Genomic DNA, 221,015 nt, shown 5'->3' with positions numbered 1-221,015 from the left:
CGAGGAGGCCATAAGGCCAGTAATATTTTACTTTCAATCATGATAACTAAACGTTTCGTGATCATTTTGGTCTCTAAACTACTTTGATTTAGGGAATAGAGTGTTCTGGATAGCAGACAAATGTCTACCATATACCCTAGTCAATATTAAGGTATTAATAATTAATGTTAAGGTATTGATTCTTTCTTGTACATTAAGAAATAGACATTCTTTTTATAGTCTTTTGTGAGTTTGGTTAGTTTGCATTAATCTCCCAGTGGTTAATTACCTTGGTCAAACTGCTTCAAATCTAGTTCCTGAACCTTAATAATTGAGAACCAGACCTGAGGTCTAGTTATGTCTTTGAATAGAATTATTTGGTCAATTCAAGATGTGAGTCTTAATGTAGCAATTAGCTCTATCCTTATCTGTGACCAAGTTGTGAGAAACCTTGTCCCATTTTGGTACCTCTATAGGCTATAAGAGACTCTGATGAACTTCTTTTGTATGGGGGTAGATTCAATTTTGTTGGGCCTGAGGCTCAAAAACAAGAGCGCAAAACTATTTTACTTTTGCAATTTTATAATCATATGCAACCATATAACCTTTTAAGGCCCCTTCATGCAAGAGGCCTAGAAGCTTAAACGGTCCATTCATACCTCACAGGGAACCAAAGGATAAAGACTGAAAATACTGGATTTGGCAAACAAGTGATGCTTTAGAAAACAATTTCAGCCAGATGCCGTGGCTCATGCCTGTAATCCCAGCACTTTGGGAGGCCGAGGTGGGCGGATCACCTGAGGTCAGGAGTTCAAGACCAGCCAGGCCAACATGGTGAAACCCCGTCTCTACTAAAACTACAAAAATTAGCTGGGCATGGTTGTGGGCGCCTGTAATCTCAGCTACTTGGGAGGCTGAGGTAGAATTGCTTGATTCCCCGAGAGGCTGAGGTTGCAGTGAACCAAGTGCACCACTGCACACCAGCCTGGGTGACACAGTGAGACTCTGTCTCAAAAAATAAAAATAAATAAAAAGAAAACAATTTCAATAAGAACTAAGTTTGAAAGCCAGTTGTAGAGGACAAAGGGTATTAAAGACTTACACATTCTGGCCATCTACAGGATTGTTATAGAGAAGGTATTATGTAGAAACAGGATTGTGTTACTATTTTTTCTTTCCTTCTTTCTTTTTCTGAGGCAGAGTCTTGCTCTGTTGCCCAGGCTGGAGTGCAGCAGCACAATCTCGGCTCACTGCAACCTCCGCTTCCCAGGTTTAAGCCATTCTTCTGTCTCAGCCTCCCAGGTAACTGGGATTACAGGCGCCCACCACTATGCTCAGCTAACTTTTTTCTATTTTTAGTAGAGATGGGGTTTCGCCATGTTGACCCGACTGGTCTTGAAATCCTGACCTCAGTTGATCCGCCCGCCTCAGCCTCCCAAAGTGCTGGGATTACAGGCGTGACCCATCGCACCGAACCTATTTTTTCATTTTGAAGCGGGAAATATTTATAGGGAAAAAGAGTAGAGAGAGACCTTAAAGAGGCAAGAAAAGGAATAATTAATGAAAAACCAAGGAGAGGTACTGAAGAGTAGGTAATACTGTATGAGAAGGGGTTAGGCTTGAAGAGGTTTAGAGAAAATGGAAAAAACTGAGAAAAGTGTAGGGCATACACTGCGGGCCCAGGTCATCTCAGTAAAAGAACTTTATTTTTGGATAAAAAGGTAATGGTGAGATAGAGGATTAAGGATTTGAGAGCAGAAATACGCTAGAATAGGTACGAAGTCATTTTGATATAAAAGGAACACAAAATAGTAAAAATGTGCTCACTTGAGCCTGAACACCATGAATTTACAGTGAACCAACTGACACTGGTGCCCAGAATTGGGCAACCCCAAAGGAAAGAATGGAGAAAACAGATGGTATTCCATCAGTTCTCTAAAAGAGAGAGGTGGCTCTTTTAGAGAACTGATAATGCAACAAGATTAAACAAAGGAGTTAAGGAATTTCAGAACAAGGATCACTGAGAAAAAAAAGTGAATCAAAGATGCTGGAGAAAATACCACTAAAATTGCTTGCCATGGGCTCCTGCTAGATAGGAAGATAAATATTGACAGCAGTTAGCTAATAAACTGAAAACAAGCCAGGCACGGTGGCTCACACCTGTAATCCCAGCACTTTGGGAGGCCAAGGCGGGTGGACCACAAGGTCAGGAGTTTGAGACCATTCTGGCTAACATGGTGAAACCCCATCTCTACTAAAAATACAAAAAAATTAGCTTGGCGTGGTGGCAGACGCCTGTAGTCCCAGCTACTTGGGAGGCTGAGACAGGAGAATGGTGTGAACCCGGGAGGCGGAGCTTGCAGTGAGCCGAGATTGTGCCACTGCACTCCAGCCTGGGCGACAGGGCAAGACTCTGTCTCAAAAATAAATAAATAAATAAATAAATAAACTGAAAACAGAGGCACCGAGGGTCTGGAAGTCATCATAGGCATGAAGAATAAGTTTAAGAATAAGTTTAAAGGCGCAATATAGGAGGAAAAAGTTATCAGAGAAAGCAGTTTGTGTATTCCAGTTGTTGGAATTGGCACAGGATGATCAGTTCTAAAGGGTGGAGTATTTGGCTGGTTCTTGGGTAGCTGAAGTTGAGTGGAAAATGTCATTGAGTTCAAAGAAACTTGAGGTTACAGTATGAAAAGTTCATTAACATGAACTACCCGAGTAGGACTATAGTGGAAGAGGCTCAGAAAGACATGATTCACTGAAGAAAGTGAAAATGTTCCAAAAATCTAAAGAAAACAGTATGGGAGTGCATGAGGTGGATGTCAAGAGAGGACAGCTCGAGAGATGGCAATAGCAGTGAAATAAATGTGAAATAGATTAAGGACCATGTGACCCAGCAATTCCACTTCCAGGTATTATAAGAGAAATAAAAACATGTTCACGTAAAAACTTACACACAAATGCTCACAACAGCATTATTAATAGCCAAAAAATATATATATATAGAAAAAACCCAAATGTCCATCAGCTGAGGAATAAAATGTGGTGTATTCAACTTAATGGAATATTACTCAACCATAAAAGGAAGTGCTGATACATGATGGATGAATCTTGAAAACACTATGCCAAGGGAAAGAAGCCAGACACAAAAAGGCACATATTATACAAAGTGTCCAGCCTAGGCAAATCCATAGAAACAGAAAGTACATCAGTGGTTACCAGGGGCTATGGTTAGATGGGAATGGAAAGTGACTACAGATAGGTATGAGGTTTCTTTTTGGGGTGATGAAAATGTTCTGGAATTAGGTAGTGGTGATGGTTGTATAACCTTGTGAATATACTAAAAACCACTGAATTGTACACTGAAAAAGGTGAATTTTATGTAATTTGTATCTTAACTTAAAAATAATAGACTAGAGGGGGATTAGAAATTATAGCCTGCCCAGAAATATTTTCCAATGAATTTATATATTTTAGTTTAGAGTAGACCCATTCTTCCTCACATTAGCAATCATCTCTTAAATTGCTGTCCACAACAATCATTTTCTACATATCTTGACATCCAAAAAACAATGTGCTTGGGCCATTTTCTTGCCCATCCCCCACTAGTCACCCCAAAAAGTCATTCACTTAAGCTCCATGAGATCCTGACTGATGAGGTTTTGGCATCACCTCAATTGAGTCACCAAATGAAAGGGCCGTAAAATCTTTAGACTACAAAAGGTTCTTCATTATCAGTATATTATAGAACATGCAACAATGAATACATTTCCCCATTCTATTAAGAAAATGGACTGACTCATTTTGAAGTTTTAAGTTTTTTTGATGAGAGGACATTTGCTAAACCTAGTAGTTTAATGACTTGATTACTACATTAAAAGATTATGAAGACAACTAGATTTGAAAACCTAAAGTATAAGGTGCCACTTATTTTGCCAAGTTCAACATATACCACACCTTGCTGTATCAGCCACCAGCATCTATACCATAGTGGTTGTGAACATAGGAATCCATTCCTCAAATATTAAAAATAGTATATATTCTTTCCCACTTAGTTAACCATGGTAATAAATAAAATAGTATACCTTCTGGTTGTTTGCACTAGTAACATGCCTCTTATTACCCTCCCTTACTTTTCATTTCCTTCTAGCCTCACCCCATTCCTCTGTTCATCCTCCTCATAGCAAAACTCCAGAAAAAGTTGGTGTTCATTAGTTCAATTTCTGAAAATCCAGTCCTCTCTTGGGCTTCATCCTTATTACTTCGTTGAAATAGTTCTTACCAAAGTCACTATGGCCTACATACTGCCAAAGACATCTGTAGTGGAGCTTACTAGCTACTCACAATAAGCTGATTTCTCTTTTACCTGTACGCATGGCTTATTTTTTGCAACCACCATGAAGTTGGGAATGGCTATGTGATTGAATTCAAGCCAATGGAATATGAGATGTGTACATTCCCATTCCTGGCCCATAAAAATCTAGCACTCATGATCCTCCATGCTCTTTTTCCCTTTCAGTTAGCTATAGTAGAGATTATTCCGTAATCTTGGAGCCACCTATTGAAGTTGGTAGAGCCTTCATTCACCTGTTTTTCTAAATAGCTACATGGGAGGAGGGCCAGACCACTGGCCTTTTCACTGCCACTCTAATACTTTTTAGAGGAAGCAGGGAAAAAAACTATTTTATCTAAGCCATTAGACATTTTGGGATCTATTTATTATAGCAGTTAGCCCACTCTAATTCACTTGCTATTGTATTTGAACTTTCAGCAGCATTTGACACAACTGTCTATCCTTTTCTTCTGATAAACTCTTGAAACTTGGCTTCCCATGACACCAAAACTTATCATATTTTGTCTCATTGTTTTATTTGTATGCTCCTCTCCTGTACTATAATCCTAAGTTTTGGAAGTATCTGAGGTCTCATTCGTCAGCCTCATCTCTTCTATACATACTCTTCTTAAGTGATCTCATCTAATCCAAAGGCTGTAAAGATCTATTTGCACCACTCACAGCACAGACTTCTCAGAACTCCAGAATCACACATTTAATTGCCTGACATTTCTTCTTGGATATCCAATTGGCATGTGAAACTTAACATGGCTAAAACAGAACTGTTGATTTCCCCTCCACAATCCACTTCTCCTCTTTCCCTATGTGAGTACCATAGCCTTCCATCTAAGGTGCTCCCAAATCCTATGAGTCAACCTCGAGTCTTCCCTCCCTCACATTCAAAATCCAATCCCTAAGCAACTTTATAGGTTCTACCTCAAAAACATATCTCATTAACTGACCACTAACCACCATCTCCACTGCTACAACCCTTATCCAAGCTACCATCACCTGTCACCTGACAGCTCTTCCTAATTCAGATCACATCAATATTCAGATCCCTACAATCCCGAGTAAAATTCAAAATACAAGACCACCCTCAATTTAGCTCTTCCTACCTCTTAATATCTACCTATTAATATCATCTGCATTATCTCTAGAGCCATAATGGCCTTCTTATTGCCCTTTAAGATACCAAACTCCTTCCAAAAACAGGGCCTCCAAATTTTCACTTGGAACACTTTACCCCTGGATTTACTCAAGGCCGTCTTCTCTTCAAATCTTAGGTATACCTCTTTTCATTACCATCCTGGGTAGAACAGCCCCATCTCCGGTCACTATTCTCCTGTACTAGTTCTACCCCAATTAGCCATGTGGTCTTGAACAAATAGCTAACCCTTTGTGCCTGAGTTAACCCTTCTGTAAATCGTACTACTCTCATAGGATTACCATTAGGATTAAATAGGTTGTATTCTGCTCAGGACAAATCAGAACTGAAATTGACATGCTTGCTGCCTCTCTCCCTCAAAATACAAATTTCCTAAAGGTAGGTTGCATCTGCTGTACTGCCAGCCAGCATCTAGGCAAGTTTCCGGCACATATTCAGTGCCGGTATTCATTAATGGATATACAAGTTCTTCTCACATCTTTCACATATATGTGTTACTTTATTATTTGTGCCTGCCTTGAAACACCACTCTAAGTCATTCCAACTCACCTTCCAATGAAATGTCTCACATCTGCTTTCTATTCCAAAAAGCTCGTCACTGTGTCAGGCAGTTTTTTTGTTTGTTTTTAACTTCTCCAAGCTTTAGTTCGCCTCTTAAAAAACTCCTTTAAAGAGGATTATCAGAATAAAAGGTATAATGTATATAAAATGACAGGTCATCAAAAAATATTCCCTTTTTCATAGACACAGTATTCAACATCTATTAACTTCTGTTCCAAGTCCCCACTCTGCCTTATTACTTAATGCTGTGCTTCCTCAATATAATTCCTGATTAAGGGATCCTTAATTTTAGGCCTGCTAGTGGTAGAGACTGAGTTTACAATTTTCTAAAATAAAGCCAGGATAAAAATGCATTCAATTCAAAGTTTACATTCCTGGTGTTTAAAACCCCTTTTCTAAAATTTAATGACTCATTCTGAAGTTGATTTTATAGCCCTTTATTTTTGAGACAGGATTTCACTGTTTTCCGGACTGGAGTGCAAGTGGTGTGAACATGGCTCACTGCAGCCTTGACCTCCTGGGCTCAAGCGATCCTCCCACATCAGCCCCTTAGTAGCTGAGACTACAGGCATGTGCTAACATGCTTGGTTAATTTATTTTTTGTGGAGACCAGGTCTTGCCATGTTTCCCAGGCTGGTCTTGAATTCCTGTGCTCAAGTGATCTTCCTGCTTCAGCCTCCCAATGTGCTAAGATTACAGGTGTGAGCCGCCACACCCAGCCTGTGTCACCCTTTAAAGCAGATCCACACTTTGATAATTCATCATTCAAACTGTCTCATACTATAGTATCCTAAGCCTCCATATCTTTGGCTGTAAACAAGTAGACTTAGCTTGCTTAAATCAGATGCTATTTCTCCCTCAGATGTAATAGTCCTAGACTATAACAGCTTACCAGTTCTGTTTCCATTCTTGTGATTATACCACCTATTTTCAGTACAGCATATTTTATCACTCTGATGCTTTCTTCTTTAATGGCTTCCTAAGGCAATTAGAAAAAAAATCCAAATAAACTCCTTACCCTGCCTTACGAGCTTGAGAGAATTCTGTCTTCTACCTCACCTCTTACCACTTTGCCACTCCTTGACTCACTCCATCCAACCTCTTCCAGTTACCCTCCAAGCTATTCCAGTTTTACAGACTGCATTAGCTAGTCCTTTTGGTGGTGTGTCCCTGCATTAAATGTCAACTCTAGAATGGGTGACTGGGGAACACCTGCCTCAAGTTGCCACTGAGAGGCTTTGTATTATCTTAATGTTCTACATCACATTTACAACTACTTCTCCATTATCAAGTAACTACTCTCTGGGAGACCAATGGCCTATTCATTCATGTATCCTTAACATCAATAATAGGTCCTAGTGCACTGAGGTGCTTAATAAACATTGTTCAGGCTGGGCATGGTGGCTCACGCCTGTAATCCCAACACTTTGAGAGGCCGAGGTGGGCGGATCACCTGAGGTCGGGAGTTTGAGACCAGGCTGACCAACATGGAGAAACCCCGTCTCCACTAAAAATACAAAATTAGCCGGGCGTGGTGGTGCATGCCTGTAATCCCAGCTACTCAGGAGGCTGAGGCAGGAGAATCACTTGAATCCAGGAGGTAGAGGGTGCAGTGAGCCGAGACCGCGCCATTGCACTCCAGCCTGGGCAACAAAGAGCGAAACTCTGTCTCAAAAAAATAAATAAAAAATAAAAAATAAAGAGTAAACACTGTTCAATGGTTGGTCTTCACTAAAACAATGAACTATATAAAACAGAAATATCTGAAGAAAAAAATACATACGCCAAGTCATTCATAGGAACCATGTATGGGCTGCATTATGAGAGCTCATTATTTTGGATCATCTGTATTTTCCATACTGTGCACAGCATGTATTTGTTTTTAATTGTGGTAAAATACACATATTTCATGTATTATTTTCAAAATAAAAAGGGCATAAGTCAAGGGAGCCAAACACAATGTACGAAGTAAGAAACACTCCTAGCTAGACTGATCTTTTCAAGTCTTACATCAAAATCCCATAAAGCATTTCTCTAGCACTCCTGTCCCTCCTTTAAAGATTTTTTCCCCCTCTTGTGTTCCTATCCTTCACATTTTATTTCCCCAATTATTCAAGTGAGGAACTTGAGATTCTTTGATACTACCCTTTTTCTCACCAAGACCTGGGCATATTACCTTCAAATATTCCAAATGCATCAACTTTAGATTTCTAGCACTGCCACTCTAGTCTAAGCTATAATAGCTCTTGACTGAAATACTGCAAAATCCCTTTATCTGGTTTACTCCAATACATCATTATCGAACTCCTTCAATTTGTTTACTCTGTAGCAAGAGACATTTCAAAATAGAAATCCTGTCACTAATTACCTTCCCCCTGCACCTACCTACCTGCCAAAAATCACCAACTTCCCCATTGCAGTTGGTAGGGATAAAGACCAACCTCTGTTAGGCCAACTAGACTCTTTACTGTCTGACTCCTAGCTATTCTTCTAAATAGGCACCTACTCAATTTCCCCATAGGGCTTCTTCAGGGGCCTTTTTAACTTAAGAGTGGGAATCTTATTTAATCATTTCTTTTTTCTTTTTTTTCCTTTTTTGAGATGGAGTGTCACTCTTGTTGCCCAGGCTGGAGTGCAACGGCGCAATCTCGGCTCACTGCAACCTCCGCCTCCCAGGTTCAAGCAATTCTTCTGCCTCAGCCTCCCAAGTAGCTGGGATTACAGGCATGCGCCACCATGCCTGGTTAATTTTTTGTATTCTTAGTAGAGACAGGGTTTCACGATGTTGGTCAGGATGGTCTCAAACTCCTGACCTCAGGTGATCTGCCCACCTCGGCCTCCCGGAGTGCTGGGATTATAGGAGTGAGCCACCGCACCTGGCCTAATCATTTCTTAGTAGTACCTAGAACAGTGCTTGGTATTTTGAAGTTCAATGGCTAATGAATGAACTGAGCCAGTGGAAGTTAGAATAACATGAACAAGTCTTGTGGCAGGGAAAATGGACAATAAAGGAGGAGAGAGACAAAGTATTGAATGGAAAAGATGAGACTTCAAACATTTCTAGGCTGATTAAATCAGAAAAAGAGATGTTCATCATCACAGAGCCAGGTATTCACAGGTTAAGTTGCATAGGGAAAAAAAAATACATTGTTTTGGACTTACCAATTTTGAATTATCAAAAGGGAACTAGCCAAAAGGATATTTAAAAAGACATGTTTAGAATGCAGGGTAGGTAGACAGCAGAAATGCAATTGAGTCAATAACAGCTAACACTGGCCAGGGGCGGTGGCTCACGCCTATAATCCCAGCACTTTGGGAGGCCGAGGTGGGTGGATCACCTGAGGTCAGGAGTTCAAGACCAGCCTGGCGAACATGGTGAAACCCTGTCTCTACTAAAAATACAAAAATTAGCAGGGCGTGGTGGCAGGCACCTGTAATCTCAGCCACTTGGGAGGCTGTGGCAGGAGAATTGCTGGAATCTGGGAGGCAGAGGTTGCAGTGAGCCGAGATTGCGCTATTGCACTCCAGCCTAGGGCAACAACAGCAAGACTCCATTAACAAAACACAAAAAAACAGCTAACACCAGTGACATTTTAAGTGCTTTACATGTTAACTCCGTGAGTTCTCACAATCACCCATCCCATTTCACAAATGAGGAGACAGGCACAGAAAAACGCTTACCATTGAATGGTGGAGCTGCCATCCAAGCCCAGGCTGTCTCCAAAGTTCTGCTCTTGATCATCATATAGTATATGGAATTTACTGAGTAGATAATATATGGAAGCCAATGTAGTGCCTGGCCTAAATAAAACAACTCAGAGAAATTTTGTGGGGAAAATAGACAAGGGACAGAAGAAACTAGTAGGGTATGGTGACAATAGAAAAACAGGAGCAGTGAGGCCGGGCATGGTGGCTCACGCCTATAATCCCAGCACTTTGGGAGGCCCTGGCGGGTGGATCACATGAGGTTCGGAGTTTGAGATCAGCCTGGTCAACATGGTGAAACCCCATCTCCACTAAAAATACCAAATTAGCTGGGTGTAGTAGCAGGCGCCTGTAATCCCAGCCACTCGGGAGGTTGGGGCAGGAGAATCACTTGAACCCGGGAGGCGGAGGTTGTGCTGAGCCGAAAGCAAGTCACTGCACTCCAGCCTGGGCAATAAGAGTGAGACTCTGTCTCAACAACAACAGCAACAAAAAACAGGAGCAGTTACAGGAATATTAGTGTCACAAAAGTGAATGCATTTCAAGGAGGCAACCAGCTTTATCAAACTTTTAGAGGTCAGCTGGGTGCGGTGGCTCATGCCCCATAATCCCAGCACTTTGGGAGGCTGAGGGGCGCGGATCACGAGGTCAGGAGATCGAGACCATCCCGGTTAACACGGTGAAACCCTGTCTTTACTTAAAACACAAAAACTTAGCCTGGCGTGGTGGCAGATGCCTGTAGTCCCAGCTACCTGGGAGGCTGAGGCAGGAGAATTGCTTGAACCTGGGAGGTGGAGGTTGCAGTGAGTAGAGATCGTGCCACTGCACTCCAGCCTGGGTTGACAGAGCAACACTCCGTCTCAAAAAACAAAACAAAACAAAAAAAAAAACAAAAAAAACTTTAGAGGTCAAAGACAAAGATCAGTTAATTTGGTAATTAACAGAAGGCTAGTAATGTTTCTGTTAATGCGTATTTCTGAATCTGCACTTACAGTATTTTGCCCAACATTTGATAATGCTAAAAAGACTTTTGAAAAATTTCATATATTCTAGACTTCTTATATTTCTGAAGCATGTGAAACATAATGAGTACATGTACTACATAAACAGATTAGACTTCAGTCCTTATCAAAAACTGCCAGAGACTTCTTTAGGAATAATGTGCAAATTATTTTCTATGTGAATGTACTTAAATCACAAATTTCTTTCATGACTTAAATTGTTTATCCAGTAATTTTACATGAGAGCACTGGCATCAAACTGATCAAAATAGTCTTCTAACTAGGAAGTCTTATAAACATAAAACTAAAAAAAAAAAAAATTCAAGGGTATCTATTGATCTGTAGCTAAAATATAAATTATGATGAGCAACTCAACTTCTTGAGTGGCTGTTTTCAAATATGTTGTTCCATAGAAATTCCCAGGACCAAGTACTAATTTGATCTTTCATATTTGAACCTATTTTCAGCAGTGTGGGATATACATTGTATCCCCTTTAAAAAATGTTTTTCCATAGCCAGAGTTAGATAAATTATTACATTATAATTAGAAGTCAGTTTACAAAAGGTTTAAGTCTTCCTTCCCCCTAAGATGAAGCAATGGTTATTCTGGTTTCTTCCCAGTACAAGTTTGCAAATACTGATTTAGAAATCTTAAAGTGTTATTAATAGTAGATAAAATTCAACAATATCATCCCCTTTAGGAAGGAAAAGGTTCAAGTTCTGAAATTACACATGCCTTAGGACCTCATTTTTCATTGAAAGCATGACTATATATGGCTAATGATTACATCAATATTTTTGTAGAGCTTGATAAATTCAATCTGCTCCTCCCTTCCTTTCTCCTTTCTTGTAAGATGCAAGGCAGAAATACTTTAGAAAATCCAAGGTTGTAATCTGCTTTAGATCATTCTCATCATTCTTACTACTTATTATTCTAACATTCAACATGTATACCAGCTGTCTAACTGGATTGGGATAGATCTCTTAGAATAGTCAAGTGTTACTTAAATGTTTTACCTTTTTTATATATCAAATTTCACATATAAGAAATTGTTCTAAAACCCACTGCTTATTATTTCCACTTAGTTTGTATGAAGTGCAACTGGGAGAAAACATTTGGGAACAATAAAAACTATAGATTAAATTAGGGACATAGATAAATGCTGCAGACATCAGTAGTTTATTGTTTGTTTAGTCCAAACACATTCAATATGGAAACTCAAAGAATACTTTCCACCTGAAACAATTAAACTAGATTCTACTAGCATATAATGCTTAACACATTACAGCAATAAAGATGGTAATCCATTGTTTTCTATACCTACTAAAGCCAAGATGGTAAAGCCAATTTGGTTGCAATAGTGTCATAAGGATAGAATATTACCATCAAAAAATAAAACAAAATCAGCAAATAACAGTAATGGTAGATGAATATTTTTACTCTGTTTCACTGAAAAGAGGACAAAATGTTGAAAGTCCACAGTACTGCAGGTGAACAATCACCATGTAAACTTCTCCATATGATGTTTTAATGTTTTATTCATGGTACGTAAAGACTGAAGCTGAATGGCTCTTTGCTCTACTTTTCTATTATTACACTTAACATTTGTCATTACTTTTGGTGCCAGAACAGTTTTCATGGATGGCAGGGCAATATCCTGAATTGGAAATTATATATATGTACATATATATACATGTATATATATGTGTGTGTGTGTATATATATATATAAACAGAAATAGAAGAAAATATGCTTGGGGGAAAAAAACAATGACAATAAAACAACTGCTTCTTTAAAAGTAGTATTAATAAAGGCTTCAAAACTCCAAAGTAATTTTCTGGTAAGAACTTCAAGTACTATACATCAGAAAGTATAAAACTGTTTCAAACAGAAAAAAAAAAAATCCTTAAACCCCCCAAAAATGGAAACTATGAAAATCCGTGTCCCCAAAATATATGCAATAGTGCAAGACTTTCCCTCAAACATGGAAGACCTCTTTCAAAGGGAGAAAAAGGGACAGATTTTACTCATATTGCCCAGTACATGAAGAACAAAATACAGGTATCATTTGCTAGTTTACTAAATAGCAAACAGTTGCCTAATTCAGAACCAATTTGCTACTATGTCAAGTGCATATCCTGTCTGTTTTACAAAGATAGAATGGAGAAGTCTTCCATGCTAACGAGCAGCTTTAAGTGGTCACACTTATTTACCCCACTCCTGCCTGAAACATCAGAAACTGGTATGTACTGATTGCTCCAAGCACAAAATTGGATAAGCTTTGCCATACTTGTGGTTTACTGGAACTTGCTATAAAGACAGACAATAATCCAGCAGCTACAAACTCTGCTCACAGAATTGTTTAAAGATTCATGTAAAAATAAAAGATGTCGTCCCAGACTTAAATTCAGGAGCCACTCGGGTGCTGACATCAGTTCAAGAATTGTGCAAAATGAATGACAGTTCCCTGCCCCCCAAATAGAAAATGCAAACACTTAAAGAGCTGCTGTTCTTTTCTCCGAAAATTGCAGTATCCTCACTTCAGGCTTACTTGCCATTTATGGAATCTGACTGCTTTTAAAATGTCACTAAAAATGTACGTCAAGTTGACTGACTTTTCCAAGCCCTGAAGTGATACGTTTCAAGGTCCACATTCGAGCTAAGAGAAAAGTCAACTAGAGACTTACTCAAATAACTGACTTCCTCCTTCCCTCTCCCCACAAACACACAAGACTCCCTCCCTCCCACAGATAACACAAAGTTGTTAACTGAAGAACAAGATAAATAATATGCTAGTCCATTTTACTGATTTTAAAGATACTGCAATTTTTATACATTTCGATGATTTTCCAACATTTTGCAGCTGTTTGGCTTTGCAGCACAGCAATTCATACACTATACTGTACAAAATTACCAGCAAGACTGGAATGATGTATTAATAGAAGGCACCATCATGCTTATTACATTACCAGAGAACAAAAATACAGTAAAGACAATTTTCACTGTACACAGCTTAAAGAAAGGAAAAAAGGGGAGGAGGAGTGTGTTGAGCAGCCAGCCATCCCTGTACTGAAGAGGGGCAGGTAGAAAAATCTTAGATATGGAGCTACTAAATCTGGTCTAATAGTCAAGACCATCGCATTTGAAGTTCTAATTTTTGTTATTTAGTTCATAACTAAAATGACTTCCTTCTGGAATATACTTGTAGTCTTGTTAAGGTTTATGTGTACACACGCTGGTCACAGCAAGCAGATAAAATGCCCTCATCATTTCACAAACTATTCTCTACCGGAAAAGAAGATGAAAGATTTTTTTCCCTGTTGCCTCCTGTTGCAGATGTCAATGTTAATGAGTTCAGAGTACCCATTAGTACATTTTGATGAGTGCATAACAAGTTTCTGTTGGTTTGTATTTTTGGGGGGAGCCAAGAAAAAAGGCAAGATTCTCCAATTGCACAAATTGCACTATTTGTGTTCCCAACATTAACAGGCAGAAACAGTAACACTTAAACAAAATGTGCAGCAGAAGATTTTTTTTTGACTCAAAGGACCTGAATTCAGTGGGCATGTCCTTTTAAGTTCACTTTGTCGTAGATAGTTTAAGATATGGTCATTTCTCAGTCCTTAATTCTCCAAGTCTAGATTTATAAATTAACAATGTGAATCCTGTTGTGAAATTGGGGAAATAATGTCCACCTCAATTTAAATGATAACCAAAAGATGCTTTTCACATCAAAGAAATGATCAAAAAGGCTGTGTCACATTCCAAAGCCAAAAAAAAAATTAACAAGAATGCAAACACGATGAATAATGTACCACTGCCAAGACTTTGCCAACAGTGGAGCTTCAGCGACGCTGTCCTGTGAAGCGGCCTTCCATTTGCCCGGTTCCTCTTCCAGAGCCAAGTTTCTGTGCCATGCCACCCCTTGGAGGAGGTCCTCTTCCATCACGATCACGCATCATTCCACCACCCACAATTCCACGTGGACCACCAGGACCTCGATCATTGCGCCTAATATCCCTGCGATCATCACCACCACCTCTGGTTTCTCGCTCTCTTGCAGCTCTTGTTTTTTTCTCTTCAACATTTAAACGTACTTCCCCTCGAAACATAATTGGCTTTATAAAAGAGGAGAAAAATATTTACATGGGCAGGTTAGACAGCAGTAGAAATGTATTACTCTGAACAGGTAAGTTAGATAAGCATAAGGAACAAAACACTTTTATAAGCCCCCTGCCCCCAGAGACAGGGTCTCAGCTGTCACCCAGGCTGGTGACAGCCAGTGGCACAAGCATGGCTCACTGCAGCCTTGACATCCCGGGCTCAAGTGATCCTCCCACCTCAGCCTCCTGAGTAGCTGGGATTATAGGTGTCCACCACCATGGCCGACTATTTTTCTTTTTTTGTAAAGACAATGTCTTGGCCGGGCGCGGTGGCTCAAGCCTGTAATCCCAGCACTTTGGGAGGCCGAGACGGGCGGATCACGAGGTCAGGAGATCGAGACCATCCTGGCTAACACGGTGAAACCCCGTCTCTACTAAAAATACAAAAAATTAGCCGGGCGAGGTGGCGGGCGCCTGTAGTCCCAACTACTCGGGAGGCTGAGGCAGGAGAATGGCGTGAACCCGGGAGGCGGAGCTTGCAGTGAGCTGAGATCCGGCCATTGCACTCCAGCCTGGGCGGCAGAGCGAGACTCCATCTCAAAAAAAAAAAAAAAAAAAAAAAAAAAAAGACAATATCTCACTGTTGCCCAGGCTGGTCTTGAACTCTCCTGAGCTCAAGCAATCCTCCTGCCTTAACCTCCCAAAGTGCTGGGATTACAAGTGTGAGTCACTATACCCAGCCAAAATTCTTAACATGCAATCTTTCCCACCTTCTTCAGCAAAGCAAGTAACAAAATTTAAAATGATCCACAAACTGCTAACAAATCTTTATTCTTTGCATAAATACCATTTAATAACTATTTTTAGCTTTATTATTAAAAGATTTTCTATGGTTTTTAAATACCCCAAATTAATATATACAACGAAATAATAAAGTCTTGAATTATGCCCTTTAAATCACTTACTTTTGCAATTAAGATTCTCTGAACTGGTTCAGAGTCATCAAAAACCACAAAACCAAAATTTGGAAGCTTTCCCCCAACACCCTTGGTATTGATGCGAAGTTCCACAACGTTTCCAAAACCTGTGAAAATATACATTACATCAAGGGTTAAATATTTTTAACAGAATACCTTGATGGCTCAAACTGTTCAGGATGAATAATCTTAATCTCCCTGATCCATTTTAAAATAAAACTTGCAAGCTTCTACACACAGTGATAGCCAACCTACATTTACTGAAGCAGGCAATCACCTAAGATACCAAGTAGCCTGCCTGCCTGTTGTGTTACCTTTCTGCATCTTTGTTAGTCCTTTCATACGTAAACTGTGTAACTCTGGAAAGACAATGTGTTTTCTCCTAATATATTGACCCGTTTGCCAAATGAATTCTTTATCTCTGAATTTATGACTGATTTATCCAGCTGTTTCTTCTAAACACTGTCGAGCCAGGCGAAATCAACACTAAGCAGTCACTGAGAAACATCTGAGATAGCCTACTCCCTTCTGCACAATTAAGGTGAGTCTGGTAGCTGGACACAGTATAAACAGAGAAACATTTTTTTAAAATAGTCATTTAAAAAGCTCCATATGCCTCTTAATTTAAAATAATTAAAAAACTTCTACAGCAAAATAAATCACTTACTCATGAAGAATTCTTTTAGTTCATTTTCATCAATATCATGTGGCAAGTTACCAACAAAAAGTTGATGACTATCTGGATAGCGAATTATTCTACGGTTGTCAGAGTCATTCTGTTCCATATCTCCTCTGCCTGAGAACAGAAATAGAGCAGATATTAAAGTTTACAATATCATAAAAACTACTTCAACAGAATGAATGTAAAAATCACAATATTGATATTCCTGTTTTAGTTTAATAAGAGTTGGTGAGCTTCTTGAAAAAGAGGCAAAACTACTTATTACTAGTAGGTTAGAAAACAGCATGACACTAAAATGTAAAGTGAGGACAATGACTAGGTTGCTAAAATAGCTTCTTCTAGATCTACTGGATTATACAAAAATCAAATACCAGTACAGGTATTCCTCCTTAACCAAACTGTTGCCATCACCCAGGAACCAAGCAGATTTCAGACAGTGAGGTACAGCTCTACTAAATATTTGCTTAGTCTTTTGAAATTCAAAATTCTTTGGCTGTATGACATTACAGCAAATCAGTAAATTTTAACAGCAATTATCACATTTATGTAGTCTATACATATTAGTGTATATGTATATATATACACATAAAATCTTATGATTCTCCCAATAACACGAGGAACACAGTGAGGAAAATAGGCAATACAAGAATAATTTGTGTAATATTTGACATAAAAGCAGCTCAGAATTTAAGGGTCTCACTCCAGATCCTAAGTTTAATCAGTGACAAATTTAGGACTTCTAGTTCAGTAACGTATCACTTTAAAAAAAAATTAACATTGTAAATGTGATATAAACTATCTCCATCTCTCCCATCTCCTCCCCAAAGCAATCTAAACATTCTTACAGAGTTCAAATAAAGGTATTACATGTATAGCTAACAATGTAAACAAGTCAAAAATCATGGCAACTTAATACCTAAGAATCAAAATGTGCTTATTGTTTATCTGTGAAGAGATAAGAGTGCTGAGAGAGTAGGTTATTGGCAACTTGGTTTTGAACTCTTAAAACCAGTGACTAGGCCAGGCGCAGTGGCTCACGCCTGTAATCCCAGCACTTTGGGAGGCCGAGGCGGGTGGATAACCTGAGGTCGGGAGTTCGAGACCAGCCTGACCAACAACATGGAGAAACCCCGTCTCTACTAAAAATACAAAATTAGCTGGGCCTGGTGGCACATGCCTATATTCCCAGCTACTAGGGAGGCTGAGAAAGGAGAATCGCTTGAACCTGGGAGGCAGAGGTTGCAGTGAGCCGAGATGGTGCCATTGCACTCCAGCCTGGGCAACAAAGAGTGAAACTCCATCTCAAAAAAAAAAAAAAAAAAAAAGACTTGTTAACGTCTTTTACACCTTCAAAATATGTCACCATGGCATGTCAACCAATCCTCCCTAAAAATTGGTTATTCGGCCCCAGACACTATTTTAGTGGATTGCTCACATCACATCTTTAAGCAATTTGAGACTATATGGGTCTGTGTATAGAACACATCATAGTTTCTTGGTTTTTTAAAATTCAGTGTTTTCCAACCTTACAAATGTTAAATGCTAAAGGCTATAAAAGAGCTGACTCACCTGGTCTTGGTCCTCTAGGAGGAAAACCAGGTCGTTCTCTAGGTCGTTGTTCACGCACACGAGGTGGCTGAGACTGAACTTCTGGTTTAGCTTCAACTCTTGGCTAAAATATAAAGAAAAAAAAACATTATAAAAAACACTCCACAGGAGAAAAACCAACCAAAGCAACTAACAACAAGTCACTAGCAGACAAAACAGCAGTTTTAAGTTTAGAATGTTTTTAACATAGTGTCCTATGTATGAGAAAAATAAATTTTTATCAAGATATTCTGTACCAATCTAGGACTGTAGGTAGCTTTTGTTTTCCCACTTAATGCTGTGTAACTCACAATAAGCTGCTTTTTACAGTCACATTTTTTCAAAGTTATATCAACACTGAAATAGCATAAAAGGTATTGCTACCAAAAAAAAAAAAATCACAAAAATGCAAGATGAACCACTCCATGTAAATACATAAACAAAATTAAAAGCTATCTTCATCTCAGACAAGAATACATAACACATAATTTCTAAAAATCTAGTTTGCTATCCTTTAAATATAACAGCGCTCAGTAGTACTGCCTAAATCTCTGCCCATAATCTTAAAATCAGTATTTTTATAGTTCAAAGTATAAAAATTAGCTTGCTCTAACACCTAAAACTGCTACCTTTAAGTTTAAAATGCATATTAAAAAAATGACAAACTTATAGAAACTTGTATGTAGCATCTCAAATAGTTAAAAGTCCTTTAGCTTCCTACTGTTCTTCCTTATGAGAAAAATATGCATTTGAAGTATTGGCCCCAACGATTCTCCTTAACTAGGGGGGACTGGGAGTAATAGGACAATTTAAGGTGCCTCCCAAAAGCTTCTGCCAACTGCTGAATTAAACATATAATTATTTTAAAAACAAAATTACATCGGCATCTGCTATTACCTTTTCCTCAAGACAACAGCATTTTCAGTATTCCCAACCTCTTCAGACCTTCTACTACCCAAATATTTATGGTCCAAGGAGAGACAAATATATGAACCTACAAAGGATGCTGAAAACACCCAAGAGAGTATGGAGAACATGTTCTCAACTCAGAAAGCTAGTAATTTCAGTCCCATCTTTAAAGATGGTCATCTTCCTGTAATCCCAGCACAAGGCCAAGCCGGGGGGATCACCTGAGGTCAGGAGTTTGAGACCAGCCTGCCCAATATGGCGAAACCCAGTCTCTACTAAAAATACAAAAAATTAGCTGGGCGTGGTGGCAGGCACCTGTATTCCCAGCTACTTGGGAGGCTGAGGCAGGAGAATCGCTTGAACCCGGGAGGCGGAGGTTGCAGTGAGCCAAGATCACGCCACTGCACTCCAGCCTGGCCAACAAGAGTGAAACTCCTTCTCAAAGAAAATAAATAAATAAATAAATAAGTGGTCATCTCTGAGGATCTCAGTCTATGCAGTGACACAAACTCTTTAATCATTTATATAACAGATATTGCAATTTACAAGGACAAATTTTGACACAAAATGCTTCTTTCAAAAATGACAATTTAATGTAAATGATTTCAGCCACTGTAACCAAAAGGAATATTAACTCCTATGCTAACAGTTTAACCAGGTTTGCCTGCCTCTTCCTAAATTGTTTTCCTCTATGTCAATGTCCTATTTCCCTCAAGATGAAGTTGCTTACCATATTCTAGAATTCTACTAGTTACAAAATGAATATTTTTAACTATCTCCAGGTTTTATTGTTGTTATTTATATGTATTTACTCCTATAAGGTCTGTATCTTTTATTTTTTTAGAGAGACACAGTCTTACTCTATTGCCCAGGCTGGAGTGCAGAGGCACAATCATAGCTCACTGTAACCTCAAATTCCTGGGCTCAAGTGATCCTCCTGCCTCAGCCTCCCAAGTAGCTGAGACTACAGGCACACCAGTGCCCAAGGCCCATATCTTAACTTACTTTTACATCACCCAAAGAACCAAGCACAGTGCTATTAGACATAGATGTTCAGTAACTATTGGTTCATTTAAATTAAATTACATTTTTAGTTCTCTGACCCAAAACATGCAAGATAATGTTCTATGTCTGACAAGGATATGTAAGTGACAGCCCTGAGACCACTGCTATCTGTATTTGGGGTTTAATTCTATACAGTAATTTGATGCAAAATGTGATGCTGGAAAAAGCAGTTATTTAGAAACTTCAACTAAGGGGGTCTAAAAGCATACTTCAGTATGAATGTAAACAGAAAATAAATGTACTGTGTCAAAGTTTAATAAAGAGTGTATTACTGACAATTAATAAAAATAATAAATGTACCTTTATTACAAAATTTAAGAAAAACCTTAGACTCATCCAATCCAAATGTTATCAAAGAATTTGAGGCCCTGGTCTTGACTGATTTAAATTCTTTTCAGAACGGATTATCAAAACACGAGTAACTACAAGTAGCAAAATAAAGTTCTTCCTTATTCTTTAAGGACGAAAATTAAAAGCAGATAAAGTTAAATATTGATAACTTCCAACATCTTACAAATAATTCATGCCATTGATTTAGGAATCTGACTGTAATTAGATATTTGATGATGCCAATTTAAGAAAAATACAAGAACAAAAAGCTAACACTGTCTCCTTCAGTAACTGATTGACACATGTTAACTAAGCCAGCTGCATCCTTATAATTCTTCAGGTCTCCAGTTTCATGATTAAAACTAGTTGTTCTGAACAGATAAAATGGCCAATATGCCACACAGTAGAGGGCCTTAAAATTAATTCCATGCAACCAGAAAGTATGATCAAATGACAAACCCACAAATGAAGGTCAAACAGAATATCAAGTAAGTACAGAACCATCAAATCAAGTCAATAAAAGCAGGTATAACCACAAATAATAAGCCCTTCAATTAAACATAAGTTCTTTAGGTGAGCTAGTAAATTTCCAGACAAAATCTTTTATTCAAGAAATTAACTTACCTACTTCTAAGTTAATGCCTACCAATACCCTGGAATTAATTTCCTTTTATCAATAATCTATGTTCAAAGTACAAGGAAACGAATACTACACACAAGCAACAAACTAAAATTGAAGGAGTATTAAATCAAGTAGAAATATCATGAATCCATTTCAAGTATAGCCTAAAGAGATTAGAAGTTCTTTTAAAGTTTAAATTCTAAACATTTAAAATTTTTGTTTTATTAAAGGGGTGGCATAGGAAATACAACTTCATTTCCTACATCTTGAAGACTAACTTCAAAAATACACACTTAAGGAAAATTACTTAAGATAAATATGAAGGTATTTTTCTGGGCAAGAGGCTAAGATTTAATCAGGCATGTCTTAGAGTCCTCTTTGATGTAAATACAGATAAGATACACAACTCTCCACACCAAGGTGCTGGATAACTGCATAAAGTCTACAGGAGGCTGGGCGCAGTGGCTCATGCCTGTAATCCCCACCCTTTGGCAGGCCAACGCTGGTGGATCACTTGACGTCAGGAGTTTGAGACCAGCCTGGCCTACACAGCGAAACCCCGTCTCTACTAAAAATACAAAAATTAGCCAGGCTTGGTGGCGGGCACCTATAATCCCAGCTATTCAGGAGGCTGAAGCAGGAGAATCACTTGAGCTGGGCAGGTGGAGGTTGCAGTGAGCCGAGAGAGCGCCACTGCCACTGCCAGTGCACTCCAGCCTAGACGACAGAGCGAGACCCTGTCTCAAAAAAATAAACATTTACATGAGCCACATATGGACTTGTGTCCAACTGCATGACTTCAAAGCCCACCCATACTATGTACATAAATGTCTGTGAGTTACTCTAGACCTCAATTTTTCTGTCTCTAAAATAGAAATAATAGTACCCACAGGTGGTTGTGAGAATTCACTGAGAATGAATAAAAAGTGCTTCACACAATGCTTGGCACATATCAAAGGCATAAGCACAAGCTATTTTAACTTTTAACTGTTTAAATTCTCTGAAATAAAATAATCCAAAGGTTCCAAATCCAAATCTGACAGGAAATGAAGATTCCAAAAGAAGGGCCAAAAGTCATTTATTGGGTCTTCGGATGGGTTGAAAAGTACAAACAATACTGCACAAACTAACTTCCTCTGTTAAGATGGAACTCTGGGTGACCATCTTACATAAGGGTAACCATGTATTTCCTGAACATCCAAATGGAAAAAAAAAAAAAAAAGTTATTATGGGCGTATTCTACTTTTATGTAGCTGATTACCTGTCCCCACACCAGAACCACCAAAAATTACTTTTAAAACCTCAAAATTTCACTGTTTAGAATGTATAAAAGATATATTTATACACTAACGTTTTAAACATAAATTTTCTAGTGGAATGAAGCTTAATGCAAAATGTAGGGAAAAAATTGGACACCCTTTATATGCTGATAAACTTAATTATAATTTAGTTCATTCTAAACTAAATCTAACAAACTTCTTAGGTAGGCAGTGTCTTATTTTCACATTTTTGAAAGCTCTGAAATGGGTAAGATGACAAACAGACAAAAAGCAGAATACTAGAATGATCAGTTAAGGTGAACACTACAGTCATAAGTTGGTACAGGCTTCAATTAAGTGGTGTGAACCACTTACACAGCGAGAGCTTAGGCAGCGTATGTTAAAAAGTTTCCTGGTTTTTTTTGTTTGTTTAAAAAAAAAAAACGATTCTTTAGTACGCCACACTACTTTGTGCCTCTCCAAATTTCTTACCTAAAATATTTTTGCTAAATAGAATTTGAAGCTTTTGAAAAAGGAACATTCTTTTTGTTATTTTAAGAAGCCTTTTAAATGACAATATTATATATTGGTAAAAACCAACTTAATCTGTATTTCACACACCCAAACCCCAAATACCACCTATGTAGATGATGAATGGAGATCTGACATTTAAAGTGGGTGCACTGACATACAATACAAGTTTTTTGTATATTTAATCCATAATTTCTGATTGACTCATTTTTAAAAGTACTTAAAAAATAAGCATTTGGCAATGTAACAAGGATACAATCCAATGTGTTCACAGATTGGTTACCTGTGAGACTGGTGCTTTAACATGGGGTGGAATTCCAGAGGAAGAAACAGTACCACTAGGAGGCAGGTTTTTACTGGTCACTGAAGCCCAGGAGAAAGCCTGCAGGAAATGCAACAAACCTAGACTACTAATCATGGAAAACCACCAACATTCCTATAGGGAAACTTCCAAATATATATTTTCTTTTCATTTCTAAACTATTGCTCTATATTGGAAGACTCCTAAAAGAAAGGCACACAGACACATGCCAGTCTATGTGCCAGCTTTCAAAATCTCATTATGCAAGCTTATTTGTAACTGTTTTGTCTGACTAGTAAATAAAACCACAAGCAAGTTCCTACGTACTCTAAGTAGATGAGCAAGTGGCAAACAAAACCACTAACAAACATGCTAGAAAAGCCCGAACCTAACAGAAACAATTTATTTCCCCTTTGGGGGTAAGATAGGGTGTGTGATGGTGTTAAGGGGAGAGGGAAGGATAGGAAAGAAGAGAGTATTAGCTGGAAACTCTGACATTCACAAATTGAACAAAGAATCTCCTCCTATCACTACCCAAATATACTTTAACCTTTGGCTTTGAAGAAAGATAAAAGAAGTTTCAGGTAGGCTTACATGATACACTAAGGATGTCACTCATCTTTCCAAGATAGTTTAATTGGTGTAGAAAGGAAACTGATCCCATTTAAACCACAAACAACAGGTATCTCTTCTTTTAATTACAGACCAACTTGTTTAAGTTGGGAAACTGCATGATTCCTGGTGCATCTGTGCTCAGAGAATTTAATACAGAATGAAAGAACAACTGACAGCTCTATACATGGATCCAAATAATTTCATTTAAGCTACTAAACAATGCATACACACAAGGAAGGATTCATCTTAAGTTATAAATTTCAGTCTTAGGGGGTATTTTGCGGGGCAGGGAAACAATAACATTTTTTCAGATAACAAAAAAAAAAACCCCACAGCTTCTTTCATATACATAAAGTAATTTACTAAACAATTTAACATAATAGAGAAAGGTCATACTTCATTAACAGCACCAAATTTGAACATGTGATGTTGTAAGTCTAAAGAGTTCTTTGATCTAACCTTTGGTGGTTCTTGTGGCAGAGAAACAGGTTCTGCCGGAGGAGGAGTAGTAGATTTCTCCTCTAATTCTTCTAAGTTCTTCTCCTCCACTTGTGGTTTCAGCTCTTCAGTCTTTGTTTCAGATTCTGTCTCAGGTTCAGGTTCATGAGAGGATTCTTCCAAAGGCTCCTCTATGCCATTACTACAATAAAATATTTAGTTCACTTTTTAGTGGGAGTTCAAGACAAAATTCAATTTCTCTCTAATCCAATAGGTGTAACTAGTTATATGCCAATAACCTGTTCTAGATCTACAAAGTATTCAAAGCAAAATTCCAAAAAGAACTATAAAACAGAAGGAATAATACTCTCAAGTAGCAGTTCCTTAACCCCACCATTTAAAAACTGAATTACTAAGAATGTTTAATGCTAACTATAAACCTATCTTTTATAAAAATAAAATGCTTACTCTGTGTTGTCTTAAACACTCCACATTATCAGTAAGGAACCACTATTTTGGTGCAAGGCATGTTCAATTTTTGGATTAAATAAAACAATTCTTTCCAAATTTGCATATATACAATAGGTACTCAAATACTGACCTAATAGGTGACTTTACCGAGAATTTACTTCCAACGATAATTCTAGGAACAAAAACCACCTTGCTGACATAGTTCAGACCAAATTTAACCTTGCAAATACTATTCTTACGTCACAGGGTGAGCTTCATAGTAACCACTGTTAGCATTTTCTTGTACAGGTTCAGGAGATGGTTGTCTTTCTTCTTGCTCCTCTTCTACTTCATCTTCTGATTCTGACAATACATAAAACAGCACATCTTTTTTAAAGAGGCTTCACAATTTCTAATGAACATATTTTTAACATGTTTAAGGAAGTGGTATGATAGTAAAAAAGAAAATTTGACAATTTTCTTTCTTTCTTTCTTTTTTTGAGATGGAGTCTTGCTCTGTTGCCCAGGCTGGAGTGCAGTGGTGTGATCTTGGCTCACTGCAACCTCCGCCTTCCGGGTTCAAACGATTCTCTGGCCTTAGCCTCTTGAGTAGCTGGGGTTACAGGTATGCACCATCACGCCCAGCTAAATTTTTTTTTTTTTTTTTTTTTTTAAAGTAGAGATAGGGTTTTCACTGTGTTGGCCAGGCTGGTCCCAAACTCCTGGTCTCAAGTGATCCACCCACCTTGGCCTTCCAAAACACTGGGATTCTGGGTGTGAGCCACCTTGCTCAGCCCCCAAAAAATTTTTTTTGTTTTTTTAACAAAGGCATTCAACTGCAATATCCTCTGTTCTCTCAAAAACTGGAGAGCAAGGATGAAGTTTAATATTTGTTGTACTCTATTAGAAAAAAAAAAATTTTCGTAAAAGGAAAAAAATTATATTAAAGCCACAATTTAGCTTCCTTCGTCACATCTATTTAATAGACCAATAATGATAAAGAAACTAACCACTGTACATCAATGGAAGATCAATTAAATAATTATGGCATAGCCACAATGTAGACAGCCAACAAAGACATACTACATTAAAAAAAAAAGGAAGCTTTAAGTCAGTGTAATTCCACATTTATAAAAATACATGCTGCTATGAATAGAATCCAAAAACCTTCTCCAATAGGTACCAAACTTGGTTATCTACAGAGGATGAGACTGAGGGAAACCTTTTTTCTTGACATCCAAATTTTGTATAATCTCAAACAATGGACATCTTTTTATAACAATGACAACAACAACAAAACCACAAAAAAAGATGTTTGACTCAGTTACAATAAAGAAGCAAATTTCCATAAATGTCATACTTATAGAAAATAGTCTATAAAGAGTACCAACAGAACCCTTCTATCTTCGTATCTTCAAAGTAACCTCACCTTCATCAAGTTCAGGCTCAGAATCACCAAACACTTCATCTTCATAACGAAACATATCATTGTGAACATAAAATTTATTTGGAACAGATCCCTATAGGAAACAACATTTATTCCATAAATACCCAGAAATCTGGTATTATATAAAAAAGCAAATTACATGGCATACACAATTTCTCATTTTAATACTGGAAATCTGGACTTAATATAATTTTCCAATGCTGAACATGCTATGATGTTTATATAAAATAAAAAGGTCACTCAAAAAAATACAACAGTAAAACTCGCCATTACTTTTGCACCAACCTAGAACTCAAGAAACAGCTATTTAATAGAAAAGAAATCAACAGAACTTTTCTATTTTGTTTTCAAATGTAACCTTTCAAATATACCAATATAGTTTTTGTATTAATGTAATCTTAATCATCCATTTACAAGCTTATATCAGTATTTGACTTATAATTCCAAATAGTCAAAGCATATGTACACACACACACACTCACTCACTCAAACAACAGGTCAAACACAAATTCTTCAAAAATAGCAGTATGCAAATCTAAATTTATTAGAAACCCTTGGACACTTCAAACCAACTAGCAACAGCCAAATTCAACCATATAAATGAAAACTAAATGAAATGAGAAACTTACTTCAGGAGCCAGAACAAAGGTTTGCATAAACTTCCTTTCTGGTTGTCCACTGTTAGACAGCAAACCCATGACCTGGACAACTACTCCATCACTCAAGGTTGCATGAGCATCCACATGACGAATTTTAGTATGACATTCACTGAAGTTCAGAGATAACACTTTGTGGTGTATATCCTTTATTAGGGAGGGAGGGAAAAATATAAACTCTTGTAATACTGCATTACCTACACAATACTATTACCTGCCCTCACTGATTTCCTTACAACTCCACAGTATTAACTACTTAATCTTCCTGACTGAACTGAATCCACTGACCATGCTATGCATCACTGCCAGACTGATGCTCCTAAAGAAGAAATCACAATAGCTCTCTGATATTGTGCAGTAATCTGGCTTTATACAGCTGTCTCCCACTTTTCTGTAATAAGTATTTAGTCATTCTCATATGTTGTCTGCTCCTTGAACTTACACATAATTTTACTGTGTGTTTGCTGATGCTATTTTTTGTCTACTTGTAATTCTTTATTTGGTAAGGCCAAATCTTATGGTCTCACATCCTCTACACAAAGTCTTCCTTCCCTGTTAGGTCATAGGAAACATATGTTTCTGGGCATTCCTATAGCATAGGGTTTAGCTCAGATTTGTATAAACTTAATACACTGTCTTAACTATCTGCTATATAAAATACATCAATGAGATAAAACATACTGTTCTCTTCTTTGTAGCCATCGCAGTGTAACACCACGTTTCACACAAAAATGATGTTTAAGAACTCAAAGCATGTCTCACAATTATTGTTAAACTGAACAACTACTGACAATTTATGTTGACAATTACTGTCAAACATAAATTTCAGTTACCAATAACAATCATATTGAAAAAAAAAATCCATGGACATAAGAAGGCTATTTTTAAAAATCTCTGTCTTAACACAACATTTCTAAACTATATATGAAATTGATACTTACATTTTGGCCATAAACAGCTTCCTGGGGCTTTCCACTAGCATCTACTCCACCATGAACATAGGAAGAATTCCTGCCATAAAACCTGCAAAACCATAATTAATGATTAACACTGAATTGTCAAGAGAAGCCTAAGAGGCAGTAGAATTCTGGTGTCATAGACTAGGTTCCGGATCCGGCTCTGTCACTAGTTGTGTAATCTTGGACAGGTAAATTACTTAAGGTCTTTAAGTTCAGTTTCCTTGGTTATAAAACAGGAACAGGAACTACTACACAGGGTCGTTGTAAGGATTAAATGAGTAATGCACATAGAATGCTCTTAGTTTATCTGGCACAGTACGTAGACAATCATTAGATACTCATATCTAATTCTTATCACATATGTTTTTTGTTAAGTGGAAAAATCGGATATTTTTGACTATTTAGTACATTCTAAATACAGATGCTATAGTAACCGACCCTGTTTTTCTCTTCAGATACAAAGATTCAGCTATCTAGATTTGTTTGGGAATCACAGTTTAATACTATATTCAGATCTCCAAATGATTACTAATTCTAAAGGCTTAAACTGTTTAGATTTAAAATAACTGAAACAATTCAGAGATAAAGTCTAAAATCCAAAATTACTTCAGCATCTAATTTTTTAATATTTTTGTACTGTTCCTAAGTATGTGTAAATTAGTCTTTTATTGGCATTATCCAAAGCAATTAGAATTAGAATCTTTCTAAATTAAGCTCAAAGACGTGAAGTTAATTTTTTCACAAAGAAAACGCAACTCCTATGGTAATAAAACATTTAAGAGCTTCCTTTATGCTAAGCAATGTTTTTAGTGTATTATGTGTACTGACTGACTTAATTTTCTTAACAATCTCATGAAGTACTATTATCTAAATAAACAAGCTGCGGTTCAGAAGAGGTTAAATTAACTCCCCTAAGGTAATATACCTATCAAGTGGGGCACCCAAGATAAGAACCTAGTCTAACTTGAGAGTCCATGCTTTTAGCCACTACTCTTACTATTAAATTTACACTCTTTTCTCTCATGTACTACTGGCATCTTTCCTACAGAACAGTTTGGCTGTGTGTGTATCTGTGTGTATACACATGAAAAGTCTCAGAATGATCATATCTCTTTGATGCATTAATTCTTCCAGGAAAGTATCTAAGAAAATAACTAACTAGCAACGTACACAAATAATGCATGTTTCAGGATATGTATTAGTGTTGCTTATCACAAGTAGAAAATTATAACAACTTGAATTTTCATTAAGAAAGAAATTGGTCAAATAAGCTAGGTCTAAAACAAGTCTGTTACTGTTTAAACATGATGGTGTAAGGCCTTATTGTTTTAATTTTTTTTTTTTTTGGTCACTAAAGAAAACAAAAAACCCTGTATCATGAAAAGACCAAATTTCAGATATCAAAGGGCCCTATTAATTCTATATCTTCCCCCAAACTCCCTCACATACACTGTCATCAAAAACATCTTTACTTTTACAATTAGAGAAAGACACAGTTATTCATTTTACATTTATTTGCGGGGAAGATACATGTTAGTTACACTTTATATATACTACATTATAATAAAGTGGTTGGGGACACTACTCAGAACTGGGCCTGAATATTGGCTATGGTTAGCTTGTTTACTTATTGAGTGATCCTAGATGAATTACTAACCTCAACTGTCTAATAGATAAAGAGCTAATAAAAGTAACTTCACTTTAAGACTGTCATAAGGAGGCTGGGCGCGGTGGCTCATGCCTGTAATCCCAGCACGTTGGGAGGCTGAGACGGGCGGATCACGAGGTCAGGAGATCGAGACCATCCCGGTTAACACAGTGAAATCCCGTCTCTACTAAAAATATAAAAAAAATTAGCCGGGCGTGGTGGCGGGTGCCTGTAGTCCCAGCTACTCGGGAGGCTGAGGCAGGAGAATGGCGTGAACCCAGGAGGCGGAGCTTGCAGTGAGCTGAGATCAAGCCACTGCACTCCAGCCTGGATGACAGAGCGAGACTCCGTCTCAAAAAAAAAAAAAAAGACTGTCATAAGGAATACATGAGATAATATACATATGTAAAGTAATTAGAGTCTAGCAAACAGTAAATATAAAAATGCCTTCTTGAATAAAACAGATTACATGTATGTTCAAAAGAGCAAGACAAATTGCTACTGAAATGCTCATTAAGATGACCTACAGATAAAGGAATTTAAGTCTTTTAAACAGCCTTTCTCACGGGAAGTGGTAATATATTTATCCTTAACCCATTTGGCCAGTGTGTTCTGCAATACTTACAAAGTGTAACTCTTGTAAGAGTTTCACCTATCTTCTACTTGCTAAGATACATCAAGAACAAAAATTAAATACTACCCACAATATAAATCAATTTCACTTTGATCTCTGGAAAAAACAAGCCTACAGATGTCTACCTCTTGTTAAAACAGTAAATAAGGTTATTGCTGCTGTTTTACAAAGGAATACTATTTTACAGATTAGAAGAAATACAAATTTTCACAGTATAATCATTTAACTGATCCATTCCCCGACACTGTTTGGGATAACTTTAAAAAAAAAGATTTAAGCTGCTGATTTCAAATTGCATATTAGAACCCATTAGTTGGTCAAACGGTCAAACCCAAGATATGGTTTTTTTTTTTTTTTTTTGAGATGAAGCCTCACTCTGTCACCCAGGCTGGAGTGCAGTGGCACAATCTCCGCTCTCTGCAGCCTCCACCTCCCAGGTTCAAGCAATTCTCCCGACTCAGCCTCCTGAGTAGCTAGAACTACAGGCGCCTGCCACCACGCCCAGCTAACTTTCGTATTTTCAGTAGAGACGGGGCTTCACCATGTTGGCCAGGCTGGTCTCAAACTCCTGACCTCAAGTGATCCACCTGCCTCAGCCTCCCAAAGTGTTGGGATTGCATGTGTGAGGCGCTGCGTCCAGTCTCGTGTAAACTTTATATAGTTCTCCACCACCCACCCCAAAAGGCTTTTTTTGTTTTTTTGGTTTTTTTAATGAAATAAAGGTTGGGCTTGGTGGCTCATGCCTGTAATCCCAGTGCTTTGGGAAGGCAAGCTGCAAGCTGGGAGGATCGCTTGAGGCCAAGAGTTTGACGCCACAGAGGGCTATAATCACATCACTGCACTCCAGCCTGAGTGACAGAGCAAGACCATGACTCTAAAAGTAAAATACTAGAGTACATGTAAGTATGTGCATATATATATATGAATGTGTTATGTACTAGAATATGACATAAAGTGTTTTTGTTACTGTGAGTTGCAGTCAAAAACACTTTCTGCCATCAAATGAATAAAATATTGAATACAGTTTAGACATGTTTACAAACATACTGTCAGATAATGAGACAGGAAATGCAAAATATATGTAGTAATATCCAAGAAAAAAAATAGATAACAATACCAAATTATTTGTTTAAAATTTACCTGTGTAAATATTCTGGAGCTTTATTCAGCAAAGTATAATACTGCCTCACAAACTCCCGCCCTACAAGCAGCGGACTGGGCTTCTCCATAACCATTTCTTTGCTGCACAATGTCAAATGCTAAGGGAGCAAACACAAGAATAACTATTAAAAAGTCATCTTTGTCATCAACCACCATGAAATAAATTTTCTTTTTAGCCAAATTTAGCAGTGGGGAGTTGTATACCAATTAGTGACACTAATGTTAATAAGTTCTGATAACTCACTACCATCAGACTAACCTGAAATAAATTTTCTTAGCCACACAAATGGGACCAAAATTAATGCCACTATTAAAAAAGTAACTTACAACAAACAGCAAAACAATACATTCCTAACTACTATCCATAAGGTAACCTCCAACATTTGTGTCTCCCTTTGTCTCTCTTTCTTGATTTCCCTACCCTTCAGGACAGGAAAATAGCATCTTTGTTATTTCTTATTCCCAAGGGGTCCAATGCTGCCTCAGACTAAGTATAAGTCCTTCTATTCACAGTGCCTTTTTCCTTTGGGGACCAAAATCTACTACATTCCTGGATTGCAGTGGTTTTATCCTAGGAAGAAAGACAGAGGGCACAAGTTAAGACTCAGAGATAACACTTATGGCAAAGCGCCATGACTTGTGTTTTTGTATTCTCTTTCCTTCTGGGAATTAATTTCACCATTTTCAAAATAGTAACAAGGATTAATCACCACCTATAACTTCAGTACTTAGAGATAATCATTTTTTACCTTTGATATTATGTCTCTCTAATCTTTCTTTCCACTAATTAAGCATCTAACTACATGAGATGCTGTTTATAATAAATGAAATCTCTGGTGAACAAGGTAAGATTCTAACCCTCGAGGAGTTTATAGTCTGTCAAGAAATATAAACAAGCAAAAACTGGTGCTATGATAATGTGCCTCAAAGTTAAAACCTACAAGAACAACTAGCACGAAATAAATACAATTTCTTTTTTGTCTTGTGAGACAGGGTCTCATCTGTCACCTAGGCTGGAGTGTAGTGGTACAATCATGGCTCACTACAGCCTCAACTGCCAGGCTCAGGCTCAGGCTCAAGCGATCCTCCCACCTCAATCTCCTGAGAAGCTGGGACTATAAGCACGCACCACCATACCTGGCTAATTTTTTAAAATTTTTTAACTTTTATTTTTAGCAGAGACGAGGTCTTGCTATAATGCCCTGACTGGTCTCAAACTCCTGGCCTCAAGTGATTCTCCCACTTCAGCCTCCCGAAGTGCTGGGATTACAGGTGTGAGCCACAAACAAAACTTCTCATCATTTGCTGTAAGAATATAGTCCCCAGATCCTCCCACTTCAGCCTCCTGAAGTGCTGGGATTACAGGTGTGAGCCACAAACAAAACTTCTCAGCAATTACTGTTAAGAATATAGTCCCCAGAACAGTCAAAATTATAACATTAGAAATTGGAGACTAGGAGGAGAGAAAAATGTGAAATATAACCTCTTTTATTTTATTTTGAGATGGAGTCTTGTTCTGTTGCCCAGGCTGGAGTCCAGTGGTACAATCTTGGCTCACTGCAACCTCTGCTTCCCGGGTTCAAACAATTCTCTTGCCTCAGCCTCCCAAGTAGCTGAGACCACAGGCACGTGCCACCACACCTGGCTAATTTTTGTATTATTAGTAGAGATAGGGTTTCACCATGTTAGCCAGACTAGTCTTGAACTCCTGACCTCGTGATCCACCCGCCTCAGCCTCCCAACGTGCTGGGATTACAGGCGTGAGCCACCGTGCCCAGCCACCTGTTTTATTTTCAAAAGACCTATTACACTTAAAAGTACTAAAACAAACAAACAAACAAAAAATCATAATAGCTAAGTGTGTATCTATTGGGTAAATCAGGATGCAGTTTAAATTCCTGCTTAGCCAGGTACAGTGGCTCCCGCCTGTAATCCCAGCATTTTAGGAGGCCAAGGTGGGCGGATTGTCTGAGGTCAGAAGTTTGAGACCAGTCTCGCCAAAATGGTAAAACCCTGTCTCCATTAAAATACTAAAATTAGCCAGGCGTGGTAGTCAGCGCCTGTAGTCCCAGCTACTTGGGAAGCTAAGGCAGGATAATCGCTTGATCCCAGGAGGCAGAAGTTGTAGTGGGCCAAGATCATGCCTCTGCACTCCAGCCTGGGCAACACAGTGAGGCACCATCTCAATAAATAAACAGACTGATTAATTCCTGCTTAAACTTCAGGTTGAGCCAGGAGGATCATTTGAGGTCAGGAGTTCGGGACCAGCATGACCAAGATAGTGAAACCCTGTCTCTACTAAAAATAAAACAAAATTGGCTGAACATGGTGGCATACACCTGTAATCTCAGCTACTCAGGAGGCTGAGGCACAAGAATCACTTTAACCTGGGGGACAAAGGTTGCAATGAGCTGAGATCACACTCCAGCCTGGGCAACAGAGCGAGACTATCTCAAAACAAACAAAGAAAGACAAGAAAACACTGCAGGCTGGCACAGTGGCTCACACCTGTAATCCCAGCACTTTGGGAGGCGGAGGTGGGAGGAAAGCTCCAGGCCAGGAATTCAAGACCAGCCTGGCCAACAGAGAGATCCCATCTCTATACAAAAAAATTAAAAATAAAAAACAAATTTCCATGTGTGTTTACTTTAAATAACTAAAACAATTTCAGAGACAGTCCTGCATCACAGTCATTAAAATTGTGATACTATTTTTAATAAAAATCAAATACCAACTATAGTAGAGCTTACAAATAAAAAGTGTAGCTTTACATAATTCTAGTGACTCACAATTCAACTTTTACATTATGTTTTTAGGTTCCTTGTTTCTTCCTTTCCAACTAACTTTCCCTCCTCTGTCTTTCTGAAACCCTCAAACTTGATTTACAAAAATCCCCAAATCTGTTTAAAATTTTCCATAATGCTTCACCTGCTTTCAAAAATAGTTAATTCACAAAGAGCGGATCCAAAAACTGCCATTTCAGGTGCCACTGATATTCCAGAAAACTGAAAACTCCCAATAAGGGTAACAACCCTAACGCAAAAAGGACTCATATGCTACATTTAAAGTAACAAAGCACTGGGCTGTGGCTCATGCCTGTAATCCTAGCACTTTGGGAGGTCGAAGTGCTTGAGACTGCTTGAGCTTAGGAGACCAGCCTGGTCAACAAGGCAAAACCCCATCTAAAATTAGCCAGGTACGGTGGTGCACACTTGTGGTCCCAGCTACTTGGGAGGATTGCTTGAGCCCAGGAGGTCTAGGGTGCAGTGAGCTTTGATCAGGATACTGCACTGCAGCCTGGCTGGCAGAACGAGACCTATCTCAAACACACACACACACACAGAGCTAAGCAACTTAACATTTTTATTTTGAATAATGAGGGTGGGTAAAGAACAGTAGACTTACCAAGTAAAATTTAACAAGGTAACTAAAATATGGAAATTATATGTATTTTAACACCATAAAAATTGATGGTAAAATAATACTAACACACGGGAAAATACTACATTACTCTCTGGACAAAATAACTATGCACAAAATAGTTTTCTTTAAATTGACAGTGACAGAAATACTATTAGGAATTTCCAGGTTTGGGGATTATTGTTTTCTTCTCTCTAGATTTCCGGATTTTCTACAGGAACACTGTTGTCATTTATCCCAAATTTCCCACCATATTCATAGAGTACATACTATCTATCATTTTTGTCACTTACATATTTGTTTCTCAAACCAAAATAAAATGGTACAGAATACAAATACCAGTATCACAGGTCAAAATGCTCTAAAGACTTGGTGTAACAAGGTTCAAAAAAAGCTTCAATTTGCCCACTATCTACATGGTCAATGAAGTATAATGGCCAAGATATCATCAATTTAGAACAGAGAGACAGGAAAAGGCAGTAGAATATTTGATTTATCGATACTCAATAAATTAATACTTATTAGAAATATTGGAAGGCAGTAACTTGAAAAGTTAACTTCAAATGGCATATAAGTAAGGCAATGCTAATCTGGTAAAATCTAAACAAACAGGCATATATAACAGGTTATATAGAAAGCCGAGCTTTTAAGGTGCAGAGGAGGCTCCCACAGGAATGGTAAAACAAAATCAAGACTTAGTGAGAGAACAGTGTTTCAACTAATTACATCAGTTACTTCTTTAACCATTAACTCCGATTTGAAGCGACTCAGAATTTAGAGAGCCAAAATATAATTGATAGAAATCAAGCAGAAAATGATTACTAGAGATCAACCATCAAACGTTTGGGTAGTTGCAGGAAATAAGACTATGAAAATTGAGTAAGTAATATAAAGTTCACGTTTATAATTCATGCACCGTCAGTGTATGTAAGAAGGTTGAGAAAAAGGAAAAAAGTCAAATTACACATTCAGAATAAAGTGATTACAAGAAGAAAGAATTGTGCCATTTTTATTCTTCATAGCAAAGCACCTTACAGGTAATCCATTTCTAGATCTGGGACCTTCCATTTCTTAAAAAAAGTTAACAAAATGAAACAAAATTCTGAACATGGGAGTGAGTAAAAGGTTTCGACTATCTTATCTATCTATGGCCATGAAAAAGTCATGACCTTACTGGATCTCGATTTCCTAATTTACAAATTGAGAAGCAATCCCTCGCCAAGCCTACAAGACTACACAGTTCTATAAAGACAGCCAAGGAGGCCTGGTGCAGTGGTTCACACCCGTAACCCCAATATTTTGGGAGGTCGATGTGGGTGAATCGCTTGAGCTCAGGTGTTTGAGACCAGCCCAGGCAACATGGCAAAACCCCGTCTCTACTAAAAAATACAAAAAATTAGCCAGGCGTGGTAGTGCACAAGTGTAGCTCCAGCTACTCAGGAAGCTGAGGTGGGAGGAATGCCTAAGCCCAGGAAGTCGAGGCTGCAGTGAGTCAAGATGGCACCACCGCACTCAAACCTGGGTAACAGGAGTGAGACCCTGTTTTAAAAAAAAAAAAAAAAAAAAAAGGCAAGATTAAAGGATACTTATACACAAAAAGAAATCCTCAGAAAGTTTGTTAGATCAGCACCTTCAAAGATAATCACCATCTTCAATAAAGTGGTTGTTAGCCTCACCTAACAATCTTTTTAGAAAAAGTGAAATACAATGTATCACACCCCACTTGTTCCAATGACACCTGAAAATGTGGAGAATCTCACACAGGAATGCAGAATGTAAGATTTTCTCTGTTACATTAGCTCTATACACAGACAAAGCTCTCTCATGAACAAATCCGTCTTTTACCTGTTCAAATGAAAACATAATCTAAGCCCGGGTACAGTGGCTCATGCCTACTTCCCAGCACTTTGGAAGGCCAAGGCAGGCGGATCACGAGGTAAGGAGATCGAGATCATCCTGGTTAACACAGTGAAACCTCGTCTCTACTAAAAATACAAAAAATTAGCCGGGCATGGTGGCACGTGCCTGGAGTCCCAGTTACTCAGGAGGCGGAGGCAGTAGAATTGCTTGAACCCAGAAGCAAAGGTTGCAGTGAGCAGAGATCACACCATTGCACTTCAGCCTGGGCAGTAAGAGTGAAACTGTCTCAAAAAAAAACAGAACCCGAAAACATTATCCAGTATAGTTTAGAGGCATTCTACTCTCCAACTCTGCCTACTGCACCTAAAATCCCTGTGAATCTTCATCAGAATATTTTATTCATTCCTGTTTCTTAAAACGTTTCCTCTGCATTTGCCTAGACTAATTCCTGAAGCACATGTACGTCAGCTCTCACAGAAAATTGCTCTTTGTCACCTGTATTTTCTGAATCTGTTAATAATACACATTGAGAAGGAGTGGAACATTGTAAATAATATACAATGAGAGGGAGTGGAGAACTGGTAGACATACATTCAGATTACAAAAGAAAGTCACATTAAGCTTCATTATCCTACAATGTATTTATATTTCCTCAGTTTCAAAATAATGGGAAAAAAAAAAACCCAAAGTTATCACTCTCCTTTCCTCAAACTTTGATTAAAATGTCACCTTTTAGGTAAGAAACATTTAGGTTTTTTGTTTACCATTTAAAGTTTAGTGAATCACTAGTATAATGGGGCTGTCTCCAAAACAATCAATCTCAGGCTACATTAATTTAGATGTAATATCTAAAATGAGTTGAAAATTCTAATTGAATATAGTGAATGGAAATTATAAGAAGGTAGATTTGGGTTCAACATAACTCAAAAATAACGTGAGTTGTCCAAATGTCAAATAGAGCTACTTAACAAGTAGTCAGTCAGTACAGGTATTCCAGAGACTAACTGAATGATTTGGCACAAACATAGTAAGGGAGTTCATAGATCCAAAAAAATATAATTAGGCCATTCCAACACTACCTAAGATCCTAAAAGTCTGTTAACAAGAAGCAGGACTTTTGACTTCTCCAATACTCATCCCACACCTTCCTATCTGCAATGACTGAAACCCTATGAATTTATCTGGGCCCAGCGGAAATCCTATCCCCTTGAAAATCTTTCTACTTCCACTGAATTCCTCAACAGAATATAACTCTTTGCTATTAACTCTTAAAGTACTTTTGGCCTTTATCATGGCAGTTTATTGATCATACTCTGCCCTAAGTTACTAATTGTACACCTGTCTTCAGCTTCTCTCTATTCCCCTCTCAAATTATAACTCAGCTCTGGAAACATCACAATTCTTCTCAACAATGAATGACTTCTCAGTCCTCCACCCATCTGCATTATCAATGTTGACTACCTCCTCCTAACTCTTCTAGAGTTCTATAAGGCAAATTTTCCTTCTCATCAAAACGCAGAAGTTTTCAAGGTTCTGTCTTCTAACCTGGCAATTTCAGCTTCCGGTCTCATGTCTACCTAAATGTGTATCTAGTCTACACCAGAAGTTCAAATTTTACATTCGTCACCACATACTGAATACCTAGACATGACCTACATATGTCCCAACACACACATGCACCAAAGAAAGCTATTTCCTTATTTCTGTTAAAAGTGTCATAATCTTCTCAACTTGAAAGCTCAGTCATGATTTTCTCCCCTCCTTTAGCTTTGCCAAACTGTGAAATCCTTACAACTCAGAAGCTGGAATTTGTGCCCTCTTTTACACTCCCACTGTTCAGACCTTTTAGTTATTCTTCAAAAGTCGTTCAAGCCCTTGTATCATGTGTAGTACAGAGTAAAATCCAAACACCTGCATTCAGTTTGGCATCTAAGGCCCTATACAGAAATCCAGTCTGACATTCAATGTCATAACCAACCTTTCAAATTCATCTTCTACTATATACTTTCTCATTCCTGTATCAAATTCCATCCAAATATTTTAATCACCTGTTATTATTCTCTGCAATTTCATTCTCTGGGCCTTTGTCTTACTTCATTCATTCCCATCCACAAGCTGAGTCAATGGGTTAGACAAAATAAATTCATTTCAACATTTATTTTATGGCTACTCTGTATGTACCAGAAACTACAAAAGGAAAAAGAGGCCGGGCGCGGTAGCTCACGCCTGTAATTCTAGCACTTTGGGAGGCTGAGACGGGTGGATCACCTGAGGTCAGAAGTTCGAGACCAGCCTGACCAACATGGAGAAACCCATCTCTACTAAAAACAGAAAAAAGTCAGCCGGGTGTGGTGGCAGGCGCCTGTAATCCCAGCAACTAGGGAGGCTGAAGCAGGAGAATCGCTTGAACCCAGGGGGCGGAGGTTGCAGTGAGCTGAGTTCTAAGTACTTGATATTAGTTATTATAAAAAGAATAAGACCTCTAGTAGTAGGATGCAGTTCTCTTTACCACATCGTGTTACCAAAGGTTATGTGGGTGCTAAAACACAGCTTATCTCCACTACAGGATACTTACCCCTTTCCCCTCTGGAGTCCCTCATTCATAGCTGGGCTCAAACTAGTCAGGTTTATTTATTTTAACTGAACCATGGACTATATCCATTTGCAACAGCTAAATGCATATCAATACTGGAACTTTCTGAAATTCCAGATGGTCTTTGCTTAAAGTAACTTGAACAATCTAAGGAACACTATACCTTTTTAAAGAAATGATCTTCAATCTTTCGTGGCACACCATTGAATGAAAGCTTCACAAAGATCTAAGAATCATAGTGGTACAAATAAATAATAAAAGTAAGTTATGGACTAAATCTCTTATTCAGGCTCCAAAGTTTTTTTGTTTTCTGTCGTCCTCAGAAGTTGAGAGAAGCTAGTTTTGAAACTCAGAAGCTATTAAAAGTGACCAAGCATTAAGAAATGGAAATGCTTGCTGTCCACAAAAATAAAGCATGTATTTGTACTATGTTGTAACGTTTAACAAGTAACCTACTATTTTCCTTTGTGTCTTTAAAATAGATAGGGCATTATCTTTATTTACAGAAAAGGATGTTTAGAGAGCCTAAGGAAAGGTGTTTGGGGTCCCCCAGTTACAGTAAAAAAAAAAAAAGAGGACTCGAAATCAGGTCTCCTGACTCTAGTGATGTTTTCACTACATTTTGGTTAGGAACAACCGCTTTGGAAGAGCAGCCAGCTCTTCCAACAATACAAAAATTAATTTTAAACAAGCAATTGTTAGCTTACGTGAAACTGTTGAGAAGAGTGAAAAGCAAAGGAATACGGCAGGCCAGTAACAGAAAACCCAAGAATCATTTTCAATACACCTATGGTTTCAAGATAGGGTAAAATACTTGGAAATTAGAAGATAAAAGTAAGTGGAAACACAACAGTCAAGAAACTAATTCTATTGCTTCTGAAGGTAGGCTAGGGAGTTGGACCAATTTATTCTATCGGATATTAAACAAGTGTCTACCAGTGGAGAGTAACTAAGTCATGTTTGTCCATTAAATCCTACTGAATTTAAGTCCAGACGCAACACTTTAGTTTTTGCCTTTCATCAACATTGAAAAGGACTCATTCACTGTCTCCACATTCACTCAAAATATGTGGAAAGTCTCTTCAAAGCAATCTAGGGGGAAAATGTTAAATCCTAATTATGGGTAATAAACAGCGATAATTTTGCAGGATAAGGAAGGGAAGTTTTCAGAATCTAAAGAGGCAGTGCCAACACTTTCTTCAAACCAGGAGTTGCCTGCTGACAAATCAACTGCTTAGCTGCTAACTGAACAGTTAAGTTAGTTACTCCACGAAATTATCAAATAACGTGTTTTCTTCTTTACCTTTTAATTTTTATCCCCATCCATCCCACAAGCATTCTGGCTCACTCTTGATGTTTTTTCACTATTACTAATATTTCGACCCTGAATATCAATCTGAGCTCTTAGTAAGCAATTCATTCTAGGTCCTTATTATTCCTACAATTCCTTGACTGCTTTTCAGAGTTAGTTTGTAAAGATTAAATCATAACATAAAGGCCCATATGAGTAATCTTAAAAATTTAAGAAAAATGTAACTACTGCTAAAGAAACGGTAAATCAATCCTAAGAGGTTCAAACGCCTCGTACCGTGTATCTCCTAAGACCAGGAATCTTGGATTATCAAAAGGACCACTGGATCCTAACAGGCCAAAAGTTTACTTAGAAACTTTGTTCACATGCCTAAGGCTATATTAACTGCCAAATATGGAGCTGGAGAAGAATTGCCATCATCTCCCACTCTAGTACACCGGGGCTCTCTTAACGGCAGTTAATGGTTCCTAGATCCAGGTACCTGCAACGCTAACGTTTGAAAGACTAGAACAAGGTACGGAGCCTTGAACCTAAAACCACAGTATCTTAATCCAAGTTAATATCCCACAACAATCACAGGGGAAGAAAAGGACAACTTTACTATTCCAGCTAAAAGTGCACGTGCCTTTTTTGTTGTTGTTGTTAGGAAGGAAAAGGCACTCTCCCACCCCCCCACCCCAAATCCGTTACAACATTAAGTATGTCTCGGGGAAAAAAACTGTTCTATGCAGGAAATTGTAGACGAAAATCTATATTCGCCCCAAAGCGGCACAGGGCCATCTTAAGAAATCTGCTTTTAGAGACGCAGGGAAAATTCTATAAGATTCCACAAACAAAATCAACACAATATAGGGAAGTTTATGTTCCTTTCTGTCCCCCCACCCCCAAAAAGCGGGAACCCATCCCTCAAAAGTCATTCCCGGGTAAATAAGGGATCGTCTGCATGAGAGGGGGACGAAGAAGGCGCACGTTACAGTTCCAGTATCCGAACACGTTCGGATTAAACCCGCGGTGGCGGGGAGGAGGGGGTTGGTCACAGACTACGGAACACTAGGTACTGGGTAAGCCAAGCGGCGGCTGCCTTCAAACACGGATTCTGTTTCCGTGCACAGAAATGGTGCCCGGAGGCCGCTACTTTCGCATCTGCGTCGCTTCTGCCTCCGCCGACAAAACCTCTTTTCCCCTCCCCCACGGGCGGGGCGGCGACGGCCTCCCCGCTCCGAAGGAACAGGGAATAAGAGCCGAAAACGATTCGGAAACAGGAACGGTGGGCTACGCACCCTAAAACATCCCCTCCAGAAAGCCTACTCCCACACTTCCTGTATTAAGCTTCCATCAGCGCGCCTTCGGGAGCTGCTGCGTGCCCCCCTACTTCGCCACCTCATCCCCAACAAACCTCAACCCCACCTGTGCCTTCGGAGCCCTCTGCACGCAAGACGCTCGCGGGTCACCTCCCTTCCCAGGCGGCCTCCCACCCCTCACCTAGAGGAAAGACTGGTCTTCTCTCACGCACACACGGCAGCGTAGGGAGCCGGCAAGAACAATGTCTCTGCCGCTACACCTCCGGCTCCCGGGCTCACACACCGGACGATTACCTCGCGCCGCGGAGTGCGAAGAAAATGTCCCTTTCCGACCACCACACCGACCTCCCCTCCCGGCCCCCGTACACACCTCCAGCCAACGGCGCCGGCGGGTACGTCGCGCGGAGGTCAGAAGAGTCGCTGAGGACCGGGTGCGGCGGGTTCTTCTTGCTCGCCGCCCCCTTCCTCCGACAACTCGGAAGCCTCGGAAGCCGGAGAGCCGCGAGTTCGTCTGCTTCACAACCACCTCTTCCCGGGCGCCAGGCGCTGCGACGAGCGACAAGGACCAGGGACGTCCCGCCCCCTTTGCCGCCGCCCCCTCTTATTGTTTTACCCCTGCCGAAAGGGCCAGGGAACCCCCGAGCACAGCGTCAGCCAATCACGCATCTCCTCCCGAACCGGGCCCAACCTTCCCGTGTCCCTCTGCGGAGCACGCGCAGTACGCTGCCGCGCTCGCACACGCTCGCGCCCGGAAAGCCGGGGAACCGGAACCGGCCTAAAGCCAAGATAAGAGTCCGCTGATTTGACGTCACAAGCAGGCTGCCTTTCTCCTGCCCCGAGGCTCCAGGCTTGCCGCCCTTCTTCCTTGCCGCCCTTCTTCCTGATCGCGCAAGCGAGAGCTGGTTCGCAGCAACGCAGTGTCTTTTGTAGACTGATACTCTGGTCCCTTTTATTAATGGGAAGGAGGGAATTTAGTAATCTTTCTGAACTAGGTGTCTGCAGGTTGCTGCTGTAGACGAGCTTAAAATGCAGCCGGTGATTTCAGCTGTTTGCACACTAAACTCACCTACATTGTTTATTTAACCCATCCTAGGTTTTAAGCCCCACCAAGAGGCCCTGCAGTAAAGGAAGAATATGACGTGGGCTTTACAGAGGGGGAAAAGACTATTTCTTTGTGTGCTTGTTACGAATTTAGGCATGGCTAAATATCAATACATACTAAAGCATTTTACATACTAAAGCTGAAAGGCCTGAAATATCAGGATTACAGTCCTAGTCTAGCTCTAAGCCCAGACTTGCCCCCAGGGTGAGACACTGGTGACCTTGTTTCATGGAAAAAGCCAAGCCAAATCTTGTAGTCAAGGAAGACACTTCGCATCTTAGGTCTGGCAGTGTTTTCAGAGAATACCGAGATAGCACAGGAATTTTGGAATGAAAGACTGATAAAATGTTCAAAGAAATGTAAAGAAAAAAATACATTAATGAATGCTTTCGAACTAAACATGGTGGACGCAGGCATATACATTTCATCAGTTTTTTCGCAGTCCTATAAGGGCATTTTTAAGGTATTTGGCACGTGAAGACAATATGTCAAATACCTTAAATATTGGCAGAGGCAATGCCAACATTAGGGACTCCAAAATCTACAATATCTTTACCTTTAGACTGCTTAAAGATATTGTTATATGCAAAATATTTGGGCAGACCATCACTTTAATGAAATGAACCTGATGTTTTTCCTTAACGCATCAAAATACATGCTGGCTGTCCTTTAATATACTGGGCTTATATACCAGGCATTCTTGTAATTACACAGCCTTCTAAGGCTCACAGTAACCCTGTGAACTAGTTCCTTTTTTTGTTTTTTAGACGGAGTCTCTCTCTGTCGCCCAGGCTGGAGTGCAATGGCATGGTCTCGGCTCACTGCAACCTCCGCCCGCCGAGTTCAAGTGATTCGCCTGCCTCAGCCTCCCTAGTAGCTGGGACTACAGGCGCGTGCCACCACACCCAGCTAATTTTTATATTTTTAGTAGAGACGAGGTTTCACTATGTTGGCCAGGCTGGTCTGGAACACACCTGACCTCCTGATCCGCCCGCCTCGGCCTCCCAAAGTGCTGAGATTACAGGCGTGAGCACCGCACCCGGCCAGTAGTTGCTTTTTTTTTTTTTTTTTTTTTTTTTTAAACGGAGTCTCGCTCTGTCGCCCAGGCTGGAGTTCAGTGGCCGGATCTCAGCTCACTGAAGCTCCGCCTCCCAGGTTCACACCATTCTCCTGCCCCAGCCTCCCGAGTAGCTGGGACTACAGGCGCCCGCCACCTCGCCCGGCTAGTTTTATGTATTTTTTCGTAGAGAGGGGATTTCACCGTGTTAGCCAGGATGGTATCGATCTCCTGACCTCGTGATCCGTCCGTGTCAGCCTCCCAAAGTGCTGGGATTACAGGCTTGAGCCACCGAGCCCGGCCAGTAGTTGCTATTTTTATGCCGATTTTACAGATGAGGAAACTAAGGCTTGGAGAGGTCAAGTAATTTACCCAGGACTATGCGGCTACTATTCACTGGAGCTGGGATGCAAACACAGGCAATCTGCCTCCACAGTCCATACCCTTAGGCAAACTATAGAATACTCCCATTTTACTAGTAATTGCCGCAATTTACTTATCTGCCCTAGTGCTGACTAAGCAAGTGTTTCCGGCTTGGAGCTCTTCTATGCAATGCTGTTATAAATATTGTTCACCATGTATCATGCTGCAGAGGTGCAAAACTTTCTCTAGAGCAGGTTCTCAGACCTTAATGTGCACCGAAATCACCTGTAGGGCTTGTTAAAACAGATTGTTGGGCCCCACTCCCTAAGTTTCTGATTCAACAGAGGCCCGAGAATTTGCACTTCTAACAAGTTCTCAGCTGATGGTGCTACTGCTGCTCTAGGAGCCACACTTTAAAAACCACTGATCTAGGCCGGGCGCGGCGGCTCACGCCTGTAATCCTAGCAGTTTGGGAGGCCTAGGAGGGGCAGATCACCTGCGGTCGGGAGTTTGAGACCAGCCTGACCAACATGGAGAAAGCGCGTCTATACTGAAAATACAAAATTAACGGGGTGTGGTGGTGCATGCCTGTAATCCCAGCTACTGGAGAGGCTGAGGCAGGAGAATCGCTTGAACCCGGGAGGCGGAGATTGCGGTGAGCCCAGATCGCGCTATTGCACTCCAGCCTGGGCAACAAGAGCGAAAACTCCGTCTCAAACAAACAAACACACACCTAGGGCAGAGGTAGGCAAACGGTTTGATAAGGGAAGGATTAGATAGTATTTTTGGTTTTGAGTACCACGTATGGTTTCTGTTGCATATTCCTCTCTCTCATCCTTTAAAAATGTAAGAAACATTTTTAGTTTAGCTCTAGGGCTACACAGAAACAGCCCTCAGGTAACCCTGCTCTTGAGTAGACACCAATAAGTGGAGTTAATGGGAAAAAAGATTCAGCGATCTTCAATGTTATGTAAATATCTCTAACCTATTCCAACTGGCGATTTTTACCTCATAAACATCTCTCTATAGAAATAGCCTCTGCCCAGGTTCAGGCCCCTTCATCTTCCCAGGAAGACTGCAGTGGCCTCCTAATCTCCCTGCCTCTCAACATAGCCTCCATGAAGCAATGAAGCAATGCCCACCACCTATAGACTAGGCAAGGAGACCAGTGTGAACTGTATTCATTCAGTGGCTCAGGCCAAAAATCTGTTTTTCTCACACCAATTTATTGACAGTCAATTGTCAATAAATTTCTTTTTGAGATGGAGTCTCGCTCTGTCATCCAGGCTGGAGTGCAATGGCATGATGTGGGCTGACTGCAACCTCCACCTCCCAGGTTCAAGCCATTCTCCTGCCTTGGCCTCCCAAGTGGCTAGAACTACAGGCATGCGCTACCACGCCCATCTAATTTTTCTACTTTTAGTAGAGATGAGGTTTCACCATATTGGCTAGGTTGGTCTCGAACTCGACCTCAAGTGATCCACCCACCTTGACAAATTGTCAATACATTTCTGTTCCCTCTACCTTCAATATTTATTCTGGATTAAATACTTTGCATCACTGTTACTGCTACTATAGTAGTCCAGGCCACCATTGCCTATTGCAGTAGCTTTCTACTTGGCCTCAATGCTTCCACTCTTATTCCACTACATTCTATTCCCCTCACAGCAGCCAGATCTTTCATAGTTAAAATTGAGATGATCCCAAAACCTTTAAAAGGCAACACAAAATCTGAGGTCCTTACCATGGCCTATAAGGCCTACCTGATCTAGTCCTTACCTATTACTTCCATTTCTTTTCTTACCACTGGTTTTCTCACACCACCCCAGCCAGCTCTTCCTTTGACATTCTTATCACATCACCCCAAGGCCTTTAATGTGAACCTTTATCAAAACACTGTGAAAAATCAAAGTAAATGAATCAGACCCAATCACCATTAGCAGGTGAATTTTTAAGAGTAAAATTGCTAGAATTGTATTATCTGATTCCTGATTTTTATTATAAACTTCAGCATAAAATACTTAGATAAGTATTCGAATAAGATAAGACATTTGAATTTATAAAACTTTTCCTCTACACCCTTTCATTTGACCATTCTCAACTTTACTGAATACTAAAAGATCAACCAAGTTCATAATCACTTTTGCTGATGAAGTAGGTGTATAAGAGATGACTACATGTGCCTGGGCACGATGGTTCACGCCTGTAACCCCAGCACTTTGGAAGGCCGGGGTAGGTGGATTACAAGGTCAGGAGTTCGAGACCAGCCTGGCCAACACAGTGAAACCCTGTCTCTACTAAAAATACAAAAATTAGCCAGGCATGGCTACTCAGGAGGCTGAGGCAGGAGAATCGCTTGAACCTAGGAGGCGGAGGTTGTGGTAAGCTGAGATAATGCCACTTCACTCCAGCCTGGGCAACAGAGTGAGACTCTGTCTCAAAAAAAAAAAAAAAAGAGATGACTACATGCATGTTTAGGGGTCACACACCCCACATAAATAAAGTTTATGAAGACCAAGTATTGGAAGGGAATAAAATCCAAGTCCTTAAGGGAAACGCATTTTTCTTGGAAAGTATCTTTACTCACCATGTTTTTAAACTTTTAAGGCATGCATAACAAATGTCTTGGCCCCATCACTAATTCAGTGAGGAAGGATGATGCTATGATTTGAATGTTTGTGCCCCTCCAAAATTCATGTTGAAACTTAATCTCCAATGCAGAAGTATTAAAAAGTGGGTGGGACCTTCAGGTGGCAACTAGGTCATGAGGGCCTCACCTTCATGAATGGAATTTGTGCCCTTATAAAAGGGGATTGAGGGGAGTTCATTAGTCTCTTTTGTGCTTTTGCCCCTTTCACCATGTGAGAACACAGCAAGAAGGCACCATCTTCGAAGCAGAGCAAGCCCTCACTAGGGCTGGCACTTTGATCTTGAACTTCTCAGCCTTTAGAACTATAAGCAGTAAGTTTCTGTTGTTTGTAAGTTACCCAGTCGAAGGGTGATTTTGTTGTTGTTGTTGTTTGAGACAGGTTCTTGCTTTGTCACCTGGATGGCGTGCAATGGTGCAATTACGGCTCATTGCAGCCTTGACTTCTCAGCCTCCTGAGTAGCTGGGACCACAGGTGTGCACTACCATGCCGAGCTTGTGTGTGTGTGTGTGTGTGTGTGTGTGTGTGTGTGTGTGTGTGTGTAAATTATATGTTATGTTGCCCAGTCTGGTCTTGATTGCCTGGCCTCAGGTCATCCTCCTGCCTCAGCCTCCCAAAGCGTTGAGATCACAGGCATAAGCCACCACACTTTACCTAAAGGTATTTTGTTATAGCAGCCCAAATAGACTAAAACAAATGATAATGCTGCCAACAGTGTAGTATTTAAAAAGTCTGGCTGGGCACAATGGGGTATGCCTGCTGTCCCCATTACTTAGGAAGCCAAAGCAGGAGGATCACTTGAACCCAGGAGTTTGAGTTCAGCCTGGGCGATATAATAAGACCCCATTTCCAAAAATAAAAATAAAAAAGAGTCTGGGCTCCAGAACCACACTGCCTGGATTTGAATCCCAGCTTTATCTCATCGCTTACTAGGTGTATCACTATAGGCAGGATGCTTCATTTTTATGTGCCTCAGTGTTTCTCATCTGTAAAATGGGGACAATAATAATATCTACCTTATTAGGGTACTGGAAGGTTTAGACAATACATGCAAAACATTTTAACAGTGCCTGGCACATGGTAAGTGTTCAACAAACATCAGCACTTAATGTTTGGTTCTTGAAAAAGTATATGCACCAATTGCTTTCAACTGATTCCTTTTTCACTGACTGCCCACTGCTTTGTTCCGACGTAACAACTTACATTTGTATAGCATTTTACAGTTTTCAAAACACTTTCAAACACATTATCTCATTTCAATTTCACAAGCAATTCACAAAGTAGGCAAGCTGCACAAGGCTAAAAATGGCCAATTTAGAAAGAGAGCCCAGAGTTCCTCTGACTCATGCCACTACACCATGTCCTACTGCTAAATGATGAACTTTTATAGTCTTTGAACAAGACTTACTGATTGAAAACATGTTACTTGAGAATCCCAGGGCTCTCTCTCTTGGTGCAACTGGCTCCTTTACAAAGCTTTTTAATGCACAGAGAAACCTACTCCCATGAGTAGGATGAATCCATTCATTTTAGAGCAAGAGAGGAGAAAGCCTATTATGACCTAAAGAAAGAATCAAATGTTAATTTCTCCCTGCAATCTTTCCAGCCATTATCTCTTTGTGACGCTTGGACAGGTTAAGGTATAAAGGAGTGTTTTCCTCTCCAATCATTGTGAGTGTGTGAAATACGTCTCACATCCAGAAAAGTGCATGAAATGGCCTGCCAATCTGTGTGATTAAGTACAAAATGTCACAATATGAATGATTGCTATAGGTGGTAGATTTTAGCTATGTAACTTGTCTTGATCATATCTATGAAAGTCTTTAAGTAGAGGAGATTCTACATGCTACCCAAGTTTGAGAGAATAAAGGTTGCAAGTTCTAAGAAAGTCACTTCTTCAGAATTTAGAGGCAACAATCTCATTAAAAAAAATCAACATACAAAGAATCAGATTATCGATTATGAAAGTAACCCACCCTGAATTTGTGAATTCTAACAGATTCCATTTAACACTCATGAAGCAATGATGCCAGCTAAAAGCACCTTAGGCTGAGTGAGTGAGGTGCTTTTAAGAGATACAATAATCCTGGAAAGCAGAAGTAAAGATAACATATATGAATGAGGAGGCATTTGCCCTGAGTTGCCTGGAATCCAGAAAATGACTTTGAAAAGAGGAACTATTTCACTAGTGTTTATCTCACACTGTCCAAGATAGACTAGATTTGTCAGGCAGGAATATTCTAGCCCTCAATGGGCTGCAGGGTGTGTTTAATTCTTCAAGCCTACAGTCTGGATATGAGACGCCACAAGGTTATCCAATTCTCTCCTCTTTGATTTAATGCTCACTAAGCACTGAGACACGGAGAAGGGGGCCTGAGCAGCAGATATTCTATGTTTTTGGATGGCATATCCCTTTGTGAAATGGAATTCCTGTGATTTGTTCATCAGTCTCTTATAGATTAAGTTAATATAAAAGAGTGTGTCAGAGACAGATTTCCTTCTGAGCGGGGATAGGATGTTGTACTGAGAGAAGTCAGGGCTGAGGAGCAAATCCTCCACTTAAATATAGAAGCATGAAACACATGGGATCAAATCGCATTTTCTTCACTAACTACTTCTGTGACACTAGTCAGGTTAGTTCATTTCTCTGACCTTGACTTTCCTCAGTGGATAAACAGCCTGCTTAGGGTTGTTCTAAAGATTCTTTGTGGCATTTAGCATACTTTCTGGCAAAGTGTGTATATGTGCTTGATTCCTGTTACAAAACCGAGGCAAACCGGCTGGGCGTGGTGGCTCACGCCTGTAATCCCAGCACTTTGGGAGGCTGAGGCTGGCGGATCACAAGGTCAAGAAATCGAGACCATCCTGGCCAACATGGTGAAACCCCGTCTCTACTAAAAATACAAAAATTAGCCGGGTGTGGGCGTGCCTGTAGTCTCAGCTACTCGGGAGGCTGAGGCAGGAGAATAGCTTGAACCCAGGAGGCAGAGGTTGCACTGAGCTGAGATCATGCCACTGCATTCCACCCTGGCGACAGAGCAAGACTCCATCTCAAAAATAAATAAGTAAATAAGAAACTGTGGCCTAAGTCTTTCTCTTAAATATAGTTAAATTCAGCCAGGCGTGGTGGCTCACCTTGGCCTCCCAAAGTGGTGTAATCCCAGCACTTTGGGAGGCCAAGGTGGGTGGATCACCTGAGGTCAGGAGTTCGAGACCAGCCTGGCCAACATGGTGAAACCCCGTCTCTATTAAAAATACAAATATTAGCCGGGCGTGGTGGCACGCGCCTGTAGTCCCAGCTACTCGGGAGGCTGAGGCAGGAGAATCACTTGAACCTGGGAGGCAGAGGTTGCAGTGAGCCGAGATCACACCACTGCACTCCAGGCTGGGTGAAACGACAAGACTCAGTCTCAAAAATAAATAAATATAGTCAAATTCAGAAGGAGGAGGAAAAGGATATATAGTAGTCCCCACTTATCTGCAGAGGATACATTCCAAGACCCTCAGTGGATGCCTGAAATACCAGATAATACCAAACCCTATATATACTATGTTTTTTCCTACACATACATACTTACGATAAAGTTTATACATTAGGCACAGTAAGAGATTAACAATTACTAATGATAAAATAGAAAAATTATAACAGGCCAGGCGTGGTGGCTCACCCTTGTAATCCCAGCACTTTAGGAGACTGAGGCAGGTGGATAATCTGAGGTCAAGAGTTCAAGACCAGCCTAGCCAACAAAGTGAAAACCCTGCTCTAGTGAAAATACAAAAATTAGCAGGGCATGGTGGTGGGTGCCTGTAGTCCCAGCTACTTGGTAGGCTGAGGCAGGAGAATGGCTTGAACCCAGGAGGCAGAGGTTGCAGTGAGTCGAGATCGCACCACTGCACTCCAGTCTAGGTGACAGAGTGAGACTCCATCTCAAAAAAAAAAAAAAAAAAAGACAGAAAAATTGTAACAATATGCCAGTATCACTACTCTTATACTTTGGGGCCATTATTAAGTAAAATAAAGGTTACCTGAACACAAACACAGGGAAACTGGAATAGTTGATCTGATAACTGAGAAGGTTATGACATGACCAACCAGAGGGCAGAGCAGACAGCATGCATACACTGGACAAGAATGATTCACATCTTGGGCGGGATGACAGAGGAGGGTGCAATATTTCATCACACTACTCAGAAAGGTGTCTACTTTAAAACTAATAAACTGTTGGCCGGGTGCAGTGGCTCATGCCTGTAATCCCAGCACTTTGGGAGGCCGAGGCGGGAGGATCACGAAGTCAGCAGATGGAGACCATCCTGGCTAACACGGTGAAACCCCATCTCTACTAAAAATACAAAAAAAAAAAATTAGCCGGGCATGGTGGCGGGCACCTGTAGTCCCAGCTATTCCAGAGGCTGAGGCAGGAGAATGGCGTGAACCTGGGAGGTGGAGCTTGCAGTGAACCGAGATTGCGCCACTGCACTCCAGCCTGGGCGACAGAGCAAGACTCCGTCTCAAAAAAAAAAAAAAAAGAAAGAAAGAAAAATCAACTGTATGGAAAATATAGGGCTTTCATCAGCAGACAGAAAACTTGGTAGTTGTGAAACTTCTCATTGGAGAAAGATCTCCATAAAGAAATCATGCAGCTGGGCCAGGCACGGTGGCTCATGCCTGTAATCCCAGCACTTTGGGAGGCCAAGGTGGGCGGATCACAAGATCAGGAGATCGAGCCCATCCTGGCCAACACAGTGAAACCCCGTGTCTACTAAAAATACAAAAATTAGGTGGGCATGGTGGGTGGCGTGTGCCTGTAGTCCCAGCTACTTGGAAGGCTGAAGCAGGAGAATTGCTTGAACCCAGGAGGCGGAGGTTGCAGTGAGCTGAGATTGTGCCACTGCGCTCCACCCTGGCAACAGAGCAAGACTCCGTCTCAAAAAAAACAAAACAAAACAAAACAAAAAAACAAAAAAGAAAGAAAGAAATGCAGCTGATAGACACAGTGAAAGCACTGTGACTTTCTTCTACCTTGGCCAGTTTGGAGCAGAACACAGCCAGTCCCTCGTGCAGGGTCTGCATCAGCCCTCATTTTCCACCCACACGTTTCTAGGTGTAACCACTTCCTTGTAGAGTCTAGACTATCAAAACTGGGGGATCTGGCTCCATGGCAGCAAAATACTTCTCTCTGCTTTGCCTCAGCAGGAAGCATACATGAGATTGTAACTAGGGCAGGAATGGTCCTCAGAACAAAGACCTAGGTTGAGCACAGTGGCTCACACCTGTAATCCCAGCACTTTGGGAGGCTGGGCCGGGCAGATCACCTGAGGTCAGGAATTTGAGACCAGCCTGGCCAACATGGCGAAACTCTGTCTCTACTAAAAATACAAAAATTAGCCGGGCGTGGTGGTGTGTGCCTGTAATCCCAGCTACTCAGGAGGCTGAGGCAGGAGAATTGCTTGAACCTGGGAGGCGGAAGTTGCAGTGAGCCAAGATTGTGCCATTGCACTCCAGCCTGGACAATGAGCGAAACTCCGTCTCAATAAAAAAAAAAAAAAAAAAAAAAAAAAAAAAGAATAAAGATGTAACCTGTAATTCTGGTTAGATCATAAACCTGGCTTTTTAAACATCTATATCCTCCTGCTGGACTGCCGCTCTGACCTATATGCCTCTGTTGACTCACTACCTAGGTGAGTCCTGGCTATGGAAGTAAATTACCTGGCTGCTAGTGTCTGGCTCAGAACTGACAGGAGCTCCCAGTTATCTCCCTTCTTCTAGCTGGGTATCAGTGATTCCTGCTGGGGCTGACCCCTAACTCCGTAGCCATGTCGCAAAATACCCATGTTTATGGTGGTGACATGAAAAGGGCAAGAGAACCAAAAGTTATTGACCGAAGGCCTTTTGTGCACAAGAAAGCAGTCCTAGATAAAATACATTTGTAAGGGCAATAATGTTGGAAGCAGAGGATTTTTTTTTCTCTAAGCAACAAAGAGCTATGGAGAATCCAAGAGCTTTCAATGAGTAATTCAAGGAGTAATAAGAAGTTTGGGAGTGGGTGCCAGAAGGAAGCTTTGCTATAAGCAGAACTGGAAAAAGATATTAAAAATCATAAATAGGCCGGGCACAGTGGCTCATGTCTGTAATCCCAGCACTTTGGGAGGCCGAGGTGGGTGGATCACAAGGTCAAGAGTTTGAGACCAGCCTGGCCAATATGGTGAAACCCTGTCTCTACTAAAAATAGAAAAAAATTAGCCGGGCATGGTGGCATGTGCCTGTAGTCCCAGCTACTCAGGAGGCTGAGGCAGAAGAATCGCTGGAACCCAGGAGGCAGAGGCTGCAGTGAGCCGAGATCACGCCACTGTAGTCCGGCCTGGGCGACAGAGTGAGACTCCATCTCTAAATAAATAAATAAATAAATAAATAAATACAATCATAAACAAAAAAAGATAATAAAAAATAAGGATTATTAACAAGTTTCTGGATTTAAGTAAATGTATTTATTTAAATGTTGCTCTATACTAGAAGTTTTTGTTTTTGTTTTTGGCGGACAGAATCTGGCTATGTTGCTCAGGCTGGAGTGTAGTGGCTATTCAATCACAGGCATAATCATGGCAAAGCAAACTACAGCCTCAAACTCCTCGGTTCAGGTGATCCTCCCACCTCAGCCTCCCTAGGAACACGCCATCGTGCCCAGCTAAACCAGAGTTTTTAATCTGAAGCCTAAGCATATTTTGGAGGGGTGGGTATATGGAAAGTTTTTGAAACCATGAACATTCTGTAGACATGTAAGTCCTTTTTTTTTTTGCTAAAAAGGTTCATATTTCATTGTCTTCTAAAATGGGTCTATGTCCTAAAAGGTTAAAAACCAACTATCTAAACCCGCTCTTTTTTGATATATTTCCTGGTAATAAGTTATTAAAATAAAGGTTTTATAGTATAAAGAATGCTATTTTTTATGAAAAAGTCATGTTACACTAAAATTCTGTATTAATCAATGACCTCAGGTTGTCATAACTATGAGATGCTGAACTATTTACTGATTTTGATCTTGTTCTGTAGTTATATAGGATATCAATATTGGCAGAGATAGGTGAAGGTTGCACAGAACCTCCCTGTACATTTCTTTGCAACATCCTATTAATCTATACATATTTTATTTGAAAAATAAACATTTTTTTAAAAATTAAAAAAAAAAAAAAAAAACAAGCCAAGCGTGGTGGCTCACGCCTGTAATCCCAGCACTTTGGGAGGCCGAGGCAGGTGGATCACCTGAGGTCAGGAGTTCGAGACCAGCCTGGCCAACACGGTGAAACCCCGCCTCTACTAAAAATACAAAAATTAACTGGGCATGATGACGCATGTCTGTAATCCCAGCTACTCAGGAGGCTGAGGCAGAAGAATCGCTTGAACCTGGGAGGTGGGAGATTGCAGTGAGCCGAGATCGCGTCACTGCACTCCAACCTGGGGGACACAGCGAGACTCTGTCTCGTTGCGGGGTTGGGCGGGTGTGGTGGCTCAAGTCTGCAATCCCAGCACTTTGGGAGGCCAAGACGGGAGGATCACCTCAGGTCAGGAATTCGAGACTAACCTGACCAACATGGAGGAACCCTGTCTCTACTAAAAATACAAAATTAGCCAGGTGTGGTGGCGCATGCCTGTAATCCTAGCTACTCAGGAGGCTGAGGTAGGAAAATCTCTTGAACCCAGGAGGCAGAGGTTGCGATGAGCCGAGATTGCGCCATTGCACTCCAGCCTGGGCAACAAGAGTGAAACTCCATCTCAAAAAAAAAAAAAAAAAAAAAAAAAAAAAAACACAGATCCTAAAATTTGGTGGTATTTGGTTCTTAATCCCAGCTCTGTATTTAAAACCTATATGATGCTAGGCAAGTTACAAAGTTCCCTGAGTTTCTTTCCTCATTGATAAAAAGGCACAATTGCAGTTAGAACTGTCACATACACGATTTTCAGCAAATGGCCCGACACACAAAGCATCATATAAATATATATAAACTATCATGATTATTTTTAGACCATATGGTCATAACCCAGACATCACTCTTCATTGGGTGACAGGTACATAGCTTCCAGACATGGTTCCTAAGTGGAAATAAACTGTCTCCTTTGGAGTAGTTTTGGAAAGCAAATCTATAAAGTGACAGTAAATATCATAAACAAGGAACTGCCCTTTGAAAATTAGAAGAAAAATGTCTAGTGTAACAGAATAATACGAAGTTGAGAAAGAAGGAAGAAAGGAAGAAAACTGTGTGCACATACACCACACATGTGCACACACACACACACAGAGCAAAAGTAGGGAATGAGGCAATTTTTTAAATGGGTATTCCAGTCCATATTTGCTCAGCACTAACAGTGTGCTTAAAGACTCTGAAAGTTAGATAGAATCTTCATTTAAATTGTTTCTTTAATGGACAAATGAATGATAGTGTTCATTTCCCAGAGTTGCACATGTTTTCCATTAAGGATTATTTAACTCAACCTAAAATCTGCAAAAAGGCCAGTAAAAGAAAAACAAAAAGATGGTCATGTAATTAATCTTATTAATCATTTGCTTTCAAGGAGTATATATGCTAATGGAAGAGACACAGGCAAAAAAGAATTTTAATATCACAGTAACACAATAAGGTTTCAGACAGATTTGTACAGGGTACAGTGCGAACAGAGGAAATGGGGAAATTATGTCAAACTACAGGTTCCAAATTCCGGGAGGAGATGACACCTGAGCTGAGTCTTGAAGGTGGTGGGCGGTGTAAGAATGAGCCAGCGAAGGAAGTGCAGTGGTTGACAATAGCTGTCCTGGCAGAAGGAACAGCAAGAGCAAAGGGTGGGTGATGGCGGGGGGGCGGCTGCCGCAGTGACATGTGCTGGCAACCACAAGCAGTTCAGTATTACCACTAGATCAAGTCTAAAGCAGGGCATGGCTTACAATAGTGTGGTATCTCACAAAGAGGGGAAATGGCATTTAAATAAATTTTTTCTTCAAGTTTTCCCACTGTACATAATAAACCCTAGGGAAAAAAAAAATACATTCTAGCAAAAATATTTGTTCAAATAAGCACTTTCATCATAGAATACCTATTTCTATGGTGAGCAAAGACATTACGTTTTTGAAATCTGGGCTTAACTGCCATAAAGAGTCTGCATTTCCTCCCTACTTTTCTCTAGACTGAGATTTGGAGCATTTAAAAGCAGTACTTTTGGCTGGGCATGGTGGCTCATGCCTGTAATCCCAGCACTTGAGGAGGCTGAGGCAGAAGGATTGCTTGAGACTAGGAGTTCCATGCCAGCCTAGCCAACATAGCAAGACCCCTGTCTCTAAATACATGCATATATACATACCTACATATATAAAAGCAGTTTTTTTTTTTTTTTTTTTAACTGGCAGGAGTCTTGATATGGTTTGGCTCTGTGTCCCCACCTAAATCCTATCTTGTAGTTCCCATAATTCCTATGTGTTGTGGGAGGGACCCAGTTGGGAGATAATTGAATCATGGGGGTAGGTCTTTTCCATGCTATTCTTGTGATAGTAAGTCTCATAAGATCTGATGGCTTTAAAAACAGGAGTTTCCCTGCACAGGCTTTCTGTCTTTGCCCTCTGCCATCCATGTAAGACATGATCAGCTCCTCCTTGTCTTCCACCATGATTGTGAGATCTCCTCAGCCACGTGGAACTGTTAAGTCCACTGAACCTCTTTTTCATCCCAGTCGCAGGTATGTCTTTATCATCAGTGTGAAAACAAACTAATACAGGTCTGATGACCTCTCCTATAAAATGTGAGATCTAAAAGAATCACAGCAGAAGCTGAGACAACACTTGTCACAGAAACCTGTAGAACTGATGAATGATTTGTGCCTATTTGCTTAGGAATCCATTTTTCAAATCATTTTTGGAGAATTCAAATGCGAGGACTAAACATCATTGCTAATTTTATGGGCACAGGTAGGCTAAACACTCCTAAAAGCAGTAACTTAACCATGCCCTGAGAATGACCCTGTATGACAGATGCACCTCAATGTGTGCTCTGAGCTAGGGAATCCAGGAGTGGCCAACTTGGAGAAACACTCCTTGTCTATGATAAACAACTGAGCCCCTGGCCTGTCCTGTGGAACACGGGCCATACAGGGAATTGAGGCCCTGAGTTTTGTGTTAAATGAAGGTTGTCAAGTGAAAGCTATTAGGAGGGTGTTAAGTGAAAATGCTATATAAACTGCCTAATATTTGCAGGTGGCTGCAGTTTTCCTGCCCAGCCTGCTGCCACTGGGCCATGAAGTTACACTGTGCTGCCCATGGCCACTGAACTGTAGGAAGGCATGTATCTTGGTAGCCTGCTGCCACTGGACTCCCTCCCCTGTAGTAACGGCCTAATAAAACTCTATGTCTCATTTTGCTGGCTTATGGTCTCTTCTTTGTCTTCTTGAACCTGGTGTCTTCCTTCTTAAGATTTTCTTTTTTTTTAACAGAGAACAAAGAGTTTATTTTTAAATATTTTTCTTTCTTAATAGAAGTGGGGTGTTACCATGTTAGCCTGGCCGGTCTCAAACTCGTGGCCTCAAGTGTTCTACCCGCCTCGGCCTCCCAAAATGCTGGGATTACAGGCATGAGCCACCACACCCGGCCCCCATTAAGATTGATAGAAGTTCGGCGCAACATCAGGGAAGTGGTATCTAGTGAAGGGAGCATATTTATGACTATTGTGTTTGTTGTGTGTATTTTAAATGTCACAGAGCCTGTTTTCAATGCTTTGAATGCTCTGTTTTCAATGTTCCAGTTGGACTCAATCAAAGATATCGATCTTATACCCCAGTCACTCTGTGAGCACCTGAGACTTATTTTGGGCAAGAGGACACAGCACAAAACCCGCATCCCCTGCCCCTTTCGTTACCCTCTCCAACGCACCTGAATGTTCAAATACATTAAGTAAGGCCTGATTCACAAAAACCCTCCTTGTCCTTTACTCTGAAGGGCAAAAACCTTGGATGATCCATAAAAAGAAATTACATAGGGAACAGATTTCTGTAAAAACGACTTTGCCATGTTTAGCAAGAATTCCACTAGCTTGAAAATGGTAAGTGTGCAGAGAGAAGAATTGCTAAGGAAACGATGAGTAAATTATATGGTACTTGATAGTGTACTTCAAAAGCATGACAATCAATCCATGACTGCTGATATAAATAATTCAGAAGACATATTCTTACATTTCCTTGTAGGTGTAAAAACACTACTTCATCCCTAGCTATATGTTTACTCGTTAGTCTTTCCTCCTATTAAACGTTCCTAGGCAAGGAAACGGGTTGGCCTATGGTATTGGATATAAGATGTGAAAGAGAAAAAAACAAAATTAATGGCAGGTAAAATAATAAGCAGTTTCCAAAGGCTGGCCATAGTGGCTCACTCCTGTCATCCCAGCACTTTGGGAGGCTGTGGTGGGCAGATCACTTGAGGCCAGGAGTTCGAGACCAGCCTGGCCAACATGGCAAAACCCTGTCTCTACTAAAAATACAAAAATTAGCCAGGCATGGTGGTGCATGCCTGTAATCCCAGCTACTGGGGAGGCTGAGGCAGGAGAATCGCTTGAACCCAGGATGTGGAGGTTGCAGTGAGCCAAGATCTGCCACTGCACTCCAGCCCGGCAGACAGAGCAAGACTTCATCTCAAAAAAAAAAAAAAGAGTAGTTCCCAAATCATGCCAACGGAAAAAAAAATATTCCAAGAAGACCCAGATAAGTAATTCAATCTCCTGTATTTGTCAAATGTTTATAATCTATTGTGATTCCTAATAAATCATTTTGAATTTAATACTCTTACTCTCTTTTAAGAATTTCAAGTTTAATGACTTGTACAACTAGCTCTGCAAGAAAAAAATGTTACTACCATTTGTCCTCAATGATGCCAGTCATCTGAATTTAAATTCCCAAACAAATTCTTCAGGATCGAATTATTTTTACACAGACCAAGGGAGGTGGCTTATTCAATAAATCATCTGAAGAATGTTAGTTTCAATAAACCTTTTCAAATAATTTGTTCTGAATGGGGCAAATTTAATACCATCAAAGACTGTCTTGGCTACAGACAATAATATGCATAAATCCCACAAACATAATGTTGAGTAAAAAACGCGAGACACAAAAGAAGATATATTTTATAATTACATGGGTATAAAGTTCAAAAGGAGCAAAATTGATGATTTTCAAAGTGAGAAGTGGGGCACAAGAGAAGCTTCTGGGGTGGAGATAAGGTTTGGTATCCTGATCTGTGTGCTGGTTACATGGGAGAGTTCAGTTTGCCAATTTTTACTAATCTGTAAACCTACAGTTTATGCTTCTTTCTGTAAATATGTTATACTTAAGTGAGAGTAAAAAATAAAAATCACAAAGGTCATCACGGCTCCTGCTTCAGTAAACTGCCTGGGTTAAAAATCAACATTCGAGGCCAGGCGCGGTGGCTCACACCTGTAATCCCAGCACTTTGGGAGGCCGCGGTGGGCGGATCACCGGAGATCAGGAGTTTGAAACTAGCCTGGCCAACATGGCAAAACCCTGTCTCTACTAAAAATACAAAAGCCGGGCGTGGTGGTGGGCACCTGTAGTCACAGCTACTTGGAAGACCGAGGCAGGAGAATAGCTTTTGAATCCGGAAGGCAGAGGTTGCAGTGAGCCAAGACCACGTTATTGCACTCTAGCCTGGGCAACAAGAGCAAAACTCCGTCTCAAAAAAAAAAAAATCAACATTAGAGTCCAGAATAGGAAAATCTACAGAGACAGAAAGTAGATTAGCTGTTGCTTAAGGCTTGGGGATGAGTGGGTGGAGGGATAGCAGGACTGAGGGTTGAAACGTATGGAGTTTCTTTTTGAAGTGACAAAAATGTTCTTGTCTCACTCTGTCACCCCCACTGGAGTACAGTGGCACCATTTCAGCTCACTGTAACCTCTGCCTCCCATGGTCAAATTATCCTCCCACCTCAGCTTCTTGAGTACCTGGGACCAGGTATGCATCACCATGCATGGCAAATTTTTTGTAGAGATAGGGTTTTGCCATGTTGGCCAGAGTGGTCTCAATCACCTGGGCTCAAGCAATCCACTTGCCTTGGCCTTCCAGAGAGCCAGGATTATAGGTGTGAGCCACCATACCAGGCAGACAAAAATGTCCTAAAATTGAATGTGGTGATAGTAATACAACACTGAGAATACAGTATAAAAACCATTGAATTGTACACTTAAAAAAAAAACAAAAACAGGAAAACTATTATCTTATAATCTTAATTGCTCAGTGTCCTTCACTAGTCCCTCCTTTTTTATTCCCCTGACTCCAAGACTGGGTATCAGTAGAATGAGTACAAATGTACATTTTGTTTCATTTATTCATTTTTTTTTTTTGAGACAGACTCTTGATCTGTCACCCAAGCTGGAGTGCAGTGGCACAGTCTCTGCTCACTGCAACCTGTGCCTCCCAGGTTCGAGCGATTCTCCTGCCTCAGCCTCCGGAGTAGCTGGGATTACAGGTGTTCACCACCCTGCCCAGCTAGTTTTTGTATTTTTAGTAAAGACAAGGTTTTGCCATGTTGGCCAGGCTGGTCTCAAACTCCTGACCTCAGGTGATCCGCCCGCCTCAGCCTCCCAAAGTGCTGGGATTACAGGTTGTGAGCCACTGCCTTCATTTATTCATTTTTTAAGAGATGGCGTCTCACTATGTTGGCCAGACTGGTTTCAAACTCCTGGCCTCAAGCGATCCTCCCACCTCGGCCTCCCAAAGTACTGGGATTACAGGCATGAGCCACTGTGCCCATCCCAAAGGTACATTTTTATTTGAAGAAAAAGCTAATGAAAATCACATTACCTGAGTTTCATTCCGCTACCCCCACCCCTGACCTCTACCTATTTATTACTCACTGCTTACCTTCTCTATATGAGCAGTGCTCAACAGGAATCTGGGATTGGGGGATGAATACAGTGATTCCCAAACTTAGTTGCACGTTGAAATCACCTGGGGAACTTTGAAAACTACTGATGCCCGAGTCCTCTCTCTACAGACTCTATTTAATTGGCATGGGATGCAACATAGGTATACAAATTTTCTTAAAGCTCTCCAGGATCCAAACTCCAGACACATTATATATTGATATAATACACTGATACATTACCTAAACACACACACGCACACACTCCTCAGGTGATTCTAATATGCAGCCCAAATTAAGAATTTTTAGTGATTTTCACAAAGTGAAAATCTAAATTCTCTGCCATTTATTAGTTCTCTGACATGTATAAAACTATTTATCTCTCAGAACTTGAAGGTATGACTTTGAGACATGCCTAGTGCATACGAGGTTTTCAAAAAAATGTTAGCTGCCTTTCCTTTTTTCTTTCCCTTCAAAAATTGGAGAATTTTATTTTTCAAAAAAGCAATTGTGTTGTCACTATTATGTTCCTTTCTGTTCTTCAGAGCCTCTGCCTAATGCTTGCTCTCTAATGTAAGTTAAGGAACCTCTTGTGCTCTGGCTTCCTGGAACCTTGGATTTGTAGATTGAGAATCTGATCTCTGCCTTGGCTGACCTCTCAGGATTTGGTATCTAGACCACCTGTCAGTTCTTTTTTTTTTTTTTTTAGACAGAGTTTTGCTCTGTTGCCCAGGCTGGAGTGCAGTGGCTCCATCTTGGCTCACTGTAACCTCCAACTCCCGGGTTCAAGCAATTCTCCTGCCTCAGCCTCCTGAGTAGCTGGGATTATAGGCGTGGGCCACCACACCCAACTAATTATTGTAGTCTTAGTAGAGACGGGGTTTCACCATATTGGTCAGGCTGGCTTGAACTCCTGACCTCGTGATCCGCCCACCTTGGCCTCCCAAAGTGCTGGGATTACAGGCGTGAGCCACCGCGCCTGGTGTCAGTTCTTTTCTGATTCTGGTTTTCCCTGCTCAAGTTGTCTTTACCGCTGCTGAAAAGCCAAGCATGCCATGTAACAGACTTTGCATTGTATCTTTATCAAGTAAGAACTCGTATTTAGATCAATGAGGAGAATGAAGTTGGACAGTCTAGATAACGGGCTATGAAGAAAAAAAGGAAAAGTCATGAGAACACAAGGTGTCAAGCAACATGGAGGGTCCTGAAGGGGTTTCTAGAGAGCAGGGGTTCCAAACTGGCAGCCTGCAGGCCACACCCAGCTCCAATGTTGTTTAGCCCTCACAGTGTTAAAAAGGTTTCTGAACTGATTGCTGGCTTTTAAAATTGAGAAATTTCAGCCAGGCGCGGTGGCTCACTCCTGTAATTCCAGCAGTTTGGGAGGCCAAGGCAGGTGGATCATGAGGTCAGGAGTTTGAGACCAGCCTAGCAAATACGGTGAAACCCTGTCTCTACTAAAAATACAAAAATTAGACGAGCGTGGTGGCACACACCTGCAGTCCCAGCCACTCAGGAGGCTGAGAGGCAGGAGAATCGCTTGAACCTGGGAGGCGGAGGATGCAGTGAGCCGAGACGCTCCAGCCTGGGTGACACAGTGAGACTCCCTCTCAAAATATATATAAATAAATAAAATAAAACTGAGAAATTTCAACAAAAATCCAGATGTCTAGTTTCTCTTGAAAAAGACGACAATCTGGCAACAATGGACTCACTGTTCCACATGGAACCAATGAGGACATCAGTAGCTGCTACTTCCTTGGGATGGGGTATCCTCTCTCCCGTTTTCTGTAGATACCACCACCACCTGCTTCCCTTTATTTACTGGCCAGCGTCTCCGCCTCTCCAGGTATCTGAGGTTTTTTTTTTTTTTTTTTTTTTTTTAAGAGTTGGAGTCGGCCGGGAGCGGTGGCTCACGCGTGTAACTCCAGCACTTTGGGAGGCCAAAGCGGGCGGATCACGAGGTCAGGAGTTCAAGACCAGCCTGGCCAAGTTGGTGAAACCCCATCTCTATTAAAAATATAAAAATTAGCTGGGCACGGTGGCAGGAGCCTGTAATCCCAGCTACTTGGGAGGCCGAGACAGGAGAATCGCTTGAACCCGGGAGGCAGAGGTTGCAGTGAGCTGAGTTCGCACCACTGCACTCCAGCCTGGCGACAGAGCAAGACTCCACTCAAAAAAAAAAAAGGAGTTGGACTGCAACCTCAAACTCCTGGGCTCAAGCAATCCTCAGGCCTTAGCCTCCCAAGTAACGAGGCCCACAAGCCTGCCACCACCATGCCTGGCTAATTTTTTTTTTTTTTAATTTTAGGAGAGATGGGCTCTTACTAAATTGTCTAGGGTGGTCTTGAACTCCTAGTCTCAAGCAATCTTCCTGCCTCAGTCTCCCAAAATGCTGGGATTACAGGTGTGAGGCACTATGCCCAGCCATATCTGAGGTTTCAATCCCTGCTAAAGAGACAGGGCTTCCCTAAACTAGTTGTTCAGTAACTATTTAGTAAATGAATGAATTAAAGTGGAAGAGAGGGAGAAAAACGTGGAAGAAGAGGACGAGGAGAATCCATCTATTAATAACACTCACAATAGCAGGTGTGGAAGGCCTCAAATAGCACATTGATAAGTATGGAGTACAAGGTACCTGAAGGTACTTTCCCATACAACAACATGATCAGGACGAGGGTTTAAAAATATTTTAGGGCCGGGCATGGTGGCTCACGCCTATAATTCCATCACTTTGGGAGGCCGAGGCGGGCGGATCACGAGGTCAGGAGATCAAGACCATCCTGGCTAACAGGGTGAAACCCCGTCTCTACTAAAAATACAAAAAATTACCCAGGCGTGGTGGCGGGCGCCTGTAGTCCCAGCTACTCAGGAGGCTGAGGCAAGAGAATGGCATGAACCTGGGAGGCAGAGCTTGCACTGAGCCGATACCGCGCCACTGCACTCCAGCCTGGGCGAAAGGGCGAGGCTCTGTCTCAAAAAAAAAAATTAGCCAGGTATGGTGGCGGGCGCTTGTAGTCCCAGCTACTCGGGAGGGTGGGGCAGGAGAATCGCTTGAATCTGCGAGGTGGAGGCTGCAGTGAGCCAAGGTGGCGCCATTGCACTCCAGCCTGGGCAACAAGAGCGAGACTCTGTCTCAAAAAACAAACAAACAAACAAACAAAAAACCACTATGTCTTTATACCTTACCAAGTTCCAGGAAAGATTTCAGATGGCGCTAGCAGACAGGATGGGCTAAAGACTGCGACATCACATCCAGAAATAACAGCTTAAGGGATTTTCAGTAGATTTGAACAGGAAGTGATAAGGACATGAAGGAAACTGGGGACAGCAAGACAGAGAGAAAGGCAGGACTATGAGAAGGGGTAATCGTCAAGGCCCAGTGAATATCCGGGACAATGGCCCTGAGGCTCAAGAACCAGAATCCAGAAGACTCAACCACTGTAGACAGGAACTCAGCACTGATGGGCTTGGGAAAAAACAAAACAGGATTTGGTTATCAGGGAAGAGACATGGTAAAACTAATCAACATTTCAGGGCCTCAACAAAAAAGCCATCAGACCTGGAGGGAGAGTAAAGTTACTGGGCAGTAATAACATAGCAGCACCCAGGACCCAAAGAAGGAAGGCTGTGTGGCCGCGCCACTCAGGTGCCCCGGGGTCCATTCAGGCCCACCTGATTTGCAGCAATCAGACTCCATTCTAAGATCCACATAAGCTGTAATCCTTCTCAGTTGCTGCCATGATTGTCTCCTGCACTGGGTGGGTCTGCGCCTGGAGGTGACAGTTACAGGTGTCTAGGGTCTGAGGGTCAAGACAGAAGCTGGGCTATGTCCAAGTCAACCTGGACCTCCCCAGAAATTAGCCAAAAATGTGGGTATGGGACTCAGGAAAAAAGTTAGGCTTGAAACAGAGATTTGGGAGCAATCTCCCAAGAGCTGAAGCCAAGAAGAGAGTGCCAAGAGAAACACAGATGACTGTCAAAGCCTATAGAGGAGCCACATTTAAGGGAGGGAGGGGTAAGGAGGCAGCTACTCTGGCAGTCAAAGATGCATACAAAAAAACCGCAAACACCTGAGGCCAGGCATGGTGGCTCACGCCTGTAATCCCAGCATTTTGGGAGGCCGAGGCGGGTGGATCACATGAGGTCAGGAGTTCAAGACCAACCTGGCCAACATAGTGAAACCCCATCTCTACTAAAATACAAAAATTAGCCAGGCGTGGTGGTGGGCCCCTGTAATCCCAGCTATTCAGGAGGCTGAGGCAGTAGAATCGCTTGAACCTGGGAGGCAGAGGTTGCAGTGAGCCAAGACCATACCACTACACTCTAGCCTGGGCCACAAGAGCGAAAGTCTGTCTCAAAAAAAAAAAAAAAGAGTTAACAGAAAAGCACCTGAGATGAACAGAATCCTCCAGCTTCACAGAAGCTAAGAAAATAAATTTAAAGAAGGGGGTGGTTAACAGTCACTTACTGAAGAAAGGACACATAAGACGAAGACCAAAATAGACCAAAAGTAGGTAACCTTCAAAAGATTTTTCAGAGAAAGGGGTGGAAACCAGACTGCAAAGGGTTAAAAGAGTAGTTATTGAGGAAGTTAGAGAGAAGCCAAACAAACCCTAGTATTTATGGTAGTGAGGTTTGAGCTATGTTTGTTTTGGCTGTGCAGTTGCTAGGTTATGACAAGGGCACACTGAACTCCTGCTCTGCTGCTGCTTTTTGTCTGGCATTCTCAGAAATCACCTGGATCACCTAGTCTTACGTAGTCCTAAGGAATAACTGAACTTGTTATATTTCTTCCTTTTCAAAGTGGAACGCAGCAGATCCCTAATCTACCCGTGGTTGCCAACAGTCCTTCACCATGTGGGCTGGGGTCAAAAAAGCACCATGGTATCCATGGTTTTGGGAGTGTGGAGGGGTCACTGAGCATGAGGCTGGCTATGAAGGAAGGAGTTATGTTCTTCCCTCCTCTTTGCACATTTGTTTTTACTTCCCAATGCCCGGTGGCCTTGGTAAAAAACATTCGATGTGTAAATGATGTGAGCATGGCAGACAACTGCCAGCTTTCTAGCAGTTGTTCCCAATCATCATTGTCGTCATGGAAAGAGGACTAAATCAGGAGTGTGGACACCAATGGGCAGCCTGCTAATTTTATAACTGTAATCCTTTTACACAACACAGGTCCATGTTCACATGCATGCAAGAGTAACATGAAGTTAAACTCAGCACTTTCTGCACGGCAGATGCTCTACCATACTCGCGTAAGCAGTTAAAGATGGTCATTCCTCATAAAGACAAGCTGAAGAAAATCTTCCCTTTTCTTCAACATATTCAGATTTTATTTTCATCCCCTTTAAAAAGACAAGTTGGACAGGCACTGTGGCTCATGCCTATAATCCCAGCACTTTGGGAGGCCAAGGCAGATGAATCACAAGGTCAGAAGATGAGACCATCCTGGCCAACATGGTGAAACCCCGTCTCTACTAAAAATACAAAAATTAGCTGGGCGTGGTGGCGCGTGCCTGTAGTCCCAGCTACTCAGGAGGCCGGGGCAGGAGAATCACTTGAACCCAGGAGGCGGAGGCTGCCATGAGCTGATATTGCACCACTCCACTCCAGCCTGGGTGACAGAGTGAGACTGTCTCAAAAAAAAAAGATAGGCCGGGTGCGGTGGCTCAAGCCTGTAATCCCAGCACTTTGGGAGGCCGAGACGGGCGGATCACGAGGTCAGGAGATCAAGACCATCCTGGCTAACACGGTGAAACCCCGTCTCTACTAAAAAAATACAAAAAACTGGCCAGGCGAGGTGGCGGGTGCCTGTAGTCCCACCTACTCAGGAGGCTGAGGCAGGAGAATGGCGTGAACCCAGGAGGCGGAGCTTGCAGTGAGCTGAGATCCGGCCACTGCACTCCAGCCTACTCCGTGTCAAAAAAAAAAAAAAAGAAAAGAAAAAAGATAAATAAATAAAATAAAAAGACAAGTCAATTCGGTGGGGTTTTTTTGATGCATGGCACCAAGAACAGAAAACCTTAGACAAAACTGTTTTTAAAAAATCACGAAATTGATGTATTTTGTTGAAATATTGATGATATGATGTCTGGGATTTATTTCAAAATAATAATATGGGGGAGTGGATAAAAGTATAGATAAAATAAGATTAGCCTTGGGTCGATAATTATTTAAGCTTGGTGATGGGTATGTGGAGATTTAATACACTATTTGACTTTTTTCCATAATACAGATTTTAAAAATTAATGTACTTATGTATGTTAGATAGTATCTTGTAAACAAGTGAAAGGCAAGCAATAAACTGGGTAAAATATGCAATATGCATATTTCGATATGCAGCTAATAGAAAAAAATGTCGTAAGTGGGTAATTCATAAAAGAAGAAATATAGGCCAGGTGCAGTGGCTCACGCCTGTAACCCCAGCACTTTGGGAGGCTGAGGCGGGCGGATCACTTGAGGTCAGGAGTTTGAGACCAGCCTGGCCAACAGGGCGAAACCCAATCTCTACTAAAAATGCAAAAATTAGCCAGGCGTGATGGCACACGCCTGTGATCCCAGCTACTCAGGAGGCTGAAGCAGGAGAATCCCTTGAACTCAGGAGGCAGAGGCTTCAGTAAGCCAAGACTGCGCCACTGCACTCCAGCCTGGGCAACAGAGTGAAACTTCATCTCGAACCAACAAAAAACACAAAAAAATAAGAAATACAAACAACCACTTATATACTTTTATATATAAGTATAAATATACTCAACTTCACTAATTGTAGAACACAGAATAATGGCCCCTTCCAAAGATGTCCATGTTCTTTTTTTTTTTTTTTTTGAGACGGAGTCTCCCTCTGTCACCCAGGCTGGAGTGCAGTAGCGCGATCTGGGCTCACTGCAAGCTCCGCCTCCCGGGTTTACGCCATTCTCCTGCCTCAGCCTCCCGAGTAGCTGGGACTACAGGCGCCCGCCACCTCGCCCGGCTAGTTTTTTTTCGTATTTTTAGTAGAGACGAGGTTTCACCGTGTTAGCCAGGATGGTCTTGATCTCCTGACCTCGTGATCCACCCGTCTCGGCCTCCCAAAGTGCTGGGATTACAGGCTTGAGCCACCGCACCCGGCCAAGATGTCCATGTTCTAATCCACAGACCTATGAATATGTTTCCTCATAGAACAAAAAAGGAACTTTGCAGATATGATTAAATTAAGAATCTTCAGATGGAGAGATTATCCTGAAATATCTAGGGGAGCCCACTGTAATAAGGAGAGTCCTCATAACAGGGAAACAAGACTGTTAATGTTAGAGAGAAGGCTATGTGAGGAAGGAAGCAGCCAGTGAAGGAGATGTAATGACATTATGTTGCTGGCTCTGAAGACAAAGTAAGGAGCCATGAGCCAAGAAATGCAGGTGGCTTCTAAAATCTGGGAAGGGCAAGGAAACCGATTCTTCCCTAGAGCCTTCAGAGGGAAGCAGCCCTGCTGACACCTAGAGGTTAGCCCAGTGATGATGCCCGGAAAACACTCAATGTACCATCTGCTTCCACTTTAAATTCTTGCCTACTGACTTTCAGTGGGCCCAAAGGGGTCCCTATCTCTGCCAACACTACAATAATGCAATATTTCCCACCAATTTACCCTCCTACTCTCCTAGACAGCTATTTTACAGCTTCTGAGCTTTCCTCAAATCTCCCAACTTCTCTTTTGGGTCATGCTGTTTGCTGGAGGGAGGGACTTCACCACACACTCATGAAGAGGTCATGAGCAACCAGAACTTCCATTTTTGTTCATTCGAGACAGGGTTTCACTTTGTCACCCAGGCTGGAGTGTAGTGACATGATCACGGCTCGCTGAAGCTTCAAACTCAAGCAATTCTCTCACCTCAGCCACCCGAGGATCTAGGACCATCGGTGTGTGCCACCACACCTGGCTAATTTTTAAATTTTTTAATAGAGATGGGGATCTCGCTATGTTGCCCAGGTTGGTCTTAAACTCCTGGGCTCAAGACATCCTCCCAAAGTGCTGAGAATACAGGCTTGAGCCACCACATCCCACATCTGGCCCAGAACGTTGAAACTCTCCCACCTCTACTTATGTATACCAGCGTCTGCACCCACCCACTCCTCTGTCCCACTTGTTACTTTCAATACACTGTGCTCCTGTCTAAAGCCAATCCTTCCCCTCTTACCTCAAGAACATTGCTTCTGCAGTTCTCCATCATCGTGAATTTCTTCCTTTCCACTGGCTCATTTGTACCAGCATATAGATGTGATTTTAACGCACCCAGTGTAAAAACAACAGAATTCCTCCTACAATATCCCTCTCTAGCAATCACTCAGTTTCTCTGCTCCTTCTTAGAGCAAAGCTCCTAAAAAGAGATTTTTATGCTTGCTGTCTCTAATTCCTCTTCTATCCTTTTTGAACCCACTTCAATTGGCTGTTAATCCATCCTCAGCACAGTTCTACCCAGTGGGAGTCATTATTTCCATTGTACAGAAGAGCAGAGTCTCAAAGAGTTTGGGCAACTTATTCAAAATCACACTCAGCCTGACCCTAAAGCCTATGCTCTTTCTACTCACTGCTTCAGCCTGGCCCTCAAACTTTAGTTCTTACTCATCTGTAAACTGTACTTCCTAGCCAGCCTCCTGTAACACTGGCCTTGTTACATGTCTTGCAAAGTGCTCATTAGATTTGATTCCAATTCATTTATGAACAATAACATATTGATTTTGAAACTAATATAGTTCAGATCTTATCTGGTTGTGTCATGGCTCACACTGACATAATATTTTCTCTTATAGTTGTTGTTTTTCGGAAGGATTTCATTAATATTTCTTTAGGTATGCGGCTATATTATAATCCATATTATACTATTTATTCATAAATTTATTATTTTCATTTTAACACATGCTCAATACAAGAATGTAGGAAATGGGAAACAAAAAATACATTTACCATAATTACATCACCAAATACAAATACTGTTAGCACTTCTGTTTCCTTCTAGATTTTCGGTTTTTTTTTTTAGTTCTAATCATAGCAAATGTAGAAAAGTAATCTTGCAATTATTGTTAAAATATGCAAAGAAATCAACAAAATAAAAGCACCAGTACTCAAGGATACATGATTTTTTTTTTTTTTTTTTGAGACAGAGCCTCGCTCTGTAGCCAGGCTGGAGTACAGTGGCGCAATCTCAGCTCACTGCAACCTCTGACTCCCTGGTGCAAGTGATTCTCCTGCCTCAGCCTCCCAAGTAGCTGGGATTACAGGCTCCCGCCACCGTGCCCAGCTAATTTTTGTATTTTTAGTAGAGACGGGGTTTCACCATGTTGGCCAGGATAGTCTTGATCTCCTGACCTCTTGATCTACCAGCCTCAGCCTCCCAAAGTGCTGGGATTACAGGCGTAAGCCACCACGCCAGGCCCTGAATGTTTAATTTATCATAGGAAAAAAACAGAAATGAAAACATTAACAAAAACAGTTACATGATTTCTTTTATCTTCTGTAAAGTAGAAATAATACTAGCACTTCATTGGATTGTTGTAAGAATTAAGTTAGATAATGTATGGAAGGCATATTAAATGGCAAAAAAACTGACCTGTAAGCAGTTATAACAGATTATCTCCTCAACCCTTTATTTTCTAAATTCAGCCCTTTCCAGCTCAGGTCAAAGTTCTCTAACCTGGCACTGCTCTTCTACAGACTTTTGTTATTCTTTCAATTTCTAGATTCAAATTAGATTAATTATTCTGTCAACCCAATAGATACCAATGAAATTTATTCCCATGTCCTCCCTCTCACAAAGATAAATGATGCTGAATTATTTTGTGGGTATTGAATGTCTCTCTTATGGGCCTAAATCTTTTCTCCAGTTTCAGTTGCAATTTGCCAACTCGAATCTTTCAGGAGTTAGGACTGCTCTGCTTACACCACTTGTTTTCAGCCTTTCTCTTTTGGTAGCTACATCATCAGTTTTTGTTCACTTCTCCCTTGGGGTACTTTGGTAGCAAGATATCCGTGACTGGTCTCGAATTCCTGACCTCATGATCCGCCTGCCTTGGCCTCCCAAAGTGCTGGGATTACAGGGATGAGCCACCACGCCCAGCTGACACCATTTCATTTTATGGTTAAAAAAAAAAAAAAAAAGAAAAGCATGCTGAAAATACACTATCAGTGTTTATTAAGATGACCCTTAAAAAGGGAGAAAAGAATTAAACAAACTCAGACTAAGAATTTTTTTTTTTTTTTGAGATGGAGTTTCACTCTTGTTGACCAGGCTGGAATGCAATGGCGCGATCCCGACTCACGGCAAACTCCACCTCCCGGGTTCAAGCGATTCTCCTGCCTCAGCCTCCCAAGTAGCTGGGATTACAGGCATGCACCACCACACCTGCTATATATATATATATTTTTTTTTGCAATTTTTAGTAGAGACAGGGTTCCACCATGTTGGTCAGGCTGGTTTCAAACTCCTGACCTCAGGTGATCCTCCCACCTCAGCCTCCCAAAGTGTTGGGATTACAGGCGTGAGCCACCATGCCTGGTCCCCTGAATTCTAACCACCCCTTTGAGTTACATTGGTCTGTCAATTTCTGTAAATGCATTAACTAAGATGTACAATTAAATTGTGTCTTTTCTCTTGCTAATCTATCTTTTGTCATAATTTGCAGGCCCCCAGGAATGGAAACTAAGAGGTTGAAGGAACAGTTTTTCTATACAGGTGCAGCTATAGGAGTAAGCATTATGCATGGTTACATTAGCATCACTATTTGTGGAATCTATAGCAAGGCAATTACTGCCCTGGATGTCCCTACCTACCCCATCAACCCTGGAATTTGGAAATAAGAAAGGCATCAGACACAGCAGAGATATGGCAAGGGACTTGGAAGAGACTTCCAAATGCTTCCATGAAGTAAACTGCACTATAACCAGACTGCAATGTAAATATATCAACAGAAGAAGGAGTCAGTGAGACTCTAAAAGGATTAGAAGGAGCCCAGGAAACACCTTTGCAGTGATTTCTGCATGCATTATCTGGGGCAAGGGCCACTTGGGCACTCCATTGGAATACTATGATCTCCATAGCAGGGAAGAGTCAAGGCTTCTAAACTCCCTCAGCTGAAGGACAATCCTTAAAATCACCCACATTCTTTTGTTGCGATGTTAAGTAGGCACTCAGTAAATGCTTACTGAATGAATGAAGAAGGCTCCCACAGGCAGTCTTCTGATTATAATCTGGCTTCCCTGTAACTTCCCATGGGGAGAATGCGCAGACAGGAGGAGTCTCTTCCTTCAGACAGTTAACATTTCTTCTTACACATTAACAAAAGATCAAACGAGTGTGGTGCAAGGTTCAGATAGTAAAAGCAGATTTCACAGGGCTTGAACAGTGTCTGCACCAGTGATGAGGACCAAACAGCACTCTAGGACCAGACATTGCGGAGGCAGCAGCCAGCACCCCAGAACACTCCACCTCTCAAAGTCCCCCAACCGTACCACTTACCCTTAGCCACGTATGCAACTTCCACTGATTTCCCCCAACCCCTAGACCCTTAATTGAATAAATATTTACTAAGTGTCTACAAAGGGCCAGTCCTAAAATGTATACCACTGTGAAATAGACAAACAGGGTTTTTAGCCTCTTGAGGATTGAGGTCCCCACAGCTGGGGGGATACAAGATAGTAAGTAGGTGAGTTGAAGACAAAGGATAAAAGCAATGCTACAGGCATATGGGAGCACCAGATTCTGGCAGAGTGGGAGACATGTCTTCCAGACTGAAAACTGAAGAATAAGCAGGAACCGAGGTGTGGATGGAAAATGATCCTGAGCTTACCTTTCATTCATAATTTCCTTCCTTCTTTGGCTATCCATTTGATTCATAAGATGTTTCCAAAGTCATTTCATTTTCTTATTATTAGAGTTTAATTAAACAATAATTTCACCTAAATACAATTTCATTTTACCACAATGTTTCTTGTGTATCTCAGAGTAAATGCTTCTTTTGATTGATAAATAAATTTTAGATCTTAGGCAAAATGCACAGTCCTCTGTAATTTGTTTGATTGTTTGTTTGTTGTTTTGAGACAAAGTCTTGCTCTGTCACCCAGGCTGCAGTGCAGTGGTGCTATCATGGCTCACTGCAGCCTGGAACTCCTGGGCTCAAGTGATCCTAGGGCCTCAGCCTCCTGAGTAGCGGGGACCACAGGCTTGAGCCACCACGCCCAGGTACTTTTTAAAATTCTTTATAGAGACAGGGTCTCACTATGTTGCCCAGGATGGTCTCGAACTCCTGGGCTCAAGTAATCCTCCCACCTCGGTCTCCCAAAGTGCTAGAATAGTAGGTGTGAGCCACTGTGCCATAATTTTTTTTAATTTAATTTTTTTGAGACGGAGTCTTGCTCTGTCACCCAGGCTGAAGTGCAGTGGTGCGATCTTGACTCATTGCAATCTCCACCTCCTGCGTTCAAGTGATTCTTCTGCCTCCCTCCCAAGTAGCTGGAATTACGGTTGTGTGTCATCATGCCCGACTAATTTTTGTATTTTTAGTAGAGACAGGGTTTCACCATGTTGGCCAGGCTGGTCTCAAACTCCTGACCTCAGGTGATCCACCCACCTCAGCCTCCCAAATTGCTATGAGTACAGGCGAGAACCACCACACCCAGCCTTAAGTTTTTAACTCTAGGCCTGCCCTGAGATTTAAGCCTGTTTAACCCACAACCCAGGACAGGTTTGAATGTGGCCCAACACAAATTCATACGTTTTCTTAAAACATTATGAGATTTTTTTTTTTTTTTTTCGTTCATCGGCTATCATTAGTTTTAGTGTATTTTCTGTGTGGCCCAGGGAAGCCAAAATATTGGACACCCCGATCTAAACCCACTGCCACACTTGGGGAAAAACATGCCCGGAGGGGATAATCTTTCCCCTCCCTAGTAGAGGGCTCAGGTTCATTAAACTGCCTGACCTCCCAGCCTGGGGGTTCCTCAGACATGCAGATAGCCCGTTTCAGAAAACAGAACTCCCACAAAAGCCTGGGTTGTGCCTGCAGGCTACCTGGGAGGTACAAGCCCACACAGAGAAACAAGAGGCGGAAACCTACAGTAAATCATGTTTTACCATTTCAACAGAAGTCTGAAATTATAGACCAAAGCCAAATTAAGTCACCTTCCTACTTTCCAGTGGATTTTCTTGCGTATTGTCTCTAGTCGCTTCCCTGTGGTGATCAGATGTAAAGCTTATTTTGAAAAATAAAAGGCCTGCACAGGTCAGGGAGCGGGTTGGGAGAGCCAGAGAAGAGCACATTCTACCCTACGGGAAGCCTGGAGGAGGGAGGGGAGGCCTTCCAGGAAAGATGGACGGCAGGGAAGGCAGGCTGGGAAGGAGAGTGAGGGACAAAGGCATCAGGGCTGAGTAGTGGAAAGGCTGTCCCTCCAGAAGTTCTGCCACAGCCACATTCAGGATCTCCTAAGTGAGCTAGGTGGGGTCCTTAAAAAGAGTGGGTAGGAAGTTAACACACTCACTGTAGAAGTAGGCTATGAAGAAGGAACAGGTGTAACAGCCTCTCAACAGCTACAGACCAGCAAATGCCATAAAATTTTACTGCCCTTAAAACTCACGGATAATAGTTATTTACTGAGCACAGGAACAGTGACTGGAATAATGAATACTTGCTATGTGTCAGGCACTATTTCTAGTTCTTCCCATGTACAATATCTACATACATATACATATATATGTACACACACACATTATATATGTCTCCACTCATTTAATCCTCGCAACAATCCTGTTGTTACCCGAAAGGGGCGATACTATGAGGTTGGTTCTATTATTATTTCCATTTTACAGATGATGATACAGGCTCACAGAGGTTAAGTAACAAGAAGTAACTCATAGGTGAGTGCTTTGGAAACTCTACTAAGATCTTACACTTGAACTTCAGCTATTCTAATAAACCTGGATACTGAGGCAGCATTGTGTATTTTTTTTTCCTTTAGTAGAGACAGAGCCTCACGATGTTGACCAGGCTGTCTTTAAGTCCTAGCCTCAAGTGATCCTCCCACCTTGGCCTCCCAAAGTGCTGAAATTACTGGGGCACACTGCACTATTATATTCTTGTATACTGTTGTGAATGCTGGAGCTAGATTGGGCTTGAATCCCGAGCTCTGCCACTTAGCAGCTGTGGTGTGACCTTAGCCAAATGATCACAGAATGAGCATAATGAGATCAGGCTGACCAACATGGAGAAACCCCATCTCTACTAAAAATACAAAATTAGTGGGGCGTGGTGGCACATGCCTGTAATCCCAGCTACTTGGGAGGCTGAGGTAGGAGAATCACTTGAACTCGGGAGGCAGAGGTTGCAGTGAGCCAAGATCACACCATTGCACTCCAGCCTGGGCAACAAGAGCAAAGCGCCATCTCAAAAAAAAAAAAAAAAAAAAAAAAGAATGAGCATAATGATAGTGCCTACTCTACAGGGTGGTTATGGAGATTATATTAGCTAATATATGCAAGTTCTTAGAACAATGTCTAGAATATGGTCAAAGTTGACCACTACTAAAGGCATGGTGGCACATGCCTGTAATCCCAGCTACCCGGGAGGCTGAGGTAGGAGAATTGCTTGAACCTGGGAGGCAGAGGTTGCAGTGAGCCGAGATCACGCCATTGCACTCCAGCCTGGGCAACGAGAGCAAAGCTCTGTCTCGAAAAAAAAGAATGAGCATAATGATAGTGCCTACTCTACAGAGTGGTTATGAAAATTATATTAGCTAATATATGCAAGTTCTTAGAACAATGTCTAGAATATGGTCAAAGTTGACCACTACTAAAGGTCCATGTTAGAAGACAAGTAGCAAATTGGAGTGGAAAGGACTATTATGCATAGCAAGGGGAACTGCTAACAACCTTAACAGCAAAAGGGAAACATAACGCATTTAATAGGAAAAGAGTGGCCAGGCGGGTGGCTCATGCCTATAATCCCAGCACTTTGGGAGGCTGAGGCAGGCGGATCACCTGAGATCGAGAGTTCAAGACCAGCCTGACCAACATGGAGAAACCCCGTCTCTACTAAAAATACAAAATTAGCTGGGCATCGTGGTGCATGCTTATAATCCCAGCTACTCGGGAGGCTGAGGCAGGAGAATTGCTTGAACCCGGGAGGTGGAGGTTACGGTGAGCCGAGATCAAGCCACTGCACTCCAGCCTGGGCAACAAGGGCGAAACTCCATCTCAAAAAAAAAAAAGGAAAAGAGTGTAATGAAAGACAGGTATGTATAGGATACGTGACCTTCCAGCGCTCAAATAAAAATTAGACATTCACAACCAGGTTGGGATAAAGAAATTGACCTGAGATAATGTCTACAACCCTTAAGACAATTATCAAGTTTTTGCTATAAAGGATCATTAATGGTTAGCTTAATTATAATCCGGTGGTTTAACATATCAATGTAGAAAAATGTTGATTGGACCTTAGTCCTATCAAAGATAAATTTTATGAAATTAAAATGAACTTGCATTTTTCAAACTTTGTGGCATTTACTTAGAGCAGAACTGGATTTACTGAAAGCAGAATATATTATTCAATATTACATATTAATTTTCAGAATAAAAATGTAAACATAATTCTAATGTAATTAACTCATTGGGTTTTTTAAACTACTGTTACTACAAATGAGCTGCTTTTCAGCCAATGTGTACATAAAATTGAGATTTCACAGTAAATTCAAATGTATATATAATTAACAGACCCTCTATTACCAAATATGTGCAATGACAAAGTATTACTTACTGTGCTGTTTGCTGAAATGGCTGCCTTCTGCTAGAGGGACAGGTATTGCCTTAGGGAAGTACCCCTTCCAATTTCAAACCAGAAAACTAGGAACTGTGAGGGTAGGTGTTAAGAAGGCTGTCAGGACCCTTCCCTTGCCCTGTCTCTTGGCCTAGTCTTGAGGAATCCAGGTGAATACCCTTCTCTCCCACTAGACTTGGCTCTTAGAAAGGACTTGGCAAACATGTTTTGTTCTACCCTACCCTCTACCACCAAGCCAGGCTAATGATTCCTTGGATGCTGGGAGTGAAGAGGGCCCAGTATGCATGAATAGCATGAATAGCCCAAGAACTACGAAGACAGGGATCCCTGTGAGCTGCAGAGGGTAAACAAACTCTATAAACCACATGATCTCGATTGACATCACTCTCACTCATAGAATTTATTTCTTCTAGCAGCCTGAACCCAGCTCAGCTGCAGACTAGATAATAATTCATAGCAACTGGTCCACAGCCTTAAAGGGGGAAGCAGTGCCTCCTAGAGGCAATTATGCTGGTGGAAGCAGTAATTTGTGAGAGACTTGAGGAGATGGTCCATACATTTGGGGAATACGATAATAATTATGTGGTCTGGTTGAACCTCTCCACTGGGATCTTCTCCATTAAGTTAAAAAGTTTGGGCTGGGTACAGTGGCTCATGCCTGTAGTCCCAGCACTTTGGGAGGCCAAGGCAGGAGGATCGCTTGCACCGAGGAGTTTGAGATCAGCCTGGGCAGCAGAGTGAGACTCTCTACAAAAATAAAAAACAAAAATAGCCAGGTCCAGGCACAGTGGCTTATATCTGTAATCCCAGTACTTTGGGAGGCCAAGGCAGGAGGATCGCTTGCACCGAGGAGTTTGAGATCAGCCTGGGCAGCAGAGTGAGACTCTCTACAAAAATAAAAAACAAAAATAGCCAGGTCCAGGCACAGTGGCTTATATCTGTAATCCCAGTACTTTGGGAGGCCAAGGCAGGAGGACTGCTTGAGCCCAGGAATTCAAGAACAGCCTGGGCAACATGGTGAAACCCTGTCTATAAAAAATACAAAAAAATAGCCAGGCATGGTGGCGCACGCTTGTAGTTTCAGCTACTTGGGAGGCTGAGGAGGGAGAAAAACCTGAGTCCAGCAGTTGGGGGCCAAAGTGAGTCATGACTGGTCACTGCACTCCAGCCTGGGCAACAGAGAAAACTTGTTTGAAACAATAACAACAAAACGATCAGCCAGGCTGGGCATGGTGGCTCACACCTGTAATCCCAACACTTTGGGAGGCTGAGGCAGGGGGATCATGAGGTCAGGAGTTAGAGGCCTGGTCAAGATGGTGAAACCCCATCTCTACTAAAAATACAAAAATTAGCTAGGCACGGTTGTAGGCCCCTGTAATATCAGCTACTCGGAGGCTGAGGAAGGAGAACCGCTTGAACCCAGGAGGTGGAGGTTGCAGTGAGCCGAGATTGTACCACCGCACTCCAGCCTGGGCAACACAGTGAGACTCCATCTCAAAAAAAAAAAAAAAAAAAAAACCGACCAGCCAGGCATGGTAGCACATGCCTATAGTCTCAACTACTCTGGAGGCTGAGGTGCAACAATTGCTGGAGACCAGGAGGTAGAGGCTGTAGTGAGCCATGATCATGCCACTGCACTCCAGCCTGGGCAACAGAGGAAGAAAAGAAAGAAAGGAGGAAAGGAAAGGGAAAGGGAAAGGGAAAGGGAAAGGGAGAAAGAAACAAAGAAAAAGAAAGGAAAGAAAAGAAAAGAAAGAAAGAAAGAGAGATGAAAGAAAGAGAGAGCGATGAAAGAAAGAGAAAGAAAGAGATGAAAGAAACAAAGAGAGACAAAAGAAAGAAAGAAAGAAAAAGAAAGGGAAAGGAAGGAAGGAAGGAAAGAAGGAAGGAAGGGAGGGTTGGTTTGTGGTTCATTTTTATTTAAAGAATGCAGCTGTGTATGTGTGGTGGGGTGGGTTTCAGAGATGGGGTTAGGGGGTCGTGTCTCATTTTATTGCCCAGGCTGGACTCTAACTCCTAGGCTCAAGGGATCCTCCCACCTCTGCCTCTAGAGTAGCTAGGACTACAGGCACACACCACTGCACCCAGCTCAAATAATGCGGTTTTTTACAGTATCATCTATTCCAAGGGTTGCTAACCTGTTCCCTTCAACTCCATCAACTCACCCTGGACCTTCACTTGGGTAAGAACAAACCAGTTCTGATGGCCCTTGGCTTCAATTTATTGAAAGGGTACAAGCTACAGTCAGCTAATCCCATTTTACGGAAAAAAAAAAAAAAAGCTTATTGAACATATTACCACATACTAGGTAATATAATGTGCCAGGTACTAAGTTATTACTGAATGTTAATGATACCTTCTATAAATGACAAAGTGTGGGGTGTGTTTGGACTGCTTTATTTTTATTTTTTCTAGAGACAGAGTCTCACCATGTTACCCACGCTGGTCTTGAATTCCTGGGCTCAAGCAATCCTCCTGCCTTGACTTCTCCAAGTGCTGGGATTACGGATGTGAGCGACCCAGCCTGCTTCTTGAGTTGGTGGATGACAACATGCGAAACTAAGAGGACTGTCTCTCCTTGTCTCCATGTGCTCTGACAAGACTGCAGCTTTGTCACAGGCCAGAAACAACGGGGAAACACTTCCTCTGTAAGTGGGCCTCTGGCATCTATTGGTTAGTTTTCCACATCTCATAAATTATGTACTTCCCCAAGTGAGCTAACTTAGCTGGGAAGCAAGCAAAGTTGATCCTTTAACAACAGGGGTTTGAACTTTCTCCCACAAGAATGTAAGTTCCACAAAAGCAAACATTTTTGTCGTTTTAATCATTGCTAAATCCCCAGTGGCACAGTAGCTGCTCACTAGCCGCTTATTTATTTGTTGAATAAATAAATGATGAAGCCAGGATTCAAATTCAAGTCTGTCTGGCTTTATTTATTTATTTTTCAGGAAGAGGGTCTCCCTCTGTTGCCCAGGCTAGAGTGCAGTAGTGTAATCATAGCTCACTACATCCTCAAACTGCTAGGCTCAAGCAATCCTCCTGTCTCAGCCTCCCACGTAGCTGGAACTACAGGTGCCTACCACTATGCCCGGCTGAGTTTTTTTTTTTTTTTTTTTTTTTTTTAGAGATAGGGGTCTCACTGTGTTGCCCAGATTGGTCTTGAAATCCCAGCTTCAGGCAATCCTTCTGCCTTGGCCTCCCAAAGTGTTGGGATTATAAGCAGGAGCCACCATGACTGGCCCTGTCTGGCTTTATTTTATTTTATCCTTTCTCACCATTCCTATTCAACCTGTCTGGCTTTAAAGAGTAATTTTTGGCCGGGTGCAGTGGCTCACGCCTGTAATTCTAGCACTTTGGGAGGCCAAGGCGGGCAGATCACCTGAGGTCAGGAGTTCAAGACCAGCCTGGCCAACATGGTGAAACCTCATCTCTACTAAAATACAAAAATTAGCTGGGCATGATGGCAGGTGCCTGTAATTCCAGCTACTTGGGAGGCTGAGGTGGGAGAATCTCTTGAACCCAGGAGACGGTGGGTGCAGTGAGCCAAGATCACACCACTGCAGTCCAGCCTGGGCAGCTGAGTAAGACCCCGTCTCAAAAAAAAGAAAAAAAAAAAAGAGTAATTTTCTTCCTACTGTCTCTCATAATTATTCTCATCACCTACCATACAGTAAGAGGAAAAGAAAAAAAAATACAGGAAAGGGGCAGGGCATGGTGGCTCACGCCTGTAATCCCAGTACTTTGGGAGGCCGAGGTGGGCGGATCACCTGAGGTCAGGAGTTTGAGACCAGCCTGGCATGTGGTAAAATCCTGCCTCTGCTAAAAATACAAAAATTAGCTGGGCATGGTGGCACGTGCCTGTAATCCCAGCTACTCGGGAGGCTGAGGCAGGAGAATCGCTTGAATCCAGGAGGCGGAAGCTGCAGTGAACCAAGATCATGCCATTGCATTCCAGCCTGAGTAACAACAGCAAAACTCCATCTCAAAAAATAAATAATATATGAGATATGATATGATATGATATGATATGATATGATATGATATAATATAATGGAAAGGAAAGGAAAGGAAGAATGAAAGGGAAGGAGAAAGAGATAGTACCAAAGAGGATGGGATGAAATTCAGGCTCGGGCATCAGCTGCAACACGGAGCCCCTTGGGACTCTCCTCCCTAGCAAACTGGTAGTTTTGTTGGAGTTCCAGATGACATTTCTCTTCCACAACTGTTTCTACTTTGTTCCCTAAGTCTGTTGTTATGTGTCATCATAAAAAAGAAAGCTGGAAATTATGGAACAATTGAAAGAAGAAATAATCACACAAAACCCTTCCATCAAAATACAACTACTCTTAGCAGATTTTGAATGTCCTCAACACAAAGAAATGACAACTGGTTGAGGTGATGGATATGCTAATTACCCTAATTTGATCATTACACATTGTATACATGTATTGAAATGTCATATTATACCCCATATACATGTACGATTATGTGTCAACTTAAACAGTGTTTTATATATATCTCTCTCTCTATATATATATACACTCTTAGTTTACATCTTACTACATCTCCTTCTAAGCTTTTTCCTGCGTAAATATTTTAAACTTAGCTGGGAGCATTCAGTAATTTCCTATCTTGATTTATTCCTTTTATACCGTCATTTTTAATTTCTGTCACATACTAACATTATTTTGAGGCACATGATCTCATCACGCTCAATGTAAACTTCTCAGTTAAATAAAGTGAGATTTTACTGCCAACTGGTATTAAATTTTCATGTTTTTTCACATTGATTCTGTGACAAGAGAATGTTAAAATTCCAATTCTTACAACTGACATGAGAGGAAAGATTTTTACAGTTCCCTCTTTCTGTTAAATATTTTTTAAATTGCAAAGAATCAATACAACACATGATTGTGTTTATTAATAAAGCTGAGCAAATGCCATTATTCTCTGAGTATTTTCCCCTCCTAGGTCTCTCTAGATTACGATCACTGGGAGAATAAATGAATAACCATTAACCCCAAAAGTGAACAATTGTCTTGAACTATAAGGGAGGTGAAAATATCCAAATACAAAGAAATTTGCATCAGGCTTTTTACTTAATATACACATAATGTTGTCTTCATCTAGTATATAAGACCATGCCACAAAGAGTTCTGTAGATTAATACAGTATGGAGGTAGTCTTAGTTATATAGCTGAAGGGAGTGACAAAAGATTTAAGAGAATATAGAATTGCTAAAACCAGCAAAAGGAAACTATAGCATAGTGACTAAACTAGAGTTGCAGATGTGTTCTGCCATTTACTAGCTATGTGACCAAAAGTGATCAAAAAACAAAACAAAACAAATAAACAAAACCTTGCTCCCACAGGTTAGGGATTGGTATTTTTAAGTATCAACCATAATTCAATTTAATCCTTACACCAATGCTATTTAGGTTGGCAAGATGCTTACCCAGTTTTTATCCTCCCTTCTATTGAGAGAATATGTCCATATCAAAACAAAACAAGAAAATAATTCATTTCCCAGGCACTCTGGCAGCTAAGAATGGACGCAGTTCTAAACAAAATAGGTGGAAGTTGAAAGATGGAGATTCCCGGAAAGCTTTTCATACAGGAGACGGACTGGCAACCACCAATGATTCAGGCAAGAATATGAAAGGATGTTAAAATTGGGGAGTGAAAGTTTGATGAGAAACAGGTTATTTATACAGTATTAAAGCATGTTCCCAAATGATACTAATTACAAGGGGAAAAAATAGTAACTGTACAATGGAGAACACCGGTAGATAGTAATTTAAACTATTAATCAAAAGTGATATCACTGGCAGGGAGTGGTGGCTCCTGCCTGTAATCCTGGCATTTTGGGAGGCCAAGGTGGAGGATTGCTTGAGGCCGGGAGTTCAAGACCAGCCTGGGCAACACAGCGAGACTCTCTACAAAAATAAAAATAAAATAAATTAGGCATGTTGACAAGTGCCTCTAGTCCTAGCGACTAAGGAGGCTGGAGCAGGAGGATCCCTTGAGCCTAGAAATGTGAAGTTACAGTGAGGTACGAATGGGTCACTGTACTGCAGCCTAGGCGACACAGTAAGACCCCATCTCAAAAAACAAAAACAAACCAAAAAAGTGATATCACTAATAATGGGGAAAATAGATGTCATGTACTTTCTGAGAGGATGTACTATGAGAAGGACAGCACTTCTGTGATATTCCAATTGTGAGGCAGGATCAGACAAACCTAAATTGAGGGGCATTCTACAAAATAACTGACCAATACTGTACTCGCCAAAGCATCAAGATTATGAAAGACAGAGACAGATGGAGTAACTACTTCAGATTAAAGACAGCTAAAGAGACGTGACATCTAAATACAGCATATAATCCTGAATTGGATCCTAGACCAAAAGAAAAAAACTTTTTCCCCAAAAAGGAAATTAGTGGGACTACTGCCAAAATTTGAGTAAGGCCTGTAGATTAATTAGATAATGGCAATGTATCAGTATTCATTGCCTGGTTTTGATTATTAAAATCATTAAGAAAATACGTTTGTCTTTAGGAATTAGACACTGCAGTATGTAGGTGGTCAAGTGACATCATGCCTACAATTCCTCTCGCATATTCAGGAGGAAAATACATACATTTAAAGAAAACAAATAATGCCGGGCACGGTAGCCCACACCTGTAACCCCAGCACTTTGGGAGGCCGAAGCAGGCAGATCACCTGAGGTCAGGAGTTTGAGACCAGCCTGGCCAACATGGCAAAACACCATCTCTACTAAAAATACAAAAAATTAACTGGCCGTGGTGGCGGGTGCCTGTAATCCCAGCTACTCGGGAGGCACAGGTAGCAGAATCACTTGAACTTGGGAGGCGGAGGTTGCAGTGAGCCAAGATCACGCCATTGCCCTCCAGCCTGGGGGCAACGTGAAACTCCATCTCAGAAAAAGTGAAACTCCATCTCAGAAAAAAAAGAAAAGAAATGAAATGATAAAGCAAATGGGGTAAAAAGGTTCACCTTTTGCAATCTTTCTGCAATTCTGAAATTAGTTCAATACAAAAAGTTAAAAGGGTAGAAGAATGGGAAAGGCACACTCACTTGTAGATACTTTTTCCCCCTTCACCTTTGCCCCTTTTCCTGCCCAGAATAAGAAATGTGATGCTGGAGATAGAACAGTCAGCCTGTAACCTCAGGCCAAGGATGCCTGCACAGAAAAACTCCAGCTTGCATCCAAGCTGGCATCCTACAGCCTCTGTTGTTAGTGCTGCACTGCCTACCTCCTAATTTATTTAAGACACTCTTTAGTTTGGTTTTCTATTGCAGCACGTGGTAATCACAATTGATACGGCAAAGTTAAAATAATTTGCCCAAGGTTACAGCAGTTCAAAAGTGGTAAGGTCTGTCTAGGTTTGCAAAGAAAACATGCTTTTCTGGTCTGTATCATGCTGAAGTCTAGGCTTCTCTCTCTGTGAAACAGGAATAAGAATTTCTAGCAGTACAGAATGAAAAATACACAGGAGAGTGCCTATGGCAGGGCCTGGCACAGAGGACAGAGGCTCAAATGTTTGCCGAATCAATAATTCAAGAAACCAAGCACATCTGTTTTTAGTATTCTGGTATACTGAGCTATTTTAAGTACTGAAAAAAAAAATGTATTTATGTGGGTGCAATACTCTAGCTGCTGCAGATATTAGTCAGCAATTTCATTCAGTTTCTTGGATCTCTCTCACACTCAATCCTCTTCCTCTTCTTTGCCTACTGCCTCCTTCACAGAAATCCTTCTACCCTCTCTTTGTCCATTAGCTCCTGCAAACTCATGTCCCCACCAAAAGGGCTGAGTATGGATCCCATGTGAAAAGCTCTCTGAACAAAGTGGCTTACTCAGCTGGGGCAGGCAAGTGTTAGACCACAAGAAGGACCATCCTTCCCAGGTTGCCAGAAAAAAATCAAAACTGTTGCTTTGCACCAGGGAGGCCTAGCCTCTGACCAGAGCTAAGCAGCTATCCAGAGGCTGAGGCTCAAAAAGCTTCATGCAACAGAATTAAAGATGCAGGAAAGACATTGAATGCTAATCAACCTATCAGACATACCTAAGGGCTTTTCTGAAGCTGATAGCAATCACTAATATATATTAAAATGAAATGTGTTAAATACTCCTTTCACTGATTTGTTTTAAATGGGACAAATTTAAACTTTTTAAAAAACAAAGATCCTGGTATTTATTACACCATAAATACCAAAATACCAGTATAGTCATTTTTCTCTGACCCAGATACTAGAACCAGACCTAGATAGCAGCACCCTCACAGGAAGGAGACTGGCTGGTGCAATAACCTATACAGACCTTGGATTCTGAGCTATTTAGGAGTCAATAATACTCACATACTTGGGAAAGAGGGAGCACATCTAGGACTAGGGTCTAGGTCACTTTGGGTCACAGACTTTGTGCCTCTGTCCTGAAAAAGCCATGAGTGTGGGTACTGGAGGTGGGGAGAGGGCAGTGGCAAGGGCAAGTTGGAGCTTTTTTAGTTCTTTTTTTTCCCCCAGAGACACAGTCTTGCTCTGTCACTCAGGCTGGGGTGCAGTAGTACAATCTCAGCTCACTGCAACCTCCACCTCATAGGTTCAAGAGATTCTTGTGCCTCGGCCTCCCAAGTAGCTGGGATTACAAGCACATGACATGATGCCCAGTCGGCTAATTTTTTGTATTTTTAGTAGTAGAGATGGGGTTTCACCATGTTGGCCAGGCTAGTCTCAAACTCTTGAGCTCAGGTGATCTGTCCGCCTCAGCCTCCCAAAGGGCTGGAAATTACAGGCATGAGCCACCACACCCGGCCCTGTTCTAGTTCTTGTTTTTGTTTTTTGTTGTTATTGTTGTTTGTTGTTGTTGTTGTTTTTGGAGACGGAGTTTTGCTCTTGTTGCCCAGGCTGGAGTGCAGTGGCGTGATCTCCACTCACCGCAACCTCTGCCTCCCGGATTCAAGCGATTCTCCTGCCTCGGCCTCCTGAGAAGCTGGGATTACAGGCATGCACCATCATGCCTGGCTAATTTTGTATTTCTAGTCGATACGGGGTTTCTCCACGTTGGTCAGGCTGGTCTCGAACTCCCGACCTCAGGTGATCCACCCGCCTCGGCCTCCCAAAGTGCTGGGATTACAGGCGTGAGCCACCACGCCCAGCCTCTTCTAGCTCTTCATACTACCCACAACTAGTATGGTGTTTGTGCGATCCTGTAAGGAAGCATCAGGGAACAGAGGCCAGAGACAAGACTTCTCTCCTTCGCCTCTCTGTAGTTACAGTTTTCTCATCTTCTATCCCTCTGCCCATGGACTCCTAAGCTACTAGCAGAAAATTATGTCCATACCCAACTCCCTCTCCTTTTCCCAAACCACCTGCCTATGCCAGTTCTGGACCCTCCACATAACATCTGCAGGTTACTGAGCCCGTCCGGATTATCTGCCTAGTGTATTTGTCAATCACAGGCCATTGGCATCTTATAGTCAACTTCACTGAAAAACTGGAATTACGGCCGGGCATGGTGATTCATGCCTGTAATCCCAGCACTTTGGGAGGCTGAGGCGGGTGGGTCTTCAGGAGTTTGAGACCAGCCTGGGCAACATGGTGAAACCCCATCTCTACAATAAAATAAAATAAAAATTAGCTGGGTATGGTAGTGCACACCTGTAGTCCCAGCTACGCAGGAGAATGAGATGGGAGGATCGCTTGAGCCTGGGAGAAGGGGGTTGTAGAGGGGGGACCTTGGAAGTGTGTGCTGACTTTGGAAAGTTTTGGCCAGGTCAGCTACCATCTGCTGGCCTGAAGACCCAGTCTACCTTGACAGACTGTACTCTGATCTCAAGAGACAACTCTGCCACTCCCTCCCACCACAAATACTTGCTTGGGGCATAGCCTCAGGCAAATGACAGAGATCAGCTGCAACTGCTCTAAAATCATAGGTTGCTGGGAAGTTGGCAATGACTCCATTAAAAATCATCTTAAGCTTACATGGAATCTTGGCATCAGCCAATGTGAACTTCAAAGGCTTTGGTCTAGCTATCGAATGGGACAGTAAAAACTGCAACCCTACCCTGGCTATTCAGGACATACTTGTTTAGCTGGCTTGAGGTGTTGGGGGAGACACAATGGTATTGAGAGGTAACAGTCAAATTCTCCACAAGAAACAGTGCCAGGGCCTGGATCTGATAAACTTGTCCCTCGATAAACAGTTTTATAGAAAGTCCTTTGGCCAGGCGTGGTGGCTCACGCCTGTAATCCCAGCACTTTGGGATGCCGAAGCGGGTGGGTCACAAGATAAGGAGATGAGACCATCCTGGCCAACATGGTGAAACCCTGTCTCTAATGAAAATACAAAAATTAGCTGGGTGTGGTGGAACACGCCTATAATCCCAGCTACTTGGGAGGCTGAGGCAGGAGAATAGCTTGAACCCGGGAGGCAGAGATTGCAGGGAGCCGAGATTGCGCCACTGCACTCCAGCCTGGAGACAGAGTGACACTCCGTCTCGAAAAAAAAAAAAAAATACAGGCCGGGCACAGTGGCTCATGCCTGTAATCCCAGCACTTTGGGAGGCCGAGGCAGGTAGATCATTGAGGTCAGGAGATTGAGTTCATCCTGGCTAACACGGTGAAACCCCGTCTCTACTAAAAAAATACAAAAAATTAGCCGGGCGTGGTGGCGGGCATCTGTAGTCCCAGCTACTTGGGAGGCTGAGGCAGGAGAATGGCGTGGACCCGGGAGGCGGAGCTTGCAGATAGCCGAGATCATGCCACTACACTCCAGTCTGGGCAACAGAGCAAGACTCAGTCTCAAAAAAAAAAAAAAAAAAAACAAACCAAATATAATAAAATAAAATTAAAATGAAAAAGTTCTTTGGAAATGAAAATGGGATTTCCTAATTTCAGTGTTTCTTCTTTTTTTTTTTTTTAGGTGTTTCATAAGTAATTCTGCTTATTGTCTTTTCTTAAAAATGAAAACACACCTGGTTTATACTTTCTTTAAAAAAAAGGGTATAGATTTGTTTACTGATTTAAGTACAATGCAATGTCAAATTACTTGTATTAAATAATGTAACATGATCTTTTGAATCTTTGCAGAGAGGCAGAATTTATGCTAGCATACACTAGTGATAATGCTGGAAAAATAATTTCAAAAAAATCTGGCAAGCAGTTTAAGTACGTTAGGGGATACAGTGAGCATGTATTGTTTTTCTTATCCTGATGAACATTCTCCTGACATACTATTCCAGATTTCCTAGGAGAAACGTGAATGTCCCTGTTCCCCAGCTCTTATGCCATATGCTTTAAGATGAGGTGAAGACTTCTACTCCTTGCTTTAGAGGTGGGAATGTGACTCAAGGCCAATCAGAACATCTCAAACCTTAAACTACAGGAATTGGCTCACATTAGGCATGCGACCCAATCAGGTTCAATGAATCACAAGGAGACTTTTGCTGGGACTCTTAGGAGAGAGGTTGGGAGTCTTCTTTGATGAACTTGGGCCTAGGATACTAGGACTATAGGTCCTGGCAGCCATCTTGCCCCTCATGGAGCCAGAGAAAAAAAAACCAAAAACAATAAGGAGAGCAGAGTCCAGAAATAGTGGAAACCCAGATCACGGGGAAATTGGCTTGATACCCCAGATTAAGCCTCATACGAAGTAAAAGACTTTTCAGTAACATGAGCTAGTAGGGTTGGAGTTGAAGACTTACAGGGTAGTATCTTTAAATGTTCAGTTGTTAAGCAATTGATAATACCAAAGACGATCAGGGTCTCTACTGTAATCATTATTGAGTACTTACTATGTTTCAAGTACTAAGTAATATAAATGTTACAGATATTATCTTTTTTCAATTTTTTTATTTTTTATTTTTTGAGACGGAGTCTCGCTCTGTTGCCCAGGCTGGAGTGCAGTGGCCGGATCTCAGCTCACTGCAAGCTCCACCTCCCGGGTTCACGCCATTCTCCCGCCTCAGCTTCCCGAGTAGCTGGGACTACAGGCACCCGCCACCACGCCCGGCTAGTTTTTTGTATTTTTTTAGTAGAGACGGGGTTTCACCGTGTTAGCCAGGATGGTCTCGATCTCCTGACCTCGTGATCCGCCCATCTCAGCCTCCCAAAGTGCTGGGATTACAGGCTTGAGCCACGGCGCCCGGCAAATGTTACAGATATTATCTAATAAAATCCCAAAAACAACCACAGGAGGCTACAATTACCATTCCTTTAAAAAATAATAAAGCAGGAACTCTGAGCTCTATAGCATGTGAGACACCTCAACCATTCTAAGTCCTTACCTTAGTCTTATTTCTTTTTTTTTTTTTTTTTTTTTTGAGACGGAGTTTTGGTCTTGTTGCCTGGGCTGGAAAGTAATGGCACAATCTCGGCTGATTACAACCTCCACCTCCTGGGTTCAAGCGGTTCTCCTGCCTCAGCCTCCTTCATAACTGGGATTACAGGCGTGCACCACCACGCCTGGCTAATTTTGTATTTTTAGTAGAGACGGGGTTTCTCCATGTTGGTCAGGCTGGTCTCGAACTCCCGACCTCAGGTGATCCACCAGCCTCGGCCTCCCAAAGTGCTGGGATTACAGGGGTGAGTCACCGTGCCTGGCCTGGTCTCATTTCTCATCTCCTGAGAGAGGTAGCTACCGTGCCTGGCCTGGTCTCATTTCTCATCTCCTGAGAGAGGTAGCTGTCCAACATTCTAGCCTCTGAATCTTTTTGTTCAAATGAAATAGGAAGTATAAACAAATGAAACCAACCAATCAAATGGAGCCGGATGGGGGCCCAGAACCTTCTTTTTTTTGAGAAAGGGTCTCACTCTGTCACCTGGGCTGGAATGCAGTGGCACAATGTTGATTCACTGCAACTTCAAGCGATTCTCATGCCTCAGCCTCCTGCACATAGCTGGAATGATAGGCCACCACGCCCAGCTACCGGAACCTTCTTTCTTCGACTCTCCTCTCCCAAGGATTTCCTAAGGCTTTTAAAAACGTTTGAGGGCTGGGCGTAGTAGCTCACGCACTTTGGGAGGCTGAGGCAGGCGGATCACAAGGTCAGGAGATTGAGGCCATCCTAACTAACACGGTGAAAACCCATCGCTACTAAAAATACAAAAAATTAGCCAGGCATGGTGGCACGTGCCTCTACTCCCAGCTACTTGGGAGGCTGAGGCAGGAGAATCGCTTGAACCTGGAAGGTGGAGGTTGCAGTAAGCCGATATCGTGCCACTGTACTCCAGCCTGGGTGACAGAGCGGGGCGCCATCTCAAAATAAATAAATAAATAAATAAATAAATAAATAAATAAATAACAAAATAAAAATATTTTGAAGCCTGGGGCAATTGGCTCACACCTGCAATCCCAGTATTTTGGGAGGTTGAGGCGGGAGAATAGCTTAAGGCCGGGAGTTTGACACCAGTCTGGACAATGTAGGAAGACTTCATCTCTACAAAAAAAAAAAAAAATAGCCAGGCATGATGGTGTGCACCTGTAGTCCTAGCTACTCAGGAGGCTGAGGCAGGAAGAGCTCTTGAGCCCAGGAATTCCAGGATACAGTGAGCCATGACTGCACCATTGCACTCCAGCCCGGGTGATACAGTGAGAGCCTGTCTCCAAAAAAAAAAAAAAAATTGAAAAACACTTCATGAGACACAATACGAAAGGACAAGGAAGCCCTCTATATATTGATATGGACCAATCTCCAAGACATATTAAATCGGAAAAAGCCTGATGTGGAACAGCATATACAATGTGCTGTATTTATGTGTGTTATTTAAAAAGTGAAGAGGCTACAGATGTATTTGTATATCAGTAAGGATTTGAAGAATTGGTAACATTGATTGCCTGGATGTCCAAGGAGTGGCAAGGAGACTTTTACTATATACCCCTTTGTACTTTTTATTTTAACTATATGAATGTATTACCTGTCTAAGAGAAAAGAAAGCCACTCTATTAGGGTAGTGCATCTGAAAGCAAGATGGGTTGACCATGGGGATACTGAGACGGTTCTTTCATGGGCTGAAATCTGATTCTAAAAATATAAGTCCTTTCTTTCACAAAGATTTATCTTTACATATGATAAAAGGTAATTACTAAGCTAGTCATTAAAGGATGCCAAAATAGACATAAACTAAAACTAGCATGTTAATGGGATCTGAGGACCCTAATTCAGACACTACTGAGGAAATCTGAGTACTATGCAATGTTTAGCAACAATGCAGAATTTCTACTCCTAGGCATACAAGCCAATAGCAGGAAGTTCCTCAATTAGGGAATTCATCCATTAAAGAGTTACCAACTTCCTAATATGCACTAGATGCTGTGCTAAGCACTAGGGATAAAGCAATTTACGAAAGAACTAAAATCTTTGCCCTGATGGGGGTAGTCTTCTGGTGGGTGGAAACAGACAATAAACAAGATAAATATGTAAAATATATACTGTATTTCAATAATCCTACAATGCACATTCTCCCCCCATTTTCTGAAGCCTGAAATTCAGGTTTTGGCAAGTTTTTTTTTTCTTTCTCTAAGGTACACTTAATAGCATAGTAGATCTCATGAAATATGGGAACATAGTGTATATGGGAGAATAGTGTATCAGACTCATTAAGGGCTACAAGGAAAATAAGCAGAGCAGAGAAAAAAGGAGTATGAGGAGGTTGCAACTTAGGGTGTCAGGAAAGATCTATGTAACATTTGAGCAGACTTAAAGAAGGTGAAGAGTGATCCTTACCTTTATGTGGATGGAGAAGCAAGCATCCCAAATACAGGAAAGAACAATTGCAAAGGGCATAAAAAGGGGAGAAAGTCTCACACCAAGGAAGCCAGGCGATGTGGCTGGAGTGGAGTGAGTGGGATGGAATGAAGCAAAGGAGATGAGATAAGGGAGGTAAGGGGCCAGGTTATGTATGGACTGGCAGGCCACATTTCTACTTAGTGCATAATCATTGTCTTGTGTCTAGAAAGTTAGGATAATGTATTACATAAGAGCGCAAGCTTTGGAGCCAGATTGCCAATTTATGCCCCAGCCGTGCCACTTCCTAGCTTATATGATATTGGTCAAGTTACTCTCTTGACCTGTTTCCCCATCTGCAAGATAAGGCTAATAACCTACCTACCTTATAGGATTGTTGTGAGAATTAAGCAAACTATTTTATATAAAGAACCTTGAACAAAACCTGGCAAATGAAAGCACTATGTGTCTGATACGGTTACTGATTAGTCACGGATTTTCAGTGCTGCTTCCTATAAATTGAAATCATCGATTAATTTTGCTATACATTGTTTGGTTAATTAATATAATGCCTAATTGTATCACCAATGTTTGTGGACACTGATTTTCCAGCAACCAGTCTTTTTTTTTTTTTTTTTTTTTTGAGACGGGCTCTGTCGCCCAGGCTGGAGTGCAGTGGCGCGATCTCGGCTCACTGCAAGCTCCGCCTCCTGGGTTCACTCCATTCTCCCGCCTCAGCCTCCAGAGTAGCTGGGACCACAGGTGCCCACCACCATACCCAGCTAATTTTTTGTATTTTTTTAGTAGAGATGGGGTTTTACCGTGTTAGCCAGGGTGGTCTCGATTTCCTGACCTCGTGATCCGCCCGCCTTGGCCTCCCAAAGTGCTGGGATTACAGGCGTGGGCGTGAGCCACCATGCCTGGCCTTTTTTTTTCTTTTTTTTTTTTTTTTTTTTGAGATGGAGTTTCACTCTTGTTGCCCAGGCTGGAGTGCAATGGCGCAATCTCTGCTCACTGCAAACCTGCACCTCCTGGGTTCAAGCAATTCTCCTGCCTCAGCCTCCCCAGTAGCTGGGATTACAGGCAAGCACCACCATGCCCAACTAATTTTGTATTTTTAGTAGACACGGGGTTTCTCCATGTTGGTCAGGCTGGTCTGGAACTCCCAACCTCAGATGATCCTCCCGCCTCAGCCTCCCAAAGTGCTGGGATTACAGGTGTGAGCCACCTCGCCCAGCCTCAACTAGTCTTTTTTTTGAGACAGGGTCTCACTCCATCGTCACAGCTGGAGTGCAGTGGCACAATCATGACTCACTGCAGCCTCGATCTCCCAGGCTCAAGCGATCCTCCTACACCCTCCCAAGTAAATGGGACTACTGGCTGGGAATACAGGCGCATGCCACCATGCTCAGCTAACATTTTATTTTTTGTAGAGACGGGATTTTGCCACATTGCCCAGGCTGGTGTCGAACTCCTGAGTTTAAGTGATCCTCCCACCTTGGCCTCCCAAAGTGCTGGGATTACAGGTGTGAGTCATGTCTTTAAAAACCTATATACGATACTGAAGGGGCTTATAACCTAGCAAAATAATAAATAAATAAAAACCTATCTATGATCTATTTCAAATACAAATGATCATTTATATTTATCCTCCCAAGCAGGCATAGACAACATTCTACTCACTACCACCCCAACTAAAAAACAATCTTATGCAATTATATTTCGTTGTTTTTGCTGAGTTTTCCACTAGAAAGTAAGAAAGGATAGAAATAGTGGGCCACTGAAAAAAGCGATTTGAAAAACTGAATTTCAAACCAATGAATTTTGTTTGTTGATCTATTGTCAGGTTTGGTTTAGAAAAAGAAGAATCATTCTTACTTTTGATTATGTGTATTTTAATGATTCATGAGACTCTCATCCTGAATGCTTAGATTTATGAAAGCCAGACGTATAACAATGCAAGTCAGGCTGTCACAATTTGTTCATGTTTTCTCTTCCTTTATTAACTCAGGTAGTTCCTGAGCATCTACCATATTAAAGGAATTATACTAGATGATTAAAGGGTGCAAACAGGAATATAACACAGTCCCTGACTTTTCTCACTCTACAAAATCAGTAGAAGTGGATTAATATGTAACTATTCCTCTGATATAAGGAGTCCATCTCATGGTTGTTCTCTAGTGACAATGCCTCGGGGATCCCACCTTCATCACCTTTGCACCCAACTGTCCATCACTCCTGTGCAGGGGATGCTGCTAGGGAAGAAAACAGGTCAAATGCAGGGAAAACTCATAGTAAGCTGTCACTACTATATTCACTAAAGTATAGTAACCTACTTTACTCACTAAAGTACAGTAACCTACTGTACTCACCAAAGTTTAAAACAAAACAGGACATTTGACAAGGCTGGTGCCTTTAAACAACTTTGCTAAAATGTCAAGGCACTCTTTTCAATTATTAAATAAGAGGAGTAATAGACATTTGTGGCCCACTCCATCTATGAGCCTCATTCCTGATGATGGGGTAGAGTGAGGTTCAGGGAGAAGGTGAAGTGAGGTTCAGGGAGGGGTGAAGCTTAGGGGCTTAAGTGAAGCTCTTTGCATCCATTTCTTAGTAATAAAAATGCTGAGTAATTTACTACTTTTTTTAGGCTGCAACAAAATGCTCCCGTGGAAAATGTCTACGGTAAAATGTCAAGTGTGTAGTTTTAAAGCAGAGGACAATGCTTAGTGCACAGTATTTTTGGCAGTATGACCCCACCATTCTCCAAGTTGCCCAGGCTTAAAACCCTGGCCCTAGGAAACACATTGCCTATGATGTGTTCCCTACAGTTTCACTTTACAGATTAAAAAAAGGGAACCTCCTCCTTAGTGTAATATTCATATATTCTTTCAATGATTTATTCATTTATCCATCAATATCACCTTTTATGAGACAGTGGTAAGCAACAGAGATATAAAATGAATAAAATAGTCCTGCCCTTAACAGTTTGGTTTAGCAAGCATTTATTGAATGTACACCATATACAGTATTAATAACTGCAAAGTGCTAACATATAGATATGTACCTAGATTTTAGGGAAAGCTTTCAAGAATGATGCCAGAGTTGAGTCTTAAGGAATAGCAGGAGTTTGCTTGATGAAGAGAAGGGAGGGGAAGGGCATATCCAGGTCTGAGAAAAATGCCCAGAGTATGTGGGGGAAGCAGGAGCTGAAAAAGTAGGCAGGAACCAGATCATAACAGGCCTGTATGACAAACTAAGGAGTTTGGACTTTATTCTGGAAAGAATGGGGAACTGGAAGATTTTAAGAGGACTGACATGAACAGATGTTTTGCTGTTGTTAGTCTCACCCAAGGATGGACTGGAGATTGGACTGGAAGGAAGCCAGAGCTGAATGCAGACAAACTAGTTAGGAGGCTGTTGCTGTAATCTCAATGAGAAATGATGAGAAGAACGTAATCTATGTCACACGCATCGAGGATGGAGAGCAGAGGACCTATTTAAGAAATATTCTATAAACAGAAATGATAGGACATGACTATTGATTGGACACGTGTGGGTGGAAAGCCAGAGTCTAAGATTCTTCCCAGCTTCCTGTCTAGCTTAGGCAATTATTTGGACAGTGGTACTACTGAGCACGCACGCACACAGTAGAAGCAGCATATTGACTTTTTTCTTTACGGGAGGCAGGGGTAGATGATGAGCTCAATTTTAAATGCTGAATCTGAGACCCGTGGGGAATCCAAGGGGAGAGGTCCATGAGTCAGTTAGCTAACTAGACCTGTGCTTTTTAGCCTCAAGAAATGTACAAGACTATTCTAGAAGCGTGTGTACTGACAACCTCACTGCCAAAGGAACAGGCATATCAATTAGAGAAAGACATTTTTTCACGTTAAAAAAAAAATTGAAAACACAGGGGTTGAGAGTTAATAACAAAACATTATGTTACTCGCCAAACTGCCACAGCAGAACAATGTATTTCTCTAGCAAGCTAAATGTAGGGTTTGGTGGGTTTCCTCCTGATGACACTTGAAAATAGAGGTGTACCTGGTGTTTAGATCTAGGAATTCCTTTCAGCAGGTTTGAAGAGAAAGAGCTGAGAAATGCGCCCTCCAGTGGCAGTGGAATGAGGGGTGTCTAGTAACCCTTTTTACCACCAAACAAAGCCCTGTAAATAAATGCAATTTACCGGGATCAGAAAGCCACAACGCTGGTACTAGTAAACCGTCAAACCAAGCGAACCCTCCCAGGGGCCAGGAACCCTTACCTGTCACGTCGGCCGAAGGAAAAATTTCACTTTCGACTCAACAAAATAAGACCTCAGATTTGATAGCTTGCAGTAAGTCCCGCTTGGCAACAATTAAACACCCTGCAAGTCGAAACGCGTAGTCTAATCAAATCCTCTCCAGCCTGCAGGGCCGGGCTTCGACCACGTGGGTGGCTGCGGCCAGCAGGATCAATCCGCGAAGGGCGGGAGGAGGCGTGCCCCTGCGGCGGGAGGCGGGGCCTGCGCAGTGGGTGGGGCTTCGGTGGAACCTAGCTACGAGGTTCCTTTCGCCTCCGCTCCCCTTTTGCCTTCAACCTTCGGGCCGCCACGTAATGCCACGTCCCCGCGCATGCGCATCTTGGCCGCTGGTGGCGGCTGTTTCCGGGCTTAGGGGGCTGGAGTGGCCGCCGAGTTGGAGGCGGTGGTGGCAGCAGTAGGAGAGTGTAGAGTGCGGGACTGGGGGCCAGGCCCTGCGGAGGGCGGGGGAAGTTGTCTTCGTTTTTTTTTCCGGAGGGGCCGGTAAACCTGGTGGCTGAACGGCAAGATGAATTTCCTCCGCGGGGTAATGGGGGGTCAGAGTGCCGGACCCCAGCACACAGAAGCCGAGACGGTGAGAGGAGCAGCGGGTCTGGGACTTGGGAAGGGGTCCGGGCAGGGACGGGGACGGAGCACTCGGAGACCCGAAGGTCACCTCCAGCGTCCCACCATGGAGGGGGATCCACATGCCACCTCCCCCTTTGCCCTCCTTCCGCTCCTGAAATCCCAGAGTTATTCACTGACGCCCCCAGCTCCCTCCCCGTTGCTGCGGCTCGGCCGGACTGACGGCAGCCGCGCCCCACAGCTCTGTAGGCCCCGAAGCTCGGGCTAGGAGAGTGGTCCGCAGGTGGTACCGTCCGGGAAGGGACGGTTCCGGGGCCGAGCTGGCCCGAACTGCCTCCCACGCCCCTCGGGGCCGTGGGCCCCTCCCTCCCTCCTTCCCTTTCGCCTGTGTCTGCACTGGCCGAGAGGAGCCTGAAGTCCTGCTCCCTCCCTTGCAGTCTGAAACTGGGGCGTTGGGGAAGACTGCGAGAAGGTTTAAAACCCAGCTGTTGGTGAGAGCATGTGGCTAAGAATAAAACGATATTCTTTGAAGCACAAGTCCACCTGCTCCTGTCCCATCAACTGGAAGAGCGGTCGTTCTGCCTGGTGTTATTTGTTCAGGTCTCGCTTTTCGGGCTCACCCAAATATATATCGTTTGGCAAATGCTACCTTGGACGTAGTAGGGATCTTTCGCGCTCAAACCCCTTTGGGGACACATCCACCGCTTTCTGCCTGAACTCGTAATGACACGATTTGCAGCGTTATTTAAAAAAAAAAAAAAAAAAAAGTTAGCCACTGAAAACAGTATTTAATAGTTGCTTAGATTCTAGGTTTAGAATATACTTATTTTGAAGTTTGATTAGTGTTTAATGGAACCGAGGGTGTATGCCTTTTTGAAATAAACTGTTTGAGAAGAATTTTAGATCTACATTAAAGTGACCAAGTATAACACTTTAATGGCCAACTTTGTTAATGGGATCCTGAGGGATAATATAGTAGCTTTCATTTGTCAAGCTATTACCTTGTGCTAGGTACTGTGCTGAGCTCTTTATATTCCACATTCTGCTTTCATCGTTAACTACCCTGCAAGATAGGTGAGAGTATTCTCACTTTAAAAGTCAAAAAATGAGGCTAAGAGAGTTCACCTCTTAGGCCGGACGTGGTGGCTCACGTCTCTAATCTTAGCACTTTGGGAGGCTGAGGCCGGCGGTCACCTGAGGTCAGGAGTTCGAGACCAGCCTGACCAACATGGAGAAACCCCATCTCTACTAAAAATACAAAATTAGCCGGCCGTAGTCGCACATGCCTGTAATCCCAGCTACTCAGGAGGCTGAGGCAGGAGAATCGCTTCAACTCGGGAGGCGGAGGTTGCGCGCCATTGCACTCCAGCCTGGGCAACAAGAGCGAAACTGTCCCCCCCAAAAAAAAGAGAGGTGAAGTAACTTGACCAATGTCATACTGCTAGTAATAGAGCCAGGATTCAACCAAGAGGTACCTTACTTCAAAGCCTACACTTTATTGCTCATGCCTGTATTTCAATACTTTTTGAGAACTTTATATAATATTATTAAAATTAACTGCAGCTAGTTGCAGTGACACAGGCCTATAATCCCAACTAAGGGGATGCTAAGACAGGAGGATCGCTTGAGCCCAGAAGTTTGAGACTAGCCTGGGCAACATGAAAAGACTCCATCTCAAAAAAAAAAAATTAACTGCACAGGTCTGATTAGAATTGTTTAAAGCATAAGGTGAAAGCTGGTATATCTGTTTCTTTCATTTGAAAATCACTCTTCTGTCTCTCACTGTCATACACAACACATGCACACAGTTGGCTTCACTTATCCATTCCCACTTGGTAACAAGGCCTACCCTACTAGAAGATCATGTTCTGTCTGGATTACCATGGTCATGCCATAATCACTGCCACCACTTGTTTATCTGATACTTGTGTTTGTGGCACCAGGTTATGAAATACGGTTTATTACAGCTTGCTTTGTGGAATTAGACCTTGATTTGAATCCTGGCTTTCCCCCCCTGATTGGATTGGATATGTAAGAGATAGCTAATACCCTGTAAGTAAAATGAGGAAAATGCCTGCTCTTCAGGATTTAATGAAGATTAAGTGAAATAAGTAGAAAGAGCCTGCACTCAGTAGATGTATAATGAGGGGTAATTTTTCCTATGTGTGGGTTGAACGAAGAATACCCTTTCCTGTTTTTGTTATTATTGGCCTTGTCACAGTGACTTCTGTAGAAAAGATGGAATGGAATTCAGAATGTATAGGATTTTAAAGCTAGAAAGTCCCAGATAGAGCCTCTTCATTTTATAGGCACAGAGCACTAGAGCAGCTTGCACAGTGTTGAAGAGTTGGAGCTAGAACATTTTGATCTTGCCACTGTGGATGGAACAACATAGTTTTTATATCACTATTTCAAAATGAAGCTTGAGTATCACTTGTGTATGTTGTATGCATATACTGAAAGGGTCCTTTCTTGTGCTTACCTAACTTTGAGTATGTACATTCAAAATTGGAAAAGTAATTTGTCTTCTATTTTTTCTTTTTAATCACCTCCCCAATAAAGTAATTTGCCTTCTGAAAATAATTATTCTGAGGTACAGTATGAATAAAACTTGTTTCACTATTTCATTCCACCAGGAAATACAACAGGTAAAAGGGGTCACGGATTACTAATTTAGAAGTATTTATAGAGCATCAGTGGAGTGTATATACAATATTAGATGTTTTAATTGGTGATTTAGTCTGGCCAGGATATTTGAGTTACTAGAGCTTGGAACCCCTAGCTTCTATATTATTATTTATTATTTTGTAGTTTTTTCCATTTCTGCAAAATTAAATGTTTTTCATTGCGGCTTTCCATCTTTCTTGTTTTTTCTAACATCTTTTTCCAATGGAAGGCTTCTTTTCTTTGTCTGAATTTGACCTGTTATTTAAATTCATCATCAGTGCCTTCCCTAATCTGTACTTTCCCCCACCACATTTCAGATACTTTTTCCTTTCTGAGCTACCTTTACATTTTAACTACAGTGTGCATATATGTTATTCCTTCTAGACTCGTAAAGTGTCTTTAGGGCAGGGTTCATAATGTATTTTAATCTTTGTTTTTCCACAGTAGTAGATACCCAGTAAGTACTTGTGAAATAAATGAATTATAGATTTATTTGAAAGAAATCACAGATCTGTAATTGTAGCAATTTACACATTACTAGGTACTAAAACAATACTTTATAAAGACTAGAAATTGAAGTTCTCAAATGAAGTTCATTGTGTCAAGCTTTTTACTTAAGGGATTTTTCATATTTACTAAATGCTTCGACTGCTTTCCTTTTTTTTTTTTTTATTGAATTTACATATCTTTTAAATGTGTGAGAGTTATGTGATCGATTGTATAGTATCTAGCTTTTCATACTCTTAGTTAAGAGTAACTTTGCACTGATATTAAGGTGTTCTTCAGGCAGGGGGCTCACGCCTGTAATCCCAGCACTTTGGGAGGCCAAGGCAAGTGGAGCACTTGAGGTCAGGAGTTTGAGACCAGCCTGGCCAACATAGTGAAACCCTGTTTCTACTAAAAATACAAAAATTAGCTGGGCATGGTGGCACATGCCTGTAATCCCAGCTACTCGGGAGGCTGAGGCAGAATCGAGGCAGAGGTTGGCAGTGAGCAACCACTGGGTGGTTGAGATTGTGCCACTGCATTCCAGCTTGGGTGAGAGAGCGAGACTGTCTCGAAAAGAAAGATGTTCTTCAGAACCTGTCAAGTAGTAAATATTTTATCATAGGATAGTCAATTCTGTAAAGTACTGGATATTTTAAATCCAGAATTTCATCCACATTAAACTTTTTCTGTTTTAGAGTCATGTACTTTTAAATTTTCATTTCTCTTTTTTACTTGACACTGATTTCTGGTGATTGAAGCCTCTTTAGCCTTAACACAGTTTGCTGGGTGCAACTTAACATTATTGTAGTAAAAATTCTATTCGTGCTTTTGTTTTTTAGTTTTCTCTTTTTCCCTAACCACTAGACCACCAGGAACTTCATGGTTTTGAATGCTTACGTGTGCTTAGTTTTATATCTGCCTTCCATCTGGCACGTTTTTTTGGGTGGTGGGGGGACGGAGTCTCACTCTGTCGCCGAGGCTGGAGTGCAGTGACATAATCTCGGCTAACTGCAACCTTCGCCTCCTGGATTCAAGCAATTCTCCTGGCTCAGTCTCCTGAGTAACTGGGACTACAGGCGCACGCCACCACGCCTGGCTAATTTTTTTGTATTTTAGTAGAGACGGGGTTTCACTGTGATGCCCAAGCTGGTCTTGAACTCCTGAGCTCAGGTAGTCTGCCCACCTCGGCCTCTCAAAGTGCTAGAATTACAGGCATGAGCCACTGCGCCCGGCTCCCATCTTGTACCTTTTTTAAAGCTAGTTTCTTAAAAATTCCAAGCAAATGTTAACTACATTTGATGATGAATCATAGAGGCATTTTCTGTTCTCAGGTTGGACCCTGAGACATGGAAGTTGCTAATGTCCATAAAAGTATACAGAATTAGACCATTGTTACGGGGTCTCTCCAGATCGAACTTTCATCAGCTGTCTCAGAAAGCAAGAGGGCTAACAATATAAACACAGCCATCCTTTCTTTTAATAAAAATTGTTATCAAAGCGTGTGGACTTAAATTTAGACATAGTTTTCGTTTAGTCAAGCACATTTTATACCATGTTACTATAAATGTGTAGTCTGAAATTCCTATTTGGGTTGATGTATTCTATATTAATAACCAGGTCAATGTCATGACTGGAATGTGTTTTCTCTCTTGGCCTGTTTTGCAATAACAATGTCGGAGAGAACTGTAATGATGATTTGTGTTTTGGTCACTTATATATCCAAGCACTCTTTTTAAGTAGGGCCTATTGAATACTACAGGCTTTTTGGAAGGTTAATTATGTAGATTATGTAGGGTTGATTTAAAAGCTAGAATCATTTAAATTTTACATGCCCTAGCGTTACCAAGGTGTGCTTCAAAAAATTTGAATAGATGTCCATGAAAAAAACTTTGTCAGCAAAGAAGTGTGTGCAGTGACCTAAAACAAAGCAAAAACCTTTAATATTTATGCAAGGTTTTGTAAGCAGGCACTGTGTTACTGTCTCAGATATTTTTAAAATGTAGATAAAAAGTAAGCTGTGTTTGCCAAATTTATCTGACCACACCTTTTTTTTCCTCTAGGGAACTTTGTTGTCTATTATTTTGAGAAGCATACTTAGGGAAAAATCGTCCAAGAGGATATATAATTCTGATGCCTTTTGCTTTATTTTCCTTTATTTCATTAAAAACATTACTCTTCAATCTGATTAGAAAAGAATATTATAGGCCGGGCGCGGTGGCTCAAGCCTGTAATCCCAGCACTTTGGGAGGCCGAGACCGGCGGATCACAAGGTCAGGAGATCGAGACCATCCTGGCTAACACAGTGAAACCCCGTCTCTACTAAAAAATACAAAAAACTAGCCGGGCGAGGCGGCGGGCGCCTGTAGTCCCAGCTACTCGGGAGGCTGAGGCAGGAGAATGGCGTGAACCCGGGAGGCGGAGCTTGCAGTGAGCTGAGATCTGGCCACTACACTCCAGCCTGGGTGACAGACCGAGACTCCGTCTCAAAAAAAAAAAAAAAAAAAAGAAAAGAATATTATAATTCCTTATATACATTTGTTGATAGCAAATACTGTTCCTCTTTCTTTTTATGTATTTACCTTTTATTACTTATTAATATTACTGCTTTGTACTCTGCTTTTTGTCTGTTATAGGTATAATAAAGTTAGGCTTATTATGTTTATACCTCAGGCAGAAGTGCCATAAACATTTTTTGTGTCAAAAGTTATTCACCATTAATTTGAAAACTTTTTTTTTTTTTTTTTTTAAGAGACAAGGTCACAATATGTTGCCCAGGCTGGTCTTGAACTCCTAGCCTCAAACAATCCTCCTGTCAGCTTCCCAAAGTGCTGGGATTGCATGAAAACTTCTGTGATGTTAGATTTTGAGATGCTAGCATTTGTGATAGGTTATTTGGTAGACATGTTTCATTATGACCCCTTGCTTAAAAGGATGTCCTTTTGAAGAGCATAGTTCATTTATTGGAGAGAGCATGGAGAATAAATGAAGCAGTATATTACTTGGCTGACTTAAGGTAATTTTAATGGAAATGGATTCATTGGATTTGTCTACAAAGAGACTTCTGTTTGATTTTTTAGAGTTCCCACATCTCTTTATAGATTATAATAATTTAGGTCATATGAAGATAAGATTCACTTTTGCTTTTTTAATAAAGCCTTCTCAGTAACAGAGTTAAATTTAAAACAAATTTCTGGGCCAGGCGTGGTGGCTCACGCCTGTAATCCCAGCACTTCGGTAGGCCAAGGCGGGTGGATCACCTGAGATCAGGAGGTCGAGACCAGCCTGGCCAACATGGTGAAACCCTGTCTCTGCTAAAAATACAAAAATTAGCTGGACATAGTGGTAGGTGCCTGTAATCCCAACTTACTAGGGAGGCTGAGGCAGGAGAATCACTTGAACCCAGGAGGTGGAGGTTACAGTGAGCCAAGATCGCGCCACTGCACTCTAGCCTGGGCAGTAGAGTGAGACGCCATCTCAAAAAAATTTGACTCTTTTTGTAATCTAAAACAGTAATATTTTAATTTCATTTAAAACATAAGTGAATTGACTATTAGCATGAATTATTTGTCTTATAGTAAATAGTCATAGTTGGGGACATTCTATTTTAGGAAGGTACAACTATGTTTTAAACTTCATCAAGGTAAGATATCATAAAATTAAATCAATATTAGGTGCTTGACAAATATTTGTTGGATAAATGATTGGTTAGAGTTAGCATTTTAATTGCCATTCCTATTTATTTTTTCCTGTCAGTTAAGTAGTTACTGAATACTTATAAAAAGAATTGTGAAAAAATACTGCAAGCTGTATTACGCTAGTATCCTTTAATTTTTTTGCTTTTATATTAAATTTTTATAAATTATTAACATACATTAGTATTGTTTCATAAGTAAATGTGTTTATTTATGAAAATAAACATTTCTCTAAACAATACTTTTTCCCCTTAACTTTAAAGTTTTAGAAGGTTACATGCGCAGGTTATTATATGGGTAAATTGCCTGTTGCTAAGGTTTGATGTATAACCATCACCCAGGTAGTGAGGATGGTACCTGATGGGTAGTTTCTTAACTCTCACCCCCTCTCCCACCTTCTCCCCGTTGTTGTCCCCAGTGTTGACTGCTCCCTTCTTTAGGTCCATGCTTACTCATTGTTTAGCTCCCACTTGTAAGTGAGGAAATGCAGTATTTGGTTTTCTGTTCCTGCATTAATTTGCTTAGGATAATGCTGCATCTATGTTGCTGCAAAGGGCATGATTTTGTTCTTTTTTATGGTGACATAGTATTCCATAGTATATATGTACTACATTTTGTTTATCCAGTCCACTATTGATGGACATCTAGGTTGACTCCACATCTTTGCAGTTGTGTATAGTGCTCCAGTGAACATGCAAGTGCATATGGCTTTTTGACAGAATGATTCATTTTTCTTTATTTTCCTTTATTTCATTAAAAACATTATAATTGAAATGACTGTTAGCATGAATTATTTTAGTCTTACAATAAATAGTCGTAGTTACTGGACACAATGACTCAAGCCTGTGATCCCAGCATTTTGGCAGGCCGAGGTGGGCAGATCACAAGGTCAGGAGATCGAGACCATCCTGGCCAACATGTTGAAATCCCGTCTCTACTAAAAATACAAAAATTAGCTGGGCATGGTGGCGCCTGTGCCTGTAATCCCAGCTACTCAGGAAGCTGAGGCAGGAGAATTGCTTGGACCAGGGAATTGGAGGTTGCAGTGAGCCAAGATCGTGCCACTGCACTCCAGCCTAGCAACAGAGCGAGACTTCATCTAAAAAAAAAATAGTCATGGTTGGGGGAGTTCTGTTTTAGGAAGGTGCAGGGATGTTTTAAGCTTCATGAAGGTAAGGTTATATCATAAAATTTATATCATAAAATTAGGGCCGGGCCCAGTGGCTCACGCCTATAATCCCAGCACTTTGGGAGGCCAAGGCGGGCGGATTACAAGGTCAGGAGTTCGAGACCAGCCTGGCCAATATGGTGAAACCCCGTCTCTACTAAAAATACAAAAATTAGCCAGGCCTGGTGGTGGGTGCCTGTAGTCCCAGCTACTCGGGAGGCTGAGGCAGGAGAATAGCTTAAACCCAGGAGGCGGAGGTTGCAGTGAGCCGAGATCCCGCCACTGCACTCCAGCCTGGGCGACAGAGTGAGACACTGCCTCAAAAAAGAATAATTTAAAAAAATAAAATTAAGTCTGTATTAGCTGCATGACAGATATTCAGTGAAAAAATGCAGTAGTGGGACTACTGGGTCAAATGGTAGTTCTGTTTTAAGTTCTTTGAGAAATCTCCCAACTGCTCTCTACAGTGACTTAACTAAAATTACATTCCCACTAACAGTATATAGCATTCCCTTTTCTCTACAACCTTTCCAACATCTGTTCTTTTTTTTTTTTTTTTGTCTTTTTAATAATAGTCATTCTGACTGGTGGGAGATGGTATCTCATTGTGGTTTTGACTTGCATTTCTCAGATGATTAGTGATGTGGAACATTTTCCCATATATTTCTTGCCTACATATATGTCTGCTTTGGAGAAGAGAAGTGTCTGTTCATGTCCTTTGCCTATTTTTCAATGGAGTTTTTGGTTTTTGCATGTTGAATTAAGTTCCTTACAGATTCTGAATATTAGACCTTTGTCGGATGCATGGTTTGTAGATGTTTTCTCCCAGACTATAAGTTGTCTGTTTACTCTGTTGATAGTTTCTTTTGCTGTGCAGACGCTCTTTAGTATAATTAGGTCCCACTTGTCAATTTTTGTTTTTGTTGCGATTGCTTTTGGGCATTTAGTCATAAATTCGTCGTTGCTAAGGCCAATGTCCAGAATGATATCTCCTAGGTTTTGTAGGATTTTTTTTCTTTTTTTTGGGGGGGGTAGGAGTCTCGCCCTGTCACCCAGGCTGGAGTGACTGCAATGGTGCGATCTTGGCTCACTGCATCCTCCGCCTCCCGGATTCAAGCGATTCTCCTGCCTCAGCCTCCCAAGTAGCTGGGACTACAGATGCACACCACTACGCCCAGCTAATTTTTGTATTTTTAGTAGAGACAGGGTTTCACCGTGTTGGTCAGGATGGTCTCGATCTCCTGACCTCGTGATCCTCCCACCTTGACCTCCCAAAGTGTTGGGATTACAGGCATGAGCCACCATGCCCAGCCTCTTCTCGGCTTTTTATAGTTTTACGTCTTATATTTATGTCTCTAATCCACCTTAATTTTTGTATATGGTAAAATGTAAGGGCCCAGTTTCATTCTTCTGCATAAGGCTATCCAGTTATCCTAGCACCATTTATCGGATAGGTAGTTCTTTCTCCAATGCTTGTTATTGTCAATTTTGTCAAAGATCAGATGGTTATAGGTGTGTGGCTTTAGTTTTGGGTTCTCTATCCTGTTCCATTGCTTCATGTCTGTAATAGCTGTTTTGGTTAGTATAGCCTTGTAGTATAGTTTGAAGTGGAGTAGTGTGATTTTTCCAGCTTTGTTATTTTTACTTAGGATTGCTTTGACTGTTCAGGCTCTTTTGGTTCCATATGAATTTTAGAATAGTTTGTTCTAATTCTGTGAAAAATTACATTGGTAGTTTGATAGGAATAGCGTTGAATCTGTAGATGCTTTGGACAGTATGGCTTTGTTTGTTTGTTTGTTTTTGAATCGGAGCCTTGCTCTGTTGCCTAGGCTGGAGTGCGGTGGCGTGATCTCAGCTCACTGCAACCTCTGCTTCCCGGGTTCAAGTGATTCTCCTGCCTCAGCCTCCCAAATAACTGGGATTACCGGCGCCCACCACCGCGCCCAGCTAATTTTTGTATTTGTTTTGTTTTGTTTTTTTGAGACGGAGTCTCGCTCTGTGGCCCAGGCTGGAGTGCAGTGGCCGGATCTCAGCTCTCTGCAAGCTCCACCTCCCGGGTTCACGCCATTCTCCTGCCTCAGCCTCCAGAGTAGCTGGAACTACAGGCGCCTGCCACCACGCCTGGCTAATTTTTTGTATTTTTTAGTAGAGACGGGGTTTCACCGTGTTAGCCAGGATGGTCTCGATCTCCTCGCCTGGTGATTTGCCTGCCTCGGCCTCCCAAAGTGCTGGGATTACAGGCATGAGCCACCGCGCCCGGCCTGTATTTTTAGTAGAAACGAGGTTTCACCATGTTGGCCAGGCTGGTTTCAAACCCCTTACCTCAAGTGATCCCCCCGCCTCGGCCTCCCAAAAGTGCTGGGATTACAGACATGAGCCACCGTGCCCGGCCCCATTTTAACAATATTGATTCTTTGATCCATGAGCATGCGATGTTTTTCCAGTGGTTTGTTATCACCTATTATTTCTGTCAGCAATGTTTTATAGTTCTCTTTGTAGAGACCTCCTTGGTTAGATGTATTCCAAGGTTTTGGTGTGTGTGTCTGTGTGTCTGTCTAGGGTAAATGGGATTGTATTCTTGATTTGGCTCTCAACTTGAACATTATTGATGTATAGAAATGCTACTGATTTTTGTTCATTGATTTTGTATCCTGAAACATTACTGAAGTCGTTTATCAGCTCTAGGTGCCTTTTAGTGGAATCTGTTGGGGTTTCTAGGTTTAGAATCGTATTATTAGCAAAGAGATAATTTGTCATTTTTTCCTCTTCGGATGCCTTTTCTTTCTCTTGCCTGATTGCTCTGACTAGGACTTCCTCCTTTAAATTTTAAGTGTACTTTCACCATCCTAGTTCTGTGCTGTCTTCTTTTTAATCTTTTGATAGTTTTTCTTTTTTTTGGAAACAGGGTCTCACTCTGTTGAACAGGCTGGAGTGCAGTGGTGTGAGTCACGGCTCACTTCAGCCTCAACCTCCTATACTCAAGCAACCTTCCCACCTCAGCCTCCTAAGTAGCTGGGACTACAGGTACAAGGCACCACGCTTGGCTGATTAATTTTCTTGTAGAGACAGGGTCTTGCTATGTTGCCCAGGCTGGTCTTGAATTCCTGGACTCAAGTGATCCTCTCAAAGTGCTGGGATTGCAGCCATGAGCCCTTGTACCCAGCCAGTAGTTTTTCATTTTCACATTCCTCATCTCAATTTTTTCTTTCCTAGTGACTCCTATTTCCATTGTGTCTCTTTTGGCCGTTTTTGTGTAGCAATGAATATAAATAAATAGCCCTAATGGCTAGCAGAAAATGTTTTTTTTTAATTGACTATAATTCTGATTATGCCCAATTTACCAGTTGTTAAATGGATTATATGTCCTTTTCATGTTTCACTTGGTAAGTGCAATTGTGAACATCATGTAGCAGTTATCATTTTTTGATTTTACAAAATGGCAGACAAAATGAGTAAAGTTTAATTTCTCTTTACTCCTGTCTCCAATTTCAGTTCTCTTTCCAGAGATAACCACTATTACTAGTTTGGCGTAAATCCTTCCAGACCTTTATATGTAATCATGCTTCTGTGTAATACAGAATTATATATTTGTATTAGCATATTTATTATATTTTACATAAATGGTATACTGTTTATTGTGTTCTACAGCTTACCTTTTTGGTTTTTTTAGAGACGAAATCTCACTCTGTTGCCAGGCTGGCGCGACTTCAGCTCACTGCAACCGCCTTTTCCTGGTTCAGGCAATTCTCTGCCTTGGCCTCCCGAGTAGCTGGGATTACAGGCCCAGCTAATTCTTGTATTTTTAGTAGAGATGGAATTTCACCATGTTGGCCCGGCTGGTCTCGAACTCCTGACCTCATGTGATCCACCCACCTCAGCCTACCAAAGTGCTGGGACTACAGGCGTGGGCCACTGCGCCTGGCCAGCTTACCTTTTTCATTGATGTGTTTGGAGATCTTTCCATGTTAAAGCATACAGAGGTACTTTAAAATATCAGATTTTCAGTTACTTTTGTTAATTATACTATAGTCTCTTCTAATAGACTGTAAAGGCTTCTTGATAATAGAATCCATGTCTTAATCATTATTATGTTTCTCAGAGCACCTAATACCTAGTTAGCATAATATAGATTAGTCAAACTTCTGTCTCTTTTTTCTATTGTCATTCCTTTCTGGTCCTTCTAAATAAAACAGTGGGCTAAATTGTACTCAAATATGCTTCTTTTTCCACTTTTTTTGGTTAATATATAGTATTCTGTTGTTTAACACAAGGGTCACAAATTGGGGAGTCCAGTTGGGGAGCTTCAATGTGGTCAGGTCATAGAGAAGGCAGAGGTTTAGGATGATACTCGAGCCTGCATATCCTGATTTGAGGATGTGGCTAGTGCTCAAATCCGGCCAGTTGTTGCTACATGAAATATTGGCCAAGAAAACCAATATAATGTAGTGGGAAAGCACTCAGCCTACTTCGCTGAATGCTATCCCACTGCTTACTTTATAAATGTGGACAAGGTACTTAATCACTGTGCCTCTGTTTCCTCATCTCTAAAATATAAATAGTAATAGTGCCTGTCTTTTTTTGTGAAGATTAAATGAATTTCAAAATGTAAAAAAAAATTAGGACAGAGTTAGCACATAGTAATTGGCATAGATACCACATTTTACCAACTTTGAGATGCACATTAGCATTTAAACCTCTTTGAAATCAGGATACATCTTGTAATTATAATTGGGGGTATGTCTTTTTTCTTCGTGATTCATTAAAAAGATGGGGTCTTAAAATTGATGGCTTCTTCAGTTGTACAAAAGAAGAGTGTTAGCTACCATTAGCTGTCAGACTGATGTTTTTCAAGAAAAGATATAAATTTGAGGCCGAGCTCTGTGTTGCATGAGTGTAGTCCCAGCTACTTGTTAGGCTGAGGTGGGAAAATTGCTTAAGCCCAGGAGTTCAAGGATGCAGTGAGCTATGAATAGTGCCACTGCACTCCAGCCTGTACAGCAGAGCAAGAAGATCCTGACTCTAAAAAAAAAACAGTAAAGAAAACATAGAAATCTGGATTTTTAAATGCTGGCTGAATATTTTAAATGCTGTATGAATCAAATAGATTTTTCAAATAATATAGTAAATATAATACACTATTATTATTATTGTTATTTTGAGTTGGAATCTTGCTTTATCGCCGAGGCTGGAGTGCAGTGGCATGATCTCACTGCAACCTCCGCCTCCCAGGTTCAAGCAATTCTCCTGCCTCAGCCTCCTGAGTAGCTGGGATCGCGGGCATGTGCCACCATACCCAGCTAATTTTTAATTTTTGTACTTTTAGTAGAGACAGAGTTTCACCATGTTGGCCAAGCTGGTCTCAAACTCCTGACCTCGTGATCTGCCTGCCTCGGCCTCCCAGAGTGCTGGGATTACAGGCATGAGTCATTGTGCCCAGCTAATGCACTATTTTGTTTTTAATTCTATAAAATTAAGTTAGGGGCCGGGCACAGTAAATCATGCCCAGCACTTTGGGAGGCCAAGGCCAGTGGATCACCCGAGGTCAGGAGTACAAGACCAGCCTGGCCAACATGGTAAAACCCTGTCTCTACTAATAATATAAAAATTAGCTGGGCGTGGTGGCACCTGCACGTAAGCCCAGCTACTTGGGAGGCTGAGGCAGGAGGATTGTTGGAATCTAGGAGGCGGAAGTTGCAGTGAGCCAAGATGGCTCCACTGCACTCCAGCCTGGACGACAGAGTGAGACTTCATCTCAAAAAAGAAAAAAAAAAAGAAAATTAAGTTTTTTTGTTTGTTTGTTTTGAGACAGGGTCTCAGTCTGTCTTGCAGGTTGGAGTGCAGTGGCATAAACATGGGTTACAGTGGCCTCAACCTCCTGGCTTTAAGTGATCCTCCCATGTCAGCCTCCTGAGTAGCTATGACCACAGGCGTACAACACAATGCTTGGCTGATTTTTTCAACATTTTTATGGAGATAGAGGTCTTACCATGTTGCCCAGGCTGTTCTTGAACTCCTGGGCTCAAGCAGTCTTGCTGACTTAGCTCCCCAAAGTGTTGGGATGGTAGGTGAGAGCTGCTGTGCTGGGCCAATTTTTTTTTTTTTTTTAATCCTTTAAGTTCTGTCGGACCTGACTGGCCAAGTGTTGTTTTGTTTTTGTTTTTGTTTTATTTTTTGTTTTTTTTTTTGAAGTCTTGCCCTATTGCCCAGGCTAGTGTGCAATGGCGAAAACCGGGCTCACAGCAATCTCTACCTTCCAGGTTCAAGCAATTCTCCTGCCTCAGCCTCCCAAGTAGCTGGCATTACAGGTACCCACCACCATGCCCAGCTAATTTTTTGTATCTTTAGTAGAGACAGGGTTTCACCAGGTTCGCCAGGCTGGTCTCGAACTCCTGACCTCGTAATCCGCCCGCCTCTACCTCCCAAAGTGCTGAGATTACAGGCGTGAGCCACTGCGCCCGGCCAAGTTTTTTTAAAGTGTTGTAAATTTTGAGCTTTAAGTAATCTTAGATTTATTTTACTTTATCTTTCCATTTTGCAGATAATGAATTTTACTTGAAAAGATTATATTTAAGGGACAGTCCATCCTCATTATTTGTCAGTTTCTTATTTGCAAATTCACCTACTCACTAAAATAATTTGTATCGCACAAATCAGTACTTGGAGCACTTTATGGTTGTTTGTAGATGGTACGGAGCAGTGAAAAATTTGATTCTCCCAACATAAACATCTCCAACTAAGGTCAAAGAAGGTGATGCTTTGCCTTCTTGTTTCAGTTCTCATACTGCAAATGTGTCCTTTCATGGTCTGTTTAGTGTTACGCTTTTTGCATTTTTGTATTTTTTCTTTTTTTTTGAGACAGAATCTGACCCTGTCACCCAGGGTGGAGTGCAGTGGAGTGATCTCGGCTCACTGCAACCTCTTCCTCCGCCTCCGAAGTTTAAGTGATTCTTCTGCCTCAGCCTCCTGAGTAGCTGGGTTTACAGTTGTGCTGCACCACACTTGGCTAATTTTTGTATTTTTAGTAGAGATGGAATTTCACCACGTTGGCCAGGCTGGTCTCAAACTCCTGACCTCAAGTGATCCACCCACCTCAGCTTCCCAAAGTGCTGGGATTACAGGTGTGAGCCACCACGCCCAGCCTCATCTTTGATTTGTTTTGTTTGGGATTTCCCTATTAAAAATAGACCCCGTGTAGTGTTGTCTAGTGTTCCTAAGCACAAGAAGACTGTGATGTTTCTTACAGAGATGATATGTATATTAGGTAAGCATCACTGAGGCCTGAGTTATAGTGCTGTTGGCCATGAGATCAATATTAATGGTCAAGGATGTGTATTAAATAAGATGTCTTTGGCCACATGAAGTAGCTCACACCTGTAATCCTAGCACTTTGGGAGACTGAGGCAAGAGAACCACTTGAGCTCACTAGTTCAAGATCAGCCTGGGCAACATAGTGACACCTCATCTCTAAAAAAATTTTTAAAAAGGTGTCTTTAAGCAGAAATACACATAAAAGGTTTTATATTGATCACTTGATGAAAATGTGATCAGAGGCTTGCAGCAAACTAACCCTGTATTTTCTCCAGGAGCAATGGGTTTTGTTTTTAGAGACAGGGTCTCACTCTGTTTCCCAGTCTGGAGTTCAGTGGCACGACTATCTATGGCTCACTGCAGTCTCAAATTGCTGGGCTCAAGCGATCCTCCTGCCTCAGCCTCCTGAGTAGCTAGGACTACAGGCACTCGCCACCATGCCTGATTAATTTTTAAATTTCTTATAAAGACAGGATCTAGCTGTGTTGCCCAGGCTGATCACAAATTCCTGGCCTCGAGCAATCCTCCTCTTCAGCCTCCCAAAGCTCTGAGATTACAGATGTGAGCTACTGCACGTGGCCTAGGAGCAGTGGTTTAGTATTCACTAATTCAGTGTTCATGGTAACTTTATAAAACATAGCTACTGCAAATAGCAACAAACACTTGTATTTTAAAGCAGATGAATAGTAAGTCCATCAGGTGGTATTTTAGAGTAGGTAATAAAAGCAAGATCTATTATGGAAATTTCTTTAATTTTTTTCTCTTTATTGAAGCAAATAGGGAAATATGCTTGTTCTAAATAATCCAAATCAGTATATAGTCTAAAATTGCCTCTTTCTTCCTTCACAATCTTACTTCACATCACTGGAATTAATCTCTTTGGTGTACATCCTTCCAGAGTGTTGTCTTTTTTATTTACCAACATATATATTTACACAAATGAGTTTCTTTTTAAAAATCTGTAACTGTGATAGTTCTTGGTAGCTCAGTGTTGGGGCTAAATTCTGAGAAATGCATCATTAGGCCGTTTTGTTGTGCAAACGTCCTAGAGTGTACTTAAAGCAAACCTGGATATTATAGCCTACTACTCACCTAAGCTGTATGGTGTAGCCTATTGCTTCTGGGCCATAAACCTGTATAGCACGTTACTGTAATGAATACCGTAGGCAATTATAACGTAATAGTAAATATTTGTGTATGTATGCATCTAAACATAGAAAAGGTACAGTAAAAATGTGGCATAAAAGATAGTAAATAGTATGCCTGTATAGGTCACTTAATCATGAATAGAGCTTGTAGGACCGGAAGTTGCTCTGGATGTCAGGTGAGTGGTGAATGAATGTGAAGACCAAGGACATTATATAAAGTACACTTTATAAACACTATACACTTACGGCTACACTAAATTCATTAAAAAAAAATTTTCTTAATCTTATTTTGCCATCTTCCTCTCCCTTCCCCTTGCTACAGTTTGAGTTGTTAAAGGCGCCTAATCGCCAGCAGCTTCAAGTTCTAGGCCAGGAGATGGAGAAAGAGGAATGAAGAACAAATAGCTTCCTTTAGGGACATGAACTTAAAGATACTCACAACTCATTGACCAGAATGTATTCCAGTTTCTGTCCATGCCTAGCTGCAAGGAAGTCCTGAAAATAGTGTGTAGGTGGACAGCCATGTGCCCAGCTAAAGCACCGAGACATGTAATAACTGAAAGATAGAAGGATAGAATGGACAATGTGGCACAATTGTACTGCACTGAGTTGGTTTTTCAAGTAGGAAATAAATGGAATAATAGTTTTGAGATCTACAGTTTCTGAATAGAAACTAAGCATATTTGTGAACAGAATTTTTGTTTGGTAAATATCAACAGAAAAATACAGACTTGTGTATAGACTAAAACATGACTAGGTCTTTGTAGGGTTTGGAACATAAGTAATATGTTTTCCTTTCATTTGGCTTCAGTTGTCTGTGAAGAGTAGCAAACATACCACTTTCTTATAGAGAGATCACTTTTTCAGAAACTTCAGCCATCTGGAATATTGTTGAGAGGTAATAAGGCCTCAAGGTAGCAAAAGTATAAGTTGCATATCCGTGTTCTCAATCTTGATTTCAAGCTTGAGTAATTTTGGGGTATAGATGTATTACTATTGAACTTAATTAGTACCTTGCTTAGTAGCAAATTTAAATCTGCAATATTTGAATGGTCCATTAGAGGCATAAGTGATGGAAATGATAGCCAAAAGCCTGATAGGATAAAATAGTAATACAAGGAAGAATAATACAAAGAAATCATAAGCTTGATAATAATAAAATTTGCTAACATTTATTGAAGATTCATAGGTGCCAGGTATTATATAAAGCCTTTTATATGTATTCTTTCATTTAATATCTAAGACATCCTCTATATCATATAGAGGAGGATTTAGGTTTATATGTTAAGAAAGCTCATAATTATATTCTTCTTTATGAAGACAGAGAAGCATGTAACTAATTTCAGATTACCATCAGAAATCACAAATGAAAAGACCATTTTGGTGCTTGACAGAGGTATCTGAAAGAGCTCAGTCTAATGGTGCTAGGTAAATAAGTTGTTCTTTTAAAAATTATTGCTATATTTTAACACAGGGTCTTGCTGTGTCATCCAGGCTGAAGTACAGTGATGCATCCATAACCACAGCTCACTGTAGCCTCAAACTTCTGGGCTCAAGCAGTCCTCCCACTTCAGCCTCTGGAGTAGCTAGGACTACAAACATACCACCACACCCACTTAATTTTTAAATTTTCTGTAGAGATGGGATCTCACTATGTTGCCCGGGCTGGGCTTGAGTTCCTAGCTTCAAGCAGTCCTCCCGCTTCAGTATCCCAAAGTGTTGAGATTACAGATGTAAGCCGCCATGCCCAGCCATAAGTTGTTCTTATATTCACCTTTGACTCTTAAAGGTTTGGAATATGGTTGACTGATTTGGGTTTAGTTATTTTAAGTCACTAGTAGGAAAGTTCTCATTAAAATCCCCAATTGAGATTTACTTTACTTAACATTAAAACTCAACATATTTTATTTAAGAATAAAAGTGATTCATCCATGTATTTTTTAAAACCACACCAAATTTAAAAGATAAAAAGTATGTTTATGTTCTCAAAAATAGTCTTGATACATATTTACCCCAACTCAGGAATGATGAATTTCATTTTTATTTGTAAAAACAATACACTTTAAAATAGTTATTAATTTTAATATTTTTAAGGTATATTTTGCAACTACCAAAAAAATTAGTGATTTCCTTATTAATCAGAGCCCATTGAAGCAGATAAGGAAATTCATTAGGAAAACTTTTTTTATTTAGCAGTTTAAATCTTGGATATTCTTATTTTTTTTCACATTGTTTTAAATCAGTCATCATTGCCAGAGATACTAGGCATTTAAAAGTATTTTAAAAGGGAAAGTTTTTTTGTTTTAGAAGGTCTCTCCTAGTGTATTTTAATAGAACCTATATGTGTATATGAGTGTTCGAATATATATAAATTAAACATTATCGTTTTGATTCATAGATATATCAAGTGACTGGCCCCACAGTGTCTCATACCTGTAATCCCAGCACTTTGGGAGACTGGGTAAGGAGGATGGCTTGAGGCCAGCAGTTCAAGACCAGCCTGGGCAGCATAGCGAGACCCCCTATCTCTACAAAACAAAAAATTAGCTGGGCACAGTGGCTTGTGCCTATAGTTCCAGCTACTCTGGAGGCTGAGGTGGGAGGATGGCTTGAAGCCAGGAGTTTGAGTTTACAGTGAGGCACAGTCATGTCACTGTACTCCAGCCTGGGTGACAGAGTTAGATGCTGCCTCTAAAAAATAAAATATATAAAGCTTAAAAACTCAAATAGAGATCAGGCACAGTGGCTCACTGAGCGCCTGTAATCCTAGCACTTTGGGAGGCCAGAGTTGGTGGATCACTTGAGGCCAGGAGTTCAAGACCAGCCTGGCCAACAAGGTGAAACCCTATCTCTACTAAAAATACAAAACTAGCCCGGCGTGGTGGCACACACCTGTAATCCCAGCTGCTTTGGAGGCTGAGGCCGAGAATCACTTGAACCCAGGAGGCAGAGGTTGCAGTGAGCCAAGATCGCACCACTGCACTCCAGCCTGGGCGACAGAGCAAAATCCTATGTCCAAAGATAAAAAAAAATAAAACCCTCAAATAGACCAGTTTTCTTACTCTGAATAAAATGTGCTGATTTCTACATTTAAAAATGTACAAACAATTATAAAATTATTTTCTCCTCCTTTCTCATATTGTCTCATGAACTACTAATCATTTAATTCACTGCTTATTCCTTAATTCTTTTTTTTTTTTTTTTTTGAGGTGATTATCATTATTATTGTTATTTGAGATAGGGTCTCTCTGTGTCACCCAGGCTGGAGTGCAGTGACACAGTCATTGCAAGGCTCATTGCAGCCTTGAACTCCTGGGCTCAAGCAATCCTCCCACCTTAGTCTCCCAAGTACCTGGGACTATACGCACACACTACCATGCCCAGATAATTATTTATTTGGTAGAGATGGGGGTCTCACTATGTGACCTGGCTGGTCTTGAACTGCTGGCCTCAAGCAATCTTCACACCTCAGCTTCCCAAAGTGCTGGGATTACAGGCATGAGCCACTATGCCCAGCCACCCTCCAGTATGGCTGGAGTACAGTGGTGCTATTTTGGCTCACTGCAACCTCCACCTCCCAGGCTCAAGCAATTCTTGTGCCTCAGCCTCCTGAATAGCTGAGACTACAGGCGTGCACCACCATGCCTGGCTAGTTTTTTGTAGTTTTAGTAGACAGGGGGTTTTGCCACATTGCCTAGGCTGGTCTTGAACTCCTGAGCTCAGGCAATCCACCCCTCTCAGCCTCCCAAAGTGCTGGGATTACAGGTGTGAGCCACCGCACCCAGCCATCCTCCAGTATTTCTAAAGCTAAGTTTCTCTACCAGTATCGAACAGCTTTTATATTTCTGCATTTAGCAAGTAATGATTGAAGAGCATCCAGACATGGACATTTATATTTTGAGGCAAGTACCTCTATACACCAACCAAAGGTAAGATTGAGGCTAGATTCAAGCCCTGCATGGTACTGGGACTAAGAACCTCAAGGTAGATAAGAATCCCAGATCTAGAACCAGTACTTGAGGTTTAAGACTGAGAAGAAGCAGAAAATGCCTGAGGAAAAAAAAAAATTCCCATTCATAGTATCAACTATAAGCTACCTTAAAAAAACAAGCAAGCCGGGCGCGGTGGCTCACGCCTGTAATCCCAGCACTTTGGGAGGCCGAGGCGGGCGGATCACAAGGTCAGGAGATCGAGACCACGGTGAAACCCCGTTTCTACTAAAAATACAAAAAATTAGCCGGGCGCGGTGGCGGGCGCCTGTAGTCCCAGCTACTCAGGAGGCTGAGGCAGGAGAATGGCGTGAACCCGGGAGGCGGAGCTTGCAGTGAGCCGAGATTGCGCCACTGCACTCCAGCCTGGGCGACAGAGCAAGACTCTGTCTCAAAAAAAAAAAAAAAAAAAACAAGCAAAAGATGTACAAGACCTAAGTAAAGGCAATTGCATTCTTGCTTTGGAAAACTATTTTGACCCAAGACATTCTTTGAGCTGAGAGTAATGAGGTTCAAGTTTTTAAGAGATAACTAAGTAGTTTTTCTAAGTGGTTAAAAAAATATATGTGTGTGTGTATATATAGTGTATATATATGTGTATATATGTGTGTGTCTCTGTGTATATGTGTGTGTGTATATATATATGTGTATATATATGTGTGTATATATAGAGAGAGAGTAAGAAAAGTGTCAACCAGTTATTTAAGAAAGAGAAAATTATATTATTTCCAGGAATTATTTTTAAATGTGAACAGTTAGAATGAATAAAGTAAGAATGTAAAGCTAGGCTTGGTTATCCTGCTATATCTGCTATATGAAGAAATGCAAATCAGCAGTTGTAAAGACTCTTAGAAATCCTGCAGTGCACAAACCGAGTTAATTTCGTATAACCTTGTATTTCCCACTTGTTCTGTGATCGTAGGGAATCTATTAATATCTTCTGGGACACTAGAAATCTGCAAAACATATTTTGGGAAACGCTATATGTATTTGAACACCATTAATTCAGATATGTAGGGTGCAAACATTTGCATTGCCAAAATCTTAATATACAGAATCTTTAAAGAATGTAATAAACTTATACTTTCCTTTTTTTTTTTTTTTTTTTAAATGGAGAAACAAGGTCTCACTCTGTTGCTCAGGCTGGAGTGCAGTAGCGTGATCATAGCTCACTGCAGTCTCTAACTTCTGAGTTCAAGTGATCCACCTGCCTTAGCCTGCTAAGTAGCTAGGACTGCAGGCTCACACCGTCATACCCAGCTAATTTCATTTTTTGTAGAGACATGGTCTCACTATGTTGCCCAGACTGGTCTCAAACTCCTGGCCTAAAGTACATTCTTCAATAAGTTAAAATACTTGCTGTTTTATGATAGTCTTGAAAAAAAAAGAAAAGTTAAAATACTAATTGGTTGAGCTAGAAAGGACCCAAGTGTTTTTTAAACTATGTTCTTTTTTTTTTTTTTTTTTTTTTTTTTTTTTTTTTTTTTTGAGACGGAGTCTTGCACTGTCGCCCAGGCTGGAGTGCAGTGGAGTGATCTTGGCTCACTGCAAGCTCCACCTCCCGGGTTCAGCCCATTCTCCTGCCTCAGCCTCTCGAGTAGCTGGGACTACAGGCACCTGCCACCATGCCCAGATAATTTTTTTTGTATTTTTAATAGAGATGGGGTTTCACCATGTTAGCCAGGATGGTCTCGATCTCCTGACCTCGTGATCTGCCCACCTCGGCCTCCCAAAGTGCTAGGATTACAGGCGTGAGCCACCACGCCTGGCCTAAACTATGTAAGAACATAGTATCAGATGTTTTCCAAATATTTTCACCCAGTCTGTGGTTTACCTTTTCAGTCTTTTCATACTGTCTTTTGAACAGCAGAAGCGGGGCTGGGTGCGGTGGCTCACATCTGTAATCCCAGCACTTTGGGAGGCCAATGTGGAAGAATCGCTTGAGACTAGGAGTTCAAGAGAAGACTGAGCAACATAGTTAGACCCTGTCTCTAAAAATTACAAGAAGATTAGCCAGGTGTGGTTGTGGTTGTGTGCCTGTGGGCCTAGCTACTCGAGAGGCTGAGGTGGGAGGATTGCTTGAGCACAGGAGGTTGAGGCTACGGTGAGCTGTGATTGCACCACTGTACTCCAACCTGGGAGATAGAACAAGAATCCATCTCAAAAAAAAAAAAAGCAAAAGTGATGAAATCTAATTTATTACATTTTTCTTTATTTATTTATTTATTTTTGAGACAGAGTCTCATTCTGTCACCAGGCTGGAGTGCAGTGGTGTGATCTCAGCTCACTGCAACCTCCGCCTCCCAGGTTCAAGCGATTCTCCTGCCTCAGCTTCCCGAGTAGCTGGGACTACAGGCACGCACTACCTCACCCAGCTAATTTTTGTATTTTTAGTAGAGACAGGGTTTCACCATGTTGGCCAGGATGGCCTCGATCTCTTGACTTTGTGATCTGCCCGCCTTGGCCTCCCAAAGTGCTGAGATTACAGGTGTGAACCACTGTGCCCATTCTACATTTTTCTTTTATGAATGTGGCATCTTAGAAGTCTTTGCCTAAATAAAGGTCACAAGGATTTTCTCATATGCTTTCTTCTAGAAGTTTTATAGTTTTAGGTTTCCAAATTCTTTTTAAATGTAATTTTATATGCACAATCTGGTACTTTTGCTTTACTGAATCCGTAATTTAAATTTAGTTTTATAACTTGCTTTTTTTCTTCTCATTACTATACCACAGTATTTTCATATCAGTAGTTAATTCTTTTGAATACCTACATGGCGTTCCATCAAAGAATGTATTACAATTGTATTAGCATGTTGTTATCTGTTTTTTTTCCTATTTTAATAATGTTCCAAGATTTGTTTTAAAATTCAGTTGAAATTTTGGTTTCTATAAATTATTTCATTTTATTTATTTATTTATTTTTGAAACGGAGCCTCACTTTGTCACCCAGGCTGGAGTGCAGTGGCGCAATCTCGGCTCCCTGCAACCTCCACGTGCCAGGTTCAAGCGATTCTCCTGTTTCAGTCTCCCGAGTAGCTGGGACTACAGGCACATGCCACCATGCCCGGCTAATTTTTTATATTTTTAGTAGAGATGGGATTTCACCATATTTGCCAGGTTAGTCTTGAACTCCTGACCTCAGGTGATCCACCCGCCTCGGCCTCCCAAAGTGCTGGGACTACAGGCATGAGCCACTGTGCCCGGCCAAGATGTGTTTTAAAATTCAGTTTAAATTTTGGTTTCAGCTGGGCGCAGTGGCTCACACCTGTAATCCCAGCACTTTGGGGGGCCCAGGCGAGTGGATCGCCTGAAGTCAGGAGCTCTAGACCAGCCTGGCCAATATGGTGAAACCCTGTCTACTAAAAATACTAAAATTAGCCGGGCATGGTGGCAGGTGCCTGTAATCCCAGCTTTTCAGGGGGCCGAGGCAGTAGAATCGCTTGAACCCAGAAGGTGGAGGTTACAGTGAGTTGAGATCGCGCTGTCACACTCCAGCATGGGGGACAAGAGCGAGACTTTGTCTCAAAAAAATATATATATTTTTTTGGGGGGTTTCTATAAATTATTTTATAATGAAGCATTTCATCCTTGTATATTTTGAAGCACACTTAAAACATAAAAGTTTTGACATAAAGTTTTGACTTTTCTTTTCAAATATATGAAAATGTTAGGAAAAAGTTATGATGTAAACAATTACTATTTTAAAAATTTTAAATAACTGTCTATCTTCTATCATAACCATATTGGATTATGCTCCCCTCCTGGTTCACACAGTCATAACAGACCTAATTAGAAAGCTATGATTTTACCAATTATTTCTTTTAATTCCTCGATTTATATGCTTTATTTTGACTTCTCTTTCAGCCCCTCCCACTTTTTAAGTCTCTGCAAAAAAAACTATTTGATCTCTGTAATGAGGTTATACTAGTACCAAATGGATAGTTAGATTTCTGAAAGACTATTTCTGTTACATCCCGTGTGCTGATTTTTTTTTTAATTACATGGCATACATTTAGGGGATAAAAATTTCATGTTTTTTTAGAATTATTTTAATGCCATTTTATTTTTTCATGACAGATTCAAAAGCTTTGTGACAGAGTAGCTTCATCTACTTTATTGGATGATCGAAGAAATGCCGTGCGTGCTCTCAAATCATTATCTAAGGTTTGTAACTTTGTAAATGTTTTAAGTTTCTTAAGTTGGATATTAGTTACTTTAGTAACATTTTTATTTTTTATGTGCAGAAATATCGCTTGGAAGTGGGTATACAAGCTATGGAACATCTTATTCATGTTTTACAAACAGATCGGTAAGTCTCTGTGTAATGATTTTTTTCCCTAATATTTCTTGAAATTTTAATTTGTTTTAGAGTCAGCATCACTATTCCAAAAGATTGCTTTTTTTTTGGTAGAGATGGGGTTTGCCATGTTGCCCAGGCTGGTCTCGAACTCCTGGGCTTAGGCAATCTGCCCACCTTGGCCTCCCAAAGTACTGGGATTATAGGTGTGAGCCACTGCGCCTGGCCTCAAAAGTTGTTGACATACTAAAGCTATTAAGTTTTTACTTCAGTTGTCATTTTGATAAGTATTTATTGGACACTGAGTACAAGCCACTGTGTTAAGCATAGAACAGACATAAAAATGGGATGAAGCAACTCTTTAATTTAGAGGCTTGAGATTTTGAGTTTGAATTGGGCAAGTGGTATTCATTTACACTGGGCAAGTAGATATTCATTTACATATAATATACATATTTTGGTATTCAGACTTGCTTTTTAAGAGAAATAAACTGCAGTAATAAGAGTTAAATGTTAGCCGGGCACGGTGGCTCAAGCCTGTAATCCCAGCACTTTGGGAGGCTGAGACGGGCGGATCACAAGGTCAGGAGATCGAGACCATCCTGGCTAACACGGTGAAACCCCGTCTCTACTAAAAAATACAAAAAACTAGCCGGGCGAGGTGGCGGGCGCCTGTGGTCCCAGCTACTCCGGAGGCTGAGGCAGGAGAATGGCGTAAACCCGGGAGGCGGAGCTTGCAGTGAGCTGAGATCTGGCCACTGCACTCCAGCCTGGGCGACAGAGCCAGACTCAGTCTCAAAAAAAAAAAAAAAAAAAAAAAAGAGTTAAATGTTGAATATGAGCCTGTCTTAAGAGAAAGATTGCCAGGTATGGTGGCTCAAGCCTGAAATTCCAGCACCTTGGAAGGTTGAGGTGGGAGGATTGCTTGAGCCCGGGAGTTCGATACTAGTCTGGGCAATATAAAAAATAAAAATTAGGCCAGGAATGGTGGCTCACGCCTGGAATCCCAGCAATTTGGGAAGCCGAGGCAGGTGGATTACTTGAGATCAGGAGTTCGAGACCAGCCTGGCCAAATGGTAAAACCCAGTCTCTACTAAAAATACAAAAATTAGCCAGGCCCGCTGGTGCGTGCCTGTAATCCCAGCTACTCAGGAGTCTGAGGCAGGAGAAATCACTTGAACCCGGGAGATGGAGACTACATTTAACCAAGATCGAGCAACCGCACTTCAGCCTGGGCAACAGAGCAAGGCTCTGTCTCACAAAAACAAAGAAGATAAATAATAAAATAAAATAAAAATTAGCTGGGTGTGGTGTCACATACCTGTGGTCCCAGCTTCTCGGGAGGCTGAGGTGGGAGGATCACTTGAGCCTAGGAAGTCAAGGCTGCAGTGAGCCATGATCATACCACTGTACTCCAACCTGGGCAGCAGAGTGAGACCTTGTCTTGAAAAAATAAATATAAATTTAAAGAAAAAGAAGCGGCTGGGCACAGTGGCTCATGCCTGTATTCCCAGCACTTTGGGAGGCTGAGGCGGGCGGATCGTCTGAGGTTGGGAGTTCAAGACCCGCCTGACCAACATGGAGAAACCCTGTCTCTACTAAAAGTACAAAATATAGCCGGTTATGGTGGCACATGCGTGTAATCCCAGCTACTAGAGAGAGGCAGGAGAATCGCCTGAACCTGGGAGGCAGAGGTTGCGGTGAGCCAAGATCACGCCATTGCACTCCAGCCTGGGCAACGAGAGCGAAACTCCATCTCAAAAAAAAAAAAAGAAAGAAAAAGAAGCATCATTTAGCCTATTTTTAGCTCTTTCAATTTTTTTGTTTTTTTGTTTTTTGGTTTTTTTTTGAGACAGAGTTTCATTCTCGTTTCCCAGGCTAGAGTACAATAGTGCAATCTAGGCTCACTGCAGCCTCTGCCTCCCGGGTTCAAGCGATTCTGCTGCCTCAGCCTCCCAAGAACCTGGGATTACAGGCATGCACCACCATGCCTGGCTAATTTTGTATTTTTAGTGGAGACGGAGTTTCTCGATGTTGATCAGGCTGGTCTCGAACTCCCGACCTTAGGTGATCCACCCACCTGAGCCTCCCAAAGTGCTAGGGATTACAGGTGTGAGCCACCACACCTGGCCGTCAATTTCTTTTTAAGAGATGTTATCTCCATCTTTGGTTTTCATTAACTCTGCATGGATAGCTTCCAGATCTTAGCTACAGTCGAATGTGTCTTATAAGCTTTAGCTGCGCATCATACATTTCTACCCTACCGAAATCTCTCATAAGCCTTTCAGATTCAAAATATTCAAAGTTAATTTATCTCTGGTCCTCCTTCTAGGCTTTCCATGCTCCCTTCGACTGCTTCTACCCTAAGTTCATCTCAGTCATGAGCATCTTTCCATTCAAGCGAGAAACTGGAGGATTCTTAGGGAACTCATTCCTCTCTTGAACCCATCATGCCTACATAGGCAAAAAAACAGCTAGAGTCCATTATTTTCTTTCCATTTCCTTTTTTGGCCTTAGTTCTGGCTCAATGTCAATCACTTAAATAATTTCCATAACCTCTGTGTTGGTTATCTTTGGCTATGTAGCAAATTACTTTGAAACTTAGTGGTTCAAAATAAAATATTTATCATCTCACAGTTTCTGTGGATCAGGAATTGAGGAGCAACTTAGCTAAGTGAGCTGAGGGTCTCTCATGAGGTTGCCATGAAGCCATCAGCCAGGTCTGCAGTCATCTGAAGGCTTGACTGGGGCTGGAGGATCTGATTCCAAGATGGCTTACTCACATTACTGTTGACAAGAGGCCTCGGTTCCTCACCATGTTTCTCTCTCGGTAGGGCTGTTTGATATGGCAGCTGCTCTCCCAGAGCAAACTATCCTAGAGAGATAACAAATAGAAAGCCACAATGCCTTTTATAACTCAATCTCCAAAGTCATATACTGGCAATCCCATCATATTCTAGTTGTTAGAAGCAGGTTAATAAGTATGGTCTATACTTAAGGAGAGGAGAATTAGGCTTCACTTTTTTGGAAGGAGCTGAATCGAAAAGTTTTGGACATAGTTGAAAACAATCATCATCTCCAAAGTATTATTTTCCTCCAATCTCTTTGTATTTCCATTCAGTCTATATATTGCAAGAATTATCCTTCTGAAATGCACATCTTCAGTCTTTCTCCCATTTAATGCATTTCACCAGTTCAGTGAAGTGTAAAGTTCATGTTTCTCAAACAAAGCAAAACATAAATGCTTTTAAAAGATCTGTGTACTGCCTGTCTAACCTCATAGATTCGTTTTCAGTTATATTTCAGTTATGCCCAGCTGCTTTTCCATACCAGTTAGGACCTTTTTTCTTCTCCCCAGTGTAACTCAAATTGACTACCTTTTCAAAACCAATAAGTCTAGTGTATTTGAGTAAGTGAATTGGATGCATCAGGTCTCTCTGTGTTATTAACATCATAGTAGGTAACTGTGGTAGACAGAATTGTGGTCTCCCAAAGATATCTACATCCTAATCAACAAAACCTATGAATTTTATCTTAGATAGTGAGAGAGATTTTGCAGATATGATTAAGTTAAGGACTTTGAGATGAGAGAATTATTCTGGATTACCCTGGTGGACCCAGTGTTATCACAGGGTCCTTAGAAGTAGAACAGGAAAAGGCCGGGTGTGGTGGCTGACACCTGTAATCTCAGCACTTTGGGAGGCCGAGGCAGGCAAATCATGAGGTCAGGAGATCAACATCATCCTGGCTAACACGGTGAAACCCCATCTCTACTAAAAATCAAAAAAATCAGCCGGGCATGGTGGCAGGCGCCTGTAGTCCCAGCTACTCGGGAGGCTGAGGCAGGAGAATGGCAAGAACCCAGGAGGCGGAGCTTGCAGTGAGGCAAGATGGCGCCACTGCACTCCAGCCTCGGCAACAGAGCAAGACTCTGTCTCAAAACAAAAAAGAAGTAGAACAGGAATGCAGAAGAGGAGGTCAGAGTCCTGTGATAGGAAAAAAAGACTCAGCCTGCTCTTGGTGGCTTTGAAAATGGAGAGAAGGAGCCATGAGCCAGGGAATGTGGGTGGCCTTTAGAAGAGCTAGAAAAAAGAAGCAGATTAGTGTGATGATTATACATACATATAATCTTTTTTATTCTATGAGTGTGAAATCACATGCACATTTTATTACCGAGTCTTATAAAGTTAATGATGAAATGATTAACATCTCAGTATGGAAAAGAGAATGCATCTCTTATGTAAAGCGGTCTTTATTATCTTTTTTGTTTTTGTTTTTGTTTTGAGACAGAGTTTCACTCTTGTTCCCCAGGCTAGAGTGCAATGGCATGATCTCGGCTCACTGCAACCTCTGCCTCCTGGGTTCAAGTGATTCTTCTGCCTCAGCCTCCCAAGTAGCTGGGATTACAGGCACCTGCCACCACGGCCGGCTAATTTTTTGTATTTTTAGTAGAGATGGGGTTTCTCCATGTTGGTCAGGCTGGTCTCAAACTCCTGACCTCAGGTGATCTGCCCGTCTCAGCCTCCAAAGTGCTGGAATTACAGGCATGAGCCACTGCGCCCAGCTATTGTCATTTTTGCCACACAGCAGAAGTGTGTAGATACTCTTGATAAAGGTTAACTAATAGGTTAAAAAAATTTATTGCACATTTACTGTGTTAGGCATTATGCTTAGAAGTAGAGTATACCACATGGTCTTGTGAATGTGTGAACAAATAATTGTATCACGTCAGGGGCTGCTGAATGTTTTAACTCTCAGACAATAATAACAAAGGAAAACGTATAATAGCCTTGTTGTGTTTCACTCCCTTTCTTGTGTTAAATTCCCTTTCCATTTGCCTGTGGTTCTTACCTGTTTTCCTGTTTTCAGAGTGTTCTCTGAAGATTTTTTTAAATTTAATTGAATGCAGGGGTCTATTTATTTTATTTTATTTTATTTTAGACAAAGTCTCTCATTCTGTTGCCCAGGCTGGAGTGCAGTGGCACGATCTCAGCTCACTGCATCACTGCAGCCTCCACTTCCCGGGTTCAAGCGATTCTCCTGCCTCAACCTCTGAAGTAGCTGGGATTACAGGCACATGCCACTCCAGCTAATTTTTTGTATTTTTTTTTTTTTTTTTTTTTTTTTTTAGTAGAGATGGGGTTACACCATCTTAGCCAGGATGGTCTCAATCTTCTGACCTCGTGATCTGCCTGCCTCGGCCTCCCAAAATGCTGGGATTACAGGCATGAGCCACTGTGACCAGCCTCAGAGGTCTATATTCTACAACCATCTCCTCTCTCCACATTCTCGTCTTCATTACTGTTTCATCTTTCTTCTCCTGACCTATACAACTAATGCTAAGAATCCTTATGCTGAACCCTCTTCATCTTCAGCTATGTCAGACAAAGTTTTGTTCCCTTTCTTGGCATTACCTGAAACCCCATCTGGCTGTGGGGTCTGCTTCCCTATAACCATCCTTTTTTTTTTTTTTTTTTCCCCGAGACAGAGTTTCGCTCCTGTTGCCCAGGCTGGAGTGCAATGGCTCGATCTCAGCTCACCGCAGCCTCTGCCTCCCGGGTTCAAGCAATTCTTCTGCCTCAGCCTCCCGAGTAGCTGGGATTACAGGCATGCACCACCATGCCTGGCTAATTTTGTATTTTTAGTAGAGACATGGTTTCTCCATGTTGGTCAGACTGGTCTCGAACTGCTGACCTCAGGTGATCCACCTACCTCGGGCTCCCGAAGTGCTGGGATTACAGGTGTGAGCCACCACGCCCAGCCCTCTATAACTATCTTAAGGAGAGACCACTCATTCTCCTAACTCCCATACTCAGGGCCCAAAACTTGTCTCTCACTGATGTTTTCAAAACCATGATACCTCAATGGTTTTTTTAAATTGAGATATAATTTGTATATCATAAAGTTCACTCTTTTAAAGTGTACATTTTAGTGGTTTTAATATATTCACAAAATTGTACAACCATCACCACTCTCTAATTCCAGAACATTTGCATCATGCCAAAAAGAAATCCCATATTCATTATCTGTCATTTTCTATTTTCCTCCCCCACCCCCTCTCGCATACTTGGCAACCACTAATCTACTTTCTGTCTTTATAGATTTGAATGTTTTGGACATTTCATATAGATGGAATTATACCATATGTGGCCTTTGTTTCTGGCTTCTTCGACAGCATAGTATTTTAAGGTTCATCCATGTTGCAGCATGTATTAGTACGTCATTCTTTTTTAGGCTGAATAATCTTTTGTGTAGTTATACCACATTTCGTTTACCCATTCATCAGTTGTTGGACATTTTGGGTATTTCCACTTTTTTGCTATTATGAGTAATGCTGCTATGAACATTCATGTACTGATTTTTGTAAGGACGTACATTTTCATTTCACTGTGTTCTGTATCTAGCAGTGCAATTGCTGGGTCATGGGATAAGTTGTTTAACTTTTTGAGGAATTGGCAAACTCTGTTCACTACAGAGTATAAATACTTGTATAAAATGGCTAGAACATTTTATGTTTCCATCCGCAATGTATGAAGGTCCCAATTTCTCTGTATTCTTACCAGCACTTGTTATTAACCTTTATTAAAAAGTGACCATCCTAGTAAGTATAAAGTGGTATTTCTTAATTTCATTTTCTTTTTTTTTTTTTTTTTTTTTTTGAGATGGAGTCTCTCTCTGTTGCCCAGGCTGGAGTGCAGTGGCACGATCTCGGCTCCTGCAACCTCCGCCTCCCGGGTTCAAGTAATTCTCCTGCCTCAGCCTCCCCCAGTAGCTGGGATTACAGGCATGCACCACCACACCCAGCTAATTTTTGTATTTTTAGTAGAGAAGGAGTTTCACCACATTCGCCAGGCTGCTCTCAGACTCCTGACCTCACGTGATCCGCCCGCCTTGGCCTCCCAAAGTGCTAGGATTACAGGTGTGAGCCACTGTGCCCTGCCTCATTTTTTTTTTTTTTTTTTGAGATGGAGTTTTGCTTTCATTGCCCAGGCTGGAGTGCAGTGGCGCAATCTGGCTCACCACAACCTCTGCCTCCTGGGTTCAAACGATTCTCCTGCCTCAGCCTCCCAAGTAGCCGGAATTACAGGCATGCACCAGCACGTCCTGCTAATTTTTGTATCTTTAGTAAAGACGGGGTTTTGCCATGTTAGCAAGGCTGGTCTTGAACTCCTGAGCTCAAGCAGTCTGCCCACATTGGCCTCCTAAAGTGCTGAGATTACAGGTGTGAGCCACCACATCTGACCTACTTGTCTTTTTAATTTTATATATATGTATGTATGTATGTATATATATATTTTCTAGATACATCTCTTATCTTGGCTTATGACAACCTCTGTCTCCCCAGTTCAAGCGATTCTCATTCCTCAGCCTCCCAAATAGCTGGAATTACAAGTGTGTGCCACTATGGCCGGCTAATTTTTGTATTTTTGGTAGAGATAGGGTTTCACTATGTTGGCCAGGCTGGTCTCGAACTCCTGACTTCAAATCCACCCACCTTGGCCTTTCAAAGTGCTGGGATGACAGGCATGAGCCACCACGTGCGGCCAAACATTTTAAAATTTTGATGAAGTTTAATTTCTCTGCTGTATCTTTTGTTGCTTGTGCTTTTGGTGTCATCTAAGAAACCATTGCCTAATCTAAGGTTGTAAGGATTTAAGCCTGTGTTTTCTTCTAAGGGTTTTATAGCTTTAACTCTTACTTATATTTAGGTCTTTCATCCATTTTGAGTTAATTTTTATCTATAGTGTGAGATGGGGCCCAATTTCATTCTTCTGTGTGTTGCTATCTAGCTGACCCAGCACCATTTGTTTAAGAGACTATCCCTTCCTCATTAAATGGTCTTGGCACTTTTACTGAAAATTAATTGAAATAAACATTACTGTTTATTTCTAGACTGTCAATTCTATTTTATTGATCTACATGTCTGTCTCTATCACAGTGCCACACAGTCTTTTTTTTACTGTAACTTCTTAGTAAGTTTTGAAACTGGGAAGTGTGAGTTCTTCAGCTTTGTCCTTCATTTTCAAGATTGTTTTGGCTGTTCTGGCTTTGTCCTTCATTTTCAAGATTGTTTGGCTTGCATCTCCATATGACTTTTATGATTAGCTTGTCAATTTCTGCAAAAACAGCAGTTAGGATTTTGACAGGGATTATGTTAAATCTGTGACTTAAGTTGGGATATATTACTCTTTTCCTATTCATGAACACAGCATATCTTTTTATTTATTTGGGCCTTAAGTAGTTTCTTTCAACAGTGTCTTGTAGTTTTCCATGTAGTAGTCTTATACTTCTTTAGTAAAGTTTACTGTCAAGTATTTTAATCTTTTTGATGTTACTTACTTTTTGATATTAATTACACATTTTTTACAGTTTGCACTCTGATAGTTTCTTAGAATAGGCCTTTAGAAATGGAATTTTCTAAAATTGCTAAATAACTAAAAATGGTCGTAACAGTTTACACTCTCATCAGCAGTGTATAAGTGTAATAATTTCTTTTTTCCAGTTCGGATTCTGAAATAATAGGTTATGCTTTGGACACACTATATAATATAATATCTAATGATGAAGAAGAAGAAGTAGGTAAGTTTCCAGTTATTTTTACTGTGTTTTCTATACATAAAATTAACTGGGTTGTGCTAATTTTGCTGGTTTTAAAGTTGGACTTATTTTATAAATGTGTAAGTTTTTTTACTTTTTTCATTAAAAGAATTTAATAAACACATAGGCTTAGATCTAGAAAAATGTCTTTAGGATGATTGCTTTGTGTGTAAATCGTAACATTATAGTGAGATGGAATAAGATCCTTCTTTGTAAGTAGTATTTTTCCCCACTTGTGTTTGGTTTTAGTTAGGCAGTATGCATATTAGCCAGTTCTGGATTAAATAATTATTTATGGCTATTGATTGAAAATATATATTATCTAGTGAGCAATATAAAATTAGAGGGTTTTTCCTAATAAATACTTAAATTTTTATGTAGGACTTAATTTATAAAGTGCAACAGTTTATTAAATTTAGATTTTTTTTCTTTACATTATGTCTGTCTGGTGAACAATGATATGAATCAGTTTGAAATCCACACGTTTCTTTGGCACATTCATTTTCTTTTTTTTTTAAATGCCTGCACACTTAACATAAAGTTGTCTGTTTTTATTTATTGTCACTGTGTGAAGCTTGATTAGAAGTCTGTATACATTTTGTCCTATATGTTGCAAAACATATGCAGTAACATTTCACAGTTCTGTTGAAGAGTGTATTTGTCATATCAAATTGGCTGTTACAGTAGGACATAGTAGATTTTTCATTATTCTGTAAAGTCAGAACAGTGGATATATTCATACATTTTATAAATCTAATTTAGACTGAAATTATATGATCTCTCAAAATTCTGAGAAGACAGATAATAAAGAAGTATAGATACATATTGACCTTGCTCTTATTTTATTAAAATAAAGATAGAGCAGGAATATATGTCAATGTTAACTTCACAGAATACTAGTATTGAGAACATCTGAAACTGGATCATGTTGCATAGTCACAGTTTCTTAGACATAAATATTATTTTTAAAAAACTTTTATTTTGGCTGGGTGTTATGGCTCATGTCTGTAATCCCAGCACTTTGGAAGGCTGAGGTGGAAGGATTGCTTGAACCTAGGAGTTTGAGACCAGCCTGGGCAACATAAGTGAGACCCCATTTCATTAAAAAAAAAATTTGTTTTAACAAATTTCTCCATATCTATCCATCCGATAACTTAACTTTATTAATTTCTTAAGGGTGAAAAATATTTAGTAAATGTAATTTGGTACCCATGGAAAAAAGGTTGTCAGTCACATGACAATACATATATACAAAACACACAAGAATATACTTTGAAGCAAAAGATACTTATTTTCCCTAGTTATTTCTACAATGAGAAAGTTAGATACAACACAGTTATTCAAACACATTTTTTAAAATTACATTCTTTTCTTTCCTTTTATCCCCCTTAGTTGTTTCAGATTAAAAATTTAACTCTTTTTCTAGTTAATTTGCTGGGGTAATTTTTTCTGTTCTTAAAAAAAATTTGTAGCAACAATATTTTCTAGGTGGTTGTCTTTGTTATAAATCATGTTATAATCATGTTTAAGCCCACCTGTTTCATTTTTTCTTTGTGTTTTTAGGCTCTTTAATTTAGCATCCAGAAATGATCCTTTGGATAAACAGTAATAGAATCAGTTTTATTAAGGACCTTTTTCTTTCTGAAAATGTAGTCATCCTGAAAGAGTCAATTAAAAAGTAGACATTGGGCTGGCCGCGGTGGCTCACGCCTGTAATCCCAGCACTTTGGGAGGCCGAGGAGGGTGGATCACTTGAGGTCAGGGGTTCGAGACCAGCCTGGCCAACCTGGAGAAACCCCGTCTGTACTAAAAACACAAAAATTAGCCGGGTATGGTGTTGCACACCTGTAATCCCAGCTACTTGACAGGCTGAGGCAGGAGAATCGCTTGAACCTGAGAGGCAGAGGTTGCAGTGAGCCAAGATTGTGCTACTGCATTCCAGCCTGGGCAACAGAGCAAGACTCTGTCTTAAAAAAAAAAAAAAAAAAAAAAAAATTGGCCGGTGTGGTGGCTCACGCCTGTAATTCCAGCACTTTGGGAGGCCAAGGCGGGCAGATCACAAAGTCAGGAGTTCGAGACCAGCCTGACCAACATGGTGAAACCCTGTCTCTACTAAAAATATCAAAATTAGCCAGGTGTGGTGGCACACGTCTGTAATCCCAACTACTCAGGAGGCTGAGGCAGTAGAATCACTTGAACCCAGGAGGCGGAGGTTGCAGTGAGCCAAGATTGTACCATAGCACTCCAGGCTGGGTGACAGAAGGAAACTCTGTCTCAAAAATAAAATAAAATAAAAATAAAAATAGACATTAAGACATGTCCTTCAGTTCTGTTGTTGATACTTTGCTTTTATTGCTTTGTGAAATGGTAATTCTTAGCTGACATAATGAACTACATTTTGGAGTTCTTTATGACTATTTTGCAACCTTCTAATGATAAATCTATCTCCTAGTCCTAAAAATATAGCATATGCTAAATCTCTTTTAGTATATCTGAGGTATTTGACCAAAGTAAATATGGATCTCTTCTTCCAAAGGGTTATGTAGCTTATTAAACATTTTAATTTTAAGCTCCTATTTTACTGTGTATACTACTACATTAAAAAAACTTGTTGTCTTTATCACCCGCTTTTTATTTATTTATTTTTGTCTACCTTTTCAGATGATGTTGAAGGTAAAAGATTGCATTTATATATGCATGGTGCTTTTAGGCATAGTTTCTGAGAATATAAAAGGACACTGTCAAGTACTGTTTCTTCTGGCTGGTAAAAAATCTGAAATTTGTTTTACTATGTGAGAATTATTTAATTGAAAAGGAATATTTAATAAACTTACATTACTATTATTTCTACAGCTACTAAATCTGTTTACTGTCCAGAACACATAAAATATTCTAGGGCACCTTTAAATAAAATTAAAGCTTTTTCTGGCCAGGCGTGGTGGCTCACACTTGTAATCCCAGCACTTTGGGAGGCCAAGGCGGGCAGATCACTTGAGTTCAGGAGTTCAAGATCAGCCTGGCCAGCATGGTGAAACCCTCTTTCTACTAAAAATACAAAAATTAGCCAGGTGTGGTGGCTGGTGCCTGTAATCTCAGTTACTTGGGAGGCTGAGGCAGGAGAATTGCTTGAACCCAGGAGACGGAGGTTGCAGTGAGCCAAGATCGTGCCACTGCACCATCCAGCCTGGGTGACAGAGTGAGACTCCGTCTCAAAAAAAAAAAAAAAAAAAAAAAAAAAGAATAAATAAAAATTAAAGCTTTTTCTCTGGTAGGACAATTTATCCAAAATTACTTTGTATGTCCTTCCTGGAAAAAAAGTTTTTAGACAGTTCATTTAAAAATACTTGCCAGGTGCAGTGGTGCATGCCTGTAGTCCCAACTACTCGGGAGACTAAAGTGGGAGAATCACTTGAGCCCAGGAGTTCGAGGCTGCAGTGAGCAATGATTGCATCTGTGAATACCCACTGCACTCAAGGCTGGACAACATAGTGAAACCCTGCCTCTAAAAAAAATAAAAATAAAAATCTTTAAAAGTAATATTTGAATATGTATACCCATATTACCTATAATCAATAAGAACTGGAAGGTATTCTAGTTCAGAGAATGTATATTGATATTGTCCCTTTAAAATAATGCATGCTCAGTAATGATGTTTTAGTTATTGACATTTCTTACATTAACTCATAGAACTCACTAATTTTTTATTTTCTTCTCTCTAATCTCTTTCAAGTTTCATTTACTTTTAACATTGATATTTGTTTTCTTCATAACTAAAGTAACCAAGTTTTTTTTGGTTTGTTTTGTTTTACCAATTTTCTTGAGGTGCTTAACTTTTTTTAAATGAAGAAGGAAATATTCTTACCTAAAGCAGTATTTAAAAGGTATATAACAAAGTTGCCTATATATAATAAAAATACTAACAAAGAAACTAACTTGTTAAAGTATGAAGCATTACCTTTTGTGACATTCAAATCCTTTGACCTCAGATGATACCAGAGCATTGTGTCTTGACTCTTGTCAAGCTATTTCCTTGTTGGATGATAAAGATCAGTAGTTGTATCTATTTTTGTGATATCATATTTATAGAGAGCTTTAAAACTTATCGAGTCCTTTCATGTTTATCTTATGTAATCCTCATAGCAGCCAGTGAGGTAGGTGGTATTTTTCTACTTTCTAAAGATGAGAAAATGGAAGCCCAGAGATGATGTAACATATGGTATCATTGAGTAAGTAGAAGAACAATTTTACTTTTTTTTTTGAGACAGTCTCCCTCTGTTGCCAGGCTAGAGTGCAGTGGCGCAGTCTCAGCTCACTGCAGCCTCCGCCTCCTGGGTTCAAGCAATTCTTGTGCCTCAGCCTCCCAAGTAGCCGGGATTACAGGCACGTGCCACCACACCCAGCTAATTTTTCTATTTTTAGTAGAGACAGAGTTTCACCATGTTGGCCAGGTTGGTCTTGATCTCCAGACCTCATGATCCTCCCTCCTTGGCTACAGGCGTGAGCCACCACTGTGCCCAACCAGAACAATATTTTTTAATACATTTTTTCCCTCCTTTTTTTTTTTTAAGTATTTCTTAGATTTTTAATTCAATAAATTATAGCCAATTTTTCTTTATTTTTCTAAATGGGTTCTTCATTGAATCATATAATTCACATAACTAGTTTATAGAATATTCAGATAAATGTTAAAAAGTATATGTGTACCTGGCCAGGCACAGTGATTCACCCTGCACTTTGGGAGGCCGAGGCAGGCGGATCACAAGGTCAGGAGATCAAGACCATCCTGGCTAACACAGTGAAACCCTGTCTCTACTGAAAATACAAAAAATTAGCCAGGCTTGGTGGCGGGCGCCTGTAGTCCCAGCTACTCAGGAGGCTGAAGCAGGAGAATGGCGTGAACCTGGGAGGCGGAGCTTGCAGTGAGCCAAGATCACGCCGCTGCACTCCAGCCTGGGCGACAGTGCGAGACTCCTTCTCAAAAAATAAAAAAAAGTATACGTGTACCTGTTTAATTAACTACCAGTATAAACGAAGATTATTTGATACTTCTTCACTCTGAGTTAGGACTCTTTTTATTAGGATATCTCGTTTTATAAAGCAATTTCCTTTTTTCATAATATAGGTTGTGAACTTAGTATAAAGTAGATTTCCAAAGAGAAGATCCAGAAATGTTTTTAAACATTGTTTACATCTCTGGAAAAAGTACTACTAGAAATACATTTTAAGAGTAAATGTATCTATGCATATGTACTTAAATGCCAGTCATATGAACAGGCCTGAAAACTATCCAGAGCTATACAGATGATGGTTCAACTTAACGATTTTTTGACTTACGATGGTGTGAAAGCAATATGCATTCAGTAGAATCTATACTTCGAGTACCCATACGACCATTCTGTTTTTTCACCTTCAGTACAGTAGTCAGCAAATTACATGAGATAGTCAATACTTCATTATAAAATAGGATTTCTGTTATGTTTTGCCCAGCTGTAGGATAATGTAAGTGTTCTGGGCACATTTAGAGTAGGTTAAACATATTAAATACATTTTCAACCTATGATATTTTCAGTTTATGATGGGCTTATCAGGACATAACCCCATTGTAAGTTGAGGAGCATCTGTGTAAGTACTTAGAATGGGCATTTTTTTATTTTACATGCCTATCTTAAATTTATTTTTACTATGGTAACAAAGGGCCATTTCATTTTTATCTTATTTTTTTCATTTACCTTACAATAAATGGTCATTTACTTTTACAGGTTATAAATACACAATATAGTATATAAACTGTAGGCTATAAAAAACTTAGCTCTAAAGGTTGTAATCTAATGATTACTGATGAGGGAAGATGGGTTTACTTGTTTCATGCCTTTGCTTACACATATAATAGGTATAATTTCTCATGGTTCTAGTTTTTGTTCACAACTTTTAGATATTAGTGTAGTAGTTTATAGTAGTTGTAGCTTAATTTACTGCTACATTGAAAGCTTTGTGTATTACCTTAATTGCTTAGCTAATTTGGGGATACTTCATTAAAGTTCAGAAGTGCTGTCTTATGACTAACTTAAAAGAAATGGTGTATGTCTCACACTTTTTAAAATTGACAGTGTTAAACCAGAAGGAACAATTGATCCTTGGAATAGGACCATATTTTACTAGTTCAATTCAAAATGTAAATTTTAATTCTATACCGATAAGCTACAGCATATTATACAATATAGCTACAGAATAAAAGATATTAACTCTGCTTCTTGCTGAGTTACTTGCTTGTGCCCAATGCAAACACTGAATTAAACTTTTTCTGGTATTAGACCTGACTTCCTTGAAGCATAGCACAGAAGTTCTAGAGAGGGCTCTATATTAAAACGGGTTCATAGTTAAATAAACATAAATACTGTGTTCCCCTCTGAAGTTTCATAAAGTTTACACTGGTCTAGTAAGTGCTGAGAAGCCTGCAGTGAAGAAACCTGTTCAACTTTAATCCAAATATATTTGTCCACAGGGGCTTACTTCTGCCACATACTTATTAACGTGCCATACTCTCCTTTGTTTTGAAATATACTAACCAAGGCTTGGTTAGTTGCTTGTGTGTACATACATAAAAATATTTCAGCATTTTAAAATACATTTTAGGGGAAGAATCCATCAAGTCTGTATATGGTTTTTTTCTTCCTTTTAAAATTTGTTTGTAATTTTTAATGTTTTCCCAAATGTCAATAACTATAATTTTTAGCTTTTCTCACGAGGTCACAAACTTTTGACCCAAGGGCATTGTCTGTCTTATAAGCAAGGCTGTTTGACCCATATAGTATTTTAAGTAATGTGACTAAGTTGCCAGTATTATAAATTGGGAGCTTTGTGTCAATGTTTGTATTTTAGACTTCATTTTTTAAAAACCTGAAGATTGACAATACCTGGATCTGCATTCCTACATGGCAACACGCAGCTGGAATTGAGTAACTGCTGTTTTCCTTAGATAGGGCATATACTCCCCATCCTCTAATGTTAGCCTGCTTCACTCACTCCCATTACTGTCTTTTGTTTATAGTCAAGTTTTCATTCTCTACTATCTTCACACCACTGAGATAAAAATACTTATACTATAAATTATTTTCAAACGCATGATTTTTTAAGCTATATATCCCATTCAACAAATATGACTATATGCAAACGGAAAATAGCCCTACAAAGCACCCATGACTAAGTTAATGTTGCTGTGATTTTAATTTCTAGAGAGAGACAATTCTGAGAGAGAATATTACTTGTCTTTTGAACATAGATTTCTGATGTATTTGGAGAGCAATGCATTTGACATGCATTCCCCATGGGCCCTTTTTGTATAATTTCTTTATCTTCTTTTTTATCTATACAGTTTCACTAGAATTTGGCTAACATTGCCACGATTTGTTAGGGTTCTGGGGTGGCTTAAAAAACAAGGTAGGCTCGTTAGCCCACTAGCTCTTGTGACATCTTATTGGGTACGTAGCATTTACCATACTGTGGCAATCAGGACTTCTGTTCATAGCCAATTCTAAAGATGAAAGTTTTCAAAAGATTCTGTGAGCTCCCAAGTTCCCATATCTTTTCCAATTTTTTCACAGTCTCCTTTTCCATCAGTCTGTCAACTTGTAAATAAAATGGGAAGGGTGGTGGCCGGGCACGGTGGCTCATGCCTGTAATCCCAGCACTTTGGGAGGCCGAGGCGGGTGGATCATGAGGTCAGGAGATCGAGACCATCCTGACTAACACAGTAAAACCCCGTCTCTACTAAAAAAAAATACAAAAAATTAGACGGGCATGGTGGCAAGCACCTATAGTCCCAGCTACTTGGGAGGCTGAGGCAGGAGAATGGCATAAACCCAGGAGGCGGAGCTTGCAGTGAGCTGAGATCATGCCCCTGCACTCCAGACTGGGAGAGAGAGCAAGACTCCGTCTCAAAAAATAAATTAATTAATTAAATAAAATAAAATGGAAAGGTTGTGCAGTTCTTGCTACTTATCTGGTACCAGTTTTTTGTTTGTTTGTTTTTCAACTCCATTCATAAGTTCACCTTTGAGCTTTGAAAATCATAATTTACCAAGCAAGATTTTACCTTCAAGCATGTGTAAGTAATTAGGACACAATTTTATCAGCTCACAAAGGAACAACAGGAAATCCTTTAAGCAGATCTGTAGCAGAGAATGTCCCTTAAATCCACTCTGGTTATATTTGAGTATTAGGCTTCCTTATGGTTATTATCAGGCCTTTGTAGCATCAACCCTGTGCCACCTTAACTCAATATCCTCAATATATCTGTGATTATGTAGTAACATGATAGCGTTCAAGTGTACTTTTGGTGTTTTTGTTTTGTTTTGTTGCATTTTTATCCTTTTATCCTCTCTACCTATTTTCCTGAAGTGGAAATAGTGACTGCTTCCCAATATAATTCTTCTGAAGCCACCACTAACCTAAAAAATAAAACTTTAATTAAAATACAGTCAGTTTACTTTTATTTAGAGTCCAATCATAAACTCAGTTACTTTTTTTGATAGGTTGCATATAACTTTTATGAGAAACAGAAAACTATAAGGTAAAATATCAAGACTTATTCACAGACAACTTTCTGGAAATACAGGATATACTTTTTCTTTCATCTTTTGCATCTTGGTGATAATACTTATTAATGGTAACCTTATAAGAATCCAAAATTCTGAATCATCAAAGGAAGATTGTTAGGTTCTGTTTCACTTGAAAATTTAGTAATACATATAGAGCTTATGTTGTAAATCTTAGGACCACTGTACTCAAGTGAGGGCAATTTACCCTCCTTTACCCCACTCCACTCCTAGTACATTTGGCAATGTCTGGAGACATTTTTCATTGTCACACTAAGAGGAAGTAAGACAGTGCTACTGCGTCTAGTGGGTAAGGTCAGAGACAGTGCTAAACATCTTAAACTGCATGGGGAGTACAGCAAAGGCTTACCTGGCCAGAAGTGTCAGTAGTGCCAAGGTTGAGAAATCCTGTCTTGGGGATGATGATTTTGACGATGGTGATGATGACGATGCTTCTATTTATTGAGCACACTATTTACCAAGCCCTATGCTAGATGTTTTACTTATTTTAAATCCTCACAGAAAACCCCATGTGAAGACGTTATCTCCATTTTACAAATAAGGAAACCAAGACTTGATGGAGTTAGGCTACTTGCCCAAAGTAACGTGGCTATTAAGTGGTTGAATGTGAGTTTAACTGGTCTTACTCAAAAATCTTTGTGAGCTTCTTCCATTATACTGTACTGCTACTCAGTAAAGTATTTAACTACTCAACCCTAGTCATTTTGTAAATGAATGGAAATTACCTCTACCTGTGTTAGTAATGTACTTCTATTTCTTAAAGTTAAGTTCAGAGGGGATTCTACTTATCATTAGTATTTGACAGTCAGTCACTTCTTTCTCACTGAATACTTTCTTCATTTGTTTGTCAGTCTCCAAAGTCTCCTGACTTTCTTCCTTTTTCATTGGTTACTCTTTGTCTCCTTCACATTTTTCCTCCTCATCTCCCCAACCTCTTAACATTGGAATGCCACAAGGCACAGATTTCTTTCCTTCCCCCTTCCCTCCCTTGTTGATTTCATCTAGGCTTGTAACTTCAAATGTAATTTATATGCTTGCCACTCAAATGTATATGTCCAACCCAGACCTCTCCACTGAAGTTCATCATTGTATATTCAAATATTCACTCAAAGCTTTACTTAGATAACCCCCAACACACATACAGCTCTATTGACATCTAATTAATGTACAATAACAAACATATGTAAATAATTTGATTACTTTTGATATATGTATAAACTCGTGGAACCATCAACACCACCACCGCCACCACCACCAAAATAGTGAACCCATCCAAAAGTTGTTTGTAATCCACAGCTTCTCCTTTTGGCCCCCTTTCAGTCACAATCTGCTTTCTGTCACTGCTGATTAGTCTGTACAGGTATTTTTCTAGGGTTTTATGTAAGTGAGATGATACAGTATATTCTCTTTTTGGTTGTGGGGGGACATCTGGTTTCTTTCACTCAGCATAATTATTTTGAATTTATTCCATGTTGTATATCAGTAGTTCATTCTTTTTTTATTGCTGAGTAGAATTTTGTTGTATCATCCTCCTCATTAACATATGGATTGTTTCCAGTTTTTGGTTATCAAATTTTGATTGGGTCTATTTTTACCAAATATTTTCTTTTGTAATTTAATCTTTTTATGTTCTGTTTATGAATGCCATAAACATTTATGTACTATTCATGCGTGAATATGTTTTTCTTGCTCTTCAGAAGAGAATGGCTAAGTGATATATAGTAGGTTTATGTTTGACTATAAAAAGGTGCTAAAACATTTTTCAAAGTATTTGTACCATTTTACATTTCCTCCCATAGTGTTTGTGTCTCAGTTCTTCCATATACTCTCCAACATTTGGCATGATTAACTTTTTAAAATTTTAACTGTTCTAATACATGTGTAGTGGCCTCCCATTGTAGTTTTAATTTGTAATTTCTTAATGAATGTGGATGTCGAACAACGTATGTGAATTTTATTTTATTTTATTTTATTTTTTGTCATCCATATATCTTTCTTCTTTGGTGAAGTGTTTTATTTAGATCTTTTGCCTGTTTTTTATTGGGTTGTCTTACACTTGAGTTATAATCGTTCTTTATGTATTCTGTTTTCAAGTCCTTTGTGACATATATTTCACAAATTTTTTTTCTTTTTCTGTGACATTTCTTTCTTTGGAATAGCAAAAATAACATTTTGATTGGGTCCATTTTGTCAATTTTTCCTTTTATAATGTAGACTTTTTGTATCTTATTTATGAAATCCTTGCCAAATCTAAGGTCACTAAGATTTTCTACTATGTTTTCTTTTAAAAGTTTTATAACTCTTGGCCAGGCACGGTGGCTCACGCCTGTAATCCCAGCATTTTGGGAGGCCGAGGCGGGCAGATCACAAGGTCAGGAGATTGAGACCATCCTGGCTAACATGGTAAAACCCCATCTCTACTAAAAATACAAAAAATTAGCCGGGCGTGGTGGCGGGTGCCTGTAGTCCCAGCTATGCAGGAGGCTGAGGCAGGAGAATGGCCAGAACCTGGGAGAAGGAGCTTGCAGTGAGCCAAGATCGCGCCACTGCACTCCAGCCTGGGCGACAGAGCGAGACTCCGTCTCGAAAATAAAAAATAAAAAAATAAGTTTTATAACTCTTACAATTAGGTCTGTAGTTAATTTCTAGTTTCACACTTAGGTCCATCATCCATTTTAAGTTAATGGATTTATTTCTGGACTCTGTTCTCATCTATTGATCTGTACGTGGCATCATCTTGATTACTGTAGCTGTATAATAAATCTTGAAATTATGTAGTGTTAAGTCCTCCAACTTTGTTGTTCAGAATTGTTTTGACTGTTAGGTTTTTTGCATTTGCATACCGGTTTTAGAATCAGCTTATGAATTTCTACAGAAAAGGCCAACTGAGAATTTGATTGGGATTCTGTTGACTGTAGATCAATTTGTGAAAAACTGACACAAAAATATTGCACACTTCTAATACAAGAACACAGTATATCTCTATTTTTGCAGGTCTTCTTTATTTTTTTTTTCTCCTTTTTTGGGACAGGGTCTTACTTTGTCACCCAGACTAGAGTGCAGTGGTACAATCATAGCTCACTGCAGCCTCAAACTCCTGGGCTCAAGGGATCCTCCCACCTCAGCCTCCGCAGTAGCTGGTACTACAGGCATGTGCCACCATGCCAGCCTAAATTTTTATTTTTTGTAGAGACAAGTTCTCACTATGTTGCCCAGGCTGGTCTTGAATTCCTGAGCTTAAGCAATTCTACCTCAGCCTCCCAAAGTTCTAGGATTACAGGTGGGAGCCACTGTGCCTGGCCTGTTCTTTAATTTCTCTCAGCAGTGTTTTGGAGTTTTCAGAGTATAAGTAGCGCACACCTATTGTCAAATGTTTTTGTTGATGCTATTGTAAGTGGTACTGTTTTTTGAATTTTAATTTCTAATTGTTGTTACTAGTGTCTATTAATAGAAATACAATTAATTTTGTGTATGACCTTTTACCCTGCAACTTGCTAAGCTTACTTATTAGTTCTATTAGCTCTTTTGTAGATTCCATAATACTTTCCTCATAGACAAACATGTCATCTGTAAATAAAGACAGTTTTACTTCTTGTTTTCTAATCTGTATGCCTTTTCTTTTTCCTGCCTTATGACATTGACTAGGATCTTCAGTACAATGTTGACTAGAATTGATGAGATTGGACATTCTTGCCTCCTTCTGATCTTAAAGAGGAAAACATTCAGTCTTTCACCATTAAGTATGATGTTAGCTATAAGGTTTTTGTAGTTGCACTTTGTCATCCAGTCTTGTGACTTTAAATATCATTTATATGTTTACCACTCTAATATGTGTATCCAACACAGACTTCTCCACTGATATCTATGTTAGTATTTAACCAGCTTCTTACTTGGTATGTCCACTTGGATTTTTATAAGATATCTCAAACTTTATATGTCCAAAACTAAAGTTCTGATTCTCTGTATACTTCCAGCTTGCTTCTCCCATAGTGTTTCCAGTCTCAGTAAATGGCAACCCTATCCTTCTAGTTCTCTAGACCAAAAGCTTGGAATCACTCTTCCTTTTCTTTCTTCCTGACTCTCCACACTCCTCTGTGCAACATGTCAGCAAATCATATTCCCTTGTAATAAAAATTATGACATCTAAGGTCTAAGCCACCTTCACGTGACTATCTTGGTAATGCTTCCTGACCTGTTTCCCTTTTTTCCTTACTCAGTGACATTCTGTTCTCAGCATAGCAACCAGAGTAATTCTTTTAAAACTAAAGTATTTTGTTGTTGTTGTTTAAATAATATGATTTTCAGGCTCAAAAGCAGTGAATTCTTTAAGAGAAATATTTCTTGGAGTTTCTGAAGGATAAACCCAGCATATTTAGGTAATTAATCAATTGGAAAACATTTCATTTCTACTTTTGGTCTCTTCTTTTTCCTCTGTAAACAATTAGATGGGATTATGACTGTCTGACTGTCAATCTTGGATTGTTGCTTTTCCTGTCATCTGCTGGGTTTTTTTTTCTCACATTTAGAAAAGAACTTTCTGAGGGATAATGGGTTTGATCTTGACTGCCAGCTCCATTGGCTTATAGTCACTTACTGGGGTACTATATGGAAAAGGATTCTGATGCTCAGCCAGTGCTGTGATTAATTAGCTGTGTCTGGTGTGAGTGAGAGAATGGGAAGTAGTATGCTTGCATCTCTAATTTGAGTTTATAATACAGGCAGATCTTAAGTAATTTGCTTTGGCAGTTGTTGCTTTCATTTTTTGTGATCTTTTACTTTTTTTTTTTTTGACGTAGTACATTGAAACAACAAATAATTAAAAGACATTTAAACACTAAAGACAAATGTAAAATCCTTTAAACAATAAAGAAATTAGATGTCAAATTCTGATTTTATTGCCAAAGAATTTTGTAGGAGATATATATGCAAAAGATACTGAGAAATCTGGAGTAGATTGGTTTAATTTCATAATTAAATTATTTAACCCAGTAACACTAACAATCAGCAAGGACTATATGTTCAATATTGTTTTGGGGACAAGGGTTTTGAGATACAACTTATATACAATAAAATTTAGTCTGAATTGTAGTCTGAGTTTGGGCAGAAGTATACAAAAGTGTAACCACTACCACATTCTAGATAGACTATTTCTATCCCAAGTTGTTTCCTTATGCGCTAATAGAAGGGTAACTTAAAAATGTCCTTGAGAAAATATGAATATTTAAATATCCTTTTTTTAGATATCATATTTAAATATTTAACCAATAAAATGTATTTAAATGAATTTGAACATTATTTTAAGGATATAGCTTTACATAATAATTGTGATATTGCTGCCAGCCACACTGTTCCAGTGTTGAATTGTTTACCAGGAAAATTATCATTTACGCTTAACTCTTCAATGAAAAGATAATTTAAAATAACCTACTATTAAATTGAGATTCTTTATTTTTGAATATTACAGAAGAAAATTCCACAAGACAGAGTGAAGATTTGGGAAGCCAATTTACAGAAATTTTCATTAAGCAGCAAGAAAATGTCACTCTTCTGTTATCTTTATTGGAGGTAAATAGGGAACCTTGATGTTTTTGTCATCTTAATAAAGCTGCTTTTGTTGCCTTTTGGTTGTTATTGAGGAAGTAACATGTATATATCTTTGTAGGTAGTGAAGTTTATTGTATTATAACAAGAGATCCACATGCATGTTTCAAGAACTATATAATCACTTAAAGTATGCTAAACTTGCATGTTTTACTTGTAGTTTCTGGTACAAATTACTATTAGTGGAAAAGATGTTTTTCTTGAAAATGTGAATTATAGATGTTAAATATTTTAAATTCTCATATTGCAGGAGTTTGATTTCCATGTCCGCTGGCCTGGTGTGAAGCTCCTCACTTCTCTTTTAAAACAACTAGGGCCTCAGGTGCAACAAATTATTTTAGTCAGTCCTATGGGTAAGTGACTTACCTGTTTTATATTATTTTGATTAAAACATGAGTATCATTTCCTAGAGAAAGGGACTGAAATGGTGTGTTAGTAAATTGTTAATAATTTGAGTCACTATTTGTATTTTTGGTCTGCCAGCATTTTTCACATGGTTGTATGTTCTAGGTGTTTCAAGATTGATGGACTTACTAGCGGATTCCAGGGAAGTTATACGTAATGATGTAAGTTAAATTTGAAAAAGAAATACAAAAATATGTGGCTTTTTTTTCTCTCGCATATCCTTGTTGTTGAGTTTTAGGAAGTTAGAGTTAGAAAGTTGGAGTAATGACTTTAAAAAAACAAAATTTTTTTTTAATTCAAAATTAGAGATGGGGGTCTCTCTATGTTGCCCAGGTTTGTCTTGAATTTCTGGGCTCGAGCAGTCCTCCCGTCTCGGCCTCCCAAGATGCTGGGATTACAGACATGAGCCACTGAGCCTGGCTGGAGTAATGACCTTTTAAAGTTGTATACAAGGCCACATTGTTTCATTCTTTTCTGGCTATCCAGTATTTTGGGTTAGACAAACCATTTTGCCGTTCAAATTTATTTCTTTCATTAGTTTAGGATTTCTTATACTATCTGCTGAAAGGTTGTATTTGACACCAAACTCTACCTCCAGAATTTCCTTTTCCTCCTAAAGAGTAGAGGAGATACCTCCAGACATTGAACTGTGTAAACCCAACAAAGCATTATGTTTGGAATCCTCGCCCTTATTTGATTGAGTGTGTATTTCTAAGGATTTGCCTTGTTAATCATGGAGCATGATTTGCTCTGGACTTATTTTCCATTCTGATTTATTTTATATTTGCATATAAGTGAATATTTTTGTATTGATGCTGTATGTTTTGTTGCATAAGCATTTTTCTCTATTGTTACCTATAACTTCATAAAAATTATGTAATACTTAAAATAGCAATTAGAAAAATTAAATTCTGGAGCTAGGAGATCATATCAAGCTAATTAAGTCTCCATATTTATAGTGAAATGCCCAAGACCCACAGAACCAAGTGAAGTTAAGTGTTCTTTGTTAGCCATATCTTACTCATCTTTTTATTTATGATATTGGCCCTACGAGTTTTTCATCATAAGTCTTAGTAAATATCATTTGGATTGCTCTTAGCCTTATAACTGGTTAATGACAAAGCAGAGACAAAACTGAAACATTCTTAACTCAGTCTATGGATACAGTTTTTAAAATTTGTTGTACTTAAAATTTTGTAATATGTGTATCGATTCAGTATTATAGGTAGTGAACTTAATATAGTATGTAACTTACGAGAAGGACATTTTTTATCTTTAGTATTTAAATGTCATGTTTTAAGAATTGTCTTACTTAAATAGTTATCTATCTATTAGGAATTTGGGATATCTTTCCTTGACTAAAATCTGATTGTGTATCTTTAAAGCTTCTGTTCTTTTCATGTCCCACAGTTTAAATAAGAGGATATCATGCAAATCATAAATTACGTCTCCCCACATCATTTAATTTCATTACCACTTATTTTCATTTTCAGATATAAAAGTGCTCTTTAAAAATAACTGCATTAGGCCAGGCGTGGTGGCTCACACCTGTAATCCCAGCACTTTGGAAGGCCGAGATGGGTGGATCACCTGAGGTCAGGAGTTTGAGACCAGCCTGGTCAACATGGTGAAATCCCGTCTCACTAAACATACAAAAAATTAACTGGGCAAAGTGGCGGGCACCTGTAATACCAGCTACTTGGGAGGCTGAGGCAGGAGAATCACTTGAACCTGGGAGGCGGAGGTTGCAGTGAGTCGAGACTGTGCCATTGCACTCCAGCCTGGGCAACAAGAAAGAAACTCTGTCTCAAAAAAATAATAATAATAACTGAATTAATTCTGAAATCTCCTGTTTTCCTTTAACTCTTTACCTTTTTATTCTGCTCCTAACCTTTTTTCCTCAACTTTTATTTGAGACGGAGAAATACATGTCTATTTATATTGGTTTTTATTAATTTTATGATCGCAGATTAAGTTCTGTTTTTGTTGTAATATTTAGGTTTTTGGTTTTTGCATGTTTTGTAACCATGTATTTTTATTTTGATAAACCTATTCAAGAGGATAAAGAGAAAAGAAACTAAAATATACTAAGACCTTGAAAGCTAGTGGGTTCTGTAGAACTTATCTCCTTTAGTCTTTATAAAAACCTGTAACAGAGATATTACATGAGTATACTATAAATTCATGTAATTTGCTTAAAGTTGGCACAACTAGTCAGTAGGGCAACCAGTTTTTTTTTGTTTTGTTTTGTTTTTTTCATTAGTTTTTGAGGAACAGGCAGTGTTTGGGCAACCAGTTTTTAAACCCACTTTATCTAACTCAGAGCCTAAATGTTTTCTCCACTGTATTTCTTCTTCTCTTTGTTAGTAGTTAAACTGAAATTGGCAGCATTAAGTGGGAGAATTTGACATCCAAAAATAACTTTTCACCTTTTTCTCCCATATTAATGTTGAAAGTTGACAAGAAAATGAGTGGAATAAGCCCAATAAAGTCATGGGCATTTTTTGTCTTATATGAATACTTACCTACTCAGTACTGATAGCCAACAGCTGGTTTGCCTCTGTGGGACTTTTTTATTACCTATTTGCTATTCTTCTTCCTCTACAATAATATCTGTGCTTTTTTCGTAAAATATTTCTTGTCTCTTTTACCATCATGCTATTATTTAACACTTAGGGGCTCATAAATTGCTTAATACCAAAATAAGCAAAAATGGGAATAGTGAGTTTTTCTTGAATGATAAAGAGATTATAAAATATGTAAACTATATCCAGCTTACCAGGAGCTGAGAAAAACTGGAAGTCAGAGGCAAAGGCTGCTGTGAATTGTCTTGTGTTGGACATGCCATTCGTAAAGCATCAATTTTCATCTTCCTTTTTTCTTTTGACTTAGAATCAAGTTTTGGGGATTTGGAGGCCAGATATTTACAAGAATTTCTGAACTTTCTCTACTAGAATTTGGTGGTGTTCGTTGATTTATGTTATTGAATTGCAAGTTTTTCATTATTACTATTTTGAAGCATGTGCAGTGACATTCCTGAGACAGATACTTTCATGCTCAACTCTTAAGCTGCAATGAAAGCTATGTAGTGGTTAATGAATATAAAGGAATTCTAGCGTATTTATATCATAAAGTTGAAAGATAACTGACCTAGGAATTGTTAGATGAGGATTCTAGTCTAGTCTCTGTCTCTTTGAGATTTATAACCTTAGGGAGACAAATTGCTTAACTATTCTGTTCTTGTTTTCCTTATGTATAAAGTAAAGGAGTTGGACTTGCAAAATCCCTGCCAGTTCTAAAATTCTGTGATTTTTGAAGTAATTTTAAAATGTCTCATAAATGTTGTACTACACTAAACATTCTCTTTCTTCTGTATAGGGCGTCTTACTACTGCAGGCACTAACAAGAAGCAATGGTGCAATCCAGAAAATTGTTGCTTTTGAAAATGCTTTTGAGAGACTACTGGACATTATTTCAGAGGAGGGGAACAGTGATGGAGGTATAGTATGAAGAAATTTGAAGACATTCCTTTTGTCCTCACTAAATTGTTAGGGTATAGGGAGTACAGTTGGAGGGAGAAATGGGAACTCTTATTTATACTCTTTTTCTTTCACTATAGCATGTTGACTATCGATTTCTCTTTGTCCTGTTTCATATTTGTTAGGCTTTTGCAATCTAGGTTGGCGTCTTTCCTCATTTAGAAAATCTCACCTATATCTCTTCAAATACTGCATTGCTACATTTCTTCTATTTTTCTGAAGCTATAGATTATTATGCATGTCCTTTTCCAGATTTGATGATAGGGAGTTGAGTTGAAGGCAGAATTATATACTGAGTGAATAGGGAAGACACAATTGACAATTAATGGGAAAGGTTAGAAATAGTCTTTTGGAGAATAAGAGAGCTAGTTAACTATTATAATTAGGAAGATTTTCAAAGTGATATGGACCCCAGCTGGGCTTGGTGGCTCACACCTGTAATGCCAGCACTTTGGGAGGCCGAGGCCGGTGGATCACTTTAGGCCAGGAGTTCACAACCAGTCAGGCCAACATGGCAAAACCTCATCTCTGCTAAAAATACAAAAATTAGCTGGGCGTGGTGGTAAACACCTGTGATCCCAGGTACCTGGGAGGCTGAGAAACAAGAATCACTTGAACCCGGGAGGTGGAGATTTCAGTGAGCTGAGATCGCACCACTGTACTCCAGCCTGGGTAACAGAATGAGACTCTGCCTCAAAAAAGACAAAGCGGGGGATAAGGGCCCCATTAAGGGTATTCACCATGATTTTACAACAGCACAAACTACTTGAGTATGTAATTTATTTTCTCCCCTAGCAGCACTCAGCTGCCTAGGTACAAATATAGAAACAAAACTCATAGTTTTTCACAGGGTTGGGCCTTTTCTGGGAAGGTGCTATGAAAAGACAGTGAGACAAGAGAACAGAGTATATTCCACTCCTGTAGAGTGGAAGAAATGAAGATCTCTATAATCTAAGCTAGATAGGGAAGGAAATAAAAACAGAAGGGGGTTTCTAAAAGTAGGAAGAAAGGCATCTGGTTGATGGACTAAGATTCAAGGAAGCCATAGAAAAAAATGTGTTGAAAATACTTGCGCCACAAAAATAGGGTTTTTTTTTTTTTTTTTTGAGACGGAGTCTCACTTTGTCGCCCAGGCTGGAGTGCAGTGGCACCATCTCGGCTCACTGCAAGCTCCGCCTCCTGGGTTCACGCCATTCTCTTGCCTCAGCCTCCAAGTAGCTGGGACTACAGGCGCACACCACCACGCCCGGCTAATTTTTTGTGTTTTTAGTAGAGATGGGGTTTCACCGTGTTAGCCAGGATGGTCTCGATCTCCCGACCTCGTGATCCGCCCGCCTTGGCCTCCCAAAGTGCTGGGATTACAGGCGTGAGCCACCGCGCCCGGCAAAAATAGGTTTTAGTAAGAGAGGATTATCGCCAAAGATGAGGCAAAAAAAACTGAGTGGTCTAGGTATTAGACAGGTTGCTGTTGAAATTAAAATTAAGTATGACAGCAGAGCTTAGAGAAAGAAGACTTTGAGCAAGATGCCAGTGATGTTTTCTGTGGCCAAAGGATGGTGACTATGAATTTGTTACATATCTGTAATGAGAAGTAATAAGAGATGGTACAGCCATATAGCCAAGCCTCGAGGGAACAGGAGTATTTTATGAGAGTAGAGGAACTGTGGTCTCTTGAAAGTATACTGGGCTGGGAGGGTCATAGATTCAACATACTGACTCTAAGGTACATGGGATTGAGAACATGAATTACTTTCACTTGAGAACATTGGAAGATAAAGCAGATTCTTTAAAGAAAAGGAGCATTTCAAGATATAATTGAGGTTATAGCGTGTTTTATTAACCAATATCTGAGAGTTAGCAATGGCATCATGAAAGGGTATGAAAGGAGATTAAATGGGAGAGGGGAAATGCAAACTATTGTAAATGAAAAACTGGGAAAGCAGAGATGACCAGGGAGGTGTACATTTTTGGAGGCAATTGAAGAAAATAGGGGTTTAAGGAAAGGTAGAATTTGCTAAGTTTTCCTAATTGCTAAGACAAGTCTCAGTGGCTCTTTGTGAGTGATTAGTGGCCATTAACGCTCTAGGGTTCACTAAGATGCACGCTGGAAAGAAGGCCTGCTAGTTGTAGTGAGGGCTTTTGACATGCTTATTCCTTCAAAGCCTTCCGATGGTCCTAATGGCAGACAATAATTTAATAGATATTTATGGTCCTCCCTAAGAGGCAGATAGAGTGGTTCCTCCTCATAAGATGAGGAGCCCCGTGGTTCATCAATAGGAGGTAAGGAAGCCTCTAATCTGGAGAGATTAGGTCTGGTTAAATCAGGAATTCTTTAAAAGCATTTAAAATGTGCACCTTAAGCATGTTAAAGTTAAATGTAATAAAATAAAGGTGTATATTTATGTACTCGTCTTTGGAATAGGGCCAGAACTACTACTTTGAATATGAGTATGCTGATTCAAGTTTTTCATCATCTTCCTTGCATACATCACACCTATAATATATCATGTAGGATTTGCATTTTGATTTCTTTAAAATAGATTGCAGGATATTTCTGGGTTTTTAAAATTACTTCTCTATCTTTTAGAATTGTATTATCCATATTTAACAGCTGTATTTTTAGTGACTTCCTTTCATTGAGTTTTGCCAAAGACTTAAATTTAATTTTCAGAAAAATAACTGTTTTCACACATATTTTGGTAGTTTTATATAGTATTTAATTAATAACCAGTGCAAATAGCATGTTAGGTTTGTGAATGAAACAATTGATTCTTAGATACAATACCAAAAGTGTGATCCATAGAAAAAAAATTGATAGATGAGACTTCATTAAAGCTGAAAACTTGTGTCCTGCAAAAGATTCTGTTGAGAGAATGAAAAGACACTTCACATACTGGAAGAAAATATTTGCAAAACACATGTTTGAAAAGGGACTTGTATCTAAAATATATTTAGAACTGTTAAAACTGAAAAATAAGAAAATAACCCCATTTAAAGATAGGCAAACGATCTGAACAGACATCTCACCAAAACGATACACACATGGCAAATGACCATATGAAAAGATGCTCAACATTATATGTCACTAGGGAACTGCAAATTAAAACAATGAGATATCCCTACATACCTTTTAGAATGAGGAAAACTAAAGAAAACATTGACAACACCAAATGATGGCGAAGATGTGGAACAACAAAAACACATTTGTTGCTGATAGGAATGCAAAATGGTACAGCTACTTTAGAAAACACTTTAGTGGTTTCTCACAAAGCTAAGCATAGTCTTACGACTCAACAATCACACTCTTTGGTATTTACCCAAATTGGTTTAAGACATATTCACACAAGGCCGGGCGCGGTGGCTCAAGCCTGTAATCCCAGCACTTTGGGAGGCCGAGGCGGGTGAATCACGAGGTCAGGAGATCAAGACCATCCTGGCTAACACGGTGAAACCCCGTCTCTACTAAAAAATACAAAAAACTAGCCGGGCGAGGTGGCGGGCGCCTGTAGTCCCAGCTACTCGGGAGGCTGAGGCAGGAGAATGGCATAAACCCGGGAGGTGGAGCTTGCAGTGAGCCGAGATCCGGTCACTGCACTCCAGCCTGGGCGACAGAGCAAGACTCTGCCTCAAAAAAAAAAAAAAAAAAAAGACATGTTCACACAAAAACCTGCACATTAATATTACAGCACCTTTGTTCGTAATTGCCAAGATTTGGAAGCAACCAAGATGTCCTTCAGGAATTGAATGGATAGATAAACCGTACTACATCCATATAATGGAATGTTATTTAGCAATGAAAAGAAAAGGGTTATCAAACCATGAAAGGACATAAAGGAAGCATAAAGGCACATTGCTAAGTAAAATAAACCAGTCTGAAAAAGCTACATGATGTATTATTCCAACTATAGTTGACCCTTGAATAACTTAAGGTTTAGGGACACCAATGCCCCAGACAGTTGAAAATCTGCTTTTAACTTTTGGCTCCTCCAAAACTTAACCACTAATAGACTATGTTTACCAGAAGCCTTACCAATAACATAAGCAGTCAAGTAATACATTTTGCATGTTGTATGTATTATATACTCTTCTTACAGTAAAATAAGGTAGAAAAAAGAAAACATTAAAATCAGAGGGAAGAGAAAATGTATTTGCTGTTCATTAAGTAAAGTGGATTATCATAAAGGTCTTCATCCTTGTCATCTTTATGTTGAGTAAGCTGAGGAACAAAAGGAAGGATTAGTCTTGCTGTTTCAGGGATGGCAGAGAGGAAGAAAACATACATATAAGTGGACCCATACAGTTCAAACCCAGCTGTTCAAGAGTCGGCTGTATGTGACATTCTGGAAAAGGCAAGACTATGTGGACCATAAATATTTAGATCCGTGGTTGCCAGGGATTTGGGGATAGAGGAAGGAAGGGATGAATAGGTGAAGCTCAGGTTATTTTTTTAGGGCCATGAAACTATTCTGTATGATACTGTAATGGTGGAGACAAGAGATTATACTTTTGTTAAAACCCATAGAACTTTATAGCACAGAGAGTGAACCTTAATGTAAACTGTGGAATTTAATAATAGTGTATTAATATTTATGAATTGTAAGAAATGTACCGTATTAATGCAATATATTAATGATGGGGGAACTGGAAAGTACAGGCATACATTGTCTCATTGCATTTCCCGGGGAGTATATTTTTTACCAACTGAAGGCTTGTGTCAACCCTGCATTGAATAAGTCTGTTGACTCCATTTATCCAACAGCACGCCCTCACTTCATGTCTCTGTTACAATTAATATTTCAAACGTTGCATTATTATATCTGTTACGGTGATGTGATCAGTGATTTTTGATTTACTATTGTAATTGTTTTGGGGTACCACAAACAGTGCCCATATAAGAGGGCAAACTTAAGCAAAAATGTTATATGCATTCTGACAGCTCCACAGACTGGCCCATCCTTTCTCTCTCTCCCTCTCTACCCCCCGCCCCACCCCCCGCCACCGGCCTCCCTATTCCCTAAGACATAACAATATTGAAATCAGGCAAATTAATAACCCTACAGTGGCCTCTAAGTTTTGAAGTGAAAGAAGAGTTGTATATCTCTCACTTTTAATCAAAAGCTAGAAATGATTAAGCTTTCTCTGCTGAAGATACAGAGGAGGGCATGTTAAAACCTGAGGCCAGAAGCTAGACCTTTTGCACCAAATTGCCAAGTTGTGAATGCAAAGGAAACATTCTTGAAGAAAATAAAAAGTTCTACTCCAGTGAACACATGAATAATTAGAAAGCAAAACAGGCTTATTGCTGATATAGAGAAAGTTTTAGTAGTCCAGATTGAAAATGAAACCAGCCACAACACTTCATTAAGCCAAGCCTAATCCAGAGTGACACCCTGACTCTTCAATTCTTTGTAGACTGAGAGAGGTGAACAAGCTGCACAAGGAAAGTTGGAAGAACGGATGTTGTATTAACAAGCATGAAACTAGCAGATGTTGCTGCATGAGATTTAAGGAAAGAAGCTGTCTCCCTAACAAAAGTATGAGGCAAAGCAGCAAGTGCTGATGTAGAAACTTCAGCAAGTTTATCCAGAAGATTTAGTTAAGATAATTGATGAATTATGCTAAATTTTCAGTGTAGACAAAACAGCCTTCTATTGGAAGAAGATGCCATCTAGAACTTTTGTATCTGGAGAGAAGTCACCTCCGGGCTTCAGAGCTTCAAAGGACAAGCTGACTTTCTTGTTAAGAGCTAGTGCAGCTGTTGACTTTAAGTCGAAGCCAGCGCTCACTTACCATTCTGAAAATCCTAGGACCCTTAAATATACTAAATCTACTCTGCCTGCGCTCTATAAATGGACAACAAAGCCTGGAAGACAGCGCATCTATGTAAGAGCATGATTTACTGAACACACATTTACTGAACACACATCTCTTACACATCTATTTAAGAGCATTTTTTTCCTAAGCCCAGTGCTTTAAAAAAAAAAGATTTTCAAAATATTACTTCTCATTGACAATGCACCTGATCACCCAAGAGCTCTGATGGAGATGTACAAAGAGAATAATACTGTTTTCTTTTTTTTGAGATGTCTCGCACTGTCACCTGGACTGGTGTGCAGTGGTGCAATCTCGGCTCACTGCAACCTCTGCCTCCTAGGTTCAAGTGATTCTCCTGCCTTAGCCTCCTGAATAGCTAACATTACAGGCACCCAATACTGTGCCCGGCTAATTTTTTGTATTTTTTTTTTAGTAGAGATGGGGTGTCACTATGTTGGCCAGGCTGGTCTCGAACTCCTGACCTTGTGATTCGCCTGCATGGCCTCCCAAAGTGCTGGGATTACAGATGTGAGACACTGTGCCCGGCCAATAATATTTTTTTCATGCTGTTAACACAACATGCATTTTGCAGCCCCTGGATCAAGGAGAAATTTTGACTTCCTTTTTTTTTTTTTTTTTTTTTTTTTTTTTTTTTTTTGAGATGGAGTCTTACTCTGTCCCCCAGGCTGGAGTGCACTGGTACAATCTTGGCTCATGCAATTCTCGTTCCTCAGCCTTGTGAGTAGCTGGGATTACAGGCATGCACCACCATGCCCAGCTAATTTTTGTAATTTAGTAGAGACAGGGTTTCACCACGTTGGCCAGGCTGGCCTCGAACTCCTGACCTCAACTGATATATCCACCTCAGCCTCCCAAAGTGCTGGGATTATAGGCATGAGCCACTGCACCCAGCAATTTTGACTTTCAAGTCTTAATATTTAAGAAATACATTTCATAAGGCTATAGCTGCCATAGACAGTGATTTCTCTGATGCATCTGGGCAAAGTAAATTGAAAACCTTCTGGAAAGGATTTACCATTCTAGATACCATTAAGAACATTTGTAATTCGTGGGAAGTCAAGAGTTTGGAAGAAGTTGACTCCAACAACCGTCATGGATGACTTGGAGGGGTTAAAGACTTTAGTGGAGGAACCAACTGAAGATAAGGAATAACAAGAGAATTAGAAGTGGAGCCTGAAAATGTGATTGAATTTTTGCAATCTCGTGATCAAACTTTAACAGATGAGAGGTTATTACTTATGGATAAGCAAAGAAAGTGGTGAAGATGCTGTGAACATTGGTGAAATGACAACAAAGGATTTAGAATATTACATCAGCTTAGTTGATAAAGCAGTGTCAGGGTTTGAGAAAATTGACTCCAATTTTGAAAGAATTCCTACTGGGAGTAAAATGACTCACTGAAGGCTCAGGTGGTCATTAGCATTTTTTAGCAATGAAATATTTTTAAATTAAGGTATGTACATTCTTTGGACATAATGCTATTGCACACTTAATAAATTACATTATAGTGTAAACATAACTTTTGTATACCCTAAGAAACCAAAAAATTTGTGGGACTCACTTTATTGTGATACTTGCTTTATTGCAGAAGTCTAGAACCAATAAGTAGATGTCTGTGTAGAGAAACTCCATTTGTACTTAGTTTTTCTATAAGCCTAAAACTGCTCTAAAAAAATGAGTCTTTTTTTTAAAAAATAATTGATTTTTGTCAACATATAGCTCAACCATTAGGAGTAAAAGTGTTGATGTACCAGATGAACTTACTCGTCGTTACTTACAGCGTCCAGCATCAGTCAATATGTTTATCAGGAGAAATGGAGGTCATTCGTTAATCTATTATAATACTTGGTAAAGTAGAGATCAATTGGAGAGTTTTCACTGTGATAATAGTGAAAGCTGTAGTGTGGATGAAACTGCCCTGGAGAGTATATGCTGTAAACAAAGAAGAAAAAGGATAAAACCATGGAGGAGAGAAACAATGAAAGATTGAGAACCTGCAGAGCTGTAAGGAAAATCAGGAAAGAGTAATGTTTTAGAAGCCAAGGGAAGTTTCAAGGAAGAGACAATGTTAAGAGCTTCTTAGAAATCAGATAAGATACGGTTGATTCATTCAACAAATGTTTAATAGTTAAGTACTGTGTATATACATGATACCATGTCTCTGTCTCTGCTAAAGATAGAGAAGTAAGTAGGCTGTTTATAAGTGTTTGTGAATTATAATCTAGTGGAGAAGACAAACACTACCTAATAATAAAAGGAGTAGGCTACTGTAAGAGCATGTAACTCGTGACACTAACCTATTCCTGTAGTCTTGGTAATCACTGCTGAAGAAATGATGTTTAAGCTGGGATTTAAAGATAAACGATGAGTTACTAAGGCAACTGGGTACTTGACGTAGAAGTCAAGAGATCTTTAGGGTACCTGAGAAAGAGCATGCAGATTATGGCCTGTGGCCATCAGGTGTCAGAACAGACTATCTATCTGTCTCGCCATATTGAAGAGATGCTGAGCATGGAGATTTATCTTTTTAAAAATGTTTGAGAGTTTTGCGTCAGGGTTTATCAGCCTTAACACTTGTGTGTTACATTATTTCCCCAGGTATAGTAGTTGAAGATTGTTTGATTTTGCTCCAAAACTTGTTAAAAAACAACAACTCCAATCAAAATTTTTTTAAAGAAGGCTCATATATTCAACGTATGAAACCTTGGTTTGAAGTTGGAGATGAAAATTCTGGCTGGTCTGCACAGAAAGTGACCAATCTACATCTAATGCTACAGGTATACTATCCTTAGACATAAATGTGGTAAGAATTTTGACAGTGATATTTACAAAGAGAAGAAAATTGCTTGTATTTGATAAATCCAGAATATTTGATGGGTTTCAGGTTGACTTAAAAACACTTTAATATGGAAATTTGCAATTATCCTCCAGCTAGAGATTCTGCCTACCCATTACTTAGCTTTGACGGTTATTAACATCTGGCAATTTTGTTTCATCGTTTATTCCTCTCTTTGCTGTATGATTTTAAAGCAAATTCAGACATACAGTTTCCTGATGGATTTTACATTAGGGAATAATAGGTTAGATTGTTGATTTGAATTTTTAAAAACCTGCTTTCTTCATTTAGGGCTCTGATAGGATAAATTTTAATATTCAAAATATTAAGTTCAAATAAATTCATTCAGTAAGCATTTACTGAGAGCCAGGCACTGGATACTAGGAAATGAATGATCATGTCCTGCCCTCAAAGATGATAGTTTGCGTTTTAAGTCCAATACATGTTAAATTGACAGACCACCTGTGATTTATTGATGCTCTATGGTGAAAGCTTAGTGGTAATAATAAAAGTGAGGACAGTAGGATCCCAAATTTTTTCCTCATCAGAGAAAATTTTGAAGTTCTTTGAAGTTACTTACTCCTTTATTGAATCCTCCTTCTCCAAACTCTTAAATTTATACTAGTCTCCTCACTTATGAACTCATAATTCTTGTGGGCCTTTGAATGTCTCTGAATTACACCTGTGTCTCTCGGAAGTTTTGGACCTAACTAGATGGTTAGCTCCTCTAGTAATTAGAGTCTGAATGTTGTCCCATGCCATGGAAGTTGCCTGCATAGGACTGATTGATAATTAGGGTAATCTGTGCCCCAGTTTGCCAGTACGGTATTCGTTTTGTAATTACTAATGGCGTCCTCTTTCACTTCAAAAGTGTCCTCGTTTGCATTATAAATTATGCAGTTACCCTAGTTAGAATATGCCTAAAAACTGTTAGAAAAGTGTTTTACAGGAGAACTTAGTCACAGAGTCTATTTGTACTCCCAGCTTATCATTTCCGTTTTCAGTTGTTGGTATTATACATTTCAAGAAGTTAATAGTTTTTTAATGTTTTAGAACCAGTGTCACCAAGTGGTAAGCTTGATAGCTTTGTTCAACACTGCTTTGTTTTGTTTTGTTTAAGAGACAGGTTCTCACTTAGTTGCCTAGGCTGAGTGCAGTGGTATCCTCACAGCTCATTACAGCCTCAACCTCCCTGGCTCAAGAAATCCCTCCACCTCAACATCCTGAGTAACTGGGACTACAGGCGCAAGCCACCACTCCTGACTGGATTTTTAATTTTTAGTAGACATAAGGTCTCAGTATATTGCCAGGCTAGTCAGGAATTCCTGAGCTCAAGCAATTTTCCTGCCTCAGCCATCCAAAGTGCTGCTGTTATAGGTGTGAGCCACATGCCCAGCCTACACTGCTTTCTTAAATAAGGAAATACCTCCAGAAAAGTAATTTCCAAAATGTGATTAGAGAGGGTGAGAGAGCCGGGCACGGTGGCTCACGCCTGTAATCCCAGCACTTTGGGAGGCTGAGGCGGGTGGATCACGAGGTCAGGTGTTCAAGACCAGTCTGGCCAACATAGTGAAACCCCGTCTCTACTAAAAATAAAAATAATTAGCTGATCATGGTGGCAGGCGCCTGTAACCCCAGCTATTTGGGAGGCTGAGGCAGGAGAATCACTTGAACCTGGGAGGTGGAGGTTGCAGTGAACCGAGATTGCGCCACTTCACTCCAGCCCAGGGAACAGTGTGAGACTCCGTCTCAAAAAAAAAAAAAAAAAAATAGGGTGAGAGAATCTGATGATGTACAAAAGCATGTATTTCATATCAAACAGTGAAAAGTTAAATTGTTTGAGAAAGCTAAACATGTTTTATGGTTTAGAGTACTATGTAAAGAATTATTCTGAAGGAAGTGTCACTGTTTAAAAAGTAAAGTAGGTTAGGTGTGGTGACTCACACCTGTGATTCCAGCACTTGGGGAGCCCAAGGCAGGTGGGGGTCACTTGAGCTCAGGAGTTTGAGACCAGCCTGGGCAACATGGTCTTTATCAGCCCGGTGTGGTGGTGTCCACCCATTGTCCCAACTACTCAGGAGGCTGAGGGGCAGGATCACTTAAGCCCAGGAGGTTGAGGCTGCATTGAACTATAATCATGCCACTGCACTCCAGCCTGGGCAACAGAATGAGACCCTATCTCAGAAAAAAAAAAATACCAAAAAATTATTAGAGTACAGCATGTAAACAGAAAATTACAGTATTCTCATTATATAACAAATTGATTCTTTTAAGAATTCTTTACTTTTCAAAAGTGAATAAACTGGCTTTCTGTAGCTTAGTAAAGCTTTTCTTTCTTACACTTGTCGTGAAGACCATAAACTCCAAAGCAAAGGAACTGAGTTTAATTCATTTTAATATATTCTCCACCTGCAATACTGAATAGCAGATTCACTCATGACTTTACAGGCCAGGAGTTATCTTCTGCTATTCTGTTAGAACCTGTTGGAATACTTTATGTATAACTTTATTTAGAGTTGCTTATATTTTAAGTTCTCTATCATACACCAAATAAAAATGCATCATTGTTTTCCTGTTTGGACATACACATTCTGTATTGGAACTATTCATCTTCACAGTTATCATGATTGTGTTCTGAGCCACTGAAAACACAAATTGATCTGCTTGCAGAGTTTTAATTCAAATTTTGCAGACTAAATTTAAAGAAAACATCTTTTGAAAAGTTTTTTAGTTATAAAATATTTTAATTTGGAGACGTAACTGTGTTGGTTATTTGAGATAACTTTTTTTCATGTTTCTGAAATTTTAAGTTTACAGTCCAAGTAATCATAGAATCATAGGAATTTAATTGGCATTAGCAATCAGTGCAGCCCACCCCATGCCTAATACATGAATCTTTTACCATCTCTCCAGTTGTTGGTTTTAGCCTCTCTTTAAATACTTCCAGTTGAGGGGAAATTTATCACCCGTCAGGTCATTCTCTTTTCAGATCTGCTGTCTTATTAGGTAGTTTATTATTAACTTTGATAAGAAATCTGCCACTCTGTAACTTATTCATCCATTTACTTATTGAATATGTACTGTTACAAGTACTGTGTTTGGGAAACAAAAATGACCAAGGCAGTTTCTCTCTGGGAATTCACAGTCACCTGAAGGAGACAACCTTAAGTAAGAGGCATAATGCAGTATTACTGTCACAGAACTATTGCCATAGGAGCTCAAAAGAAAGAGCACTTAAATGTGGCTGAGCAGCTAAGGGAATACTTCATGCAGAGTTTCTTGTTCACATAGATCAGATTTGCCTCAAGCCTTTTCAAATCTTTAAGAGACAAATTTTGTTTTCTCTTTCTTTCACAGCTTGTTCGTGTACTGGTATCTCCCACCAACCCTCCTGGTGCTACCAGTAGCTGCCAGAAGGCTATGTTCCAGTGTGGGTTATTGCAGCAGCTTTGTACTATCCTAATGGCTACTGGGGTTCCTGCTGATATCCTGACTGAGGTAAAGCAAATGAAGTCAAAGCTAACTCTGTGGAAGTTGAAATCCTGAATCCTAGGAAGAATTAGATATTTGCTGAGGGAAAAACTGTAATAGTTAACCATTTTTTAGGTTAAAATTTTTAATGATCTTACTAAAATATAATTCACATAATGATAAAAGTATTGATTCCAAAAGATATACTCATCCCTCAAGTTTTATAGTCCATAAATAATAATGTTAAAGTTTTGCAGATCCATCTACAAAGATTTCTCATTAATTTTATTACATTCAACAGGAGTGCACAGTATGATTTACATTTTGATTTTGAGAACCATGTGACTTAGTCTTATTCAACCGGTAGATTCATTGAATAGTAAATTCTTTTCCCCTGTGTGGCATTTTCTGTTGCTTACCTATAAGAGAAAGAAGTTAGTTTGAAGAAGAAAAGTTCAGTTTGTTTACATTTTTAAAAAATTTTTCTCAAATTAACACGTGCAATATCAAAAGTACAAATAATAAAAGTTTTATAACAAAAATGACTGCCTTCAGCCTCACTTGTCCTTACTGTAAGTCCCACTTTACTTCCTCATGTTGCCCCATAATTATTTTATGGAATTTATATTTAAATCAATAGTTGGGGTTTATATTTTTACAATTGTATTGATACCATTCCTGCTAAGCCAAATAGAGCCCTATATCCTTTTTTAAATATATATTTTTCTCATCCATGAGTCAAATTGTGTTCTTCATTTTACTGTTACTCTATATATGCAGAGGTATATATGCTTAATAATCATATATTAACACTTCGTTCCCCACCGCAGGCCACCTGCAGACCTTCCATTCTCCTGCTCCAATCTGGGCTCTAATTCTGCCCCATGTCTCTTGTCCTGGGACTTTCTTTTGCCATCCTCCTAGGATTTCCTTTACTTCTCTCCTGACAGACTCCTTGGTTATCTGGATCCTTTTTTTTTTTATTTTTATTTTTGGTACAGAGGGTCAGTCTGTTGCCCAGGCTGTAGTACAGTGGCATGAACTCAGCTCACTGCAACCTCCGCCTTCCGGGGTTCAAGCGATTCTCCTACCTCAGCCTCCTGAGTAGCTGGGATTACAGGTGCCCGCCACCACGCCCGACTAATTTTTGTAATTTTAGTAGAGACAGTCTCACCATGTTGGCCAAGCTGGTCTTGAACTCCTGACCTCAAATGATCCACACATTTTGGCCTCACAAAATGTTAGGATTACAGACATGAGCCAATACTCCTGGCCTAGATCACATATCTTTTTCCTCTATCCCTTGGTTCATTAACTTTATTTTTCTTAATTTTCTTTTGTTGTTGTTGTTGTTGTTGTTGTTTTGAGATGGAATTTCGCTCTTGTCGCCCAGGCTGGAGCGCAGCGGCATGATCTCGGCTCACTGCAACCTCCGCCTCCTGGGTTTGAGCAATTCTTCTGCCTCAACCTCCCAACTAGCTGGGATTACAGGGGCCTGCCACCATGCCCAGCTAATTTTTTGTATTTTCAGTAGAGCGGGGGGTTCCACCATGTTGGCCAGGCTGGTCTCGAACTCCTGACCTCAAGTGATCTGCCCACCTCAACCTCCCAAAGTGCTGGGATTACAGGCATGAGCCACTGCACCCGGCCATTATTTTTCTTAGTTTTCTTAAAAAAAAAAAAAGGAATAAATAACAAAAAGGATTTATTTTATTTTTGGCTCTTTCATGTCTGAAAATGTCATTCCTCTACTTTCAGAATTTAATGTTTGGCTAGATAGGGAATTCAGGGTTGGAAATCACTAATACTAAACTTTCAGAACATCATTCCAGTGTTGCTGTTAGGAAGTTTGAAGCTTGAAGCCATTATAATCCTACTCTGTTTTTTTTTGTTGTTGTTGTTTTAACGTAATCTTTTTATCTCTAGAAACTTTTGAGATCTTTTTTTTTTTTTTTGGTTTTCTGAAATGTACTAATGATATGCTTTCCTGTGGACCATTTCCCTATTCCGTTGCTCTCCAGTTATTTTTATCATTCACTGAGCACTTTCAGCTGGAAACATACATCCTTCAGTTCTGAGGGTATTTTTGGCATTCCTTGATAATTTTCTCTTTTCTGTTTTGTAGTGGTGGTGGTGTCATTGTCGTTGTTGTTTTGAGACAGAGTCTTGCCCTTTTACCAAGACTGGAGTGCAATGGCACTATCTCAGCTTACTGCAACCTCCACCTCCCGGGTTCACACAATTCTCCTGCCTTAGCCTCTCAAGTAATGGGGATTACAGGCACGTGCCACCATGCCTAGCTAATTTTATATTTGTAGTAGAGACGGGGTTTCACTATGTTGGCCAGGCTGGTCTCAAACTCCTGACCTCAAGTGATCCACCCACCTGGGCCTCCCAGAGTCCTGGGGTTACACACATGAGCCACTGTGCCTGACCTCTTTTCTGTTCTCTTTCTGCAACTCTATTAGTAGACTTTCTGGGTAATTTGTCTTTTTAAAAATTAATTTTTAATTAACAAAATGGTATATATTTATCTTTTATAACATGTTTTGAAATAGTCTTTTTATTTTTTAACTTTATCCTTGAATTTTTTAATCTTTTAACTTTGTTCTCTGATTATTTTAAAACCTTTTTTCTGTGTTTATAGAAATAGATATTTCATCTCCTAGAGAATAGTATTATAGTTTTTGAGATTTAAAAGGCATGTCAGGTGTTGTTTTATTGGAGACCCATGCTTAATGCTTTAAAATTTTACCTTGAGAAAGTGTTACAAGATTACAACGTTATCATTGATGTTTTGGTGCTTTTGGCCCTTAAAAAGTGGAATATAAGATTTTTTTCTCTTGGAAACATTTTCCTTCTTGGCTTAATTTCTCTAAATGTTCTTCTTCTTTCTTCCCCTTAACAGACCATAAATACTGTATCAGAAGTTATTCGAGGCTACCAAGTAAACCAAGACTACTTTGCGTCTGTAAATGCACCTTCAAACCCACCAAGGTAGAGAAGGGGAAATACTGAGATTACTCTGAGGAAGTAAAAACTTTGGGTTGTTAATGTATCTCATATACACATCTTACTCTTTTTAAAGAAGTGTAGTTGTATGCTTTGAAACTAGAAATTATCTTGCAAGATAAATGATATTGGAATTTTAAAAGAGTTGGTAGTTTTTGGAATTTAGATACTTAGATTCAGATATCATGTCGTTCACATCCTAGCTGTATGCCTTAAGCAAACAGTCACTTCACTGTCAGCTACAGTTTTCTGTGAAATAGAGATAGAAATACTTAACTTGCTGGTGTTCTGGTTATGATTCTTCAGTCCACAAAAATGACTAGTTATTGACTTGTATACTTGGGTTGCATTGTTTCATTTTGTTCTTTTCTTTTTAAATGCAACAGACCGGCAATTGTAGTACTTCTCATGTCCATGGTTAATGAAAGGCAGCCATTTGTTTTGCGCTGTGCTGTTCTCTATTGTTTCCAGTGTTTCTTGTATAAAAACCAAAAAGGACAAGGAGAAATCGTGTCAACACTTTTACCTTCTACCATTGATGGTAAATAATTTAGTTCTAATTTTTATTTGAAAAAGTAAATCATTGTCTTTCAAACTTTTAATTGAATCAATCTTTCTATGCTTTAGCCTAAAATACTTTGCATGCTTAGGTGAAAAAAAAAAAACACCTGAATTCTAAAGCCTGCAGGTAAATTTAGACAACAGGCTTTGGAGTCAGACAAGAGTTTGCATTGTAGAATTTTCTCTTTTGCTATATAACTTTTGCTGTATAACTTTTTAACTTGAGCCTTACTGAGTTATGGGGGATAATAATACTCATCTTTATGTGGGCATAATACCCCATTAGGAACATTGTGAGGATAAATGCAGTTACATGCATTACATTACGTAAAGTACTCACTCCAAAACTTAGCATGTATAGATGCCAGTAAACAGAATCTACTGTTAATTATAATTGTCATTCTAAAGATGAATTTTGCTGGGTGCGGTGGCTCACACCTGTAATCCCAACACTGTGGGAGGCCAAGGCAGGCGGATCACCTAAGATCAGGAGTTCGAGACCAGCCTAGCTAACATGGTGAAACCCCGTCTGTACTAAAAATACAAAAATTAGCTGGGCGTGGTGGCAGGTGCCTGTAATCCCAGCTACTCAGGAGGCTGAGGCAGGAGTATCCCTCAAATCCTGGAGGCAGAGGTTGCAGTGAACCAAGATTGTGCCACTGCACTCCAGTCTGGGCAACAGAGAGAGACTGTCTCAAAAATAAAAATTTAAAAAAGAAGATGAATTTTACTGTTAGATCACATTTAACTTTCAGTCTGTTGTTCTATTATAGGTTAGAGTCATTACCCTTTTTATGGGTTCTTTAAATGTTTCATCTTACCTAAGATAAATTTTTGAAATAATTACCTTTATTAACTTTAAACTTTAAGAGCAGTTTCATAAAGGTAATTGGAAACATCAATAAAACTCATTTTAATTACATACATTGAAGTTTTTTGTTAGAATTTAAGTCTGTTTAATTATATTTACCAAAAAAATTTGGTAAAAAATTTATTACCGTAAAAAAATTACTGACCATTAATGAAAATAAGACCCTGATGTAGTAGAATGATCAAAATGTGGCATTTCCTTAAGTTTGTTTTAGAAATGTTGTTTTTAATTAAGGTAAGTTTTTGGAATGTTACCATCATCAGTTTGATGCCAAAAATATTTTAATACAAGTTGAGCATCCCAAAAGTGAAATCTGAAATGCTTTTTTTTTTTTTAAACATTTCTTCAAGCATTTAGCCTTTGTGTTTCAAACAATCTAATTGCACTCATTAAGTAATTTTGAAATGTATACTTAAGCCAGGCATGGTGGCTTACACCTGCAATTCCAGCACTTTGGGAGGCCAAGCCAGGCAGATTGCTTGAGTCTAGGAGTTCAAGACCAGCCCAGGCAACATAGCGAAGCCCCATCTCTACTAAAAATACAAAAATTTAGGCTGGGCCTGGTGGCTCACGCCTGTAATCCCAGCACCTTGGGAGGCCGAGGCGGGTGGATCACCTGAGGTCAGGAGTTCAAGACCAGCCTGGCGAACATGGTGAAAACCCGTCTCTGCTAAAAATACAAAAATTAGCCAGGCATGGTGGCACATGCCTATAATCCCAGCTACTGGGGAGACTGATGCAGGAGAATCACTTGAACTTGGGAGGTGGAGGTTGCAGTGAACTGAGATCACAACATTGCACTCCAACCTGGGCAACAGAGTGAGACTCCAGCTCAAAAAAAAAAAATTAGCCAGGCATGGTGGCACACACCAGTAGTCCTAGCTACATGGGAGGCTGAGATGGGAGAATCACCTGAGCCTGGGAGGCTGAGGCTGCAGTGAACCGAAATCGCACCATCACACTCCAGCCTGGGCAAACAAAGTGAGACCCTGTCTGCAATAAAAATTAAAAATAAAATATACCCTTTTTTTTAAATTATAGTCACCCTGTTGTGCAATCAAATGGTATATCTTATTCATTCATTATTTCTTTTTGTTGTTGTTGTTTGAAACAGAGTCTCCCTCTATTTCCCAGGCTGGAGTACAGTGGCGCAATCTTGGCTCACTGCAAACTCCGCCTCTCAGGTTCACGCCATCCTCCTGCCTCAGCTTTCAGAGTAGCTGAGACTATAGGCGCCTGCCGCCATGCCTGCTAATTTTTTGTATTTTTTAGTAGAGATGGGGTTTCACCGTGTTAGCCAGGATGGCCTCGATCTCCTGACCTCGTGATCCACCCGCCTCAGCCTCCCAAAGTGCTGGGATTACAGACGTGAGCCACCACGCCCAGCCTTATTCATTCTTTCTAACAATATTTTTGTATTCATTATCCCCACCTTCCCTCTAACTTCCCACTACCCTGTCCTGCCTCTGATAACCATCTTTCCAATCTCTGTGTCCATGAATTCCCACAAATTTTTAGATCCCACAAATAAAGGTAAATAATTTTACCTTCTACCATTGATGGTAAATAATTTAGTTCTAATTTTTATTTGTTCTCACAAATGAGTGAGAACAAATGTTTGTCTTTACATACCTGGCTTTTTTCACTTAACATAATGATCTCCAGGTTCATCTGTGTTGTTGTAAATGACTGGATCTCTTTGTTTTGTATGGCTGAATAGTGCTCCATTGTGTGTATGTACCACATTTTCTTTATGGAATACTTCTGATCCCAAGCATTTTGGATAAGGGATACTCAACCTATGTTTCTTTTCTCTCTCTTTTTTTTTTTTGGAAGATAGGGTCTCACCTTGTCCAGGTTGGAGTGCAGTGACACGATCCATAGCTCACTGCAGCCTCAAACTCCTGGGCTCAAGTGATCCTCAGGCCTTAGCCTCCCTAGTAGCTGGGAATACAAGCATGCACCACCAACTCCTGGCCTCAAGGGATCCTCCCACCTCAGCCTCCCAAAGTGCTAGAATTACAGGCGTGAGCCACCATGCCCAGTCTCAACCTATATTTCTTTGTTCTGTTACTTTTCTTCCAAGATAATTTTCTCTCATTGTTCATTTTGCTTTGAAAAGCAGATTTTTATCATTCTGAAAGTATATTTAATACTACTAATTAACACATGTTTAATGATTATATTTAATGGTATTTCACACTATTTTATGTGTACAGAAAGCAATTGATTTAAAATTTGGTTTACGTAAAAAATCTAATATATTTTTATTGTCTGCCTGCCATCTTTGTAGCAACAGGTAATTCAGTTTCAGCTGGCCAGTTATTATGTGGAGGTTTGTTTTCTACTGATTCACTTTCAAACTGGTGTGCTGCTGTGGCCCTTGCCCATGCTTTGCAAGAAAATGCCACCCAGAAAGAACAGTTGCTCAGGGTTCAACTTGCTACAAGTATTGGCAACCCTCCAGTTTCTTTACTTCAACAGTGCACCAATATCCTTTCACAGGTAAAGTTTTGCATGAAACTTCTCTAAGGGGGAAAAAGTTCTGTACATTTTGATGTCAGTGATACAGGATTTAAGGATGTCTTTAGAAGATACAGATGAAAAGGACAGAGAAGACTTATTCTGCTTATTAGTTCATCATAATCAGAAACAGTTTTGTGGAGAAAAAGCAGTAAATACTGTTAGAGGAATAGTTTTGCTAAATAGTTATAAGGTCTGCATCATGATGAAAATACATGTTCTGGCCAGAAAGGTATTTTGAGGGTTTTGTCTTGCTTTTAAATTATCCACAGTGTTCATGCATGTCATTTTTCTCTTTCTTCTCAGTAACTGAATTCAGGTTAGTTTATGGGAGGGAATAGAGTAAAGTCATAGCTGTGTATTTCCCTCTTTCTCTTCCCAAAGCAATTGATCATCTAGAAATAGTGGAACAGTGGTCCATTGTATATATAGTTATACAGTATATTCCCTTGAGGTTCGTGAGTTCTTAAATCCTTAACTCCCCAGTGCATATCATTTACCTAGTAAGATGTAGGAAAACATAACAAAAAATTTTTGTGTGTCTTAGAATCTTAGTGAGAACAACAAAGCTTTATTGAAGTGTAGGTGCTAGGCATTTAGGAATGTCACTTTCTGTTACATGATTTGCCCACATGTACCAGCCTTGCTTTTGAACAGTTCAAGTTCATGCTTTAGCAAAACTCTAAAGTCATTGACATTTAAAGTCACTCAGGGAGAGTAAAAACGTGACTAAATCTAAAATTGTTCTGTACACTGCTCTAGCAAGTAGTTATCCTACCCACTCCCCATAATAATGTGGTTGTGTCCGTCTTTAGTTTTTAATTCTGCCACACTCGTTGAATTTTTCCTTATTTTGAGCTTTTAAAGAAACATTAGCTCCATCCATAGAAATTATAAATGAAAGCTTAAAAAGTAACTATAGTGTAAAGGAAGTTGAAGTTTAAAATTGGCTTACTTTAATTGAAAGCTTATTTTGTCTTAATACTTATCTCTTAGAGATTTAAAAAACTACCCTAAATTTTTATATCTTTACTTATTTATTACTTGGCATTCTCACGTTGCTATCTGTTGACAACTTTTTTTTTAAAAGTCAAACAGTAATTATCTGTCTAATCACCATCACCACAGACTTCACTTTAACATTGAAATTACAATGAATGCATGATGAGAAGTGCTAAAAATGGTGATGTGTCTTCCCCATTCTTAAGTAATCACAGTGCTATAAAATTATCCTTTATCTTCTAAAATATATATCCTCTAAATGTATCCTCTAACTTTATTGTATAAAAGAAGTATCATTAGAACTATCCTGTCCCAAATTATTGGCTTGAGTTTGTAGAGAGACTATGAAAAAGTATTTGAGGGGTTTTTCCAGATTTAGACTTTTCTGAAGTAGTAATATGTTTGAATAATTTGTAATGTATAATTTGCAGGGTGATAAGATCGACAGACGGGTATGTATCACTTGATAAAGCTTAGGCATTTTCCTCTTTCAGCAAAGCTTTTTCTCTGTCTTGGGTTTTGCTGATTGGTTTTTTTTAACTGCTTGTTTGAAGTTACATTCTACTTAACACTTTTGCGTGTCAGCCAATTTATTTCTATCATAAATGACTCTCCAGTTTTTCTCCATGGGATATTGTATTGGTGTTACTAAACACTGTGGGAATGAGAATCTGAATCTATACTTGTGCTTCTTCTGGGGATGCTTGCACTTTTTGGATTTCCTTGGTTTTGGTTTTTTGCGTTTTTTCCTCCAAGCTTGCCTATTGATTTTCTCTGAGCCATTTCAAAGGAAGTAGAATTCAGGATTAAGAATTTTGTCTTTAATCAATCAGCATATGAAAGAATGTGATTATTTTTATACTAGATTATTTAAAATGTACAATAGTAAGTATAATTTTGTAATTTGAAATATTTTAAATGAAATATTATGGATTATTCTGAATATAATCCATGTGCTACGGCCACCACTGAGGGTTAGTTTTTGCTGTGTGCGGGGAAAGTGCTATTTTTGTTTTGTTTGTTTTGTTTTGTGTGACTATTTGGCAGAAAAGGAGTGTACCTTAATATCTATGTTTGGGCATGGGTTTCAGTTGAATAATGTGGGTAGTAATAAATGAGGTCCTGTTATGAATTGTGTCTTTGTGTATGAGCATGATTTAACATGTGTCATTAACTTACACACACACATACATATTTTGCAGCTTTAGCCTGAATAATTTTATATCAGGGAAAGTGTTTTATAAGTATACGTCAGTCATTTGAAAGGTAATTTTTTGGGGGGTATTAATTTATATACCATAAAATGCACAGACCTTCTGTGTTTCATGTGATGATTTTTGGTGTTTGAGTGTATCTCTGTAAACACCACCCAAAACAAGATGTAGAACATTTTCATAATCCCAGAAAGTTCCATCATGCTCTTTTCTTTCTTTTTTTATTTTACTTTTTTTTTTTTTTTTTTGAGACAGAGTCTCACTCTGTTGCCCAGACTGGAGTGCAATGGCACGATCTTGGCTCACCACAACCTCTGCCTTTCAGGTTCAAGCAATTCTCCTGCCTCAACCTCCCAAGTAGTTGGGATTACAGGTGCACACCACCACGCCCGGCTAATTTTTGTATTTTTAGTAGAGACAGGGTTTCACCATGTTGGCCAGGCTGGTCTCAAACTCCTGACCTCAGGTGATCCACCCACCTGGCCTCCCAAAGTGCTTGGATTACAGGCGTGAGACACTGCACCCAGCCCTCAGCTTCAAATATTTTGTTTGTAGTTCTCTTTTATCCTGTAAAATCTGTGATTTATAATTACCCCTGAGAATGCTCTCAAATTAGAGTTTTAGCCTCCATTTGTTTTCTCAAATCTCCTCAATGATTCACACACTCTAGGGGCTCTGGAAAGAGGTGTGTGTACTTTTCCTTTTATTCATATCCTCTGCCCATTTTATATTAATGTACTTAACCCTTGTTTTTAATATGAGTTACAGATTTTTTTTTTTTTTTCCTGGTATGTCATTTGTCTTTTGACCTTGATGTTTTGTTTTGGATTTTTTTTTTTTCTCAGACATATTTTATGGCTTCTGCATTTTAAGTCATACTTAGAAAAGGCGTTTCCATGTTCAGATTTTAAGGAATTTACTAGGCCAGGCGTGGTACTAGTATTACACCTGTAATACTAGCACTTTGGAAGCTGAGGCGGGGGCATTGCCTGAGCTCTGGAGTTCAAGGCTGCAGTGAGCAATGATTGCTGCACTCCAGTCTGATAGACAGAGTGAGACTCGGTTCCCACTCCCCCGAGAAAAGACTTTAAGGAATTTATACTTCTCTTTTTATCTTATACTTTCTGGTTTCTTTTTTTGCATTTAATTCTTTGTTGTTTTTCTCAACAAACTTTATGAGATACAGATCCACTGATCTTTTTCTAAATAGCTATCTAGTTGTCCCAAAATCTTTTAAGTCTATTTGTAACTCACTGATGGTTATATGCTACCTTTTTCATATACTAAATTCTCATTTGTATATGGGCCCATTTTTCTGGATTTTTGTATTCTGTCTCTTGATTCCTGCTTGTTCATGATCCATTATTCTCTCTCTCTCTTTTTTTTTTTTTACAGTGTCCCTAGTTAATCTCACTTTCTTCATATGATCTTCAGAATCATGCTGTTTTGTTCAAGAAGCAAAAAAAAAACCTTTTTGTAATTTTTATTTGAATCATATTAATTTTATTCATTTATTATTTTTAATTTAATTACTTATTTAATTAATTTTTTTTTGGAGTCTCACTCTGTTGCCAAGACTGGAGTGCAGTGTTGTGATCTCGGCTCACTGCAACCTCCACCTCCCAGGCTCAAGCGATTCTCCTGCCTCAGCCTCCCGAGTAGCTGGGACTACAGGCGCCTGCCACCTCTCCTGGCTAATTTTTGTATTTTTAGTAGAAACGGGGTTTCACCATGTTATTCAGGCTGGTCTCGAACTCCGGACCTCAGGCGATCCAACCCGCCTCAGCCTCCCAAACTGCTGGGATTACAGGCACATTAATTTTATAAATTAACTTAGAATTAATATCTTTGTGATGTTGAGTCTCCTATCTAAGAACATGGTGGCTTTCTATATTGGTTTATGTCCACTTTCGTGCTCTTTAGGAGTGTTTTAAAATTTTCCTTGTTTACATTTTATACCATTTTTATTAGGTTCACTCCTGAGTACTTTATCTTTTTTTGTCTCTATAATAAATTGAATGTTTTATTCTGTCTTTTAACTGGTTATATTTGACTTTGCTCTTCTTATCCTTCAATTAGATCCCAAAAGCCATACTTTTAGAAGATTCTGATTTAAATCTTATTCTGTTTTTTTTAATTACATCAGCCAGTGATTTGATAGTATGCTCTTGTATATACAATGTGGGTATATTTGGTACCTGCAAATGGTTATTCTAAGTAATGAACTTATATATAACCAAGTAGATGAACAAAACATTTGCATTTATAACTTGAGTAGTTGCAAGTTTTCTGTGGCACATGGTCGGTTGAGAATGACTGTTTTTTAACTTCCCAATTTACATGGATGACTTGAAGTTATGTTGTGGGCATGGTAATGACATAGAGGCAAGGAAACAGTAAAAATAATACACCATGTAAAAACTAAATTTGTGTCAGTGCTTACATGGCAGATCATTTGAAGAGGTCCTGTTTGAACTTAATTCAATATTAAATATACCTAAAAATAGATTATAGAAGAGTCAAGATATTGGCATCAAGATTTGCGAAATTAGAATATTCTAGGTGGTAGAAATTTTTCAGAACACAGTGATGGTTACTTTAAATTCATTCCTTGTCTAGATCTTTGAATTATATTTTGTACATTTTATGAGACTTTCCCCAAAGTGATGCATTACTATTCTGATTTTCATTATTATATTTCAAACAAGTTTTTTTTGAAGATACAGGTTATAGGAATATAAATATGGCACTGTCAATATTATGAACTAAGATTATTCTACCTAGGAGATGTAAATGTGTTGTATTAAAATTTTGAAAACTAATTTTGCTGGATATGCTTGTTTTCGGTATTAACTGTACTTGGCAGTAGTTAATGGTTTGGGGCACTTGGCTAATTTAAATCTTCCTCTTATCTGGTGTGTGATCACTGAATTTGTAGTATGGTTTATTTATTGTTAGAGAATATATTCTCTCATGGAATTTGACTAAATGATTCAGGGGATTATTTTTTGTATTTTTCTTGATTTATTATTTTTTTTTTTTTGAAAGAAGTAGAATTTTCCTTTTATCAGGCACTTGTTTTTAAACTTCTGACTGAAATATCATAAATTTGCTTGGCAAATTCATTGTAAAGTGTCTTGGGATTAATAGATATTTTAAAGCCTCCACGCTATAATTTTTTTTCCGTAGCAGACAAGGTTTTTAAAGTAATGGTATTTTAAATAACCCAGTATATGCCTCTGAACATGGATCAATTCTAATTTCTGCACTCTGTTCATTTTAGGAAGTGCAGCCTGTGGTGCATACAAGAATTTATTCTCTTGTTTAGTTTTTTAAAACTGGATTTCTGGCTCATCTCTTATAAGATGTTAAAGTTCTTTTCATGCAAATGGAAGGGATCTTAGGGCAACTTTAAGTTTAAAAAATATAAAATGAATGGAAAGATTTCTACCAATTTATCTGTTGCAGGGAAGCAAAATACAAACAAGAGTTGGATTATTAATGTTGCTTTGTACCTGGCTAAGCAATTGTCCCATTGCAGTAACACATTTTCTTCACAATTCAGCCAATGTTCCATTTGTATCCTTTATGTTTTAGTAATGTACATGTAAGTATTTATATCTTTTTTAGTTTTTCTTCTCAATTAGAAGTAGCTCTATGCCCAAAATACTTGAATTCTCCACTATCATATCTGTGTTGCAACTTTTTAAACTGTTAAGGTTGTAATGATGCTTAAGTTGTGTGTGTGTGGTTTGTTTTATGCTGGCTTGGAATATATATGGAATTTCTTTTTTTTTTTTCGAGACAAAGTCTTGCTCTGTCGCCTAGGCTGGAGTGCAGTGGCTCTCTCAGCTCACTGCAACCTCCGCCTCCCAGGTTCAAACAATTCTTCTGCCTCACTCAGCCTCCTGAGTTAGCTGGGATTACAGGTATGTGCAACCACACCCAGCTAATTTTTGTATTTTTAGTAGAGACAGGGTTTCACCATGTTGGCCAGGCTGGTCTCGAGCTCCGGACCTCAGGTGATCCACTCACCTTGGCCTCCCAAAGTGCTGGGATTACAGGCATGAGCCACCGTACCTAGCCTATATGTGGAATTTCTTATGGGAACTCTTATGTGAAGTATTAATGTGTGTCAAATTCAAATTGCAAAATATACTAGATATTATCAATCCTTAGCCTCCTTAACAAAGATTTCAGCTTACAGGACAAATTGCAGAAAATCTTGGAGAAGAAGAGCAGTTGGTCCAAGGCTTATGTGCCCTTTTGTTGGGCATTTCGATTTATTTCAATGATAACTCACTTGAGAGCTACAAGAAGTAAGTAAGGCCTTGGAAGATGACTCTCTTAATGGCATCAATAGATAATGATGCTTTTTTTTTTTTTTTTTTTTTGCCAAAGCATTATGTAGATCAAGTTTTATGTTTTGTTTTGATTTTATTTTTTAAAGCATCTCAATATGTTTATCTCTGTAGAGAGAAACTAAAACAACTAATAGAGAAGAGGATTGGCAAAGAGAATTTCATAGAGAAACTAGGATTTATTAGCAAACATGAGTTATATTCCAGAGCATCTCAGAAACCCCAGCCAAACTTTCCCAGTCCAGAATACATGATATTTGATCATGAGTTTACGAAGCTGGTAAAAGAACTTGAAGGTAAGACTGAAGATTTATATTGATATTTGATGGAAAGTAATTATGTTTATATTGTACATGTATATTCTGGATGCATGCAGGTTATATAATAACTCTAAAGGTATATTTTTTTCCTAGCTCTTGATCTGTAGCCCATTGAAGGACATTTGGCTTTCAGTAAGATTGAAAAGATTCTTACCTATCATGGAGTTAGGTTACATGTTTCTACTAAGTCTTAATAGTAAAATAGTATTTAAAACATTTAAAACAAATTTTAAATAAGCTTTCTTTTATAGGTGTTATAACTAAGGCTATTTATAAGTCCAGTGAAGAAGATAAAAAAGAAGAAGAGGTGAAAAAAACATTAGAACAGCATGACAATATTGTGACTCACTACAAAAATATGATTCGAGAGCAAGTAAGTACTGATGAATTGTATAGACCCTCTGATTACCATAGGCACTTTCTGCTTTCAGGAAGAATTTCTTTCTGGCATTTCAAATGAAAGAGGATATAGAAAGCAAAACTCATTATTTTTCAAAGCATCTGAGTATTCAACAGAGTGCTTAATATGTGCTAAGCACTATGCAGCTGATTTATTAGATAATGATGAGTGGATAAAGATGAAACTACATTTGCAGAATCATCAGTTGACATTTTCTTTCCAGGATACCAGTGAACTTTCATTACTTGCATTGTGTTGAGTACCCTAAACCTTTCATAACATTCCTTCAAAATGTTTTCTTGACTTTTACTCTCATTTAATTTCTTATGATATTTACCTTGATTGGAATTCTAGAAAGTGCTGAAAAATGAGGTTATTAATGTTGTTAAAATTCCAGTGTCATAAAAAAGTACAGTAGTGGCAGACCCTGTGGGACAGATTTATCCCCTTCCCTCTACTGCTGTCCACACCTGTCTACTAATTGTGCACAGTTTATGGCAGGTGTGGCAATAAAGGCATACATAGAACCCTTTAAATTGACAACTGTTTATATCTTATTTTCTTCCTCACAATCTACATTACTGAGATTAGTTTATTTTTTGTTTAGACAGAGTCTTGCTCTTGTCGCCCAGGCAGGAGTGCAGTGGTGCAATCTCAACTCACTGCAACCTCCGCCTCCCAGGTTCAAGCAGTTCTCTTGCCTCAGCCTCACAAGTAGCTGGGATTATAGACGTGTGCCACCATGCCACCTAATTTTATATTTTTAGTAGAGATGAGGTTTCACCGTGTTGGCTGGTGTTGATCTCCCAACCTCAGGAGATCGGCTCGCCTCAGCCTTCCAAGGTGCTGGGATTATAGGCATGAGCCACCACGCCCAGCCTACTGAGATTAAAAGTTTAGAAGGAATGAAAATGTTGTGGTATATTTAGCATTCATTCTAAGCTTTTCAGTTTAAAAGTAAATCAATAAATTGTAATCTTAGAATGGTAAAATTTGAATCATCAAACTACTCATGGTTATTAGGATTTTTCATCTATACCTGGGTACAAAGATGGAGTCATTTCCAGTTGGTAAAATGTAATAATATCTTTGGAATAGTGAAAAATGAATGCAACACAATGCAAGTAATGAAAAACAAATTGCTGGAATGTGATACAGAGTCTATACTTGGGGCTGCAAATACAGTTGATTTGGCGAAAGAAAAGAATGATTGACACAATTACTCTAATAACTCCTTTAGAAATGTTCTTTTTAAATATTCTTACCATTTAAAATGCTGTTTGGTATTAGACCACAAGCATCTAGAACTATAAAATGTTTATATCCTTTGAATGACATTTGATAATTCATCCTGAGGAAATTCTCCAAAATTCAGGAAACAATTATATGGACTAAAATATTTATTGTAATGAAATTTGTCACTTTGAAAAATGGAAAGCAATGTTAAATAGATGCAATACAATTTATATTTAGTGTTTTTGACGCTAAGGTTGCTTTCCATTTTTCTTTTTTTTTTTTTTTTTGAGACAGATTTTCATTCTTATTGCCCAGGCTGGAGTGCAGTGGCTAAGCACAGTGCCTCATGCTGGTAATCCCAGCACTTTGGGAGGCTGAGGTGGGCGGATTACCTGAGGTCGAGAGTTCGAGACCAGTCTGACCAACAATGGAGAAACCCCGTCTTTAGTAAAAATACAAAAAATTAGCTGGGCATGGTGACACATGCCTGTAATCCCAGCTACTTGGGAGGCTGAGGTAGGAGAATCGCTTGAACCTGGGAGGCAGAGGTTGCAGTGAGCTGAGATCACACCATTGCATTCCACCCTGGGCAACAAGAGCAACACTCTGTCTCAAAAAAAAAAAGAAAGAAAAGATAAATGGAATGCAACCTTAGCATCAAAAACATTGAATATAAATTGTATTGCATCTACTTAATTAGTGAGGATTAAACATTATGTTTTGAAGACTGTGTAGCAATATGGGGAAATTATGATAGAATGTTAAGTAAATTAAAGGCTACATAATTATATATTGACGGATTATGACAAATTTTAAACCATGGATTGGGGAAAAATTAGAAGAAAATAAAGAAATACATCAAATTCCGGCCGGGCACGGTGGCTCACGCCTGTAATCCCAGCACTTTGGGAGGCTGAGACTGGTGAATCACCTGAGGTCAGGAGTTTGAGACCAGCCTGGCCAACATGATGAAACCCCGTCTCGACTAAAAATACAAAAACATAAGCTGGGCGTGGTGGCGGGCGCCTGTAATCCCAGCTACTCAGGAGGCTGAGGCAGGAGAATTGCTTGAACCCAAGAGGCGGAGGTTGCAGTGAGCTGGATCGCGCCACTGCACTCCAGCCTGGGCGATAAGAGCAAAACTCCGTCTCAAAAAAAAAAAGAAAATAAAAGGACGTCAAATTCCAACTATAGTTTTATTATGATGGTAAAAGCTGGAAGCTCTTTTATCAATTTCCTGTATTTCTCATTGTCTTTTAATATTGAAAATAATATAGATGCATATGTATAGATACATATGCTAAATTTCTTAGTTTGATGTAAATTTTTAAATGGTTTTGTGACCAAAAATGGAGTTTTTTCATTGTATTTCCCACTATAATTGCAGGCTGTGCCATGGTGTTTATCAGTGGAGACTTCCTTGAAATCTTGTAGTTCTACTGCATGTTAATTGGCCTTGATGGATATATTAACACACCAAGTTGCTTAATTTTTGAATCATTTTGGAAGTGTTGAGCACTTTAGCATACTCTCCCAAAATGTGACCTCTAATTTTTAAAAGTGTTCACCTTCTTAATGCTAACTAGTATGAATTTAAAACACATGAATTATGTTTTGTTCTACAGGATCTGCAACTTGAGGAATTAAAGCAGCAGGTTTCCACATTAAAATGTCAAAATGAACAGCTCCAGACGGCAGTCACACAGCAAGTATCTCAGATCCAGCAGCACAAAGACCAGTATAATCTTCTTAAAATACAGCTAGGTAAATGTAGCTGAGCCATCACAGTGATAGCACCTAGGTCATTCTTTCCTCAAGAGCTAGACAAAGTAAAAGATTATTTTTGTGGACTAGTCTTCTTCTAACCTTAATCATGGTGACAAAAAATGTAAATTGGAGTTTAAAGCAAAATAGCATGATAGTTAAGAGTAGTTAAGACTGGACCTTTGGAGATTGAAGTCCAAGCTTCTTGCTACGTGTTTATCTGGCCGATTGATTCTCATCCATGGCTGTATATTAGAATCTCCTGAGATGCTTTTTTTTTTTTTTTTTAAATACCGATGCTGATACCACAATAGTGTTTCTGATTTAATTAATCTGGAGTTAGGTCCAGGGATCAGTAACTAGTACAAGCCCACCGGGTGATTCTAACGTATAGCTGATTAAGAATGACTGATGTAATCTTTCAGTTTCCTCTTCTGCAAAATGGAGATAGTAATAACGTTTGAGAACTAAATGAAATAATAAATGAAAAATTTAAGTTGTGCCTGGAAAATGGCAAGAGCTCCACTGCTTATAAATAGTATTATCCTACAGTGCTTGTGAAGATTTTTTAAAGGGATTTTATTTTCTCATATTCAGTTGACAGAAGTGGAATTAAAATTACTGTAATTCTTAATCATAGATCACCAGGCCATGCAGGCCACACAAGGCTGTGCTGTTTTTTCTCCCAGAATCCAGAAAATATATTATCAGTTCGCTATTTTTATCAATATACCATTCTGCAAAGATGAAATGTGATTGCAAAAGTGCTGCCAAAGTAATTGAATTAAGAAAATTATATATTTGAATCTTCTAGTTCAAAAATGAAAAGCTTAAGTTTCCCATTGGCTTTTAAAATGTTATGTCTGTCTAACAGGAAAAGACAATCAGCATCAAGGTTCTTACAGTGAGGGGGCTCAGATGAATGGCGTTCAACCAGAAGAAATTGGTAGATTGCGAGAAGAGATAGAAGAATTAAAAAATAATCAGGAACTTCTACAGAGCAAGCTAACTGAAAAGGACTCTGTGATTGAAAATTTGGTAAGTAAATGTTTAAAAATTTAAAATAAGAGTTCAAGAGTGGTTCTCATTATACTGCCTTTTTCTTTCTTTCTTTCTTTTTTTTCCTTGGATCTCTTAAGCCAGAATATCATATGTTAAGATTTTACAGGATGAGCTGGGCACAGTGCCTCACGCCTGTAATCCCAGCACTTTGGGAGGCCGAGGTGGGTGGATCACCTGAGGTCAGGAGTTCGAGACTAGCCTGGCCAATATGGCAAAACCCTGTCTCTACTAAAAATACAAAAATTAGCCAGGCATGCTGGCAGGCACCTGTAGTCCCAGCTACTCGGGAGGCTGAGGCAGGAGAATCGTGTGAACCCGGGAGGTAGAGGTTGCAGTGAGCTGAGATCACCCCACTGCACCCCAGCCTGGGCAACAAGAGGGAGATTTTCCATCTCAAAAAAAAAAAAAAAAAGATTTTACAGGATGAGCTTTGGAGTCAAACTGTTTAAGCTTCCATGCTTCCATTGAATTTAAGCAATTTAGTTAACCTCTTGTTAACTTGTTTCCTGATCTATAAAATGGTAGTGGTAATGTCTAGTTCATTGTTGTGAGATTTAAGTAAAATACTTTCTAATACATAGAAATTATTTAATAAATGTCTGCTTTTATGCTCTTTCTCCATATGAACAAAGGTAAATGCTTAGATTTAATAAATTACAAATTTTTTTTTTGTTTTTTTTTCTTTAGAGACAGAGTCTCACTCTGTTGCCCAGGCTGGAGCACAGTGGCACAATCTCTGCTCACTGCAACCTCCACCTCCTGGGTTCTAGCAGTTCTCCTGCCTCAGCCTCCCGAGTAGCTGGGATTATAGGCGCACGCCACCACACCCGGATAATTTTTTGTATTTTAGTAGAGACAGGGTTTCACTGTGTTGCCCAGGCTGGTCTTGAACTCCTGACCTCACGTGATCCGCCCGCCTCGGCCTTCCAAAATGCTGGGATTACAGGTGTGAGCCACCGCACCTGGCCTACAAATGGATTTTTAGCCATTAAAAAGTTGTAGACAATATGTGCTGTGTTGAATTTGTATCTTGGGCATAAAAATTAAAATGTTGATATGAATTTTTTGGTAAGCACACGTATGATATAGTTTATATGTGTACAGTTCTGTTTTGTTTTTTCTCATCTTTTTATACCGCGTATATTTTATAGTTTATTTTTGTGCTATTTGTAGAAATCTTCCCAAACATCTGGCACAAATGAACAGTCTTCAGCAATAGTTTCAGCTAGAGATTCTGAACAAGTTGCAGAATTAAAACAGGTAATTTTCCACTTTGATCCAATTCTACTTTGTCGTATTTTAATTATAATAGAATAACAGCCCTGTAGTTTCACAAATCTAGAACTGTATTAGCAGATGTAAGTAAAATTTAAGTTAAGACAACCATTTGAAAATCCAGAAGCTATTTCTATTTATATGATAATGGTACTTTGCTTTTTTTGTGTTTTTTTCAGAGATATTCTTTTTAAAAAATCTCCGCATCTCACCCGTGTTATTTATAGATTATCAGTGAACTAACAACAAAAAATTTAAATTTATGACTTGCAAATATGAAAATGTAAAATCTTATGCCTAATTTTCATATACTATGATAATTGCTTAACTAAATGTATGGGTTTTTTTAACTGTTTTGTCTAAAAAATACTGAATTTTAGAATTGAAAACGAGAAAAACAAAAGGTAAACTTATGTATATCTCAATTAAATGACTCCAGCTAAAAAGTAAAATAAACTACAGGCCGGGCGCGGTGGCTCAAGCCTGTAATCCCAGCACTTTGGGAGGCCGAGACGGGCGGATCACGAGGTCAGGAGATCGAGACCATCCTGGCTAATATGGTGAAACCCCGTCTCTACTAAAAATACAAAAAAAAAACTAGCCGGGCGAGGTGGTGGGCGCCTGTAGTCCCAGCTACTCGGGAGGCTGAGGCAGGAGAATGGCGTAAACCTGGGAGGCGGAGCTTGCAGTGAGCTGAGATCCGGCCACTGCACTCCAGCCTGGGCGACAAAGCGAGACTCCGTCTCAAAAAAAATAAAAAAAATAAAGGAAAATAAACTTTTTCTGCGGTAATTTATAACATCTAGAAAAGCAAATTAAACTGTTTTCTACTTGCTTATAGTATTTATAAATTCCTGTTAAACTAGATCATTCAGATTTACCTTTATCCAATGAAAAAATTTAAACGTATTGGTCAAGAAAAGAATCAAAAAAGAGAAATGAACTGTGTACACTTACAATTAAATAATGTAGCAATTAGAAGAAAACTCTAGAGTATATTATCCCCAAACAGGTTCTGGGTTTTTTTTTCTTTCCTCCTCTTTTCTTCTCTCTCTTTTCTTCTTTCTCTCCTTTCTTTCTTATTATAAAAGAAATGCATGCTGCTTTTTTTTTTTTTTGAGATGGTGTTTTGCTCTTGTTGCCCAGGCTGGAGTGCAGTGGCACCATCTCGACTCACTATAACCTCCGCCTCTCAGGTTCAAGTGATTCTCCTGTCTCAGCCTCCTAAGTAGCTGGGATTACGGGCGCCTGCCACTGCATCTGGCTAATTTTTTGTATTTTTAGTAGAGACAGGATTTCATCATGTTGGCCAGGCTGGTCTCGAACTCCAGACCTCAGGCAGTCCACCCGCCTTGGCCTCCCAAAGTGCTGGGATTACAAGCATGAGCCACTGCGCCTGGCCAAGAAATGCATACTTTTTTTTTTTTTTAATCCAAGCAATACTAAAAAAGTGACCATCCTTACTAACCTAGGACTGACTGACTTCCTTCTCCCTCCACTAATCAACTGGCCCTAGTCCACTGACATGGCTGCTTTGAAAGAGAAATGACTGAACATAGAGAAATTTTGTCTTATTTTGATAATGACCATGTACCTCAGAGTAGATTCTAAATATCTGACCTTTGTTGAAAAAAAGAATCACTTATCATTGAGGATTTTCAGGTCTCCAATATTTGTTCACAATGTTTTATTTGTGTGGGAAGGTTAATATGCTCTTTTGGTTTTATTAAGTCTACCTATACTAGAACTGTATTAAAATTAAAGGGAATTAAGTTACTAATACATAGCCTTAGTTTGTAAATCCTAAGTAAAAATAAGCTATTTAATTATGTTTCCCAGTGAAACTTTAATATTTTTATAAAAAGCAAATTGCCTTTTATTTTACTTTCTCCAGTTTACTTACTTTTATAAACTTTAGATTGTTAAAAAAAGTATGTATTTTTTAAGGGACAGTTGTGTTTTTTATAATATATAGTAAAATACTGTATACAGAAAACTATAACTCATTTTAATAACTAAACAAAATAATTAAATTGGCCGGGCGCGGTGGCTCACGCCTGTAATCCCAGCACTTTGGGAGGCCGAGGTGGGCGGATCACAAGGTCAGGAGATCGAGACCACGGTGAAACCCCGTCTCTACTAAAAATACAAAAAATTAGCCGGGCGCGGTTGTGGGCGCCTGTAGTCCCAGCTACTCGGGAGGCTGAGGCAGGAGAATGGCGTGAACCCGGGAGGCGGAGCTTGCAGTGAGCCGAGATCGCGCCACTGCACTCCAGCCTGGGCGACAGAGCGAGACTCCGTCTCAAAAAAAAAAATAATAATAATAATTAAATTAGAAAAGCCATAAAGGTACATGATAGAAATTTTAAAGAGAACCAAAAGAAAAGAGCCTTTAACTTGCCATTGTCCCACCACTTATCAGTGTCTCCAGACATTACCAGATGTCCTCGGAGATTGGGGGATATGGGGAGAAATCACTCCTGCTGAGAGCCATTTTTATAATTGCCTTTCTTTTCCTATACTTTTTTGGAGGGAGGAGAGGGTGAGAAGTTTGGAAATTCAACATTAATAAAAACTTTCAATTAATACCCTGGTTTTCATTATAGTACTACTGCTTTCATCTATGTTTGGTGGTCCCTAAAGATGTCCTGTTTTGTCCAGCCACATAATAAACCTCAAGTCTTCATCCAGGAAAGGAGGAACGGTTGCCTGATACCTAAGATTGAGACAGGGATCTGATTATCTATTTCTTAAATAGTCTTTTAACCAGCCGTGCAGTTTTTAACCTCATTTTTATCTGTACTTCCAGAGGTATCTAATGATACCAGTTCCCAACCTTTCTGGTAGTTAATGCATTCATTGTAAGTCAGGTACTATCTTAACTTTCTCAGTGGTCATCCTAGCTTTCAGCTTTCTCAGGTGTGCTGAGTTAATACCACTGTTACTGGCTTTCTCAAATTCCCCAATTATATTGCTCTCTTATAGAAGAGAGCAATATATGTTTTTGTTTGTGTAGGTGTCTTCCTCTCTCCCTCCCATCCTTCCTTTCTTTATTCCTTCTCCCCTCCCTTCCTCTCTTTATGATTTTTTTTTTTTTTTTTTTTTTTTTTTTGTGGCATGGGGGTTCAGGAGGGAGCAGAGGTAAATGAATGTGTTGAATTTTCCATCTTGAACCCAAAGTTCAAGAATAGTTTTTTAGAGTTAGATTTTAAGACTAGGAAGTTGTAAATCATTTTTTAAATGTCTCTGTAAATATTTCCTTGATGAAATTAATACCATTTAATGTTATGACTCAACTATTTTTGTCTCTTAGGAACTGGCAACTTTAAAGTCTCAGTTAAACTCACAATCTGTGGAGATCACCAAACTACAGACAGAAAAGCAGGAACTGTTACAGAAAACAGAAGTGTTTGTAAGTATTTTCTGGTTTTCCTCTGGAAGGTAATAAAAACAAGGTTGATGTATTATTTCTTAGCCACAATGAAAAAGAAGCAAGCTCATCAGATAGCATCTTCTCTTTAGATTACTTACTAGCCGGTGTTTAGTAACATAGGCTTTATATTCATGGTGGCAATCCTTTTATAGTCAGTCACCAGATTAGTTTATTCAAGTACTTAGTAGTTTATTTTGCTGGTATCACATTCTATTTCTGTCCCTTCAGTCCAAGCTGGCAGTTTTTCTGCTGTCATAAAATATTCAAAAACCCTTATTGTTTTCTCCAGAACATGCTTTCTCATACTTTTGCAATACAGGTAAACTGACAATTTTCCAAATCTTCTAATTCTGATTCTTTTTTGCTTAGCAATTCCTTCTTCAATTTCTCTCTCTTCTCTCACATTTTACTTTAAGCAACAAGGAGAAACCAGGCTGCACTCCAACACTTTGCTTGGAAACCTCAGCAAAATATCCAAATTCATTATTTACAAAGTTCTGCTTTCCACAAAATATTGCAACGCTATTTGGCTAAGTTATTTGCCACTTTATAACAAGGGTTGCCTTTCCTCTAATTCCCAGTAACGTGTTCCTAGTTTTCATCTGAGACCTCACCAAAAGCACCTTTAACATTCATATTTCTGCCAGCATTCTTCTTCTCACTATGACCATGAAGCTTCTCTCCAACTCCGTTCTTTTCTTTCTGAGCTCCACCAGAATCACTTAATCCATATCTCTACCAACAGTCTCATCAAGGTGATATAGGCTTTGTCTACCATGCACCTCAAAAATTCTTAAAGCCTCTACTCATTACACAGTTCCAAAGCTATTTCCACATTTTTAGATATTTGTTGTGTCAACACCCCACTTCCTAGTATTTTAGAAAAAAAGACAAGGAAAGACTGAAGAACTGTTATTCAGGAGTGCCTTCTCTAGCACTTGAGAAAAGATTTGCTTTTCACTAATAATGATATTTGGCTACATTTATCTACCTATCTAGGATAATAGTATGGACTTATAGGAAATTTATGAAGGAAAAGCTTTGAAAAATAATCTGTTTATTAAATGCTGGGTTACAGTTACATTAGAGCTGCCTTGCTGATTACTTTTCTGGGCTTAATTACCTTGAGGCACCTTAGCCCAGCCTTCCTCGTACTCTTATGAGATTTGATGCTCTTCCATGTGGGAACAGCTCGTCTGACAGCGGAGAGCACTTTGTTGCACATAAATACATGAGGAATTATATTTTCTGTTATTGAAAGTAAAATATCAAAAGGCAAAAAAATTAAATAAGCACTTTGGGAGTTCATGTTGATTGTAATGTTTAAGAGACATCTTTTTTCCATTTCTAATTTCAGGCAAAATCAGTTGAGGTGCAAGGAGAGACCGAGACTGTAATAGCCACCAAAACTACTGATGTAGAAGGAAGACTGTCAGCATTATTACAAGAGACTAAAGAGTTAAAGGTTTGTTTTTGGTGCAACTTTTATTTACTGTATATAATATGAAATGAACTCTAGGAAATGTTATGTATCTTTCAAATTCTTAGATTTATGAAGAAAGCTAATGATGTGCAATTTTATCTCACAACATTTTCACTCCTATATTGATGATTTAAGATGACACAAATGAAGATTTTTTTGTTTCAGGTGGTTTTTTTTGTTGTTGTTTGTTTTTGTTTGTTTGTTTGTTTGTTTGAGAGGGAGTCTCGCTCTGTCACCAGACTGGAGTGCAGTGGCACGATCTTGGCTCACCACAACCTCTGCCTTCCAGGTTCAAGCGATTCTCCTGCCTCCGCCTCCTCAGTAGCTGGGATTTCAGGCACCGGCCACCACGCCCAGCTAATTTTTGTACTTTTAGTAGAGACGAGGATTCGCCATGTTGGCCAGGCTGGTCGCAAACTCTTGACCTCAGGTGATCCACCCACCTCAGCCTCCCAAAGTGCTGAGATTACAGGCATGAGCCACCACGCCCAGCCTGTGTTTTCTTTTTAAGATCAATATCTAATCACAATAACAAAACAAGGAGCACAAATGTAGCTAATACACAAGCCACATGTAGATTTTCCATAAGCTGTGGAACACAGGAACATTAAGTCCTGTCAGCATATTATTGTGTGAAAGAGACATCAGAATAAGTAACATGAAGAAAGGAATGAGGTCACATTAAGGAAAATAATGTATAATTGTGCTTTTTGGATTGTGGCCAAATTATTTTTAAACCATAGATTTTTATTTGAAGCTATTTTCTTTTCATTTAATTGTATGCTTGAAATTGGGATTAAAAAAATTTTTTTAACTTGAGCTTCAAGTTCTAAAATTCTGGTGCTAATCAGACTTGTGCTATAAAATGCTTTGTATTTCTGTTTACTCCTCTGATTATCTGAAATGGTAATACTTTTTTTTAAGTCTCTTAAAGGTTTTTTGAGGAATAGCTAACTAAAACTATTTTTTGGATGTTCAACTGTTTTTTGGCAATAACCATTTTAGATGAACAGTCTAACAAATTCATGTTACTGTGTGTGTTAAACCTCCTATACCCTTAACCTCCATCCCTAAATTCCTTAGGTTGAATAAGTACAGTGATTTGTCATAGAAAGAAACTATTTGTTAAAAACTCTAAGAAAGTGAGTGCTAATTTTAGATTCCTGCCTTTCACCTTTCTTTTCCTAGAATGAAATTAAAGCTCTGTCTGAGGAAAGAACTGCCATTAAAGAGCAGCTGGATTCATCTAATAGTACCATTGCCATTTTACAAACTGAGAAAGACAAACTAGAGTTGGAAATTACAGATTCTAAAAAAGAACAGGATGATCTCTTGGTGCTCTTGGCCGATCAAGATCAGAAAATACTGTCATTGAAGAATAAACTCAAGGATCTTGGTCATCCAGTAAGATTAAAATGTCTCCAAAAATGATTTGTATTATGTTTTAGTGTAATGCATTTAAAAGATTTTTAATGTAGCATGGAAAAGTTGTGCCTATATTATAGGAATGGATATGTAGGTTCATGAATATGGTACCATCTGTACTGTTTTCACTATTTTCATTGAATTTACTTAATACACAGATTAGGTTCAGTTTTCAGTACTTACACACTATTTTCTTTTGGACCTTAAGCCTAGAAAGTGAATTCATTTGATTGGTAACAAGACTGTTGTCACCCACGTGTGTCATTATCTTTTGCCATGTTTGGTTCAGATATGTGTGTAAAGAGGTGTAGCCATTTATCAGCAAAGTTAACTGATATGTCTCATTCATATTAGAAATGACAGCCTTCGGCATCAAATCAAAGAAATCAGATGGCTTATATTCTAATGTAGTTACTAGAATACAAAATTTGTCCGGGCGTGGTGCTCACACCTGTAATCCCAGCACTTTGGGAGGCTGAGACAGGAGAATCACTTGAACCCGGCAGGCAGACATTGCAGTGAGCCGAGGTCGCACCATTGCACTCCAGCCTGGGTGACAAGAGCAAAACTCCGTCTCAAAAAAAAAAAAAAATTATCAATAATATATATTGTTAAATGTTGAATGTGACATAAACAGATTTTCACAATATTAAATACATCTTTTTCCTCTAGGTTGAAGAAGAGGATGAACTTGAATCTGGAGACCAAGAAGATGAGGATGATGAAAGTGAAGATCCTGGCAAGGACCTAGATCATATCTAGCTTTAAAATCTCTAGGAACGATAGAGATTATATCATAACTCCGAAGATGGAATCTAAACTTTGGTTTACCTCCACGGAAAATAAAGATTTAGAAACCAGGTGGAAAACATTCACTATTAAGACTATTGATATATTTTTGTAATGTTGCCACCCATGTTGAAAACCTTAAAACTAAATTTATGTAGAACATACATCTTTTATTTAAATCCATCTGAACTGTCCCAAAATATAATTTGCAAAGAGCTTCAGACACCAAAAATACACCATTTTAAGGCATGTGGTGGCAATGCTATTTGCCTTAGTTCATTGGTTGTTTACTTTGCAAAATCTGTGACTTTTAAGTACTAACACATTTGATTGAATGTGTATTGAATTGGAATTATTATTTCTGAATTCAGTGTTTGAGTCCTTAGTTGATGATTTTCTTTTAAATAAATTAGTTTATTTAAAAGCAAGATAGCCTGGGCTGGGAATTAGTGTATATCATCAGCCCTCCATCTAATGTGATTGCTAAGATGTGCAGGATAGGAGAGCTTAGAATGAGTGCCTTGACACCTACATATGGCTGCATTCCGTACCTCAGTGAAGAAGCCGAAGGATGCTGACACACAGTGATGTGGAGGGCGTTCAGGAGAAACTTTTGCAACAGTGTATTAATGTGATTGGTTTTCTTTTTGTTTTAAGCTAAACATCTAAAACAAATTTCAAGTTAACAGTTCATACAACTCAGATTTAGTATTATTGTTTATCATAAAACATATTATGTTCCTAGTTTTAAAAAGACCCAAACTATGATTTATATAATTTATTGGCATTTTTGCTGAATAGGTGTAAGTCAGATAATAGATTTTAAAAAAGTAAATGAGGCAATGTGTCAAAATTTAATGTTTCATAATAAAAATAGATACATTCACTTAATCCTTGGTCATGGTTCCCTTTTTTTTACATCTTTTTTTTTTTTTTTTTTTTTTTTTTTTTTTTTTTTTTTTTTGAGACGGAGTCTCGCTCTGTGGCCCAGGCTGGAGTGCAGTGGCTGGATCTCAGCTCACTGCAAGCTCCGCCTCCTGGGTTTACGCCATTCTCCTGCCTCAGCCTCCCAAGTAGCTGGGACTACAGGCGCCCGCCATCTCACCCGGCTAGTTTTTTTTGTGTTTTTTAGTAGAGATGGGGTTTCACCGTGTTAGCCAAGATGGTCTCAATCTGACCTCGTGATCCGCCCGTCTCAGCCTCCCAAAGTGCTGGGATTACAAGCTTGAGCCACCACGCCCGGCTTTTTTTACATCTTAAAAGTATTTTATTCATAATAAAAGGCCAGTGAGAATGATGAGGCAACTCCTCTTATTAGGGGTACACAAGTATAACTGAATGTTAAAAACAATCTTCTTTAAAACCAATGATTATGATTCCCTAAGATTGGAGGGGGTTAGTTTGAAGTACAGAAGTAGAAGAGGTTGGAAAAGGGTTTGGATGTTTTTAAATTCAGCACTGGAGTTCTTGGCAATGAGTTCCTGTTAAAGAAGTGGGTTTACTTAAAGACAAGATAACCTGGGCTAGAAAATAACATATTCATCTGCCTTTGGGATATCTCCCAAAGTGCTGGGATTATAGGACACAAACTTTTGAAAGAGAAGGAATATCACTGTCTTGATGAAGGAGACAGCTGTATGTTACAGAGCACACGTGAATGCTGCACTGTGCCCACATTCCACCACTATTGCCATCAGAAAAAGAACTACATTACTATCACCAGACCAGCTCAGATAGGGGAGGTCTTCCTAAAGTTGACACCACATAATGAACCATGAGTTAATGACTACCTTTCAAGCTAATGTACGGTTAAAGAAAAATGGATCAGGAGTGAGAATTTGTAAATACAAAGTACCAAAGATCTTCATTAAGAAACATCAGCAGAATCAGTGCTGCTGTGCCGAACCCAGTCACTCAAGATGGCTTGGAGTAGGGAAGACAGGAGGCCTCATAGCTGCACAGTTCAGCCCAGAGCCAAAAGGGACATCTTCCTAACTCCAGCTGTAATTTTTTGCCTGGATTGCTTCTAGAGCCTCCTAAACTGGTCTCTCACACCCCATGCTCCCACCATTCTCCATCTTCACCACAGTGAGCTATGGCAGGTGCCAACTGTTCGGAGTCCTTAGTACAGTAGATAAGATTCTTACCCCTAAGGTGTTGGTATTGGGAAATGGAGCCCTTGGAAGATGATAGGGTCTTGGGGACAGAGGTCTCAATAATGGGATTAGTGCCCTTATGAAAGAGGCCCTGAAGAGGCACCTTGCACTTCCACCATGTGAAAGTAGAGTGAGAAGATGGCTGTCTATGAGGAAGTGGGCCTTCACCAGACAGCAAATCTGCCAATGCCTTGATCTTGGACTTCCCAACCTCCAGAATGGGATACGTAAATTTCTCTTGTTTATAAGCCACCTGATCTATGGTATTTTGTTACAGCATTCCAAACAGACATGACAGATAACATAAATTCTGCTTTCTCCTTTCTCACTTTGCTTTTGCACATATCTTTCCTCTGGGTCAGCCCTCTCATTAAAGGCAGCGTCCGTGTAGCAAGGGCTACAGTAGTGGAGCAATAATCATAAAGCATGAAACCACGTTTGTCCTTATGATTTGAAACTTATTCAAGTGTAGTTTATACCTCTAGCACCCCCAAAAGAAAAGACTAATTACCCAAAGTTACTAAAAGAGGTAAAGCGACAGCCCACATTTTTATGGGTTGAGTTACTGGTCCAAAATTATGCTAACAGAAAAAGCAAACCCCTTATGTTTCATAGTTTCCTTACAACCAGTTAAGGGTGTCGTGATGCTCATCAGAACTAGTGATATTCACTGGTACAGCAAAATGTATTAAATCATTTAGCTATAGGCATTGGGAATATAACGGTGAAAAAGACAAAGTCCCTTTCCTCATATAACTTACATTCTGAGTGTAAACACACAAGAATAAATCCAATAAAAATTCTACACCTTTACTTTGTTTCCCCCAACTTTTTATTTTATTTTATTTTGAGACAGAGTCTTGCTCTGTTACCCAGGCTGGAGTGCAGTGAGGCATTCTCAGCTCACTGCAACTTCCGCCTCCTGGGTTCAAGTGATTTTCCTACCCAGCCTCCCCGAGTAGCTGGGACTATGGGTGCCCGCCACCCTGTCCGGCTAATTTTTGTATTTTTAGTAGAGACAGGGTTTCTCCATGTTGGCCAGTCTGGTCTCAAACTCCTGACCTCAGGTGATCCACCCGCCTCGGCCTCCCAAAGTGCTGGGATTACAGGCGTGAGCCACCACACCCAGCCCTCCCCCCACTTTTTAACTTACTGTTTATATCTTACTGTACTGTCTATGTCTTGGAAAGTTATAGTTATTATTTTTGATGGGTTCATCATTTAGTCTTCCTACTTAGAATAAGAGTGGTTTATACACCACAATTACAGTGTTATAATATTCTGTGTTTTTCTGTTAACCTTCAGGTGGTTACTTACTGCTCATGAACATCCTTTTCTTTCTGACTGAAGTACTCCTTTTAGCATTTCTTGTAGGACAGGTCTGGTGTTGATTAAATCCCTCAGCTTTTGTTTGTCTTGGAAAGTATTTTCCCTTCATGTCTGAGGGATATTTTCACTGGATTTACTATTCTATAGCAAAAGTTTTTTTTTTCCTTCAGCACTTCAGAAGGTGGTATGTCATGTCACTCTTGGTCACAGGCCACAATCAAGGTATCAGCCAGGTTGTGTACTCATCTGTAGATCCAACTAGGAGAGAATCTGCTCCACAAACTCACTGAGGTTGTTAGCAAAATTCATTTTCTTATAGCTGTACAACTGAGGGCTTCAGTTTTTTGCTGGCTGTTGACTGAAGTGGGCCTTCAGCTACTAATGGCCCTAGAACCCCTAGTTCTTTGCCTAATGGGCTTCCTCAACATGCTCACTTGCTTCATGAAGCTAGCAAGACTGAGTCTCATACAATGTAATGTGATCACAGGGTGACATCCATCACCCTGCCATGTGATGTAACACAATCGTGGGAGAGATTGCCTATCACTTTTGCCATATTCTATTGGTTAGAAGCCAGTCAGGTCCTACCCACAGTCAGGATAGGGCATCACACGAAGGCATGAATACCAGAAGAAAGAGATCATAAGTTGCCACATACTTTTATTTTCTTGAACCCTAATTATTAGTCTCAAGATGTTTTCAAAATAACGTAGGGGTAGGGGGAACTGGGGAGGTACAGTTGATACGTTTAACACAAATGTTTGTGTGAAACCCCGCCCACCTTATTTAGTTTCAGACTGAGATCCTTGCAAATGGACAACTAAATAGGTCAAAGTACCTATCATTTAGTCAATAAGAAATATAACAGTGGCCAGGCGTGGTGGCTCAGACCTGTAATCCCAGCACTTTGGGAGACCAAGGCGGGCGGATGACTTGAGGCCAGCCTGGCCAACATGGTGAAACCTCATCTCTACTAAAAATACAAAAATTAGCCAGGTGTGATGGCGTGCACCTGTAGTCCCAGCCACTGGGGAGGCTGAGGCACAAGAATTGCTTGAACCCGAGAGGTGGAGGTTGCAGTGAGCCAAGATCACACCACTGCATCCAGCCTCAGCAACAGAGCAAGACTGTCTTAAAAAAAAAAAAAAAAAAAAAAAGAAATGTAACAGTATAGAGAGATGTAATAGTGTAAAGCTGTCAACCACAATTTAGATATTAGTCTTGTAGAAATTTGTATGTTCGGGTCAGTTCTCTGACCTTCATTTCCACTTTGTTGTCTCTAGTATCTCAAAGACATCTTACGTATGACATCTGGTCCTCTCTTATGCTTATGTCAGTAATTTGGCACCATCTTTTATCCAATTGCACAAACAAGACAGCTCAGACTCATCTTTAATAACTACCTCAGTTTTGGTCTGAATGCCTAAAAAGTTCTCGTATTTGTCCATCTTCTTCGTCCTCCTGGTATTCTCTCCTGGCTCTTTTTTTTTTTTTTTTTTTGAGACAGAGTCTCACTTAGTCGCCCAGGCTGGAGTGCAGTGGCGCCATCTCGGCTCACTGCAAGCTCCGCCTCCCGGGTTCACGCCATTCTCCTGCCTCAGCCTCCCGAGTAGCTGGGACTACAGGCGCCCGCCGCCTCGCCCGGCTAATTTTTTGCATTTTTAGTAGAGACGGGGTTTCACAGTGTTAGCCAGGATGGTCTCGATCTCCTGACCTTGTGATCCGCCCGCCTCGGCCTCCCAAAGTGCTGGGATTACAGGCGTGAGCCACCACGCCCGGCCTCTCTCCTGGCTCTTAAGCACTTGCTCTAACTGAAAGGGCCGCTTGGCAAGAAACCGGGGCAGCCTCCCACCAACAGTCAGCAAGGAACTGAAGCCCTCAGTCCAGCCACTCAGAAAGAGCTTCAACCTGCCCAACAGCCACTAACTGAGCTTGGAAGCGGTTCCTGCCCCAGCTGAGCATGAGCTGACTGGAGCCCTGGCTGACACCTCGATTATAGCTTTATGAGAGACCCTGAAGCAGAGGTCCCAGCAAAGCCATGCCAGATCTCTGACCCACAGACATTGGGAGATGGTGTGTGTTGTTTTAAGCCACTTAGTTTGGGGATAATTTATTTTGCATTAATGAATAACAAATACATATGAGGTAGTAGTACATAGTACATAGTACATAGTACATTTTTTTTTTTTTTTTTTTTTTTTAGAGACAGGAGTCTCACTATGTTGCCCAGGCTGGTCTCAAACTCCTGGGCTCAAGCAATTCACCCACCTCAGCCTCCCAAAGTGTTGGAAGGCTGTGAGCCACTGCACCCTGCCCCCTTTCTTTTTAATGTCTTTCACAGTTTTGGTAGTTTTTACCACTACGAATTTCTACCTTATGTGTTGGGATGAAATCTGCTTTCCGGTGGCTCTATTTGTTGATTGTAGTTTGCTTTGTTATGATCCTGCAATCTTAAACAGCAAGCAGGCACCCTCTGTGCCTGCCCCCAGGCAATCTTCCCTGCTTTTTCAAGTGTTGCTTGGTGGTTCCTTGAATAAACTCTGTCTGTGTATATTGTACCCAGATTGAGCAGAAAAGACAATCACCTCCACGTTCTGAATACTTTCCTTGTCTGAAAGCCACTTACTCCATGCGAAGCAAGGCTGGTAAGGTGCTCAGTAAATGTTGGCTATTAAAATCATGTTTTCCCGCCGGGCGCGGTGGCTCATGCCTGTAATCCCAGCATTTTGGGAGGCCAAGGCAGGTGGATCACCCGAGGTCAGGAGTTTGAGACCAGCCTGGCCAACATGGAAACCCCGTCTCTACTAAAAATATAAAAATTAGCCAGGTGTGGTGGCGTGCACCTGTAATCCCAGCTACTCAGGAGGCTGAGGCAGGAGAATCACTTGAACCCAGGAGGTGGAGGTTGCAGTGAGCCGCAATGGTGCCATTGCACTCCAGCCTGGCCGACAAGAGCAAAATTCCATCTCAAAAAAAAAAAAAAAAAAAAAAAATTCATGTTTTCAATGTAGTCCAAGATTTTAGTAGCTTTTTAGGAGACACTGTAGCATTGCAGACTTGTTGCCTGCTTATTTTCCACAGGTGCTGTTGTTAAGCAGTTTTGTATTTGAGCAGCTGTTCTTTTTGACTCCCAAGGACGCTCCGGTTTAAATTTCAACTTATAAAGTTCCCTACATTGCTGCAGCTTTTCAGGCTCTTTTTTATATTCTGACTTTTATCATAAACACTTCATATTCTCCATCTCTAAAGAAAAAAACTGGTGGAGTAATTGTTTTACCCTGTAGACCTCACCATGTTATTGCCACAATTCAATATGCTCATGCAGTGGAAAACTCATAAAATTTCAGGTTTTTTTTTTTATTTAAGATCAGTGATAACACAGTACATAATTGAGATTGCTTATGGATTAGAAGTGCTATTAGATATCTAATAAAGATACAGAATAAACATATAATAAAGATCATAGGATTCTGAACCTCATATATCTAAACACCTTTAAAATTTTCTAATCTTATAATTGGTATTTTTCTTGTTGCAAAAGTACAGTATTAATTTGTCTTGAATCATAATCTCTCAAAACTTTCATATTAAGACAAGTAAATGGGCCGGGCGCGGTGGCTCAAGCCTGTAATCCCAGCACTTTGGGAGGCCGAGGCGGGTGGATCACGAGGTCAGGAGATGGAGACCATCCTGGCTAACATGGTGAAACCCTGTCTCTACTAAAAATACAAAAAACTAGCCGGGCGCGGTGGCGGGCGCCTGTAGTCCCAGCTACTCGGAGGCTGAGGCGGGAGAATGGCGTGAACCCGGGAGGCGGAGCTTGCAGTGAGCCGAGATCGCGCCACTGCACTCCAGCCTGGGTGACAGAGTGAGACTCCGTCTCAAAAAAAAAAAAAAAAAAAAAAAAGACAAGTAAATGAATACATTATGACAAAAATTATGTAGATATTAAATTCAAAGCAGTATCTTCCTTGTTCAAGTTTCGATATGAGCATATCCTTATTCTCTTTGGTCATTTTTGAAGGGTGTTAACAATATGCTGTCATTTCAGTGACAAATTTCTCATATCAAAGCACTCTTTCTCCCAGTTTAATAATCTTGAGTCATAGTAACAATCAGTATTCAAAGGAAAAAAGTTTTGAGTTTATAAGATTATAATATTTAAGGTAACTTGGGTTACAAGTAACAGAAAACCTAATTGAGAATAAGTGAGACTGGAAGAATTGGAAATTAGCATAGAAAACTCCCGTGAGATATCTTGCTGTCACAGAGTTGAGAAATGAGCCAAAAATTGGAGTAGAATGTGGGGTCAAGAGGGAGACATATTTTAAAATAGGAAATACTAAAGGAAATACACTGATGGAAATGGTTGGCTAGAAAAGAGGAGGTGTTTACAGTGCTAGAGTCGTCCTTGGGGATAAGGTCTATAGCACAGTGGCAAGGGAAACCTTGGATTGGTGTATAAACAATATATCCATAGTAACAGGACAGAAGGTGGAGAATATAGATTAAAACGGAAATTGATGGATCTGTGGTGGTAGGAATGTGTCGAAATTTTATCTCATTGCTTCCATTTTCTAATTTAAACAGGAAGCAAGATAACCATTGAAAGTAAGAACTGGGGAAGAAGTTTGATGAAAGTGGAGAAAGATAGGTGTCTTAGAGTGCAGTGTGGGAAACTGAATGGGCCAGGAAAATGTAGTTCCAAGCATCAACTTCAGACACAAAAATGTCCAGAGGAGTGAGACTTGATAGTCTCTGTCTCTTTTTGAGGGCCTGGAAATCTTTTTTTGAAGCTTCCAGCCAACTGCCTATCAGTAAGGGTTAACATCTCTGAACATGTTTAGGTCTACCTGGGAAGGTGACCTTGGGTCTGCCTTCTCACGGCACTGTTCTCTTGGCAACTACCAAGTTAAGCTAGTTGAGGAATGTTTTGTGCTAGGAGCTGACTGCCTGCCTTGTTTGCTGTGAAATCCCCTATCTGTGGATCTGCACATGCACTGGGAGAGCTATGAACTGGCACCCAGACAGACAACTGATGAGAGGCCTACCAAGTGAAGCCAGGCACTTCAGTCTTCCTCAGGAGCTATATACACCCCAGGAAGGTGATGGAGGCCAAGAAAATGTATACATAGTAGCCTCTGAGCCTCCAGATAACATGAAGATACTATGCACTCCCTATTCCTGTATTGTATCACTCTGTAAAGTTAAAAAATGAAGTATTAGAATGAAGTCTGTTTTATGAGTTTTACTGGTAACCAAAACCTGTGACTGGTGCTGACAGGGACAGAATTGTATTTGAAACACGACTGGCATTCAAATCCTCAATTTTTATCTTCCTGTTTTATGGTCATAATTGGCTCACAGACCCATTTACTGGCAAGCCTATTACTCTCAAAGGAAATGAGACCACCATGATTGCCTTGACTAATTGCAGTTAGTCGCTCACACTCCTGGCCTTGGTAGGTGAGTGGGCAGCACCTCTTAAAGCACACTTATTTGTTGGGATGAGTGATAGATACATAAACAAAACAAGGGTTATGTTAGGAAGAAGGAAACCCAAACCCTTGCTCCTACACTTTTAAATGTCTGAGCAAATTACAAAACTTCTAAGAATCTTAGTTTCTTCCTGGAGCTAATTATACCCACCTAATAGAGTTACTGTGAATATTAAAATTATTAATGTTTTTTTTTTTGAGACGGAAGCTCTGTTGCCCAGGCTGGAGTGCAGTAGCACAATCTTGGCTCACTGCAACCTCCGCCTCCCAGGTTCAAGCGATTCTTCTGCCTCAGCCTCCTGAGTAGCTGGGATTACAGGTATCTGCCATCATGCCTGGCTAATTTTTGTATTTTTAGTAGAGAGTGGGTTTCTTCTTTTTTTTTTTTTTTTTTTTTTTTTTTTTTGAGACGGAGTCTTGCTCTGTCACCCAGGCTGGAGTGCAGTGGCATGGTCTAGGCTCACTGCAAGCTCCGCCTCCCAGGTTCACGCCATTCTCCTGCCTCAGCCTCCCGAGTAGCTGGGACTACAGGCGCCCACCACCATGTCCAGCTAATTTTTTATACTTTTAGTAGAGACGGGGTTTCACCATGTTAGCCAGGATGGTCTCGATCTCCTGACCTTGTGATCTGCCTGCCTCGGCCTCCCAAAGTGCTGGGATTACAGGCGTGAGTCACTGCGTCCAGCCTGAGAGTGGGTTTCACCATGTTGGCCAGTCTGGTCTCGAACTCCTGACCTCAAGTAATCCACCTGCCTCGGCCTCCCAAAGGGCTGGGATTACAGACATGAGCCACTGCACCCGGCCTTAAATTTTTAATATACACATAAAAGTCTGCTTAGGCTGAGTTAGGCTGTAGAAACAAACAAGTCTCAAATTTCAGTGGCTTACCCAAAGGTACTTCTTGTACACATCCATATCCTTGGCATACCAGCTGTGGCTCTGCTCCAGATCTTCATTTCAAGACCAACACTGAAGAAGCAGCTTCTGGCCAGGCGTGGTGCCTCATACCTGTAATCCCAGCACTTTGGGAAGGTGAAGCCGGTGGATCGCTTGAGCCCAGGAATTGGAGACCAGCCTGGCCAACATTGCAAAACCCTCATCTCTAAAACAAAAAAAAAAAAAAAAAAAAAAAAAACAACTTAGCCAGGAGTGGTGGCACATGCCGATAGTCCCAGCTACTCAGGAGGCTAAGGTGGGAGGATCGCTTGGGCCCAGGAGGCAGTGATTGCAATGAGCAGAGATTATGCCGTTACATTCCAGTCTGGGCAACAGAGTGAAACCCTGTCTCAAAAAAAAAAAAAAAAAAAAAAAAGCAGCAACTTCTCTCTGGGAAAGGCAGGTCTTGTGACAGGCAAACGAGAGATGGCAGAATCTCACAGCGGCATTTATAGCTTCTGCTTAGAAATGGCATGATTTCCATTCACATGTCATTGACCAAAGCAAGTCATGTCCAAACTAATATCAATGCAAAGCATAATCCCATAAGTACACATCTGATATGGAGGGGCAGTGAAAATGTCAACAATAATATAATCTATGAGAGGATATAGAAGCATAACCAATAAATGTTAGTGTCCTTCACTTTCCTCTTTTCCCTTATTGGTTCCCCCTGAGAAACACAAGTGTACAGCATAGAGAGGCTGTGTGATGTCATAATTAAGAGTGTAGGTTCTGAGAACAGACTACCTGAGTTCAAATCCTACCTCTGCCATTTTCCAGCTGTGTGGCTCCGGACAAGTTATTTAACCTCTCTATGCCTCAGCTTCTTCGTGTGAAATGGCAGTTATAATAATACCAGTGCCACAGAGCTGAGGATGAAAAGAGTCCATGTAAGTGAAGTACATAGTACGTGGTAAGCCTTACACGAAAGTGTTAACTTTGTTATTGCTCTTGTCATTATTGAAGGAAACCTGTGGGAAGTCAAAAGAACTAATTTAAAATCTCAGCATTATAATTCTTTTTTTTTTAGACGGAATCTCGCTCTGTCGCCCAGGCTGGAGTGCACTAGTGCAATCTTGGCTCACTGCAACCTCCGCCTGCTGGGTTCAAGTGATTCTCCTGCCTCAGCCTCCTGAGTAACTGGGATTACAGGCACGTGCCACCACGCCTGGCTAATTTTTTTGTGTTTTTAGTAGAGATGGGATTTCACCATGTTGGTCAGGCTGGTCTCCTGACCTCGTGATACGCCCACCTTGGCCTCCCAAAGTGCTGGGATTACAGGCGTGAGCCAGCACACCCGGTCGCATTATAATCCTAATAGTGATTTTAAGCAAGTTACATAATTTCTGCAAACCGCTTATTGCTTCGTCTGTAAAACTGGAATAACACTCATTTCTGGAGAGGCCACTTAGGACAATGGTTAAAAGCATGGACTGTGGAACTGGACTACCTTGGATCAAATTCCAACTCCACCACTTTCAAACTGTATGACTTTGGGCAAATTACTTAACTTCGATTTTATTATCCATAACACAGGGACAATAATCATACCTTACCTTCATAGGAATAGTATGAGAATTAAATGGATTAACAGTTGACATATAACATTGATAGAACAGTGCCTGGTGCTTAACAAAAGTTCGTTAACTCTTTGGCACATAGAGGAAGTGCTTCGTAAGTGTTAACTATTCTCACAGGCTATGAGAGGATTGGCTGTATGAACAGGCATGAAAATGCTTTATGAAAAGCAGTGGTCAGATGTGGAGACTCAGGAATCTGCAGTATAGAAGTCTATGGCTGTGTAATTAGCCTTAACCGGGCTTAGCATGTCCAGCCAGTGGCAAGCACTTTCTTCTGGAAGCCTGTCCAGTTCAGAGGGACCTCCTTAACTGCTTCCTTTAGCGGGGATGGGCTCTGGCTGCTGTGCTTGTACCTTATAACTTGTAGAAGCAAAAGCTGTTACTTCACCCTGTTTCCAACATGATTGAGCACTTTACAAATTCAGTACAAACAAAGCTTTGCACCCTGAGATAAACCAAAACCACCCCGACTAGTTCCGATCTCCAAAATAAGAAAAACTTGACTTATTTCTTGTAAACCTAAACTCCCTAACCAAAATAATTTTACGCCTGATTTTTGCTAAGGAATGTCTGAAGACACATCATAACCTTTGTGAAAATGCTAATCATGTGGGAATGGTGCTGTTTCCCCACCACAAGCTGGCCAATGTAACTATTATAATCTTTGGAATTTTGAGGGGTTTTTTTCCTTTAAATGTTTGTTTGGGGCCGGTCTTGGTGACTCATGCCTGTAATCCCAGCACTTTGGGAGACCAAGGCAGGCTGATCACTTGAGGTCAGGAGTTCAAGACCAGCCTGGCCAACATGGCAAAACCCTGTCTCTACTAACAGTACAAAAATTAGCCGGGTGTGGTGGGGCATGCCTGTAGTCTCAGCTGCTTAGGAGGCTGAGGCAAGAGGATTGCTTGAGCCCAGGATTTTGAGGTCACAGTGAGCCATGGTCATGTCACTGCACTGCAGCCTGGAAAACAGTGTGAGACCTTTTATATATATATAAAACGCCCTTTAAAAGCAGGCAATTAACATGGGCATTTTGTGCAATTTATAGTAATAGACTAAAATTTTTCTCATATTATCCACCAAGTTCCTGTTCTTGAGAGAGAGATATATATATACACACACACACACGTATATATATATAATGTTTTTGTTTTCTAATTTGAAAAGTCTGTTTTTCCAAAGTCTAACTTCCTCTTTCTTTATAAGTAAACTGTATCTTTCCTTTTCTAAGTGTTTCTATCTTGGCTATAGTTGACTAGACTAGGGGAATTCATACCTGTATTCTTTTTCAGTCCGGTCTGGCGTCTTTAACCAGGAAGATGTGAGCTGAGAGGCTGTGGAGTAGCTGTCTTCACCAGATGGGTACAGAGAGAGGTAGAGAATGTGTGTCTGCAGAGTAGGATGAAGCAGAGACAAGGTGGGATGGGAGAGAGCCAGGGGCTGGAGGACAGCCCTACCACCAATACCCCCAACAGTTGCCATCCTATCCCACTTTTTTATTCACTTGGTAACACTAATTACTCTCTAAAAATATTTGATTATTTATTTATTTGTGTCTCTACACCCACAGGAATGAATGTAATTGCTATGAGGGCAGGAAGATTGTCTTTCTTACCACTGAATTCCCAGGACCTCAATCAATGCTTGGTATAGAGTGGGCACTCCATAAACATTGGCCAAATAAATGAATTCTATTTACGTGTTCACAATTGTAGGGGAGGAAAAAGTTATGTTCCTTCTATCCATCTTAAATTCATTGGCTGAGGCCCCAGTAAATTAGACTGAATAAAGATAGACTAATAAGGTAAAAGTATGCAAATCGACTTAATACAAAATTGACATGTTGTGGGAGCCTTCACAAGGAAATGGAGACCCAAAGAAATGGTGAAACTCGGGCTTGATGAAGAGTGAAAAATCGTGGGAAAATGTGATAGGACAAAAACGGGTATGAGCTAAGAGTGGTAAACTGGGGCAAGGCACATTCGCTCGGGTTCCTTTCAGCATCTTCCATCTTTGAAGATAAGGATGCTCCTTTTCTGTGGATATTGGGAGGACACCTATCACATGAGGGTCTTGTAAACTGTTTCAAAGGAAGCTCAGAGAGTCCTTCCAGCACCTGCCATTTCTCAAATCCCTCAGCTTAAAATATTCAGTATGCCAGGGTGCCATATTTTGGGGTAGTATATTCTGAACCCTCCACAATCAAATTAAAATTTTGAAAGCTTCTGTCCTATTGTTTCAAAGATCTTGTTACCTGCTTTGAGTTATTGCGAATTTAGCAGAATTAGGGATATGAAGTCTGAGACTTTAAAAATAATAAGACTTTACTACATGGAATGACTTTTAGTGGAGCATCCCTTCAAGACAGCTAATAATGTGTGAAACCTCACCAACCATCATGCAGAATGATCTAGGATGATTTCTCCCAACCACTCCCATGGATTATAATGATGAGCCCTCAAAAAAAGGAGAGGGGGCTCTCGTGGTTTTTTCCTGTCTTTGTTATGAAATCCAAAGGCACATGATTGCTTGGTTTTATGTGTGACTTTTATGGAACATTATTTATCCAGAAGAAGTTTCCTTCAAATTGCCTTTACCTTCCAAAATATTCAAAGGAATGCCCTTTAAAAGCAGGCAATTAACATGGGCATTTTGTGCAATTTATAGTAATAGACTAAAATTTTTCTCATATTATCCACCAAGTTCCTGTTCTTGATAAATCTGTTTTGATCACAATAAGTATTTTTTCTTTCTTTTCTTTTTTTTTTTTTTTTTTTGGTGGTTGTTGTTTTTGAAACGGAGTTTCACTCTTGTTGCCCAGTTTGGAGTGCAATGGCACGATCTCGGTTCACCGCAACCTCCGCCTCCCGGGTTCAAACGATTCTCCTGCCTCAGCCTCCCGAGTAGCTGGGATTACAGAGATGAGCCTCCATGCCCAGCTAATTTTGTAGATATGGGGTTTCTCCATGTTGGCCAGGCTGGTCTCGAACTTCTGACCTCAGGTGATCTGTCTGCCTCGGCCTCCCAAAGTGCTGAGATTATAGGCGTGAGCCACCGCGCCCAGCCAAATATATTTTTCTAGTTAGGTATTTAATCTTTGTTAATATGGAGATAAGCAGTTTCCCATCTTAATTAAGGAGTAGTGTGGATCTGTATGGCTCATTTTTGTTTGATCTCCTCTAAATGAGAAATTTTTCTATGGGCTAAAATACGATTTAGTAAATTTAAGCACTCATCAAAATTTAAAAATAAATGTATTTATAGTGCCCATTTGTTTCCAGAGTTTCCTTGTTTTTGAGTTTTTTTTCCCGTGTGTGTGTGTGTGTGTGTGTTAAAGATACAAATAGACCATTTGTGAAGATACCATTGTTTTTAGAGAACTCATTTTCAAATGATGCAGCAGTATCTTCGACAATGTTTTATAAGCCCTTCTGATCTATATTTAGCTTTGTAGAAAATGTGTTCATAATGAGGAAGGCTCAAGGTGCAGAATATGGGGGTCAGTGGTAGCTGGGTCCTGTCTTCACTACAAAACCAAGGATCCTTGGTTTAAGTGTTCCACTGTATTTACATTTATTTGGGCAGAGAAATATTTGCCATGGCCAGGCATGGTGGCTCATGCCTATAATCCAAGCATTTCAGGAGGCCGAAGTGGGAGGATCACTTGAGCCTAGGAGTTTGAGTCCAGCCTGGGCAGCATAGGAAGATCCTGTCTCTTACAAAAAAAAAAAAAAAGAAGAAATTAGCTAGCTAGGTGTGGTGACACACCTGTAGTCCTAGCTACTTGGGAGGCTGAGGTAGGAGGATCACTTGAGCTCAAGAGTTTGAGGCTGCAGTGAGCTATGATTGAGCCACTATACTCCACCCCGGACAACACACACCCAGGCCCTATCTCTTAAAAAAAAAAAAAAAAAAAAATTCTTTTTATTTTAAAAATAGAAAAGTTTTCTTTATTTCCTCTTTTATGTAAATTACTTTGAGTTGTGTTCTCCATCTTTTTTCTTTATTCTGTTGGGACTCAGAAAACGCTACTCCAAAATGAAGTCCTCAGCAGCAGCTTCAGAAGCAAACATTTTTCTCTGACCTTCTGCCCTCCTGTCTCTCAGTCCCATTATCCCCCAAAGCTAGTGCTAGAAACTAGAATCCCTCTTTCCCAAGACAAGTCACAGAAACCAGAACACCTTTTCACTCTTAACTTTTCCTTTGCCTGTCTGTGTAAAACCTAGCCGTAAAGAAATTATCCGGCCAGTTGCGGTTGCTTGCACCTGTAATCCCAGCACTTTGGGAGGCTGAGGTGGGTGGATCACCTGAGGTCAGGAGTTCAAGACCAGCCTGGCCAATATGGCAAAACCCCGTCTCTACTAAAAATGCAAAACATTAGCCAGGCGTGGTGGTGGGTGCCTGTAATCCCAGCTACTCGGGAGGCTGAGGCAAGAGAATCACTTGAACCGGGGAGGCGGGGGTTGCAGTGAGCCAAGATTGCGCCATTGCACTCCAGCCTGGGCAACAAGAACGAAACTCTGCCTCAAAAAAAAAAAAAAAAAGAAAAGAAAAGGAAAAAACAAAAACCAGAAATTATCTGACCTACTTCGTTTGACTATAGGTCACAAGACCCCTATTCAAGGAAGGAATGTAGGAATGCTGCTCAGAGAAACCAAGAAGAATCTAGACAGACAGCCCTTGCTGGGTTTCCACTCAGTCTAGTAGCATTGGATCATGCCCTTTTGTCCAGTCATATTTCTACATGTCGTTCCATACTTTTGTTGAATGTAAGCGTAAAAATGGACACTGTCCCCTGTATCTTTGGGTCTTGGTCCTGAAGGCTCCTGTGCACATGTTAATAATAAATTTATATACCTTTTCTCCTATTAATCTGGCTCTTGTCCATGATTTTTCAGAGAACCTTCAGAGGGTAAAGAGGAAATTTTCCCTTGGCCCTGACAATTCTTTCTAACTTTCAGTAGTTTTGTATAATGCCTACACTTCTGTGATAATTTTGTAATTTTTTTTCTGGTTTTTGTTAAGAAAGGCAGTTACTTTTATTCAAATTGATTTGAAAGCATTCTAAGAAGTGATTTGTGGAACCCTGGATGAAAATGGACCCATTGTGAGTCACTGTTTTTGAATGTTTTAGTACAGCCTGTTACATAATAATTGAGTCATCATTCCACCAATCTGATTTTTTATCATTCTTTGTGTTTTATAAAACGGGGCTTTGGTCTTCGTTTTCTATCTTTCCTACTTTATATAATTGAAATTGCTCAGACTGATTAAATTAATATTACCAAGTGAGAGAATTGTACGTCTACACAAGTAAAAAGTCTTAGTCATTGTCAAAATAATGTTAGAATAGACAATGACCTTGGAAAATTGTTGTATCATAGATATCTGCACACTGAACTCTATTCCTGTTATTAAGGAAGTACAGATGGAGAAGGTTATCTATTTGGCATTTATTACTACATTAAAGTCTCACCAAGTACCTATTGACTATGTCTAAATTATGGTAATTTTTTAAAAGCCCTGAAATATAAATGTCTCCACTTGGGCACAAGCACATCCAATTGCCTTTAATGGAGATAAAATAACCATTAGGATCTTTTCCAAGCCCTTGAGTATTAGATGAAAATTTTTATAATTAGAGTGTGCAGCAATGGCTTTTAGTTTTGAAGTCTTTGCAGCCATATATTTGACTTTATTTATTTATTGGTTTTCAGACAAGGTCTCACTCTGATAAGAACAGATACTACACTTGGTCTTAGCCAAACGGCCAAGAAGCGATAGGGTCTCACTCTGTCACTGGGAGTGCAGTGGCACAATCACAGCTCACTGCAGCCTCAACCTCTGGGCTCAGGTGATCCTCCCACCTCAGCCTCCCAAGTAGCTGGGACTACAGGCACACCACACCAAGCGCAGCCAATTTTTCTATTTTTTGTAGAGATGGGGTTTTTTCATGTTACCCAGTCTGGTCTCAAACCCATGAGCTCAAGCAATTCTTCTGCCTTGGCCTCCCAAAGTGCTGGGATTACAAGCATGAGCCACTGCACCAGGCATGTTTATATTTATTATATATTTAAAAACTTTGTTTTTGTAGAGATGGGGTCTCACTCACTATGTTGCCCAGGCTGGTCCTGAACTCCTGGGCTCAATAATCCTCCTGCTTCAGCCTCCCAAAGTCATTTGACTTTCAACAGCCAATTACTTTCTTCAGTGGCAGATTAGATCATTTCAGTGTGTTTCTTGTAACACTGTGAAATTTGTGCTTGTTTTCTTAGCAGAATTCATTTATTCTAGGTCTTTTTGATGACTTGCCTTGGCCAGGATTGGCTAGCAGATTTTACCTGTATGACAGCTTGATGCACTGGTGCAATTTGGTTGAGATTATGAGACTACATTTTGCTCAGTGGGGCAAGATGTCCTGCTCCCTTAATGATGTCTGCCATGGGAAAGAGAATGGATATTGGTGATGGGCTGTACATCTGCCATCGAGTAAGCACAGTGAAGCCTTTAGGCAACCTTTGAAAACCACTGAGTTACCTTTAATGCTGTCTCATTTTTCAGAAGAATTTAAGTGAATGATGATGCCGAAGCATCTCATGGAAAAAAAAAAAAAAAACATAAATAAAAAGCATTGCTCTAAACATAACATTATCAAAATCAGTGGTTAAAGCAATATATAGTACTCTTGTTTTTGATACCAGTCTTGTGAATAAAGGTATTCAGGAAGCACAGCTGTCTTTTGTTCCTGAAGCCGTAACAGGATTCAGCAGGAAAGAGCACCAAGATCGATTGGCAATGTTTATCCTGATCAAGCATGGGCACTGACGGCAGGTATGCCACCTATTTTGACATACATTCTAGATATATGGTAGACCTGTACTATGACATATCTATGTCTATGTTTATATCTATATATAATGTCTATAACTATCTACTTGTTTGGAAAGAGCAAGAATTGGTTCTTTTGGGGGTTCACTCCTATATCCCCATACAATCAAACAATAAATATGTGTTGAATAAATCACTTGTGCAAATTATAAAATTCACATATGACCCTGTACTTTATCATATCTCCCATAGAATAGGTGCAAACCAGAGAAAAATATTGTTGAGCCCAGGAGCCCAAGCTACATGATCAACTGGAAAGACTCAGTAGGTAATTTATTCCTAGAAAGCAGCCTATGGCGACACATGATTGAAATTTCCACCTAGATAAAATGACAAATTACTACATGTCAGAGATTTCTAGTTTGCTTGTAAATAATGAGAGCTGATGATAAATCCCAGATTTCCACCCTGAGGTGCCCTGTCAGCAAAAGAGTAAATGCCATTCATTCTTCTGGAGGCCTTGCAAAAAAAAAGTCATTGCCTAACTAAAAAATATGCTGGAGTCTCACATTTTGTCTTAAAATTTCATGTGAATTTTGGATTTTATGCCACAATTTATATTTGTTATAATATTAACATTAAATTAGCAGTTACATTTCTTAAATTTTTCTTAAAAATTTTGAAAAAACTGATAGTCTCAGAAAATGTGTCATGTTTAGCTTGTGGCTTGGCATACCATCAATTCCAAGGAGCACGTGACAGGTGAGAAAGGTGAGTGCAATCCATGGAACTTGGTCAGTGCAGTAGGTTGAATTGTGTCCCCCCAAAAGATATGCACAAGTTCAGCTGGGCATGGTGGCTCACACCTGTAATCCCAGCACTGTGGGAGGCTGAGGCAGGTGGATCACCTGAGGTCAGGAGTTTGAGACTAGACTGGCCAACATGATGAAATTCCGTCTCTACTAAAAGTACAAAAATTAACCAGGCATGATGGCAGGTGCCTGTAATCCCAGCTACTCGGGAGGCTGAGGCAGGAGAATCGCTTGAACCTGGGAGGCAGAGGTTGCAGTGAGACGAGATTACACCACTGCACTCCAGCCTGGGTGACAGAGTGAGACTCTGTCTCAAACAACAACAACAACAAAAGATACGCACAGGATCTAGCTACCCCACTCCCCTTTCTGCGAATATGACCTTATTTGGATATAGGGGTCTTTGCAGATATAATTGAGGATCTCAAAATGAGATAATGCTGGATTTAACCCAATGAGTGTGATCCGAGACCCAACGAAACAGGGGAGACAGTCATATGAAGAAGGAGGCTACTATGGTTTGGATGTGGTTTGTCCCCGCCAAAACTCCTGTTGAAATTTGATCCCCAGTGTGGCAGTACTGGGAGACAGGAAGTATCTGGGTCATGGGGCAGATGCCTCATGAATGATTAATGCCCTCCCAGTGGAGTGAGTTCTCATTCTTGTGGAACTGGATTAATTACTGAAGAGCAGGTTGTTATAGAAGTGAGTTCAGCCTCCTAGACTCTCTCTCTTGCTTCCTCTCTCACCATGTGATCTTTTGGCACACACCTGCTTCCCCTTCCTCTTTCGTCCGTGAGTTGAAGTGGCATGGGACCCTGACCAGTTGCAGCTACCCAATCTTGAACTTCCCAGCCTACAGAACTGCGAGCTAAATAAGCCTCTTTTCTTTATAAATTACCCAGTCTAAAGTGTTCTGTTATAGCAACAAAAATAATGGATAAGAAAATGGTAGGGGATGCCCTGGCATGGTAGCTCACGCCTGTAATCCCAGCATTTTGGGAGGCCAAGGCAGGCAGATCACCTGAGGTCAGGAGTTTGAGACCAGCCTGACCAACATGGTGAAGCCCTGTCTCTACTAAAAATACAAAAATTAGCCGGGCTTGGTGGCGCGCACCTATAATCCCAGCTACTTGGGAGGCTGAGGCAGGAGAATTTCTTGAACCCAGGAGGTAGAGGTTGCAATGAGCCGAGATCATGCCACTGTACTCCAGCCTGGGTGACAGAGCAAGACTCTGGAAAAAAAAAAAAAAAAGTGAAAATGACAGGGGTTGAAGTTATGCTCCCACAAGTTATGCTCCTCAAGAGCCACCGGAAGCAGAAAGGATTCCCCTTGCAGCTTCTGGTGGCTGGAAGGATTCTCCCATAGAGCCTTTGGAGGGAGCATGGCCCTGCTGACACCTTGATTTCTGAATTGCAGCCTCTGGAAGTACAAAACAATCATCTATTGTTTCAAGCCACCAAGTTTGTGGTTACTTCAACCCTGGAAAATCAATATACTTAGGAATTGCAAAAATTACAATTCCAAAGATAATACTTCCAATATTTGAATCCTGCTCTGGCCATATAGTTCAAAGTCATTTTTAACCACTGCTCTCCAACAAAGTGGCAAAGCTACAACTAATCTTAAATCCAATGTCTGATCAGCTTCGCTAACTCCCCTCACAGTAGCTTGGCAAAGTAAACCTTTATCTTGAGACATTAGAAGCATTTTTACTAGATTCAGGTGACATAAAAATGTACAAATTTGGATAAATACTGAGGAAAATATCTTTGTCTATAAAAATTCAATTATTTGTGCCTCAAAGTATTAATACTTTAGTCTGAACTTCAGTTCTCTAACTGGCCTCACTGAACATTGGGCTGTAATATTCACCTCTTATCTATTGCCATTTTGTAAAAGTATCTAGAAGGTTTTAAAAAAAAATAGTTGTGAAGAAAGATTGCCAGAAGATATATTTTAATATTTTGTAAAGTATTTTTAAATAACTTAAAGGCACGAACTCATCTGGTATTGGCAACTGTGACTTGGAAAATAAATTCAGCATATTTTTAGAACATACTACTAGACAAGTTGGTCACATCCATCTATATAATTAGAAGAGCAGAAAAATGGGGCACTCTTACAGTATATATTAAAAATTGTGGGAAATGTTTCACAAAATGCTAGGAAATTAAAAGTCATTTTATACATGACTGACAAGAGAAAACTGATTAGAAAACAAAACCAAAATAAACAACGTTTTTTTTTTCTTTTATTTTGAGAGGATCTCACTATGTTGCACAGACTGGAGTACAGTGGCATGATCTCGGCTCACCGCAATCTCCACCTCCCAGGCTCAAGCTGTCATCCTCCCACCTCAGCCTCTCGAGTAGCTGGGACTAGAGGCACATGCCACATGCCCAGCTAATTTTTGTATTTTTTGTAGAGACAAGATTTTGCCATATTGCCCAGGCTATTCTTGAACTCCAAGCTCAAGCGATCCACCCTCCTTGGCCTTCCAAAGTGCTGGGATTATAGGCATGAGCCACCACACCCAGCCACCAGCAGTGTTTATGATGCCAAAAGTGACATTAATTTCTGACCTTATAAATATTAAAAACATTATTATGTCACTTAGTAGATTCAGAGCTTGGTTTCCCATGACTTTCAGTTAGGTAATCTTTTAAATTTGGCCAATCATATGAGAGAATAGATCAAGCTTTCTTTGAATGTGAGAATATCTTTGCCTAAAATTACTCCCACTTCTGACTCTCACAATACTGCGTTAAAAAACAAAATATCAGTGAATTTAATTTAAGGAACTAACTGACACTTATTAGCAATTCATGAATCAGGCAGCATCCTGTTTATAAAATAGAGGGAGCTCCTTTGGGCATGGCAGAACAGTTGGTTTTTATAAGGTAGCTTGAGCAAGAACAAGGAAACAGCATAGGGCAAAAAGTGACATTAGGTTACTACTTCAGGTTACTTTCCTTGATGGGTTAAAGCAGAGGGGGCTTCCTTATCATGTCTGCTCAGGTTAACTGGATCCATTACAATTGGTTGCTGTGAATCTCTTTGGTTTTTGGGAATACTACCTATCTGGAAATTGTTCTGTTTTTTAAAGTTTCAGTTTGATTGTGTGGTGCTTGACGTGAGTGACTCCATTTTGGTTTGGTCTGTTGGGGCCAAGTGCAGGAGCTCAGTCAGAAACAGTGGACTCCCTTAAATTTTATTTATCACTGAATTCAATCCTTTCTATTTTACTCTCTTTCAAGTATCTTCTTCCAAATTTCCTAAAAGGGTGGAGGAGTTTATAAAGTTGCTATTCCCTAAGTAGAGAGAAGGAAACTGTGTTAAAAATGGCTCCAACAAGGGGGCACTTCTCAAATCACAAGGCATCTCCTATTTCAGAATTTTTTTTTTTTTTGGTTTCTTTTTTTTTTTTTAATTTTATTTATTTATTTATTTTTATTATTATTATACTTTAAGTTCTAGGGTACATGTGCATAACGTGCAGGTTTGTTACATATGTATACTTGTGCCATGTTACTGTGCTGCACCCATCAACTCCTCAGCACCCATCAACTTGTCATTTACATCAGGTATAACTCCCAGTGCAATCCCTCCCCCTCCCCCCTCCCCATTATTTCAGAATTTTTGTTTCACAACTAAAAAGAATGGTTTTACCCTGGTTACTCATGTACTCTTGCTACATTGTTTTTCAAGCAAAAACTCTGAATTAGAGGTTGCTGCCCTTGAGTGGCTTCTTTAGCCCAATGACATGTTTACTGGGTAAATAAAATAGAATTTTAGGAATCTGTTCTTAGGATATACCAAACAACTCCTAAAGTGCTACTTTTCCTAATAGCAAACAGTAGCTACAGTTTCAGGTTACAATTGCATTGTTTAAGCCAAGCACCATTAAAAGGTTTGTGGAGCAAGGAACAGATTCAATTAGTTATTTAAATTATAAAGATAGAAGCAAATAGAAATGTGTTTCTGATTGTAGGAAAAGACATTCTATTAGAATTTCATAAAGGAAGTTGACACCATTAACCCATTTGTTTTTACCAGGATGTCTATGTTGAAAAGCAGGTTATTTAATTCTGCTATTTAAAAGTGGCTATGGACCGCGCGCAGTGGCTCACGCCTATAATCCCAGCACTTTGGAACTGAGGCAGACGGATCACCTGAGGTCAGGAGTTCGAGACCAGACTGATCAACGTGGAGAAACCCCGTCTCTCTACTAAAAATACGAAATTAGCTGGGCGTGGTGGCACATGCCTGTAATCCCAGCTACTCAAGAGGCTGAGGCAGCAGAATCGCTTGAGCCCAGGAGGCAGAGGTTGTGGTGAGCCGAGACAGCGCCATTGTATTCCAGCCTGAGCAACAAGAGTGAAACTCCATCTCAAAAAAAAAAAAAAAGAAAAAGAATTAATTGAAATAATGACAGGCTGTGGAAAAGGAAGGATTTACAAGAACAATAAGTCTCTTTTCACCTCTATTCCCTAGGACTCTAGTTTTCCTGTGAATTCATTTTTGTTTCTCCTTTACAAAACTATAGATATGCAGAGGCCAAGGAAAACTTCCCCTTTACCCTCTGAAGATTCACTGAAAAGGCATACAAATTTACACAGAAGGCTTCAGATTGAAGACCCAAAGACAGAGCGGACATTGTCCATTTTTATGCTTAGGTTCAACAAAGTATGGAGAGCTGTGTAGAAACCTGATTGAACAAAGAGCGTAGATCCAATGCCAATAGACTGAGTGGGGAAACGTAGTAAGGCGTGTGTGTTCAGATTCTTCTTGGCCCCTGTGTGCATACATTCCTTCCTGCTGGGGGTGGGGCGGAACCCTCTCTGGAATGGGGGTCTTATAACCTACAGTCAAACAAGGTAGGTCAGATCATTTCTTTATGGTCGGGTTTCACACAGAAAGATGGAGGCCCCGAGCTCACGCCTGTAATCCCAGCACTTTGGGAGGCCAAGGCTGGTGGATCATGAGGTCAGGAGTTTGAGACCAGCATGGCCAATATGGTGAAATCTCGTTTCTACTAAAAATACAAAAATTGGCTGGGCGTGGTGGTGCACGCCTGTAGTCCCAGCTACTCAGGAGGCTGAGGCAGGAGAATCACTTGAACCCAGGAGGCAGAGGTTGCAGTGAGCTGAGATCACACCACTGCACTCCAGCCTGGTGACAGAGCAAGACTCCTTCTCAAAAAAAAAAAAAAAAAAAAAAAGGATGGAGGGAAAGTTAGATGATATTTTAAGTTTTATGACTGGATTTCAGGAAACAGGGTTCTGGTTTCTATGACTCGCCTTGGAAAGAATGGTATTGAGAGACAGGAGGACAGGAGAAGGTCAGAGGAAAACACTGAGGCCTTCATTTTGGGATATTGTCTTCTGAGTCCCAACAGATAGTTATACAAATTTCAAACTATTCAGAACATCTCAACCTTATGTGAAAGAAAAATAAATCTCAAGACCCCAAAATCACTAAGCCAAAGGGAAAAGTCAAGCTGGGAACTGCGTCAGGCAAACCTGCCTTTTATTTTATTCCTAAATAAGATAGCTACAAAGATTTTAAAAAGCTAAATACCTCCTTCACAATTTGCCCGTTAGGAAATTTCTTGTGGGTCCCAAGATCTTTACTCTAAAATGATTCTGTTGAATTTCACCCTGGCAAAGTAAATTGACAGCCTATCTTCACAGATGCAGGACAAACGAGAGAACTCTAAGTCATCCCTGTGCTCACCTGAGACAAATGCATGTCTGATTGCTTCCGCTGATGTAAAAATGCAGATTTGCGGCCAGGCGCAGTGGCTCAAGCCTGTAATCCCAGCATTTTGGGAGACCGAGACGGGCGGATCACGAGGTCATGAGATGGAGACCATCCTGGCTAACATGGTGAAACTCCGTCTCTACTAAAAAATACAAAAAACTAGCCGGGTGTGGTGGCGGGCGCCTGTAGTCCCAGCTACTCGGAGGCTGAGGCAGGAGAATGGTGTGAACCCAGGAGGCTGAGCTTGCAGTGAGCTGAGATCCGGCCATTGCACTCCAGCCTGGGCGACAGAGCAAGACTCTGTCTCAAAAAAAAAAAAAAAAAAAAAAAAAAAAAAAAGCAGATTTGCTGAGATGAAGATGTAAGTAATTTTCCTCTATGGCCCTCTCATGTGTAAACTGTGTATTCGGTGATGTCCAAAGTCTCAAAAGAATGCAAATGTTTCTTTGTCTCTTAACCCATACCTTTTACAATTTCTTTCTCTTTCCCCAGTATCTGCCCTTTCCCTTTTAAATATTGAAGCCCTTAAAATCATCTTTGGAGAAGGCACAGACCTGGCCCCTGGGCATGCATTCTTAATCTTGGCAAAATACATTTTCTAAAATTTCTTTTTTTTTTTCCCCCGAGGTGGGGTCTTGCTGTGTCACCCAGGCTGGATTGCAGTGGTGCAATCTCAGTTTACTGCACCCTCCACCTCCTGGGTTCAAGCGATTCTCCTGCCTCAGCCTCCTGAGTAGCTGGCATTACAGGCACATGCTACCACGCCTGGCTAATTTTTGTATTTTTTGTAGAGACCGGGTTTCACCATGTTGGCCAGGCTGGTCTTGAACTCCTGACCTCAAGTGATCTGCCTGCCTTGGCCTCCCAAAGTGCTGAGATTACAGGCATGGGCCACAGCGTCCGGCCAAATTTTCTAAGTTGATTGAGGCCTGTTTCAGATACTTTTTGGTTCACAAATTGGCGACCATGGAGGAAGTCAGGTGGAGATGCCCTTGACCTTTGGCAAATCTCCTATCTGGCCAGGACTATCTTTATTGCTCAAACTAATAGGTCAATTTGCTGAGACCTGGGAGCTGCCCCCTCCAGATAATCCCTGATCTCCCAAAATTTGGTTGAAATCTAAGGTTTATTTTGCTGTACAACTCCTTTTCTGGAGTTTTACTCACTTTCAACAAGGAAAGTGAACTTTTCCTGCTTCCATAATGATGGATGGAGAGCAGGCAACTCCTTTCTGGAGTTTCAACTTGCTTTGAACAGGTAAGGCAAGTTTGAGGTTTTTTTCTGCTTCTAGGATGGCAGACAGCAGTCTTCAGCCTGAGCCCCATTCCTAGGTAAGTAGCTGAATTGGGGTTTTGTCTTGGAAATCTCCTTAATGGCTAAAGTTAAGATTAACAACCAGCTGGTCTTAATTTCTCCTTACCATTAGAGCACTCAGTAATCTAATATAAATTATAAATCTAATATGTTAGATTTATTTTGGGTTTGATCAACTCTATCTGACTTGAGCAAATCCAAAGGAAAGTTCCAAATTATGGGGAATAAGGCCTCTGAATTGGCTACATTCCTGCAGCTGAAAATAAAGGAAAAAAAAGGGAAAAAGTAAAAGCAGCCAGCCGGGCATGATGGCTTAAACCTGTAATCCCACACTTTGGGAGGCCGAGGCAGGCAGCCTAGGAGTTCGAGACCAGCCTGGGCAACATAGTGAGACCCCATCTCTACAAAAAATACAAAAATTAGTTGGGCATGGTGGCATGTGCCTATAATCCTAGCTATTCAGGAGGCTGAGGTGGGAGGATTGCTTGAGCAGGAGAAGGGGGTCGGGGAGGGTGGGGAGGTGAAGACTGCAATGAGCCAAGATGGAACCACTGCATTCCAGTCTGGGCGACAGTGAGACCCTGTCAACAAAACAACAACAACAAAAGAAAAATAAAGCATGTCAAACAAATACATCCTTTATTGGAGCAGGGGAAAGGGGAAGTGTAAATGTGAAAAAGTGGCCAGGAATTCCCAAAGACAAGTTTGAATCCATAATCATTTTAAGCGATTTTGATGAAAGCATTAACATTTTGCCAAGTTCTGTTTTCTCTCTACTTCATGGAAGAGCTAATTCTAAATTTATCTCCCAGGTAAAGATTCATTTAGGAAATTTCCTTGTATAGTTGAAGTTGCTTTTATTTCAAAATTCAAAGGACCCAGCTGGTATTTGGTGAGCATTTCCTGCGTGAGGCACACCAAACCCCTTTGCCCTCCAGGTCCTTCCCGGGACAAGTCAGCAGTCCACAGGTTCCTAAGGTGGCCCTTGGCCCTGAAACCAAGGGGTAAATTTGATCAGGTCTGCCTGACTTGCTTGCTTTTTGGTCACTTGCTTTTTGTTCATCTGTTTTCCTTTTTCCATGAAGCTGAAGGCCAAGGTAGCTGGAGGCCTTGCCACTGAGTGCTGAAACTTAACCTTCACTACTTTGTAGACAGCGTTCATAGGTCACCACGGTAAGAGCAGCAAAAAAATCGTTGTTTCTCAGGAATTTGGGCCAGCTCCTGTCCAGTTCAAACTGCTGGAGACCACCAACGCTTCAGCTGGGCCTGCACTAGTTACTCAAGAGGTGGCCTTTTGATGTGGGAGGGCCAAAAACTCCACCTCAGCTCATGCTAACACCACCATTTTCTGTACATATGTCCTGTGAAATGCCATGAGCCCTGACTATACTTGTGCAGAACAAACCTGTTAACATCTTTTTTCTCCCCCGGTGCCAATCACCTTTCCCCATGCCTTAGACCATCTCACTTCCCTAACGCATAAATATCCCTAAACTTTATCTTCGGGCAGGGGGATTTGAGAGCTGTTCTCCTGTCTTAGTGCTCGGGCTTTGTGAATAAATCTTTCCTCTTTTGCAAAACCTGTGTTACAGTAATTGATTTATTGCATACGGGCAGAATGGACCTGGGCCTGGCCAATAGTAGCCCTCGATTCTGTGCTCTTACATAAGGGCAAATTCTCATTCTCATGGTGACCATAATTCCAGTGGTTAAAACTGCTGCTTAGCTTCGACACAAGAGTTTTCATTTTGCTGGGCCGGGCGCCGTGGCTCACGCCTGTAATCCCAGCACTTTGGGAGGCCGAGGCGGGCGGATCACCTGAGGTCAGGAGTTTGAGACCAGTCTGGCCAACATGGCGCCACTGCGCTCCAGCCTGGGGGACAAGAGTGAGACTTCGTCTCAAAAAAAAAAAAAAAAAAAAATTTCATTTTGTAATAAAAACCGTAGTGTCTTATGATGTTTTGTGATGATTATAGCTGTGGCCTCTTTGTCTCCAAATATAATTTTTGCCCTGATTAAGTGGGGGGAAATTTTTCTAAGTTAGAGGTTTACAATGTGACTGTATATCAGATTTACTTTTTTTTGTTGCTATTTTGTTTGTTTGTTTGTTTGTTTGTTTGTTTTTTGAGATAGAGTCTTGCTCTGTTGCCCAGGCTGGAGTGCAATGGTGTGATCTCGGCTCACTGCAAACTCTGCCTCCCGGGTTCAAGTAATTCTCTTGCCTCAGCCTCCCAAGTAGCTGAGATTACAGGTACCCACCACTACACCTGGCTAATTTTTGTATTTTTAGTAGAGATGGGGTTTCACCATGTTTGCCAGGCTGGTCTCAAACTCTTGACCTTAAGTGATCTGCCCACCTCGGCACCCCAAAGTGGTAGGATAATAGGCATGAGCCACCATTCCTGGCCCTGTTAGACTTACTTTTAAAAATAATTGTTGATGCCTGGGTCCCACCCTCAGACATTTTGATTCACTTGATCTGGGATGGGACCAAGGCATCAATATTTTTTTAAAAAACACTCGCCTCCCTAGACCACTCTAGTGTGGAGAAATGCTGTTCTAAGGGACTTGAACCCTGGAGTCCATATCCTTTCATCTTTGAGTTTTGAGACCCCTGAGAGTTTCTGCTGCTGGTTTCTAGGGTACCTTACTATTTGTAGGGCCAGCGGCAGGCACTTTGGTCTCTGCAATATGGTTCCTTGTAAGAATGGGAAAGTTGACGGGATGTTTTGCTCTTTGGAGTGCAGTTAAGGATGGTCTAGTGATCTTATGCGTACCCCTAAAAGCTTAGGAAACGAACACATTACTGCAGGGCTACTGCAGACTCCTCTGAGGAAAGATGTACAATAATGACAGCCCAAAGTCTAAACTTGCATCAACATCCGGTACAGAAAACAGCTGTTAGCAAAGAAACTCATTAGCATCCTATTTGAGCTCTCTTGCAGGGAATAATCTTTCACTAGGCTGGGAAACACTTTGAGAACTGTTGTTTTACGTGTGATGTTGACTGTGCAGCTCACACAGCATGGTTGAGAGCTCTCAGCTCTATTTTCAGCGGCTGGTAGGTAGTAGTGACAACTAAACAAAGACTAGAATTCCAACAATGCTGTCTGCCCCAACTCAACAGGCATGACAAAGCAGCTTTCGATATACTCTATCAGTAAAGATGGTAAATACACAGGGAAATGTTTGAAATAGGAATACCCTACCCACTCCCAGAGTGTAAGGAAGACAGGCATCCAGTGGGCAAAGCAAATGCTCCCTATTTAGGCTGGAGAACCTGTCTTTAGCCAGAACATGAAACAGAAATGGGGAAGGCGAGGACTACGTTGATGTAGTAAGCATTTACTTGGGAGACTTGACTTGAAAAAAGGAGCAGTCAAAACAGGAAAAAGTCAAGGACCTCTCAAATAACATCCTATTTGCTATAGAGAGAGACAGCCTTAATTTGATAGAAAGGGCTGCTACCCAAGGTCAAGGTGTTGTCTGCAGGTGACTAAGATTTGCGTGGGCACAAAGACAAGGAATATAGAATGCCTATGTAAACTGTAAAGTGTAATACCAATTTGATGGTGGTGGTTCATTACCTAGAGGACCTTGCTACTCAAAGTGTGGTCTTGAACCAGCATCATCAGCCTCACCTAGGAAGTTGCTATAAATGCTATTGAATGTGCTTTTATTTATTTTTTAATTGTAGTAAAATGTGCATAACAGAATTTACTGTTTTAACCATTTTTAAGTACAGTTCTTCTGTGGCATTAGGTACATTCACATTGTTGTACAACCTCATTACTCCATCTCCAGAACTTTTTTAATCATCTGAAACTGAAACTCTGTACCTTGAATGTCCTTTTTTTTTTTGAGACGGAGTCTCGCTCTGTCTCCCAGGCCGGAGTGCAATCTCGGCTCACTGTAAACTCCATCTCCCAGGTTCAAGTGATTCTGCTGCCTCAGCCTCCCAAGTAGCTGGGATTACAGGCATACACCACAACACCCAGATAATGTTTGTATTTTTAGTAGAGACGGGGTTTTCCACGTTGGCTTGACTGGTCTCTAACTCTTGATCTCAAGTGATCTGCCTGCCTCAGCCTCCCAAAGTGTTGGGATTCCAGGCATGAGCCACCATGCTTGGCCCCACATATGCTTCTAAACAGGATCTCCAGGTGGTTCATATGTACAGTAAAGCTGGGAAGCACTGTTCTAGGAGACTTCTCGCCATGGTAAACCTAATAGCATACTGTGTGGTAGACACTGTACTAAGTATTCTGCATGTTTTATCTCATCTAATCCTCCCAGCAACCAGATGAAGTAGATACTATCATGAACTCACTGTACAGATAGGGAAACATGTAAGCATTGTACTTAAAGTTGTACAACTTGAAGGGATGGAGCTGGAGCTGGGTCTGTGATTCCAGAGTGTGTGCTTTACTCCCTCTGAACTTTTTCTTTTTCTTTTTTTTTAGACAGAGTCTTGCTCTGTCACCCAGGCTGGAGTGCTGTGGCATGACCTTAGCTCACCACAACCTCCGCCTCCTGGGTTCAAGCAATTCTCCTGCCTCAGCCTCCTGAGTATCTGGGATTACAGGCATGCACCACCATGCCCAGCTAATTTTTTTTTTTTTTTTTTTTTTTTTGTATTTTTAGTAGAGACAGGGTTTCACCATATTGGCCATGCTGGTCTCAAACTCTTGACGTTGTGATCCTCCCGCCTTGGCCTCCCGAAGTGCTGGGATTACAGGTGTGAGCCACTGTGCCTGGCCCTTTTTCTTTTTTTTAAGACAGGGTCTCACTCTGTCACCCAAGCCAGAGTGCACTGGTGCAAACCCAGCTCACTGCAGCCTCAGCTTCTTGGGCTCAAGTGATCTTCCTGCCTCAGACTCCCTTGTAGCTGGGACCACAGGCATGTGCCACCATGTCCGGCTAATTTTTGTATTTTTTTTTGTTTTTTTGTTTTTATTTTTTGAGACGGAGTCTCGCTCTGTCGCCCAGGCCGGAGTGCAGTGGCCAGATCTCAGCTCACTGCAAGCTCCGCCTCCCGGGTTCACGCCATTCTCCTGCCTCAGCCTCGCAAGTAGCTGGGACTACAGGCGCCCGCCACCTCGCCCGGCTAGTTTTTTGTACTTTTCAGTAGAGACGAGGTTTCACCGTATTAACCAGGATGGTCTCGATCTCCCGACCTCGTGATTCGCCCGTCTCGGCCTCCCAAAGTGCTGGGATTACAGGCTTGAGCCACCGCGCCCGGCCTAATTTTTGTATTTTTTGTAGAGAGTCAGTCTCACCATCTTGCCCAGGCTCCCTCTGGACCTTTTCTGTGCCCAGAAATATCCCAGCAGGTGTCTTGCATTTGAGAATGTGCATTGAGGAAGAAAGATGCCTGAATATGGAGAGGGAAGAAGTAAAATAAGATCCCCACTGCAAATAAATGTTTTTTCTGTAGTTTTACACAGCTCTTGCATTCAGTAAAGAGATCTGGAGAATCTGGGACTGTGCTTTCACAGTATTATTTCATTGTGTCTCCCCAGAAACTTGAGTCTCCTAATCAAGATTTTCTTTCCTTTCTTAGGCATTTCAGCTGATTCTATTTCTTTCTTTTTGGACTCTTTTGGAAAAACAGAGAAATCAAACAGGAAGCTGCTGCTGGGGAGTTCTGTGTTGGATGGGATAGTGTGGCCAGGCTCACTGTTCTACTACCTCAAACCCCAAGGTTTCAGCATGACTCAGGGGGTGCAAACTCCAAAAGGTCTGACTTGGAATGTGACTTAGGAACTCTGGCCAGTCTCCCTTGCTCAGATCTGAAACTGGGAAGTTTACAAAACCCAAAACCTTGCATAATCAGAAAGAATAAATCCCTATAAGGAAGAGAAACACAACGGAAAATTCCACTGGAGATATCTGAAATTGCCTGACTCTTGTGTCAGCAATTGGGAGGTGAGATGGGGTCAGATGGCCACAAAGAATACACAGTTGGACAAGATCTATCCTTCCTGGAAGTTAATTCCTGGAGGGCACTTCTGGTCATTAAAAGTTGCTAGAAAACTGTAGAAACTAAGACCCAGTGTTGTGTTTGTGTGTGTATATGCAGTGGCACAATCATAGCTCACTGTCACCTATTATTCCTGGGCTCAAGTGATCTTTTTGCCTCAGCCTCCAGAATAGTTAGGACTACAGGTGCACCACCACCACCACACCCAGTTAATTTTTTAAATTTTCTTGTAGAAACAGAGTCTCTGTGTTGCCCAGACTGGAGTTGAACTCCTGGCCTCGGCCTCCTGAAGTGCTGGGATTACAGGCATGATCCACTGTTCCCAGTCCTGGTCTTCTTAATGATTGTTTCAGAACTACTCATGATCAAAGATCAGTTAAGACAAACGGTTCTCAATCCTGGCTAAGGCTAGAATCAATCACCTGTAAAATTTATTTGAGAATCCGGATGCCCAGGACCCATTCCCAGAGATTTGGATTTAATTGGTCTGGAGTGACCCAGGCCCAGGTATTTTCCAATGTGTGTCCAAGGTTGAGAAACACTGAATTAGACAAAGTAGGGCAAAAGTGTCATTTATTTTTGTATTTGCTATGCCTAACACAGTATCTGTCCCTTAGTTAGGTATTCCATTAACAGTTCATGGAATACGTATGTGAATAAATGAATTAGTGTCATTACATAAACAACTATTAGCACTTAGGTTGCACTTTATGGGTTTTAAAATACTTTTGTGTGTGCTGCTCTCATTTTAGTATGTTAAAAAGGTAAACTGAGGCACAATTAAAAAAATCTTTTTAAAGTTTATTGGAGCAAACAATGAGTCACAGATCACACAGCTCCAAACCAGAAGCGGTCTCGGGGCTTCGTTAAGGAAGCGTGAAAGAGGGGCAGGTTCTTTTTTTTTTTCTTTTTTTTTTTTTTGAGACGGCGTTTTGCTCTTGTCGCCCAGGCTGGAGTGCAGTGGCACGATCTCAGTTCACTGCAAACTCCACCTCCCGGGTCCAAGTGATTCTCCTGCCTCAGCCTCCTGAGTAGCTGGGACTACAGGCACCCGCCACCACGCCTGTCCAATTTTTGTATTTTTAGTAGAGATGGAGTTTCACCACGTTGGCCAGGCTGGTCTTGAACTCCTGACCTCAGGTGATCCATCCACCTCTGCCTCCCAAAGTGCAGGGATTACAGGTGTGAGCCACCGTGCCCGGCCCTAGGGACAAGCTCTTATACCATGAGTACCTAAGTAACACATAGAAAAGATTTGATTTGTTACAGCTATGAAGTTGCCTTATTTCTATACTACTGGAAAGTCCCTACTTACATAAGTTTGTTGGCTACTTCTGATTGGTGGAGCTTAAGTTCTGTTTTTCTTTAACACAGACATTTACAAGAAATACGTTTTTCTTATGTCTGCAAATCAAGCAAGGTTAAGATCACTTATGAGGCCTAGCTGGCTTTGTCTGCTCAGTGATTCTTTAGGCCTGGTCTCTGCTCAATGATTCTTCAGGCCTGGTCTTCATTTTAATTTACTTTAATAGATCTCATGACTTCTCTGAAAAATATCATTGTATGACGCCCGTTTTACAGTTGAGGAAGCCGAGGCTTAAAGAGATTAGGTGATTTCCACCTCCACCTCAAATCCAACAAAACTAATAAATGGAACTCTTTGTTTATTTAACTCTTTTCCACTCATAAGTTTTAAGGACAGTGGATGGTTCTCATCTGGCTCCAGTCATGCCCTGAGAAAGTTTGTTTGCCTTGGCAAGTATGTCATTTATTCTTCCCACCTTGAGGTCTAAAAACTGCTTATTATAGAAAAATTCAAACAAAAAAGGTTAGAAAATAGTATAATTAACCTTCATGTAATCATCACCCAGCTTCAACAGTGATCAACTTAGGGCCAGCCTCATTTTGTTCACACCCCTGCCTCTATTTTGAAACAAATCCCAGTAACTATTTCAGTATGTAAATCTAAGAACTTTTTAAAAATAACCTCTGGCCAGGCGCAGTGGCTCATGCCTGTAATCCCAGCACTTTGGGAGGCCGAGGAGGGTGGATCACCTGAGGTCAAGAGTTCGAGATCAGCCTGGCCAACATGGTGAAACCTCCTCTCTACTAAAAATACAAAAATTAGCTGGGAATGGTGGTGTGTGCCTGTAATCCCAGCTACTCAATAGGCTGAGGCAGGAGAATCGCTTGAACCCGGGAGGCGGAGGTTGCAGTGAGACGAGATCATGCCACTGCACTCCAGCCTGGGCAACACGGCAAAAACTCTGTCTCAAACAACAACAACAACAACAAAAAATAACCTCAATGTCATCACTATACCTAAAAAA

At 40.2% G+C, this 221,015-nt stretch overlaps 2 protein-coding genes and 1 pseudogene across 10 annotated transcripts; 1 reads left to right on the top strand and 2 right to left on the bottom strand.

Moving 5' to 3' along the window:
- Positions 1 to 11,908: 11,908 nt before the first annotated feature.
- Positions 11,909 to 95,681, bottom strand: G3BP2 (G3BP stress granule assembly factor 2). 8 transcript variants are annotated; one of them, XM_015138515.3, is made up of 12 exons: positions 95,491 to 95,681; positions 31,102 to 31,220; positions 27,662 to 27,743; positions 26,694 to 26,867; positions 26,047 to 26,137; positions 24,878 to 24,980; positions 24,189 to 24,369; positions 23,097 to 23,195; positions 18,080 to 18,182; positions 16,496 to 16,624; positions 15,817 to 15,935; positions 11,909 to 14,866 (listed from the first exon to the last, which is right to left on the bottom strand). In XM_015138515.3, exons 2-12 carry the CDS (start codon positions 31,194 to 31,196, stop codon positions 14,594 to 14,596), a joined length of 1,449 nt encoding a protein of 482 aa, XP_014994001.1. In that variant the 5' UTR covers positions 31,197 to 31,220; positions 95,491 to 95,681; the 3' UTR covers positions 11,909 to 14,593.
- A 164-nt stretch (positions 95,682 to 95,845) lies between these two features.
- On the top strand, positions 95,846 to 187,370 carry USO1 (USO1 vesicle transport factor). Of its 2 annotated transcripts, XM_028848502.2 has the most exons (25): positions 95,846 to 96,100; positions 120,629 to 120,715; positions 120,796 to 120,860; positions 129,352 to 129,428; positions 143,526 to 143,626; positions 143,913 to 144,015; positions 144,173 to 144,228; positions 147,446 to 147,566; positions 156,040 to 156,218; positions 159,635 to 159,775; positions 162,657 to 162,745; positions 163,147 to 163,301; positions 166,486 to 166,697; positions 168,149 to 168,169; positions 172,400 to 172,510; positions 173,132 to 173,250; positions 173,407 to 173,588; positions 173,864 to 173,985; positions 176,874 to 177,012; positions 177,887 to 178,050; positions 179,248 to 179,334; positions 182,663 to 182,761; positions 184,140 to 184,247; positions 185,454 to 185,669; positions 186,363 to 187,370. In XM_028848502.2, the coding sequence occupies exons 1-25, from the start codon at positions 96,035 to 96,037 to the stop codon at positions 186,450 to 186,452; spliced, it is 2,910 nt and encodes a 969-aa protein (XP_028704335.1). In that variant the 5' UTR covers positions 95,846 to 96,034; the 3' UTR covers positions 186,453 to 187,370. The 2 variants fall into 2 exon arrangements, with proteins under 2 accessions (XP_028704335.1, XP_028704337.1); XM_028848504.2 differs by lacking the exon at positions 168,149 to 168,169.
- Positions 187,371 to 203,647: 16,277 nt separating this feature from the next.
- Positions 203,648 to 203,763, bottom strand: LOC114678617 (U2 spliceosomal RNA; annotated as a pseudogene).
- Positions 203,764 to 221,015: the final 17,252 nt, after the last annotated feature.

This window comes from Macaca mulatta, chromosome 5, assembly GCF_049350105.2.
Source record: "Macaca mulatta isolate MMU2019108-1 chromosome 5, T2T-MMU8v2.0, whole genome shotgun sequence".
NCBI classification, from domain to species: domain Eukaryota; kingdom Metazoa; phylum Chordata; class Mammalia; order Primates; family Cercopithecidae; genus Macaca; species Macaca mulatta.
This window is presented reverse-complemented; position numbering and strand designations above follow the sequence as displayed.

What these genes read in the sequence shown, in the direction of transcription:
- G3BP2 (XM_015138515.3), bottom strand. Translation starts at nt 31,196, where the DNA reads ATGGTTATGGAGAAGCCCAGTCCGCTGCTTGTAGGGCGGGAGTTTGTG. An exon ending in CCTTTGTTCTGGCTCCTGAA is followed by an intron (nt 26,138 to 26,693) that starts GTAAGTTTCTCA and finishes TGTTTCCTATAG; the next exon opens with GGATCTGTTCCAAATAAATT. An exon ending in TGCCACAAGAACCACCAAAG is followed by an intron (nt 23,196 to 24,188) that starts GTTAGATCAAAG and finishes CATTTCCTGCAG; the next exon opens with GCTTTCTCCTGGGCTTCAGT.
- USO1 (XM_028848502.2), top strand. Translation starts at nt 96,035, where the DNA reads ATGAATTTCCTCCGCGGGGTAATGGGGGGTCAGAGTGCCGGACCCCAG. An exon ending in GCACCAATATCCTTTCACAG is followed by an intron (nt 166,698 to 168,148) that starts GTAAAGTTTTGC and finishes TATAATTTGCAG; the next exon opens with GGTGATAAGATCGACAGACG. An exon ending in GCTGGTAAAAGAACTTGAAG is followed by an intron (nt 173,589 to 173,863) that starts GTAAGACTGAAG and finishes TTTCTTTTATAG; the next exon opens with GTGTTATAACTAAGGCTATT.